General features: G+C 40.2%; 2 protein-coding genes and 2 long non-coding RNA genes across 7 annotated transcripts; 1 reads left to right on the forward strand and 3 right to left on the reverse strand.

Annotated features, from left to right (window-relative positions):
- Window positions 1–13,364: 13,364 nt before the first annotated feature.
- Window positions 13,365–69,384, reverse strand: OCRL (OCRL inositol polyphosphate-5-phosphatase). 2 transcript variants are annotated; one of them, XM_074278277.1, is made up of 24 exons: window positions 69,168–69,384; window positions 68,850–68,929; window positions 60,940–61,019; window positions 56,759–56,797; window positions 53,132–53,245; window positions 52,595–52,693; window positions 52,040–52,160; window positions 51,792–51,950; window positions 49,398–49,499; window positions 48,314–48,428; window positions 43,107–43,223; window positions 42,838–43,019; window positions 40,913–41,024; window positions 35,478–35,587; window positions 34,102–34,237; window positions 29,359–29,469; window positions 28,655–28,820; window positions 27,831–28,066; window positions 22,009–22,032; window positions 18,803–18,919; window positions 17,829–17,913; window positions 17,351–17,478; window positions 16,052–16,163; window positions 13,365–15,872 (listed from the first exon to the last, which is right to left on the reverse strand). In XM_074278277.1, the coding sequence occupies exons 1-24, from the start codon at window positions 69,201–69,203 to the stop codon at window positions 15,748–15,750; spliced, it is 2,706 nt and encodes a 901-aa protein (XP_074134378.1). In that variant the 5' UTR covers window positions 69,204–69,384; the 3' UTR covers window positions 13,365–15,747. The 2 variants fall into 2 exon arrangements, with proteins under 2 accessions (XP_074134378.1, XP_074134377.1); XM_074278276.1 differs by having other exon boundaries at window positions 56,759–56,794; window positions 69,168–69,336.
- A 25,357-nt stretch (window positions 69,385–94,741) lies between these two features.
- LOC141548581 (uncharacterized) lies at window positions 94,742–95,982 on the reverse strand. The gene is made up of 2 exons (XR_012484004.1): window positions 95,896–95,982; window positions 94,742–95,270 (listed from the first exon to the last, which is right to left on the reverse strand). It is a non-coding gene; the product is annotated as an uncharacterized LOC141548581 (long non-coding RNA).
- Window positions 95,983–99,316: 3,334 nt separating this feature from the next.
- Window positions 99,317–100,891, reverse strand: LOC141548582 (uncharacterized). The gene is made up of 3 exons (XR_012484005.1): window positions 100,776–100,891; window positions 100,232–100,472; window positions 99,317–99,652 (listed from the first exon to the last, which is right to left on the reverse strand). It is a non-coding gene; the product is annotated as an uncharacterized LOC141548582 (long non-coding RNA).
- Window positions 100,359–218,933, forward strand: SMARCA1 (SNF2 related chromatin remodeling ATPase 1). Of its 3 annotated transcripts, none has more exons than XM_074277582.1 (25): window positions 100,359–100,488; window positions 111,556–111,639; window positions 115,652–115,818; window positions 116,098–116,198; window positions 116,317–116,414; window positions 119,128–119,307; window positions 125,619–125,741; window positions 139,143–139,298; window positions 140,391–140,522; window positions 142,209–142,277; window positions 156,948–157,057; window positions 157,887–158,113; window positions 158,354–158,475; window positions 164,637–164,789; window positions 168,789–168,921; window positions 169,756–169,904; window positions 172,294–172,413; window positions 179,832–179,942; window positions 180,230–180,343; window positions 190,542–190,664; window positions 197,621–197,753; window positions 199,263–199,381; window positions 199,483–199,695; window positions 216,975–217,102; window positions 218,445–218,933. In XM_074277582.1, exons 1-24 carry the CDS (start codon window positions 100,384–100,386, stop codon window positions 217,092–217,094), a joined length of 3,162 nt encoding a protein of 1,053 aa, XP_074133683.1. In that variant the 5' UTR covers window positions 100,359–100,383; the 3' UTR covers window positions 217,095–217,102; window positions 218,445–218,933. The 3 variants fall into 3 exon arrangements, with proteins under 3 accessions (XP_074133683.1, XP_074133682.1, XP_074133684.1); XM_074277581.1 differs by having other exon boundaries at window positions 216,975–217,085; XM_074277583.1 differs by lacking the exon at window positions 125,619–125,741 and having other exon boundaries at window positions 216,975–217,085.
- The last annotated feature ends 69,425 nt before the right edge of the window (window positions 218,934–288,358 follow it).

The following is a 288,358-nucleotide window of genomic DNA, read 5'->3' on the forward strand; positions in this document are numbered from 1 at the left end:
AAACTCCTTCCTGAAATATGCCGCTGCCCAGAACTGAACCTGATCACCATCCATTAACACGAGCCGTTTCCTGGACTAAAGGAACAAAGGCAGGACAGCCTAGGAAACCCTGAATCTCTACCACGTACAGCTCGAAGGCTTGCTTTTTGGTGTATTTTCAATTAGATATGGTCATTCCAACACTGTCTGTGTTTCCTTCTGAACTTCCTCTTCTTGTTCATTTTCAAACGCTTCATTGATGTTCTTTTCTTTGATTTCTTCATCTTTTTAGTATCACCAGCATTGCTTCTCTGGACATCCTCTCCACTCCTAAGTTACACCTTTCTTAATGCAACCTAAGCTTGATTGGTTTGGGGTAGCAGTGTATTGATGCTTCATAATGAGAACCCAGGTCCACTGAAACCCCCAGATCTTTGACACAGGAATTGCCATCTAAGTCATTCCTTCCCAGTATTGCACTTAGGGAGTTTTCTTTGGACTCTGGGGATTGAATTGACATTCAGCCTTGTTCAATTTCATCTCATCAATTTGGCTCAGTGTTCTTGCTTGTCATAATCTTTGTGATCCCGACTCTGTCATCTGAGGGATGTGTTAATTATCTCTCCCAGCTCTGTGTCATTTGCAACTTGAGAAGCATTCCAATACATCCCTTTATCCGAGCCATTGATTAAAGATGTTAAAACAGCTCTCTGGGGACCAGCACGGATCTCTGGGATGCTTCGCTCGAAACTTCCTTCTGAGCCGACATCAAACCCGCAATTATGTCTGATCTTTCAACTTGCTTCAAATCCACCTCAAAGTAAGAGTATCTTGACCACCCCACCCCACGTTTTCCTCAAGAATGATAAATCACTTTCTCAAATATTTTGCTAATATGTAGGTAAATCTCTCTCTCTCTCTTTTCTCTCTCTTTTTCTTTCTTTCTCTCTCTCTTTTTCTTTCTCTCTCTTTTCTCTCTCTTTTTCTTTCTTTCTCTCTCTTTTCTCTCTCTCTTTTTCTTTCTTTCTCTCTCTTTTCTCTCTCTCTTTTTCTTTCTCTCTCTCTCTTTTTCTTTCTCTCTCTTTTCTCTCTCTTTTTCTTTCTTTCTCTCTCTTTTCTCTCTCTCTTTTTCTTTCTCTCTCTTCTCTCTCTCTCTTTTCCTCTCTCTCTCTCCCCCCCTAGTTTTCTATCTGCTCTTTCTCAGCCTTTGGTGCATCATCTTCCATCTACCATCCCCAAGTCAGAAGTCTCCTCAAGACCCTATGTCCTGGCTCCTCCTCTTTTCTTTCTATATTCTCTCATTTGGCGACCTCGTCAGCTCCCATGCGTTCAGTGATCATCTCTATGCAGATGATTTCCAGATGTAAATAGCCAACCCTAGGACCTCTGATGGGCTCTCATATCAACAAGCCCATTTGACATTTTGAGCTAGATGATCCACGGGCATCTCAAACTCAATATATCCAAAACAAAACCCATCATCTTCCCCCCTAAGATCCCCCCTCCTTCAAACTCCCTTATTTCTGTGGAAGGGGCAGCCATCCTTTCCAATCACCCACGTTCTTGATCTCATAATCATCCTTGACTCTTATCACTCCCCATATTTAATCAGTGATCAATTCTTGTCACTACCACAATCATACATTCATCATTTTCTCTCCACTCACATTACCAACACCTTAGTTCAGACCTTTTTTCCCTTTCCCAAGGCAATGAAAATCATTGATTCCCCACTTCTAATCTCTCCCTTTGCAAGCCATCCTCCACAAAGCTGCTTAAGGAATCTTCTCAGATCCCTTGACACTCCTCTGGATCAGGAAACTTCCGTGGCTCCCTATTGCCTCTGGAATAAAATATGATACCCACGTCCACTCTGGCAGGGTAGCATTTAAAGTCTTACCCACTCTGACTTTGCCTCCCTCTCCAGGTTTATTTCACATGAATTCTCTTCACATTCTCTGTTCCGGCACAATTAGCCGTGGGTTAGAGGAGCATTTCTTTGACTGCACCAGCAGTTCATCTGAAGGTACCTCCGTTGCCTGTTAGTATTTTGTTTTGCATCTGTGCTATTCTTCTCTTTGTTCATTTTCTATTTTAGCTGTTTTCATGTGGCTTTTTTTAGCTACTTCTTTTCCCTTTAGTATTATTATTATCCCCCCACCCACCCCGGGTTTATAAAGAGCTGCTCACACTAATGTATTTATAATTGCAAGATCATAGCTTTTGAGCTGGAAAAGAAATTGAAGGTTGTCTCATTGACCCTTCTTTTCATTTTACAGATAAGGAAACTGAGACCCAGGGTGTTCTCCTGCCCAAGGCCACATAGAAATGCCAGAGCTTCATCTAAAATCATGCATAACTCTTGCATTTTCTGTCTTGTCCCCTTATTAGAATGGATTTCATGAAAGGAGGGAAGGTTCCTTAGATAAACTTGCTATCTCCCCTGCACTGATTACAAGACTATTTATACAGTGGGTGCTTAATAAATGCATAGTATTATAATTCAATATAATATCATTTATTGTATATGTATATATTATATGTCTATATATATATATATATATATATATATATATATATATATATATATATACTTATATACATACATACACACACAATGATATACTATCAATTCAATGATTCATTTAGTAGAGGGTCAGGGCTAACCAGAAACAATGGGGAAGGGAGAAGGGGAGGAAAAGAAAGAAGGCCGATGGCCAAAGGGATGGGCTAGCTGATTGCCAGCGCTCTGATGTTTGGATAGGGCTTAGCCACCTTTTTGGCCTTTCAAGTTGGCATGGACTGAGAGAGCAGACATCAGATGAAGGGCGGGGGTGTGAAGTGTGAAGGAAAAAGGACAGAGACCGAGGCACCGTGACAGCCAGGGGCACAGCACAAATAGAGCTGCCCCTGCCAGTAATGTCTGGGAGGTGTAAGCCCTAGGAGCCTTTAAGCACAACTCCTCTCCTCTGACCCAAGATTCCAGGCTATACAGGTACATGAGCCAGACAGCCACGTGGGGTATTTCTGGCCCTGTTTCTGAGACTGTGGTGTCCTGTTCACTCTAGCAAATGCAACCATGAGAACAGCCAGAAGCTCTTCAGTGTCTATGAGTTAACTGTCCCACTCCCACTTTCCTGGGATAGCAAGGCTACTATAAGACAATGAACTTTAATGCTGATTCTTTCCTGCTTCTATACTGGGGTTGGGAGGCTGGAGAGAACAGAACCAGATTCCAACCTGAGGGATTTTTTGTTCTGTAGGTAGCTCAGTGGATGGAGCAAATCTGAATTCAGTCACTTATTATTAGATGTGTAAGTATAAGGCAAGTCACTCAGCTGCCTTGGGTTTCCTCATCTACAAAGCAGGGAAGGAGCAGCTAGGTAGTGCAGTGGCTAGAGCACCAGCCCTCCACCAGGAGGACCTGAGTTCAAATCCGGCCTCAGACACGAAACATTTCCTAGCTGTCTGACCCTGGGCAAGTCACTTGATCCCAGTTGCCTTGGCAAAAACAAACAAACAAACAAACAAATAAATGAAAATAAGAGCACCTAACCCAAAAGGTTGTCAATAAAATCAATGAGGTAATATTTGCAAAGTGCCTAGTATATAGTGTCTGGCACGTAACAAGTGCTATAAAAATGTTAGCAATTGTTATTACCTCACAGGCTCGTTGTGAGCATCAAATGAGATAATATTTGTAAAAGGCTTAACCTGGCACGTTAATGTTTGTTTCCTTCCCTTCTGGGGATACAGAGAAAGACAAAAACACTCATGCTCCAATTGAGAAGACAACATGCAAACAACTTGGTGCTATCTTTGGAACAGTCAAATGCAAAAAGGCTGGCCAGGCAGGAGGGGGCCTGCTTGTGTGGGTTTTAGTGCCATGCTGAGTATTTTCGATCTGATCCAAGAGGCATAGGGAAGTCCTGCAGTTTACCTGAAGTGAGGTGGGAGTGACATGCTCAGACCTTCGATTTAGGAAGATCCGTTTGCCAACTGAGTGGAGAATGAAGAGAAACTAGAAGCAGGGAGAACAAGGGGCGGGTTTAACTAGCTGAGGGATGAAGGACGAAGGCCTGTACCCAAGTGTGTGTGAATGGAGAGGAAACATACAAAAGAGATGTGAAGACAAAAATGAGAAGTGTCACTGGTAGACTGGACATTGGGGGTTAAGTGGGAGTAAGGAGTCGGGGATCACACCGAGCTTGGCAGAGATATAGAGCGGGGAGAGATCTTTGAGGTCGTATGGTCCAACTCTCTCATTTTAAAAATAAGAAGATTAGGTGACATAACCCCAACAGAAATGTGGCCACATTACTTTCTGACTCAAAAATCGCTAGTGATTCTCTATTCCCCAGAACAAAATACAAAATCCTCAGCCTGGCACTTAAATCCCTCGACCATCTGGCTCCCATATGACCTTTTCAGTCTTCTTGCATGTTTCTCTCCTTCCCATGTTCTCCATTCCAGTCAAACCAGCCTTCTTGCTGTTTCCGTATACAACATTCTATTTCTAGTCTGTGTTTCTGCACAGGTGGCAGGGCCCCCAGGTCTAGATTCTACTCCTCCTCACCTCCACCTCTTGGAACGCCCAAGTTCTGCTCGGGCACTGGCTCCTCTACGAGATCTTTCTTTCTGCTGTTTGTACACATACTGTAGTCAACACGAAGGCAAGGACCGTTTTGGTTTTCTGACGTCTTATTCCCCCACTCCATTCCAAAAGGGCCTTGTAAGTTGGAGTTGATGAATTGAGTTGTTCAAGGCCACACCCGGCAGGGATGTGCAGATGGGTACTCGAGACTCGAAATTCACCTTCCGACTCTTTAAAGCAGGACTAGAGTTGTTTTCCCTCAGTTCCCCTGGCCCTTCTACCCACCTGATCCACATGCTTGAACAGGCTTGTTTTCAGTGTAGGAAGGTAAAGTGAACAATCCATAATATTTCCAGTAAATAGACGCACAGCAATAGAAAAATGAGAAATTGATTGCAAGTCTGGCACTCTATCCGGTGAGAATTGAGCTAGAAAATGGAGATGATAATAATAATAGCACTTACCTCCCAGGGTTGTAGTGAGGATCAAATGAAATAGCATACATAAAGTGTACTGAAAATGTTAAAATGCTAGGGAAAGGCTGCTTACCATCATTATCAATATTATTATGACTACTATTGGGACGCTGATTATTGCTATCATTGCTGCTAGAGTAAAATCCTGGTAAACCTCTGCCACCTGCTGGCTGCTTTTAGGACTAGCAACTTTCCACTCCTTGGACATTTGTCGATCGCCACTAGCGTCCAGTTTGCATATTTCAAGCTCTCTTGCCTTCTCTTGATACATTCCCTCCATGGGTCATTTTCACTCATTCCCATGGGTTCAATTATCTCTCTGTGAGACTTCCAAATTGACATATCTATTTTTCTGAATGGGAGTTTCTGTGCTTTAATGTTATCGATGAAAAATCTCCCCGCTGAACTCCAGCTGGACCAATGAGTGGCGTTTCAAATGCAGCACGGCCAAAATTTAACTCATCTTCCCCAAGCCTGCTCCTTTCCCCAATTTGCCTGTTTCTATTGAGGACACCGCCATCCTTCCAGGAAGCTAGGCTTATAACCTTGGAGTCACCTTTCGACTTTTTCCTCTTCTTCATCACCCACTTTCAATCAGTTGCCACGTCTTGTTGAATCAATCTTTTCTTCGCTGGCACCGCTATTCTTTCAGTTCACACTATCATCACCTCTCACCTCCTAACTGTTCTCTCTGCCTCCAGATCTTCCCCTCTCAAATCCTTCTTGTAGCTGCCAAAATCATCTTCTTAAAACTCAAGAGCCACTCTCCTGTTCAAAAGATTCCCTGTTGCTGATGAAGTAAAACATTATCTCTTCACAAGTAAAACATTATATTTTCCTCCACAAACCTAGCTCCAAATCGCCTTTCCAGCATTATTTCATACTTTTTCCCATCATGCTGTTCTTACCCACTCACCCTTGGGTGCTCTCGGCCTGACTTCTGCCTCCGGAAATCCCTGTGTTCCTTCAAGGCTCAATTCAAGGGTCATGATGTTCGAGAGGCCTTTTCAGATTCCCCGAGCTGTTAGTGACCATCTCCCCCCACCCACAAATTCATCCCATCATCGCTATTCATTTGGTACATATTTTCTGTATTTAACTATTCATGAACACACTCTTTTCCCCTGGTAGAATGTAGCTTCCTTGGGGTCAGGGACTCTTATTTTCACATCTGTATCCCCAGTGCCTGGTGCCTTATAAATGTTTGTTTAATTGAGGCACTCTTGTATTGCAAACTGGACAGTGAAATACAGAAAGAGCCCTGGCTCTAGTTCAATCCATAGCTCTGCTACTTCCAACCCTGAGGCCTTGGACAATGACTTCCCTAGGACTCATTTTACTCTCCTTTAAAATAGGACGGTTGGACGAGATGGCTTCTGAGGTCACTTCTAGGTTGACATTCATGATCCTGGGGCAAGTTTCTCTTTCCTGGTGTCAGTTTCCCTCTTTGTAACATGAGAAGGATAGACTAGACCCCAGCTTCTTAAACTACAGTTGGTGACCCCATATAGGATTACGTAAGTGATTGTGGAGGGCCACAAAACATGACTTGTTCTCAATAAATGTCTCATTTGTAGACCTATTTTATATAACTACATATGCAGGATCACGTAAAAATTTCTTGGGTGAAAAGGGGTTGTGAGTGGGAAAAGCTGAAGAAGCCCTGGCCTAGATGACCTATAAAGGACAATGGTATGAGACTACCTGTAGCCTCCTTAAAATTCCCACAAACTTTTCTTCAGAGTGAAGAAGTAGGAATAGGAAGATGTTGCCACCCAAGAAGCAAGCAAGGTAACGTCCATAGAAGAGGAGGGGTTGGGACAGCTAGGTGATGCAGTGGATAGAGCACCAGCCCGGAAGTCAGGAGAACCTGAGTTCAAATCTGGCCTCAGACACTTTCTAGCTGTTTGATGTTAGGATTATTACTAGGTGCTAAGTCGGTTGTCTGGTACTTAACAGTTCTCCAGCTCCGACTTCACACCTTTAAAGGAGTTCAAACCAGACAACCGACTTAGCACCTAGTAATAATCCTAACAGTTTGACCCTGGGCAAGTTGCTTAAACCCAATTGCCTCAGCAAAAAAAAAAGAAAAGAAAAGAAAAAGAAAGAAGAAGAAGAGGAGGGGCTGGTGCTTTGGATGACATGATGAGACAGGATGTGGTACAATGGTGAAGATTCCTGATGAAGTACCTGAAAAGAGGGCAGTAATCCCAGATCTACTACTACCTTGCTGTATGAACTGGGGAAGGTCATAATTATTATTATTTATAAGCTGACAGTTATATTAGAATAGTTTCTGACATTTTCTATTTTACTACCCAGTTGAATGATCTGGGACAAGCACCTTCTCCTCAGTGGGTCAAAGTTTCCTCCTTTTTCAAATGAGATTGGACCACATAATCCCTGAGGTTCTTTTCTTTTTCTTTTGTTTTTTTGTTTTAAAAATTCATAGCTTTATTCCATCTTTATAATAGTACAATAAGCTGGTAGTACAGAAATTTCTCCTACAATCACAAAATATTCACTTAAAAGTTTCCCTGAGGTTCTTTTCATCAATAACTGTCCACAGCACTTTGAGCTGAGGGCCCTTAAAGATCATCAAGTCCAGTCATCTCATTTTACAGAAAAGGAAACTGAGACTGGGGGGGTAGGGGACATGTTCAGGATCAGACAGCTAACAGATAAATGAAGCATTACAAAAGATTGGGAAATCTTGGGCAAGAAATTGAAGACGTTATCGTGTTCTCATCCCTGCTGCCTATTAAAGCAAAGGGCTTTAGAAGAGACTTGGGAAGTTAACAGCTGGTTAAGAAGACACTCTCTTAAAATGGAATTTGGATTTCTAGACCATAGTTTAAAATTACAGGCACTCGAGTCTCGGCCAGAAAAGAACGCACCTGACGGGGGCTGGCAGAAATGTATTTATCTGACACGTGGTAAATAATACCAGCTTTATCTAACTAGGGAGCCCTTAATACAAGGAGGAAAACTGGACCTCTTTGATATCACTGAGATGAAACCCATAATTAGAATATGATTGTAGAATGGTAGACCTTATTCAAAAGGAACAAGATAAGGAGGAGGATAGTACAGAATTCTTCATTCATGTGAGGAAATCCAGTAACTAAGGGTTGGGAGCAAGGGGGCCAGAATGGTTATGGACTACTTGGACAGAAAGAGGAAATGGATGAGGAGTTTGGGACATATCACGAGTTTGCTACAAAGGCCTAATGTGGTAGTGATGGGGACTTGGATTTTCTGGAAATCAGCTCTGTCTTGAAAAACAGAGCAACTAATAATTTTTTGACTTGCCTTAATGATTTCATCCTTCAAAAGATGAAAAAGGGAACTTCTAGGCTGGATTTGGCTTTTATTAACTGGTAGAACTGAAATAACTGATTGCTGGATGGGTGATGTTGAACTTAGCCTCAGCCTCAGGTTTTTTTCACCTATAAAACGAAGGAAATAAAATAGCATCTACCTTGTTGTATTATCACGAGGATCAAATGAAATAATATTTGTAAAGCACTTTGCAAACCAAAAATGCTTTTTGCACTGGCTCGTATTAAGATTGGAAGAGGATAGAGTCACTGACCACTTCTTTTTTTCTCTGCCAAGAAAAATGGTCTTTGGACCAAAATGAACAGAATAAAAACGGCTAACAAGGAATTGCACTCAAAGAGAGATGAAAGAAAGTGGCAAACTATTCTTGACTTCCAAATCGCCAGGGTGGAAATTGGGGCTTGTGCTCCAAATCTTTCGACACTATTTTGAATTCAGCGTTGGTAGATTTTTTCGCATAGCTCTTGGTAGTTTGTAATGTTTTTAATGCTCATGTTTGTTGACTAGCAATCTTTCAAAAGCTGTGGGGATGAAAGGCACCGCAGGATTAGAGAACGGAAAAAAAAATCCCAATTTTCTGTAAAAGAGAAGTTTGGCAATTAGTCAAGCCAGCGAGCTTGGCTTTTTATTCCTTATCAAGATTTGAGAACATATCGTCAAAGGAACAGTGGTGATGACAAAGTCGGCATGTCTGCATCAAAAGCAGGTTTAAGAGTGCACTAACCTCATTTTCTTTTGTGACAGGGTTACAAGACAGTTAGAGGGAGTGAATACAGGGATGGCCTCAAAGCCAGAAAGGTCACAGGTCATGTATTTAGGACGAGAGGGGATCTTACAGGCCATGGAGTCCAACTCTTTCATGGGGAAACTGAAGCCGAGAGGTGAGGTAATTTGTCCAGGGTTATCCAGCTGACATCTGAGGCAAGTATTTAATTCAGGTCTTCCTGACCGGAACTTGTAACTTGTAACAGCTAAAGACCTGCCAAGTTCAAATCTTGCTTCTGACAATGGCTGTATGACCCTGGGCAAATCATTTAACCTTAGTGCTCTAGGTATCTCACTAAGACGATGTGTGGCAGAGAAGCTTGCCCAGGAAGAGGGAGTTTTATCATCTGAGATCTCCATATACCAATGAACTCACAAATCCAGCCCTTAAAACCCTGGCCTTTTAGATGGCAAATCAAGGTAAATGGCACATTTGGGCGGCTAGGTGGCGCCACAGTGTAGGAACACTGGGTCTGGAGTCAGGACAACTCCTCTTCCAGAGCTCAAATTTAGACTTACCCATTTACTAGTTGTGTGATCCTGGGCAAGTCAACAACAAACAATAACAACCAGCCAAGTTTTAGCTAAGCACTTGATAGCCATTCATCCCATGTTTGTGGACAAGATGGGGAAAACCGAGGTGGACCATGGTACAGTTAAGTGGAATTGGAACTGGTTGAAGGGCCACAGCCAAAAGGGTCATTATTAAAAATTCAACGTCAACTTAAAAGGAAGCCTCTAGTGGAGTGCTCCAGAGATCTGGGCTTGATCCTGAGCAGTTGACATTTTCATCAGTGATTGCATAAAGGCATAGGGCGTATATCTTATTTGCCGAAGACCCAAACTGGGAGGGATAGTCAGGACAATGGTTGTCAGGATCCCAAAAGAGTTTGACAAGCGAAGTTTGGCAAAATCCATTAAGATGAAATGTTATGAGGACATGTGTCAGTCTTAACACTTTGGGATAAGAAAAAACTTCCTAAGTACATCAGGGAGGTGTGACATTAATAGCAGTTCCCCTGCAAACAACCTGGATGATCTAGTGCACGACAAACTCAATAATGAGTCAGATGATTCACTATGGCATTATACTAACGCCTATTCTAAGAAAGGTTGAAGATCTAGGACTAGAGAAGGGATATCTTCCCTGTTCTTTACTGGAGTGTTGTGTTTATTCTGGAGTGATACATTTTTTTAAAATTTTAAGTTTTTATTTACCAGATATATGCAGGGGTAATTTTACAGCATTGACAATTGCCAAACCTTTTGTTCTAATTTTTCCCCTCCTCTCCGCCCCCAGATGGCAGGTTGAGCAATACATGTTAAATATGTTAGTGTATAAATTAAATACAATATATGTCTACATGTCCATACAGTTGTTTTGCTGTACAAAAAGAATCGGACTTTGAAATAGTGTACAATTAGCCTGTGAAGGAAATCTGGCGGACAAAAATAGAGGGATTGGGAATTCTGTAGTGGTTCATACTCATTTCCCAGAGTTCTTTCACTGGGTGCAGCTGGTTCAGTTCATTACTGCTCTATTGGAACTGATTTGGTTCATCTCATTGTTGCAGAGGGCCTCGTCCGTCAGAATTGATCATCATATAGTCTTGTTGTTGAAGTATACAATGACCTCCTGATCCTGCTTATTTCATTGGAGTGATACATTTTAAGGGCATTGAAAACTGGCAGTCTTTGATATAAGAGGGGCACAGCTTCTAAGAATTAGGGAAGTGATAGTCCCGATGTGTTCTGCCTTCATCAGACCTTGTAGGGACTAATTTGTTAGTTTTTTAGGATAGAGCTATCGGGATAATGGAGGGACTGGAGTCCATCCATGGCACATGAGGATCTGTTTAACAGGACATGTCTAAGGACCGTGATGGGAAAAAGCAGGCTTTTTGTGAAACTGGAGTTGGGGGAGGGGCAGCACAAAAACTGCTATTGAAGGATCTGACTTATGTATAGGAATTAGACTTAAATCTGTTTGACCCCAAAAGGTAGAGAACCAGAAGCAATGGGTAGAAGTTGCAAAGAAGCAACTTTTAATTTGATGTCGGGGAAGACTGGTGTTGCCTAAAAGTGGAATGGACTCTTTAGAAAGATGGTAACTTGCCCTGCTTTGAAGGTCTTCAAGGCATTGGGTCATAATGGAGGTTCTTTTTGTGTATGGGTTGAACTAGACAGCACCTGGGGTCCTTTCACCTCTCAAAGTAATTCTCACTCAACTAATGTGGACATGTTTAATATGTTTGTAGATGTATAGCCTATAGAGATTTCTTGCTGTCCTGGGGAGAATAGAGGGAGGAAAATTTGGAGCTCAAACTCTTACAAAGATGGATATTGAAAACTGTTTATGTAATTGAGCGATAGATACTATCAAGACAAATTAAGCAATGCTAAGGGAAACCAAGATGACGAAAGGCTGAAAGGAAGATGTTCCTAACTGACATTTTAAAAACTTGTTTCTTTAAGACTGTTATTCTGAGGAGCCTGCCAGGAAAAGTGTTAAAAACCTCTGCTGTAATCAAGGGATAGTATGTCATTCAAGGAGCAATAGTCTTGGGCCTAAAGAGACCTGGGTCCTGTGCCCTCCCTAGATCCCAGTCCTCAAGAATTTCTTTCTTCTTTAAATGTTTTCTCCTTTGCAAAGTGATGGAGTTGGATTGAATGATCTGGAAGATCCTTCCAGTTCTAATTCACCCCAGCCCCAATCCTCACAGTTCTGTGTATATCATCATACTAAGAAATATGTCCTGGTTAACTTTATAGAGGTAGTTGGAAATGGGAGATTGGGAAACCCCCGGGAACCTCCTCCTAGTGTGCAGTTAACAAACATTCTGGTCCTCAGCCAGTCAGCAATATGAACATGCTTCTTCCTCTGAATTTCTGGGAAAATTGCGAAGAGCCGGGCCTGCCACATCATCAGTATGCCTGCACGAGCTGCTGCTGCTGGGTGTCATTGCTGGCTGACGGCACTCTCGAAGCTCCGGGTGTGGTTAGAGAGAGGTCAGGCTACGATCATTCTGTCAGCACATTCACCCCAGAAGAGGGAGGAAGGCACTGGGCTGGTGAGGAAATTCTGAGGTTCAGGAAGGCCCAGAGAGGGTGAGTGAGCTCTACGAGCTACGCAATTATGGAGGGGAAGGAAGCAATTTTGTCCCCCACACCCTAGAACACTCACACCAGGGGCTCCCTCCTTTAATGTTTGAAAGGGATGAAAATGTGGGGCAAAAATTCTTTTTTCAAAACTTGAACAGCTCGAGAGCTTACAGAACTCACTGTCCCCAACAACTAGCACAGCCTAGCACAGACCTTTAAAGGTTTCGGTGTTCCTGGATGGCAGATCCAGAATGGATTTGTTGAAGGAGACGATAAATGTTTTCCTAAACGTCAGACTATAGTTTAAGTGTATGGCTCTTCCTGGTACAGAGGTGGCCCTGGATTCACTAAAAAATAGCGCAAGCCCCAGTAAGTTTCCCAAACTGTAATGGCACCAAGTATGGGTCTGTGGTCAACCAGCTTGCCTCATTTTGGAGAAGCTCATCAACAGGGCACTCTCCACCTTTTCTTTTTTTTAACTTTGGCAACTAACAGACAGGAATGGGATTGGTGTCAGTGAGTCCACATAAAGGAAATCATGGCTCTTTCAAGCTTTTGGTGGTACTTCAGACCTGTGAGCTTCAAATGACAAAGACCCAGACCCATTCACCCCCTTGCTAGAGGGATCTCGTCAGGAGATCAGACAGTCAAATTTTATCAGAGCCAGATTTCTTGAAGGAGCAAGATTTAGGAAGAACACTGGCCTAGGAGTCTGATGCCCCTCCAGTTTTACAACAGTGTGTGAAAATGTTAATTTCATATCCCCTTTCTCATATAATCCTAAAAGTCCTATCCCACCTGACACTAAATCTAGAACATCTTCCACTCACTACATTACTCTTCCACTCTATATGGCTGCCACACCAGATGGCTGGGTGATCTTGGACCAGCTCTCTCCAAATTACAGTAAAAAAAAAAAAGGGGGGGGGCTTCTTTGCTTCGATGAGGGTAATATGAAGGTCCTTCTCAACCATAGTCTTGGGATTCTAAGATGAGTAGAGCAAAGGGGAAGTGGGCCATGTCAGACACAAGGAGAATCCAGCCTGTAAACTCCCACCCCCAGCCACCCACTTCAGCCCCTCCATCGCAAAGACCACACTTTCATATATTGTACAACACAGATTTATTCAAGGAACTGGAGAGTTTTCCAATAAATTATAATAATAAAAAAGATACCAAAAAGATAAAGGGGGGGAAATCTACTAGCAGCTAAGACCCCTTGGGGAAAACAAGACAAAAAATACCTATTTTGAAGTTGAGTCAAAACAAAGAAAAAACAGTAAAGAAACAAGAAAGCCCCCAAGGGTTGGAATCTCTTCAACAACAACAACAAACAACAACAATAACAACAACAACAGTAAATGCCAAGTTTCTCCCCATCTGCTGGATGTAGAATCCAACTTCAGAGGCAATAATGAATGAACACAAGAGGTACTTAAGAATGGAGGCTGGAAGCCTGGAGCAGGTAGGCCAGAGCAGAGAAGCACTTCTGACCTGGGGCTTCCCCCTCCCCGCAAACTCCTAACTACAGATTGTCCAAAGCCCTCAGCTCCGGGAACATCTTGTGGCCAGAGCTACGGAACAGACAGAAGCAGAGAAATGACTTGGTACTTTGATCTTAAAATGGAATCGGTATGGTGGCCACACACTTACTACCTACCAACAAGCAGTAGCCACACATCCTTGCTGACTTGGAGATTCCAAGATGACTATGAAGCATAAAGCTCGTCTGCAAAGCTCCTTCCCTGCCCTTTGCCATGCCCATCTCCTAATTCCTACAATCTCCCCAACTTTCAGGACCATTGGAAATAGGTAAAACCTTATGACTGCTGTCTTCTGTTAGCCCTAGGGGGATTTTTTTTGTCTTCTTTGGCTAACAGATCTTTCAAACCGTTTGGCACCGAAACTTGCTTATTTCCAAAGGGCTGAATCAGGTTGGCTTTCTCAGTCAGGGAGAATGGCATCTCTTCCGTGTCAAAAATAATTTTCAAGACATTGAAGAGCTATTTGGAGTATGGCTTCCAGTGTCCCTCCATTAGGTATGCTAAAGAAACAAGTGCCCAAAGCACATACAGAATAAAAGGACTGTATGTCAAGCACCTATAATGGCATTTTCAAGAGAAGGCAAGAATGAGTCATTTCCTATTGTGGCTCTCAAGGGGTGGAGTGGGGTGGTTTCCCCATCAAGCAATTTGATGAAGGGGCAAACCAACCTGCTTACTAATAAAAGTTAAAGAAAAAACCAAATTTTTTTGGGGGGGGGGGCGTGAAAGGAACGAACAACCTTTTGGTCCACTTTCAATGAACAATTCAGAGAGATGTTAAAGGTTGGGGTAATAAGGTGCTTTGTTGGCCCCGATGTCATCTTGGTAAATTGTTACCTCTTTGACTTAGTACTTTAAAAGGTGGTTGTATGTTATACTTGCCAAATATTGTGTACCCTGACCAAAAACTCCTGAAAGAGAATATTTTTTTGGTGAGCAAGGGGATTCTGACTGCCCTCTGGTACTGAGGATGAATGGCAGGAAGTTCCTGAGGATTCTGAGGTTAGCCCCAACACTTTTATATGGTGGCCTAAGTGCTGTTTGGGAAGAAGATGAGATTCCAAGGCTGGGAGGAATCCCAGGGACACCCAGAGCCAATTATTCCTCATACCTGCACCCCCCCCCCCCAGACGGAAGGACTTACAAGAGAGAGGAAAACTTTCATCCTCAAGGTACCCAAGTTGCAATCAATTTGGTTGTGGGCCTCTGAGGCCGATGGGCCGTTAGAACTAAGTTCCTTTTCCAGTAGTCACTAAGGTTCAGTTGCTGGATATGGTTCGAGAGAAGGGAAGATGGCCCTAGCCACTGGAGGCACATAAACAGACTGAGACACATAAATGCCACTATAGTAAAAGTGCACAAATTCTGGCAGTGAGACAAGTAAGTCACGCAAGGAGCCTTACCCAGCCAGACTTCTCCAAAGTGATACTACTGGTAAAGTGGGGGTGCAAATGGGAATGGGGGGAAGAGAGCCAAAAATGTTTCAGGTAAATGACCAGCTACAAATCTCATCTAAAGCAAAATAGTGCATATCGTCTAGAATGTTCACATCTCAAATCCCAAGTCTAGGGTGCTAAACACAGACAGGACAGTCAGATTTGGGCAACAAACAGATTTGGAGAACACTGAAGTGTTAATACAGATCTCTTTGTCCCATAAAGATAAAGCACATAACTACCAAAATATGGAGACTTTGGCTTGGCAATATGTCGAGTCTGAAATTCTCTAATGTATAAGGACATGTAATTTGTGTTTTGGTGGGTGGAGGAGCTACTAAAAGACTCCCCTAAGTACTGTAAACTGTAGATTTTTGAAGGCCAGCAGCCTCAAAGCTGTGCAACTCCCCTGGTGGCAAAAACTCTTTCAACTAATTCTTAATACTCAAAGCTAATGATCCTCCAAACCAGAATCTCAGAAAGGGGTGGAGGATGTAAGATGAAGAGAATTAGTCTTCATCACCGCTAAGCAGGAACCCCAGGATGAACTGGATGGCATGCTGGCGATCGGTTGGAGTCTGTCTTGACATCAGATTAGGTGAAGGCCGCAGCAGGAGACCAGAGAAGAGATTGGCTGGAGGGAAAAGGAAAAAGGCAGACCTACTGGTTAGGCTACACCTACACATGGACTCAAAGGGTGGGATGAGATTACAAAGAAAAATGACTTGAGTGCCCCCCCCCCCCCGGTCCAATCAAATCAGAGAGCAGCTTCTGAAAAAACAACCCAGCATCATGAATGCAAAGAAACCTTACCAATCATGTTGACGTTGATATTGTTTGTTTTAGAATGCTTTAAGAGCTCCCGAAGGAAAGACATCAGGTACCGGAAAACGTTTCTGTGACACCGTGGAAGATGTGTAATCACCTGTTTAAAAAAAAAAAAAAGGCATCAGAGGGAAGAAGGAAATAGAGGTACTGCCAAAAACCTGTTTATACCTCGAAATTTACAACACCCTCCCCACCCCTTCTTGGTCAATGCACAAATTAATGTATGCCGTGAAACTATCCCAGAGCGGCAAATTTTATTGGCTACAGCTCCAAATTTTACCAAGAGTCTCATTAAATATAACCCGACTTCCCACTGCTTACTTTGGAACAAAACCTGCCAAGTTATGACACACAAGGCAAGCTACTGGTCTTGCCCGACTCCCATTCGTCCAGTAGGCCAAGCCATACTATCGCCACCTTTATGGGTGTGCTCTGCCTCACCAGTAGCTCAGTATTACAATCTGCTTGTTTCCACCTTCCTTGTGCAGGTCAGTCCAGCAACAACTAGGCCAAACAAATGAGATCTCCCCAATGCCATTTAGTGTGGCCAGTACAAAGTTGTCAGTTTTGGTCCACACTGATCTATCTCAGAGCTAGGAATTCTCAAATGCTACTCATAAATCCATGAAATTATTCTAGAATTAAGAACAAATGCCAAAAGGAGAAAATGGCTCCCAACCATCCTAAATGGGATCCCAAAGATATAACTTTGTATAGAAAGGGCCATTAATTCCATTAAAACTCTTGTATTCCAAGGTTCTTTTCCACTCCTAAGAGGGACAAAGAGGCTAATACTTGGTCCATTGTGCTACGCTATGTTCATCCTATGTTTTCTGCAAACTTAAAAAAAGGCTAACCAAAAAAGCAGGAAAAAGAATACAGAATGATACAATTTAAATTCTAAGTCTTAAGGATCCAAAGTCTCAACTTGAAAAAAACAGACCTACTGATTTTTCTCGTACATGACAAATACAGAAATATTTTAAAGGAAATGCACATGTTTAACCCATATTAGATTATCTGCTATCTTTGGGAGGGAGGGAAGAAAGGGAAGGATGGAGAAAAATTTGGAACACAAAGTCTTACAAAAACAAATGCTGAAAACTAACTTTATATGTATTTGGAAAATAAAATGCCATTGAAAATATATAAAAAAAAAAAAAAGAAAGAAAAACTAGACCTATACCCAAGTCATAACATGGCTGCTGACTTGACTTTGCCTAAGAGTTGTCCCTTAGGGTGGGCCATTCAAACCTGATTGTCTCCTCAGATGGAAGAACTGACCTGTCGAGAGAGGCGTGGGTCATGGGAATAATCAAGGCATCTCTGATATAGCTCGTAACAGATGACGGGCTCTGGTAGGGCTTCCAGGAAGATGAGAAGTGCTTCGGCCACAGAGTGATTGCTACCAGCTGAACAAACATAGGTCAAGGAGCAGATATCCTCACGACTATGAGGGCAACAACTCTAAGCTAGGTTGTATGCCCACTTCCTTGAGCTCTACCAGGATTTGTTTTTCTTATTCATGTCCCACTGATTCTCACCGGGGTTTCACATTTTATTGCCTCCGAAGATTCTCAGAATCAGCACACTTCAGATATAAGAGCTGGTGGGAACCAGGGTTTCTGCTGGAATTCAGGGTCAGTGTTTTTTAAGGTCTGATTCCAATTCCCATGAAAACATAACTACCAAGATGGAAAGGAAGGCAAAAAAAGATGCTGGGGATGCATTGAGCTTCCTAAACCAGTATTGAAAAGGATACGGATTGTCTCAGGAATGCTGGTATCCAGGCAATCGATGATTAGTTGTAATTCTTCTTGCATGCCAGGGGTCTGGAACAAGTCCTCCTATCGAAGAAGTCAAGAGTGAGGGGAAACAAACCAAATCCCAGAAATCCTAGGATTACAGAGATCGGTTAGCAGCTGAAAACAGCAGTGAGAAGGCAAAAGGAGGGGTAGCATTTGGATGAGACATAGAAATGGACACATCAGGATAGAAATTTTAAAAAATAAATGTCTTTTCCTGAATTATCTTTAAAAATGGATGTGATGAAGGTTGCATTACAACATAAGAAAATCATGTTCTCATTTTACTCTGCAGAAGATGTTGGAAAATATGAATTTTCCCTAGATCAGGTAGACAACTTTGAGCACTCAATTTGGGAAGTGGGGCGAGATCATCAGTAAAGCAGAATCATATATTATTTATGTTACTAAAGGGTGAAAAGATATTTTACAATCTTGCCCCCTTGTTCTGGTTTTGCCTCAAGAGATATTATTCTCTGCTGAAGATTGAGGTCAATCTAAAAAGGCACATTAAGTACAAGTCTAAAAACTATCTGATTTCAATTTTTCTGGGGCTTTTAAAGTAGTACGTCTATATACAAAGTAATGCTCTCAAAACTAATTTTTGGGGACACAAAGTAAAACTTGGAATTTAGAAAACCTAAATTCAAATTGCAATTCTGCCATTCAACATGCTGTGGGATTTAAGCAAATTACCTCGCCCCAATCGAGATCCCAGTCTTAAATGTAAACTGGGAAAAAAAGCAAACACTTTCTTACCTTAAGAGTAATAATTTGTGGCTCTAATGAAATCATGTATATAAAATTTTAGAAAGGGACAACCAGTAAAATCACAAAAGTGTAAAGATATATCGTACAAATTGAGGGTATTATAACTTCACACAGCACTCACCTACATTCAAAGAATACACAATAAATATCTTTCACTTACCTGCTGACAGCTATTCCTGTACAAGTGATCCACTAAAAGCCAGATTTCTTTGGGAACCTGAAGGGGTCTGTCAGCACCATCCCCCTCCGAAGGAGCCAATGGCAGAAGAGGGCTTTCCTAATGATCAAAATGAAAAAGGGATGAAGACCAACAGTTGACATTAAAAGAGGCTCCTAGGGTTATTTTAATTCCTTCTATCTGTGAACAGCAATATAGCTTCCCTTTCATCTTTGATAGATCTCATTCAGTCCCTGCCATAGACATATCTGGATGGAAGCACATATGGCTAAATTCCTTAGTCAATCCCCCTACTTCCTTTAAAAAAAAAAAAAAACTCCTGTATATGTCTTTGGCACTGCCATGCTGGAGCTTGTTTCCCAGGTTTTCTCTGGCACTGTTGAGAAAATACTTTGTAGTGCTATACCTCTATGCCTCTGGTAGACCCATCTCTTTAAGTTATAAACCATTTTAGACCAATGATAGTGAGAGGCGGCGCTCTATATTTGTACTGTAGCATGGGCCTATAGCCATATAGTTTAACTGGAAATTATGTGATAAACATCTATATTTCAAGAGCCTTCATTTAGCCTCTGAAGATTGATGAATGGTAAGTCAACTCTGTCCATGGAAGGCTCATGAAAACCAGCCCCATTACTGCCACTAATTTGGACACAAATCTTGTGATCTTAAGCAAGAACATAATGAAACTCAAGAACCAATTAACCAGAGGGCATCTTTCCCACTTTGTGACCTTACATATATAACGAATGCTTTAGTCCAGGGGCAGAGGTGGAGTCCAGATTTAAGGGACTTTTGTTACGTTTTAAGTTCCCAACTGTCTCTCTTATTCTCCGCTTCTCCCCCCCACTCCCCACTAGAGAAAGTCTCCATTTGACATAGTATGTAAAAACATACTAAGCATCCTTCTATTTATCAGTTTTTTCTCTGGAGGTGGATAGCATCTTCCATCCTAGGCCCTTGTAGTTTGAGTAATTTATAACACCCAGAATAGACTAGTTGTTCACAGTTCTTTGAACAATATTCTGTTCACTGCATACAACATTCTCTTGGCTCAGATTGAAGGTACTTATTAACCCTGCTAAGTCTGTTGCACTGCTGAATAAATCAATGCAGGAGCCAGGAGGACAAGGAAAATTCTGGGATCTGAGGCCAGATGCCACCCCTGACTCCTGTGCTCTGCTTGCCTGGCCTTTTTTGTAGGGCACTTTGTGGGATGGGGATCAGGGTGGTCTCTGAGTAATTTAGAATTGTAAAGTGAACAAAAAAGGAAGGGGAAAAAATCAAAATGTGGCACCATCCGAAGAAGTGATAACTAAATCTGAATTTGAAAATTGTTGGAGTATAAAGCAAAAAAAAATTAAACTAATTTCATAGACTTGGAGAATTTCTCAGTGGAGAATGATGTTAGGTCCATACATTTAGAGTTCTATGAGACCTTAGTGACCATTTAAAACAATTGCCTGGTTTTACAGATGAGAATCAAGCCTAAAGAAGTTAAGTGGTTCATGTGCAGAAATGTTTGTAGCAGCCCTTTTTGTAGTGGCAAGGAATTGGAAAATGAGTAGAAGTTCATCAGTTGGAGAATCAGTTCTGGTATATGAATGTTATGGAATATGATTGTTCTGTAAGAAACAATGAGCAGGATGATTTCAGAGAGGCCTTGGGAGACTTACAGGAACTGATACTGATTTTTCTTGTGCAGCAGGATAAATGTGGAAATATATTTAGAAGAATTGCATATGTCCAACCTATGCTGACTTCTTGTCTAGGGGAGGGGATGGGAGGAAGAGAAGGAAAACAGTTGGAAGACAAGGTTTTACAAGGGTAAATGTTGAAAACTATCTTTGCATGGATTTTGAAAATAAAAAGCTGTTATTAAAGAGAGAGAGATTAAGTGGTTTGCTTAAGCAAGTCTAGTGACTATATACACTCTGTAGACCAGGGGCATCTTTGGGGGGGGGTGTTACAATGAAGAGAACACTGGCCTCAGGATCAGGAAGACCTAAATTCAAATGCAGCCTCAGATACTGACTAACTGTGTGAGAGGCAAGGCACTTCATTTCTACCTTAATCCATTGGAGAAAGAAATGGCAAACCACACCAGTATTTTTGCCAAGAAAACACTATTGATGTGCTATCACAGTTCAAGTGATCACAAAGAGTCAGACATGGCTCTTTCCTTCACTGCATAATGTAGGAAGGAACTAGATAGCTGCCTACATTAACTTTTCTCCTTTAAAATGGAATACAGAAGTTCTCTTTGTAATATATAAATATATATTGTGTGAATGTGAGTGTGTGTGTGTGTGTGTGCGCGTGTAATCTGGCAAAAAGAAATGGCAGAATTAGTGCCCATGTGGGAAAATGCATGTCTCCTAATATTCTTCCAATCCACTCTCCACCAATATCACCATCCCTGATGTGTACACATTACTTACTTTTTAGCATGATATTTTTTTTTAAGTTGAATTCCCAATTCTCTCCTTCCCTCTTGACTTTCCCTTACCCATTGAGAAGGCAAGCCATTATTATGTGAAGGTAGGGTGAGTTTACTTTTAAAATTTGAGATAAATTAATAAACTTTATTTTAATTTTCAAGGGCAGCACAAATATGCCATGGCTCCCCTTGAGAATATGCAGAGCCACATAATAACAAAACCATCATTAAGGCCAGCCGCAGGTCACTGTCATGCCAGATGCTATTAAAAACTTCCCACAAATATCTTTAATCTATTGTAAATTGAGAGACTCAAGAGTCCTGCCTCTAAACAGGCTCTTACCATAGTTAGTGATTCAGCTCTAGAAGCTCTCTAGGAACAGATAAAGATTTTGAGACCAATGTTCCAATAATTTATCAGTACTGTTAACCTAATTATAGCAATTATAATAGTGACGGAAATCTATTTCTTTTAGTTCTGTTCTCATCCTTCCCTCATTTTTTCATAAACCTTTGTAACACTGGAGAGTCACATCTAATTTTTTTTTAAATCTCCATTCAGAACCCTTACAGTCCTATTGCTCTTCTGCACTGGGGGCACAATGATTAGACTTGCATAGTTAATGTCTTTCCCTTCCTTTGGACATATTCAGGAGTAAGAGGGTTAATGTGAAGGGGAAAATACAAAAAAAAAAAAAAAAAAACCGGAGACCAGAGAAACTTGGAACCCGCTAATTGATTGCATTACCTTTTCTACGAAGGTATCTTCTCCCTGAAACAAGAACAGGAAGAGAATGTTATTCACAGACAGAAAATGGTTAGATTTACAAAAATAGAAGCAGAAATCAGTATTATCAGAACTAACCAGGTCTTCTGACAATGTTTTAAAATAGTATTGGATTGTTCAATAAATGGGAAACATGTAGCACAATTCCCAACACACACACACACACACACACACACACACATTTTTTTAAAGAGTTATGCTAGAGGAAACCAGTCCTAGGGAATCTTACTCAGAGCAGTCATTATGAAAAATGTATTTTTGTTTTTTAACAGGGAGAAAAAAGCCCATTAGCAATCCCTGACTTAACATCCCCACATATAAATGGCTACCTGAGAATGTATGACCTTAACCAGTGAGCTCTAGGAACTTCCTTTTTTTGAGGACCAAATTTTTGCTGCCTATTCTTACCTTGTTTCAATGCTGGTCTGAAGTACATGTAGAATAGCAGGACCAAAGAGGCAGCGAGGTGGAAAGAGGGAAGATGGAAAGTCCTCCAAGTCATTTTTCTTCCCTCTATCTCACTGGCCATCATTGTTCTACCCAAAGCTGGGCTTACCCATAGAATCTCTGTCCCCCCTCTTTTCAGATTATTGAGTTTGAGCAGTTAAAGGTGACTTCAATCCTTTAAATACTTCCAAGGTCTACTATTCTCACTTATGTGTTCCTTTGCCTTTCTCTACAGTAAAAAAAAGGAGAAAGGCAGCAGGGAGCCAACAGAAAAAGACCTGAACCTTGTTATTCCCATTTCTTCTGTTAGATGTAGAAAACATCTAATAAGGTACAGGTGTTTTCAGGGACAGAAAATGTAGGGGAGAATGGCCCAGTGCAAAGAGAATTACTCTGCACTGGGCCAGAGAAGAAGAGAAGCTGTGGTTGTAACATGATAACAGTGGAAAGAGAAGTGGGTAGATCAATCATTAGGAGTCTTAGAATAAGAACTAAGGGGGTAATAGGGAACTAGCCCAGATTGATGGCGTTATAGAAGCCAAATGTCCTTCCCAGAGTTCTTGAGGTTACCATTCCTAGTTTGGAACTGAGAAAGTCTGATTGCTTTGGCTAGATTTTTGAGCTTCTCTCAAGATGGAATTCCAGATGAATGTCCCCACAAAGATGCTGTCAGACATTGCACTCGGTTCTATAATATCAGTACTAATAAAATATTAGTCTTTCTTCATGCACACCACTAAATATGCTTTTGGGAGCTGCCCTGGGAAGCCAACCATTGGGCACGATAAAAGAAAAATCCATTAAGTAATTGTCTCCCTGCTGTGAGACCGTGACAAGTGTGAAGATATTCAATGGTTACGTAAAGAGAGGCTAAATATGACTTGTCCAAGATCCCATAGCTGGTAAGTGGTAGCACAGGAATTTGAATGGATGTCAGAGGACATCCCCAGTGCTTTTAACACGTGCAGGAATTTTGGTGTTGATGGCAGTGTCTGAGCAGTCTTGAAAGAAAGAGAAGATTTTGCAAAAAAAAAAAAAAGGGAGTTGGGCTGGCAGAGAGAGGTTTGGGCAGCCCATTTTAAGCAGAAGGAATGGTGTGACCATGAGCAAAAGTGGTGAGGCAGCCATACAAGGCAACATCCAGAGGCTACTGTGACATTGGAAATTGACAGGTAGGGGTATAGTGGGAAATTAGGTAGAAAAGGAAGATCCAGGAAGATCCAGAAACATAATTGAGAGCCTATGATGCCAGACTAAGTAGTCTGAATGATATCCTGTGGGTAATGGGCAGGAACTCAGGAACAGGAACATTTGTAGCCAGAGGGTGATGATTAAAGCAGTGTCTTAGAAATATTAATCCAATGATGGGATGCAGGCTGGATTAAAAAGACAGAGAGTCCAGAAGGAAGAAAACCAGTTAGGAGGTGAACTGAATGATTAGGGGAAGGGGGTGGGAGGAAGGGCAAGAAGTCTAAATTCCTAGAACAAAACACCTACTACTCCTTTTACTTTTCATTTATCTTATTTGTCTTAGCCTGGGGCTACAAGACAGTGAACTAGAAATAAAAATGGCTAGGAGGAGGATTGATAGGAGGAAGTCACATCAATGAATGAATCGAGAATAGACATTTCTGACTGGATCCTGGGGAGGAAGGAGGGTGAGGATGACAGCTATTCTGTAAAAATTCCTCATGTCTGGGAAGGAGAAAGTAGGGAGAAGTTCAAGACTGGACTCAAAGCTGAAAAGGACTCCCCCTAAGGTGCCCAGTTGGGGCTCCTTTCACTTAGCCAGGGAAGGGTAGGTCAAATTTGTTTAAAAAGGCCTAAGTGGTCACTGCACAGCAGAAATGAACTTCCCAAGCACAAAACTGCCCAGCCACAGTGGCCTGTGGCCTACTAAAGAGCTACTCCCTGGGAAGGCTACAGTGTCTCTACTCCTAATTATATTTGTATGGAGGATGGTTTTTTCAGGCCTTGAAATTTCATACTCAATGTGAATCGGTGTTCAAAATAAAAAAGCAAAAAAGCTAGTGGGAATCAAAGCTAACTATACACAGATGAAGTGGAATGAGGAGTCAGAAAAAGAGCAAATGGATCCTGAAAGGATTTAGATCTAAGGGCTTTATTCTTTTTCCCTTCCTAAGGAACTCCTCTCCCCCAAATGGTTTTGCTACTTATTTTCAACCTTTTTTTTCCCCTTTGGATCATCCAAATGACCCAAATCCAATCCACACCTTCCATTAGGTTCTAGTCATCCTATTTTCAGTTTACTCTAACACTTTCCCATGAGACAGCCTCCCTTGAACTCAGGGAGACTAAAGTTCCATGTCCTGTCTGACACGTCCTAACTTTCCGCTGCTCTAAGCAACTCCAGCAGAGAAACAGCATCCATTGGAAGAAGAGTTTACACATTTGGGAGTTCTCTATATCAATGAATCTACAACTCGAGCCCTAATCCTTTTCTTCATGAAATTCCTCATTTCTAGCCTTCCTCCAGGTCAGTCAACCAAATGCCCACTATTTGCTAAGCACTAGCGATACAAACTGATGCCAAACAAAAACAATCCAGCCTAGTTCCCACTCTCATGGAGCTTGCAGTCTAATGGGGACGGGGGGGGGAGGAGAAAAAGGAAAGGAGGGAAAGTTCTCCCTGCCCTAGACATATAAATTGATCATACTGTATACCCTCCAAAGCCTTCCAGGTGGCTTATGGATCAAAGGCTAACTCTTGTTAGTGAACTTCAGGCACTCCAATAATCCATCCTTCTCCTATATAGAGAGATTGATGAATGACTGCTATTTACTCAATCCTTGCTACCTACTCCAACCAGAGAAACCTTGGGACTTGTTTGCACTTTTCACTTCTTGATTCAAACTGTTCCTTGGTTATATTAGAAGGAACTCTCCTATAGTAAGTACTCTTCAGGTCTCTGGATTTGATTCAAAATTGAGTTCCTTCAGAAAGTTTTCTCCCATTTGTCCCAGAATCACTTTCTATTGTGTACTGAACTTAGCTAATTTCTTCATATGTCATATGCACAATTTATGTGTCATATCTATAATTCCAAATTATATGACTTTGAGATTAGCTCAATAATCAATCAAGTTCAAGGACTGGAACAAACTTTCCAAGAAATTTTTAAAATCTATTATTAACTCCAAGCTGCAGAATTTACTGCTGCTGACTTTGTAAAACATGGATTTGCCAGAGCAGAATGACAAAGTGCCCAACATATTAGACATAATTCAGGGAGTATGGCTGGTGTTAAGATTAGGGAAATCAGTTCATTGCTATGTGCCAGGCATTGTGCTGAGTATTAGAGACAAAAAGGGGGACAGTCCCTGATCCTATGGAGCTGCCAAGCTAATGGGGGAGACAACATGCAAACCAATTATGTACAAAGCAAATTACATATGGTAGCCTAAGCCATAGACACCTGAAAGGTGGTTAAGAAGAGAGTGAGGGAGAGCAGGGACAAACTGAAAATCTAGATCCATGGAAAAAAAGAGTTTTACTATTTTTTTGCATTCACATTTTAAAGTGTATAATATAGCACACTATACCAGTTTTTGACACTATTATCTCATAATATTTAACTACCTTCTTGTGGCTGGGAATATAAAAAATATTAAGATCTAAAGGAAAACGTGTTAGAAGGTCATAATCAAGTCAATTGACAGGATGGGAGTGTGAGTACTAAAGACAGCTCACAAGTAATCTTAGATTTGTTCTTTGCTGCCAAACATTCATTTGAATCCTGAAACATAGCCCCTGCTAGGGGAGAATGCAGAAATTGAAGAATATTGGAATACTGAGAGCTATAAAGTGAATGAGGATACCAAATTTCACCAACTGTAGGAAGAAAAAACTAGCAGAAAGCAGGTTACAACTAAACACAGATTTTTAACGAGAATTCTATTTAAAAGGATGGTCTTTCTAAGGGGTGGGAGATAATTTCAGAATAAAATGCTTCAAATCGTCCTTCCCTTATAAACAGGGACTGATAGAAACCAGGATGGAAGAGGCTTTTCTGCAGAGCCAGTGTTTCAAGTATCAGATCTTTACATATGATGGCTTAACGATCTAACATCATTTTACTACTTGGTAATAGCAATTAGTGCCAAAAGAGTAATACACGGCTGCAATTTAATTTCTCAGCTTTTACCAGTCAAAAATAAAGTTGTGGAAGTATCTTTATTAAATGATATCACTGGCATTCTAAGGGATGAAGCAGTAAATATGAAAGACTGTGATATAGAGATAGAAGAGAACAGGTATCATGAGAAATAATCAGAAATGTTGGGCTCCCATGTGCTGAGGGAAATCATTCTCTTTCAAACAGGATTAAAGAACCCTGTTGTAGCAGTAAGAAGGCTCCGGGGAAATAAGTAAATTCCAAGGAGGGATATAGGAATTAGAGAGAAGTGTTTTCATGTATTTGAGTCATAGCTGAGATAATGCTATGGCAACAGAACAGACTACCCACAGACAAGTCAGCTGCCCGCTGTCGCCCACCTGGCCACCACTGGTACTGTTGCCATACCCTTCCCGTGGCTAATTCTCAAATCATTTGCTGCAGCTAGGCCTGAATGTTAATGCCATGTTTGGCCATCATTTCATCTAATTTACTCTGGCTCAAAACCAAGAGTTCCAAACTTTTAGAGGCAGAACAGATATGTAGAAAAGCCTAATGCCATTTGCATAGAGGAGAAAAGTTCTTATCAATACTCTACTATTGAGAAAAAACATTACTTTCATAATCAAGGTTTGGCTGGAGAAACAGAGAATTAACTCCCTTGTAAGCAGTTACATACTCAAAGGTCCCTACTCCAGACAAATACCTGGGTTCATTAAAGAGACAGTCAGTGATAGTGAGCAGAGCAATAGATTAGCAATTAAGACGACCTCGTTTCTGGTCCTGGTTATAATATGGACTTGCTAGGAGATGTTAACCAAGTTACTATGTCTATGGCATGGGATCCTCCTTCACACAGAGATTTCTGCACAGAACACAAGCTATAAACGAACATTATCCTAGGATGCTATTGTAAGACTACATATGAGAAAGTGCCTTCTTTGACATGGGAAGACTTAAATTTCATTCACTGGAGTTAATCTGTCAAATCACTAGCAGCCCAGCACCAGCTACAATCTTTTTTTAGACCTTTTATTTCCCTCTAGTCTACTGACATGGAGAGGTCGTCCTCAACTAATAGATTCTGTTATTAACCCAAGACTGGAGGGGAAAAAAACCTAGACAATGACAAAAGATGACAGATGCAAGGAGGTTAGAGAGGTAAAGCACAGCCAATGTCCTTCTAGGAATTCTCCTTACCAGGTCGATGAGTTTGGTAACAGGAACTTCTCGAATTGGTCTTTTCATACGGCACAAAGCTTCCAAAGATGTGCCAAAGCAGCTTGGGAGGTAGTTTCCACTGATGGTCAAGAAGTAATCCTTGCCTCGATCCAAATGAAGGACAAGAATATCTTCAATCTTATCTTCCCCAGAATTCAGGATTGTCACTGAGTCTTTACTGACATAGACATCCAAGGAAATATCAACTGTCTCACCTGAAATGAGGCAAACAGACTTGGCTATACAAACACTCAGAGGAAAAACATTAAGTAGATAATTTTTCAAAAGGAGAAATCTGAATGCTTAACTATCATATGAAAAAAAACACTCCAAATCACTAATAAAAGCAACTTGGAAGTTTCATCTGATATCTAGCCAAGACAGAGATAATAATAGATGGAAATAATGTAGGATGGACTGTGGAAACAAAAGGTACACAAATAAAACAGTGCAGCATGGACCTTAGAATCAGTCCACTTGCTCTAAGAAAGAAACTGGGAAACATCTTAGTAAATACTATGGAAAACTTAGTAAATACTATGGAAAACTTAGTAAATACTATGGAAAACTTGATTATAAAAGTGGCTCAACCACTCAAGCCCTTTGACACTGCTACTGGGAATGTACACCAAGGTGGTCAAAGATAAATTTGTTCAAGTCCCAATACCAAAATATTCATAAAAACACTTTTTTTGGTGACAGTGAAAGTAAGAACCACAGTTAGAAAAGATGAGGGAAAGAAATGCCTAGCAGTCTTTAGACAGTGAGTGCTGTGAGCAATGAAGATAAAGGAAGGAACTCACTTGGTTCTAAGTAGCCTTCACAGGGTTCAGCCCGAAGCCAGGGTTTGCAGTACTGGCTGTCACTGAGTTTAGGGATGAAGGAAAAATGGCAGGGCACTTGGCCATTGTTGGTGACCTGGAATTTCTGCTTCTGCAGCTGACGGAATTTCACCTTCTCAAATACAAACTAGAGAAAGAGAATAAAGTGTAAATAATTCATGTCATCAGCAGGGAAAATGAAGTTGGGCCAGTGAATTCAAAGAGGTTTTAGATAATGGGCACCAGAGCTAGTCTTTGCTAGGTATGTTGCTACCAGTCGAACTCCATCACTAAGCCCAGACTATGCCCTCCCAACATGTTTCCTCTGCCACCTGTCTCTGTTAGTTTGGGGTTCACCCTATGATTGAGTCCCTAAATGGATGCTGGAGGAGGGGGACAGGGGAAGGAATAAAGGAACAGGTCTGTATGTTGTCTGGCACTTAACTAACTAGATGGTCCCTGTCACTGCTAATTCTCCAGGTCACCACTCTTGGTATCTCAGTAGCCTGACCTTCACCAGGGTCACCTACTGCTAGTGGCCTTGTGAGCAAATTCAGCTTCGGGATTTCTACTCAAGAGTGTTAAGGAAACGAAACCTGCAGAATCTTTGAAAGGGAAGTAATCCCAATTTCCTCTAGGCTAGCCAATATATAAGGCATGCAAAAGAGGGCCATGATCCAACTCACTTCTCTCTTGCTGAGTTCTAATGAAGGAAGGAAATCATTTTCCATTCTATCCATGATGCGAACACTGTCCTCAAATACTTTCCTGTATCTTCTGTCATCCACAACTTTCACCTAAAAAAAAAAAAAAGGCCACTTTTCAGTTTCATATGTCATCCTCCTCCTATATCTCACTGACTCCAAGCCTGAAAACAATCCTGAAATGATCATTAATGATCATCCAGGGATGATACTGAACCCTATAATAATCGACTATTTAGGATGAATTTTTCCAGGTGCTAAATTCTTTGGTAAAAGAAATATGATGGGGCAAAATGAGTTCTTGACTAAATCAAAATGATACCCACTGGTACAAAATGTATTAGACTCTGCTGTCATTATTATTTATAATAATGCCAATAATAAGTGACAATGCTAAAAGACAGGCAGCACAGTATAGTGGAAAATTGAAGTGGGGAGACTTAACTTGAGTCCTGACTCTGCACTTAGGTGAATTCACATGAATTACTCAATCTCTCCAACCCTCAATTTCTTCTTTTGTAAAATGGGGATAATACAAGTTGCACTCCCTATCTCGAAGGAAAATCTTGAGTCAATTAGGCTCCATAAGCTTTCAAGGAAAGCCTTGTACAAAGTGTTACAGAAATGTGAATTATTATAATGGTTAAACAACAGGACAAATCGTTAGAGGAAGCAATATATTGAGCTCTGTGGATGATGCCAAGAGGTGTAACAACATTATTCAGATTTTCAGAAACAGACCCTAAAAAAGATACTAGAATAAAGTCATGCTAACAGACCAATTAGTTGCAGCCAACAAATGGAGAACATTCGTCAACCTGCTACAGTTGGTAATTTAGCATGGCTTATTTATGGCTTTTGAGTTCAATAACTTCACATTAACCAGTGGCCAGAAGTTTTCACTGGAAGAATATTTCTGAAATCAAGGCAGCTACTTAAACAAGTAGGACGGTTTCCCATCCCAGTTGAGTACTTTATAGAAGTGGAGCCAAGTCTGCCAAAGTGGCCTACCTCAAACTCTGCACTACTTCTCTCACCTTGGTACCTCAGCACAGGCCGGAACATTGTCTCTCTTCACCTCTGCATCTAAGAATCCCCCTTCAAATTTCAGCTAAGGTCGTACCTCCTACCCAAGGCCTTTCTTTTTTTCCTCAGCTGTGTAGAGGCTGTACCCTCAATATAATATAAGTTACATGAGGACAAAAGACATTTGGTTTTTGTGCCAGTTTGTGGTACATAGTAGGCACTTCATAAATGCTTATGAAATTGAGTTTTACAAATATTATTATTTCTAGACATATCTGTAAGTGTTAGGAGATTTCAATTTCAACAAGCCATGGCTATAATATGTTTCTTGGCTAGGATCTGCCATGTAATAATGCATTAAGGCCAAGTTCACTGAGCTCTAGGCTTAGGTCACAGCATTTCTGGAAAACCAATGAAGTTACTGAGGGGTGCCATCTGCATCAGTGGAGGGACTAAATCATGCATCTTTGAATTACTGAGCACCTCTTTTTAATCAGAGTACCTCATAAAGGAATATTACACCGATTTTACAAATAAAGAAACAGCAACAGAAAAGTTAAGGAATATTCCTGAAAGCACATAGGTCCTTGGGTGGTCTAGGACTAAGAGCTTCTAATTGCTACTGGAATCCTTACTAATGAACTGAAAGTGCTTAGAGGAGGGGCTAGGGAAACCTTCAACCCTTGGGTTAATTTTCACTGGCCTACAACTAATTCTCTGTTACTAATTATCTCTTGGGCATCCCTTCTTCCTCTACTTGACACCCATTCATCTCTACAGCTACTAAAATTCTTCTTTTTTTCTTTAACACCCCCAAAATGCATAATTTATTTATTTGTTTGTTTATTTATTTTTCCCTGAGGCTGGGGTTAAGTGACTTGCCCAGGATCACACAGCTAAGAAGTGTGAAGTGTCTGAAACCAGATTTGAACTCAGGTCCTCCTGAATTCAAGGCTGGTATTCTATCCACTGTGCCACCTAGCTGCCCCTAAAATGTATCATTTAAAAGTCTTATGCAGTAACAGCCTAGAATCTCACAGATGGAAATGTTATTCAATGAATTCTGAGTAGTTTACTCAGAGTGAACTATGGTAAGAGGAATCAGAGCACTATTAAATTCAACATCCAGGCAGGGGAGAAAAAAAGAATTTCCTCACTTATTCCACTTCAGAAAAAAGAGAATATGGCAAAATACAGGTAGATGTTAGTTAAGAAATAAGTATCAAGGTGAAATATTCAGTCACTATGTCACAAGAGGCCTAAAGTCTATTTTAAAACACCATATTAATAGCCTAACACATCTCTATCAAAAGTGCAAGGTATTAAAAAAAACCCTCCCTTTCCATACCCAAACAAACCACTACCCAGGATTGACGGGCAAATTCAAAGACCTTATTGAAGGGGAAGAAGGCACTTTTCAAAAACTGGATGGTTATTTATTGTTAGTTGTTTGCTTGGTTTTTTTTCACCCTTTTGATCTGATTTTTCTTGTGCAGCATCATAAATGTAGAAATAGGTTTAGAAGAACTTGCCCACGTTTAATCTATATTGGATTACTTGTGGTCTAGGGAAAGGGGGAAGAAGAATTTGGAACACTGAGTTTTGCAAAAATAAATGTTGAAAACTCTCTTTGCATATATTGCGAAAAATAAAAAACCTAGATGGTTAACAAAGTGAAGTCTTCACGGTTTGACAGGTGAGAAATTTGAAATTAGGACAAACAACTAGGAAAACAGTAATGAGACTCTTTAAAAAACACCAAGAGGTAGAAAATAGCTACAGAATATTTATTATGCAAGGGCACAAACACCACAGGGGGTCAAATGTTCTTCCAGCCCAGTGCTCTGGCCTTTGGGAGAACATGAGAATTAATATTCCCAAGGTTTTGTCTTCAGAAGATCAAGATTGTAATCAGGAGACCTGAGTCTGACTCCTAGCTCCAATACGTAAACAGCTCAATTGCATGAGCCTATTTCCTCATCTGTGAAATGGGAATAACACGTACTAATTATCTCTCTAAACAGCTGTGATCAAAGTTCTGAAACCTTAAACATTGTTAGAAGGAGGACTGTTGAGTGACCAACTTTCTCTGCTAGAGTTAAAAATCATGGGATTAAAAGTAGGCCCAGAGGAAAAAAAGAAAGAGCATGAATCAGGAGAGGGGACCTACGCTAGGTAGGTAAGATATGATGGTCTCTTCCCTGTTGCTTCTGTTTTTCCTTTCCCTTTGATGCCGCTTCCTCCATCTTTCTTGGGCTGGAAGGCCCTTTTCAAGTGCCAAAAGTACAAGATCAAAAAATACTTTTAAGCTTTATAACTGTCCTTAATTTGAAAAGCAAATGATTTGTTTTTCATAGTTTTCTTGTCTAAGAAACGAAACCAAAACCCCAAAGAGCTTTTGATTTAGAAATGTTGGGATACCTTAAATCATTACAAATATACAAAGGATTCTGGTGTGCTATCCTTCATTATTTTCTACATATCAAGAGGAAAGAGAAGACTATTCTGAACACCAACCTAACTTGAGGGAGGCCATTTGGACACATGCAACGCACTGAAGGCACCACACTTTGCAGTGTTAGAATCTGGAAGGCCAGCATTCTCCTCTGAGGAGATGTCCCATTACTTCCCACCTTGATAATATCCCAAATCCCAATCTTGGCCCAGGCTATGGATCCAATCAAGGTTGGTTCTGTAGACTTGGATTGGTACAGGACCCTTCAAAGTCACGGTTAACCTAGCCCAGAGCCAAATCAGCCTGCAGAGAAGGCAGCAGAGGTCTAAGACCTTTGTACAGCTCCATTTCTTTGAATCTTTTTTTCTCTAGGATTGAGCTCCCATTTCCAGGGCAACACGGCCTGCTTATAACACTACCACTGTTGTAAGTGTATATAGCTGAGTTTGGGCCCCAACTTAACCACAGGGTGGTCATATGACCTTGGGCCTCAAGTTTCTTCATTTCCTTGTATCTCCTGCCTACCCCACAAAGCTGTGAAAATCAAACAGGATAACAACCACAAAAGTGCTTCATAAATTGTAAAGCACTAGACAGAAGGTAGAACTATTACCTCCTCATCTCTGTATGACCTATCCCACTGGGGGACCCCAGTACCAGCACAGAACTGGGTCTACCCAGGGGGCTTTATCCCATTGGGCCCATATCCCTGAGAGGATCTCGGCTGCCTAGAAAGAATCCTATGGCCAAGGCAGGGTTGTTTGGCTGGCTGGAATGTTTCATTGGCTGTTTGATGCTCTTTAACGGTGTTGAAATGTGAGAGTTCCTCCTAGGTCTTTGTAAACTTCTAACTTCTTCTGAATGAGAAATATTGCTGACTGACACTACTGCTGACTGAACTATTCCCAAGTTGGGGAAAACAGGAGCCCTGGGTCATGGAAGTCACAGGATCATAGGACTTTCAATTATAATGAAATATGTTGATCAAAATATTCAAGAAAACAACTTCAAAGACCCCTGACTTAGTTCAACCCTCATCATTTTTCAGAACAGAAAGAAACTGGAGGTCCAGAGAAAAGGAATGAGTTTAATCCTGAAGCTTTAATCCTGAAATTGATTGTTTGACTGGGATTTGTCTTTGAGTGAATTACTTCCCGATTAATGCTCTCAAAACAAAGGAAGACACTTCATAAATGCTTGTTGAAAAAAACACACACACACACACACAACAAAAATGCACTTACCCCAATGAGGAAGACAGAGCTGACAGGTTTGTGGTCACTGGTTTTAAGTTCCATGTGACTCCTGTAGAGCAGCTGATTAACATTACTCCCTCTCCAAAGGATTCGGTCACACCATGCTGGAGTACGACATTTCCCACTGCAATAAAGGAATGAGCTCATCAACACCAAGTTGGGTGAGTCCAATGGTAAATCTGACCTGAAGTCCCCTGTCTGCCTTGTAGAGTGCCAAGGAACGTGCTGTGGGAAGTCACAAGAGTGACCTTGAGCACAACCCTAACCCTCCCTTGTTTTACATGGACTGTGATGGCAGCAGAACGGAAGGGAGCTATCCATCCTGGCCACCTAATCATGCCTCAAACCAGTTTCCCTAGAATGGGAACCCTGGAACACACCATTCTTAATAAAAGGGATTTACCTGCCCTTTAACTTCAGCCTGACTATCTTCAAATTTTGGATATAAAACTCAGAAGTTTTCATGAAGTTATGACTTCTGTCTTCTCATAATCAAATTCAAATTTAGAGGTGTCAAAACAAACGTAAGAACATATGACTTTGCTCACAGTGTATTAGGAGGCCAGTGAAGAGACCCAGTTCAATAATCTGCTGAGAAAAGAGGGAAACCTTTGCCACAGATGCAGAAGGTGGCTATAGACCATGTGAACAGAAATGGCAAAATGCAAAGACAAGATCTGTCCAAATCACCTCAGGGGTGTTGGTTTGTATCTGTATAGTTCAATGCTAGTGACAGAAGCATCACACCAATCCCTAAGACAGCCAAGTATGCCTGGTGCCTGCCCAATACTGCTACCTGAGAATTCTGCATTCAGCCAGATAGGAGATGGTGAACAGCAAGGGCTTAGGAAGGAACAAAGAGGTGGCAGGAACAAAATCTTGAGGGGCAGGGATTAAAAGATCAGAGGTTCCCAAGGAAGGTTCCACTGATCGTTGGTCACCTTTCCCCTTCTGTCTTCTGGGATCCTCACAGCTATCACTCTTCTTCTTCACTCTGATACCCCCACAACCCTTGAGTAGTAATTCTTTATCAGAGAAGCAGTTTAGAAAGATCCAGACCAGTAGGAGTAGTGGTGGTAGTGGATAAGAAGGAAGCAAATTTAAGCACATCTCTGGTAATATTAAAATATGAGGAGGAACTGTCAGCATGAATTTGGCTTTCCCAATGTCACCAACAGAAATAATGGCGTCTGTCCCTGCGGACAGCTATTATTTAACACCAGAACTTAATTCCACCCCAACAAAAACTTCTCGGATATTATATTGTTCTTTTTACCACTGACACTCCACAGAGGGATTTGGGATGTTTCAAAAGCCCATTTCATCATGCCTTAAGTTATTCTAGAAGGTGGCTCCTGCTTTACCTGGAATCCCATCTGTCTGTTTTCGGGTCAAACTTGTAGGTGGGCATAAATTTAATTTCCCCTTCTGTAAAGTCAGCAAATGCCTTCTTGTGAGAACGTTGAATATTTAGCTAGAGAAGGAAAGAAGTATCTTAGTATGCTATCATCAAGTTAATTACCACCCTTTCCTAGTTTCTAAGTATCCATTTCTAGAGCCCCCAAAGCTCTTTGAAAGAAACACAATTAGTTTTCCATCTTAGGAATCAACAGCTCCTCTGAGCACTTCTAAAGCACCCATTTCATTCCAAGTAAGAGGCTCATTAGTAGCATCCAGCCATCCCTCTGAGCTAATGAGGGTCAAGGATAAAATAGAAAAATTAAATCTCTAGCTTCTACCACTAGGGATGGGGTTGAATTTTTCAGTTCTTCCTTAATCAATTATTTTTACCATAGTGATATACGAGTAGCAAAGCTGATGCTTAGGAGAGCAAAATGGCTAAAAGATGAGCTGAGCAGCAGAAAAGAAAAAGAAAAGATGGGGGAAACATGGATAATCAGTCCTAAAATTAACTTGAATACAGACGTGAGGGTAGAAATTCATAAAGTAAGTCTTTGAACTTGTTGGAGCCTACAAGGGACTTTTGTGATAATCTAGCTCCCAACTTCTTAAACTGTAGTTTGTGACCCCATTCCGGGTTTCACAAATGAATGTGGGGGTTGCAAAATTATGATCTGCTATCAGTAAATGTTTGATTTGTATTTCTTCTTTGCATATCTATATGCCCAGAATCACATAAAAATTTCTCAGGCAAAAAAGGGTCACGGGTGAAAAATTTTTAAGAAGCCCTAATCTAATCTGATTTCATTTTAAAGCTTTCCCTCCAATCTTCTTAAATCTATCTAACCAACAACTAACCAGTATTCATTAAGTTTTTGCTATGTGCCTCTCAGCTGAGAACCCCATCTCTTAACTTCAGTGAAAATCTGTGATGCTGTTCACTGACAGCTCTTGTCTCCCTTCCTCATCTTACATCACTCAGAAGTCTTCCCCCAACTAATTCACCCCTCATCATTCCCACGTTCTCCCTAAACTTTAATCCCCACCCCCGCCTCCTAGTCACCTCCCTCCTGCTAAAAAACATGTGCATGTCCTTCTACTTGATCTGTCCATGGCTATTATCATCCTTCATCTTACCATTAATGCCTCTACTTCCTCTTCTCTCATTCTCTTAATTTTCTGTGGTCTGGCTTCTTACCTCAATATTCAACTGAAACTGTTTTCGCCAAAGTTACCCATGATCTTCTAATTGCCACATCGAATGGCTTTTTTCCAGACAGTCCTCATCCTTCTTGACCTCTCTGCCCGGCCTCTTCTTCTGGATACTCCCTTCTCTTTAGATTTTCATGATACTGATTTTTTTCCTAGTTCTCCTCCTACCTGTCTGACTTCTCCTCGGTCTCCTTTATTGGCTCTTCAATTTGTGGGTGTCCCAAAGATCTGTCCTTGTCTCCCTCTATACCTTCTCGTCCCATGTCTCATCAATTTCCATGGATTCAACTATCATCTCTATGTAAATGATTCAGATCTATTTCTGCAGCCCTAACCTGTCTCCTGACTTCAAGTGTTTCACCTCCAACTGCCTACCCGCCATCTCGTAATGGATGTCCCCTAAGCAATCTCAACATGTTTAAAACTGAGCTCATTACCTTTTCCCTCAAATCCTCCTCCCTCCTCCCATCCTTCAAATCACCCTCAAACTCATGACCTAGATCTCTCTACCCCGCTTCTCTCCTCTGACACTGTTACCACCCAGGGCAGGCCTTCATTACCTTGCTCCTGGACCAGTTCCATATCTTTTCGGTTAGTATCCCCCCCCTTCCAGTCCATCCTCCACTTAGCTGCCAAAAATGATCATCCTAAAGCATAGGTCTGACCATGTCACTTTCCTACTTAATAAAATATCCTATCACCTTCAGAATCAAATATAAAATCTTCTGTCTTTTCAATCCCTTTGTAACATAAATTCCTTTTAATAGGAATAGGACTTCCTAACTTTGACCCCCTCAGAGTCTTCTTACATCCCACTTTCCTATGCATATTCTATGATGCAGAGACTGGCCTCTCTGGTTCTTCTTCCTACATCTCCCTACCCCAGACTTTTTCACTGGCTACTTTCTGTGACTGAAATACTTTCCCTCCCTTGTCTCTTTGGCCTGGTTTCCTGGCTTTCTGCCAGTTGAACCCAAATTCCCACCTTCAAGAAACCCGCCTCATCTCCACTTCGTCTTCAGCTTTCAACTAAAGTCTCACCTTCTGCACGAAGTCTTTCCCCATGCCCCTTAATTGTGCCTTCCCCACTATTGATTTTCCTGAATATTTCCTCCAAGGAGCTTGTTTGTACACAGGTGCTCACACATTGTCTCCTCCATTAGACTGTGAGCTCCTTGAAAAAGGGACTATTTTCAGAGGGAGGGAGGGGATAATTTGGAAAAATGAATAAAAAAAAAGAAAGAAAAAGGGACTATTTTCAGAGGGAGGGAGGGGATAATTTGGAAAAATGAATAAAAAAAAAGAAAGAAAAAGGGACTATTTTCTCTATCAGATTACTTGGTATCTTTGGGAGGGGGAGGCAATGGAGAGGAGAAAAATTTGGAACACAAAGCCTTACAAAAATGAATGCTGAAAACAATATTGACATGTATTTGGAAAAATAAAATACAATTTTAAAAAGGGACTGTTTTTGCATTTCTTTGTAGCCCTGGTGCTCAGCACAGTGCCTTGTTGACTTTGTAAGCTCTGGGGATAGAGGTACACAGAATGGAATAATCCCTACTTATAACGAGCTTACATTGTTCACCAATTTCTAGGCACAAATCTGGCCTGACTTTGCTTCCTTTGCAGTCCCAACCCTGTTGATAGATAACTCAGTTCTACCCTGTGTTCGGCCTTTAAATACCTTACCCCCATATATACTACTGCTCTTCAAACTTCCCTAAACCTCAAGCCTGATTACCACCACCCCCACTCACCTTTTCCACTCCTGTTCAGGTGCTACTGAACACTGACACTGAAAATGCTACAAATTTATATTGTCTGATCCCCCTACTGGGCCTGGAGTAAGGAAGACCGAGTTAAATCTGGCCTCAGACACTGACTAGTGGTATGACCTTGGACAGGTCCCTTAATTCCATTTGCCTCAGATTTCTCATCTTTAAAATGAACTGGAGAAGAAAATGGCAGACCACTGCAGTCTCTTTGTGAAGAAAACCTCAACTGGGGTCACAAGCAGTTGGATACAACTGAAGTGACACTACAATAACCTCAAATGGAAGTCTGCTAGTTCCCCAAGTCTAGTTATTCTTCCCTCATTGATCAAGCCCCACATCTTGCCATCTGCCTTCTAGCCCTCCCACGTTAACTGGCTTCCCTTTCTCTTCGTGTGCTTTCTTTCCCTTTCTGGAGCACCTGACATTAACCCTCCACTAAGTTTCAGTGACACTGCTCTGTCGGTTCTCCTCTTAAGCTTCTGTGTCCCTCAAGGCTCCAATCTGAATTGTCTTTCCTTCTCAGAAATCCCACTGACTCCTCTCAAACTGATAGCTGCAGTCTTAGTCTTTCCCCTGAGCTCTATTCCTGTCAGCAACTCCCTTGGAAGTCACATCAGTGGTACCTAAAAGCAACATGTCCAAAATGGACATGTCATGGTCTCCCCCCCTTAAAACCATGCCTTCTCCAAAAGTCCCCATTTCTGTTAAGGGTACCACTATTCTCTCTGTCACCAGCTTTGCAGCTTTGGCACAGTCCTTGACATTTTTTGGTCCCTCACCCTCTTATCTAATCAGCTGCCAACTCTTATCAGTTCTCTCTCTGAAACATCTGTCCCTTCTTTCTATGCTCACAACCACCCTCTTAATTTGGGGTTCCCATCACTACTGGACTACCACAAGATCATTCTAGTTATTCTCTCTGCCTCACATCCCTCCCCTATCCAGGGAATCGTCCACAAAGCTACCAAAATAATTTTCCCATACCAAAGGTTTCAGTATGTTATACCCCTGTGCAGGAAACTTCAGTGGCTCACTATTTCCTCTAGGATAAAACATAAAACACCCGATACTGGCATTCATTCCTCGTTCTTTCATAATGTGGCTCCAGTCCCCCTTTTCCAGGCTTATTACCTACATATTCTAGCTTTCAATCAAACTAGCCTGCTTGCTTTTTACTAAATTTGGCACTTCATCTCTTGCCTCTCTAGCGCTGTAGTCTCTTCCCCATGCCTGCAATGGACTTGCTCCTTAATTCTTAGAACCCTTAGTTCACTTCTGATAAGACCAAGCTCTCTCTCTCTATCCTCAAACTATCTGCTTGCTTGGGGCTTCACATCCAAAAAATGGAAGTGCCCTCATAACAGGGACTGGTTTGTAGTTTGGGATCCCTGGCTCACAGCACAGACAGAGCACTTAATAAATGTTTGGGTGAACTGAATTAAGTGACATGCTCAAAGCTTCCCACCAAGCTAAGGCCAAGCTCAGCTCCGAAGCTAGATCTCTTGACTCTTAGTTTTGTTCCTGCCCACAAGAGCACTCTGGGAATTTCCAAGTGTGTGCTCCCACTCTAAGGGAAAGGGGATTAAATATAGTATCTACTATATGCCAGGCACTGTGCTCAGCACCTTTTTACAAGGAATCAACTCGGAGAAATCCTCAAGTTACATGGAGGACTCGAAGACAAATTCATTGCCAGTGGGGGGAAAAAAGGAATAAATGTCAAGCTCCCCTAACATTGAGTTTTACAGAGAAATTTCAACATCGGTTTCAAAGTCTTTACATCTCTCCACTGCTACTCTCCCCCCTCCCCAGGCTTGTCTCATTTCCCACAGCACATCAGCCTCCATCATTTGGCCTAGGCAGACTGTCCTCCTGTACTTCCCACCAATCGTCACACTCGGCTCTTCCCTCCCACTTCCCGAGCAGTTTCTCAGCCTGCTAAATCATCATGGAATAGTCCTACCTCTTCCCATAGTCCAACCACGCCTCTCCGCCTCCTTTAAATCTAGCCTCAAGGCTGGCCTCTTTCCCAATTAGCCCTCCCCATACTCTGGTCCATCACTTGTCTAATTTCTCTTGTATTTGTCTGACCAGTTAGAATAGAAATTCCTCGAGATGAGAGATGTTATCTAATGCTTAATACGTCGTACTTCCCAGCATCCATGTGTTAGAAGAAAGCCGGGGGTGGAGCCACAATCCATATGTGCGGAATGACTGGACACACAGCTGTTTTCACAATGATTACACATACTCTTCCCAAGTCCAGGACTCCCAAAGCAGGCCCTCCACTCACTTTCCCAACTTGGAAAGTCACCAGGCCCTTCCCTAATTAGTCACTCTCTTCCCTGCCACCCTAGAGCTGATCTCAGAGAACAGTTGTGGAATGGAAATGGGATACATTTTCTCACCTGGTCCAGCTTCAAGAGCTTCTGAAGTTCGTTTCTGTTAATTAGCATTTTCACTTCATTGGCATCAGGCATGCACAGTCTGTAGTTCAAATCTCCCAACCAAATGACAACGCTGAAGGGAAAGACAGACACAAGAGAAAAACCAGGAATGAACAGCCAAACTTAGCATACTTCGGCCAAAACATCTCCCTGAAGGCACTAATGGAAGGAGGGGAGGATGCTGATACAACGTGATTCATCTAGCATCTTTTGGCCCACAGGCTCTGCCTTGCAAATCCCTCCAGAAATAAAAATCCACACCCGTGAAAGACAAATAGCTGCAACATTACAGAGAAAGCAGGGTCCTCCCTGCCACCCCTAACTCCACTCTCATAACTCCCTCTCTCCTATCCAAATCTGATGAAGCAAAAAATCCAGAAGTGCAGGAGATTCAGACTCCAAGGAAGGAGAAGTCTAAAATATGAGACAGATTTTCTTGGACCATTTCAAACTTCTGCCAGGCCCTCAAGAGAGGGAAAACTAGAAGTTTGCTGTAAGAGCTTTCCCTTTCCCTTCAGCAGAACAAGCAGTGTCAGGGCTTTCCAGGGGTGGGGACGCCTACTCTCAAGTCCCAACTTAGCCCAAGGGCCGTGACTTTCACTGGCACATTCTAGTTGGGTGTCATACTTCTGGCATGGGAGACAGTAGTCTGTCATGCTATGTGGACTGAGGACTCCAGACCTTCACAGTAAGTCCCATAATGGGCTGCTATGATAGGAGCCCCATGGGGCACCCAAAACTATCTGTACCTGAATGTTAAGGAGCCTGAGGACTTTTGGTCATCAATTGTCTGACTCAAGTTCTACCTCCAAGTGGTTATTTAGGATAACCTAATAGGTGGAAGGAACCTCTGAGATCATTTGGTCCTTAATTTAGAGCTGTGATAACCAATGCCCAGAGACCCCAAGTGTTTTGCCCCCATCACACAGTATGAAGGAGCATTTGGCTGATCAAAGTTGTATTTTCAAATGGGCAGAATCCAGAGCAAATCAACGGACTCTAAATTCTCATCACTGGTTCAGTCTGGATATGAGCAAATATAATCATTATTCTTACCTACCATTAACCCCTTCTGCATTTCACTACATCTACATTGTTTTTTGGCAAGGCAATCAACGTTCAGTAATTTATCCAGGGTCACACAGCCTTTAAGCGTAAAGTATCTGTACCTGGAATTGAACTCGGGTTCTCCTGGCTGGGCTGGCGATGTGTCCAATTCACCACCCCTAATTTCATGTGATGTTGATCCTTATATTCCCAGATCTCTGAACTCATCTGACAGCTTAGCTGGCTGCTCAATTCACCTCACAGCTCCCAATTCTCAATTACACATCAGTCACACACAACCATTCATTTCCTAATTGTTCCACTGATGATTGATTTCTGCCTATTACTAACCTTCACCTATATATTAAGCCCTCAACTATATCAATGATTCACATTTCCTTCCCCCTACTCCAAAAAATCCTCCATATTTAGTTAAAGCCTTTCAAAATGATCGATTTCTATCCATTTTAAATGCCCACCCCTAAGATTTCACTGTCCCCTCATTCCTGGAACTAAATCCCCCAACAGATCCTGAGCTCCCATGAATAACAAACATAGAAAACCCTTGTAAGAATCCCAAAACTCTGTAAAAAGTCCTAGGTATGGAGTCAAGGCCTCTGAGTTCAAATATTGGCCCTTTCAACTTTAGATTTATAATTCTGTGACCTCGAAGAAGATTTCCAGGTCTAAGCCTAAGATCCTAGGAGACCACTACTCTTAAAGAGACTTCCTTCTTCTTTTGATCCATCTTGTCAAATGACAAGACCCCTCCTTTATAGCAACCTTTCCAACTGATCCCATCATGCCCCTGGAAAGTTAAAGCACAGCTAGGTACTCACTCATGCTTCATGATGTTTAGTTGGCCCTGATTTGGGACCAAGAAAGTCATTCGGGAACAGATGTCTTTATAATCCTGATTTCGACGTTCAAAATCTTCCACATGGGCAGCCAGATGGGAATTAACAATGCAAAATGTAGTGTTGTGGAACAAAAATCTCACAGCAACAGCTCCTTTGTTACCCTAGTGAGAAGAGCAATGATTGACAACTGTCACAAAAACCAAGAGAGCAAAGGTATTTCAACATAAACACAACCTGATGCAACTTACCATTTTTCCCATGAGTCCTGTTCCCACAGTTTCTGTCACAATATCATGGAGAAATTTACATTGGTCCTTTTTGGCAAATATAAGCAGCATCATCCCAACCAGGCGGACCAACTGAACCTAAGAATGGAAAGGAATATTTAAGAGGTTAGCAGAAATAATGATTGTTAAGATTGTTAAGATTACTTGAAATATATAGAGCACTTTAAGATCTACAAAACACTCTCTTCCCAGCAACTCTGTCAAGTAAAGAATATATGCCCTGTAGTATGTTCCCTGAAGCTGATGCAGATCAGTCACCCAACTCTAACGTCTGGTCTTGTGAACTAAGCAATAAAGTCACTTGTTTAAGGTCACAACTCTATAGTATGTTAGAAGAGGGCTTATGTCAAGATCATGAGATTTAGAGCTCAGCACTTCATTTCCAGATGAGAAGAGCCAGGTCTTTCTGACTTCAAGGTTGGTCCTCTATCTACTTCTATTCTGTCTCTCAAGTATAAGGAAATTGAAGGTCAGAAGTTAACTTGCCCAGAATAACTAATAAAGAGCCAGCTAAGTACTTGAGACCTGAACAAATATAATCATCATTCTTACTAAGACTTGAGAATTACAACACCATACTGCCTATTTCCAATATCTATAATATTTCAAAGTAAATTTTATCAAGAAACTGATTCCTAAACCTGAACCCTGAAAACTATTGGCTTCTGGGATGACCAGCTATAAATGATTTTGCTGTTGTAAGGAGTACGATTGTATTCCTTATACTCCTGTACTCATCCTTGACTACTCTGAAGGACTTATGAAAAATCTTATCCATACCCAGAGAAGGAATTGATTGTATCTAAATACAGATTGAAGCATTCTCTCTTTTTCTTTTAACTTAATTTTTCTTCAGTTTTTATTTTCAGTAGAGTAAGAGAGCTATGTTTTCTTTCATAACTTGACTTTTATGGAAATGTTTTGCACAACTTCACATGTGGTTACTTAATTGTGGGTGAGGATAAGGGAGAGAACCTAGAACTCAAAAACTTTAAAAACAAATGTTAAAAAAATGTTTTGAAAGTAACTGGGGGAAAATATTAAATAAATAAAATTTTGAAAATGGATAAAAATAAATAAAAAGAGTCCATTGAGGGGTGATTCAATTCCAATAGACTTGTGATGGAAAGCGCCATCTATATCCAGAGAGAGAACTATAGAGACTGAATGTGGATTAAAGCAGAGCAGTTTCAACTTTTTTGTTGTTTTTTTCCCCTACCTTTTGATCTCATTTTTCTTGCGTAGCATGACAAATATGGTAATATGTTTATAAGAACTGCACATGTTTAACCTATATTGGATTGCTTGCTATTTATGGGAAGAAGAAAAAATTTGGAACACAAGATTTTACAAAAGTTGAAAACTATGTTTGCATGTGTTTGGAAATACAAATAAAAAGCTATTTTTAAAAAGAGTCCACTAGAAAATGAGAATGTAAACACCTGGAGTAAACAAAATATTTCTTTCTCAAGTGCCCCATGGCTTCTGAAAGTTACATCAAAGGACTGCAAGCTTGGGCAAGGCCTGCACCAAGCTAGAGAGCTGTCAAGCACAGGCGCTTCGTTACTGTCAACCTCCTGAGGACAAGTGTTTGGGTTTATTTGGTTTATTTGTTTGTTTTTTGGGGGAGAAGACAGCAGCTCATGAAGAGCATCTAATACAGAGGAAGATCTAGCCTCATAGATGAAAGAACAAGAGTGAAATTCAGCTAGAACAAGAGAATACTGAAAAGAGGCTGATCTTCTCCTGGCCAAAACTCTTTTTTACTGTACCATTTTAGTTCCTTTCTTTTTAAATGTATTTATTTAAAATTTAAATGCAAAGTAACAAAACCCAAAATAGAAACAAACAGAAAGAAAAATTGTCATGTGCCCATCAGAGTATTTGAAATATATGACAATAAACTTCCACTTCAAGAAAGCATACATAATAGAAGAGATTATATTCATGACTGTCCATCTTTTCTTGCTTCCTTGTAGGTTTCCTTTTGTTCTCTGATCTGTATTTTCACTTTCTCCTTTTTTTCCCCTTTCCTCCTTCCCATCTTTCCCAAGGAAGCTACAGTTAAACGTGGATATACTTGTGTATGTATGTATACACACACACATAAACACCCCCCCACACACATACACATGTACATATGTGTATATCTAAAACAATATTAACATGGCGGACATATAATGTAGATTTCTCTTGACTAAAATCTTTTTAAAGTCTGAGTTGGTCTGAGATTGGTGATAACTACCTTTTTTTTCTAATAAATTCTACTCCTGATCATTGTTGTTATTTTTGTATATATCTCTCATTTCTGATCCCTGTTAAAACTCTTCTATTTTAATTGTACTCTTTAACTTGCCTTGCTATTAAATTACCTGCACCCATGTATCCCTCCCTTATCTTCTCCCCCAACTCTGTTCCTCCCTCTTTATCCCTTATCCATTAATCTACACACCTTATTCCCACTGCTATAACTCTACCTACCTTCCAATAACCCACTTTATCCTTTATCTCATTCCCATTAATCTTATACACCCTTGTTCCACTGCCATAAATCTACACATCCTTCTATAACCCTCACACCTTATCCTGCTCCCTCTCCCCTTATTTCTTTATAGATTTTGGATGCTATATCCTTCAAGGTGTATATATGTATTGTTCCCACTTTAACCCATTCCCCATGTAAGTAGTTTTCAGAACTATGAGCCCTCCTACCCCTCTCTAAATGCCTGTGTTGCATTTTCAGTTTTTCCCCTAAAACCATTCTATCCATGAAATGGCCCAATCCTTTTATTATTATCTTGTTTTATTTCTTAAAAATAAATGTTAATTGTATACATATATTGTATTTAACTTATACTTTAACATATTTAACATGTATTGGTCAACCTGCCATCTGGGGGAAGGAGGAGAAAAGTTGGAACAAAAGGTTTTGCAATTGTCAATGCAAAAAAAATCTATGCATAGATCTTGTAAATTAAAAGCTATCATAAAAAAAATAAATGTTACTGCTTTATTTATTATTTAAATTTAATCCAGTAATTCATAGTTTACTAAATTCATTACTGAATTATTTTATTGTTTTTACATTACCTAAACTTCTTCCAGCATTCCTTCCTCCCCTTTTTGCACAGCCATCCTATATAACAAAGCTTATTACTTTAATCATTTAATTACAGAACTACAGATGTGGCTGAAATACAGAGAGCCTGGGGACATGTCAGAAAGAAGGAAAACATGAAAATGAAATAACTCAAAACCTCCAAGTGATTGATGCCCAATGGGAGTCTTCAAAAGAAGTAGAAAAATTTCTATGGACAGGCTAGCTTCTCGCAGAAGCAAGGTGAAAGATCGGTGAGTAAAGTTATTGCTTTACTTAGCAAGCAACCTTTGTCCTACAAGTCTTCTAAAGTTCAACAAGCTACCCCACTTTGCCAAAGAGTATCACTCACTGCTCCTTTTGAGAGCATAAGAAGAGTTGAAAAGGCCCATAGAGTAGAGATCATCTAGTTCAGGGCTTCTTAAACTTTCCACTCATGACCTCTTTTTGATGAGAAATTTTTGCATAACCCCAGGCATATAAAATAGATACACAAATCAAACAGTGATAATAAATCATAAATTTACAACTCCCACTTTCATTTATGAGACCCCATGAGGTTGCAACTCAGTTTAAGAAGCTGGAATCCACTTGCAACTTCTCATTTTACAGACGGAGAAACTAAGGCCCAGAAAGGAGAAGTGACTTGTGGTTAAGGATAAACTGGTAGTAAGTAGTAAAGCTGGGGCCTGAACCTTGGATTTCTGAACCCTAATGCAATGTTCTTCCCACCCCCCAATAACTCACTGGTTTATAGAATTTTAGCACCAGAAGGCACCTTAGCAACCACTCTACTTTGATTAGACTTAATACAGAATACAGTATTTAGCTCTAGGGGCTACATTTTAGGATGCACACAAATAAACTAGAGAGCACACAGAAAAGGACAACTGAGATGCTAGAGGGCTTTGAGCTCAAGCCCCATGAAGCCTGGTTGAAAGAGATGAGGACAATTAAGTTCGGAAAAGCAAGTCAAGTTGTGAGGGTAGGAAGGAGGGAAGGTCCACGAAAGCCATTTTCAAGTATTTAAACTGCTGTCATGTGAAAGTGGATTAGAATTATTCTGCTTGGTTTCAAAGTGCAAAAGGAAGAGCTATGGACAAAAGTTTTGGAAAGATACATTTTTGTTCAATATCAAAGAAAAACATTCCTGAAAATCCTAGCTGAAGTTCTGGCCAGATGACTGGGTCAGCAGTTATAGCAAAGTCCTAAGATACTTCATTACCTCAAGAAAAGCAAGAAAGCTACCAAAATATAATCACTATGACAAAAAAAGGGGACAGCACTGAAGAAATCCTCACAAGGAAGATGATGGGAATTGAGAAATGAGTCAACAAAAAAGAGGTCCTAATGCACTGAGGAAATAGTAGGAGATAAAAGAAAAAGAAGAGAAACCTCCACATGAAAAGAATAATTCTGTAATATAGACTAAAGCCCTTAGCAGAAGGCTTTTAAACCTTTTTTGGGTGCTAGGGCCCCTTTTCTCAAAGAAAAGCTTTTTAAAAGCATAAAATAAAATACACAGGACTACAAAGGAAATAGAGTATACTGAAATATAGTGATCAAAATACTTTCAAGAAAACCTAAATTCAATTCCAAACTTGCCATTCTACAACTGCAAATCTCTCTAGAGTAGCACTTAATTTAAAAATTTAAAAACTAGAAACACATTTCAAAAGAGAAATGAAGAGAAAATTCTGACAGAAAAAAAAAATTAAGATAGAACTATAAAAGATAAAAGTATAATGGGCTGCCTTAGAAGGTAGTGAGGTTCTCTTCACTAGCAGTAATTCTTGTTCAGGTTCAGAGACCTGATAGCCTCTGTAGGGGAGCCTTCGATTTGGAGGGCCAACTTGGGGATTCTGGGATCTTCTGAGTAAAATATCCAAGTCTGACCACATTATCTAAGAACAATTTTAGCCTTGGGGCATTTTTTACCCAGGTATTGGGTGGACTGAATCAGTTTGGTATTATTCCAGGCTGGAACAAATTCAGTTTCAGCTATCCTATTACAGCAAGTTATGGATGCTTATAAATCCCATGCTAAAGATGAAAATTCAGCTGGACTTACTTTCTTATATTTGGATTTGTAGTGTAAGGCTCTGTCCACAGATGTCAGCCACTCCTGCTCCTTGGTAGACTCAAAGTAAAAGAAAGCTTCAGTGCTTAAATCCAGTTCTTGAAATCTAGTAAGAAGGAGATATAGATAGAGATTAATACATACTGCTTTGGCTATTTCTAGCTCACTCTTTCAAGTCTAGAAATACAAGATGAAAAAAGGGAAGAGAAAAACAATTAGAACTTTCCTACAACTGTACTAGTCACCCCAGTGTCCAGTGATGACATGGACCTTTCTTTTTTGAAAAATCTATAACATTTTATTTATAGAAACCATATAAAAATATTCATTGAATGTTGAATCCAGAAAAGGAGGAAGAGAGTTTAGTTATGAGATCTAAATGTTGCTACAAAATTATCTCCAATTTGATTCTTAAAGATTTGGGGGGAAAATCTATATAAAATATTCATGGAAACTTCATTTTAATAGCAAAAACTTATAAATAACATGAGTCAATGATTGGTGAATGGCTGAATAAACAGTGGTGCAGAATAAAGCAGAATGTTATTACTATGTCAAATACAAATAATACAAAGAAATATGAAAAGACTTACATGAAGACATAAAGAAGGCAGAATCAGACCAATCCATTTACAAATATCAGTTACATAAAAAGCAGCAATGAAACTCACAGCGAGGGAAAAAGAAAACAGAAGGGGACATAGAAGCAAGGCATTCTTTAAACTGTCATAATAATCATACATAAAATATAACTCATTTGAATGACTGGTTTTATGTTTTATAGTCATTTCTAAAATTTGATTTGCCAATGGTTACTAAGTTTAAAATTTGAAAATCTACCCTCAAAATGTGATTTTTTTTTTAATGGAATTGTCTAAGATGTTTCCTTATGTTGTATATACTACCAGTCTGTCTGTAGTCATATAGACTACATATGTCATGTGTCATCATAAGTCAATTCATAATGCTGGTTTTCATAGAATTAAAAAGATTTTTCCAAAGAAAGAAAACCAAGGAGAGCGGCAGAATGGCCTCAAGCAAATAGGCAAAGAAAAATGACAACAGAATTCCTTACCCAAGGCAGTAAATATCTGGAGGATCAGTATCACAGTTGAGCCACGGTTCCAAAGCACTGTCTGGAGACTGACCATTCACATTCCATGTTCCAATAAAGAATCTGGCACATATCAATGACCAAAACAAATTATTTAATAAACACACACACATACACACACAAATCCAAATATAACCCACTATAAAGTATTTCTTTATATTATCCATATTGGAAGGTTGTGGCAATCGAGAGAAAAATAAGCTACTGGAAACAGGATCTGCCCAGACATGCAAGCAGACACCCCTGTTCCAGAACCCATAAAAACACTAGACTTACTTTCCTTAGGAGCCATATTTCCTTAGGAAAATCTACCAAAATGAGCATTATAATAGCTCACATTTTTTTCTAGCACTTTAAAAGTGCTAATAATACAAAGCACTCACTTCACAACACAAGAATGATTATCCCCATTTTACAGAAGAAACTGAGGTTCAGTAAAGGGAAGAATCTTGCCCAGTCATGAAGCTAACCGAATACACCAATTTATTTATTTATTTATCATTCCCAACTCTTACATCTAGAGTAACTAGGCAGCTATTTGATGGGAATAACCTAGAGACAGCAAAATTCTTTTCATTCATACTCAGACTCTAGGATTTTTAATGGGAGGCCAAGAGAGGTGGGAAGATAGCACTTTATTGGAAGCTTAAGTCAAGTCTGCCAACTTTGTTTCCAGATTACCATGGAACTGTACAGACGTGTGATTTCATCAATGTGGGGAAGGTCCCAGTAGACAAACTTTCCATCACACAAATTAGTGACTCATTTAGGGTTTCTCATCTTAGAGAGTAGCTTTGAGGCCTTTTGAAGTTAAGTGACTTATTCATGGTCATACAGCTATATTATGTATCAGAGAGAGGAATGGGAAAATCAAGGCCTACCTGACTTTCAGGATAGGTCTCTAACCACTACGCCATGCTGCCTCCTTACTATACAGAATAACACCAAGAGGGGAATCCGTAGGGGGAAACCTATAATCTAAATTGTTTACATACAGATATAAAGGTCACAGGGTATGACTTAGTACAGTGGCAACAGTTTCACTAGAATGCATGGAATATGAAAGGACAGTCTGGAACCCTAGATTATATTGTTCAAGAAAGACTGAAAGGAAGATGGCACTGCAACACAAGTCAACCTAACAAACGTTTACTTGGTATATGACTGTGTTCAGAGTGGTCTGCCAGGTGCTGAGGGGAAGATACAAAGTTTAGACAAACTGCTATTTCCCTATCCTCAAAGAGCTTACAATCTAGTAAGAGAATAAGACACGGAATCATAAAAATAATAATAAGGAAGATGATGACAACTATCAGTATTTACATAGCACTTTGTAACAAGGCGTCATGCTAAGTTCTTTACAATGATATCACACAGTAAAGTGAAAAAAGGTTTCAAAATGAATCCATTACCAGTTTTGGTAAAAGTTGGAAATTCAAGTCTTTTGATAGGAGGAAGGATTCAAATTTGAATTTTAAAGATGACTAGAGAAGAGAATACATTCCCAGACACTGGGAAGAGTATGCATAAGGATACAGCAGGGTAAGATATAGAAATTTGACCTTTTCTCCCATGCATCTCAGATTCTTTGTACTCTGAGTTTCTACATTGTAATTATTTGTACACAAATCCTATCCCCATCTCTCTCCCCGCCCATGAGCTTTATGAGGGTAGAGACTGTGCCTTCTTTTCTCTGACCAAGTAGTCAAAAGCTCTTTAAAAGCAATAAAAATAAAGAGCCATTCCCATAAAGTTGAATTCTTCAGCGTGCATTTAAGGTCATACACTCTATTCCTTGCCAAGTTACTCTATCCTACACTAAGGTACTATAGAGCACTAAGTTTATTGTCCAAGGACACAGTAAACAAAACTTTTGGCAGTTCAGAATCAGAATCTTGTGATGATGGGGACCTGAGGGGAAGGGTCTTTAATATTTAATTACCCAAATGCCTTCTTGAAAAATAATTTCACAAGTAAACAACAAAGGAAACGTTGGAGTAGCAATCTTAGTTTAGATTATTTTAAAATTTTTCTTATTAACCTAAAAGAGCTTGTCGTGGCTTTAAAGGCAGACAGTATTCTCAGAAGTGACCACAAAAAGAAATAAAATCTTTTGTTTCAACAATTAGAATTTAGCAATAAATTGGTAATTAGAAATTCTAAGGGAGATTGTAGAATCTCTCTAGATGGTCAAAGAGACCACAATTACCTGTACTGGCCCCTAACCAATTCTGACCCCTTATCGTTCTCTGAATTATCCAGGAAGGGTTAAAGATGGCAACTCATACTCCTTCCATAGATGATACATCTATCTTCCTTTCTTTTGGGTAGTGAGGGAAGGGAAAGAATGCTAACCTGAAAGGCTGAATATTCACATATTCTTTTTCACGCTTAGCCAGAATATGTCTGATGAGTCCCTCTCGCTGTCCAGACTGAGGGGTGGGCACAAACAGCTTCCGCATGGTGTTAGTCATTTTTGGGTCTTTGCCTACAGCTTCCTTTTCACGTAAAAATCTGGCAAGGGAATAAAAGAAATCAACAACACAAGTTTTTGGGTCGAGGTCTCTCATATAGGACTTAGATACTTCTCAAAGAGAACTTACGATTTGCTTATGTGGCCGGGAGGTGGTGGGGGCTCCCGGCGGGTCCTCATCTGCCTGTTGTGTATATTTCTTTTCTTCTCCAAACTCATTTCGGTAAAGTTATCTTCAAATCCAAGCACTCCTGAAAATGCAAGGAGAATTAGTTAGCAAGGTTTTTGCTCCCTCCCCTAAAAAAGTTAAAATCTAAAGAGATAACTTCCAGGTAAGGTAGGAGAGGACTAGAAATTTGAGCACTTTCAGACTGAAATAAGATACCAAGGAGGGTGGAGAAAGAACATTACCTTGGAAGTCTGGGGGGGGGGGTGGAGCAGTAAATCTATTAATCAGGAAGAGTTGACATAGTAAGTAGAAGTAGAGACATATTAACTTGGAGCCTGAAGAGATACCATACACTACAAGGAACCTTGGGGAAGCTAAAGCAGACCAGGGGAAAATGGGCCCCTAGACAAAGCACTCCCACACTGCCATTTATTCATGTCACCTCATCTGCCCAGATAAAAATCTCATGACTACAAATGATCAGAGCAGCCATGGAAAGAATTATTTCTTCCTTACCTGCAACATCGGATTCACTGGCAGTTTTTTCTGAAGGTTCTAGTTTCTGGTACCAGCTGGTGGATTCCTTGATTTCAGAAACTGAACTAGGTTTATAAGCTAGATGGAAAGACAGAGAGAATCATAAAACTGATCACTCAATATCAAGTAGAATTTACAAAGACAAAAAGCTATTTGCTCAGGGCTCTCAACAGTTAAAAACCTATCAGTTTCCCCTGAAGCCAACTCTGATGGCCCTGGAGTCAACTCAGGGAATCCAAATTGGCTATAAAGTAGGTCTATGATAAGCAGTGACAGTTTTGCCTCCCAAGGTAATTCTAGATTTGAATGCTCATACCCAAACCTATCCCCCCAAGTTCATCTAGAAAAGATGGGGGCCTCTAGGCTGAAGTGCTGAGGGCCCTGTTTAATGATCTAGACAAATTCTACCGTGTGTCAATATGTAAGAATTCTACTTCTACTCAAGGCACAGTTAAAATTTAAAAAAAGAAAAAAAGAAAAAAAAAAAGGAAAACAAACCACCAAGTATCAAGTTACCATCTTGAGCAGCAAGGATGTCTGTGAGAAAAGTCAGGCACCGGTCTTCATCAGGGATTTCAAAGAAACGTTCAGTACTACCCCAATCACCCTGGACCCGGATTTTGCAGGGAGCTGGAAAGAAGCGAACAGAAGGCTAGGAAACAGGACTGATCAGGAGCTTAACTCTGAACTTTTTGACAAATGGGAGAATGAGGGTCACAAAGAATACAGAACACTACTAAAATCATTTAATAGCTGACATCCACAGAATACCTCAAGGTATGAAAATCCCTTTATGTATACTCATTTGATCCTCCCAATAATCCTGGGAGGTAGGTATTTCCGGGCCTCTAAACTGACTTTTTCTTGATTATAAAGGCAATATTCTTTCTATAACATTAACACTTCCTCAAGCTCTTCTACAGAAATAGAAAGGGAAAAGGCTGGACCAGAAATTCAGAGGGCCAGAATGTGGATCTAAAAGAGCCTGGTTATGCTGATGCACAAGGTAAATTGATGTTTTAAAGAACCAACTTCCACAAAAACCAGTCCAAGATGTTGATAGGAATAGCCCAGAATAGAAGTGAGTTTTCCCAAAGGCTGATGGATCAGAAAAATGGGCAAGCTAATGTAGTAATGCCCACTGTACCCTCATGCTATAGTAATCTACTTTCAAGAAAGTCAAAAGTCAATCCATGATGTTGGATGTTGCAGGTGGGGATGGGGTAGAGGGAAGAGATGTTTCCAGTGAAGATGTCTAGTAGCTGTAAGACCCCATCATTATTCACTAATTACAACTTCAAACCAGAAGACAAAAGGCCAGCAATATGATTTAACTTAACAGCCACCTTAAAGTATACAGAGCTGTCTTAGGCCTTTAAGAAACAGAAATATTCTATCTAATCCACTTCCAAATGGAAAATCATTAATAAGTAATCATAACCACTATTCATGATGGCTATTAAAATTTTGCCTTCCAAATATAATATAAAAGCAATATCCTTTAGTCATTTGATAAAAATAAAAATAAATGTAGCCAAGCAGAAGAGCTATCTGGGCCTTTTCTTTAAATGTAACAAAGCATTCCAACTTGTAAAATACTTGGAAAAATGACAGGCACGGAATGGACTTCCTTGTCCTGTTAGGGCAGTGACCCATTTATGAACCCTGGCTAGTTTCTTTTCCCTCATGCTCATAATTTGTGAGCTTTAGTTAAGAAAAAGAAGAAAGAAAAAGAGGTTTACTACATGGCAAGCACACACTGGGAGCACTCAAAATTATTTTGAAGGAATCAGAAGAAAGCTTGAGCAAGAAGAATAAAACTAAAAGGAGGGCACCCAGGGGAAAGGCACTGAGTGATGCATAGGCTGCCTCAAATCCTTTCTGGGAGCAGGCAAGGCATAAATAATAAATAAATAACAAGGGCACAGAATAGAGTAAACTGCAGGATAGAGAGAAAAGAGATGGGGGTTGGGGATGGGAGCAAGGGGTTGAGGAGAGATCTGGCAATCAGATGCAGCCTGGAGGCAAAGAAAGAAATAGCTTTGGGGCTCAACTAAGTCCATCATCACTCCTTTCCTAGAAAATCTTTATGAAAAAATGTCAACAAGCATAAGACTGTGATAAGAAAGATATTTTTAAAAAAATACTCCCAACCCCCTGAAGATATTTTGACAAAATTGATTGAACATGGCTCAGATTAAGGCCCCAGACTGATTCAGAGAGTGTCATATATCCCACCGGACAATAGCATCTGGACTGAGGACTCCAGTTGCATGCCAGGAAATCCTGTGGCACCAATACCAAAGAGATCTCAAAGCAGGAACCAAAGAAAATTTCTAATGGTTCTGAGACCATATCCAACCTCCAGGGGGGTTCACAGAACCCAAGATGAACATAAGCCCTTTCAAGTGATCTCTAAACCACCACTGCAGATCATGTTACTTCTTTCTCATAGAAAATCATAGAAACCTGAGGCTAAAAGAGAACTGAAAGATCTAGGCCAACCCTTGTGTTTTACAGGAGAGCATCTGGAAGAGTTCCAACCTAAACCCATGCTACAGAGACAACTTCTTTCAAACAAGTTAATTCTGTCATTTCAGCTAATCAGCTGCTGATAACAAAGTCCTCTCCTCAATCCTCCATTAATTTTGAACACGAGAAAGATTTCACAGTGAGCAAATGCCTACAAAAATCCTTGTGATGGTAAATCACCTGAAGGAGGCAAATCAAGACCACCAGAAAACCCAAGAAATGCTGGGCCCAAAAGATCAACTCTTTGCTACCTTGCAATAAACCCTAGGTGCCCTGAAGGGCAGGCAATATTTGGGTCAGAGATCAAAAAGAAAACTGGCTTTCCTCTAGATTTTCCTGTAATGCAAGTATGATTCTTGCTAAATTTCCCCTCAGTCCAATCCTCTACATTGCCAATAAATGTGCTAACTGATTTCTATACTTGAGGAGAGGATACAATAAAGCTCATTTTTTGGATTAATGCTGCTGAGTTTGACTTTTCAGTTTGGGGTCAGTTATCTACTTTCTCACCAGGAACATAACTTGCCACCAGTATCTCATTCTGACAGAGAGGTCAGCAGCTGCTACTGCTGTTGCTGCTACCGCTCCAGCTAAGGATAAGGATTCAGGCTATTGTTGCTTTTGCTCTCTTTTCATCTTTTCCCTCTTCTCTAAGAACACGGATAAGTTATGTTCTCCCCTGGACATCTGCAAATAGAGGCCAGCAGCTGGGTTTACTTAACTCAAGTCTTACAAGATCAGAAAGATGGGAAGAGCAGCTACACTACTCCAAACTGCCAAGTAAATCCTAATATCAGAACTGGAAGGGGCCTACGGAAGCTGTGGTTGCCTGAACTTATACTCTGACACTGCTACAGGCTGGAACCGTGCCCAAACCAAACCATGTATATGGCCCATTTCCTTTAGCACAATGTCATGCACTGCTCTGTCGAGGTTAGAACAGTCAGCCCATTTGATTCCGCTTCAGTGGTCAGATCAGCTTGGCCCACAGCAACTTCCCAAGTGTTGATTTTTCTCCTCCTCATAACACATTACAATGAAAAATGGTAAACAGTGAAGAACACCTAGTAGAGGGAATCAAGGAGGAAGGTGTTCTTGAAAAGTCCAAAGGAAAGCAAAGAGATGGACAAAGCTCCTATTGGCCTAGATACAAATTCCTGAGGAAAGGGGGGGGGGCTTAAAAATGGGAAAAGGGGCCATCAGAGACAAGAATTTCAGTGACTTTGTAGTCCCCAAAGACAACATAAAGAGGAAAATAGAATTATCTACTAATGAGTCAAGGGGAAAAAAACCCCCAGGGGCTGAGAGAAGGTAGAATACAGACAGAACAAAGTTAGAAAGCTCAAATTAGTGATTTGGCTCAAGGCAACAAGCACTGGTAGCCTGAGGGCATCTCAACGAGCAGCCCAATTTCCATTTTTACTAAAATTCTAGCTTACCACCAGATTTCTTTTGCATTTGATCTTCTGCTAATTATACAGGTGCCTTAAAAAGATGGAAAACAAGCTAAGAGGCACCCTTCCCTTCCCTGCCTTCCTTATAGTAAATGTTCAATTAAGTGAATAACTCTTGCTTGTTTTCCCAGATTATTCTATTCAAGAAAATACTTACTGTTGGCAGCTATATCAATCAGTAAAGTTTCATCTGCTTCTGGGAAAAAAAAACATGAATTAGTAAGAGAAAAATAATTTACAAACATCAAAAGAATTACAAACCCAACTCAAATAACATTACTGCCTTCAATAATCACTTTTAGGTCTTGAACTCATTCAGAAAAGCCTTACCCTTTTCAGAATCTATCTAAGCTTCTAAGACTGCACAGAGATCAACTGAGAGAAAAATTAATTGAACAGATAACCAAAGGGAATCTTCAAAACAAGGCAAACTCCTGGAGCACAAGTTCATACAGGAGGGGAAATAAAATCAAAAGAAATTCAAATGAAGAAAAATGTTACTCCCCTTAACAAAATAACCAGATTTAATAAGCTAGTTCTTCTGATGTTTTCTATTTATACATTTTATTCCCCTTAACCCAATAACCAGATTTAATAAACTAGTTTTTCTGATGGTTTCTATTTATAGACGAAAGGTAAATAAGGGACCTCAGAAGCCAGAAATTACGGTCCTAGCATAGATGTGTTCTAGAATGACCTTCCTAGGGATCCAAGCCACTTGGGAGCATGGTTAATCTGCAGGTTTTCTAGTGCCTTTTGGCTATGTTTAGCACTTATGACCTTAGGGCCATGCACACTCAAGGAGGCAGCCAGTCAGTTACTGGCTCCTTCTGGAGGATCAGGGCTCTTCTTTGGTCCTGGCTACTTTCTGGCAAGTTCTCTTCCCCTTAAACTCTGGCCTGCCTTGGAAGCTATAGTACCTATCTGTTCCCTCACTTTGGCTTTCTTTCAGATATACGTGTATGAATTCTACTGGGGATTATAGCTATGTGTTCTTGTGTCTGATTCCTCTAACTGTACTGTTAGGGTCCCTCCCTCTCCTAGCCTTCTGATTATGGCCCCTCTAGTACAGGGGAGCCTATTCCTGTTATTGTCTCTACCATAGTTCTTTATCACTTGCAAAAGCATCCATTTGATTCTTATGCAAATAGCACAACACTCTCTCTTCAAAACACCTACAGTGGTTCCCTATTGCCCAACAACTACAGTTAAAAGTTCCCATTTCTGGTATTCAAGGCTCACCACTAGCTTGTGGCACCAGACTTTGGCAATATTCATCTTAGATCACTTCCTTCTGCTACAAGTGCTACCAACCAAGCTGGTCTCTCCTACCCCACCCCAGCTTTCCTGCCTTCATGTCTTTGCCCAGTGCTCCCTGCACCTTGACCTCTTGGGCCAATGAATTCCTACCTAGCTTTGCAAGTCCATCATTACCCCATCTTCTCCCCCAAAGTCTTTCTTGCTGCTCACTGATACAATCTTCTGCCTGCTCTAGCCCTAGTGTATTTTATGCTGCATTGGGCACAGGCACGACAGGCCCTTTTTTAATTCATTCTTTTCTCTGGACTGATGCATTATCATCCTGGAGAAAAGGTGAGTTTCATGAGGAGAGGGACCTCATGTCATCTCAACTTTGTCTCTCTCCCAGTATCAGCAGAGCAGTGAGAGGAGGGGACAGAACAAAGATCTTTGAATTGTGACAAAGAGACCCTAAGGTAGATAAGAGGGTGCTACTGAGTCTTTCCAGGTTCAGAAAGTGTGGTTTAAAACAATTATGAATTTGGGCTCACAGCCAAACAATAAAAATAAAAAGCCCATGAGGAAATGAGTGGGTCAGTTCGGTGGCACAAAGGATAAAGTATCATCTTTGTAGTCAGAACCTGAGTTCAAATTCAGCCTCAGACTCTTCTTACTAGCTGTGTGACCCTGGGTGAGTCATTTAACCCCCACTCCCCCCCCCAAAAAAAAAAGAATTCAAGCACTGCACAATGTCTTATTTTAGCTCTGTGCAATGTGCAACCTGTATAAATAATATGCGGATTGGAAAGTAAATAGGCTATGGAAGAAGTAAATACCCCCTATAAAAATAAGACTCAGTTACTTTTTTCATAATACTTTTTATGTATTACTGCACCCTTTTGGCAGTCTGGGGAAGCCTACAAACCCCTTTTCAAAAAAAAAAAGCATTTTTTAAAAGTCATAATGAAAGGAAACGCTCAACTGTACTTGGAAGTTGGTACAAATTAAAGCTGTAATTTTTTCCCCCTCCAAGGACCCAGACTCTCTAAAATCTATTCTTGGGACGTTTTGAGGGTCCATGGTTAAGAAGCCCAATAGTAGACTGATAATCGTTTCTAAATTCCAGAGGAAAAAAATGCTGAAATATCCCAATTTAAAATAATTTGCAATTCTCCCTTACATCTGTGATTTGAAGAACTGGGGGTGGGTTTTTGATTTTTGAGGTAGGAGGAACACAGGGTTTTCAGGAAGCAGAGCAAGTACTAAGAGCTCGCTTTGGCCCCCTCACTCCCCAGCAGAATGAGCTAAGGGGCTGCACATAAGCCTAAGGATATTTCACATTTGGAAGATTGATGGAACTTACCAAATTATACACATAGCAAGGCATGGAGGTATCTGGTTGAAAACAATGTCTGGCTAGCCAAATAGTTCCCATCTCTTCAGTGCTATGCTGATAACAGTATTCATGGAAAAGTTCAGTAACCTATTCTAGCCAGGCCTGTCTTAAAAGATTCCTGGGTACACTAAGCTTCCTCCTTGCCGGCTAAATCAGGTGGGCCCAAAGGAGACAATATAAAACCACCCTCAACTGTTCAATTGCCCAGCTCCATTCAATTTGAGGTTACAGAATTAGCACCTACTGTGAAATGAAATAACACATACATTCTGTTCTCAATCCCTAGCTAGGAATTCAAAAGAGCAGAGGTCCAAACACTTTCCCCCTGAAATCTACTTCCCAGGGATTCATCAAAACTAAGGTTTAACAATATGGACTACAGACTGTGAGATATTTTGGTTGGGCTGGGCTTCCCCCCAAAACCCAAAGGTTGGAATTTCACAGGACAGGGAGAATGGCAAAAGATACATAAAATGCTGACACTTTCAGACAAGAGTAAAAACTAAGGTTTGGATCAGTAAGTGTAGCAGGTCCATTTTGCATGTGAATTAATCCACATTCATTTCAATTCAAAAGACATTTAATTAATTCCTACTGTGTACTAGGCACCATGTTCCATGATAAGGCAGATGGGAATGTTTGGAGAAGCCGTAAGGAACAATGTGAGCAAAAGCAGATAGAGGTGAGAGCACAGGTTAGGCTTACAGGACAGATTGAATGAAGCGTAGAGTGTGTACAGGAGAGAGTAACATGAGCTAAGGCTAGAAAGGTAAGGGAGTGACACATTTGGGAAGGCCTTGAATGCCAGGCCAAAGAGTTTGACTTTTCTGCATTAGGCAAAAGGAAACCATGGAAGATTTCTGCACATGGGAGTGTTGTGATCACATCTGAGCCTAAGGAAGATTAGTTGAGCTGCGGTGTGAAGGAAAAGATTGGAGGAGGACCTGAAAACAATCTGTTGCAAGTAAATTGTCCTAGTCCAGCCAAGCAGTTACAAGGGCTTGTACTAGGGTGGTGGCAATGGGAACAGAGAAGGGGGATAAATGTGAGGGACACTGCAAGTGAAAATGGCAGGTAATAAGAAGTGAAATGAAGGGATAGGTCAAAGAGAGAAGCTCTGGTCTCTGGTTTTCTTAAGCCTAGACTGTGAGCCAACAAGAATGGGTCACAAAGTGAAGTATGTAAAGAGGATGTGAAGAGTTTAATCCAGATCAACTATGATAGACTTGGCTCCTCTCAGCAATACAGCGATCCAAGACAATTCCAATAAAACTTGGATGGAAAATGCCATCCGCATCCAGAGAGTGAACAATGGAGACCGAATGCAGATAGAAGCAATACTATTTTCACCTTTTTTTTCTCATGATTTTTTTCCTTTTGTTCTGATTCTTCTCTCCCAATATGACTCGTATGGAAATATGTAAAACAAATGAATGTACATGTATAACCTAAAAAATTAAACTAATTTTTTTTAAAGAATGCTAAAAATAATCCTAAAAAATATAAAAGAGTTCAATCCACCTAAAATCTTTCCTGGACCATTCAAAGCACATATCCTCCTAATGGTGGATTGAATAATTTATCTTTCTCCAGCTGTTTTATAACACTTATTGTGATTGGATTTGAGTATATATGATACCAGATAATACAATAATGACTGAAGAGGGAAATTATGAAACTATCTAAGTAATCAAAACTTGTACCTTGTATACATTTAAAGCGGCTATTAATAGGAATGACATCTTGTGCAGGCACCTCCTTTTCATAAAACTGGATTAACAACCTAGGAAACAGAAGGATGGATCTAAGAGCAGCAGCCAATGAAAAATGTTAAAAGTACTAAATATTAGTCCCCATTTCTGTGGTTAAGGTGACAGACACACTTCTTTACATGCATTACCTCATTTAAGCCTCACACCCCACCACAAAGGAGCTAATATTATTATGATCATGTTCTCATTACCATGTTATTGTCATTATGAATGGGGAAACTGAAGCAGAGAGATGACCACACAATTGAGGTGAAAAGCTGGGCTCCTTTGGCCCAGATGATCTGACTTCAAATCAAGTGCTCTTTCCAGTACACTGCACTGCTCACCAATGTTATATTCATATTGAGAATTTACATTCTTAGAAGATATTGGCCACAAAATCTCATTTTATTATACCACCTGTGCATGTGGTTTCCTGTGAAACCACAAGGGCACCGTAGCAGTGACAGCTAGAGATTGCCCCAAAGGGTTGGCCTGGGTTATTTTTGACAACTCACAGCAGAGTAGATGATATAAAGAACACTTTTATGTGTCCTCACCCTATAAATGTTTACAAGCTAAGCCACATGACATGTTTCCAAATATACAAACTGAACAAGGAAATTCTTATCTTTTGCTTCCCAAAGCTAAAAGTTCATTTTAAGCCAAGTTTTATACTTCTATACCCCATAAAACATTGCCCTAGTCACTGTTATTTCATCAGGCCAGTATAACCAGATCACAAAAATCCAACAGCTTGGCCAATCCATCCGAGATTCTTTTTTTTTTTTTTTTTTTCCTATGGGACCAACTGTCCCTTAAATGATCTGTTTAATTCCACATGAGGATGTTAAGTGGGATATGTGTCCACATAAAAGTTTTGACTGACTCCAAATCCCTTAGAATAAAATACAAGAACTGTAAAGTTGATGCTATTTATGAAATAGATGGCCTGTAATCAAGGTATCAGCTGTTGTCACTTGATCTTTTGAAAAGCAATTAATTTGAGCCATTCTTTAAAAGGACTTCCTAACATTGTTCAGTTCTCATTTAAAAGTGAAATTGTTTTTCTGGGTTAACTTTCCATTTTGTCTTATGCTTTTCTCATTTAGGGTTTTTTTTTTAATTTTCTTTTTTTAAACATCTGTTAAGCTTTACAAAGATACTCTAGGGGAAGAAAACTGCCTAGCCAGATTTGTGGGAAGAATTCTCATCCTGCCTTCCCTTCCTTGATTCTATTTGCTTAATATGGGAACTCTTCTTATGTGAGGCTACCTGTGAAAGTATTTGAAGGAAATAGAAGAGAGGTTTCTAAGTCCAGATGGCCCACCACAAACTAGGTAAAAAGTAAAGGACGAAGAGGGACTCGGTTTATGTTAACATTACTCAAATATGACACTTCTGAAGTAAAAGAATGTAGACTTGGGATAGCACTGGGAAGCAGCGTAAACACTTCAAGGGGACTGTAATCTTTGAGGTCTCCATAAAACAGTATGATAGCCCTGCGGTAAAAACCAGAGCCCAGGAAACTGCAGCTAGAAATGAGTCTAAACTCTCCATCTAGCCATAATCCTTTTAAAGGAGAAAGTTGAAGTTGAAAAAGATAAAAGAATGTCATAAGGAAGCAATAAGGTTAAGCAGTACTACCAAGAGGTTGTAGAAGAGTCTGAAACAAAAAATTTCTGCTTGCCTGAGAAAGGATCAATGAGAAGCTCCTGGCAGAGGATAAGTTAAGAGTTTTGCTCCTAATCTAGATTGGCAATCCTCCCAAGATATGAGATTTCATCAATGAGGGCACTTTCCCGATTCTCAAAGATCATTGCACCTATTAAAAGAATGGTCTTCATCATGCATTGGGGTGGCTAAAAAAATATTCATCATTTTTCAATCTATAGGGGATGAACTTTATTACATTGAATGAGGACAGTCCTCAAATGAAGATGACTATTCGTAATCAGGCTTGTGCTCAAAGTCTTGGCCTCCTAGTAAATAGGACTTTCCAGACCAAAGCATTGAGTCCATGATCTATGGAGTACTTGGTACAGGATTTGAGAACTTCCTTATGGGGAAGGAAACCTCATAAATCTCTCCTATTTTCTTGCTTAGCAAGAAAACCTCCTGAATGTAATTTGACTTCCCAAGCAACATAACACAAAAGAAACCACACACCATGAATGGGATTTGCAGTCTATAGACAAGCCTTTTAGAAACATTTCCTTAAATCAATGAGGTTTACAAAACTTTCATGATGAGATTAATAATTCTGGATTTGTAGTGTAACAGCCAGCCTAAACTGTTATCAACAAAGAATAATCTATACCTCTGGAATTTATAGCACGTTAAGAAAACCAGTTGAAGGTTATATTGTTTTACATATTTGTTGTTTATGGGGTTCAGAAAAAAGGGATTCAACAAGTAAAAATCAGTTTTTTATCAAGTACTATTCAAGAGACGCTAACTTTCAGATAAAACTATATGGTCACTAGGATGTTGTTTTCGATAATGAAATTAGAATATTTCATCATGGCCAATGGGAAATATCTTTTGAGACCATCTAGCTCCTTTTGCTCTGACTACATGGTCACTGTACACAAACTTGGTTTACTAATTCAGTTTCTAAGTTACTTTTAGTAACTGAGTAATGAATACAGCTAGTATGTGGAACAGATTATAAATCCTAATACATTTGTATAGATACAGGTGTCTTATCATTATTAATTAATCGAAATTCTATTAATTAATAATACAATATGCATACAGATATTAGTTAATATGGAAGTGTGAATAAATCACACTATAAACATGTTATTATAATGTGAATATGATAACATGTAAATAATATATTTGAATCAAGAAAGACATGAGACAGTATGGCACAGCAATGAACATAAAATGAGTTTTTACTCCTCTACTTACTAGTTAGGCCACTGGGTCCTGGGCCTTAGGGAATGAAGGGGGCAATAATTCCTGTCCTTATCTGAGGGTTGTTCAAAATATTCAAATGCAATAATGTGTGCACTATAAAGAATTTCCTAGTTATCATCTAATTATATTATTATAATTATAATAATTATAAAGTGACATTCAGTGCTCTAAGGAGAGCCACAGCCAGCCAAAGAACCTTTTCCATGTTGATCAAGGTGCAGAATATTATTTGACAGGGCATGGGAAAAGGCTGGGTTAACCATCCTGGTTTTATTGATGATGATGATAATAATAATGAAATATTGTTCTGGTACAAATAGATCTCTGGCTACTTTGGCAAGGCTAATTAAGCTAGGTCTCACTCGGGGCCCCTCAGTGTGCTCTCAGGCAAGCTGAAGACAGTTAAGATGAGCAAGTCTGAACCATGTTAACCCCAGAGATACCACACCCTATAAGGACGTCCAGCCTGAATCAGAAGTTTACTTACTGTTAACATGAAAATTATTTTTAAATTAATAAACTGATGTTCTATTTGATAGTTCTACTATGAGATTTCTGTAGGATTTATAAGCGACTAGGTGGTCTGACCTTACACTAGGATGACATAACAACTATTTAATATGCCATCCTTCGGGAGTATCTGCTAAAAATATGGGGGAGAATTATACAGGGAGTACCAAGTTTGTTGTAGATCCTTCAAGGTATCCCATAACCATTAAAATTAAATTGATTGATCAGACCCTAGAACATAAACGACTAGGGTCACAGCAGGGGGTCAAGCCCTTGCCAAGCTAGAGGACCAGTTACAGTCCAGAATGAGGTCGCCTGGATGACCTGGCAAGGTAAGAAATGGGAGGCATCTGATGCAGACCTACAGGATGGCACAGATAGCAGTGTGCTCTAGGAGGACTGGAAAGTCGCTTGATTAAAAAAGAAACGGATTAGAGAAGTAGGCAGAGATGATATGAGCAGAAGCCAGCTGCCAAAGACTCAGCCGGCTCAGAGTGAATGTGATTATTTACTAGTCACCATGAAAAATTCATGGTTCTGACTAGGGCAACAGCGAGGGCCTTCCCTTGGCACAGGTAATGCTGATGACTGTGGTCACTATGAGGGCTATTTTAAGTACAGATAAGGTGGTGATGGGATGAAAGCTGGCAGCCACATGGGCAGCTCACCAGATCATTCTTTTCATCAGTCATCAGAAATTTCTCAAAACTCCCACTGGGTGCTGTGTAAAGCTATTAAGAATATTTTGCCCCCAAATCACTTAGTGGGAGAGTTAATTTATTAGTCATTGCTTAGTTGGGGGGGGGTGAGAAAGTACTGAATTCAGAGGCAGGAAATTGGGCTTGAGTCCCAGCTCTGATACTGGGCTGTGTGACCCTGGGCCAAATTATTAAAGTGCTAATGTCTAAAGCCACTCTGGTATCAGAAATCTCCATTTCAAGGAAAGTTTCTAGTTTTTTCATTGATGATGTTCAATCAGGGTCTAAGTTGCACAAAACTAAAGAAGGCAAAGCCCAATCTATTAAAAGTAACAATACATTTCTAAGACGCTTTTACCTAAGCTTTTTGTAAAAACATTTACACATCTATTATTATCTCATTTTATCCACATTGCATACCAAAAAGGCCAAAGCAAGGTAGAGAGGTGTTATTATTCTCATTGTCTTGATATGGAAACTAAGAGCCAAAGAGATTAAAATAAATTCAATATTAAATCTGCAGCAGGAGACTGGACCTCTACCACTTAAGTCACTTTTTAGCTCTGACCCTTAGTTATTCTTGCCTGCAAACTAATGATACAAAATATGATTTTTTAAAGACTGTTTTAAAGGACTTTTTGTTTCTGGCAAGAGCAACCGGGGTTAAATGGCTTGCCTAGGGTCATACACCTGTTAAACAACTTATAAAGGGCAACGAAGAGTCAGATATTATAATAAAAGAGATACTTCTTTTTGAACTTCAATTTCCTTAGGAGCCATTAAAATCAATAAACCTCCAAGCACTATAGGAATATCAGATGTCATTATGAAAGTTGGCCCTTCCCTCACTTGTTTTCCTCACTTAGTTCCCTCACTTGTAAAATGGGTACATTTTTACTATTTACCTCAAAAGGGTGTGAGGGAAGCACTTTAAATCTTAAAGAAATAGGAAAATGCCCTTCCTAAGGTTCAGTTCCCTCCCTGGAAAGGGACTGAAGGAAGCACTTATAAGGGAATATGAAAATGCTCTTCCTTACTTGTAAAACTGGAATTTTACAATTTATAATGGGATATGAAAATGCCCTTTCCCAGTTCCCTCACCTGTAAAATGGGGATATTTGTATTATCTATTTCACAAGAGTATGAGAGAAGCATTTTAAATAATAAAGGAATAGGAAAATGCCTTTCCTCACTTGTAAAATGGGAATATTTGTATTATTTATTTCACAAAAGTGTGAGAAACAGTTTAAATAATAAGGCAATTTGAAAATGCTTTTCCTCACTTGTAAAAATGGGAATTTTACAATGTATAATGGGATAAAAAGTACCCTTTCCGAGTTCCCTCACCTGTAAAATGGAGACATTTGTATTATCTGCATCACAAGATTATGAGAGAAGCACTTTAAATCTTAAAGGAATAGGAAAATGTCCTTCCTAATATTCTATTCCCTCACCTGTAAAATGGGAATACTTGTATTATCTACTTCACAAGAGTGTGAGAAGCACTTTAGATAATAAGGCAATATGAAAATGCTTTTCCTTACTTGTAAAATGGGAATTTTACAATTTATAATGGAATAGAAAATGCCCTTTCCCAGTTCTTTCATGTAAAATGGGGATATTTGTATTATCTATTTCACAAGAGTATGAGAGAAGCACTTTAAATAATAAGGGAATAGGAAAATGCTTTTCCTCACTTGTAAAATGGGAATTTTACAATTTATAATGGGATATGAAAATGCCCTTTTCCCAGTTTCCTCACCAGTAAAATGAGTATATTTGTACTATCTACTTCACAAGGGTGTAAGGGAAGTACTTTAAGGGAATATGAAAAGGAATACCTTTCCTCACTTATAAAACAGGAATTTTACAATTTATAATGGAATAGAAAATACCTTTTCCCAATTCCCTCACCAGTAAAATAGGGCTATTTGTATCATCTACTTCACAAAAGTACGAGAAAAACTTTAAATAATAAGGCAATTTGAAAATGCTTTTCCTTACTTGTAAATGGGAATTTTACAATTTATAATGGGATAGAAAGTGCCCTTTCCCAATTCCCTCACCTGTAAAATAGGGCTGTTTGTATTATCTTCTTCACAAGAGTGTGAGAGAAGCACTTTAAATAATAAAGGAATAGGAAAATGCCTTTCCTCACTTGTAAAATGGGAATTTTACAATTTATAACGGGATAGAAAATGCCCTTTCTCAGTTCCCTCACCTGTAAAATAGGGCTATTTGTACCATTTACCTCACAAGAGTGTGAGGGAAAGAACTTTAAAGAATAAGGTCATATGATTATGCCCTTCCTAAGGCTAAGTTCCCTAACCTGTAAAATGGGAATATTTGCATTATCTACCTCCCAGGCTTGATTTCCCATGGTACAGGGAATTAACTCATGCAGAGTCCTTTATTAAACCAGAAGTCCATATAAAAGAGAAATGAGAGGGGGGAGATAGAGAAAACTAATTTATTATTATAACCAGGATGAAGTGACAAGGCCAAGCCAAGGAAGTCACCAGCAGGACAGAAACATTGGCTTTTGCAAAAATCTCAGTTTTTTGTTCTGTAACAATAAAGAACCAGATCCTCTTTAGGTTTCTTTCATCCCCAATTTTTCTATTTGTGGGACTTTTGGTAAGTTCATCATTTGGATACCTACTCTGGAAAATAACGGGGTGGGTGGACTACCCTAGAGACTCCCTTTTCTTAAACTGTGGGTCGTGACTCCACAGGGGATCCCGTTAACTGCATGTGGGGGTCATGAAACTTATGATTCTCAGTAAAAGCTTTACTTTTTATGCCTATTTTATAAGGACTGCATAAAATTTTCTTGGGAAAAGGGGTCGGGCACTGGAAAAAGTTTAAGGGCGTGATCCAGAGGCCACATGGCCCCTACCAGTTTTAGGAAGCTAAATATGGCGCCCAACGCCAAGCTAACGGCCCAAGTTCAAAGCGCACCTAAGCGTGGCACGTGTACTTCCTAGCTGCCACGTGCCACATTAAAAAAAAAATCACCTCGCTTTGCCTCAGTTTCCAGCCCTTTTCACTCAAGATTATTGTGAAAACCACATGAAACATTACTCCAATTATTATTACTCTTACTTATTGCCTTATTCTCTCAGTAGAATGAGGTTGGCAACAAGATGTAACATGGACAAAGGTCTGGACTTAAAAGTCAGGAAATTTTGGATTCGGACACACTTTAGTGACCCCTGAAGAAGTCATTTCATATCTCTAGGCCTCAGTTTCCTCCTATAAAAACACTGGGTTGCGGTCGTTTCCCCCTCTGCTCTAAAGCGTCGAGCTTTTCCCAAGTCCCAGCTCCACAAATCCCACGGACTCAAGGAGGCAGCCCGTCCTTCTACTGGGGGACGCCACTCCTAGGGGCTTGTAAACGGTTCCCCTCTCCCGCTTCTCGATCCCCCCACTCCTCCCCTCATAATTCCCCCCATTTCCCTCGTCGAGCCCTAGCCTCCTCTATCGTTCCCCACCTCCCAATTCTCCAGCCCCTCAACCCTTCCCCCCCACCCCTGTCCCCTCCCCCGCCCCGCCCCGCCTAGCCCTCGGAAGGCACTGCTCTTCACCCTGGGCCCGGGCGCCGCGCCCGGTGGTGGCCACGACTGGCTGGCTGGCTGGCTGGCACCGGAGAAGTCCCTGCCTGCCTGAGGGGGGTACCCGGGGCCCAGAGCATTCCCCTCCCCCCAGCCCGAACCGGAGGCTACTTACTCAAACTGTCCGCCCCTTCGGACTAGGGTCAAGCGGCAGGCCTCTCGTTCGGGCCCCTTCAACTCCCAGCCCTCGATTGTATGAAGAGGGGGCAGTCAAGGGATCTAAGCTCAAAGAGAAGCAGGAGGCTCCGCTCCTTCCCCAGCCGCGCCCGGGCCGCGTTTCGGACACGGCCGCCCCCGCGACATCGCCCCCCTCCCCCGCCCGCTAGCATCGGCGATCGCGACCTAAGCCCTTTTCTCTCCCTTCCCTCTCCCGTCCTCCGCCTCCCCCTTCCGTCGGCCCCCGCCCCTCCTCGCCCTTCCCTGAGGTGGATACTGTGAAGTACTGCGTTCTGGTCGGGGGCCGATCCATCCCGGCGAGAGAACGGGCGGGCGCCGGGGGTGGCGAACACCGAGCTCGCGGTGTAAACCCGACGGCCCAACCGTCAGTCCTCTCTCCGCCTCCTCCGCCGGCTTGCCGGACGCCCAAATTAACCGCTGCCCAGAGAGCTCCCGCGCGCTCCGTCTGCTGCGAGAGAGCGCCCCGAGCCGACTGAGGCGAGAACGAAAGCGAGTCAGAGTAGGCGGGAGCGAGCGCCGCCGCGAGCGTGCTCCGCCCTCCGCCAACGGCGCCCCCACGTGGCCAGACGCCGTCATTGCAGAGCCTGAGCCTCCCCGCCAGCAGCCGACTCGCGCTGGGAAGCCAGCCAGCCGGCCATCTGCTGAGATCACAGGCTTTGAATGGAACGACAATGGTCGCCCTAGATCATCCTCTCCAACCTGGGGCCCTTCCAGTTAGCCATGCACACACAAGGAGAAAGAGCTTGCAAAGCCTCGTTTTCCTGGCGTAGCTCAGCTACTTCACTACTGGGCTGGGTGATCTGGGAGACGCTTGACCATTCCCTATGAGTGACACTTGATCGCTCCCCCATGCACCTGATCGCGCTGTTTAGAAAGGGCCCATGTGCACTGGTAGATGAGGTTCCTTCACCAGATACACAAATAAAATTATTCATACCTTCTAAGTTCTCCCCCCAAAAAAATTAAAAAAAAAGAAAATAGTAACAAGAGGCTTGGATGAAAATGCACCCAGGAAATCTAAAGATGAGAATGTTGGCCCCGATGTGCCCCCAGAAAGCAGACCGTGGGGACTGAGGGGATCACAGCACAAGACTTTCACCTTTTTGGTCGTTATTTGCTTGCTTTGTGTTTTGTTTCTCGTTTTTGATCTGATCTTTCTTGTGCAGATGACAAATACTGCACATGTTTAACCTATCTGGGATTACTTGCAGGCTAGGGGAGGGGGGAGGGGGCAGGGAGGGAGAAAAATACGAAAGACAAGGTTCTGCAAGGGGGAATGTTGAAAATCGTGTCTATGTTTTGAAAATTAAAAGCTTTCAGAATAATAAAAGGGAATGTTGGCTCTGGAAATTTGAAAAACTGGGTTGAAAATTTGCCTGAGACAATTATTATACAATCTGGTGCGATCCTGGCTCTTGAATTCCACAAGAGCTGGGAGGTGGCTTTCATTTTTAGCATCTAGGACCCTGAAATCTGTCCCTTTCCATTTTGGCGGGCTGTTCTGTGATGCTAATGTGTTTACCCATGGGGCTTTGGAAAAAACTGTGACACACACACCCATGAGGGCGCCAAAAAGTGAGGGAGCCAAAAAGTGAGGGTGGCAAAGAGCCAGTGCGCCTATGGCACACACACTGCAGGTTTTCTAGAATCTTCCACTTGTTCTCCAGTCTCCAGCAGTGGAAGAAGTGAGCTCCCCATGCCCTGGTTCATACCTAGTTTGGTTCTGGATTTTTACAATTTCCTTATTATATTATAATTACCTGTGTGTATACTTCATCCCCCGACTCATTTCCCCTCTGTTTGAAGTTGCTTTAAAGCCTTATATAAAACTCTGGTTGTCCCCGCTTTTCTAATCACAAAAAGCTTGGTGATCCCATCTGGAAAAAGCTAGAGTCATTGACTGCCTCCCTTTTCTTACTTGCCTGCCCCCACTGAACCTACTCACATCCTTATTGTATCCTATCCCATCACTGAAATTTTCCTCCTGCCTGATCTCTTTTCTCCCTGTCCAAAACAACCAGAGAGTACTTCCCTGAAAAAAAAAAAAAAGAAAAAGAAAAGAAAAAAAGAAATTGTGCTTTTTTAATGTGGGAGGGGGAGAGGGGCCCAATATGGAAAATCATTTTAATAATTATTTATATTATATTAATTATCTGTTATTAATAATTGTGCTGTTGTAATGTGAAGGGAGAAACCCAGTCTGGGAAAACATCATTTTAAATAATTATTCATTAATAATTGCATTGTTTTAATATGGCGGCAGAGGAGGGCAATCTGAAAAATCATTATTTTTAATGATTTTTTATTATTTATATTATGTGATATTTATATTTATAAATATGTTATTTTAATATATATTATATATGTAATATAATACATATTATATATAATTATATATCATATATAAATATTATATTTTTATAAAATCATATATTTATGTATTGTATATTATATTTATATATATATTATAATATATTAATAATTTAAGTAATTATTAAACCATGACCTGCATATGCATAGTAGTGAACTGGAACTGAGACAAGAGGCCTGTCATAAAGAGCCAAGCACCAGCCCTGCCTTCCAGGAGGTCACCAGCTTGGGCAGATACTCAGATCAATGGGGGGAGTTTTACACATAGGACTCTTCCGCACGCCCCCCATTCCCATTTTTTAATTCAATTTATACCAGGTATGGGAAACTCCAGCAAGTGCAAAAACCTATTACCAGCTGGGTTTTTTTCAATGTGCATTGTGCCTGGGACACTAAGAAGTTTGTCCTGTGCAAGCATTCAGGATCACACAGCCATTTAGTGCTAGCATGGCTGTATGAGGGGCACAAATGGGGCTCAGATCCTTTCTTGACCCCAGAACTGGCTCTCTTCATCCATATGCCATTGCTTTCATTTTTGCATTAAAAAATGCATATAATAATTATGAGGATCAACTCCCTGAGTTCAACAGGGTTTTGTGTGGAAGTTTCAATTAGGTTAAAAGCAGAGTATCTAATAAATTCCTTTCTGGGTGATCATTTATTTTCTCAGAAGGTAAGAAGCAGTGAGGGGAACTTCTTATTCCAGATAATTAGGAGGAGAACAAAATGTGAACTCAGGAAAACTTTGAAAGGTTAAAAAAAATAATTGCCATTTCTTGGCTAAGGGAAAATACATGGCTAGATTTGTGGGGGGGGGGAAGGTGGAAAGAAAAATGGTCATTTTGCCTGTATTCTCATTATTAATTTTAACCATAAGATAGATGCCTAGATCATCCTCTCCAGCCTGGGCCCCTTCCAGTTAGCCATACACAAGGAGAAAGAGCTTGCAAAGCCTAATTTTCCTGGCATAGTTCAGCTACTTCACTACTGGGCTGGGTGATCTGGGTGTCACTTGACCACTTGACTATGAGTGACACTTGATCGCTCCCCTTGCACCTGATCTCACTATTTCAAAAGGGCCCATGTGCATTGATAGATGAGGTTCCTTCACCAGATACACAAATGAAATTATTCATAGCTTCTAAGTTTTCCCCCCAGGCCCCAAGAAAAGAAAATAGTAACAAGAGGCTTGGATGAAAATGAACCCAGGAAACTTAAAGATGAGAATGTTGGCCCTGATGTGCCCCCAGAAAGCAGACTTTGGGGACTGTGTGGATCACATCATAGGACTTTCACATTTTTGGTCGTTATTTGCTTGCTTTGTGTTTTTTTGCTCGTTTTTGATCTGATTTTTCTTGTGCAGGTGACAAATACATATAGAAGAACTGCATGTGTTTAACCTATATTGGATTACTTGCAGTCTAGGGCAGGGGGTAAGGGACAGGGAGGGAGAAAAATAGGAAAGACAAGCTTCTGCAAGGGGGAATGTTGAAAATTGTGTCTATGTTTTGAAATTAAAAGCTTTCAGAATAATTAAAGACGAGTGTTGGCTCTGGAAGTTTGAAGACCTGGGTTGAAAATTTGCCTGAGACGATTATTTTACAATCTGGTGTGATCCTGGCTCTTGAATTCCGCAAGATCTGGGAGGTGGCTTTCATTTTTAGCATCTAGGACCCTGAAATCTGTCCCTTTCCATTTTGGCGGGCTGTTCTTTGATGCTAATCTTTTTACCCATGGGGCTTTGGAAAAAACTGTGACACACACACCCATGAGGGCACCAAAAAGCCAGGGAGCCTAAAAGTGAGGGCGGCAAAGAGCCAGTGCGCCTATGGCACACTCACACACTGCAGGTTTTGTAGAATCTTTCACTTGTTCTCCAGTCTCCAGCTGTGGAAGAAGTGAGCTCCCCATGCCCTGGTTCGTACATAGTTTGGTTCTGGTTTTTTACAATTTCCTTATTATATTATAGTTACCTGTGTGTATACTTCATCCCCCCCACTCATTTCCCCTTGGTTTGAGTTTGCTTTAAAGCCTTATATAAAACTCTGGTCGTCCCCGCTTTTCTAATCACAAAAAGCTTGGTGATCCTATCTGGAAAAAGCTAGAGTCATTGACTGCCTCCCTTTTCTTACTTGCCTGCCCCCACTGAACCTACTCACATCCTTATTGTATCCTATCCCATCACTGAAATTTTCCTCCTGCCTGATCTCTTTTCTCCCTGTCCAAAACAACCAGAGAGTACTTCCCTGAAAAGCAAAAAAAAAGAAATTGTGCTTTTTCAATGTGGGAGGGGGAGAGGAGCCCAACATGGAAAATTATTTTAATAATTAGTTATATTATATTAATTGTCTGTTATTAAAAATTGTGCTGTTTTAATTTGAAGGGAGAAGCTCAGTCTGGGAAAACATAATTTTAAATAGTTATGCATTAATAATTGCACTGTTTGAATGTAGGGGGAGAGGAGGCCAATCTGAAAAATCATAATTTTTAATGTAGTTTTAATTATATTATATCATATTTATATCTATAGTATATATAATATAATATAATTAATTGTATATAATTTATAATTATATATAATAAATTTATATACTATGCTATAATATATTATTATTTTTATATTTATATATTATCATGTTCATGTTTATATATTATATTTATATATGTATATAGTATATTTATATTTCATTTATAATTTAAGGAATTATTAAACCATGACCTGCATATGCATAGTAGTGAACTGGAACTGAGACAAGAGGCCTGTCATAAAGATCCAAGTACAAGCCCTGCCTTCCAGGAGGTCACCAGCTTGGGCAGATACTCAGATCAATGGGGGGAGTTTTGCACATGGGACTCTTCCCCACGCCCCCCATTCCCATTTTTTAAATTCAATTTATGCCAGGTATGGGAAATCCCACCAAAGGCAAAAACCTATTAACAGCTGGGTTTTTTCAATGTGCATTGTGCCTGGGGCACTAAGAAGTTTGTCCTGTGCAAGCATTCAGGATCACACAGCCATTTAGTGCTAGCATGGCTGTATGAGGGGCACAAATGGGGCTCAGATGCTTTCTTGACCCCAGACCTGGCTCTCTTCATCCATATAAATTTCTTTCTGGGTGATCATTTATTTTTTCAGAAGGTAAGAAGCAGTGAGGGGAACAGCTTACTCCAGATAATTAGGAGGAGAATAAAATGTGAACTGGGGAAAACTTTGAAAGGTTAAAAAAAATAACTGCCATTTCTTGGCCAAGGGAAAAGACATGGCTAGATTTGTCTGTGGGGTGGGGTGGGAAAGGTGGAAAGAAAAATGGTCATTTTGCCTGTATTCTCATTATGAATTTTAACCATAAGATAGATGCCTAGATCATCCTCTCCAGCCTGGGCCCCTTCCAGTTAGCCATGCATAGACAAGGAGAAAGAGCTTGCAAACCCTGTCCTAGCCCAGCTACTTCACTACTGGGCTGGGTAATCTGGCTGTCACTAGACCATTCGCCTATGAGTGAAACTTGATCACTCCCCATGCACCTGATCCCTCTATTTAAAAAGGGCCCAAGTGCATTGGAAGATGAGGTTCCTTCACCAGATACACAAATGAAATTATTCATAGCTTTTAAGTTTCCGCCCCAACCCCCCCCCCCCAAAAAAAAGAAAATAGTAGAAAGAGGCTTGGATGAAAATAAACCTGGGAAACCTAAAGATAAGAATGTTGGCTATGATCTGCTCTCAGAAAGCAGACCATGGGGACTGTGTGGATCACAGCATAGGACTTTCAACTTTTTGGTCGTTATTTGCTTGCTTTGTGTTTTTTTGCTCATTTTTGATCTGATTTTTCTTGTGCAGGTGACAAATACATATAGAAGAACTGCATGTGTTTAACCTATATGGGATCACTTGCAGTCTAGGGAAGGGGGTAGGCGACAGGGAATGAGAAAAATAGGAAAGACAAGGTTCTGCAAGGGTGAATGTTGAAAATTGCGTCTATGTTTTGAAAATTAAAAGCTTTAAGAATAATAAAAGACAGATGTTGGCTTTGGAATTTTGAAGACCTGGGTTGAAAATTTGCCTGAGACAATTATTATACAATCTTGTGTGATCCTGGCTCTTGAATTCCACAAGATCTGGGAGGTGGCTTTCATTTTTAGCATCTAGGACCCTGAAATCTGTCCCTTTCCATTTTGGCGGGCTGTTCTGTGATGCTAATGTGTTTACCCATGGGGCTTTGGAAAAAACTGTGACAGACACACCCATGAGGGCACCAGAAAGCCAGGGAGCCAAAAACTGAGGGCGCCAAAGAGCCAGGGAGCCAAAAACTGAGGGCGCCAAAGAGCCAGTGCGCCTATGGCACACTCACACACTGCAAGTTTTCTAGAATCTTCCACTTGTTCTCCAGTCTCTAGCTGTGAAAGAAGTGAGCTACCCATGCCCTGGTTCATACCTAGTTTGGTTTTTTTTTTTTCCATCTTATCTTATTATATTATAGTTACCTGTGTGAGTACGTCATCCTCCCACTCATTTCCCCTCAGTTTGAGTTTGCTTTAAAAGCTTATATAAAACTCTGGTTGTCCCCCACTTTTCTAATCACAAAAAGCTTGTTGATCCTATCTGGAAAAAGCTAGAGTCATTGATTGTCTCCCTTTTCTTACTTGCCTGCCCCCACTGAACCTACTCACATCCTTATTGTATCCTATCCCATTTTGGACATTTTCCTCCTGCCTGATCTCTTTTCTCCCTGTTCAAAACTACCAGAAAGTACTTCCCTTAAAAAAAAAAAAAAAAAAAAAAGAAATTGTGCTTGCTTATTGTGGGAGGGGGAGAGGAGCCCATTATGGAAAATCGTTTTAATAATTATTTATATTATATTAATTATCCATTATTAATAATTGTGCTGTTGTAATGTGAAGGGAGAAGCAGCCTAATCTGGAAAAACACCATTTAAAAGTATAATTGATTAATAATTGCAGAGTTTTAATGTGGGGCAAGAGGAGGCCAATCTGAAAAAGTATTCTTTTTAATGATTTTTAATTATTTATATTATATTTATATATGTAAATGTATTATATATATTTATATACATTACATGTTTAATATAATAAGTATACTTATATATTATTATAATATATAATCATAAAAATAAATTTTTATAATATAATATGTATTATTATATATTTATGTATTATTTTTATATTATCATATGTTTATGTTTATATATTATATTTATATATATTATATTATATTTAACAATTTAAGTAATTTTAAAATGTGCAAGGGTAAATGTTGAAAATTGTGTCTGTGTTTTGAAAATTAAAAGCTTTAAGAATAATAAAAGAGGAATGCTAGCTCTGGAAGTTTGAAGACCTAGGTTGAAAATCTGCCTGAGACAACTATTATGCAATCTGGTGTGATCCTGGCTCTTGAATTCTACAAGATCTGGGAGGTGGCTCTCATGTTTAGCATCGAGGACCCTGAAATCTGTCCCTTTCCATTTTGGCGGGCTGTTCTGTGATGCTAATATGTTTACCCATGGGGCATTTGAAAACACTGTGACACACACACCCATGAGGGCATCAAAAAGTCAGAGTGCCAAGAAGTGAGGGCACCAAAGAGTGAGTGCACCTATAGCACACTCACACTGTGCAAGTTTGCTAGAATCTTCCACTTGTTCTCCAGTCTCCAGAGGTGGAAGAAGTGAGCTCCCCGCACCCTGGTTCATACATATAGTTTGGTTCTGGTTTTTTTAATCGTATCTTATTATATTATAGTTACCTGTGTGTGTCTGTCATCCCCCCACTCATTTCCCCTCAGTTTGAGTTTGCTTTAAAGCCTTATATAAAACTCTGGTTGTCCCCGCTTTTCTAATCACAAAAAGCTTGGTGATCCCATCTGGAAAAAGCTAGAGTCATTGACTGCCTCCCTTTTCTTACTTTTCTGCCCCCACTGAACCTACTCACATCCTTATTGTATCCTATCCCATCACTGAAATTTTCCTCCTGCCTGATCTCTTTTCTCCCTTTCTAAAACAACCAGAAAGTACTTCCCTAAAAAAAAAAAAAAAGAAAGAAAAAGAAATTGTGCTTTTTTAATGTGGGAGGGGAAGAGGAGCCCATTATGGAAAATCATTTTAATAATTAGTTATATTATATTAATTTTCTGTTATTAATAAATGTGCTGTTGTAATGTGAAGGGAGAAGCCCAATCGGGGAAAACACAATTTAAAAGAATTATTCATTAATAGTTGCACTGTTTGAATGTGGGGGGAGTGGAGGCCAATCTGAAAAAGCATTATTTTTAATGATTTTAATTATTTATATATGTAAATGTATTATATATATTTATGTACATTATATGTATAATATAACATATATACTTATTTACATATATTAACATACTATATGATTATAAATAATAAATTTATGTAACAGAATATATTATTATTTTTATATATTATCATATATTTATGTTTAGATATTATATTTATATATATATTATATTAACAATTTAAGTAATTATTAAATCTGCAAATGTATAGTAGTGAACTGGAACTGAGACAAGAGGCCTGTCATAAAGAGCCAAGCACCAGCCCTGCCTTCCAGGAGGTCACCAGCTTGGGAAGATACTCAGATCAATGGAAGGAGTTTTGCACATGGGACTCTTCCCCACGCCCCCCATTCCCATTTTTTATTCAATTTATACCAGCTATGGGAAACTCCAGCAAGTGCAAAAACCTATTACCAGCTGGGTTTTTTTCAATGTGCATTGTGCCTGGGACACTAAGAAGTTTGTCCTGTGCAAGCATTCAGGATCACACAGCCATTTAGTGCTAGCATGGCTGTATGAGGGGCACAAATGGGGCTCAGATCCTTTCTTGACCCCAGAACTGACTCTCTATCCATATGCCATTGCTTTCATCTTTGCATTTAAAAATATACATAATAAATATGGGGATCAACTCCCTGAGTTCAACAGGGTTTTGTGTTGGGGTCTCAATTAGGTTAAAAGCAGAGTATCTAATAAATTCCTTTCTGGGTGATCATTTATTTTCTTAGAAGGTAAGAAGCAGTGAGGGGAACTTCTTATTCCAGATAATTAGGAGGAGAATAAAATGTGAACTGGGGAAAACTTTGAAAAGTTAAAAAAATTAACTGCCATTTCTTAGCCAAGGGAAAAGATATTACTAGATTTGTCTATGGGGGCAGGGGGAAAGAAAAAGGGTCATTTTGCCTGTATTCTCATTATGAATTTTAACCACGAGATAGATGCCTAGATCATCCTCTCCAGCCTGGGCCCCTTCCAGTTAGCCCTGAACAGACAAGGAGAAAGAGCTTGCAAAGCCTATTTTTCCTGGCATAGTTCAGCTACTTCACTACTGGGTTGGGTGATCTGGGAGACGCTTGACCATTCGCCTATGAGTGAAACTTGATCACTCCCCATGCACCTGATCCCACTATTTCAAAAGGGCCCAAGTGCATTGATAGATGAGGTTCCTTCACCAGATACACAAATGAAATTGTTCATAGCTTCTAAGTTCTCCCCCCCCCCCAAAAAAAAAGAAAGTAGTAACAAGAGGCTTGGATGAAAATGCACCCAGGAAATCTAAAGATGAGAATGTTGGCCCCGATGTGCCCCCAGAAAGCAGACCGTGGGGACTGAGGGGATCACAGCACAGGACTTTCACCTTTTTGGTCGTTATTTGCTTGCTTTGTGTTTTGTTTCTCGTTTTTGATCTGATCTTTCTTGTGCAGATGACAAATACTGCACATGTTTAACCTATCTGGGATTACTTGCAGGCTAGGGGAGGGGGGAGGGGGCAGGGAGGGAGAAAAATAGGAAAGACAAGCTTCTGCAAGGGGGAATGTTGAAAATTGTGTCTATGTTTTGAAAATTAAAAGCTTTCAGAATAATAAAAGGGAATGTTGGCTCTGGAAATTTGAAAAACTGGGTTGAAAATTTGCCTGAGACAATTATTATACAATCTTGTGCGATCCTGGCTCTTGAATTCCACAAGATCTGGGAGGTGGCTTTCATTTTTAGCATTTAGGACCCTGAAATCTGCCCCTTTCCATTTTGGCGGGCTGTTCTGTGATGCTAATGTGTTTACCCATGGGGCTTTGGAAAAAACTGTGACATACACACCCATGAGGGCACCAAAAAGCCAGGGAGCCAAAAAGTGAGGGCACCAAAGAGCCAGTGCGCCTATGGCACACTCACACACTGCAAGTTTTCTAGAATCTTCCACATGTTCTCCAGTCTCCAGCAGTGGAAGAAGTGAGCTCCCCATGCCCTGGTTCATACATAGTTTCGTTTTGGTTGTTTTAATCGTATCTTATTATATTATAGTTACCTGTGAGTGTACGTCATCCCCCGACTCCTTTCTCCTGTGTTTGAATTTGCTTTAAAGGCTTATATGAAACTCTGGTCGTCCCCGCTTTTCTAATCACAAAAAGCTTGGTGATCCCATCTGGAAAAAGCTAGAGTCATTGACTGTCTCCCTTTTCTTACTTTTCTGCCCCCACTGAACCTACTCACATCCTTATTGTATCCTATCCCATCACTGAAATTTTCCTCCTGCCTGATCTTTTTCCCCGCCTAAAACAACCAGAGAGTACTTCCCTGAAAAGAAAAAAAAAAGAAAAAGAAATTGTGCTTTTTTAATGTGGGAGGGGGAGAGGATCCCATTATGGAAAATCATTTTAATAATTATTTATATTATATTAATTGTATGTTATTAATAACTGTGCTGTTGTAATGTGAAGGGAGAAGCAGCCCAATCTGGGAAAACATCATTTAAAAGTATAATTCATTAATAATGGCACAGTTTCAATGTGGGGGGAGAGGAGGCCAATCTGAAAAAAACATTATTTTTAATGTAGTTTTGATTATATTATATTTATATGTATAAATATAATATGTAACTAATTATATATAATATATGAATACAATATTGAAGTATATATGATAAATTTATATACTATATTATATATTATATATTTTAAAATATTTATATATTATCACATATTTATGCTCATATATTATATTAGATATATATTATATTTATATATTATAATATATTATAATAATAATTTAAGTAATTATTAAACCATGACCTGCATATGCATAGTAGTGAACTGATACAAGACTATTCTCATAAAGATCCAAGCACCAGCCCTGCCTTCCAGGAGCTCACCAGCTTGGGCAGATACCCAGATCAATGGGGGGAGTTTTGCACATGGGACTCTTCCCCACGCCCCCCATTCCCATTTTTTATTCAATTTATACCAGCTATGGGAAACTCCAGCAAGTGCAAAAACCTATTACCAGCTGGGGTTTTACAATGTGCATTGTGCCTGGGGCACTAAGAAGTTTGTCCTGTGCAAGCATTCAGTATCACACAGCCATTTAGTGCTAGCATGGCTGTATGAGGGGCACAAATGGGGCTCAGATCCTTTCTTGACCCCAGAACTGGCTCTATCTATATGACATTGCTTTCATTTTTGCATTAAAAATACACATAATGAATATGGGGATCAACTCCCTGAGTTCAACAGGGTTTTGTGTGGAAGTTTCAATTAGGTTAAAAGCAGAGTATCTAATAAATTCCTTTCTGGGTGATCATTTATTTTCTCAAAAGGTAAGAATCAGTGAGGGGAACTGATTACTCCAAATCATGAGGAAGAGAATAAAATGTGAACTGGGGAAAACTTTGAAAGGTTAAAACAAAAAATAACTGCCATTTCTTGGCCAAGGGAAAAGACATGGCTAGATTTGTCTGTGGGGTGGGGTGGGAAAGGTAGAAAGAAAAATGGTCATTTTGCCTGTATTCTCATTATGAATTTTAACCACGAGATAGATGCCTAGATCATCCTCTCCAGCCTGGGCCCCTTCCAGTTAGCCATACACAAGGAGAAAGAGCTTGCAAAGCCTTGCTTTCCTGTTGTAGCTCAGCTACTTCACTACTGGGCTGGGTGATCTGGGTGTCACTTGACCACTTGACTATGAGTGACACTTGATCGCTCCCCATGCACCTGATCTCACTATTTAAAAAGGGCCCATGTGCATTGATAAATGATGTTCCTTCACCAGATACACAAATGAAATTATTCATAGCTTCTAAGTTTTCCCTCCAGGCCCCAAAAAAAGAAAATAGTAAAAAGAGGCTTGGATGAAAATGAACCCAGGAAACCTAAAGATGAGAATGTTGGCCCCGATGTGCCCCCAGAAAGCAGACTTTGGGGACTGTGTGGATCACATTATAGGACTTTCACCTTTTTGGTCGTTATTTGCTTGCTTTGTGTTTTTTTGCTCATTTTTGATCTGATTTTTCTTGTGCAGGTGACAAATACATATAGAAGAACTGCATGTGTTTAACCTATATTGGATTACTTGCAGTCTAGGGCAGGGGGTAAGGGACAGGGAGGGAGAAAAATAGGAAAGACAAGCTTCTACAAGGGGGAATGTTGAAAATTGTGTCTATGTTTTGAAATTAAAAGCTTTCAGAATAATTAAAGACGAGTGTTGGCTCTGGAAGTTTGAAGACCTGGGTTGAAAATTTACCTGTGACAATTATTATACAATCTGGTGTGATCCTGGCTCTTGAATTCCACAAGATCTGGGAGGTGGCTTTCATTTTTAGCATCTAGAACCCTGAATTCTGTCCCTTTCCATTTTGGCGGGCTGTTCTTTGATGCTAATGTGTTTACCAATGGGGCTTTGGAAAAAACTGTGACACACACACCCATGAGGGCACCAAAAAGCCAGGGAGCCTAAAAGTGAGGGCGGCAAAGAGCCAGTGCGCCTATGGCACACTCACACACTGCAGGTTTTGTAGAATCTTTCACTTGTTCTCCAGTCTCCAGCAGTGGAAGAAGTGAGCTCCCCATGCCCTGGTTCATACCTAGTTTGGTTCTGGTTTTTTTAATCGTATCTTATTATATTATAGTTACCTGTGTGTGTACGTCATCCCCCCACTCATTTCCCCTCAGTTTGATTTTGCTTTAAAGGCTTATATAAAACTCTGGTTGTCCCCGCTTTTCTAATCACAAAAAGCTTGTTGATCCCATCTGGAAAAAGCTAGAGTCATTGACTGCCTCCCTTTTCTTACTTGCCTGCCCCCACTGAACCTACTCACATCCTTATTGTATCCTATCCCATCACTGAAATTTTCCTCCTGCCTGATCTCTTTTCTCCCTGTCCAAAACAACCAGAGAGTACTTCCCTAAAAAGAAAAAAGAAATTGTGCTTTTTCAATGTGGGAGGGCGAGAGGAGCCCAATATAGAAAATCATTTTAATAATTATTTATATTATATTAATTGTATGTTATTAATAATTGTGCTGTTGTAATGTGAAGGGAGAAGCCCAGTCTGGGAAAAGATCAGTTAAAAGAATTATTCATTAATTATTGTACTGTTTTTATGTAGGGGAGAGGAAGCCAATCTGAAAAAGCATTATTTTTAATGTAGTTTAAATTATATTATATTTATAAATATATATAGATCATATTTAAATAATATGTATTATTAATTGTATATAATATATATTAATATAATATATTATTATATATTATAATTTATATACTATGCTATAATACATATTATATATTATTTTTATTATATATTATCATATATTCATGTTTATATGTTATATTAGATATATTATAATATATTTTATATAGTATATATTTTATATCAATATATTATATTATACTAATAATTTAAGGAATTATTAAATCTGCAAATGTATAGTAGTGAACTGGAACTGATACAAGACTATTCTCATAAAGATCCATGTACAAGCCCTGCCTTACAGGAGCTTACCAGCTTGGGCAGATACTCAGATCAATGGGGGGAGTTTTCTTTTTTTATTTAATTTATACCAGCTATGGGAAACACCAGCAAGTGCCAAAACCTGTTAACAGCTGGTTTTTTATAATGTGTATTGTGCCTGGGGCACTAAAAAGTTTGTCCTGTGCAAGCATTCAGGATCACACAGCCATTTAGTGCTAGCATAGCTGTGTGAGGGGAACAAATGGGGCTCAGATCCTTTCTTGACCCCAGAGCTGTCATTTTTGCATTAAAAAAAATATATAATAAATATGGGAATCAACTCCCTGAGTTCAACAGGGTTTTGTGTTGGGGTCTCAATTAGGTTAAAAGCAGAGTATCTAATAAATTCCTTTCTGGGTGATCATTTATTTTCTTAGAAGGTAAGAAGCAGTGAGGGGAACTGATTACTCCAGATAATGAGGAAGAGAATAAAATGTGAACTGGGGAAAACTCTGAAAGGTTAAAATAAAACATAACTGCCATTTCTTGGCCAAGGGAAAAGACATGGCTAGATTTGTCTGTGGGTTGGGGTGGGAAAGGTGGAAAGAAAAATGGTCATTTTGCCTGTATTCTCATTATGAATTTTAACCACGAGATAGATGCCTACATCATCCTCTCCAACCTGGACCCTTCCAGTTAGCCCTGAACAGACAAGGAGAAAGAGCTTGCAAAGTCTCGTTTTCTTGGAGTAGCTCAGCTCCTTCACTACTGGGCTGGGTGATCTGGGAGACGCTTGACCATTCCCTATGAGTGACACTTGATCACTCCCCATGTACCTGATCGCAGTATTTCAAAAGGGCTCAAGTGCACTGGTAGATGAGGTTCCTTCACCAGATACACAAATGAAATTATTCATAGCCTCTAAGTTCTGTCCTCCCTCTCCCCCCAAAAAATAAAGAAAATAGTAAAAAGAGTCTTGGAAGAAAATGAACCCAGGAATGTTGGCCCCGATGTGCCCCCAGAAAGCAGACCCTGGGAACTGTGGGGATCACATCATAGGACTTTCACCTTTTAGGTCATTATTTGCTTGCTTTGTTTTTTGTTGCTCGTTTTTTGATCTGATTTTTTTGTGCAGATGACAAATACTGCAAGTGTTTAACTTATATGGGATTACTTGCAGTCTAGGGGAGGGGGCAGGGAGGGAGAAAAATAGGAAAGACAAGCTTCTACAAGGGGGAATGTTGAAAATTGTGTCTATGTTTTGAAAATTAAAAGCTTTAAGAAAAATTAAAGACGAGTGTTGGCTCTGGAAGTTTGAAGACCTGGGTTGAAAATTTGCCTGAGACAATTATTATACAATCTTGTGCGATCCTGGCTCTTGAATTCCACAAGATCTGGGAGGTGGCTCTCATTTTTAGCAACTAGGACCCTGAAATCTGTCCCTTTCCATTTTGGCGGGCTGTTCTGTGATGCTAATGTGTTTACCCATGGGGCTTTGGAAAAAACTGTGACACACACACCCATGAGGGCGCCAAAAAGTGAGGGAGCCAAAAAGTGAGGGCGCCAAAGAGCCAGTGCGCCCGTGGCACACTTAAACACTGCAAGTTTTCTAGAATCTTCCACTTGTTCTCCAGTCTCCAGAGGTGGAAGAAGTGAGCTCCCCGCGTGTCCTGGTTCGTACATAGTTTGGTTTTGTTTTTTTTAATCGTATCTTATTATATTATAGTTACCTGTGTGTGTATGTCATCCCTCCACTCATTTCCCCTCTGTTTGAGTTTGCTTTAAAGGCTTATATAAAACTCTGGATCACCAAAAAGCTTGGTGATCCCATCTGGAAAAAGCTAGAGTCATTGACTGCCTCCCTTTTCTTACTTGCCTGCCCCCACTGAACCTACTCACATCCTTATTGTATCCTATCCCATCACTGAAATTTTCCTCCTGCCTGATCTCTTTTCTCCCCGTCTAAAACAACCAGAAAGTACTTCCATAAAAAAAAAAAAGAAAGAAATCGTGCTTTTTCAATGTGTGAGGGGGAGAGGAGCCCAATATGGAAAATCATTTTAATAATTATTTATATTATATTAATTGTCTGTTATTAATAATTATGCTGTTTTAATGTGAAGGGAGAAGCCCAGTCTGGGAAAACATAATTTAAAAGAATTATTCATTAATAATTGCATTGTTTTAATATGGGGGCAGAGGAGGGCAATCTAAAAAATCATTATTTTTAATGATTTTAATTATTTATATTGTATTTATATATGTAAATATATTATATCTACATTTATATATATTATATGTATAATATCATATGTCTACTTAATTATATATAATATATTATTATAATATATAATCATAAACAATAAATTTATATAATGTATATTATATATTTATATGTTATTCTTATATTTTATATTATCATATATTTATGTTTATATATTATATTTATATTATATTATATTAACAATTTAAGTCATTTTAAAATCTGCAAGGGTGAATGTTGAAAAATGTGTCTGTGTTTTGAAAATTAAAAGCTTTAAGAATAATAAAAGAGGAATGTTGCTCTGGAAGTTTGAAGACCTGGGTTGAAAATTTACCTGTGACAATTATTATACAATCTTGTGTGATCCTGGCTCTTGAATTCCGCAAGAGCTGGGAGGTGGCTTTCATTTTTAGCATCTAGGACCCTGAAATCTGTCCCTTTCCATTTTGGCGGGCTGTTCTGTGATGCTAATGTGTTTACCCATGGGGCTTTGGAAAAAACTGACACATATATCCATGAGGGCGCCAAAAGGGGCTCAAAGAGTGTCCACTTGTTCTCCAGTCTCCAGCTGTGGAAGAAGTGAGCTCCCCGCGTGTCCTGGTTCGTACATAGTTTGGTTTTGGTGTTTTTAATCGTATCTTATTATATTATAGTTACCTGTGTACGTCATCCCCCCACTCATTTCCCCTTTGTTTGAAGTTGCTTTAAAGCCTTATATAAAACTCTGGTTGTCCCCACTTTTTTAATCACAAAAAGCTTGTTGATCCCATCTGGAAAAAGCTAGAGTCATTGACTGTCTCCCTTTTCTTACTTTTCTGCCCCCATTGAACCTACTCACATCCTTATTGTATCCTATCCCATCACTGAAATTTTCCTCCTGCCTGATCTCTTTTCTCCCTTTCTAAAACAAGCAGAGAGTACTTTTGTAAAAAAAAAAAAAAAAAAAAAAAAAAAAAAAGAAATCATGCTTTTTCAATGCGGGAGGGGGAGAGAGCCCAATATGGAAAATCATTTGAATAATTATTTATATTATATTAATTATCTGTTATTAATAATTGTGCTGTTGTAATGTGAAGGGAGAAACCCAGTCGGGAAAACACCATTTAAAAGAATTATTCATTAATTATTGCACTGTTTTTATGTGGGGGAGAGGAGGCCAATCTGAAAAAGCATTATTTTTAATGTAGTTTTAATTATATTATATTATATTTATATGTATAAATATATTATATTTTAAATGTAATATATGTATTATTAATTGTACATAATATATTAATATAATATGTTATTATATAATATAAATTTATATACTATACTAGAATACATATTATATATTTTTTATTTATATATTATCATATTTTATTTATATTATCATATTTATTATTATCATATATATTATCATATGCTTATATATTAGATATATAATAATATATTTTATATATTATATATTTTTATATAAATATATTATATTATATTAATAATTTAAGTAATTATTAAACCATGACCTGTATCTGCATAGTAGTGAACTGGAACTGATACAAGACTATTCTCATAAAGATCCAAGTACAAGCCCTGCCTTCCAGGAGCTCACCAGCTTGGGCAGATACTTAGATCAATGGGGGGAGTTTTGCACATGGGACTCTTCCCCACGCCCCCCATTCCCATTTTTTTATTCAATTTATACCAGGTATGGGAAATCCCACCAAAGGCAAAAACCTATTACCAGCTGGGTTTTTTTCAATGTGCATTGTGCCTGGGGCACTAAGAAGTTTGTCCTGTGCAAGCATTCAGGATCACACAGCCATTTAGTGCTAGCATGGCTGTATGAGGGGCACAAATGGGGCTCAGATCCTTTCTTGACCCCAGACCTGGCTCTCTTCATCCATATGCCATTGCTTTCATTTTTGCATTAAAAATGCATATAATAATTATGGGGATCAACTCCCTGAGTTCAACAGGGTTTTCTATTGAAGTCTCAATTAGGTTAAAAGCAGAGTATCTAATAAATTCCTTTCTGGGTGATCATTTATTTTCTCAGAAGGTAAGAAGCAGTGAGGGGAACTGCTTACTCTAGATAATGAGGAGGAGAACAAAATGTTAACTGGGGAAAACTTTGAAAAGTTAAAAAAATTAACTGCCATTTCTTGGCTAAGGGAAAAGGCATGGTTAGATTTGTCTGCGTGGGGAAAAGAGGTGGAAAGAAAAACGGTCATTTTGCCTGTATACTCTTTATGAATTTCAACCATGGGATAGATTTGTCTGCCAAAAAAAATTAAAGTTGATGTAATCTTGGGCTGCAGGGACTTTGTATGGGGTCCAGAAAAAGGTAGGGAGGAGAATGTCCTGTACACAATGTCCTGCACTACATTTACCTGGATTTATTTTATTTTATGGGAAATTTAGAGTTTAACAAATATCCAAAGATACCAAGGTGATCCAGAGGGACGCCTGAGTAGGATGGAGGAAATGTGACTAAGAGAGCCATGAGGAAGATCCAGGAGTAGATATGACCTCAATATTGTAAACTTTCTGAAGGCAGAAACACCAATTTGTATAGACAATCCCACGAGTGAAAATAGAAGGCAATGAAATGTTTAATTGCATAGTTATTTAATAAGTCAATTAATTGATTCATAAATGTAACAGCAAATGATCCATTAAACGAAGCAATCCAAAAAATGGAAATTACTGTCTCAGGAAATAGTCAAATCTGTATTGTTCATGAATGGTCAAAAAAGGTTTGGCAGTCTTGCCAAGGATTGGACAAAGTTGATTCTTTTTTTTTTTTTTATTATATATATATATATTTTATAATATTATCCCTTGTATTCATTTTTCCAAATTACCCCCCCTCCCTCTATTCCCTCCCCCCGACGACAGGCAATACCATACATTTTACATGTGTTACAATATAGTCTAAGTACAATACATGTGTGTGAATATCATTTTCTTGTTGCACAATAAACATTAGAATCCGAAGGTACATGCAACCTGGGCAGACAGATATTAGTGCTAACAATTTACATTCCCCTCCCAGTGTTTCTTCTCTGGGTGTAGCTACCTCTGTCCATCATTGATCAACTGGAAGTGAGCTGGATCTTCTTTATGTTGAAGATTTCCACTTCCATCAGAATACATCCTCATACAGTATTGTTGTTGAAGTGTACAGTGATCTTCTGGTTCTGCTCATTTCACTCAGCATCAGTTGACCTAAGTCTCTCCAGGCCTCTCTGTATTCCTCCTGCTGGTCATTTCTTACCGAGCAATAATATTCCATAACCCTCATATACCACAATTTACCCAACCATTCTCCAACTGATGGACATCCATTCATCTTCCAGGACAAAGTTGATTCTTTAAAGAGAATTATAATCCTTGTGCAGGGGGAAGCAGGGATACAAGGGGAAATCTAGACAGTTAGAAAAACTTCTTCAAGAGGTTATTACCATCCACAGAGAAAGAAAGCAGGGCAAGGTAGATGGCAAAAGTAGATTCAAAGTAGAGTACCCAAGCCTGAAGTCAGAAAGACTTCTTCCCAAGTTCTACTCTTGCTTCAGGTACGGCCTAGTTGTGTGTGGTGTGTGACTCTGGGCAAATCACTTAACCCTGCTTTTGCTTTAGTTTCCTCATCTGACAAATGAGCTGTAGAAGGAAATGGGAAAACCATCCTATTTATCCAAAAAACTCTACAAAAAAAAACCAAAATGGGGATATCAAAGTCCTAAGTGAACAATAAAAGAAAAATAAGTAGACCACAAGGCATATAAATTATTTTAATATATTTAAAATTAATTATATCTATAAGTAACATTTATTACTTAGGATAAACATATTCTTTTTTGGGGAACCACCACCCTAATTCGTTCCCCCATCCCCACCAATTTCCTTTTCTGCTGGGCTAAATAAAAAGAGCAAACGCAATTTAATTTAATGTCACATGAGGAAGCTTCAAGGAGTTCAGACCGAGGATGAAACAGGACAAAGTGATGTGTTCTAAGTAGGCCGACCTTCCGGCAGGAGTTGAGCTTGGTGGGATATACAATAGCAGTTTTAAAGCGATGATCAAGATTGAGGAAAGAATATTGAATATTTTCCCCCATAGAATTGCCGGGGCAGCTTCCTAGGTGTCAGAATTCAAACTGCAGGGTGCCGTGAGAGACATCACGTGGAGAGCTGGGGAACACGGCAAGCAGAGACTTCCCTGTAATCAAGGTGGCAGTTGAAGAGTTCTGGAGCTTCTGAAGGCCTCAGAGAGGGCTAACTGACAGAAAACCCAATGCTAAGTCAGCTCCTCAGTTTTAGGGGCGAGAAACAGTGGAGTTTGGCTATCAGGACTACAAGGGTTCATTAAGAATTCGGTTGTGGTGTTTGCTTGGTCCCAGAAGCCTAGGAGTATGTGGACATTTAGATGACCCAAGTATGGAGGGACCAAGGCTGGGCCCTCTGCTGTCCCTCTTCCAATGCTCTGAGTTAGAATAGAGGGAAATGGCAGGGATTGGATCTGGTCTGAAGGCCCTGAGCTTCTTCCCCACCCCCACTCCCACTCCCAAGTGGAAAAGATACCATGGGTTGGACTAAGGTAGGGAACCCCTTCCCCCTCCAGCGTCCCTCCCCCCACCTGTCCCTCCCAATCTCCCAGTGTGCTTCCCCCAGAATAAGTCAATTAACTGATTCATAAATGTAGCCACAAATATAATCCATTAACCGAAACAATCCAAAAAATGGAAATTTCTGTCCCAGGAAATAGTCAAATCCGGGTTCTTTGTGAATGGTCCAAACCGGATTGGGAGTCTTGTCAAGGGTTGGCCAAAGTTGATTCTTTAAAGAGAGTTATAATCCTTGCACAGGGGAATTCAGCAGGGATCCAGCAGGAAATCTAGTTATCTCAGTGTCCCCTCCATTACCTCTCTCCCTTAGTGTCCCCTCCCCCCAGTGAGCCCACCTCCCACTCCTCACCCCCCAGTGTCTCCCCAGTGTGCCCACCTCCCATTCTCCCCACCCCCAGTGTCTCCCCAGTGAGCCCACCTCCCATTCTCCCCACCCCCCAGTGTCTCCCCAGTGTGCCCACCTCCCATTCTCCCCACCCCCCAGTGTCTCCCCAGTGTGCCCACCTCCCATTCTCCCCACCCCCCAGTGTGAACCCACCTCCCACTCTCCCCTCCCCCAGTGTCTCCCCAGTGAGCCCACTTCCCATTCTCCCCCCACCCCCCAGTGAGCCCACCTCCCACTCTCCCCTCCCCCAGTGTCTCCCCAGTGAGCCCACTTCCCATTCTCCCCCCACCCCCCAGCGAGCCCACCTCCCACTCTCCCCTCCCCCAGTGAGCCCACCTCCCACTCTCCCCTCCCCCAGTGAGCCCACCTCCCACTCTCCCCTCCCCCCAGTGTGAACCCACCTCCCACTCCTCACCCCCAGTGTCTCCCCAGTGAGCCCACTTCCCACTCTCCCCTCCCCCAGTGTGAACCCACCTCCCACTCCTCACCCCCAGTGTCTCCCCAGTGAGCCCACTTCCCATTCTCCCCACCCCCCAGTGTCTCCCCAGTGAACCCACCTCCCACTCTCCCCACCCCCCAGTGTCTCCCCCAGTGAGCCCACCTCCCACTCTCCCCTCCCCCCAGTGTGAACCCACTTCCCACTCCTCACCCCCCAGTGTCTCCCCAGTGAGCCCACTTCCCACTCTCCCCTCCCCCAGTGTGAACCCACCTCCCACTCCTCACCCCCCAGTGAGCCCACTTCCCACTCTCCCCACCCCCAGTGTGAACCCACCTCCCACTCCTCACCCCCCAGTGAGCCCACTTCCCACTCTCCCCACCCCCCAGTGTCTCCCCAGTGAGCCCACCTCCCACTCTCCCCTCCCCCCAGTGTGAACCCACTTCCCACTCCTCACCCCCCAGTGTCTCCCCAGTGAGCCCACTTCCCACTCTCCCCTCCCCCAGTGTGAACCCACCTCCCACTCCTCACCCCCCAGTGAGCCCACTTCCCACTCTCCCCACCCCCAGTGTGAACCCACCTCCCACTCCTCACCCCCCAGTGAGCCCACTTCCCACTCTCCCCACCCCCCAGTGTCTCCCCAGTGAGCCCACCTCCCATTCTCCCCACCCCCCAGTGTGAACCCACCTCCCACTCTCCCCTCCACCAGTGAGCCCATCTCCCATTCTCCCCTCCCCCCACTGTCTCCCCCAGTGAGCCCACCTCCCATTCTCCCCACCCCCAGTGTGAACCCACCTCCCACTCCTCACCCCCCAGCATCTCCCCAGTGAGCCCATCTCCCACTCTCCCCTCCCCCCAGTGTGAACCCACCTCCCACTCCTCACCCCCCAGCATCTCCCCAGTGAGCCCATCTCCCACTCTCCCCTCCCCCCAGTGTGAACCCACCTCCCACTCCTCACCCCCCAGTGTCTCCCCAGTGTGAGCCCACCTCCCACTCCTCACCCCCCAGTGTCTCCCCAGTGAGCCCACCTCCCACTCTCCCCTCCCCCAGTGTGAACCCACTTCCCACTCCTCACCCCCCAGTGTCTCCCCAGTGAACCCACCTCCCACTCTCCCCACCCCCAGTGTCTCACCAGCAGGGATCCAGCGGGAAATCTAGTTATCCTGGTGTCCCCTCCATTGCCTCTCTCCCTTAGTGTCCCCTCCCCCCAGTGAGCCCACCTCCCACTCCTCACCCCCCAGTGAGCCCACCTCCCACTCTCCCCTCCCCCCAGTGTCTCCCCAGTGAGCCCACCTCCCACTCTCCCCTCCCCCCAATGTGCCCACCTCCCACTCTCCCCTCCCCAGTGTGAACCCACCTCCCACTCCTCACCCCCCAGTGTCTCCCCAGTGTGAGCCCACCTCCCACTCTCCCCTCCCCCAGTGTGAACCCACTTCCCACTCCTCACCCCCCAGTATCTCCCCAGTGAACCCACCTCCCACTCTCCCCTCCCCCAGTGTCTCACCAGTGAGCCCACTTCCCATTCTCCCCCCCACCCCCCAGTGAGCCCACCTCCCACTCTCCCCTCCCCCAGTGTCTCACCAGTGAGCCCACTTCCCATTCTCCCCCCCACCCCCCAGTGAGCCCACCTCCCACTCTCCCCACCCCCAGTGTCTCCCCAGTGAGCCCACCTCCCACTCCCCACCCCCAGTGTCTCCCCAGTGAGCCCACCTCCCATTCTCCCCACCCCCCAGTGAGCCCATCTCCCACTCTCCCCTCCCCCCAGTGTGAACCCACCTCCCACTCCTCACCCCCCAGTGTCTCCCCAGTGAGCCCACCTCCCACTCTCCCCTCCCCCAGTGTGAACCCACTTCCCACTCCTCACCCCCCAGTGTCTCCCCAGTGTGAGCCCACCTCCCACTCTCCCCTCCCCCAGTGTGAACCCACTTCCCACTCCTCACCCCCCAGTATCTCCCCAGTGAACCCACCTCCCACTCTCCCCTCCCCCAGTGTCTCACCAGTGAGCCCACTTCCCATTCTCCCCCCCACCCCCCAGTGAGCCCACCTCCCACTCTCCCCACCCCCAGTGTCTCACCAGTGAGCCCACTTCCCATTCTCCCCCCCACCCCCCAGTGAGCCCACCTCCCACTCTCCCCACCCCCAGTGTCTCCCCAGTGTGAGCCCACCTCCCACTCCTCACCCCCCAGTGTCTCCCCAGTGAGCCCACCTCCCACTCTCCCCACCCCCAGTGTCTCCCCAGTGAGCCCACCTCCCATTCTCCCCACCCCCCAGTGAGCCCACCTCCCACTCTCCCCACCCCCAGTGTCTCCCCAGTGTGAGCCCACCTCCCACTCCTCACCCCCCAGTGTCTCCCCAGTGAGCCCACCTCCCACTCTCCCCACCCCCAGTGTCTCCCCAGTGAGCCCACCTCCCATTCTCCCCACCCCCCAGTGAGCCCATCTCCCACTCTCCCCTCCCCCCCAGTGTGAACCCACCTCCCACTCCTCACCCCCCAGTGTCTCCCCAGTGAGCCCACCTCCCACTCTCCCCTCCCCCAGTGTGAACCCACTTCCCACTCCTCACCCCCCAGTGTCTCCCCAGTGTGAGCCCACCTCCCACTCTCCCCTCCCCCAGTGTGAACCCACTTCCCACTCCTCACCCCCCAGTATCTCCCCAGTGAACCCACCTCCCACTCTCCCCTCCCCCAGTGTCTCACCAGTGAGCCCACTTCCCATTCTCCCCCCCACCCCCCAGTGAGCCCACCTCCCACTCTCCCCTCCCCCAGTGTGAACCCACCTCCCACTCCTCACCCCCAGTGTCTCCCCAGTGAACCCACCTCCCACTCTCCCCACCCCCCAGTGTCTCCCCAGTGAGCCCACCTCCCATTCTCCCCCCAACCCCCAGTGAGCCCACTTCCCACTCTCCCCTCCCCCCAGTTTTCCCACCCCTCAGTGTCCTCCCTAGTGTCCCCACTTCCCACTGTCCCTCCCAATCTCCCTACCTCCCAGTGTTCCCCCCCATAATAAGTCAATTAACAGATTCCCCCAGGACGTGGGCTCACTGGGGGAGACATAACAGCCACAAATGCCCATTAACCGAAACAATCCAAAAAATGGAAATTTCCGTCCCAGGAAATAGTCAAATCCGGGTTCTTTGTGAATGGTCCAAACCGGATTGGGAGTCTTGTCAAGGGTTGGCCAAAGTTGATTCTTTAAAGAGAGTTATAATCCTTGCACAGGGGAATTCAGCAGGGATCCAGCGGGAAATCTAGTTATCCCAGTGTCCCCCTCCATTGCCTCTCTCCCTTAGTGTCCCCTCCCCCCAGTGAGCCCACCTCCCACTCCTCACCCCCCAGTGTCTCCCCCATGAACCCACCCCTCCCACTCTCCCCTCCCCCCAGTGTCTCCCCCAGTGAGCCCACCTCCCACTCTCCCCTCCCCCCAGTGTGCCCACCTCCCACTCTCCCCACCCCCCAGTGTCTCCCCAGTGAGCCCGTCTCCCCAATGTGCCCACCCCTCCCACTCTCCCCCCCCTGCTCCCACTTCCCATTCTACCTTCCCCCCAGTGTCTCCCCCAGTGCGCCCACCTCCCATTCTCCCCACCCCCCCCAGTGCGCCCACCTCCCACTCTCCCCACCCCCCAGTGTCTCATCCAATGAGCCCACCTCCCATTCTCCCCACCCCCCAGTGTCTCCCCCAGTGAGCCCACCTCCCACTCTCCCCACCCCCCAGTGTCTCATCCAATGAGCCCACCTCCCATTCTCCCCACCCCCCAGTGTCTCCCCCAGTGAGCCCACCTCCCACTCTCCCCACCCCCCAGTGTCTCCCCAGTGAGCCCACTTCCCACTCTTCCCACCCCATTGTCCCACCCCCCATTGTTCTTCTCCCCCGTTGTTCCCACCCCCCCCCCGTCTCCACCCCTCTCCCCACCCCCCACTGTCTCCACCCCCTCTGTCCTCCCCCACCCCCATCCCTGAGTCCTAAAAGCTTTGGATTCATCCGCTTTAAAAAATAAAGGCCACAAGACACCACATTTTGTTTGCAGAGGAGACAATTTATTAGTTCATTACTTAGCCGTGCTCAGCTACCAAGAAACCGACATTTGCTGATCTGTCTTATGGTAGGGCTTATCAATATTAACTTAGTCGAATGAACTTGATGTCCGTCTTACAATCTTTAAATTGGTGCTGTAGGAATCTGATGGCAAAGATGACTATCAGATGGAACACTTACGTTAAAGATCTTGGCTTAGATGAGGAGAGATGATTCTACAAGTTCTTACAGATGATTCTAGAGGTTCTTCTCTTACCCTAACCGACATGACATTTGATGTTGCGACTCATTAAGGGGGGGTCTGCTATTCCTATGCGTCGCTGCTGCTGTGTGAAGTTACTTAGACCTTTGCCTCATTCTTCTCCTCTTACGCTTAAGACGACGCATTCGCTTTTTTCTCCACTTGGCTCTCATGGTGAGGTCGAGCTGGAGATGGCCCTTCACCTCCCAGAGACTGGAGCCTTTGGTTCACGTCAGGCGCGCCATGCTACAGGGTTTTTGGCCCTGTCCTAAAAAAAAAAGAAGAAAAGAAAACCCTTCTTAACCACTAGCTATGACCTGGAAAGAGTCTTGTTTTACTTAATATCAAATTACAGATCTGGCAATTTTAAGTTAAAGCGAAAGCAGAATTTTTCGTTTTTAAGATGAATTAAGACTACTATTAAGTTCTTAAAGATCTTGAAGACCAACGAGGGTTTTTGTAGAAATATAGATCATTATGATATAGATGTCGATGTTGATGTCGATGTAGATGTAGATGTTATAGATCTTCTGTGTCGGTGTAGAAAAATAGAAATTTGTAGAAATTTGTAGAAATTTGTAGAAATTTGTAGCAAGTTGTAGTACGGTGTAGTACGTTGTAGTAAGATGAAGTACGGGGTAGTAAGTTGAAGTACGGTGTAGTATGATGTAGTAAGGTGAAGTACGGTGTAGTAAAGTTGTAGTACGGTGTAGTTGTAGTAAATTGTATTAAGTTGTTGAAAGTTTCTAATGTCTGTGACTCTGTTTTTGTCTCTATCTATCGCTAAACTCTCTATTTATCGTATCTAAACTAACTAGGTGTTGTAGTTTTTTTTTTTTTTTTTTCCCTATCTATTCTACCTCTCTTTCTAGTAAAGAGAGAACTAAACTTACCTTATTATACACCAGCATCACGAAATATTTTAAAGCAACACAGCAGTGCCAGTGCTAGGCCGGGCACCTACTTATATACTGTCTGGGGTGCTGACCTCACAGAGACCTGGTGAGGTAAGCAGGCCTTTATGATGTGAATTTTCCTGGTGAGGTAAGCAGGCCTTTATGATAGGAATTTCCTTATTAGGTAATTGGGCTCGAGCTAAGATTTGAGAGTTTGATAGTTGTAGTTCATCGGAGTTAAAAATTGGCGCTTTTTCTTTTCAAATCTCTCCTTCTTTTCCTTCCAGCATCAATGCTTCCATTGTTGATGGGCCTGTGGGCCAGTAGAAAGCCTGACAAGAGAGACAGTAGTTTCCACTCCCCAATTCAAAGCAATTTGCCTTGTGATTTTTTAAATATAAAATTTGTTGAGGTCTTTTATTTCCAGATCAAGCCCTCCTTTGTGGCCAACAATAAAATCAATAAAATCAAAATATCTGATATGGATATTGTATTTGTGACTCCCTCCCCTGCTCTAATGATTTCAGATTTCACTCTCCATTCTTTAGGGCCTTGTTTTGATTCCCCCCCCCCATTACTTCAGGTTCACTTTCTTTTTTAATGATGTTTTCATTTAAAATAAGCATAGAAATCATGCTCCTGCACATCCCCCTTTGCCCCTAGAACTTTCCTGAGCCCTTCCAAGTGCTAGTGGCCCCCAAATGCTTTGTATAGATTTAATTTTTGTCTGTAATCTATTAATATATGTTCATATTGTCTCCCCTGAATTCAAATGGAAAGTCCTCCAGGCTAGGGGTGATTTTATTGCTTTGTATTATGGATATGGAAGTGCCAGTGCCAGTTGATAGATGCTGTATGTTCTCTGAATTCCTCATATTTGTCTTTTCCCACTTCATAATATTCCATCCCACTCGTTTGGCTGTTGGCTTAATCATTCCTAGGTTTCATTAACTTTTCTTTATTATACCAAGTTTTGGGGCAACTCCTCAGGATTTTGAAGAAGCTATTTACTGGAAAGTCAGGGGAGAGAAAGCTGACTTTTTGTTGATTAAGACCCTAGTGGGGTTTTAAGACCCTGGCAACAGAAGCCCCAAGTCGGTTTTTTAGCTCACAGTGTGTCTGTCAGAGTACCAGATTGGAGAAAAGGGCAAGGGCCATATTCAAACTGTCAGATAGTAATGATGGGCATCTTAGGTGAGTATTAGATAGTACCTGTAGCCCTTTAAAGGTCTCTGTTAGTTTCTAAACAACACCCCATACCCTGGAATAAGCCAAAGCATCCCAGAATATCAGAGCTAGAAGAGACATCACCTGTTTAATTCAACCCTCTGTAGCATCCTTGGTAAATGACCATCCTGCTTCTGCTTTTTAGTGAGAGAGAACTCACACCTCCCTCTTCTCAGTGACGCTTTTAGATATTTGAAAGCAGCTATCCCTTTCTGTGTGTGATTAAACCAAACCAAACTGAACCTGGAAAGCTGACTGCTACAACTGTTTTCGAAATATAATGGGCTTAGAGAAATCTGGGAAGGTTTCTATGAATTGATGCAGGATCAAATTAGGCCCTGGTGTAAATAGAAGACAAAGAAATGAGGCTGCATGATACAATTATGTCTCTGTCCCCGAGAAGAGACACAGACAAAACATTTCATTTCTTTTATCACAGAGGTTGGGGATTTGGGAATGTCGCATATGTCACAAATAGTGAATGTCAGTTGCTTTTGCTGAATTGGTTTTTTGAAGTTGAATTATGGGCAAAGACCCAGCATGGAAGAGGGAGGAAGGGGGAGGGAAAGGGGATAAGTATTTATAGAGTACCTGCTCTTCCTTCCCAGGAAACACTAAGCTCTTTGCAAATATTATTTTAGAGAGGCGTGCACCAAAAAAGGTATCAAGGAAACAAGACTGAGAAGTCTGATCACAGTTTGTTTAGACAGAACAATTTTTCAGAAGACCAGTGCCAGAATCGGAATCAGAGGCCCAGAGTTCTAATTCTGACTGTGCAGTTAGTAACTGACACTCTGGATAACAATTTCCCCATTGATAAGGTGGGTGGCTCTAGATCTATGATCCCATAACCTTGACTTATTAATACTTCAGGCTACTTGTAAAGGTCTGCTTGCTTTGTTTCGTCAACATTAGAGGAAATAAAGAAACTAGCAAAAGGAACATTGTAAATAAGTGAGCATTTCTGGGGTGGACATTCTGAGCAAAAGCTGCTTTCTGTACACAATGCGATGGGTCGGTGACCACTTTGAAAGGGCTGATTTCTTGAGTACAGGCTTTTAGGTGGATCTGTACATGGTATCCGGCCAGGCTATGTCAATAGCAGCTGTTGCCACTAACTGGCCAACAGCTCTTTGCATAGACTGTTTGCAAAAGAGTAATAAGCAAACACTGTCCTTCCAGCTGCTCCCATACATTTTTAGGGTTGTAAGGGCAGAGAAGGGGGAGAAGGGACCAGCCCGCCATTAGGCAACTGATCAACCAAGGCATCTTTTACTGGGCACCTTTGCAGAGAAAAGAAAAAGGAGTGTGTTTGTGGGATCAAAGAACTGAGAGCTGGAAAGGGCTCTTCTTTTTCCAAGTGGGGGACTGAGGCCCTTGAACTTGTCCTAAGGTCATACAAGCCAATAGCAGAACCTGGAGTCAAACACTTCTGATTTCCCAGCCAAAGCTTGTAAACCCGGATGCTCAAGCAGTTCCCACTTCTGATAATCCCTTAGTTAAGGATTTTGGAGAGAGAATTCAGGACATGGAGGAATTGAAGCTGTGATCTTTGAGTCTCCCCTTCCTGTTGGATACCACTCCCAGCGGCCCATGTTTTTCAAGTCCTTTTTTCCAGTCAAAACTTCCCTGAAGAAATGGGACTCTTGCTCATGTATTCTAATAATTAAAAGCTTCTCCATTCTTTGGCTAGTTATGTTTTCTGATGTGATTTATAGTCTTTAGTGAAAGCCATGAAACTCTCTGATCTAGCCATTTCAGGCATTTGCCAGGTTGTGGAGGTATTTTTATAGGGGAGGGTGGGGGAAAAGGTATTTCTCTCCTCATCCTGCCCCCATCCCAAAGTGCCTGAAGCATAGAATCAGAGCTGGGGAGGACCTCACAAGCCACTTAGTTCAGACCTATTAGTAGTAGAGGAGACCCAGGGAGGTAAAGGGACTTGTCCCAAATCACAGGTGTGGACATTTCAGTCCAAGTCCTCTCATTCCATTCATTCCAGAGCTAAATTTTGGTCCACATTGCCACCTTACCTTCTCCATACCAAGGGCTTAATAAATGGTTGATAGACTGGATTAGAAAGCACACTTCACTGGAGACTGGCAAAATCCCCAGGGTGAAACTAATTAATTTCTCTTAACTTTTCAATCTGGAGGTCTTTTTCTTTTTTTTTTTTATTTTTTTTGGGGGGGACACTGCTTACTTTTAAACCTTTAAAAATGACTGCTGGATAATTTAAACTCTGCAGGATGGAAAGAAAATGGGGGGGGGGAACCACAGGAATTCAAGTTAAGTCAAGAAGTCTTTATTAAACACTTATTATACACCGGGTTCCAAATGAAGCTTTGGGTTAGCAGTGGGACGTGAAGGTCTTCGGGAGCCTGGCCATGTCACTGTGTCAGTCTCCATAGTGGCAGGAAGAATGCAAAGTGCCGAGCTTCCCCTTTGGGATCTTAAGTGACTCTCCTTCCCCTCCTGCTGTATGGCCACCGTTGCCAATTTGTCTGCCTCTCCTTGCTTTGTTTCCCCACTTGTAAAAAGGAAGGAACGAGATTAGAAGGTGGGAACCCACAGGTTCTAGGAGGGAAGAAAGGGCCAGGGAGTTTCTCGGGTTTGGGGGGGACCAGAGACTCCACCCCTGGTCTGGGCCTAAAGGCCTCAGTGGGGCTTTGCTCGGGGAATTTTCTAAGCTAGGAACTAAGAGCCCTAGGAGGTTACAAAATAACTTAAAAAAAAAGAAGCAGCAGCTGGACCTTGGTTTTTGGCTCCCCCTCCCTTCTCCCCATCTTCCCCCTCCCTTCTCCCCATCTTCCCCCTCCCTTCTCCCCATCTTCCCCCTCCCTTCTCCCCATCTTCCCCCTCCCTTCTCCCCATCTTCTCCCTCCCTTTTCTCCCCATCTACGGGTGGTCCAGAGGGTTCGCTAGGGGGGAGGTGGGGGGGTGGGAGGGTTTGGGGAAGCGAGCTTCTCCGCCCCACCCACCCCCAACCCTCGTGGGACAACGCTCCAGCCCTGTTGGGAGGGGGGAGTCTCGCGATTGTTGTGGGGGGTTCTAGGAGGGGGCCCCGGGGGGCGGGAAGGGGAGGGGGGAAGGCGTGACGTAGGAGGACCGGGAAGGAGAAGGGGGCGGCGGCTTGGTGCTCCTTGCTCCCTTCTCCGCCGAGGGGGTTCTCAGCTAGCCGCTTCTCTGGCACAGGTTCCCGAGCCCGGCCTGAGCTCCGAGTCCCGAGTCGGCGGCCTCCCCGCCGCAGCCGCCGTGTCCATGGAGTCGCTGCAGCTCGGCCTCGGGGCCAGAGAGGAGGAGGAGTCGGCGCCGTCCTCGTCTTGGGATCTGAGATCGGCCCCCAGCGACTGCGGGGAAGACGAGGTAGGCTAAGCGCGTCGCGGTGTCGGGGTGGGGGGTGGGGTGGGCTGGCAGGGACACGGGCGGCATTCGCGTATCGTCGCTTCTCCAGCCTCGGCGCCCTTGCCTGCAGGGGTGACCCCCTCCGCGCCCACCGTCGGAGCCGGCGGCATGGGCCCTGAGGCGAGGAGGCGGGGAGAAGGGGAGGAGCAAGGAGAGGGCCGGGGAAGGGGGGGGCGCCTGGGCAGGGGCGCGGGGGCCGAGCCCTCAAGGGGTCCCACACTTGGCGAAGGCTTGGGAAGAGAGCTTACTTTGGGTCCTTCTGCCTAGGATAGCAAATGCTCCAGCGAGTCTCTCGTTAACTAGCGGGGCCTTGGGGAAGGGGGCGAAGAGAACCCTCTCCATCCCTGGCAGTCCCCACCCCCCCACCCCCTCGCCCAGGCGGGCCACCCTGGACAGCGGTCCCCCGATTCCCCCTCCCCCCTCGCTCTAGTCCCTCCTGGGGCGGGGGGGTGGGGGATGCTCCTGCGGGACTGGGCCTTCTCGGCTGCTGGCTTGACCCGTTCTTTCCAAAAGCCTGAGCGGGCCCCTCGACCCACGCAGTGGATTTCCCCCCTTTAAACTAGAAGCTTTGGGGGCCGAGCGCCCTCGGCTGCCCTGCTCTGACGCTCGCCCTTTCGAATCGATGGTTCTGTGCCTCCACCTTGGGGCGCGGAACCCCCGAGTCGCGATTCGCAAGCAGACCTCGAAGTTTCCCCCATCCGAGACATTACGGGAAAAACTGAGATGCTGACGTGCAAAATCGCTTTTTGGGGTAGCCGTGGCCCTATATGGACATTTTCCCTTTTAAGGCATGCTCAAGTTGCGTTTTGACTATGTAGGGTCATTAACAGGCCCTCAGGTGGCCTGGCTCGGGTCCTGACGTGATAGTGGGGTTGTGACGGGATAGTGATGCCGGACGACCAAATGGCAAGCCTTATAGGGTCATGGATGACTTCCCTCCGGCCTGGGCCACGCCACAATGGCCCTTCCATCACTTCCAACTTTTCCTCGTATGAGAGACTTAAAATCAGCAGGTTTTTCATTTTCTCAAAAGAACCTTGGCAAGATTTTCCTGGTGGAAGGTGAAAGTCAAAACGTAAAAAAAAAAAAGGGGGGGGTCGTTGAATGAAATTTTGAGTTCCTTTGCCACATGACCCTTGAAAATCCTCAAATGACTCTAATAAAAGTCCAGAGTTACCTACAAACAGCAGCTTAACCAGTTTTTTTTTTTTTTTTTTTTAATAAAAACTTTTTTTTTTTTTTTTTCCCCTCCCTGAGGTTGGGGTTAAGTGACTTGCCCATGATCACACAGCCAGATTTGAACTTGGGTCCTCCTGAATTCAAGGCTGATGCTCCATCCACTGCGCCACCTAGCTGCCCCACAAATAAAAACTCTTAAAGAGCATTGTATCTCTCTTATTTATTTTATCTTTTATGGGTGCCATAATTCGAAAACCATAGTCTATACCACATTATGTAGGGGTTGTGATTTGAGTATTCATGCTAATGAGATTACACAAAATAATAAAGTTTACAAAACATGCAGAGATGGTTTTAACATTCACCTTTACATACACCTCTTGTGCCTTCTCTCACTCTTTCTCCCTCCCCGCTCCCCCATCCCCAAGACAGAAAGCTGTCTTGCTATAGGTCAAACACGTGCTATTCTTCTAAACCTACTTCCATAGTCGTTATGCTGGGCAAGAAAAATCGATCAAAAGGGAAATAAAACTTAAAGAAAAAAAAAAAAACAAGCAAACAAATAAACAAACGACAACAAACTCCTGAAAATCCTATTCTCTGATCCACATTAAGGAGTAGGTATCTCCTTTTCCCTTGGAATGATGCCCTTTTGGACTGTTTTGATTTTCACATGGCAGATAACACTTTAAAGCTCCTAAATTGTGCAATAGCATGATACTTAATCCTTATAGTCAGTGCTTTGATCTTTCTAAAAAGCAGAACAGATTTTGTAAACTGTAAATGTTTTATAACACTTCTATTCCTCTTATGCAGGGTGTTCCAAAAAGTCTCAGTGTACTTTTAAACTATTTTTTAAAAAAGCTTTAAACTGCAATTAAACTTTTGAGACAGTATGTGTATGAAGTATTTTAATAGTGATGACTTGTGCACAAGAAATGTCACAATGTGCACTAGATACTAGATGAATAATGGGAAAGGGAGGTGGGGCCAAAATGCCCCCCACTTGAATAGCCAGAAATGGACCTCCTGTGGAGGATTTATGGAGGAACAAGGACTAGGACGAGGACTAGGGCACTGGAAGAGGCAGACTTCTACAAACACTTGTACTGTATAGGCTGGGCCTTCCCAGACTTTGAGGTGGAGACTGTGATGGACTATGTTTTTTGCACCTGTTTTAGGAGCAGAATAGCTAATTGTGGAAAGAGGACCAATGAATAAGGTTGACCTCAGGGGAGGAATTTTATGGGTGCAGTAATTCTCGAAAACCTTAGTCTCTACTAAATTATGTAGGGGTTGTGATTTGAGTATCCATGCTAATGAGATTACGGAAAATAATAAAGTTTACAAAACAATTTACAAGATGATAAGTCTTTTGATCCACACAACTACCCTATGAAGTAGGTGCTGTTATAATCCTCATTTGACAGATGGAGAAACTGGGGTAGGGAAGTTAAGCTGTTGCCCAGGGTCTGTCCCACAGATTGAAATTCGGGTTTTCCTACTTCTATGTTGTGTTCTCCTACTAGTAGCTGCCTGAATAAAAATAAAACAATAAACTTTATTGATAATGCTGCACTGGGACTGCTTCTTGCCTCTTGTCCCCAGTTTAAGTTAGGTTCTTGGTGTTTTAATGAATGCTTATCGATTGTCTCTTGTTCTCTGCTCTCCTCTAAGGTCTCTTGTTTCTTACAGTATAATAATCTTCCTCTACTTTCAGATCCCACAGCAGCATTCCCTGCCGCAATTGGACGTTGCCCTCAGGCAAAAATGAGACCTGTTAAGAATTTTCGTTCCCTAAGGCCAAGGTCTCCTCCCATTGCATCTGGGCCACCTCCAGTCTTCCAGATCTCTATCAGACCACTGGTCCCCGATGGCTCAGGAAGGGAAAGGGAGGCCGGGTGACCTTGCCCAGCCTCCCTCACTTGCATATCCCGGCATCCCTCCCTGATGTCATGGACCCCTTGGGGAGCGAAGGACAAACCACTGCAAGGGCTACCAGGATCTCCCCCAAGGCTTAGTTTTCCATTGAAAAGCTTTAAAACTGAGACCCTCCCCGGTACTCGTCACTTTCTTTTAGATTGGTCCAAGACTTTGCTCACATTTGATTTCTCCCGGTCCTCTTTACTTCCCAGGAAAGGGGAAGCTGTTATTAGCCTCTTTCTGAAGCTGAGGGAAATTTAATGACCTATTTATCTTCTGCCCTCAGGGAGTATCTTTGTAGAACTGTTTGAATAATAACAATAATACTAGCGCACATTTCCATAGCACTTTAAGGTTTTCCACTCTCGTCTTTGTCTGAGAGAGAGAGAGAGAGAGAGAGAGAGAGAGAGAGAGAGAGAGAGAGAGAGAGAGAGAGAGACAAACAGAGAGACAGACAGAGAGACAGAGAGACAGAGAGAAGTAGATGATTTTATTAGCTCCTATTTATGAAGAAACTGGCTGAGCCAGGTTAGGTTCTATGTTCTCTTTCTAGTGACTCTAGGCTGTTGGACTTGAGGTTTTTTATAGTCTGCTTTTTCTGGTTCTTCCCCTCTCTTATTTGTTCCCTGTTCGGAATTCATGAGCCCGAAAAGTGAACTTGCAACAGTGTGAAAAGCAAGAGTAAATAGACTGGCTCTGAACTTGTGGGGAAGGAGGCCGCACTTGGGACACTTCGGATTTCCCTTTGGGCCCATCACAGGTTTGGGGCGAGCTCCTCCTCTTAGTTCTGGACTTCTTTTTCTCAGTTGGTGAAGTTGTTCACTTGAACTTGAAGTTGTCTCTAATAAGAGACGCCGTTTTCAGGAACGGAAATGTCCGGAAGAACCCAATTATTCCTGTATCTGCAGAATTTTAAGCTTTACAAAGCGCTTCCTTAGAATAATTGTGGATTTGCCATTGCATTGCTAGATTTCTTTTTTTTTTTTTATTCCTTAATAATCTCTCTTCATTTTCCAAATGCAAGCAAAGATCGTTTTCGACATTCACCTTTGCGATATCTTATGTTCCAATTTTTTCTCCCTCCCTTCCCTTTATCCCCCTCCCCTGCATAGCAAATAATCCAATATAGGTTAAACATGTTTAACCCCCATTTCATAGATGGGGAAACTGAGGCTTAGAAGTGCAGGCTAGAAAAGAAAAAAAGAGAAGAAAAAGAATTTTAAAAGACCCATGCTTTTGAACATGATGACGACCCATTTGAAATATCTCCAGATAAAATTTAAAAGTTTACTGTGCCACAGTAAGGCAGGGGTTTTTCCTCTTAAAAAATAAAAACTTTTTGCCATTCTCTTTGTTTTTTCTGTCAGTCCTTTATAGTTTTACACATGTCCTTGTCTTCCTTTAACACCTGAGATACAGACAGTTAAGTCTCCTCCAAGAGTTCATTTCCTCTTTTCTTTTTCTTGTCTTTTTCTGAATTCCTCCTATGGGTCCCATGCCATTCCCCAATGTATGGCTTGTTTTAATACCTTCATACTTTGGGGGACAAAGTTTACCTGGTAGGTTTAAAAAAAAAAAGTTTGGAAAGAGAATCCAAGTTAATTAAAGGAAACTTGGTCTCTTCTCCCAGATCTAGAATTTAATTAGCATATAAATTAAATCAACAGGGGGTTTGCAGATTCTTCTGAAATGTTAGCAAAAGCTTCTGGAGTCAAAGTGCTTTGTTGGATTAAGGCTTTCTTTTTCTTTTCATCAAAGTTCCTGAGTGGATGTTTATATTCTTGCCTGGAGAATGAGGTAATTTTCAGTATTATGAAATTGGAAAATTGCATTTTCCCCCCTCACCAAAGGTTTATGAGGAGTTGGAGCCTGTGGAGCTTCTAGTTCTCCCTTGGCCTTTGGATTAGAACCCAGGATTCCTGATTCTCTTTCTTATTGCTTTTTCTTCCTTACTGGAAAGTTTCAGAAATGACTAGCTCATATGAACTGTATTATTTGTATAACAAATAAATCTGCCCCCCAGTGGCCATATTCCTGGGAGGGCCTCTCTTTTTAAGATGCACCTCCTACCAATACTGGTCTACACCTGTTCTTCAGAGGGTTTAGTCTCCTGGGGCTGTTTGGGAGTTTGTGAGGGGTGACTTCTCTAGGGTCACCTGGCCAGCGATGTGTCTGAGGTGGGATTTAATTCAAGTCTTCTTGCCTCCTCTGAATGGCCCATTATCCATTATCCCCATGGGGCCTTTTTTTTTTTAAAATTCATTTTTATAATTATAACATTTTCTTTGACAGTACATATGCATAGGTAATCTTTTTTTTTTTTTTTTTTTTTTTTTTTTTTTTTTTTTTTTACAAAATTATTCCTTGTACTCCCTTCTGTTCCGAGTTTTTCCCCTCCTTCCCTCCACCCCCTCCCCTAGATGGCAGGCCTTCCCATACATATTAAATATCTTATAGTATATCTTAGGTACAATATATATATATGCAGAACCGAATTTTGTTGTTGTTGCAAAGGAAGGATTGTATTCGAAAGGTAAAAATAATCTGGGAAGAGAAACAAAACAAAACAAGCAAAAAAAAAAAAACAAAAAAAAACAATGCTCTCAGTTTACACTCATTTCCCAGTGTTCCTTTTCTGGGTGTAGCTGATTCTGTCCATCACTGATCAATTGGAATTGGATTAGCTCTTCTCTATGTTGAAGATATCCACTTCCATCAGAATACATCCTCATACAGTATTGTTGTTGAAGTGTATAATGATCCCATGGGGCCTTTTTATGAGTTACTTTTCCAAGTTATTGAAAACAAAACTCTCACAAATATCATTTTTCATGTGTACAATTAGATCACAAGAACCCACAAGTTTTTCACAAGAATGAATGTTTCATTTTTATTTATTCCTTTTGATAGTATTTTCATTTTTCTGTAGCTCCTTCCTCATCTACTTGACTCTACTAGCCATCCTTTGTCTCCTTAAAGGGAGAAAGTACCTAGCTGATCAGCCTAGCACCTGCTGTGCCTCAGGGTAATATTCCTACCCAGGGCTTCTTAAACTTTTTCTACTTTCAACCCCTTTTGGCTAGGGAAATTTGTATGTATAGGTATAGAAATCAAACATTTACTCACAATAAATCATAATTTTGTGAACTCCAGATTCACTTGTGAGACCCCATGTGGGGTCCTGAACGACAGTTTCAGAATCTGGGCTCTGTTCTACTCCCATGGTGCCTCTTCTCTGTTCAGATCTAGGCCTTTTCCTCTATTCTTCTTTGTGGCCTAACTTTTTCATTATAATTACCCAGCATTCTGTTGCTCCCTATTGAGCCTTTTCCTTTTCCATTGTTGTCACTGTTCATCTTTTGCTGGAAGCCTTTTCCACCCACTCCCTCTTAATCTCAGGGCCTTCCCCCCTATTAATTATTTCCTTTTTATCCTGTACTTAGACTGCTTGCTTTATTTTTGTTTGTTTGCAAACTGTCTCTCCCATTGGAGTGTAAACTCCTCCTGCACTGGGATTGCTTCCTGCTTCAGGTTCTTGAATGAATGTTTATCTATTGTCTCTTTTGTTCTCTGATCACCTCTAAGTCTTTTGTTTCTTACAGAATAATAATCTTCCTCTACATTCAGATTCCACAATTTTTTTTTAAAAATTAAAAAAAAATTTTTTTCCCCTGAGGCTGGGACTTGCCCAGGGTCACACAACTAGGAAGTGTTAAGTGTCTGAGACCAGACTTGAACTCGGTTCCTCCTGAATTCAGGGCTGGTGCTCTATCCACCGAGCCACCGAGCTGCCCCAAATCCCACAATTTATTAGTTGTTTAGTTGTTTTCATTTGTGTCCTATTTTTCATGGCTCCATTTGTGGCTTTCTTGGCAAGGGCTTTGGAGAGCTTTGCTATTTATTTCCTTCTTTTACTCATTTTACAGATGAGGAAACTGAGGCAAGCAGGGTGAAGTGACTTGGCCACATGCTAAGTGTTTGAGACAAGATTGGAACTTGGGAAGAGAAATCTTCTTCATTCCAGATGTCTATCCCCTGGAGCACAGTCTCATTGCCTCACTGCCCACAGCTATTCCTTACCTCAGCAGACTTTGTTTTTTGTTTTTTTAGATTTCCTAAGGGCTCTATGATTTTATTTTATTTTAAAAATTTTTTATGAAAGCTTTTTATTTTCAAAACCTCCGAATTTCCCCCAACTTTTCCCCCCTTTCCCCAATATGTTATACACACCAGACTTTGAGAGATCATGGAGGATCAGAAGAGCTTGCTGTATAATTCTTGGGGTCTGGGAGAGTTGGACAGGATGGAATGGCTGAACAACCATGAGTGGGTATTGGCAAGCTTCTGGTTCTCTTCGAAAAGGAGAAATGGGGTGATGTGAGAAGTTTTGGTTTTTGCTATTCTTTGCATCTTCAATGCTTAATAAGTGTTTACTGCCTGACTGCCTGCCACAGGGGGGATGTTCCTTGGCTTTCTTTTGACTTCCCGGGAGCATCTGCCTGGCAGTGGTGCTGTCCAAAGTTCTTTCCAGCTCAGGGAGGTTGCACTTCACTGGCCTGTGCCCTGCCAGAATGAGGCACTGGGGGCAGGGGCACTGGACCAGGCAGGAGAGATGAAGAGTTCAAAAAAAGAAGCTGGCCCCGGCCTCCACCACTTGTTTGCCTCTTCTTGCTTGCATAGTGCTACATCAATGCTGACGTTATTTATTTGGTAGGAGTATTTCATTTTTCCAAATACATGCAAAGGTAGTTTTCAGTATTCACCTTTGCAAATCCTGGTTGTGTTCCAAATTCTTCCTAATAAATGCAAATATAGTTATTTTCAATATTCACTTTTGCATAACCTGGTGGTGTTCCAAGTTTTCCAAATACATGCAAAGGCAGTTTTCAATATTTACCCTTGGACCACCTGGTGTTCTACATTTTTGCCAATACGTGCCAAGATCCTTTTCACTATTCACCTTTGGAAAACCTGGTGGTGTTCCAAGTTTTTCCAAATCCATGAAATGATAGTTAGTTTTCAATATTCACCTTTGCAAGTCCTGGTGGTGTTCCAAATTTTTCCTAATAACATGCAAAGATAGTTTAGTTTTCAATATTTACCTTTGCAAAATCTGGTCTTCCACATTTTTCCAAATACATGCAAAGGTAGTTTTCAATATTCCCCTTTGGAAATTGTGATGGTGTTCTAAATTTTTCCAAATATATGCAAAGATACTTTTCAATATTCACCTTTGGAAAACCTGGTGTTCCAAATTTTTCCAAATACATGCAATGATAGTTAGTTTTCATTATTCACCTTTGGAAGTCCTGGTGGTGTTCCAGAATTTTCCAAATACTGCAAAAATAGTTTTCATTATTCACCTTTGCAAGTTCTGGTTGTGTTCCAAATTTTTCCAAGTACATGCAATGATAGTTTTCAATATTCACCTTTGCAAATCGTGGTGGTGTTCCACATTTTTCCTAACAACATGCAAAGATAGTTCCCCCCCCCCCCCAAGGCTGGGGTTAAGTGACTTGCCCAGGGTCACACAGCTAGGAAGTGTTAAGTGTCTGAGACCTGATTTGAACTCAGGTCCTCTGAATTCAAGACTGGTGCTCTATCCACTGCAGCACCTAGCTGTCCTGATAGTTAGTTTTCAATATTTGCCTTTGCAAAACCTGGTGGTGTTTCAAATTTTTCCAAATACATGCAAAGGCAGTTTTCAATATTCACTTTTGGAAAAAGTGGTGTTCCAAGTTTTTCCAAATACATGCAAAGGCAGTTTTCAATATTTACCCTTGGACCACCTGGTGTTCTAATATTTTGCAAATATGTGCAAAGATAGTTTTCACTATTCACCTTTGGAAAACCTGGTGGTGTTCTAAATTTTTCCAAATATATGCAAAAATAGTTAGTTTTCAATATTTACCTTGCAACATTTTTCCAAATACATGCAAAGGCAGTTTTCAATATTCACCTTTGCAATAACTGGTGGTGTCCCAAAATTTTCCTAATACATGCAAAAGCAGTTTTCAATATTCATCTTTGGAAAACCTTTTGGTGTTCCAAATTTTTCCTAATACATGCAAAAATAGTTTTCAATATTCATCTTTGGAAAGCCTAGTGTTCCAAATTTTCCCAATTCATGCAAAGGAAGTTTTCAATATTTACCCTTGGACCACCTGGTGTTCTAAATTTTTGCCAATAAGGGCAAAGATAGTTTTCACTATTCACCTTTGGAAAACCTGGTGGTATTCCAAATTTTTCGAAATACATGCAAAGGTAGTTTTCCATATTCACTTTTGGAAAACATGGTGGTACAAATTTTTCCAAATACATGCAAAAATTGCTTTCAATATTCACCTTTGGAAAACAAGGTGGTATTCCTAATTTTTCCTAGTACATCCAAAGATAGTTAGTTTTCAGGATTCACCTTTGCAAAATCTGGTGGTGTTCCAAATTTTTCCAAATACATGTAAAATAATTTTCAATATTCACCTTTGGAAAACCTGGTGTTCCAAATTTTCTGAATTCATGAAAAAGTAGTTTTCAATATTCACCTTTGCAAAACCTGTTCCAAATTTTTCTCCCTCTCCTGTCTCCCCACCCCCTTAAACCTGTGCACTATATGGAAACATATTTCCATATTCGCAATGCTGTGCAAAAACAAAGATCAAAAGGGGAAAAAAACATGAGAAAGAAAAAATAATACAAGCAAACAGTATATATACACTTTGATCCACTGGACTTGGATGGCACTTTCCATCACAAGTGTCTTGTAATTAATGCTAATATTTTAAAAACCATTAATCAAAACATAACTTTTATTAAAATGCTGTCCCTGAAGTGGATATCTTCAACATAAAGAAGATCCAACTCACTTCCAGTTGATCAATGATGGACAGAAATAACTATACCCAGAGAAGGAACACTGGGAAGCGAATGTAAATTGTTAGCACTACTGTCTGTCAACCCAGGTTACTTACACTTTTGGAAGCTAATAATTAATGTGCAACAAGAAAATGGTATTTACACACATATATTGTATCTAGGTTATATTGTAGCACGTGTAAAATGTATGGGATTGCCTGTCATGGGGGGGGGAGGGAGTGAAGAGAGGGGGGGATAATTTGGAAAAATGAATACAAGGGATAATGTTATAAAATAAAATAAAATAAAATAAAGGTTAAAAAAATAAAAAAAAAAAATAAAATGCTATCCCTGGCTTTCCTTCTTTCCTTCATTTAATATTTTATTTCTTCCAGTTTCCAATTACATATAAAAATAGTTGTCAACACGTGCTTTAGAAGCTTTTGCAAATTGTTTTTTAAAACTCATTTTATTTCTTTGAATGGAGATCAGAATTTCTGCATTTTAATCATGTTCTTTAACTTTGGGGTATTAGCAACGAAACAGTATGTTTTAGGTTGTTCAAATATACTGAACATTGCTAATTTTCAATTAATGAAAATTTATTCCATTCAGTGATGCAACTTTGGACTCAATTGGGGAAAGAAAAAATTATTTAGGGTGGGTGGGAGGGAATGCAAAGACAGTCACTGCCCTCAAGGAGCTTTACATTTCTTTGGGGAGACTACACCTCAAAGGTTTTTGCCTTTAGGTAGCCTGGGTTCTGAATAGAGTAATGAAGGCGTTTTGTTATTCAGTTTTTTCAGGATAACTTGATTTCTCCTTGATCCCATTTGGGGTTCTCTTGGCCAAGATATTGGGACATTTTGACATTTCCTTCTGTAGTTCATTTTACAGATGAGGAAACTGAGGGAAACAGGATGAAGTGATTTGTCCAGGTTCACATAACTAAGTAACTTTCAAACTTTGTTGTTAAAATCAATTTTTTCAGGAGTCAACTGAGAACATTTCTGTTGTTGTTTGTAGAATGTGTCTCTTCATCTACTGACCTTTATTTGTTTTTGAAAATTCCAGAAAAATGACCCTACTTTTGACCCGAAAACTGCTAAAGATTGCAGACCTGAAAGAGGACATGATCCTAATTATGAAAAGAGGATGGTATGTGGGTTTGCTTGAGTCCATTTGTGATTGGGGTGTTTATTTTTTATTGCAGTGGGAGGTGGCAAAAAAGTGGGATATTAAGAGAACCAAAGAAATTTCCACATGGTCTCTAGTGCTTCTTGGGTTCTGGATTTTGGGCTAATGCTACACTCTTCACCGCAAGTTCCCCAGTTTTATAGCCAAGGAGGGTCCAACTTGGAGTAGTTATGATTTTGTTTTATTGTATTTTGATTTCTCATAAGGTCATTAGCTTCCATTTCCTCAGTTCTAATTTTTTTTAAATAGTTTTTATTTACCAGCTATATGCATGGGCAATTTTACAGAATTGACAATTGCCAAACCCTTTGTTCTCATTTTTCCCCTCCCCCCATGGCAGGTTGACCAATACATGTTAAATATGTTAGAGTATAAATTAAATACAATATATGTCTACATGTCCAAACAGTTGTTTTGCTGTACAAAAAGAATCGGACTTTGAAACAGTGTACAATTAGCCTGTGAAGGAAATCAGAAATGCAGGCGGGCAAAAATAGAGGGATTGGGAATTCTGTGTAGTGGTTCATAGTCATCTCCCAGAGTTCTTTCGCTGGGTGTAGCTGGTTCAGTCCATTACTGCTCTGTTGGAACTGATTTGGTTCATCTCATTGTTGGAGAGGGCCACGTCCCTCAGAATTAACCATCATATAATGTTGTTGAAGTAGATAATGATCTCCTGGTCCTGCTCATTTCACTCAGCATCAGTTCATGTCAGTCTCTCTAGGCCTCTCTGAAATCATCCTGCTGGTCATTTCTTACAGAACAATAATCTCAGTCTAATTTTTTTTTAATTTTCGTATTTTTTTCACTTTTTTTTTCTTTTTTTTTTTTTATTAATTTTTATAATTATAACATTTTCTTTGACAGTACATATGCATAGGTAATTTTTTTACAACATTATCCCTTGTACTCCCTTCTGTTCTGAATTTTTCCCCTCCTTCCCTCCACCCCCTCCCCTGGATGGCAGGCTTTCCCATACATATTAAATATCTTATAGTATATCCTAGGTTAGGTCTAATTTTTAAGGAATAATTTTCCTCAGTGAGCTTTTGGACCCTCCTCTGAGAGTAGCATCCTGGGCCTTTTTTCTCCCACCCTATTAGACTTTAAGTAGCAACAGTAAATAATAGTAGCCTGAGTTTTCCTAGCCTGAATGATAATAGCCAAGACTTTCATAGCTGAGATAATAGAAGACATCATTTTCATAGCACTTTAATTGGGTGATCTCTTTTGAACCTTATAGCCCCCCCTGCTGGGTAGGTGCTATTATTATTCACCCTATTTTAAAGCTGGGGAAACTGAGGCATTCCCAGATCACTTTCCTCATGAACCTGTGTATCTTCTGTGAGTGAATTGTAATAAGATGAAAGAAATGTGATGTGGGTAGATTAGTTCCTAAGGGAAGATACTCCCTCTGTGTTCCACATTTCTCAGATTGCAATTTAGGTTTATGTATTAATTTGTAGGGCTTTTATTTTGACTAACACCTCTTCTCACCCTCCCAGAGCTGTTGTGAGAATTAAGAGAATAATTGTAATGTGCTCTGCATGGGGCCTGGCACCTTCTAAGTGCTACAGAAATGTTAGCTATTATTAATTATGATTATTATTCTTGGGTCACTTTTGGGAAAGGGAGGAGGCTGTTAAATGAAAGCTAGAAGAGAGAAACAGAAAGAGAGAGATAGAGAAAGAGATGGAGAGAGAGAGAAAGCAGAGAGGAGAGAGAGAAAGCAGAGAGGAGAGATGGAGAGAGAGAGAGAAAGCAGAGAGGAGAGATGTAGAGAGAGAGAAAGCAGAGAGGAGAGAGAGAAAGCAGAGAGGAGAGATGGAGAGAGAGAGAGAAAGCAGAGAGGAGAGATGGAGAGAGAGAGAGAAAGCAGAGAGGAGAGATGGAGAGAGAGAGAGAAAGCAGAGAGGAGAGATGGAGAGAGAGAGAGAGAGAGAGAGAGAGAGAGAGAGAGAGAGAGAGAGAGAGATGGAGAGAGAGAGAGAAAGCAGAGATATGAGGGAGAGAGAGAGAAAGCAGAGTTGAGCGAGAAATCACACATGTTTGTTTTTAGATTGCTGCTCAAAGGGGATGCCATTAGCGCCTTGGAACTACCCCCAAGAAAAGCAAAGCACTTTATTTTCCCAAATTTCCATTCCCTAAAACAGACAGCTGATATGTTACTTACTGGCCATAAGAATAATCATCCTCAGGAGACAAGATGAAATGGACACTTTTTAGGTTTCTCCCAGCTGCTGTTTTGAAAATGTTTAACATAAATTTGAGAGGCAGACAAAGAGCTGTTCCAGGTGCTCTCACTCCTGTGCCCTTAGAACCAGCACTCAGTGTCCCTTTTTCACCCAGGAGATGGAGTGAGCCATTGTAGGCTTCTATATTTCTGCTCTTTATCTGGGAAATGGGATTGTTTGATTTGCCTCAAGAGATCCTCTGATCTGACTGTAGGGTAGTGCTTTTCTAGCAAAGGCAAATGCCATGTTGTTCTCCTGTGGCATGAAGCAATATTGTATTTTAAGAATTAATCTCGAATATTGTGATGTCTCAAGCTTTCATACAGTGAATGACCTAATCACTGTCTTGCAGCAAGCATTTATTTATTAAGTGCCAACAAGGTGCCAGGCCCCATACTGGGGAGCCAAATAAAGGCCTTTTTTGTTTTTTTGCCTTTGTCCCTACCCTTGAGAAGCTCTAAGGAGTCTAATGGGAAGGTGAAAAGGAAAGAGGTATAAACCAGCTAGGTTGAAGATAAATACAAGAGCATACATTAAAAGAGGAAAACGTTAAGAATAGTTGGGAAAAGCTTCCAGGAGAAGGTAGGATTTTCGCTGGGACTTGAAGGCAGCCTTCAGGAAGCTGGGAAAGGGAGCGATCCAGGCATAGGGGACAGCCAGTGAAAATTCTTAGATATTGATGTAATACAAGCATCACCATTACTGAATTTGAATGGAGAAATGTTTGTCAGACTAGTAAAATGCTATTGAATGAAACGCTTTGGAGAGGAAATAAGCTAGACTTGATTTCCAGTTGTAGTTTGTAGGTTCCTAAAAAGTTTTAGCATGTGGCATCATGTCATTCATTAATAGTTACGGGTTATATTCGAATTTTATAGAAAGTTTTATATTATGAGGAAGACTATGCCCGAACCTCAGTTTCCTCACTTGTAAAATGATGTTAATGATACATCTCCCTGACAGGATTAAGAAGATTAAATTTCTTAATATTTCTTAGGCACTTTACAGTATAGTGCATTATATATGGTGCTCTGTAAATGAAAACTGGATTCAAGTTCTGTTAGTTTGGAAAAGAATAATACCATATCATTTTTTAAAAAATAAAGCTACCATATCTTTTTTCAGGAAGATGATGTTCTTTTGGTCTTAACTGTTAAAAGAGACCATGCTGCTTATTTTCAGGGACTTACTAAGTGACTGGGTTATTAACTTAATTGTACTGAAAAGATCATAGATTGTGAATTAGAAGGGACCTCAGAGTTGATCCATAGGACACCATTGTTATCCAGACAAGTAAACTGAGGCCCAGGGAGGGAAAGTGACTTGCCAGATGTCTGAGGGGGGATTATTTACTAAACAAGTAGTAGTTTCCTGAAAGAAGGATTTTTTGGTTGAAAAGATTCAATCTCTTCACATCTTTTTGTTGTTCTTTTTTTCCTGAGGCAATTAGAGTTAAGTGACTTGCCCAGGCTCACACAGTTAGGAAGTGTTAAGTGTCTGAGACCAAATTTGAACTTGGGTCCTTCTGACTGCAGGGCCACTACTCTGCCCACTATGCCATCTAGTTGCCCCCACATCTTCTTATTGGTGAAATCAACTCCCCCTTTTTCTTATGAAATAACACTGATACATTTCTTTGACTGTTTTTTAACAAGGATTTTTAAGAATGAGGAAAAAATTATTTCATTACTTCTAATAACAATGGGCAGATGTTATAAATGTATTCTTTTTCTTTTTAGAAAGCAGACCGAGCAAAAAGATTTGAATTTCTACTGAAGCAGACGGAGCTTTTTGCTCATTTCATTCAACCTACAACTCAGAAATTGCCAACATCCCCACCGAAGGTGAAAGGGGCATGTACACATGCGAAGAATGATGAAAAACAAAGTCTTCTTTCAGCTGGGGAGTACGTTTGCATCTTTCTCTCTTTAGTCATATGTTAGAACTTCAGTCACATATGAATAAATTGTGGTAAACTTAGTTATTATGCTATGAAGTTGGCAAGAATTCTTTCCACCAGAAGTTCCCAAGTCAGGCTTAATGATGATTTATTCCAGGGTTAACCAGAATGCAAATCTGTCCTATCAAATTACAGAGAAGATAAGAAAGTTGTCATCATTTTACTTTTTAAAACTCACGCTCATATTGAACGCAAAGGTAGGCAGTTCTTTATTGTCCCTTTCAGTTTCCGCTGTAGACGGACTGAGCGAGAAGAAGATGAAGACCTGTTGTTCGAGAATCATAATACATCGAAAGTTTGTGTTCGATTTGAAGTGTCTCCTTCATGTGAGTAATACCAAGTCTGGATGATGTTTTCCAGACTGGCTTAGGAAGATCATAAGTTGGTGCCTTTAAGAAAAAGACACTTTATGGTTAAAGTGTTGATCTAATTTTAATTTTGCAGATGTGAAAGGAACACTGCGAGATTATCAGGTTAGGGGCCTGAATTGGATGATCTCCCTTTATGAAAATGGAGTTAATGGCATTCTGGCAGATGAAATGGTAAGGAACCAGGAGCAAAAGAGTGGGCTCTGGATTCCCTCTCTTTTCTTCTTCAGTCCATTTTCATTGTTATTGTTTGTTTTTACAGTGCCTATAGTTTCCCCTAGGTCTCACTCCTTCTCCCCCTCAGAGAGTTGTCTCTTATAACGAGATTTTTGGGGAAAAGAAATAAGAGAAAAACAATGGAGCAAAACCATTGAACACATTAAACAAATCTGACCTAAAGTCCGGTTTTCTCTACCTGTCAAGTCCCATCTTTGCAAAGGAGTTGGGGGAACCGTCTTCTGCCTCGTTTTTAGGACCAAGCTTGTTGTTTAGAATATGGAGATATATTTTTGGATTGGTTGTTCTTTTCATTTGTAATGTTGTAGGCATTGTGCATGTATTTTTCCTGATTTTCCTTACTTCAGTTCATTTTATATTGGTCAAGGTAAGTCTTCCCCATGCATTATGTATCTATCATCCTGATTGTTGTTGCCATTGTTGGTCCTGCACTGTAATATCCATTACATTCATGTGTCAAGATTTATTTAAACAGTCAATGGGCGTCTTCTGGCTTTACAATTCTGTGCTATTATGAAAAGTGATGCTATGAATATTTTGGTATAAAGAGAGCTTTCTTTTTGCCAGCGACATCCCTGGGGTATATGCCAAGCTGTGAAATCGCTGGAGTCATTATACAGACTGCCTCTTCTTTCAAAGGCTTTAAATAAATCTGAATTATCTCTGTTTCATTGTAGGGAAAGAAAATAGTTTTAATTATGGAAAAAGCTTGTCCATTGCCTCTAGACTACAGTTAATTCATATTGTCCTTTTGGGGTAGCACCTATGCAGAATGCCTAGTAACATTTCTAAATTATACAGTTTACGTATGTTATTTATATATGTAATATTACATATTATTAATATTACATAGTCTAATTTCCTTCCTAAAATTTGTCAGCCTTCCTCTTGTTTCATATGTAATATGGACAGCTAGCAAATCTGCAGTGCTTCAGAGTGTGCAAAGTGCTTGATGAACTTCATCCTCATGACTACATGACTGTGTTATTTATTGTTATCCCCATTTTACAGGTGAGGGAACTGAGGCTCAGAGAACCAAAGGGACTTGTTCAGGGTCACGTAGCTGTTAAGTGAATGAGGCGGGATTCAGAGTCAGATCTTCCTGACTTAGGTTCCATTGTTCTGTTAGAGGTAGCGTTTTTTTAACCCGCACTACTGTGTTCCTTTCCCTTGCCTTGGTGCTATTTTACAGCTTCGGGGTTGACCCAGAATTCTTTGCTCTAAAATGAATTTGTAAATAGGTAGCAGATTTCATGGTAGCATCATCTCTAGGCTGTGTTTTAGCTAAAAGGAATGGCAGGCGATAAAAATGAATGAAGCTGTTTGATTTGGTTAACTTAGTTTACTCTGATAGACTCCATATTGATTTCCAAGGGCAGAGATTTTTTTTTGATTTTCTTTGTTTCTCTGGTGCTTTGCACATTATCTTATACAGTAGGTACTTAATAAATGTCTGTGGAGTTGAATTGACACTACCTGGTCATTCTTTGCTGTAGTGGCGATCAATATCCACCATGGCAAAGAAATTGATTATTTAGTGGTCAACCTGAAGCCATGGGAAAGAGGCCTGTGCTTTCTAGCTACCTCTGGGATTGCCTTGGAACACTTTGTAGCTCACTTGAACCCTGCCAGAATCTTCAAGACTCTAGAGTCACCTCTGGTAGGATGGGGTTCCTCTGGGAGGACTTCGTGGGCACATTCCCAGTTATTGGCTTCTGGAGCTACACTGAAATCTCCGTTAACCAAAGAAGCCTCTGAATGCTCCCTATGTAAGTTCCATTATAATGGAATAGTGCACTAATAACATTAAACATCTGAAAGACTATAGGATGATGGGGGGGGTCCCACAGACAACTCAGCAGGGCCTGAGAGTCATCCCTTATGCTACATGCTCTGAGGATGCTGAGAAACAAGGAGACTAATAGCCACAAATAGCTCATTAAAGGAAAGCCTTTGAGGAATAAGCACAAAAATGAACAATCTAAGAGTCCAGAAGCCCATAACAGATTGTCAGCTCCCTCAAGGTCCTCCTCAGTTCCAACTACATTAGCACACTAATTGATCTCCAGAACTTGGCTTTCCATCTCCCATCTCCTTGCCTTTGTACAGGCAAAATTCCATGCCAGAAATACATTCCTCTGACTCTTTATTTTCAAGGCGTGGATTGGGTATCACGTTTGCTGGTGAGCCACCTTTCCCTACCTACTGTCTCTTCTTAAATAATCCTGTGTGTACATGGGTCTGTTTGCATTTCTTATAGTAACCCTTCCCCTTCAACTCTCCCCCCCAACCCAACCTTGAGCCCTTTGAAGGCGGAGGATAGATTTTCATTTTTGATTTCTTCCTCGCTGCCCCTCAGCCTGGTGCCATGCACGTAGCATGTAGGTAATTGATGCCTGTTGGATTGGATTGAATGTGTTTAGAATTCCATCCCTCCAGTGGCTCCTGGCATGTTGTTGCATTCCTTTTTTGTTGACTCAGTAAATACTGACTGAGAATCAAAGTTGACTCTTCCTCCAGTCGTATTTTCGATTGTTCTTTTTTAGAGTCACGATTCTACATATGGGAGATTCCAGTGTTAGTGCTGACAAAATGTTTCAGTATTTATTTCAACGTTTGGTGACTTCTCTCCTTTGTGTTGATAATGCAGGGTCTTGGAAAAACTTTACAAACCATCTCGTTGCTTGGCTACCTAAAACACTATCGGAACAACGTTGGGCCTCACATGGTTTTGGTTCCCAAATCAATTTTGCACAACTGGATGAGCGAATTTAAACGCTGGGTGCCCTCTCTCCGAGCTGTTTGTATCATTGGAGACAGGGATGAAAGAGTAAGTAAGAACCCGGTCTAACCAGTGGTGCTTGGGAAGAGCAGTGTGTTAATGCTGTGCTTTCTGAGCCGCCACTGCTCCTGCTAGCAGCTACGGGGCTAGCTGAGCATGTTTTGCTTCAAAATTGTATTATTGCTCTCTTGTGCTCTTCTAACCCTTTCATTTCTAAATATGTCCTCCCCCTTCCATGACCAGAAAGCCATTCTTTATAACGAAGGATAAAAAAGGAGAAATGTGGATCAGTTCTGAGATTCTCCACACCCATGTCCCCGACCTGTGCAAGAAGGCAGGGTGTGGTATGCTCTCAGATCTCTCCTTTAGAGTTGAACTGGAGCATTAGAATCCTAAAAGATTCTTCTTTTTGCCTTTTTTTTCTTGCCATTTACATTGTGGTAATTGTTATTGAGCTTATTTTCCTGGTTTGGTTTCCTTCACTTTCCATCCATCCCTATGACTCTTGTCATAAACAATTCATTTTTTTTTAAAAGTAGTGGGTAAATTCACCTAAGCATTTTGAAATTTGACTCATGTTCAGTTAATTTGCTTTATCTTACCAGGATGGGTGTGTCTATTCCCGAAAATGTTATCTTTGGCTAAATCATTGATGTTAGATTGAAGTAAGCAGTATTTTCTGCTTTTGAAGCCAATAGCTACTCGGTAAATATGTACGGCTTGGACATTTGCTGTGATTCTTGGCTTAGATTTGATTTTGTTTGCAAGGGAGGAATATTTTATTTCTATGTGGCTAGGCCTGCGCATTGCAATTGTTTTCCAGTTTTGTGTGGCTCCTGCTTCTTCCCCTTCCAGAGTTGTTTCACGTTGCTCGCTCTCTCACCCTCTACATTAAAGCCAAACTGTTCTGCTTGTGGTTTCTTGACTATGGTATTCCATCTCCCACCTTCATGCTTTGGCACAGAACCATGCCTCATTGCTTGGAATGCATCCCCTCCTCACCCCTTTGGTGTTGAATGCTTAGCTTCTTTTAAGGCTTGTCTTGGGGGGGCCCCCCACTCAGGAAGGCTCTCCCCATTTGCCTACTTGTTAATGTTGTCTCACTTCTCGATTTGTCTCGTAGACTTGTATCCCCCAGTAGAATGTAAGCTTCTTGAGGACACAGAGCATTTTTCATTTTTTTCCTTGTATACCTAGCACTTAACCAGTGCCATATATATATATATTAGGTGTATATATTAGGTGCTTAATAAGTGCTTGTTAACAAATTGAATCGGATTTGTTTATGAATGTAGAAGAACTATGTAGAAGGGTAGGATTTAGAGCCAAATGGAACTACAGAGGCTGTCTGATCCAGCCTTTTCATTTTACTGAGGAAACTGAGCGCCAGAGAGGGGGACTTGCCTAAAGTCACATGGGGAATAAGTGGCAGAGCTAGGATTCTAACCTAGTTCCTTTGGTTTTCAGAGACCAAGCTTATAGTTTGATAATGTATATATAGATAAAGCATGGGGTAGGAAGGGGCAGGGAAGAAGACAGAGACAAGATGGTGGAGTAACATGAAGAAGTAGCATGAAGAAAGCCCAGCTGCTCATCAGAGATGAAGAAAACATGTCTGACCAAGTTCTGATTGTGGAAATTCAAGAGAAAAAAAATCACAGTGAGTCATATTTGTAGCCCAGATTGGTCTAAGGAGATAGGGAGATCTGTGGACACAGGAGATGGGATACGGCCAGAAGTGGGCCAAAGGGATACATTTCTGGCTGGGGCCTAAAAGAGAATGGATCTCTGGGTATCAGGCAAGACAAGGTCCCAGGTCTGTGATCTTGTGCAGAGACTGAGAACAAGGGCCAACTGACAGCTCTGCCACTTATTACTCAGCTCTCCATTGCTGACTGAGGAGACTGCTTCCAGGGACAGCATTCTGGGACGTGGAGTGGCCATAGGCCTTATGCTGTATACTGACTATATATACTAATCTAGGCTGCATACTTCTTGAAAACTAAGTACAGAAACTTGAGCAGTAGCTGTGGCTCTGACTTCAGGATCAGACGAGAGTGCCTTTTCCAGCCTCCAGTCTAGTTTAAAGCCTGTAGTGGGATAACCTGACCGGAAATCCTAGACCAAGATGGATCCTGTAAGTTCTGTGCCTCAGAACCAGAAGAGTTTCCTGGCTGGCTGATAGGGACTGAGTCTAAAAGCGGTCTGTTATAACTTCCGACTAGGGACAGCTTCATAGGAATGTTGCTCGGATGCAAACCTGGGTCAAGAGCTTGCTGAGCTCAGACTAGGACAGTGGGGATCAGATTTCCTTCCATATCATACTATTTTGGGGAGCATCAAAAACTTGCAAGTCTCCAGCTTGAACTCTTCCTGAGTCCAGTAACATAATACTTAGGACCCCAAGAAAGCAGAAGGATCCAAGAGGAAAGGAGCTCAGGCCAAATATCCTTCTTCCCCAAAATGTGTAGAGCCCCCCTCCCCAATATAAAGCTCCAGATAAAGAAGTAGGCTGGGAAAGTGAGCAAACCAAAAAGAATCCCATCATAGAGCACTATTATGGTGATAAGAATGTGGTAAGAGCACAAACTCACAAAAAGAGAATGACTTTAACCTATTTGCAGGTGAAGTCTCAAAGAAACACCGATCTTGGATGTGAGCTCAAGCAGAATTCTTGGACTAATGTCTACAAGACAACAAGAAATGTTCAAGTCAAAAGATTGGAAGAAAATCGAAGCCACCAGCAAACCAGGGAAAACAACCAGTTTGGAAAACAGATCAAGCAGAGGTTATTTAAGAATCATTGAACAACCTGAAAGCATTAACCAAAAAAAAAAAAGAGTAGATATTTCAAGACATCATAAAAGAAAACTGCCCGGATCTCTTAGAACCAGAGGACAACGGAGAAAGAATTTAACAACCTCTTCCTGGAAACAAAGCATCTGTCAAGCTACTCAGCTACTCTTCTTTTAGGACTCTAGAGAGAATAAAAAAATAAGGAATTTAATATTTTGATGGATCCGCGACTTCACCGGTATTATTATTCCAGACACCAGGAACTCATCCCTGCAGATGGACAGAATCTCATGAGTTGGAAGGGGCCTCAAGATCTTTCAGTCCAAAATACAAATGAAGGTGAATCTTCTCTGCAATATGGGCAAGAAGGAGTCACTGAAATTCTTGAAGACCTCCAATAAAGGGAAACCTTTCTCCATCTATACTTGTTACCTTTTCCTTTTAGCAACCTTAAATTTCCTTCTTTGGTATTTCTGCTCACTGTTCCTAGTTCTTCCCTCAGGATGTGAGCAGAACATGTCTAGGCCTTTTTCTGCAAATGAGCCTTCCAGATACTTGAGGAGGCCTGTTACATTCCCCTGAGTCTTGTCTTCTTAAGGTTAAATCTCAAGTTTCTTCAACTGAGGCTCATCGGGTAGGATCTCGACGTCCTCCATCATTCTGATGGCCACCTTTAATTGCTCTCTGGCTTAGTATTTTTCCAAAAATTAGATACCTAGAACTGAAATCGTAGTCTAGGTATGGTCTGACCAGGGCAAAGGACAGTTGGGCTTAGTACCTCCCCCCTTCTGGACTCTCTGCTTCTTTCTCCAGAGCCTAAGATTGTGCTAGCTTTTTTTTTTTTTTTAGCTGCTCTGTTAGACTCATTGAGCTCACAGTCTACCAAAACTTCCAGAGTTTTTAGATAAACTCTTGTCTAGCCACAACTATCCTATTTTATACTTGTGAAACTGAATTTTTGAACCCAAGAGTAAGATGATGTTGAATTTCATTTTATTAGATTTGAGCCAAAATTCTAACCTTTCAAGATTTTTTTTGAATTGGTTCTCTCCTCCAAAATACTTTATTAACCCTCCAGTTTTGTGGGTTTTTTTGGCAAATGTGATCAGTTTACCATCTATACCTTTATCCAGATCTTGATAAGAATGTTAAGTAGCCTGGGGTCATGCATAGATCTCTGGAGCACATTATCAAAAATGGCTTTCCAGATGAGAAGACTCTCAATTATGACTACTCTGAGTAGACACACTCAACTAATTTCATATCTACTTACATGTAGTATTGTTTGATTTGTACTTCTCTTTTTCACAAGTATATGACAACAGATTTTCTCAAAGGCTTTGCTAAAATCTAGAAATAGTTTATACCACTAGCATTCACTTGTTCTACCCCCTCAATGAAAAAAATTAAGGTTAGTAAGGTCTTTATTTTTTTTTTTTTTGAGTTTTGCTGTCTCCTTATAATCATTGCTTCTTTTAAAAATGTTTACTAACCATCCCTTTTAACAGTATGTTCCAGATTTTAAAGTCAAGTTCCTTAACCCAAAGGCTATGGATTTTGTTGTGGAAAATTGAGACAGCATTTGCTTCTTTCCAGTCCTGCTGTACTAATTTCGTTTTTGATAATCTTTCTTTTTTTCTTTTTAAAAATTTTATGGATGCCTTTTATGTTTTTCACGCTACAGATATGTGCCAGAATTGTCCCTGCTCCCATAATGACACAAAACCAATCCACAGCGATCATGTTTCGTGGCATGTATAGCACTTGAAATTGGTAATCCCCCACCTTTCTGCCAAGATGAGGGAAGTGTATTTCATCATTTTGTTCTCTGGAATCAGCATTGGGCTTTGCCTTTGTCTTGAGTTTAGCTGCCTTTTAGTATTGTTTTCATTTATATTGTAATTATTGTGTATCTCTGGATTGTGCTTTCTTTGCTCTGCCTTGATTTACATGCGCTTATTTTACAAAATGTCTTGCTGCTTTTAGAACTCTTGCTCTGAATCCTCTTCTCATGTCCTCTGAATTCTCATATTCATTGTTTCTTGTGGCACAATAATATTCCATTACTTTTCATATCCCACAGTTTGCTTAGCTGTGCCCCACTTGATGGGCACCTATTTTCTTCACTCTCATTTGCTACTCTTCCCCCCCCCCATGAAATCATTTGCCAGTTCTTATTAATTCTGCCTCTACAACACCACTCAAGTCTCTCTCTCTCTCCTTTCTTTCACTCATTCCAAAGCCACTATCTCACCCCTTGGATTTTTTGTTCTGGCCTCCTGATTTTCCTGCTTCCATTCTCTTTCCTTGCCACTCCATCCCCCATGCAGCTGCCCAAGTGATATTTCTACAGTCCATGACTCATGCTCAAGAAGCTTCAGGGCTGCCTATTGCATTTAGAATAAAATGCAAAATCCCTCTGTTTTACCTTTACAAGCTTTCACAGTCTGGCTCCAAGCTCTTTCCACACTAAGTGCACGTTATTTCCCAGCATGCAAGTCTGCTTCCATGTCATGAAGTGAAATTGAGATACTGGGATTTCTGACTCTGGTTTTGCATGGACTCATCTCTGTCTCTTGGACAGCTGCCTTCAAGGCTTAAAATGCCCCCTCCTAGAGGAGGCATTTCCATATTTCCCTGGTTGCTAGTGACCTCTCCCCTGGACCCTTCTCCAGGTACTGTGTATTTACTTGTTTTTGTATATATTGAATCTCCCTCCCCTTCCCCACAAATGTAAACCTCTCGAGGTTAGAAACTTTTAGTTTTGTTTCTATAACCTCAGCACTTGGTTCAAAGTAAAGAAAAATGTATGTTGAATTAAATCCTGTTGAATTTCTAACCAGTTTTGTTCTTTTTTCTTTTGTCATCACAAATGCTTCTAGGAATATTTTGATTTATGTGGGATCTTTCTTTTTGCCTTTGACCTTTTTGTATATGCCCAAGAATTAGAATGCTCAGTCCAAGGGTATGAATGGCGTTGTAACAGCTTTCAAAAGTCCAAATTTCTTTTCAGAATTGTTGGGTTAAATCCAGTTCTACTAAATTGTAACATCTAGACGTTATTTCCATCTTTTATCGTCTGATACCAACCTGACGGGTATCAGGTTAAACTTCAGAGCTGTATTTATTTCTAGTTCTCATCTCATTCCTAATTTGGAAGCATTTTTAAAATATGTGGCTCTGATGGTTTACTAATTTTCTTCTGGTAGCTATTCATACCCTTTGACCACTTATTTATTAGATTATGATGTTTGGTCTTAAATTTGTAATATTTCCCTCCATTTTGGGTATTAGATTTCTTAAAGATTTGATATAAAGATCACTGAGATAAAATCAGTGATACTGATTTTGATATTTAAACAGTTTCTCCTTTTATTCCAAATACAATGATTTTTGTAAAAAATAAAAAGCCAAACCTGTAACTTTTACATTTATCAAAATGGTTTATTTATGTTTTTTGTGATCTCTTCTGTCCTTTGGTTATAAATTCTCTGCTTCATCGTCAATCTGCAGTGTCCTTGTGTTTTTAAATTTTTTTTTTCTACGATGTAACCTCTCCACAGGCTCGCAAAGGTCACTGGCAGTGGTCCAGCCATCACAGCTGCCAGGTTTTCAGTACTCGAAGATGTAGTTCATCTGGGCATGGTGTCTTGAACTCATCAAGGGCAGCTAAGTTTTTGTATTTGGTAAACCTCTGTTAATTAAGCAAATTGTCTGCAAAAGCCAATCTGTTCCCTTCATAATACTAATGTTGTATTTTCATCAAAGATACCATCAAGTATATGCATAAATCATAAAAGTTTTTGAGAAATGGGAAAGTACTTATTGATGTCTTCTTGGTTGACTTTTTGGAGGGAGCAATGATGATATAGTTGGTGGTGTTTTCCATTTCAGGGGAAACCTTTCTCTTTTGAGAACTTTATAGTGTTTCTGAGTTTTTTTTAAAGATTTTCTTTACTTTTCATCTAAGCAAAATATCATCTTTTTTATTTTATATCACCTTCATTTTTGAATCCATTCCTTCCTCTCCTTTGTAATGAAGATGATAAATTGGGGGGAAGAGCAGGGAAGGTCAGGTCAGTATTACTCATTGAACAAGTCTGGCAGTTTATGCAATATTCTCCACATAGTCCTCCACCTCTCCATAGAAAAGAGGGAATTCTAAGGATTTTTGAAAGTCATTTTGCCTCCTTTATAAATTTCTCCTGTAGATATAGCCAATCTTTCTGATTTTATTTCCTTGAACGCCGTTTCTGATTTCTCATTTGGTACCAAGGGGTTAATCTAAATGTGGTGGATTCATTCTTCTGGAGTCTCTGAATTGGAAGAGGCCTGATAGTCAAATTCATACCTGAGCAGAAATCCCTTCCACAGCATCTCCAGAGTGAGCAGCCAGCTTTTACCTGAAAATGTAAAGCTGTTGGTACCAGGAGAAAGCAGGTACCTCCGACCTCCCAAGGCAACTTTGTCCATTCTTGGAGAACCTCTATTTTTAGGCAGTTTCCCCTCTACATTTAGCCTCAAGTACCTCTTTACCTCTTTTCCCTATTGTTCTTAGTTCTGCCCTCTGGGACAAAGCAGAATGTGACCTCCTCTGGCCCTTCTATCTCTAAATCTTTGACTTTTATAGAATCAAATCTGTGTTCCCAAGATCGCCTTTCAAATGCTTGAAGATAGCTCTCCTTTTTCTCTCTACACTTCCCAAAATCTTCTCTTCTCCAAGATAAAAATATACCCAGTTCCTCCAACCCATCTTCACGGCATGAATTGGAACTTCTTCACTATCTTGGTTGTCCTCCTTTGCATAGTCTATCACTGAATTGCTAACTTACTCCAGAAAGGCTCTGACTGGGACTGAGCACAGCAAATTTATCACCTCCCAAGTCCTGGACTCTACACCTCTTTTAATGTCTATATTGTATACATATATTATATACATATTTAATATATAAAATGGCATTTACTTTTCTGGTTGTCATATGATATTGTGGACTTAGACCAAGCCCACTGTTTACAGATCTCTGAGACTAATTGCTTGTCTTCTTCCACCTCCCCCCAACTTGTACTTATGGACCTCATTTTTTTATCTCAAGTATAAGACCTTACATTTCCCCCTTTTATATTTGTTTTCTTAGATTTAGTCCAGTGTTGCAGCCTACGATTTCTTCTTATCTTCTTTATGTCATCTAATATGTTAGCTTTCCCTTTTATCTTTTGGTTACCTGAATATGTGATAAACATGCCTCTGACTTTATCTAAATTGTTGATAATATTGTTAAATAGCCCAGGGTCAAGCATGAATCCCTGGGGCACCTTAATAGCAATGTCCTTGCAAGATAATGACCCATCTATGATTATTTTGGGGGGAAGGCCAAACATAAAAGCAATTTTGAACTCATTATTATCATACTATTGTTTCACTTACAAGTCTCCATCTCTTCTTAAGGAAATTTACCAAGTGCTCCCGGTATTATGGCCTTGATGATAAGAACAGGTAGCAATAGCAATACAACAGTACAATATTGAAAGAGATAGTAATTCATCTTCGTGTTGTGCTCTAGTTTCTTAAATACATAATTGTGGGACCATTTAGCTTAGGTGTGTCTTGCAGAGAATTTTTAGTGTTTTTCTTTCTAAGACTTTTAATTATTTTGCTAGGTGATTCTGTTTGCAATCTTGTCATCTTTCTCTGTAATATTTTGCAGGAGTTTATACAAATTTGAATTGTCCTGACTTGCTCTTTTTGGCAAAGAGATCAAGGGTTTCCTCATTGAAACAGTATGGAGACTCTTTTGACCTCTTTGTTGTGGTAACTTTTTTATATTGGTTAAACTTTTCTAGGGAAGAGCAGCCAATGTCTTTACTTTTATCCATTTTCCATAGTCAAAATTTATTTACATTGATTGGGTAGGAGCTTTTATATTTGCACATAGCATCTTTTCTGTATCCTTTATTCTGATTTGGGATTTTTTGTGGACATCTGTCCAGATCATGTTCTGACTAGAAACACAGATAGTAAGTAATGTCTGAAATCACTCAAATGTTGGCAACTTGCCATTTTCTTTCCAAGATATTAGTCAAGTTCAGGTTTTGAGATTTTTTTTGCTGTTCCAATTCTCATTAAAAAAGCTTCTAAATTTATGGGATGAGGTTGGGAAGATTTGCAGTGATGGGAAAAAAGTGACTAGAATTCTAATTCATGCCTGTTGATCCATTGCTTAGCGATATATCCTAAGGAAGTCGAAGATAGAAAGAAAGGTTCTGTATGCACCAGCATATTTATAGTGACAAGGATTTGGAAACAAAATAGAAGCTCATCAAAACCTCCTTTCCCTCCAGTATTTTTTCAGGTCATTACTCCTGCTCTCATGTCACTCCTCCCTTTCAACCTCAGCCCATTTGTTAGCCATTTCAGTTCTCAATTGTCTTCTGCTCTTGAATCTTTTTTTGCCCTTGTCCTGTAACCACTCTTCTTTTGCTAAACCTCAGCCCTGAATTCCTTTTACCATCAATCTCTTCTGCTCTTCTTCATGAACCCCTGTAGAAGCTAGAGGAAATCACAGCAGTACATTACAAATTCCTATTCTCCAACTTCATCTGGGCTCTCACTGGGTCAAAGGAGTCCTTTGATTTCCCCCTATTTAATTGCCTGTTTCTTTTCCTTCAGAAGCTATTTTTTTCCTACTTAAGCTCTCCCCCCTCTTCTTCCCTTAACTGAGGACTCTGCCTCTTACTTTACTGAGAAAAGTTAAGAACCTGCATTGTGAGCTATGTTTTCTATTATTCTATTCATCTCAGACCCCATTGATTTTAACTTCTACTCATTCTTTCCCCCAATCTCTGATGGAAAAATGGCCCTTTTTGCTAAAACCAGTCTTTCTCCATTTGTCCTTGATTTCATCCCACTGCCCCCTTTTTCTCCAGTAGACTACATCATTCCTTTCCTCAGTCCTCAAATCCTCAACCTTTTATTATCAATTGCTTTCTTCTTTATTGTCTTCAAATATGTCCGTCTTTAAAAAAAAAACAAAAAACTTCACGGGGCAGCTAGTTGGTGCGGTACATAGAGCGCCATCCTTGAAGTCAGGAGGACCTGAGTTCAAATCTGGCCTCAGACACTTCACACTTCCTAGCTGTGTGACCCTGGGCAAGTCACTTGACCCCCATTGCCTCAGCAAAAACCAAAACGAAACAAAATAAATCTTCCTTTGGTCTTGTTTCTCTTCTCTTTCTCAGTAAAATTCCTTGAAAAAGTTCTATATTTGCTGCCTTTGTTCCTCTTCCCTTACTCCTTATCTTTTCATAATCTGTTTTTTGATCTTATGAGTCAATGAAAACTTCTTGAAAATTACTAATGGTCTCTTAATGCCAAATCTGATGATCTTGGTCCAGTCCTAACTCTTATCTGATGCATTTGACACTGTCACCTACCCTTCCTGCTTGGATACTGCCCCCTCCTGGTTTTTGTGACACTTTTTTGTTGTTTACTTTTTGCCTCTCTAAGCACTCCTTAGTGTCATTTGCTGATTCATTCTACATACATTGTGCCCCCAACTGTGGGTATTTCCCCAGGTTCTGTCCTAAACCCTCATCTCTTCTCTGTATCACATACTCTCAGTAACTGCATAAACTCCCATGGATTAACTGTCAGTGTATCCAGGTTTAGATCCTAGATCTTTGATTCCAGCTCTTATCTTTCCTAATAGCATTTTAAATTGGATATCCTGGAGAAGTATTTTTTCCCCAGTAGAAATTTATTTTGCCAAATACATGCAGATAGTTTTCAGCATTAATTTCTGTAAAACTTTGTGTTCCAAATTTTTCTCTCTTTCCCCTTTTATCTTCCTCCTCCCAAAGACAGCAGGCAATCTGCTATAGGTCAAATATGTGCAATTCTTTTAAACATATTTCCAAATCTGTCATGTTGTGCAAGAAAAATCAGATCAAAGGGGAAAAAATCAAGAGAAAGAAAACAACCAAGCAAACTAACAACAACAAAAAGGTGAGAATACTATGCTTTGATCCACATTCGATCTCAGTAGTTCTCTCTCTGGATATGGATGGCATTCTGGGAGAAATCTTAAGCTCAAAATATTGAAAACTGAACCCATTATCTCTTCTCCCCTAAATAGATCTCCCCTCCTTTAAATGTCCTTATTTCCATCATCCTTCATTTTCCCAAGTTTGTGATCTCAGCATCATCCTTGATTCCTTACCCCAAATATGCTATCGGTTGTATATCTTGCTGTGTTTCTACCTTCATAAAATCTGTAACTTAATTCACCACCTGGTTATAACCTTCATTCAGATCCTTGTCATCTCTCAGCTGGGCGATTGCAATTGTCTTCTAACTGTTCTCTCTGACCCAAGTCTCTCCCCTCTCCAGTGCATCTCACACATTGTTATGAAAGCCATTTTCCTGAAATGCTCATCTGACCATTTTCTTACTCAGTTGATTCCAGCCTCTAGGACAAAATAGACACTCATCACTTTAGCTTTGAAAGCCCTATACCACATGAGCCTAACCTATCTTCCCAGACTGATTGGACATTGCTATTCCTCTTACACTTTGGGATTCACCTAAACTGATATTCTCTTAGTTCTTCCCACTTGATCTCTATGCCTGTGCCTGAATATGCTGTCTTTTGCCTTTTCCTCACAGAGTCATTCTGTCTTTTTAAGATGTGCCTCGTGAAGTATCTTATTTTTTTCCTCTGAGGATTAAATTTTCTTTTTCAGTTTTTAGCATTCACTTTTTCTTTTTTTATAATAACTTCATTTTTCCAAATACTTGCAAAGATCGTTTTCAACATTCACCCATACAAAAACCTTGTGTTCCAAATTTTTCTCCTTAGCTCCCTCTCCCACTGACAGCAAGCAGTCCAATGCAGATTAAATTTATAGGCAATTTTTCTAAACATATTTCTATATTCATTGTGCTGCACAAGAAAAATCAGAGTAAAGTAAAAAAAAAACATGAGAAAGAAGGAAAAAAACAAGCAAACACTACCACCGCCATTTAAAAAAAAGAAAAGAAAAGAAAAGAAATCCTATGCTTTGATCCACATTCAGTGTCCATAGTTTTCTCTCTGGATGTGGGTGGCTTTTTCCATCATAAGTCTATTGGAATTGCCTTGGGTCATTGTAGAAAAGAGCCAAGTCCAGCACAATGAATCAGCCCATGATCTTGCTGTTGCTGTGTATAATGTTCTTTTGGCTGTACTCACTTCTTAGCATCAGTTCATGTAAGTCTTTTCAGGCCTTTCTGAAATCATCCTGCTGGTTATTTTTTTTAGAGAACAATAATATTCCATTACATTTTTATATCATAACTTATTCAACCATTTTCTAGCTGATGGGCATCCGCTCAATTTCCAATTACTTGCCACTACAAAAAGAGTTGTTTAACATTTTAAAAAATTGAGTTCCAAATTCTCTCTGTGTTTCCTCTCCCCCCACTGTGAAGAAGCTAAGCAATTTGATCTAGATTATTCATGTATAGTTATGCAAAATCTTTCTATATTAACTATGTTACAAAGAAAAGAAACCAGAAAATTCAAGAATATAAAGAAAGTTAACAGAAACGTGTTTTAATCTGCATTCACACTCTATTAGTTCTTTTTTTTTAATTAATTATTTTTTGCAGGGAGGGGGCCTGAGGCAATTGGGATTAAGTGACTTGCCCAGGGTCACACAGCTAGGAAATTTTAAGGGTCTGAGGCCAGATTTGAACTCAGGTCCTCCTGACTTCAGGGCTGGTGCTCTATCCACTGTGTCACCTTGCTCCCCCTCCATTACTTCTTAATCTGGAGGGAGACAGCATTTTTCATCATGAGTCCTTTGTATCATTGTCAAGAAAAAGTTTCTTTTATCTGCCTTCAAGCTCTACCAGTTCTTTCTCTGGAGATGGTCTTGGATTATTGTTTTGCTGACAATAGCTAATTTATTTCCAGTAGGTCACCATTTACTATGTACACTGTTCTGCTGCTTCTGCTCATTTCACTTTGCATCACTTCATGTAAGTTTTGAATCGTCCTTCTTTTTGTTTCTTTTAATACCCCACTATTCCATCAGAATCATATTCCACAGTGTGTTCAGTCATTCCCCAGTTGCTTGATATTCTCTCAATTTCCCAGTCCTTTGCCACCACAAAAAGAGCTGCTATCAGTATTTTTGTACAACTAGGTTCTTTACCTTTTTCTTGGATACTTTTGGGATATAGACCTAGTAGTGCTATTGTTGGATCCCAGTTTGATAGCCCTTTGAATATAGTTCCAAAATGTTCTTCAGAATGGTTGGATCAGCTCACAACTGCTCCAACCCCATGTAACATCTTCTGCATAAAGTCTATTGATTTTATGCCCCCCAACTGCTTGTGCCTTCCTCCTAAATTACTTGTAATTTATTCACTATTTATAATGTGTATATTTTTACACTTACTTGTTGTCTCTCCCATTTGAAAGTAAACTCTATACAAGTAGAGATTATTTCATTCTTTGTATTCGGATTCCCACCACAATGCCTGGTATACAGTAGTTGCTTAATTAATATACTTCTTGATTGCTTAATTGGGAAATGACTAAACAAGTTGTGGTTTATAAATGCAATAAACTGTTTCTATGCTGTCAGAAATGATGACTATGAAGAATTCAGAGAAGCATGGGAAGATTGACCTGAACTGATACGGCTCTGATGAAAACAGTATACATGATACCTCCATAATGTAAATGAAAAGAGCCACGGCAACCCAAACCCAAAACAGAACACTATAAAATTATGAAGGTTCAGCTTGAACCTGAAGAGACAGAATGAATGTACCCCTTCTTTTTTTTTGGAAGCGGTACACTATTATGTTGTAAGATTTAGTTTTGTTGAACTGCTGTTTTCCCCTTGCTTCTTTTTTAATTCTTTGTTGCCAGAGATGACTGAGTTAGGGGTGGGTAAAGGGATGCATTTGGACGGGAAGGTGAAAGCTGTCAATAAAAACCTTTTCAAAGGTTTTCATTTTATCTTTTGTTTTTATACCATACCATTTTACTGTAAACATCATTTCCTCATCATTGAGCTTTTCTGAGTTAAAAATTAAGAGTTCTTCTCATCCTGGAACCGCTTGGCCCTCTGACTGTGTGCCTTAGGGCTTAAGTTTCCACAGAAGCTGAAAGATGTCTTGCCAAAACCAATAGGTTTTGTGACAGCACAGTGACAACATCAGATAGCATAGTTATCTGTTGGTGCTCAGAGAAAGGAGGTTTGTTTGCAAAATTGGTTCTCTGGAACAGAAATTAGTTGTTACTTTTTAATCTTATTTAAGGTGTCTTTTAGTGTTGTCTTTGTTAAAATTACTGTAATCATTGTTTAATGTTACAGTCATCCATTTATTCATGGCTTGACTCTCTTTGCTCTGTATCAGTTTATATAGGTCTTCCCATGTTTCTCTGTTTTCTCGGTATTGTTTTTTTATCACACAAAGAGTGTTGTTACGTTTATATAGCATGACTTCTTTAGCCATCTCCCAATTGATTAATGCCTAAGTGCTGCTCTAATTATTTCAGTGTGTATGGAACCCATTTTTTTGTTTTTGATACACTTGGGATTTTCATTTGGTATTGGGATTGCTGGATCAAGGATGTGAACAGTTCAGTTACTCTTTTCACAAAAGGCCGAATTGTTTTAAGAGAATTGTCAGATTCATAGCTGCAACAGTGCATTGTCAATCAGTAAACATTTATTAAGTTCTTACTGTGTGCTAGGCCCTGGGGATACTAAAAGGGGCCAAAGGCAGAACCTGCCCTCAAGGAGCTCATGGTCTGTTGGGGGACACAACAAGAAAACAGATATGTACCAATAAACGACATATGGGATGCATAGAAAATAACAGTTGGAAGGCACTGGAATCAAGAGGGGTTGGGCAAAGCTTCCTGTAGAAGATGGCATTTTGTTTGGGATTTGAAGGAAGCCAGGGAAACCATGAGATAGAAATCAAGAGAACAAGCCAGGAATGGGGTGACAGCCAGGAAAACTGCCTGGAGCCAAGAGATGCAGTATCTTGGTCCTGGAATAGCCAGGAGGTCTGTGTCACTGGCTGGAAGAGCATATGGAGTAGGGTGTAAGGCCTAAGAAGACTGGAAAGGTTGGAGGGAACTAGGCTATAAAAGGCTTTGAATGCCAAGGAAAGGATTCTATATTTGATCCTAGAGGTAATAGGGACTGGAGTTTATTGAGTGAGGGTTTGGGTTGGTGATACAGTGAGATCTACAATTTAGGGAAATCCTTTGGGTAGCTGAATGGGGATGAATTAGAGTGGAGAGACTTCACATAGCTTCTCCAATATTGACTATTTCCATATTTTTAAAAAACTCATCCTTGATACTTTGAGGGAATTAGGTGAGACATTAGTAATTTCACTGTGCTTTTCTCTACTATTAATTAATTAATTAATAATTATTATTTTATTTATTTATTTTTGCTGAGGTCATTGGAGCTGACTTACCCAGGGTCACACAGCTAGGAAGTGTTAAGTGTCTTGAGGCCGGATTTGAACTCGGGTCTTCCTGACTTCAGGGCCGGTGCTCTATTCACTGTGCCATCTAGCTGTCTCCCCTGCCTTTCTCTTTCTATTTGTAATTTGGACCAGTATTTTACACGGTTGCTGATAATTTGCTGTTCTTTTCAAAACTGTATACATGCCCTTTGACCCTCTGTTACTTGGAGCTTTCTTGGAGGTAGGTTGTAGGATAATGAAGTGTGATATTTTTTGTAGATTACTTAGGCCTTTAGTCTTTTTTGATTTTGTAATCCCAATTCTGCACCTGAACTAATTAAATAGTCCATGAAATGATGTCTTGTTGCCTTTGGGTAGATGGTAAAAGCAACCCAGCTGACTTCTTTGGACTCTTCAAAAGCCGGAGCTTTTGTTTTCTGCTTTGATTAATAGCAAGACTGTCATATGTATGTGGTTTTGTTACCAGAAGGGTTTTTTGGATACCTGTAGGGTATTGACTGCTTTTTGAACAAAAATCTCACATTTAGGGGACCAGTAGTTCATGTTTTTAGATGGCCTAAATACTGTATGATTCTCAACAGTCTCTACTTGAATGGCAGCGTGGTACAAGGGGAAAAACTGGCTCTGGAATCTGAGGACCTGGTTTCAGATCTTCTCTCTAATACCAAGACTGTGCGTGACTTTAAACCAGTCACTTCCCTTCCCTGGGCCTCAATTTCCTCATCTGTCAAATGAGGGATTGGACTAGATGCCTCTGAGGTTCCTTCCAGCTCTAGAGCTATGCTCCTGTTGGTGAAGTTGGGTAAGTAATTTCTACTATTTGGCCTTCAGTTTCTTTTTCTGTAAAATGGAACCAGCTGGTGTCCGAGGTCCCCCTCTAGCTCTAGGGCCACGGTCCTGTGTAGGATCTCTCTCTCTTTTTTTTTTTTTTGACTCTGTCATCATCACAGCAGAAGCTAAACAGAATCCAGCAAGACCGATGGCTTCTGTTGTCAACTGTTTTATGGCTGTGACCAAAGAATTCTTCCGCTAATGGCCAACCTTTTGGTGAGGAGGCTTGGTTTTTAATTAGCCTTGTCCTGGACTAGCAGACTCTGTCTTTTGCAGCCGCATCGATACTTTTCAACTGTGTATACCATCCTGCTGGCCTAGTTTTAGGAACACATCCCGTTAATAAGCAGTTGACTTAGTACTTTGATGTGTAATTGCTTTTGCACAAATATCGAATGGAACAGCCAGCCCTGGAGAACATAGGTACCTCTTCTTGTCTCAGGATTCTGCCTCTAGAGAACAGAGTTCAGATAAAGGATTCACTCTGTTCTTTGTGGGTTATAAAGAACTATACTCCAAAGTATGGAATACAATGAATTATGTAATTCTCTCCATTTTATCTTGAGAAAAATTCCTTGATTTAGACTTAATTTTATAAAACATTCATATACTAAAATACTCAGCGTATGAATCTGGAACTAGAGGTTCTTTTCTTCTCTTCTCTACCTGAAGAATTAAATTAGGCACCCGAGGGGTGGGCGTGGGATCCATTCTGACTTTCAGGTCTCCAGGGTATTGAACCTCTTCCCTCATCTGCATCTATCTGCATTATTAACATATTGATCTTCCTCTAGATACAGTCTTTTCAAATGTGGCCTCTTATACAATGCAACATTCCAAAATAGTAGTTCTTAATGGTTCTCTGTTGAGCTTCTCCCTTCTACAACCACCTCTCCCAGGATTGGAGCAGACTACAGGTGGGGAAGGGTCCTTGACACAAAGCATGGCCTCATTGCGTAGAATAACTTAGTCCCACCTTTATCATGTCCAGCAGGCCCTAGCATAATAACAAATGGGCCTCCAGAGGAGGCAGGTAAGAATGACATAGGTATATTATTAATTAGAGAAATGTTAACTCATCCAGGATTATTTTTCCCTGTTATTTCGCTTTCAGTGTTTATGGTCTCCCCCTCCATCACCCCCCCCTCCCAGTGTTGTCAAAAGTCATTATTTCAGTAATCAAAGTTAGATGTTTTCTGGGATAGCTGCTTTGGGGAAATCGATAGGGTTAACCCTCACCATCCATGTGTAGTACCAACCAGCCCTTCAAGAATGCAACGTCTTGATTGGCTTCTGGGTTTTATGACCTATTTACATATCTCTAGAACAACATGGTATGCTCAAAACATGGGCCTGAGTGTCAGATTCATTTCTGATTTGTAGAAGTTTGGGAAAGTGATTTCCCCTCTGTGCCCTTAGCTGAAAAAAATAGAGAGGTTGGACTGTTATGATGTAAGGGTTGAGACCTCTTAAAACATAATTTTAATTCTTTTAAATGAAAAAAGACTAAAATCACATGCTGTGTAAAATATGGAAGAAGCAGCAGGTGGCACAAATCACAAAGTCAGATTTTCACTTGGCTAAAATGGCCACACCCTCCCTCCCCAAACCAAGCTTTTCCATATCTCTCCTTAGTTTAATCAACACCTTTGTACTTGGGAGACTTTCCATGAATAGTTGCATGGAAGTTGAATGAATTTTCACGGTTATTTTTCATTGACTATAGAAAAAGTCCTACTGGTTAAGTTGAGTTACTCAGCAGGATTGTAGTCTTACTGTATTAGACTGGCCCTTCTCCCCATAGTCCTTCACTGCCTCATGTTAATTTCTCAGGATTCCTTCTGACCTCTATCAGATCCGGCCTTCAGGGTATGGGAGCTTTGATTTTTTTCAGTCAATTTAACCCTGATTGTTGGCTTGCTTGGGATTGAAAACATTAGCTCACATCCCTTCATGTTCTCTAGTCTTGGGTTTAGCTAGCCCTATTCTGATTCTGGGCACAGGAAGGACTTTCCCTATTTACCCTTGATCTGTTCTTCTAATTTTTGGTCAAAACTGTTTTAAACATCTTTGCCATGAGATATATACTATATTATATATCACTTTCTCTTTCACCATTTTTTCTACCTTCCCTAGACATTATTCCATAATATTAACCTAAATAATCAGCCTTGTGATTATTTGAACTATTTTAGTGAGTTCTTCAACTCCCGTTCTATCTGGATCATTCATCTTGATCCCATCGAGTTAGCTTGGTTTTAGGTTCTTGATACCCCGTTCTTGCTTTTGTCATCCTGCCTTTTCATTGTTTGGATCCATGCCAACTTGCCAACTTTGTTCCTTTTTTTTCCTGCTAATTCTCCCTCTGCCCTTTTTCCCTCCCATCAGACATCAGTTTCCATTCACTGGTAGATATTAGCACTTGCATTTTTTTAAAAGAAGCTACCCGAATATAAATTTATATTTATAAAATGTAAAATTTACTCTTGTAGAGACCAGGGAGCATGTTTTCTCAGACTTTAGGTTCTAAAATGTTTGGAGTTACTAAAGTAGACAGAATTCTTTTTTAATTGTTGAGACTGACTTTTGTTAACTGAAAGTATTTGTATATTTGGCCTTTGGCTAAAAAACAAAACAAAACAAAACAAAAACAATCCAGCAAACCTAAAACAAGGAGAAAAATCTTACCCAAATCACTGAGCCTGTAAAAAGGCAGAACTGAAAGAATCTACTCAAGTCAGAAAATGGAGCAAGTCAAAGCTTCTGTCCAATCAGCAGTGGGATTGGAGCCATTAAAGGCCACTGTATTTCCAGTACCTTCTAAGGTAGGGAAAGGCAACCTTCAAACAAACATTCTCCTCCCTCTCCCTTCAAGGGAATTAGCAAACTGGCTATTCTCCTCTAGGAGAATAGTCTGTCTCCTTGGGGCCTGTTTTCCTGCCTTCTTTTTCTTCCCCTCCTTTTTTTGTATATCTTTAGTGGGTATTTAAAGCTTTGGGTCTCTTTTTTATTCTTTATCTTCTTATAGACCCTTTTAGACCCTTTCCCATATACTTCTGAATTATGATTATATTTTTATTGTACCAAAATAATCCACTGCAGCCATGACAACATTGAATTTAATAGTTCTCGTAGATATAAGGTAGCATCTTCAGGTTGTCTTGGTATGCGTTTCTCTGATTATTGGGAAGTTTGAGCATATTTTCACGAGATTACTAATAGTTTGTATTTATTCCTTCACAATTTATGTCCCTTGACAATTCACACTGGGGATTGTGTGTTATCAGTCTTACAGCTGGGCAATAGTTCCTTTGTAGATTCTGAATATTTTTTCTGGTATATTAAAAACAATTTTTAAACCAATCTGTTTTCTTTTAATTTTAAAGGTTTTTCATTAACTCCTCCCCAAAGCATTTTATATAATCAAGCTCCTTGATTTTTGTCTCTAATGTTTTCTTCTATTTATTTAATAAAACTTTCCTTTCCCTCTGTAGTTGAAACAAGTATATTTTCCCTTTTATTTGCCATTTTAAATGATTTTTAAAAATACTTAGGCAACTTGTCCAGTTAGGGTTCTTTCTGTTGTATAATATGAGGCTTCAAACCACCCCCCCGCCTTTTTTTTTGGGCCATAGTCTATTCAGTTTTCCCAGAAGCATCCTCTGGTGCTTGCTAAAAATACATGATTTGGAAAGAATTTACCAATAATCTTATATAATGACATTCTAATGTAAACAAATTTATTCTGTAACAGGCTGCTTTTATTCGTGATACAATAATACCAGGAGAGTGGGATGTATGTGTCACATCATTTGAAATGGTAATCAAAGAAAAGGTCTTGTTCAAAAAATTTAATTGGCGCTACTTAGTCATTGATGAAGCTCATAGAATTAAGAACGAAAAGTCCAAGGTAAGCTACTGATCAATCTCTTTATTGAAGTTTTTATAAAAACCGTTATTATTATTTGATTATGATAGGTCATAATAATGAATCTGTGTCTAAAGGTTGATTTGAATTGTGATATACTTTTGTTGGAAAATCAAATTTTTTAGGACTCATCCCTGAAGATTAGAGCACAGTTAAATGGGGTTTATAATGCAAAAGGTATTGGGAATGCAGTGAATATTTATTTCCCTTACATTTAAGTTAACACTAATATGCTGTAACACTTATATTTAATAAACTAATTTATAATTATGATTTCAAAGTAATTTTGCCTTTTATTGAGCTAGCATGTTATTTGATTTAAAAATCTTTTCTTGACCATTTGCAATTATGAAAGTAAAATTAGGATTATGAATCGTAATGAAATGTCTTGACAATCTTGCCATTTATTTCTGGCAGTAGTTGGGAAAACTGCTTTCATGTTAGGGTGAATAGTCTCTTTGGACAACTTGGATACTTTATTGGGAAGCAGAATTGCAGTAGAACCACTCATAGGCACCTGTGAGATTCATATTGCATACAGTGCCCATTATAAAGCAGTGTGGTGGTGCTTTGCTTGTTGCATTCCGAAAAGGGCAGGCAAATATTACAAAAATTGTTTATCAATGTGACCATTATCATTAGCAGTTAATTTGAAGCATTTTAATAATCTGGCTTTTCCCTTGAGCAGCAAAACTTAAATGCCATTTGATGATTAAGTTTCATGTTTCCTCTAGGTTTTAGGAGCTTAATACAGGGTGTTCATGGAATTGGACTTGGTTTTAGCCTCATAGTGCTCAGGATAGTTAGTCAGGTTTGTGGGTGAACGAGGTTGGTGGGCCATGAGGAGACCATGAGGGAAGATGCTGAACCTTGAGTCAAATCTGATCTCGGTAACCCTGAACTTGAAGACACTCCCTACTGGGCGTACCCTTTGTGGTCTGTAAGCACAGAGATGGGCATTTTGCTGTGCTCCAACTAGTACCTTCCTTGATGTTTTGTTCCATATAAAGCTTTTCGAGAAATCTCTCAGTACCCTGTTAAAGAGAACTGTTGATCTATCTGTTATTTTTCTAGCTTTCTGAGATTATTCGGGAGTTCAAGACCACAAACCGCTTGTTACTGACTGGGACACCATTGCAGAATAATCTGCATGAGCTCTGGGCACTACTCAATTTCTTGTTGCCTGATGTCTTCAATTCTTCAGAGGTACGTTGAAGCCATGTGCTTTTATTTTCTCATGTGGACAAATATCTGTTTATAAGTTGAATGATAGTTCTTTTTTTTTTATTACTTCCTAATTTTTTCATTAGCATTTTGTTTCCCAAAACATGCAGATATCGTTTTCAACATTCACCTCTGCAAAATCTTGTGTTCCAAATTTTTCTTCCTCTCTCTTTTTCTTCCCCCTCCCTAACACAGCAAGCAATAGGATATAGGTTAAACATGTGCAGTTCTTCTAAATATATTTCCATATTCATCGTGCTGCATGAGAAAAATCAGATCAAGAAGGAAAAAAAATTAGAAAGAAAAACAAACATCAAAAGGTGAAAATACTATGCTCCAATCCACATTCAGTCTCCATAATTCTCTCTCTGGATGCAGATGGCACTTTCTATCTCACATCTATTAGAGAATTGCCTTGAAAATCATCTCATTGTTGCAGAGAGCCACATTGGAGTGTATCACAGTTAGTGGATAACATTTCTTTTTTTTTTTTTTTTTTTGAGGCTGGGGTTAAGTGACTTGCCCAGGGTCACACAGCTAGGAAGTGTTAAGTGTCGGAGACCAGATCTGAACTCAGGTCTTCCTGAATTCAAGGCTGGTGCTCTATCCACTGCGCCACCTAGCTGCCCCAGATAACACGATTTCAAAAGAAATTGGGAGCCAGGGCTTATTAAAACAGAACTTGATTGAGTTTACAGTATTTTTAAGAATTTAAGTTCGTCACCATTTTAAGAACACACCTGGAAAGGCCTTTTTTCTTTCATCTTAGGGTTTCAAGGTTAGCCAGCGCCTAAATGTACATGACATGTGACTGCTCCTACTTATGTGATATTGCCCCAAGCTGGCCCAAGTCCCCTCCTGTGCCAACTTGCTCAGACATTTAACATAGGAAAATCACCACTGAGGTGTTTTGAGTAGTGTTTCAGCAAGCAGGCTAACACACTGTAGAATGGTTTTTAAAGGATTTCATATATCCATTTCTTGAAGCCATTAGGATCTGGTCCCTGATGGATTCATGATAATAACCTTTACTCTCTGCTAGAAACATAAATTGCTGCTCTAACGATCTGAACTTTTGTGTGGGGATTTGGATGGTTGATTCTGATTCTCCTCAGAGCCCAAATTACCTGCCTGTAGACAGTTACAAAGTTCTGCTGCCCATTGTCTCTTGTTTTTAACACACGCTTAATCCTTTGTTCACTTGTCTGTGTGAAAACTTTTTTTTTCTGCATCCTTAGATTGGAAGTTCCCCACTACCTGTTCATATAGTTAAATAATTGTTTAGGATCATCTTCAATTAGGAATTAAATTAGATTATGGAGGACTAGATTTTGTTAATTTTCTTGAGGGTTCCAACTGTTGATGTTCCTACTGACCTTTCCTGCCTGTGGTTCCTTTCCCTCTGTCTCTCTCTGGGTCAGCCTACTTAGCATTCATACTTACATGCTACCCATTCTCAAAGCTTTCTTTGACTTTCTTTTACCACCTCAGTTTCCCCGTAGCCTGTCTATCTTCTTCTGCATCTCCATCAACCATTTAGATGTCTCCTATGGCACCTATCATATTATTTCTTGTATTTGTAGTTACTATAAACTATCTCAATAAATATTAATTTAATTTCTTGGAAAGACAGATACTTAATTGCAAATTTTTTCCCTCCCACTATAGGATTTTGATTCCTGGTTTGATACTAAAAATTGTCTTGGCGATGAGAAACTTGTGGAAAGACTACATACTGTAAGTAATAATTACCGAGGTCATTGAGTGAATGGAGTTCCAGAGTTAACTCCAGCTTGGGGGCATAGAAGTGGGCAATCCTTAGCTTCAGCTGGTAGGCCTTTAGCTACCCATCATGACTAGTTATTTCCTGAAAGTGCCTTTAGGATTTATATTTCTGGGGTACAGAGATGGTATTAATGATAATAACAGGTTTTAGCTGGACACATGGTAAAAAAAAGTATGTAAAATTAGTAAAAAAAAAAAGTATTTAGTAAAAGTAGTAAAATAGTTTTTAAATGGATGTGGCTCTCTTTTTTTATTATAACTTTTTTTTTTGACAGTACATATTCCTGGGTAATTTTTTTACAACATTATCGATTGTACTCACTTCTGTTGAGACTTTTCCCTTCCCTTCCTTCAGCCCCTCCCTTAGATGGCAAGCAGTCTTATACATGTTAAACATGTTATAGTATATCTTAGATCCAATGGATGTGTACAGAACCGAACAGTTCTCTTGTTGCACAGGAAAAAAAATAGTATTTTTTTTTTTACTAGTAAAATAAATAGTATTTTTTTTTTCACTAGTAAAATAGTAAACAAGATTTAGTAATCTTTTACTAAAGATTACTTTAGTGAATCTAAAAGGAATTTAGTAAATTACTTAATAATTTAGTAAAAATTACTTTTTTACTAGTAAAAAAAGATTGATAACTTTTTCCTTTTCATAGAGCAGAATAAATCTTAACCTGAGCACAAAATCCACATATTGGTTCCCTCAAGTGTCTGACTGTCATGGATGCCTACTTAGGACACTCCAGTCTGTTCTGACCCGGCTGTCTCTCTTTCCCACTTTATTGTTTTCCTATCCATTCCATTTTGTACCATCAACTCCTGAGTGCCTAATCTAGTTCCCTAAATTGAGGACAAAGCTGACTTCAGAGCCAGGAAAACTCAGGTTTAAGCCCTCCCTCTGAGAGCTCCTGCTGTGTGCCTCTGGGCAAGTCACTTAAACTTGGAAAGGCCTAAGGCCACTCACTCTCCAACACCCAGTTGGCCAACTGACTTGCTTTGGTAGAAAAAGTTTCCTCAGTGACATCCCAGAGCCAGAACTTCTGTCTCTGTTCACTCTAAGATAATTATCATCGTCTCTATGTATGGAGCACATGAGGCCCCTTGAAGAACCCCCCCCCCCCGCCCCCCGGCAAGCTCAGGGTATTCTGTAGCTTGATATCCACTCAGAAACTCAGCTCATGAGCTCCCTACTGATCGATTTTCAGAATCACAGAATTTGAGACTTTTAAGGGACCGCCGTGGTTGTCCAGTCCCACCCTTACACAAATGGAATCCCCATTATAACATACCTGCCAAATTGATGGCTAGCTGTTGGGAGAAGACCCCGGGGAAGGTGACCCTATCATCTCTCAAGGCAGTCCATTCCTCTTTGTGTCAGCTTTGTTAGGAGGCCTTTCCTGATGTTAAACTTTGTAGTTTCTGCTTCTGGCTTTGTCCGCTGGGGCCCCCAGACAGGACAGATCTTCATCTTCTTTATAGGTCCTTCAGAACATTGAATGTAACTGGCATAAAGACCTAAATTTTCTCTTGTTCAGGCTAAACATGCCCAGCTCCTTATATGGAATGAATTCAAGGGCCCTCTTCACTGGGCACCCTTCTCTGCATGTGTTCCCCCGTAGCAATGTCCTTGTTGGACCGTGGTTCCCAGAACTGAACACAATACTCCAGATGAGCTCTGAGGAGGACAGTTATAAGGGGACTTTCAGTTCCTTAATCCTGGAAACTTGACCCTTCTAAATGTAGCCCATGGTTGCGTTAGCTCATTTGGCTTCTACATTATATTATTAACATAACAGATAGCTTGTAGTCCACTAAAACCCTCAGATCTTTTTCAAGACAATTGTTGCCTATCCATGCTTTCCCTGTGACATTGATTTTTTTGTTACTCAAGTGCAAGAATACAGATTTAAAAATTAAATTTCATCTTAATAGCTCACTCAAGTACTTTAGCCTAGGAAGGTCCTTTTGGATCCTGACTCTGCCATTCTGAGTGTTAAACATCCCTTCCAGTTCTGTGGTGTTTATAGATCTGTAGATCATGTCATCTGTGCCTTTATCCAAATTACTGATAAAAATGTTAAATGTCATAAGTCTAAGTACAGATAGATCCCCAGGGGTCCTTCTGCCATCTTGACATTGAGGCAGCCTTTAACTACCATTCTTCTCGTATGGCCAGCTAACCAATTCTGAATCCTGCTGATTGTATAAAGTGGCTAACTTCTTTCTCTCCCCATCTTCACAAGAGTAGCAGAAGATGTTACCCAAATCTCCGCTAAAAACTAGAGAGAAACCACATGCATCCTGTTCCCCACATCTATTAATTTGATAGGACTTTCTCTGAATTTTCTTTAATGTAGAAAACTCTCAGATGAGGAACTCCCTCTGGTGGTGAAGGTTGGCACTTTCTCTGCAATTTTTAGTTTCAATGGAATTGTATAAAGTACCAACTGGTAAAATGTTTGGTTTGCTGTGACATACCCAGCACACAATGGAGTCAAGATTTGAATTTCAAGGCTGGTTCCAACCACTGTACCATACTACCTTTAAAGTCATCCTGTCAACAGAGGAAATCTGGTTAGATTGTGTACTGGAAGCCTTGTACTGTCACATCTCTTCCCATTCTAAATGTTTGCTGACTATCTATCTCGTGACGGGTTTTATGTTAGAATTTCCCCAGATTTCTCTGTTAGGAAGAACAAGATTCAAAATGGAATTTTTCCTTGTTGGTTCTTCCACATTTGAAGGTGAAATAATTAAGACAACTAGTCCCCTATCACTATTTTTTACGCCTTTGTCAGGCTTGTGATCTACTTCCTAAACTGCTGACTTATTTTTTCATTTATTTCTAGATTGTCTGCAATACACTCCAATGATCAAATCACTTCCGTTTCTCTTTGCTTTGATCTTTACACAAATTGTCTCCTTTCTGCTTTTCTGCTCTGGTTTCTGGATTTCCTCACGTGTTTATACCTTCTTGGTGTGCCAATGTTATGAACCACTTTTTAAAATTCTATTTTATTTTCCAAATAGATGCAAAGATAGTTTTCAACATTCACCTTTGCAACACCTTGTGTTCCAAACTTTTTCCTGTCCAAGACAGAAAGCAATCTGCTGTAGATTAAACATGAGGCACCATTTCTTACTTTTGGACAGAGAGCCATAATCCAGTTATGGGTTTCATCCCTCTAAGTCTCAGTAATAACTGTGAGGTCAAATTTGTTCCATTGGGTTGTTGTTGCCTGAACTTTGGTCATTTGGATGTAGACATTTGAGGTTGCACATTTTCCTCCTAGTTTTATTTTTGGATTCTGTCTTCTGTGAATTTCTGAGTGTCTCAGTTGCTCGTCTGAAATCTTTTTTTGGATACTCTATAGCAGGGGTGTCAAACTCACATAGAAATGGATCCCTGAGGACCAGGTGGTGACTTAGAAAACCTCAAATTAACATTATCTATGTTGTATTGTATTTTTATTAAACTTTCCCTATTGGGTTCCAATGTGAGTATGACACTTGTCTATATTTAATCTAACTTGTGTTTGTGTGTGTGTATGTATGTGTGTGTATGTGTGTATGTGTGTGTGTGTGTGTGTGTGTGTGTGTGTGTGTATATATGGCAGTTTTTACTTTCCTTTCTCTTTTTAAATTTCAAGCTGATTTGATTGGAATTGCAAGATCCCTGGTAAAATACATTATTGTCAACCTCTGTTAGGTGTTCTCTATCTCTGGCCAGAATTTCTCAGTCTTATACTGTAAGCACTGCTCTCAAAATCCAGACCCTATTCTCAGACATCATCTTCTTGTCCAGCTGTTCACTGCCCAAACAAGTTTCTCTTTTTCTGCAACCCTGCCTTCAGTAGGCAACAGTAAACCACAACCTATTCTCTTCTGGACTTGATTTTCTCAGCCATAATGTTCAGTATTATTTTTGATGTTCCTTCAGGAAATGTCATTTATATCCAGGAAGATTGCTGGAATTGGGTAGTTATCCTCAATTTTATAAATCTTGGGAGGGAACCTTCCTGTTAAATCCTTGATAGATGCCCCAGGAAGATAACAGAGCCCTATTGTTGTTACTGAGTCAGCTGACAAATAGCTGTCTTAATACCCCTGAGCAAGGTGTCAGTAATTCATTTTTTTTTCTTCCTCTGCCCCCTGCTGGACCATGATCAGATTGCTCCTGTGATTCAGGCAGCTTTTTCCTACTCAGAGCATCTAGCTCTCCTCTTCAGGAAAGTCCTAGGTTTTTGGTTTTTTGTTTTTGTTTTTGGAGAAGGTAATTAAGGTTAAGTGACTTGCCTACAGTCATGCAGCTAGGAAGCATTAAGTGTCTGAAGCAGGATTTGAACTCATTTCCTCCTGAATGCACTGTACTATCTAGCTATTCCAAGGAAGGTCCTATTTTTAAGCCCTAATTGTACAGGTGCTCATTTCTTTCCCCTTCTCTTCTGTGTAATAATACCCCATAATTCTCAGTCATCTCAATCTTGACAACATCTCCCATATTCCACCTCAGATGGCCTTCCCATGGAAGCTTTACTTTTGTGTCCTTTAAGAGTCTTTCATCCTCCCTACAGCTGTGAATGGGGAGAGGTGCGAAGAAGATGAGACTCGTTGCCTTCTCTGTGAGAGAGACCAGCCTAAACTTGGAACCCAGGCTCTCTGCTGTAGCAGAAATACAACCATTGCACCCCATTGCATGTCATCCATGGCTTCATAATGGTCTAGACCTGTGGTTCTCAAACTTTCTAAATAGGGGGCCAGCTCACTGTCCCTCAGACTGTGGGAGGGCCGGACTATAGTAAAAACAAAAACTCACCCTCTGTCTCTGCCCCTCAGCCCATTTGCCATAACCCGGCGGCCGGATAAACATCCTTAGTGGGCCGCATCTGGCCCGCGGGCCACAGTTTGAGAACCCCTGGTCTAGATTTTCAGGCTTGTCTCTTTGAAGCACTGTGGACATTTATAGCTCAATCACAGGCACCTGATTAAAATTTCACAATCAATGATCACCTTTTACCAACTGGACTTCTCCATGCAAATTCCTGTCCTAACCCCTTCCTAGCTATTACTGCACCCCAGTTAGCCTTGCTCTGCTATTTTCAGCAATCCATGGTAACTTCTAATCCACTTTCAATTTGCTCATCCCTCCATAGATTCTCTTTTGCTTTTACCAGACACCCAGAAGCTACAGTTTGTTCAGTAACTAATTTTTTCTTCTTCCTCTGCCCCCTGCTGGACCATGATCAGATTGCTCCTGTGATTCAGGCAGCTTTTTCCCACTCAGAGTATCTAGTTCTCCTCTTAATGAGCTCATTTAACGAGCTAGCAAAATAAGCAAAGTTAACTGAGAACATTCTTACGCCCTCCCCCAAATACATTCTCAAGAGGAGGGACGACTGAACAGGACATACACATAGCTGAGATGCTTGTCCAAGGTCACACACAGAGGAAACATGGGAGGTCAGGACAACCCGACTCTGACCTCCCTGCTCTTGTATGTATGGCTCCCTCTCGTCTTCTGGGCACGTCATTGTGCTGCTTTTCTGGGACCGGGCTTGAGCGTCACACTGTGTTTGCTCACTGGCCGTTACTTCTGTCTTCCTTTTTACTCATTCTACTTGCCTTTTGGGCTTGATCATCTTCAGGACCAGCTGCCAACTTTTTCAGCTCCAGTCTCTAAGGTTAGAACTCTGAAACTTTTTTTTCCACTCATGATCCTTTTTTGGCAGGGAAATTTTTACATGCCCCTGTGCATATAAGTATACAAATCAAACACTTGCTGAAAATAAATCATAATTTGGGATTCCCCCTATATTCAGTTCTGAAACCCCATATAGGGTCTTAATTCACAGTTTGAGAAGCTGGGTCTTAGAGTACAGTGACAGAAAACTTCTTCCTAATTAGGGTAAGTTCAAGATTGTATAATCACAGCCAAAGATTATAGCCACCACACCCGGCTAACAAAACCCCCACTCCCGCAGGCCGGGTACCACCAGGCCAATATTGTCTCTCCCTTCAGTTCCCTTTTCTGATGTTGAATCTTAGCATCAGATAACTTTGTCTCAGATGACTATGTGACTTGAGTTGAGAAATTCCCCAATCCTCTCTGATTTGGTAAATAAATCTGAATTGAGGATAAGTAAAGGAAGCCATTTTTCTCTTCCTACTTGGCTCACAGTCCCTTATTAGGGCTTTATTTGTCAACTTCAGACTCTTCTGGTTTTGTTGATGTACTTGGGCCAAAAAAATTAGCCTTGTTTTCTTGCTAATAAATATTCAGCCCAAGCCAACACATAATATAAAAGTAACATAAATTGATTAGTAAGTCCCAGGTGATCTTTTCAACCATAGAGTCCAATTCATAGTCCAATTCACACATGTGGCCTTTACCCTAAAACTTCATACAGCTGTCAATAGGGTACGCAGGCAACAGAATTTCTAGCTTTCCTTTATAGTATGTGACAGCATCACCTATGTTAGACTAAGCTTCCCAATTCCTACACAGTACAAAGCATGATAACATCACAAGACGCTCAGTCATGAAGAGATGTATAGACCAGATACAGAAACCTGCAGCTTATGGGTAATGGCCACAGAGGATGCTCTTTGCACAAGTTCTCCTCTACCTCTTAACAATAGTAATAATAATAGCTAGCATTTATAGAGCACTTTAAGGCTGATAGAGCCATTTACAATCGTTATTTCATTTGATCTTCATTGCATTGTCGGAAAGAAGGTGCTGTTAGGATCCCCGTTTGATAAATGCGGAGACTGAGGCAGCCACAGGTTAAATGCCTTGCCCAGGCTTTCACACTCAAGTGCTACCTTCTACAGGAAGCCTCTTCTGATCCCGCTCCCTTCCTTGCTTTCCCTTTCAGTTACTATTACCCTATCCCAAATTAGTCAGAGACAGTTTTGTATTAGTTTTTCTAGGATACCTGGTCAATAATGCCTAACATTAGCAATCACAGCCTATTGCTCATCAAAACCTTAAATCCTATCCAGCCCGTGGTGACCCAGTCTGTGTTTGCACGTGAAGCACGTATTCCAATATGCTCCATTAATTAGCTACATGGGGAATGGCTTCTCCCTTTCCTTCCTTGAAGGCTTGGATATAAGCTCCGTCACGAGCCTAATAGGATTGATCCTTGTGTTTTTGTTGGGCCCAGGCTTCCTGTTAGCATCTTCACATCTGCTATTCTGCAGGCCCACACTGGCACTCCTGGTTCACTCTCGTCGCCTTTCAATTCAACTTTATTAGAGTAAAACGGGGCGTTCTCTGGCTTCCTGCCTGCCCCACTGTCTAAATAGGGACCCCCCTATAGCTGGCCGATTTGGTTGATTGCAATTATATTGCAGCAGATACCAACACCCGATTTCTTTATCCTCTCATCACCCTTAAGGACCCCAAGTTTGTCCCTTAGGGGGAACAAGGCCCCTTGTAGAAAAAATGGAATTAATCACAGCAGTGGAATGGGGTGTTAGAGCAAATGGTACCCAGTTCCTCTCATGGCACCAACAAGCAGTGAAGCCCAAGGATGTCTGGGGCAAAAGACAATCCTTGAGTTACTGAGAAGCAGATTTTCCTGTCCCAGCATGCTGATGGATGTCTCTCTTAAGATGTGTGAGACTTCTGTGTAATGTTTTCATGGCAATGGCGGGGGGGGGGAGTACCAGCAATGATCAGGATTTGCATAGGTCATTCTAGAAAAGAAAGAGAAGGACAATAAAGGCACCACCCCAGTGATGGCGGCAGGTGATGGACACCAATAGACCCAGTAGAGCTCTGGGAAGCTTCTCTAGCCCTTGGGGTGTGATGGGACAAGTTTGTCTCTGTATATGGCCGCCCTGCCAGGAGCCACTCTGACCATGAGAGAACCTTTGCAATTAAATTACCTACTTAGGATGAAGATATTTAAGTTAAGACATCAGTTATCAGTTAAGAGTCACGCCTTCCTCTCCTCGGGGATACTCAAGGCCTGAACGCTTCAGCCTCTCCCCAACAAATATGCTGAGGGCCCTTGAGATCTGAGCCTTGTGGAACTTTGGCGTCCTGCAGGATCTACATATGGCATTAAAATAACACTTTTGTAGGGCTGACTTCTTGGCTCTTTCTGGACCAGAAGCCACATATGGCTGTATGGGACAGGGGAGAGATTTGTCAAGAAGACTTGAGTTTCATTTCTGCCTTTGACATTCACTAGCTCTGTGACCTTCAACAAGTCACTTAGCCCTTCAGTCCATGAGTTTTCCTCTGTGAAGTGGGGATAATATAGTAGCACCTAGTTCGATCAAATGAGACGACATATAGAAAATATGTTACAAATCTTAAAACCTTATATCCATGCTACTTGCTAATTATTGCTAGCTGGGTGAACCTGGGCAAATCACTTCATTTTGTTAGTTTCAGTTTTCCCATCTGTAAAATGGGAGTTCTAATAGCTCCTACCTTTCAGTACTGTTGATCAAGTGAAATAATAATATAAATGCCAAAAACGATTCCTCCTCTTCTTCCTCCTTCTTTCATGGACCAGCAGTTTGCTTAGTCTTTAAAGTGCTTGCTAAGGGACAGCTTCCTATGGGTGTGTTGCTACCTTCTGCATCCTCAGCAGAAGCTTGCCACGGTCTTGACCCTGAGCAGCATACTATTGCTTGTTTCTGTAAGAGCCCTTCCGAGCTGAGGCCATGGAGAGGGGGTAGGCTTCTGTCCATCGATCTTGTAGCCCCAGATGTCCTTACACGCCTCTGGCTTCTCCATCTCCCGAGACTCCCAAGACCTGGTGCATGTCAAAATGTGGCTCTGATGCCAGTGTTGGCAGGTCGGGAGGATTTTGTGGCCCTGTGTTCCTGAAGGCACTGTGGCAGTCCCATACATATGGACTCTGTGGGGCTCCAAAGTTCCATAAGGCCCAGCATAATCCCCAGGGATGGATTGGAGCATTCAGGCCTTGAGTGTCCCTGAGGAGAGGAAGTCATGATTCTTAACTGTCAGGATTCTTGCCATACCCTATTGGGTAATTGGAAAGACTCTCTCATGGTCAGAGTGGCTCTGGCAAGGTGGCCACATACAGAGACAAACTTGTCCCATCATACCCCATTAGCTGGAGAAGCTTCCTAGAGCTTGGTTGGGTCTACTGGTGTCCATCACCTGCTACCACCAGGATGGTGCCCTTATTGTCCCCCCCCCCCCCTCTCTCTCTCTTTCTTTCTCTTTCTGAGTCTGGGGTTAAGTGACTTGCCCAGGGTCACACAGCTAGGAAGTGTTAAGTGTCTGAGACCACATTTGAACTCGGGTCCTCCTGAATTCAGGCCTGGTGCTCTATCCACTGTGCCACCTAGCTGCCCCCCCCTCTTTTCTAGAATGGTCTCCTCCAATCCTAATCACTGCTGGTATATTTCTCTTCCCCCACACCAGAATGCAATGCAGGGTGCTAGCTATTTAAAATTATTTTAAAGCTTTTTATTTTCAAAATCTATGCACAGATAATTTTTCAACATTGACCTTTGCCTAGCCTTGTGTTTCAGATTTTCCCCTCCTTCCCCCACCTCCTCCTCTAGATGGCAAGCAATCCAATATATGTTCTACATGTTAAAATATATGTTAAAGCCAATATGTAGAAACATATTTGTACAATTCTCTTGCCCAAGAGAAATCTGCTACTGGCTTTTATTGTGAATACATCACACAGAAGTCTCCCACATCTTAGAGATATCCATGAGCATGCTGGGACAGGACAATCTGCTTCCTACTAACTCAAGGATTGTCTCTTGCCCCAGACATCCTTGGGCTTCTCTGCTTGTTGGTGCCATGGGTGGAACTGGGGGCCATTTGCTCTAGCACCCCATTCCACTGCTGTGACTAATTTCATTGTTTCAACGAGAAGGCATTGTTCCCCCCAAGGGACAAAGTCTTCAGGAATCATTCCCTTACTTCTTGTCTTATGTGCCTTTTTGTTGCTTTCAACAATAGTTCTGGACACCAGTCACGTAACAACAATTGAGGCCATGAAGTTCAACACTCTCTGTAGCAACCCCAGCTTCTCAGTTCTGTTCACCCTTAGTAGCACTGTTAGCCAGTAGTATGGGTTCCATCCCTAGCTTTAACATCTGGAGGTGTGGGATTACTGTTGTCATGACAACAGGAGCTACCGACTGCGCCATGTGACACCTCTGTCCATTGTTCAGTAATCCCAGTAACTTCTTTCACATGGAAGGCCTCTCACGGTCTCCCTAATTCCTACTTATTGCCCACTGTTGTATTAATAAGAAGAATTATGGTTTATACCATGCTTTGAGACTTGTAAAACACTTTTAAAATATCATCCCGATTGTTCCCCAACATTCCCATCCTTCTTTGTCTCTGTGGCCTGGCTAGATTTTTCCCTTTTGTCCCCAGTCATATATATGCTCATTGACTTAAAGCAGGTCTTTGTAAACTTTTTCCATTTGTGACCCTTTTTATCTGACAAGTTTTTACATGGCCTTGGGTATTTTGGTATATAAGATAGCCATACAAATCAAACATTTACTGATAATAAATCATATCATGATCCCCAAATTCAGTTACGGGTCCCCATAAGGGGGTGCAAACCATAATTTGAGAAGCTTTGACTTAGAGCAATAAGGATCTTAGAGGCCATTTAGTTTAACTCCCTCATTTGTGGGAATTGGAAACTGGGTCTCAGGGAGGGGAAGGTATTATCCCAGGTCACACAGGCAGGAAATGATGAGATTTGACCCCCTGTCAGCTCTTGTTGAGCAGTACCACTCTACCTCTTGTAGTCCAGTAGAATGTCTACAAGAAAGGCCTCAAAGCTGCAGACCTCAATTTGGGTTACTTCCCCTGAAAGAGCTCCAACGTTTCAACACCTTGAAGCTGTGATTTGAAGTGGATTTTCTTTTGTGTGTTTCCTTTTGTTTCCTGGGTCAAACTAACTGCTGTCAAATAACTGGGACACAAATAACAAAGGGGGTTTGGAAATGGCAGCGAAGTGGCTCAGTGAATACCTGTCAGGCCTAGAGTCAGGAAGCCCTGAGATCAAATCCCTCCTCCCATACATGTTATCTGTGTGGCCCTAGACAAACCTCTCAATGATAAAACAGGTTTTCTTTGTGTAGTGTATATATTAAGATTATAGTCTCAATAAATTTCAAAAAATTAAAAAAGTGACTCAAATAGTCCAGAACCTGAGGAGAGATTCTCTTATACCTGTGTTCCTTTAACAAACAGAACAGTTTTTTTCTAAGGCAGATTGGATTCTTCTAGAAGGGGAACTTCTCCCATGAAACCATGGTGGTCACATCAAGTCAAACAGCTGAGTGGCCCACAGGATGGACACTCAGCACGGACTTGGTAACACAAATACACAAGTATCTGTTGGCTCCCTCCGGTACTTAGTTCAGTACTCCTTGGATCACTTGATGATTGAGGCGGAAAAGTGGGGCAGTCATAGGCCATCTAGGGCTATCTCATCTCAGACCCTTCCTGGCTGTGTCATCCTGAGCATGTCACTTAGCCTTTGACCATTTCTGCTTCTTGTGCTATAAACCTCTCAGGGTTATTGTTGGAATCAAGTGAGAAACTATTTGAGAAACTACTGGTATGTAGTAAACATTTTATCAGTATTTTCTTCCTCTCTTCTATACCTTAGTATTCTCATCTGTCAAATGGGGATAGTAATAGTACCATCCAGAATTCTGAGGATCAAATAAAATAAGCTATGTTAAACATTTTGCAAACCTTAAAGCAATATCAAAAAATGGTAGCTATTACTATTTAATTATTACTTATTATTATTATTATTACTATATTACTTAATATTCTAGTTGAATTGGGATTATTTTTTTTAAACCATCCTTGCAGGTATTTCAAAGGGATATTCCAATTTATTTCCCCACAATGTAGGATCTCAGGAAACTCCTTTCATTTGTTAAATTCCCAGAAAATTCAGTTCAAGGCACTCCATGGGTCTACCTTTACTGGAAACCGGAGCTTTTATTAGTCCTTACGGATTGATGTTTACTTTTCCTAGGCATCCACAGAAAGTTAGTCCAAAGCAATGACATTTAATGGAAAAGTATGATAAGAAGTACAGCAAGCAGTAATAACAATAAGAAGAATAATTATATAACATTCCATTTATAAACTTGGGGTACACTTTTCCCATATATATATATCGTCATCATCATCATCAGTGGGAAAATTGGCTTTGTGGAGCCAGGGAATATGCTTTTCTCATATATCTATATATCTATATCTATCTATCTATCTATCTATCTATCTATCTATCTATCTATCTATCTATATATCATCATCAGTGGGAGAATTGGCTTTGTGGAGCCGGGGAATATGCCTGGAAGGGCAGCAGTGTTCTCTGGTGCCACAGGGCGAGAGAATGTCTCTGTTGATCTCCACGTATCTGTTTTTCCCTGCCACCGGCTTGTTGTCTTCTACTCTTCAAAGCTACCTGTCGCCTCTCCCATCTCTGGCCTTCTCTGATGAAATGACTAAAAAGCCTCTCCCTGATGAAAGTGAACTGACATTCCTTTAGTCATATTCAGCAAGTAAAAGCCAGGCAGAATGATCTCCAACTAAATTTTTTTACCTCTTAAGTCTAAGGTCCTTTGTCCTAAATGTCAAGTGCTTTCTTCATTTTTTTTGGAAGTAACAAGACCTGGAGAGGGCCTTCAGTTTAATTAATGATTTTACAATGAAAAATTGGAACTCTTAATAATCAGGACTGGTAATATTATGGAACTAAAGGCCTATGGGATAGGTGCCAAAGGCTACATGTGCACAAAGTAGCTCATCATTTATGAGAGAAGCCATTAGCCATCTGCTTGGAGAGCAGCTGGTACATACTTGTATTCCCCAACTTACTAATGGAAAGAAGGCCAGACTAGGAGTTAGGAGAATTTTGCCTTTAGCCACTTGTGTGATATGGTTATTTTTGCCCATTCCCTGACTCAAGTTTCTTAATCTGGAAAAGTAGGATTGATAAGACTTACATTCTCTTGTTCCCAGGATGAGATAAAGGTGAAGTTAAAAAGAGATTTTATGTGAAAAAAAAAAAAAAATATATATATATATATATATATATATACACACACACACGTGTGTGTGTGTGTGTGTGTGTGTGTGTGTAAGTCAAAATTGTTAGCTTTGAGTCAAAAGGGTTAGCTTTTGAATGCCTGGAGGTGGTGTTATATTATTAGTTGGAAGAAGAGTTTTTATGAGCCCATCCACAATGATCTTGAGCAATGTATCATCTAGAGCAGGCAGGACGTCTGCAACTTCTTTCTCCTCCCCCATTCTAATCTAGGTTTACTAATTCTCTTATTTCAGTCTAGATCCTTGGGATCTCTGAGCATTTCCTGGAGAAGCTCCTGAACTAAATCACCCACTGGGGAATTTTTGACTTTTTCTGGTCATCTCCTTTTTGGAGTAGAACTCCCTGACTACTACTAGTCAGGATTTGACTAGTTTTCTGGGACCTACCATGGTTCGGAATAACAATAATATCTCACATTTCTTTTGGGGCTTTACCCACAACAACCCTTTTGAGATAGGTAGTGTATTTATCAAAGTATGATCCAGAAAATCCTGGGGATTAGGGACTCTTTCAGAGAGGTCTATAAATTCCAAATTAGTTTTTATTTCTAATATAGTAAATATCTGTAAATATAACCCGCAGAAACAAAAACTTTTTGAACGGATCATCAATGATTTTTTAAAGTATAAAGATACTGAGAATAAAAGTCTGAGAACCACTGGTACAGGAGATATTACTTTCCTGTAATGATTTGTTTATCTGATATACAGAAAAGTAAGGGCTAAATGTCTATCTAGTGTGAAGTGAGATTCATTCCAGTCTCTTTCACATTGACCAGTCCTTCTGTATCTCAAGATCTCCTTGGAGGTTTCCCAACTGTTTTTTTCTTTAATAATGTGGGTCTAGGGATATCCTACAGTCGGGATGTGCTATTTGGAGTGGACACTGATTAGGAGACATTCATTTGGCCCATTGGTTCTGGATGGGTAAATCCCAGCAGTAATATGAGGCTTGATTGCCGGAGGGCATACCTAAACAACCGTTCTGTTGGCTTGCCACATGCTGCCCCAAACTTTAGAACAATTCACAGATTCACAATTAGAATGTTGGTTAAAATCTTTAAAACAGTTGGGTTTTCACTACATAAAATTCCCAATCCCTCTAATTTTGTCCGCCTGCATTTCTGATTTCCTTCACAGGCTAATTGTACGCTGTTTCAAAGTCCGATTCTTTTTGTACAGCAAAACAACTGTTTGGACATGTAGACATAGATTGTATTTAATTTATACTTTAACATATTGAACATGTATTGGTCGACCTGCCATCTGGGTGGGGGGGGAAAAAGGGGAAAAATTAGAACAAAAGGTTTGGCAATTGTCAAGGCTGTAAAATTACCCATGCATTATCTGGTAAATAAAAACTATTTAAAAAAAACAGTTGGGTTTTTCTAGTTCTCATGATAGCAGGAAAATTCACAATTAGAATGTTGGTTAAAATTGTGTAAAATATATAACTTGTGGTATTAAATGCCTTATAAACTTTCATAAAAATCTTTACTCTTTAGGTTTTAAAGCCATTTCTGTTACGGCGTATAAAAGCTGAAGTAGAAAAGACCCTCCCTCCTAAAAAGGAAGTAAAAATTTACCTTGGCCTAAGTAAGATGCAAAGGGAATGGTAAGCTTTTTAATTTCATTTAATGTTCACATATTTATCTAAAAGAGTTTTGGCTTTTTCAACTTTACCCGGTAGCATCTTAATTTTGTTTTTATTTCATAACTTATCTTTTATATTCTGTTTTCAGAAATAAAATTCAGCTTTAAAATTTTTCAATAAGCTTGACATGAAACTTTCCTATTAAGGTTGCAGAAAACTGGTTGTCTTATTATATAAGTGGACAGTGAGATGATTACCCAAGTGTAAATATGGAGGAAATTGAGAGGGAATTGGGAGTGTTAATGAACCACTGGCAAGACAGGGCAATTGCTTAATGGCATTAAGAAAAGAATCCAGCCTCACTTTAATGAGCATTAGAAATGAGCTCTGTGGTGCCTTTGTGATTGTGGTGGATCTGCCCTTTAATCCCCTTTTGACTTGCAAAAGGTTGAGAGATTGCTAATGACCTCTGAAGGACAATTAGAGGAACTGAGGATGTTTAGGTCAAATGAGGAAAGCCAAGGCCTGGAACTAGATAACCCCATGCAAGTATAAGAAAAAGCATTTTATAGCACCTAGCTACCAATGGATCTCCATTTTCATTGATGGATTAAAGCAAGGAGAAATGGGTTTAAATGATAGAAAAATAGTTTTAAGTGTTCAAGTCCATACATGTCTCCCCATAACTTTGCTTTTTTCTTTGCCCTTTTTTTCTGATTGAATTTAATCTTGATAGAAATCTCATTATTTTAAAATGAAATTTAAAATAGCTACTAAGGAAATGCTGCTTTATGGAATTAGCGAACCTTTTACTAAATCATTTAATTATATTGTGCCTCCAAAATTGCAGGTACACGCGGATTCTGATGAAAGATATTGATATTTTGAACTCAGTCGGAAAGTCGGATAAAATGCAGCTGCTGAATATTCTCATGCAATTGCGAAAGTGTTGTAATCATCCCTACCTGTTTGACGGAGCCGAACCTGGCCCACCATATACAACCGATGCTCATATTGTCAATAACAGTGGTAAAATGCTGGCGCTGGATAAACTGTTGCCCAAACTCAAAGAACAGGGTGAGAAAAGTAAAACCGAATATTTATTTGCGTACCTTTCATATGGGAATAACATTGTCCAGTTTTGAGCCTTTCTTGTCCCTGGAATAAAGTTTAATGAATTTAAAACATCAACATGCATTTTGAATTGGATTCTGAACAACTTCAGATGTATTCTTGTTCTTTCGTTTGGCAAGTCATGTTCTTATTTTGAAATGACCTTTTCAATTTTGCATGTTTTTATTTTTTGAAAATGTTTAGAGTCAAGAGTCCTCATTTTTAGCCAGATGACACGATTACTGGATATCCTGGAGGATTACTGTATGTGGCGGGGTTATGAGTACTGTCGGCTAGATGGACAGACACCACATGAGGAAAGGGAGGTGAGAGAGGTTAAGCAGGTGTCCATCCTCCCAGCTTGATTAAGCAATGTTTCCCCCCCCTCATGTTTTCCACTTTGAAGTGGATTTCCATTTATGATGTTGTTATTTTCACTGGGAACATTTAATCTTTTGCTGTTCTAGGACATTGAAGAGTGGTGTAGACACAATAGTGGGAACTAGAAGTCCTGGGAGACCTCAATTCTCCTGCATCTGCCCCTAAATTTGCTGTGTGACCTCTTCTCTTGTCCAGTTGCCTCATCTTTGTAATGAGGATGCCCTCTTAAACTCTCCTGGCTCTGATATTCTTTTCCTTTGCTCTGTTGCCCTTGTAGCTCTGATATTCTTTTCCTTTGCTGTTTGTGTGCATCTTATAATGGCTGTAATTTATCTGTCTCCTTTAATCATTCTCCTTTATTTCTCAAAGGTTTCAGCATGTGGAATGGCCACCTTGCCCTCCCTAGCTTTTGCCCTTAGATTGCTATGCTATCCATGTCGGTGGTTCCTCAAACTCCCATTTTCCTCAGCTTTCCTAATCCCTGGGGACCTTCTCCTTCTCTCCAGTTCAGCCACGCTCAGGGCAGACCACACACTGCATCTTGCTATGACCCTATTCCCTGCTTAGAAAGTCACTCATTCCTTTTGGTTTTGTCCATTCTGCCACGTAAGACATTTCTTTTAAAAAGGAAAAGTTTATTGTTTTTCACAGCCATTTCTAGACTAAAACATTATATTTAGGTCATTCTCATTGCTCGAACAATTGTTAAGCCAATTATGTGGTTGCAGCAGAGAAGTAAATGCTAAGTCAAAACTCTTCACAAATCCAAAGATGAAAAAAGGGCCAACTTGAGTCATGGTGTAAATAAATCGAAATAGCCGTCTTGCACCTAGAGGGTGTAGTTTCATGGGAAATCAATTTTATTATAAGAAGGTTTGAGGTACAAGTGGTGAAGACAGTGATGGCTCTGAGACCAGAGTGAGAGTGTTAATTTTCTTTTAAAAAGATCAGCATTTGTAAGCATTTTGAGCAGGACCAGAACTTTAAGAGGTGATCCAATTATAATTATGTAGACAGTACTAAGCAGAAGAATCCCTTTGTCTTGGATCCTTCTGACATTTTTCTGACCATAAATTCCTCTCTCTCCATCTCTCTTTTCTTCATCCTTCCTATACCTGTTTCTTGCTCTGGTCAAGACCTTCATCCCTCCACTCCCTGGTACTTTCTCCGGCCATCACCCCCTGTTCTGACATTATTTTAATTTCCTTTCCTGATCTAACCCATTGGCTAGTCACTTCTCTATTATCCTCTGCTCTTAAATTCCGTCCCTGCTTTCTCACTTGGGCTTTATTTGCTGGACCTTAAGCCTGGATTATTTCTGAAATCTACTTCCTCTGCCCCTCCTCACAAGCCAGAGGAAATGTCACAACTGGCTGTTATCACAACTGATTCATGTTATCCGGCTTCAACTGGGCCCTCACTGGAGCAAGGCAATCTTCTTGTTCCTCTCAAATTGGCCATTCGAAATCTTCTTTTCCCTCTTCAGCCCCTCTACATTTCATCATCTCCCCCCCCCCCTCAGCTGAGGACCTATTCTCTTATTTAACTGAGAAAACTCCCGAGGGATGTTCACTGAGGGCTTCCTCATCTCCCATTATCATTTCACAGCCACTTGACATAATTTCTCGCTCCTTTCTTCTTTCCTCAAGTCTCTGAAAAGGTCACCCCCTCTCTCTGCATTTGATCTCATTCCTTCCTGTCTGCTCCAGCACACTGTCCTCACTTCCTGTACTTTTCAACTTCTCCATAGCTACTAGGTCCTTTTCTATTGTCTTTAAACATGCTCAGGTCTCCCTCATCCTTAAAAGCCCCTCCACTAGCCCATCCTATCCCTTCATGCTAGCCCACGGCTCTCCTTCCTTTTTCAGCTAAATTGTGCTCTCTGCCTACTTCCTGTTCTATCCCTTTGCTCTTTGCAATCTGATGTAATCTTCATCTTCACTGAACTGAAGCTGTTCTTTCCAAATTGTTGTGAGGAAAGTACTCTATGTAAATGTCCAAGAGGCAGTGTAGCAGAGTAGCTAGAGACAATGGACCTCTGAACTGGGAAGACTTGAGTTCAAGGGTCGTCTGTAACATACTGATTGTGGGATTCTGGTAAGTCACTCACCCTGTCAGTGTTGTAGGCATCTCTACAAGGACAGTGAATTCAGAGAAAGTGTCGACCTGCATTGGCAGACAGAAATTACCCATATTAATAAAATATGGCCCCAGCCCCGGCCATCCTGTCACAAATCTCTTATGTTGTGCCTGAATTCTAGCTCTACAATTATCCTTTTTGTTCATATGATTTTGAAAAAAATTCCCACTTGCATCTCTGATCTTTGATTTGAGTCTGCTTTCATTGTCACAGCCTTCCATTAATCGGGCTCCTCGCCTGTGTGTGGACTCTGCATGTTTGAGTGACTTTGTCAGTGAGCCTCCTTTTCTGCCTGTAACTTGGATCAGACTCTAACTGTCCTTTAAAGTCATTTTTCTCAAGCAGCCGTTTGGTATATTGGATAGAATACCGAGTTTAGAATTAAGAAGACCCCAGGTGAAAACTTTCTCAGTGATCTTTCTAGTTGTGTGACCTTGGGCCACTGAATCCAATCTGTGTGTGCTGCTCATCTCTCTTACTGCTGAGGCCTGATAAAGAGTTTCCCACGTTGAGAAAATCTCATTTTTTCTATGCCTTCAGCAATATTTTATTGTGTTTTATAATAGTTACTTTTTAATCATTCCCCCCACCCTGTAGAATCCTCTCGCATTAAAAAGGAAAACAGACCATCCCAGCCAAGACGGTGGAGATCCCACGGTCTCTCTGTGGACAGAGAAATACTCTTTATCACCGAACCCCTTGGGACCAAGATTAGCAGTGACCTTGGTGGCCAGACTCTCCCCAAAATGGCCTAAAGCACTTGCCCAACTTATCTCTTAGCTCCAGTCTGCAGTCCTAGACAGAAACCGCCTCCCTTCTTCCTTTGTCTTTGCTTCATATTCCCAAATGCTGAAGCTTTTTTTCTTCTTTTCGCTTTTTTCTTCAAATAGTAAACTCAATGTTTTCTTTCCTTCTCAGAACCCTGACCCCCAACTTATTGATTACTTTATTTTCATAATAGCTTTTTATATTCCAAATCCATGCAGAGAGAGTTTTTAGCATTCACCCTTGCAAAATCTTGTGTTCCAAATTTTCCTCTCTCCTTTCTTCCCCCTTGCCTTTCTCCATCCATTACACATCAAGTAATCCAGGATGGCTTAAACACATGCAATTTCTTCTGTTAATATTTCTACACTTAATCATACTGCACATGAAAAATCTTTACCCCCCACAATTTAAAAGACACACAGAAAATCCCAACCCTTAGGACAGATACACACAGACAGACATAAAAGAAGTGCCCACTCTGGTCCATATATGTCTTATTCTCACATTTTGGGCCCATCCACTCTAGGGAGCTGGTCAGTGTAGACCATCAAGTTATTTTATTTGTCTATCTATCTGTTTATCTTTGAGTTGGATATGAAGGAATAACTTTTTTTCTTTTTCTTTTTTAAAATAATAGCTGTTTATTTTCAAAATCCATGCAAACATAGTTTTCAGCATTCACCCTTCCAAAACCTTGTGTTCCAAATTTTCTTCCCTCTTCCCCTTCTCCATTACACAGCGAGTAATCCAGTATGGGTTAAATACATGCCATTTCTTCTATTAATATTTCTACACTTATCATGCTGCACATGAGAAAATCTGATCCCCCAATTTTAAAAAGAGATAGAAAACCCCATCCCTTACAACAGATAATACACAGACAGATAAAAAAGTTCCCACCCTGGTGCATATAAGTCTCATTCTTACATCTTGGGCCCATCAACTCTAGGGAGCTGGGCAGTGTAGACCATCAAATTATTTTATTTGTCTGTGTGTGTGTGTGTGTGTGTTTGTCTATTATCTATATATCTGCCTGTCTATCTATATCTATTTTTGAGTTGGATATGAAGTTATCTTTTTTCTTTTTTGAAATAGTAGCTTAGGGGGCAGCTAGGTGGCACAGTGGATAGAGCACCAGCCCTGAATTCAGGAGGACCCAAGTTCAAATTTGGTCTTAGACACTTAACACTTCCTAGCTGTGTGACCCTGGGCAAGTCACTTAACCCCAGCCTCAGAGAAAAAAAAAAGAAATAGTAGCTTAGCTTTTTATTTTCAAAATCCATGCAAAGATAGTTTTCCGCATTCACCCTTGCAAAATCTTGTGCTCCAAATTTTTCTCCCAACTCCCCCCCTTTCTATGTTAGACATTAAGTAATCCAGTATGGGTTAAACATGTTCAATTTCTTGTATAAATATTAACACACTCATCATGCTGCACATGAAAAATCTGACCCCCCAATTTAAAAGACAGGTAGAAAACCCTAACCCTTAGGACAGGCATACACAGGCATACATAAAAGCAGTTCCCATCCTGGTCCATGCATGTCTCAGATCTTGAGCCCATCAATTCTAAGGAGCTGGGTAGTATATAGACCATCGGGTTATTTTATTTTTTTAAATTTACTTTTGAGTTGGATATGAAGGAATAATCTTTTTTTCTTTTTTTAAATAATAGCTTTTTCTTTTCTTTCTTTCTTTTTCCCTGAGGCTGGGGTTAAGTGACTTGCCCAGGGTCACACAGCTAGGAAGTGTTAAGTGTCTGAGACCAGATTTGAATTCAGGTCCTTCTGAATTCAAGGCTGGTGCTCTATCTACTTCGCCACCTAGCTGTCCCTAGCTTTTTATTTTCAAAATACATGCAAAGACAGTTTTCAATATTCACTCATAAAAACACCTTTGTGTTCCAAATTTTTCTGCCCCCTCTACTTCCTTCCCCTAGACAGCAAGCAACCCATTATAGGATAAACATGTACAATCATTCTTTACACATTTCCACATTTACAATGCTGCACAGAATACATCAGATGTAAAAGGAAAAAAATGAGAAAGAAAACAAAGTAAACAAATCACAAAAGGTGAAAATGCTATGCTGTGATCCTCACTCAGTTCCCATAGTCCTCTCTCTGGGTGCAGATGGCTCTTTTCATCACATGTCTATTGGAATTGGCTTATTTTATAACATACATATGTTTTCTGTGTTCCCAGACAAACCACCTTGTCTTCATCAACTCTAGTTTTTCCCCCTTTTCAGTGGATAACCAACTTCTAAACTGACATTTCTTTTGTTTCCTAGCTAGTAGGGCGTAGGATTGAGGTTTCTGTTATTCTTCCACTCCCCGCAGATCACCTTCTCCTCTCCTTAGATCCGTGTTCCAATTCTTCCACAACATCATACCGATGCTATGTAGACAGAATGACAGTTTAAATCTCCAGCTGTGTCTCCATTTTGTGTAGTCATCTCTATTGCTAGATACTCCTAATCAATGTTGATTGGGAAACAAAATGAGATTTCCTTCCTTCCTTCCTTCCTTCCTTCCTTCCTTCCTTCCTTCCTTCCTTCCTTCCTTCCTTCCTTCCTTCCTTCCTTCCTTCCTTCCTTCCTTCCTTCCTTCCTTCCTTCCTTCCTTCCTTCCTTCCTTCCTTCCTTCCTTCCTTCCTTCCTTCCTTCCTTCCTTCCTTCCTTCCTTCCTTCCTTCCTTCCTTCCTTCCTTCCTTCCTTCCTTCCTTCCTTCCTTCCTTCCTTCCTTCCTTCCTTCCTTCCTTCCTTCCTTCCTTCCTTCCTCCCTCCCTCCCTCCCTCCCTTCCTCCTTGTCTTCCTCTCTTCCTCCCTCTTTCTGAGGCAATTTGAGTTAAATGACTTGCCCAGGGTCACACAACTAGAAAATGTTAGGTGTCTGAGGCCAGATTTGAACTCGGGTCCTCCTGACTTCAGGGCTGGGGGATATTTTCATTTTTAATGCTATGTATTTTATTTGGTTAATTTAAAAACATTCTCCTTATCATGCTGCCACAGAAGTCCAGGGACCCCTGCAGAACTGTCCTAAAAGTTAGGAATGATTTGCTTTCTATGCTGTCATATAGCGTATGGTATGTAGAACATTTTGATGGTGAAAGAGAGCATTTTTAAGTGAGTTTGAACAACTGTTCATGTTTTTGAGATTGCCACATTTTTGATCTTTCTCTTCTTTTTGTTCATAGGAAGCAATTGAGGTCTTTAATGCTCCTAATAGTACCAAATTCATCTTTATGCTGAGTACAAGAGCTGGAGGACTTGGCATTAATTTGGCAACTGCAGATGTGGTTATATTATATGATTCAGACTGGAATCCCCAGGTTGACCTACAAGCTATGGTAAGTCACCTTGGAATGGGTCTGTTCATTTGGACTCAGTGGTCTGTGTTGTAATGTGGTTCCTGAGGTGATCTGAATTGGAAATCGAAGGATTTGTAAATGTTTAATGACTGACTCTTCATAAAAAAAATGGCCATGAACACATTATTTTTTTTTTTTTGGCTGAGGTAATTGGGGTTAAGTGACTTGCCCAGGGTCCCACAGCTAGGAAGTGGTAAATGTTAAATTTGTATTCAGGTCCTCCTGACTTCAGGGCAGCTGGTGCTCTATCTACTGGGCCACCTAGATTCCCCCCCCCCCCCCATGAACATACTTTTAAGGGTAAATTTGCAGTATGCATGTTTTCTCTTAACACTTTCTCAAGTCTGGATTATCAACAAAGCACTAGCTCATGCCCTGATTTGGAACCTTCCCCATTTCTGTGGAAATGATCACAGTGAAAATTTAGCAATCATCTGGGTTTAAACTGGCCCTAGCACACCCCTGGATGTGAGGCAGGGGAGTGTTTTGGATTATGGTCAACTCTTAATTATCCACGGGTGGACAATCTACTTGTGACATTACCCACTCGCTGTTCATTTGGTCATTATGTTCATTAATGCCAGCCTGCTTATGCGGCACCCTCCCAGGCCTCTTCTCAGCTCTGCCCAGCTGCTGTGTCCTCAGGAAATGAAGACCTTCATTAGGGTTAGCACTGGGCTGGAGAGGGCGGAGGACTCAAATACCGGGTCCCAGCTCGCTGCCTTTTTCTATCTCCAGAGTAAAGACATTTTCTGACCTGAGATTTTTCTTCATGAGCAGACTAAAGTGAAAATTTCCCTTAGTAGTCATGGGCTAGACGATGGAATGATTATTTGGTAAACTGAGCCTGTAGGTAAATACACCCCTGGGCCTTAATTTCTTATTGTCTTTCTTTCTCACTGGTCTTAAACCACTAAAGTTTGATGGTTCCTTTCCATCCCGATGGGAGGTATTTCTGTGATGTAGGGTAAATATAAGCAGAGAGATTAGGATTTCCTGGGGGGGGGGTCAGAAATCTGTAGTAGGAAGATAAGTAAATGTGAAGTCAGAGGTCCTGAGTTCAAATTTCAATTTTGCCATTTGCTACATTGATCAAGGGCTAGTCATTTCCCTTCTCTGGGCCTCAGTTTCCCCTTCTATAAATTGAAGAGGGTTAGACTTAATGGCCTCTGAGGTCCCTTCCAGCTCTATAGTCCATCCAGAGTGAAGCCTTCCTGTTGTTATCATAGAGGTAGACAAGTAGGTTACCCAGAAGCTCCTTGCATCACACGGCTTTTTCCTAAACCTTTGGCCCAAGGGTGTTCATTCCATTCTTAAGGCAAAGGAATATAAATGTCCTTAGCTGTTTTCTACTTTTCCCATTCTCCCAACATTTGTCTGCATGTGTAACTGGCGTTGTCCAACGTCCACGTATCTTGCATTGGCAAGGCAGGCCACTGTTTTCTTTTGAGAAGTCGTAGTCTCCTTTGTGTAGGTCATTACTGGTTGGCTCTCTACCTTGTTCCTTTTCTACTCAAATCAATTAGCTGTTTTTAGAAAGGATTTGACTAGAGTCCTTCCTGGCTATTCAGAGCCCTGAGTTTGTTAAAGAAGGTGGAGGGGGAAGGGAGAGGAGAAAAAAGGGTAAAGAGGGGGAGAAGGAAGAGGGAAAGCCTTTTTTGGGGGGGACTTCTGGGGGTGTAGTTTAGAATGGATTGTTCCTTGCCAGGTCCTTCATTTAGTTTGAGGAGTACATCTGGTACCCATTTTCTAGACTATAAGGCCCCCAGCATAGATTAAAGAAAAGGCATTTTTTTGAATGCCCATCTTTCCCAAGTCATCATGGGCATTTGATAAATTAAGAGTTGCCCATCATTTTAAAACTGTGAAATTATATACTATATCATTTGAATAAAAAAGCAAGAAAATGGGAAAATAAATGTTAGAAATATGAAAACACAACAAATTTACTCCTCTTAAGCCTAAAATGTTTAAAATCCTTGATGGTGAAGTCTATCAATTTATTGATTTTTTAAAAAATCAACCTGTTAATGAACATTAATATATCTAAAATTAGAGCTGGGAGGGAACTTCAATCCCCTCATTTTACAGAGCTGGAAACTGAAACTTAGAAAGGAAGCCAGTCTTGTGGTGAGAGAAAAGACTCCCAACAGCAGGAGTAAGGAGAGATTTAGGGTTTGAATCCTATTTCTGATTCTCAATAGCTGTGTGACTATGGGCAAGTCACTTGTGCCTCATTTGGCTCATCTCCAAAATGGGCATATGATAATCCATGGACAGTTTCCATGCTACTAACAATATTAAGCCCTTTCTTCCTGCCTTGCAGTCTCCTTGGAGCAATAGAAGGGTTTAGATGGGAGTTGAGACTTAGACTTATAGATTTACTGATGGATGGGAAAGTTCTCCATAATTTATAATGTCCCTTATTGAAAGGATTTTGCAAACCTGAGAGATCCCATAGTATCCAATGAACCAAACTAGTCCTTGCCCTCAATATCTCACTGAGTTATTGCCTTGAAATGTTACCAGGGAGCTGGAAGCTTGTCTCTCAACATTTTTCCTCCCTAGTAGGATTAAAATGTATAAAGCAGATACCAGGCCTGTTTTGTTACTATACTTTAATGATACTTTTTTTTTTAACAGTTTTGTCCTGAAATAGAACTGTTTCTGTGCTCTGATTACTCTGATACCTAGTATTTCTACACGGGGATTACACATTCTGTACTTCATTTTTTCTCTACCCCCTTTCCTTTTAAGCTCTCTCTGCTTCTTTAGGTTTTGGGCATTTACAAAAGCCTGTAAAAATCAGCTTTTCCTTTGATGCTCAGAGATCTCTGATTAGGTGTGTGTCTTTTGCCTTTGTCCTGAATCCTGAGGAGATCACACTTCCCCTTTCCCCCCATAATCACTTTCCAGGACACTTAAGCCCTCATTGCCCCTGTCTCTCATCAAATTACACTAAAAAATCTCCCTTAGAAAAACAAAGTGGGAGGTCTCTGGCTTTAGCTCTGCACCTATATTTTGGTTGTTTTTGTTAAAAGTCCACCTGCTTTGCAACTGGCTTTTGTAATTCATAGTAGGTGTGAAAGTCAGGTTACCTGGTACCTAGATACTCTCCCTTAGCTGCAGTTGTTGGAGCCTTTGCCTTTTTTTTTTTTTAACCCTCTCCTGACTTCTTTATCTCCAGAAAGTTCTTCTAGATATTTCTTTTCTCCCCACCTGTATGTCTCCTGATCCCCCTATATATATAAAATAGATAGCAGACACCTTCTCCTGAAGGGAAAAAGATGGGATTTCCATTTTGGGAGGATTTTGGCCAAACATAGACACTTATTAAAGGTTTAATATATTTCAGGCATTGTGCCTTTAAATACTGTGGATAAAGAGCAAAAATGAAAGCAGCCCTTACCCTCAAGAAGCTTACATTTTAATTGGGGAGACAATATATGCATAATCCAGTACGCAATAAGACACAATCGTAGAAGGAATGGTACCTTGGGATGGCAGACACACCAGAAATGGCCTGCTGTTTTTGGCTGTGACTTTCCAAGAATTCTGGGAGACTCAAGTCAGGAGGGAGAGCTGGTGCAAAGACTTGGAGACTAGAGATACAGGGCCATGCATGAGGAACAGCAAGGAGTGCTAGTATGATTGGAAGGCAGAGAATGGACAACTGTGTAAGGAAGTTGAAAGGCTAGAAAGGGGGCCAGATGGAAAGCTTTGACTGCCAACCAGAGTATTTTCCATTTGTTCCTCCAGCTAAAAGGGAGCCAGTGAAGTTTATTAACTGGGGAACGGGGTAAATGGGGAGTGACATATCCAGTCCTGTGCTTTTAGGAATAACATTTTGGCAGCTGAATGGAAGGTGGTTGGAATCGAAAGACTTGGGCTAAGGATCTAGTTAGAATCTGCAGTCTCGGGCGTACAAGAGTTGGAGCCAGAATCCCCAGTAACATCCATTTGGTTCATTTCTCCCAGGATCGAGCTCATCGCATTGGTCAGAAGAAGCCAGTACGGGTATTCCGGCTTATTACCGACAACACTGTTGAAGACAGGATTGTAGAAAGAGCAGAGGTCAAACTGAGACTTGACTCTATTGTTATACAGCAAGGTATCAAATGCTTTTCCATAATATTCATAAATGCGTGTGAGTATGTATATACATATGGACAGATATGTATAAATATGCGTCTATAAATATCCATCTAATTCCTTAGTTGGTTCTTGGGGAAAATTTGCTATTTCGAGGCCTTTACTTTTGAGATGTCTTTTTTGATAAGATTGGTCAGAGCCTAAAAAAGAGGGCCAGTTTTAGTGATGAAATAAAAGGATCCAATTTGAAAACATAATTATTTCAAAGCTGTCTTATCTGTCCATGACTTAATATGCAGTTTGTATATTTGAACCTCAGCTAACCTGATAGTGGTTTATTTATAATAGCGTGTAATTTGGAACACCTGGTTTCCAGGGCACAGAATGTTCTGTTGTTTTTCCTGTGAACAGTTATAAGGGAGTGCCTGCTCTTAGAGGAAATTCTGAACCCCCTAAATGATACCAGTCTAGATTTTAAAAGAATTTTAGACAAAGAACGTCGTGTCAGAGTGGAAAACGTGGCAGAAAAGATAGCTTTGAAGAAAACTTAGACCCAGATGACTTTCTAAACTTCCCAAACTATACTGGTGATTTAAATGTGATAGCTTGATTGAGAGACGGAACGTGGGTGGATAGAGGGTTCTCATTGAAGACAGAGAAGGCCTGTCTGTTCCGGCTTTGTGAGTATGGGTAAGTCACCTAACCTCCTGACGCTTCCGAAGACTCTTGAAGTCTAGAAGTAACTCTTGCTGTCTGATGCAGGTACAAGACACACAGTGAGTCTGCCCCAAAGAAACAAAAACACCCAAACTCTTTCTCATTTAAAGACCATTATTTTTACTTTTAATAACAGGGAGGCTCCTTGATCAACAGTCCAACAAGTTGGCAAAAGATGAAATGCTGCAGATGATACGCCATGGAGCCACTGAAGTTTTTGCTTCCAAGGATAGTGAATTGACAGAGGAAGACATCACAAGTATTTTAGAGAGAGGAGAAAAGAAGGTTGGTTAAAGTAGAATTTAAAAATAGAACTTTGCATCTTAATTATGCTCTTTTTATGTTTATCATGAGAAATTGGAGTTTATTTTAGTCAGGGGCAATTTGCTTTGCTCTTCATGGGAGGAGGGAATAAAAGCTCAAAATGCCTTTTGAAAAAAGTTGGAACTTGATGTACTTCCAAGCCAATTCATTCTTGTCAAGTACATATTTTAGGGCCGGTCTGCCTTCTACTGAGGGAGGCCGAGGCTGGCGGGCCGCTTGAACTCTGTAGTTCTGGGAAACAATAGGGTTTCTGAGGCCCATTAGGCATCTGTCTTAAGCTTTGCACCAGTTTGGGGAGCCTCCTGGGAACTGAGGCGGAGAAGCAGAAGCGACCCAGTATAGGTTGGGAAAAGGAGAAGGACAAAGCTTCCATGGTGGTCAACAATGGGTTCAATCACCAGTGGCTGCTTCGTGTCCAGCCAGGATTATATAGGGAAATCTGGTCTCCACCAAAAATGTATCAACAATTACGTTCCAGACTACAGATTAAACTAATTGTATTGCTCCTTTTTCTTTTTATGTCACAGTTGTTCCATCGTTTCTTCCTGTCGCTTCCCTGTGCACTTCACACATTTGTGTATTTATCAGGAGCTTGTTGTTGAAATGGCAGAGGATATTTATATTTACCTAATTTCTACCAGTCTCCATTCTTATATTCCCACTAGTCCGTGTTAGGGAGTCATTCCCAGCAGTAGCTTGTGTTTCTTAGTTTATTGAATACTGCACTGCCAGCTTCAATCACAACAACTTTTTCAAAATGAGTTTGGGGCACTGGGTCTGGAGTTATACATTATTGATAGATTGGAATACTTTGAATTCACAGAATCCCCGAGTTAGAAGGGATTTCAGACCATTCAGTACAGTTCCTATCTAAGCCTGAATCGCTTAGAGCACCACAGGGGAGCCCATTTCACTCTGGACTAGCTGTTTTTGGAACAAATGTTTTTCGCCGTTCAATATAGTGGGACCCCATACCCCATAGTCTTAGATGTGTGCCTAGAGGAAATGGGAAAGTACTAAAGAAGTCAAAGATGGGGAAAACAGTTGAACTAGACCATACATACACAGAGGGAATCTTTGTTGCCAGTAAGACTATTGAGGGATCAAGTTGGAAGGTGCCTGAATGAAGGGATGGGATGCTACGGTCCCGAGGATGTAGAAAATACAGGATACCCCAGTCCTTATCTCTTTTACCTGATTCTCTTTTTGTTAAAGTAGGCATTTCTTTTTCTTTTCCTTTTTTTTTTTTCCCCCCCTGAGACTGGGGTGAAGTGACTTGCCCAGGGTCACACAGGTAGGAAGTGTTGTGTCTGAGGCTAGATTTGAACTCGGGTCCTCCTGAATTCAGGGCTGGTGCTCTATCCACTGCGCCACCTAGCTGCCCCGAGGTAGGCATTTCTACAGATAATCTTGTAGTCATTTGGTTCATCCCCCTAAATCTCAGCCAAATCCAAGAGCAGATTTACTTGTTGATTTTTATATTTTTCCATTTGTGTTTAATTTTTTTTTTTTGGCTAAAAGCCTTACTTAATTGTTAGACTAATATAGTTTTTACTATCATAATTTTATTTTATTTTATTTAGAATTTTTTCCCCACAGTACATATGCATGAGTAATTTTTTTTTATAATATTATCCCTTGTATTCATTTTTCCAAATTATCCCCCCTACCTCCACTCCCTCCCCCCATGACAGGCAATCCCATACATTTTACATGTGTTACAATATAACCTAGATACAATATATGTGTGTAAATACCATTTTCTTGTTGCACATTAAGTATTAGATTCTGAAGGTATAAGTAACCTGGGTAGACAGACAGTAGTGCTAACACTTTACATTCGCTTCCCAGTGTTCCTTCTCTGGGTGTAGTTATCTCTGTCCATCATTGATCAACTGGAAGTTTACTATCATAATTTTATATGTATTAACTGTTATGACATCTTCCATTAAGTTTTGCATAATCTCACGGTATATGTATGGTACCATTGTACCATCTTGCCCCACATGTGCTTTCATCTTCTACAAGAATAAACTGATTCAAAGAAAACGGATCGAACAAAGATTCTAATATAAATGTGCAGTCATTTGTCGCGAGCCGGTGAGAAAGCATCGGTGAAAATAGTGGGGGTCAGTAGTGATTGAGTAATACTTGAGGACAAATAGAATTTCTGTTCAGATTGATATTTGATAAAGGGTTATTTTTGTATGGCTTTTGGACATATCCTGTCTTGCAATTGGGCCGGTTTGGACGTTGCAGGTCGAACTGGTGATTATATAAATAGAGTTGGAAAATGTTGAGAAGATCGAAGAATTAGACCATGTGAACATGCTTTCCCATGTATCTTTAGACTGCAGAAATGAACAAACGACTAGAGAAAATGGAAGAGAGCTCTCTTAGAAATTTCTCCATGGACACTGAAACAAATTTGTACAACTTCGAAGGTGAAGATTATAGAGAAAAACAAAAGGTATGTTTGTGGGACCCCAAGGCTCAGAATTTCACAATTATCTGTTATGAAAATCGATTTCCACTGTCTCTTGCGTTCGTCCCCTTTTCTTTGCTCCTTTGGCCCCCAGCCTGGTTCAGACCCTCCTTACTTCATGCTTGGATTGGTTTAATGACCTTCTGAACCATTACGCTTTTCCAGTGTTCTATGGTCCATCTGCACAGCTTCCAAACCTTCTTCCCGAGACATGGGTCTTATCATTCCCTCTGTTCAAGAAAGTTCAATGGCTACCTCTAGTCTAGGGGGCCAAGGTACAGATTCATCAGACTGATGCTATATAATGCCCTCCACCATCACCAGCCAACCCTTCTAGACATTGCATATTTCTTCTTATCCTGTGGGCTTAAATCCTGACAAAATTATTAGCAGCTCCCTGAATTCTGCCTTTAGTTTCCCATCACCTTGCCTTTGTACCACCTGGCCCCAGTGACTCTAATGCATGTCCTGCTTGCTTTGGTCTCTTAGTTTTTCCTTTCTGTGAATACTTAGGCCAAGTGCTGCTGCCTCCGAGAAGCCTCCCTGATCTCCTTATGTCATTAGTCATCTCTCTCTCTCTCTCTCTCTTCAAATTAGCTTGCTTTTACTTCTCAGTACTCATTTGTACCCTACAATAGAACATGCTTCTTTTTTTTAATTAAAGCTTTTCATTTTCAAAACGTATGCAAGGATAATTTTCCCCATTGACCCTTGCAAAACCTTTTGTTCCAATTTCCCCCTCCTTCCCCCTACCCCCTCTCCTAGATGGCAAGTTGTCTAATAGAAGTACATAAGTTTCTCGAGGAGAAGGACTGCATCATTTTTTTGTCTCGGTACTCTCAGTACCTAACAAAGTGTCTTGTACACATGTCCTCGAAGGACCTGTTCTTTCCTCAGTTCGGGGACCCTTCTGCCAATCCAGATCATTGGCTCCCTGACTCAATGGAGAAGCCCTGGGGACTAGGCTGACGCATCCCAGAGCTAAGTGACGGTGCCCCCCAGAATTATATAGCCTGTAGCTGATGCCCGATCACACCGCAGGGCTCCCTGATTCCAAGCTCAGCACTCTACCTTTCGGACCCGGTTGCCTCTTTCTGCCTTGTACTTCCTAAATTCCTCCATCTTTATTTATTGAAGTGAGTTAAATTTACAAGACTGTAAGTTCTTATGGGATCATCAGGTGGTGGCTCTGGGGCTGTTTGGGGACCTCATTTTATAGACAAGGAGCTGGGGCACAGGGAGACAAGGTACTTGACTCACAATCATTCATTTTGCTAAGAATTTGGGGTGAGGATTTGAATCCAGGTCTCTCTGACTCCTACGTCTGTTTGCCTCATCCTAAAATGATCAAGCCAGGCTTTTCATGATTGTGAAATTTGATTGGAACTGAACCTATTATATTTAGTTAAATCAAAGTAGCCATCAGTTATCAAGCGCCTACTATGTGCTGTGTGGTAAAGTCCTAGGGCATGAAGAAAGGCAAAAATCTCATATGTAGTTCAGTTCACTCTCTGATAAGAGAGACAATATGCAAATGGCTATATACAAAGAATATATGTCCAGAACGAACTGCAGAGAATCTCAGAGGAAAGGCACTAAGCTTAATGAGGACCAGGAAAGGTTTCTTGCAGAAAGCAGGACTTTAGCTGAGACTTGAAGGATACCACGGAAACCGGGAGGCGGAGATGTGGAGGGAGAGAGTTCTAGGCGTGATGGACAGCCCCAGCAAATACCCAGAGGCAGGAGGTGGAGTGTCTTTTGCAAGGCACAGCCGGGAGGCCAGTGACACAGGATCCCAGAGTACGTGGAGGGGAGGAAAGTGTAAGAAGACTGGAAAGGTAGGACGGGGTCAGGTTAAGAAAATCTTTCAAAGCTAACCAGAGGATTGTAAGAGGGGCGATTCATTGACATAGTATGAAACTGGGGGTTTGTTCAGTAGGGGTAGCAGGAGTGGACCTGTGCTGTAGAAAAATCACCTTGGCAGCCGAGAGGAGGGTAGATTGGAGAGGGGTCGGAGCCCCAGCAGCAGCCTGTTGCAATAGGCTCCAGGTAGGAGGGGATGTGGGCTCACCCTGGGGGGGGGGTGTCAGAGGAGGGGGCTTCCGAGATGCTCCGGATGGCAAACTGATGGACCTGAGCAACAGATTGGATATGAGGGAGAGAGGGAAGAGGCGAAACTACTCCTGCTTTGGGAGCCTGAATGCATGGAGTGATAGGAGAGGCTGGGGAAGTTAGGGGTAAAGGAAATGACTTTGCTTTGGGACTTACTAAGTTTGAGAGATCTCTGCCTTATTCATATGGCTATAAAGTGGTCTAGAGGAGTTGGAAGATAGTTTAGTCCAACTATCGTTTTCTAGCTAGACTCGTTCCCAAGATATGGACTTAACAAGAGAAATGCTAAAAGAACCGGTGGGTAATTTCTTGTATAATAATGCAGCCCCATATAGTAAAACCCAGGGACAATATCATCAGTGAGACTGGTGCTTATTCAGCCTGGCAACTTTGAATCTAAATTTCAAGCCTCATGAATGTTATTTAAAATGTTTTCTTATATTTGTCAATTTTGTTATGAAGCAGAGATTTTTTACCATTTTACTTTACAGCCTGACCAATAGATTGATGCTGCTCAGTCACTGTCCCTGGCTCTTGACTTGCTGTTGAAATGAAAATCTAGCAATCTTTTAATTGGAGAATTACCCTTGTAATGAGCAAAGCTACTTTTTATGTCATTTTTTACTCATTATGGAACTTTTCTGAATTTAAAAATTGTCCCCGGGAGCTTATTGGTACTAAGAAGGTTTTCTACTTTTGAGGAAAAAAAATAATTTTGTAAGAAGCTAGATCTGAGTAAAAATATTTGGTTTCATTCCTGGGAAGCAAACATGATTTTTAAGACAGTGCCAGCTAATTTTAATCTATTTGGTTATTTTATATAAAGTTGCTAATTCTCATAGCAACAAAATTCATTGTAGAGGGATCTATAGCTCTTAACCTGAGCATTTGCTCATCATCTCAGTCAAATTGTAAAATTTCAGAAGAAATCATTTGTATACACGATAATAAATAAGCAAGATGTTTTTCTCCAAAGCCTTTTGAGCCATGATTACATTGAAACTTTGTGACTTACTTTTTTCTAGCGAGATTCTCAAAATATATGAACTATTCCCCTGAGAACACAAGTGAAACTTGACGGAATATTGCTTAAATGCAAACCCTGACAAATAGGAAGTGTGCCGATAGAGTAATGAGATTGATTTTCCCAGGATAGGGTGAGCATATCTTGTATTGGGGAAAAGAATGAGTTCTCTTGTTGAGACTTAGGTGTGACCGAGCTACCAGAAGAAAGAGGCTAAGAGGTCAGTGCTGAAGATACAGAATCGAGCAAATGTTTCCTAGGGAAGAGAGCCTTGGTTCTGTAATGAGAACAATGTTCAAATCTTGCCTCTGATGCTTACTGCCTGAGGGCTCTTGTTATCTAGCTTTGTTTCCTCCACTGTAAAATTGGGGCTTGGAGGTTAGATGGCTTCTGAGGTTCCTTCCAGCTCTAGAGCTGACATTTTTATGTGATTTTCAGCAAGCCCCTTTATTTCCCCAGAACTCAGTTTCCTTTTCTGTAAAATGTGGCCTCTGCTGTCCCAATGTGTGTGACCTTAGCAAAGTCCTTTTTCCTCCTTGCGCCTCAGTTTCCCTCCCTATAAAAAGAGATGGTTGGAGAAGATGGCTTCTAAGTGACCTTCCAACTTTAGATTAGTGATTTTATATGTGGAGATGGTTATTGAATGTATGAGAGTGAAAAAAAAATATATATATATAATATAAATATTTTATTTTTCCAAATACATGCAGAGATAGTCTTTAGTATTCACCTTTCTAAAGCTTTGTGTTCCAAATTTTTCTCCCTCACTTCACTCTTTCCCAGCCAGCAAGCAATCTGTTACAGGTTAAACATGTGCAATCCTTCTAAACATTATTTTAGTGTATATATAAATATGCATTTGTATTATTTAAATTTTTTTAATAATAGCTTTTAATTTTTAAAATATAAGAAAAGATAATTTTCGAATTCATCCTTGCAAAACCCTGTGTTCCAAGTTTTTCTCCTTCCTACCCTCTCCATCCCTCCCAGACAGCAAGAAATCCAATATATGTTAAACATGTGCAGTGAAAATATATCCATATATATGTGTGTGTGTTTAAAGATTTTTATTTTCAAAATATATATATGGATAATTTTCAAGCATTCACCCCTGCAAAACCCTGTGTTCTCATTTTTTCCCTCCCCCTCTCCCCTAGATGACAAGTGATCCAATATATGTTAAACATTTAGAGAAAGAATAAGAAAAAAACTTGACTTTCAATCTCACAAGTCTGATGGGATAGTAAGAACTGCTAATAAAGAAGGATAAGAGAGACAGAGAGAGAGAGAGAGACAGAGAGAGAGACAGAGAGAGACAAGAGTGTTAATTTAAAGGAGGAAAGAATTTCGAGAAACATGGGGTGGTTACCATTGTTTAATGGGGATAAAGGGACCAAGAATACTTAGACCTGAGAAGCCATCATTGGATTTACCCAGGAGGAAGTTTTTGGTGATTTTAAAATTCTTTTAATGGTGGATAGAAGCCAAATTGTTGGGACTCCCAGGAATCCCTTTGTAGGGGCCTTCCAGAAATTTAAGCACAAAGAGATAGTGCTAGAATGCTCCATGCAAGGGCCAGTTGGGATAAATGGAGACTTTCTTTATAATGAAAAAGACTTGTGCTTTTTTTTTTAATGTTGGGAAGGAGGTGGGAAGGGAGAGGAGCAACCCAGAGTTCCCCGGACTTCTGACATTTTTGATCAATAATGTAATCCTCTGGTTATTTCCTGTGAGCTTTGTCTATCTTTAGAACCAGATTAAATCTCACCTTTTGGCTCTAAAGCAAGGCGGCCATCTTCTGTCCATTTCGACAAAATAATTAGAGTATTAATTGGGACAGCTAGTTGGCACAATGGATAGAGCACCAACCCTGAATCAGGAGGACCCGAGTTCAAATCTGGCCTCAGACACTAAACATTTCCTAGCTGTGTGACCCTGGCCAAGTCACTTAATTCTATTGTCTCAGCAAAAAAAAAAAAAAAAATAATAAAGTTAAATGAACAAATGAAAGAAATGAATAAACACTCATGTATGCTGGTGGGGGACAGGTAGATAATACTTAAGTAGATAAGAGTATGGGGCTTGGAATCAGAAAGACTCCTCATTATGAGTTCAGATCTGGCCTGAGATGCTACCTGTGTGATCCCAGGCAAGCTGTTTTATCCTGTTTGCTTCAGTTTCCTCATTTGTAAAATGAGCTAGAGAAGGAAATTACAAAGCATTTTATGTGAAGAAAACCCCAAATGGAGTCACAGGTTCCAAAATGATTGAAAAATGAATAAATAACCACTGAGTCTGTTGGGTCTCTGGAGACTAAATGACAGAAAAATAAAACGGTTCTCCATGAGCTTCTATTCTGCAGGGAGCTGTTCACCATTTATAAAACATTGTCAAGTGGGAAAAGACTTGAAAAACCACAGTTTATAGCTGCAGAGGTCAGTGAGATGGCCAGCTATTTGAGGAAGATTAGAACTTTGCTCAGTGGCAGTAAGGGCCAAGCTGAGAGTGTGGAACCTGAATTTGTAGTGAATCTATACAGTGGCGTGACTTTTCCAGCCTCATTTGTCAGTCAGTCAATAAGCATTTATTAGGTATCTGCTGTACTCAAAGCACTGTGCTAGGCAAAGCAGCAAAGCAGGATGAGTGGAATATGGGAGTGAACAGCCCAGAGGTAGTTTTAGCACAAGGAAGCAAGGCACTGGTGGGCGTAGAGTTGAATTGGATAACTGTAGAATCAAAATTTCGAAGGGAGTAAAGTGAGGCTAGAATAGAGTTGCTGATCTGGGAAGAGAGATCGAGAGGTCGTCCAAATGAGGTGGTATGATGTAATGTGCCGGATTCATTGTCCTGATTTAGGGGCAGGAAGAGTTGAGTTTGAATCTTGCCCTTAAAACTAGCTGTGGGCCAGTGGCCAAGTCACTTTATCCCTCTGACTTTTTTTCCCTCATTTATAAAAAGAAGAAGATCAGAGTTATTGTGAAGCTCCCAAGAGATAATGTTTATAAGCAATGGGTAAACCTTAGAGCGTTTCATAAAGGCCTAATCACTTAATGGCTGCTTGCCTCAGTTTTCTTATCTCTAAAATGGGAATAATAATAGTGCCTACTTCCCAGGAAGCATCAAATGATTATAATTGTAAAGTGCTTAGCACTTAGTAAGTATTATACAAATCTTGGCTATTATTATTGTTGATAATAACAACTACTGCTTAGAGCAAAGATGAAGAATACTTTTAGGAGTGAAGAGGAGGTAGAGATGGAAGAATAGTGGGGCAAAAAGAAAAAGGAATTCCAGCATTTAAGTCTATGGAGAAAAAGACCCTAGCTTCTAGAATAAGAACTTAGCATTTGATAAAAATTGCTGGGAAAATTGGAAATTAGGCTTTGACCCAAACCTAACACCCTATACCAAGAAAAGCTCAAATTAGGTTCATGATTTAGATAAAAAGAATGGATAATATAAACAAATTAGAAGAACAAAGCATAGGAGGGGAGAATAGTTGTGAGTGATAGTTGGTCTAAGATAATATCATCCCTGTGGATGATCTTAATAGAGGCAAGTTGATAGCTTGGGAGTTGAGGAAGTTGGGTGACGTGGAAGGCCAAGGGTGGTGTGGAAGGCCAAGGGTGGTGTGGAAGGCCAAGGGTGGCGTGGAAGGCCAAGGGTGGTGTGGAAGGCCAAGTGTGTCTGAAGAGATATCCATGCGTGTTTTAAGGTAATCTGGAGGCAGGTAGATGGCAGCCTCAAGGACTTGGACTGGATGATGTGGTAAAGACCTCCCTTTGGGAGGTGGGGAGAAGGGTATAGTCAGCTAAAGGGTTATGAATTATATTTTCCAATTGATTGTGATCTTTGCCCCATTCCCTTCTTTCTCTTGATTTCAAAGGATGCATGACAAACTCCTACCATGATGTGGACCATAGTCTTTACCCTTTGTATCTCTTCTTATTCTTTTCATAATTATATCACTTCCATCAAACCAGTATCTTCCTAGAGTTCTCTTGCCACTCAGAATTCACTCAACTGAGTTCATCTTATAAATGGGAGAATCCTTTTATATCTGTATCTCAGGGATCCCACTCCATTGGAGTGGCCTACTAGGCCTGTTCAAACAGAGATTCTTGGGAGGTTGTAGACTATGAAGCACTGTTTACAACTTTTTCGTCAGGTTTGATTTGATTCCCTCTCATTTCATGTATCTTTGTATGCTGCCTTTTCTAAGTATGTTGGGAAACGCTTAAATACCTGCTTTTTGTTTGGGATCTAGCTCAACATGATGGAGTGGATAGAGCCTCCTAAGCGAGAACGCAAAGCCAATTATGCAGTGGATGCCTATTTCAGGGATGCTTTACGAGTCAGTGAGCCAAAGGCTCCAAAGGTAAGTGAAGCTCTCTGTATTATGACTGTGTGGCTTGGTCTCAAGTAGAACACAGCACCACTGGCCAAATCATGCTCCTCTGAGTTGGACAGCAACTGGGCTCCAAAATGCCTGCTCTGACACACCTTTGAGGGGGGGGGGAATGGAATCCTGTCTTCCAGCACAAGTGTTAGAATGTAGTCATTCATACGTAATAATTTTCTTTTTTTCCTTCTTTTTTTTTTAAAGCAAAATAAGTGAAGTATCATTTTTTTTTTCACACGAATGCATTTGTTCTCCTTCTACAGGCTCCCCGACCACCAAAACAACCCAACATCCAAGATTTTCAATTCTTTCCATCTCAAGTATTTGGACTTCTGGAAAAAGAAATCCTTTATTATCGGAAGACCATAGGCTATAAGGTAGTTTGTCCCTCTCTATCACCCTTGTATGCCCTGGATTCTATTGCAATGTCAAATTTTGGTCACTGAATCAAGGGCAGTCCATATCTGTAAAATGAAAAGGAGATTTAAGTGGTCACAAAATTCTCCTGAATCCACGGTTTAGTTACTTAACAAGAGGAATTATTGTGCAGTATTTGCACATGATATCCACGTAGAGTTTTGTCATGACAGATACTCAAAGCTTCATGGAGGGATTTATGCGTGTCATTAAAAGGAAGGCTATGCTTTGGGCCGAAGCCTATATGCAGTTTCTGTGTTTATGTTTGTGGATAGTTCTTAGGGGGCTATCTGTTTACTATTAGGGTCCCTTCAGTGGGAAAAACAATGAATTTGTGATTTTCAGACAATTAGCCTATAGTAGGATGTCATGGGATATAACAGAGTAGAGAAAGTGGCCATTTTTGAGGTGAGCTAAATGGCCATTAAGTCAGAGTAAGTCAAATGAATTGTGTTGAGTAAGAAGTTGAGAAATAAACTAATATATGAAGGGGAGGTATTTAAAAAACCATGTCTGTAGCCATTGTAGAAATTAAGATAATAGAACTTTTGTGCATTTGTTCAAATCCTCAACTCTGTGTATATTTGTAACTTTTCTTTGTAGAGTGACTCAAAGGAGGCAAGCGTTTTGATAGTTGCCAAGTGCCCAGAAATGCTCCATGTTGCCAGTTTTGAGTTAAGATACAAAGGTGTAGGAAGGACTTTTAGTGGAGGCTACAGTGTGGTGAAATATTGAAAAAGAAGTTGCCAACTAAGATGATTCAAGTGTATCTATGTCCTTACTTATGTTTCAGAAAATTTCTTATCCGTCCAGGAACAGGAAACTAATTAGAGACCAGTGGAAGAAATAGTTAGTAATATAAATCTCTTGAAACCAGCAGGATTTGTAAAGACAGATTTTCAGTTTTTAAATTAGTGGGCAGAAAGGCAGTACCTCCCCTTTGGAAACCTCTGAGAGAACGAGCATACAAGGAGCTTTTAAGAAAAGGATGATAGTGAGGTGGTAAGTGTAGGGGAGGGATATTTTGGGATTGTAGAAGCAGCCCAATCCCAGCTGGGCCTGAACACGGAAGCCCTGTTTTTCTTAAAAACTGGACCAGAGAGAAATCATTAGCTTAATAAGCAGATCGTTATGTTTCTTTATTTTCACAGACTGGCCCGTGAGAAGTAAGGTTTTTTTAAATTGCATTTTTTTTTCTTAATAAAGGCAAATAAATCTTTTCTTCCTTCTACTCCTCTCCTTCCTATTGAACCCAAGAAAAAGAAAAACAAAACCTTTGTAACAAATGTGCTTAGAGATTGAAGGAGGTCAAGTTTGAAAGAATAATATTCACCTTTTAAAATCTCATACTTATTATGCTGATAGGTAAAGTTTGAAGGAATAATATTCACACTTTAAAATCTAATACTTATTATGCTGATAAGTAAAGTTTGAAGGAATAATATTCACATTTTAAAAACTAATACTTATTATGCTAATCATAAGGAAGACTTGAAAAGATCTAGCATTTGACTCACGAAGCTCACTCTTAAATCCCAAAGTAGGGCGGACCTATTTCAGCTTGACGTCAGATCACATGGCCTTCTGCAGCCCAAAGACACGCAAGGGCTGTGAGCATGGCAACTGTGACCTAACAAATCAGGGCTGAGATACGCAGGGTGGGCCAAGGAACCGCCGTGAAGCAGTTAGGGAATGCTGTGTAGCCAGTGACATGGCACCCCAGGCTCCTAGAGAGTGCAATTTGGCTCTTTGATGAACCTTAATAGTGCTAACAGTGGGACCCACTGAATTTTGGGTACAGTCCTAGATTTACCTTAATCAGCTTCCTGTTTCAACTTAGCTGCACCTGATTGCTATCCCAGCCTGGCATCCTACGAATTGCTTTGGGGGGCTTTTCTCCCCCATTCTCTGGCTTCTTCCCTTCCCTTTCCTCAATTGCTTGGACGTGGGATGGTGTCTGCCGTTGCCCAGGGAGTTGGTGTTGAGGAAGAATGGAAAGCGGGACGAGAGTGGGAAGTGGAGGGGGTAGGGGGAGTTGAATATTGGAGGCTCCTGCTGCTGCTCTCTCCTTTCCTTCTCTGCCTGAAAAGTTAATTGGCAAGAGAGAAGAGGGGAGAGCGGGGCTTTCTGCCACTATTCGCCCCCCCCCTCCCTGCTTTGTACCCTCTTCTACAGTCCTAAGAAGCTTTGGCTTTCTTTTCTGCTCTAATGAGTTCCCCTGTTTCACCAGCAGCTTGGAGCTGAGGGAATTCCCACTGCTGGGGTCACATTAGAGAGAGATGTGCGCTTGGCATCCCAACTCGGAACTTAGAATGCATTTCCCCATAGAAACGAGGTTATAAACAGTGGTTCAGTTCTGTAGTCATGGTTGAAATAGGCTGGGTTTGTTGGCCTGGGCTGGGAACCTAAGCCCCATTTATCACATAGTTTCAGTGGGAAAATACATTCTGCATTCCAAACACAATCTATGTAAGTCGAGGACTGTCTCTGTTTAGAAAAGAAAAACTAAATAGTGAAATTGAGGTTCTCCTGGCTTGAATCGCAACCACCCAGAGAGTGTGGAAAAGTCTCTTGTTGTCTGAGGGCAGCATAGACACCGGGGATTGAGAGGGGCTCCTTTTCTACCAGTCTTGAGGTGGGGGGCGGATTTGATCGGAAGATCTCACTCATCGCCAGTTTGGGTCGAGGGTTCCTGGGTAGTGACCCTCGCCAGAAACGCTTCCACTGGGCATTGAGAAACCATTTCTTCGGGCAGAAATTTTTCACTCGGGTGAGTCCCACAAAAGCCTTGCCTTTTATGTGAATGCTTACATCTTAAGATGAAGAATTTTTTTTCTTTTTTTGTGTTCTTTCACTAACTTGATTAATTAAAGGCTAACCTTGATTAATTAAGGGCTAGGTATAAACATTCCAAAACAAAGCATACCCTCTCCTCCTCCCAATTTATTGGTGATCGGGGAAGAAAATGACTCTGGATTTTTCTCAAGGTGGATCAATCAGTCATTTAGCCTATATGAAGTGTCTGTGATGTCCTGGATCATTTTTATAGTTTAGATGATTGAGGAGGAGTTACTCTCTGTAAATATGGAGGTGTGTGTTATTGAACTTTAATCACAAATGCCCAATAATGTCACATTTAGATTTATATTTTCTTTAATAACCAGCAGAATGCTCAGAGAACTTAAAAAGTCCTTACTGATGGCCCAAATTTAACTGCTCAGAGGTATAGATCTTGACGTAATTCTCATTGGCCACTGTTTGGGAAATAATGTTATTAGCAAGATGATAATAATCATATCCACTATCCCTAGATGAGAGGCGGTCTAGTGTCACAGAAAGAGCGCTAGACTTAGGAGACCCAAGTACATGTCCTGCCTCAGGTATTTGCTGATCATGTGGTCTTGAATACATACAACCTTCCAGACTCTTTATTTTTCCATCTGTAAAATGGGGATGATGATACATGCTAACTACCTCACAGGGTTGTTGTAAGGAAAGTGCTTTTTAAACCTTAAAAGGTTAAACCTAAATGCAAGCTATTATTCGAATAAATGGCTAGGAGAGTAAAATGCTAAGCACTTGCGGAAATACTTGTTTCTTTTCCATTCTGTTGATATGAGCCAGTTAAGAGGATACATAGTTAATGTACTCCCCAGGGATTAGTTCACGCCCTCAATGATAAAAGTCAGCTCATTTTGGCTGTTGTTTTTTTTTTTTTTCAATTTAAAAATGATATAGTAAGGTGATTTTATTTTGGTCCAGATCTGTGATTTTTTTTTTTCATTGTGGGAGCCTTCCCAGGACCCATTTAGGCCATGATTTATAATTTGGGTGCCTGAGGCAATGAGAACTTACATGACCTGCCCAGGGTCACCCAGCCAGTGTGTGTATCAGAGGGTGTCATCCTGACTGCTGATGCTGCCTCTTAGTTAATAATAGAATGTAAACCAGTGCTTCTAAAGAGCTACATTGTGCATTGACCAGGGACCTTCAGAAGCTACTCCGTCTTCTAGCACTAGTTACTGGAATTGCCCAAATCCATCTGCTGGGAGAGGAGAATTCAGCTCCTGAAATGTCTCAGTTTATATTTCTATTGGAAACTCACTTAAATATCTTCAGGGAAATAGAGATGGGTTGAGATATTGAATGGGTTTGAATAGGTTCTTCTCTAGAAGTGAGGAAATTGTCCCTTTGTTCTCAATCAAAATTCTTTTGGAATGAATATCTTTTTTTTTTCCCCCTGAGGCTGGGGTTAAGTGACTTGCCCAGGGTCACACAGCTAGGAAGTGTTAAGTGTCTGAGACCAGATTTGAACTCGGGTCCTCCTGAATTCAAGGCTGGTGCTCTATCCACTGTGCCACCTAGCTGCCCCACTGGAATGAATATCAATATTTACTCCCCAGGGAGGCAGTTCTATAATGTTTGTGAATTTGGGGGACGTGGCATTGTGGGCAATCAATTTTGCAGAGGCCCGACTAAAAGGCACCTTTTCAGTTACTGTTTTCCTTTGACGTGCCATCATATGTAATCCAGCCCTCCCGTATATCTATGAACTACTGCCTACAACACCAGTGTAGGGCTAAAGACAAAAAAAGGCTCCCTGCCTCTCCCCACCCCATAGCTCCTTATCAAATGCTGCGCAGTTTGCTGCCTTGAAATCCAAATTGTGTTCTGTTTCTTTTTAAAATTTCCTTTTTGGAGATTGCGGTTGTATGTTTTCTGGGTGCAAATGACAACATACTCTCCAAAAAACATCCGCAGTTCCTTCAAAGTACCCTGGCACTATTATTGAAGGGGTCCGGTGGTAACTTGCTTACCTCCAAAAGCTAAATGCTGACAAGAAATGGAGGAAGTAAAATCAGAGAATGGTCTGCTGGCTTTCAATATTGAGGGAGAGATTTTTGGAGCTTGCTGAAAGCCTCAGCACTAAATCAGACTTGCAAGTTGCAGTGTTGAGGCTCTCTGCAGATCAGTAGGAGACATATATGGTTGAGTTTTAAATGAAGTTATTAGTTTCAGAACAGATGATGCTTTTTGTTGCAGGTTCTGGAACCCGTTGTATTAAATATTCATTGTTCTATATATACTTCAGTTTCATTAAGTCAAGTGGGATCTTTGATTAAATAAGGGTAAATGGTTTATTTTGCTTGATTCTTTCCTATTAGGATGATTAGAATAATAATAGCTAGCATTTATATTGAGCTTTAAGGTTTGCAAAGCATTCTACCGATATTACCTCATTTTATCCTCATGGCTGTCCTTTGAAGCACATGCTCTTTTACCCCATTTAAAAATGGGGAAGTTGAGGCATGTTAAGATTATGTGATTTGATCCAGGGAGAGCTGGGAAAAAGGGGAGGGAAATTTTACATTATTTATTGGAAACTTTTGAAACTGTTAGTGTTAGATAGTTTGACTTAAACTTTCCCTTCTAAGTAAGGGAAACCTCTATTCTTTGGGAATTACCCAAGAAAAACTTGAGTGATGAACACCTTCATTATTTTAGATACTCATATTTTCTTGAAATACTATATTCTATGTCCTCGCAAGGTAGTTTAGACAGCCTTCCAATTTTGGCATCTCGGTGGCACAGTGGAAATTGCCCTTCGTTACTTAACTAGCTGTGTTACTGTGGAGAAGTCACGTAACCCTAGCCTGCCTCAGTTTCTTCACCCTTTTTTTTTTTCCTGAGGCTGGGGTTAAGTGACTTGCCTAGGATCACACAGCTAGGAAGTGTTAAGTGTCTGTGTCTGAGACCTGATTTGAACTCGGGTCCTCCTGAGTTCAAGGCTGGTGCTCTATCCACTGTGCCACCTAGCTGCCCCAGTTTCTTCACCCTTAACATGGTAGGGTTGTTTTAAAAAACCTCTAGGACCCTTTCTACCACTCAGATCCTGTGATTTCATCATCTTGTGAAAGATTTGGTTATACAGTGTGGAAAGGGACACCTACTTAAAGTAGTCGATAGTATATTAGCAAGCTCGTTCAAAATGGAAGGGCCTGAGCATGATGGGAGAAGACTGGGTGGAGACTGGTCTGGAAAGAACCTGGGGAGATAAAGAAGAGTGGGGAAGAAAAATAAAGCATTAGTTAGGATATGTTTGTACAGGACCTTGTATATCACAAGTTACTGCTTGGACTTTTTAAAAAATTGGTTGTTCTCTGAGCATCTCTAACTCACTACTTAGCAAAGCTTGTGGCTTTTACCTCCCTTCCATCTTTTAATATGTTGCCTTTTCCACCCACAGAGCTTCTAGTCTGCAAACCATCCTCCATATAATTGCACCTGTAGACCAGGTCTGATCATGTCCCTCATGTGCTAAGTAAACTTCAGTGGCTCCCTATTACCTTTGGGATCAAATTGGCACTGAAAGCCCTTTTCAAGCCGATCCTTGTAGCTATGATATATATCCTTTCTCTTCACCCAACTTAATGGGTCTTCCTGTTCTTTCTTCCACCTCCACTTCTTAAAACTCCTTTTTTAAAAATGTTTGATTCCTTTGATGTTCAGCTCGGACCACTTTTCCTGACCTTTCCTATCCCAGAATCACTGACCTTTGCCTCCCAAATGATCCTGGTTACAAGGGAACTTATGGTCCCTCCCAGCTAGATCTGATGCTGCTCAAGGGCAGCCTCCATTTTTTTTTTGTCCAGAGCCTAGCTCAGACACTTTATAAATGCTGGTTGATTGATTGATTGATAAGAATGATACTATGGGAGTACAATTTGGGGAAGAACTTTATGTAATGTATTGGGAAGGGGAAATGATGAACGCAGTGCAAATTAGAATTGCTGGGTTGCCTCTCCCACGATGAGCCTTGTCCTTGAACTCTTGGCCCTACAGAAAAGGACTTTGAACATTTTGCTCAGACGTCGAATATTGTATATCCTCTCTCCAACCATCTTCGAGATTGGGCGGGCATACCTGTTGGCTTGAGGAAGGGAGGGATTGCCAAGCCCCCTTGCTGGTTATCTTGGATAGGGCCGAGGGTCCAGGGGCCAATGCTCCGTGTCCCACTCTCGCCATTCTCAAGGCATCACAGCCGCAGCTGTTACACCATGAGTTGGCCTTCCTCACTGTGGGCCTCTGTCTGTGTTTTTTGTCCTTGCCTTTTTCTGTTTTTATCTCTTCTCCTGACCTTGTTATATATTGTTTCTTATTCTTCTGCCTAGCTCTGCCAAATGATCTCATATTTCTATCACTGACTAATTTGAATGTGTGATATTACAGGTTCTTTACTTTGTTTCTTTTCTATATAGGCAAGTTAGCTCTTTGTCCAAAGGCGTTTCATAGAGCAGCTTTATATGCGAGGAGCAGAACTTAACTGTGGAAGAGAGAGGGCCATCCCATAGGGACACCCTGAATTTTGTATCCTGCTATCTCCTGCTTTTTTCCTGTTTCTTTTTGTTTTTGCTTGCATGTTTTTGCTGGGGCTGGTACTTTTTGGTGGTTTTTGAATCTGGGCACAATCCTGTCCCAATAGCTCATACAATATGCCGGCATGCTTTTTCGAACCTGAATTCCCCTACACATATCAGTATCTTTGTTTTAAGGTAAGAATTTTAATCTTCTGAGTTATATGTGCTACTTTGAACAAATCTGTATTAAATTTTACCATGTCTAAACTCTGGGCTCTTGAAGGGGGAAAACAGAAAGTGGAATAAGAGACTTTTTGTTCTTAAGGAGCTTAAGATAAAAATCTCATTGACTGCCTTTATTTTTCCCTCCAAAAATGAATGAGGACCTCTGACTCCATGGCCTGTCAGGGATTTCTAGCTCTCTCCCACTGATCCCAGAAGATAGACATAGGTAGCTTTTAAGATAAATTAGACTGTGCTAAATTTTGTTTTAGGGTAATTGGAAAAGTTTGACAAAAGAGTTGAGGGGGCCAGTGAGGTGATTGAGATAAGGGAAAGAAAGCTTCATGGTAAAAATGTTAATCTTCTGAATTATATGTGCTACTTTTTACAAACCTGTATTAAATTCTACCATGTCTAAACTCTGGGCTCTTGGAGGGGGAAAATAGAAAGTGGAATAAGAGACTTTTTGTTCTAAAGGAACTTAAAATCAAAATCTCGTTAACTGCCTCTATTTTTCCCTCCAAAAATGAATGAGGACCTCTGACTCCATGGCCTGTCAGGGATTTCTAGCTCTCTCCCACTGATCCCAGAAGATAAAGGCCTAGGTAGCTTTTAAGATAAATTAGACCATGCTAAATTTTGTTTTAGGGGAATTGGAAAAGTTTGACAATAGAGTGGGAGGGAGGGTCAGAGTGAGGTTGTTGAGATAAGTGAAAGCTTCCTGGAAGAGAGACAGTATCCAAGTTTGTCTGACTTTGAGGGTAAGTGCAAGTTGTGGGAGGAAGGGGGCGGGCCTTACATCCTATGTGTGAATTCATATCCTAAGAACAGGAAGGGCAGGATGAGTTTAGGAAAGATGAGTGCTAAGGGATTGACTGTTGCATCAGTGAAAGAGACAGTATGTAGTGTGGGGGAAGGTGGGAGATGTAGGCCTGAACTGATTCAAGCCAAAGGCAAAAATATTTGCATCAGGTGTATTAGAGGAATACTTCAATTAAATTATTTGAGACTAATTATTATTTTCCGGTACTATTTCAATTAAATTATTTGAGAATATTATTTTACAGTAATATTTCAATTAAATTATTTGAGAGTAATTATTTTTCTACAGTGGTATTTAAATTAAATGAAAGCGAACACTTGGACTCACAGATTTGCCTTTTTTTTTTTTTCAAACAAAAAAATTGAGAAAGTAGAGTTCTAATATATTTTTAACACGGCAGATGCTTCTTTTCATTCTGCTGTATTACATTTAGCCTTTAAAGGTCAAGTGTTTTGTTTTCATGATTCTGTGCTAAGCTTAGATGAGAGTGGTCACTTGGGTGTTAAATTAAAAAGGCCTTGTTTTCCAACTCCCCACGTCGCCATCAAACATGCATCACACCCGGAAAGTGAGCAATATGATATTCTATGACATTCGCCTAGAAAAAATCCCATTATAGGGGGCTTACCTGGTTCCCATAGGGAATAGCATTCTGTATTCCTTAAGGACACCCTTTAGTTTTTAAGCTTTTTTTTCTTTCTGACAGAAATCTTTTTGGATCTCGTGGAGTGCCATCTTAAATGATGGCTCCCTTTTGTTAGATATAGGTGTAAACCTGGCTGTCATAGATAGAGACACAGAAGTGGCTTAATGTCTTGTTATCTCACTTCAGACTGTGTGTACACGGTGACATGTTGATCGTCCCTACTGTGAGTGTGGAGTCCATTCCTCTCCTTTCTCCGTTTCTGGCTCTGGCTTTTTTTTTTTAACCATCACAATGTTTGCCACTTTGCAGTGTCTTCCTCCTGCCCTGGCCCTGCCAGCTCCGGTCCCTGCCATCTCTATGTCTGCTTCTCTGTTGGCTACTGCCAGCCCTCTCATCTCAATCCTTCCCTCTTCCATTTAGTGTTTTGAAAGCACTCCATTTCTACTGTCTGTTCCTCTCTGCCTTCTTCTCAACATTTTTTCCTCTCTTCTCTCTGCCCTCCTGTATTAAGTTTTCAGGTTAAAAAAAAAGGAGCTGGCTGTATCTGTTGATGGCCAGGCAGAGTACCCTGTGCATTTGTGTGGCTAAATTACTAGATGCAAGGCTTTGGGGTTCCAATTCTTCTCACTTAAAGACTCTGGTGACAGGGGTAGGGCTCTGACTTGAATTTTTGAAGCTGATCTGGGAGCCTCTGGGCAAATGCTGGCTAGCTGAGAATGGCTTGTGTGATGCTGGTATTGGGGGGACGAGGGAAAATAAATACCCACTTTTCACGTTCTTGGATTTCTCCATCAAAGTGTGAGAAGACCTTATATGTTATTATATACATAGGAGACATAATTGATCCCATGGCATAATCCAACCAGGGGCATAATGAGGTATTCTAGAATTGGCTTTTAGTACAATCGCTGTGTGGTGCATTTAAAAAAGCGATTTTCATCGGGAGAGTTTCATGACAGACAAAATGGCTTCTTTTGTAATAAATGTGGCAAAGGCTATCTCCGTGTGTTTAGACTTTATGCCGTTCATTAAGTTGGCTGTGTGTCTAGAGCATAAAAAGTGAGCTTCCTAACTGTTGGCTCATTACTCTTTGCTGTGCTGATTTGTAGGCGCCAAGGAATCCTGAACTCCCCGATTCAGCTCAAGCGCAGCAGGACGAACAGAAGAAGATTGATGAAGCTGAAGCTCTCACTGCTGAGGAGATTGAAGAGAAGGAAAAGCTTCTCAGCCAAGTAAAAATTTCTATATCTGATAGACTTGTAAACCTTTCCCTCAGATAGTTCCAAGGCACACTTAGAGGCACTTAGGAAAGAAAGTACAAATGACAGAACGCTTTTTCCTGACTCTACAGGTGACAAGCGCTCAGAGGCACATTTCTAATATTCTTTTCCAGCAGGCCTGGGGTTTTTCAGCTGCTCATCATCTGCTATCAGTTGGATCCCAGTTAAGGCCCTCCTTGACCTAGCTTGGCCCTGTATGCTCTCAGGAGAGCATGGCCCTAGGTACAGAGCTCTAATGCTAACTAGTTCTCTGAACTCTTAAGAAGTCCCTGCTCTCTGGGCCTTAGTTTCCTAATTTGTAAAACAAGAGGTTTGGCCCTCTGAATCCTTTCTAGATTTTAAAAAACAGTCTCCTCCTTCAACCTGCTAATTATAAAGGGATTCTGGTGGAATCTGAAACATGTTTTAAAACCATTTTTTATTTTATTTTATTTTATTTATTTATTTATTTTTTTGCTGAGGCAACTTGGGTAAGTGACTTGCCCAGGATCAAGTGTCTGAGACCAGATTTGAACTCAGGTCCTCCTGATTTCAGGGCTGGTACTGTTATCCACTGTACTACCTAGCTGCCTCAATTCTTATTTTTTAAAAAAAGAAATTTATTTTTTTTATTACAGTGTTCTATTTTGAAAACATATATATGGGTAATTTTTCAACATTGACCCTGGCAAAACAACCTTGCATTCCAAATTTTTCCCTCCCTCTTTCCCACCCCCTACCCTAGATGGCAAGTAATCCAATATATACAATAATCATTTTGAAAAGAAATGTTACATTTTCTTATTGATTTCAGGTTCATTTAATTATGCTAATAGACAGTTATTATTTTTTGATATTTAAATTGCTTATGCTGATAAATAGTAATTAGCCCTTCAAAACACATCCTATTCATTGATCTTTTTTCCTGGAATGATCTAATAACAGAGACTTCTAATGTTATTTATTCCTTAGCCTTTCTTCAATTGGAAATAGAATTTTTTTGAAGGTGAACATTGATCACTGAAAAATGATAAGTTCATAGTTAGGAAGCAGGGAATAAAATCAGAATCCTTCCATGTAACTGTGTTCCAGATAGCATAGTTGTAAAATAAGTGACAGATAATGGGAAGTTAAACTTAGCCTATTTTTCTAAAATAATAAGGTGGCACATCTTTTAAAAAATTACATTTTATTGATTCCTTTTGTGAAGTCTCTTGATGCTTTGTGACAAAACAAAACAATTAAGGAAAACCATACAGTAGTGGAGCGGTGTCTTATGTTCTCAACATCATTGTGCCCCAGGATGATCCCCACTCCCTGGCTGTGAGAGAGGGAGCCATGTATATTTCTTTATTTCTTTAGGACATTATGATTCTTACACTTATGAGTGATTTCTTTTTATTGCTCTTTTCAGTTTCCTTGTTATAATCATGTATATGTCATCTCTAGCTTATTTCGATCTGATCCAGCACTTAACAAATAATATGTTTCTCTGAATTCATAGTCATCTCTTTCTACTATATTTTCACATTGTGGTGTAATTTGTTTGTTTTTTATTTTCAATCATTTGTCTGTTCTTTACCTAAGCTTGTCTTTGAATGTGTTCTTTGTGTTCATTGCTACAACTAAGTGTTGCCTGTAGAGCAGGCGGTCCAGCCTAGCTGGATGCCCTTTAGAAAAGATAGGCAGCATGTGTCAGGTAAGTAAAATCACCACCATCGATACCTTGGTGACAGTCTCCGTCCTGAGACCCTGATTGAGGACAACCCAGAACCCTGAGCTCCCCACGCCATCAGACCTGCTTTCAGACTAGTGCCCATAGCCATGGTTGAGAGAAAATAGCATGTGGAAAATAGGCCCACTTTCCTCATGAACACCAATTGCAACCACTAGTCATAGAAACAGGAACCCTGGGAATGGCACTACTTCCCAGTCAACCAACCAATCTCTGTATTACAATTGACTAACCAGTTTTGAATATAGCTATGTGTGCTAGTTTTTAATAATTTTTATTTCTTATATGAATTTGCACATTTCAGTTTCTGGGTCATTTTGTTTTCCCTCTATTTTCTTTATCAGGTCAAGGATTTATTCATTTTTGTTAGTTTTTCCAAAATTTTCAACTTTCTCTGCATTACTCTTACAGTTTACATATTTCCTCTTTTGTATTTGTTTTAGAGTTGCTAATTTGTTTATTTTCTAACTTTTTAATTGATATTTTGTAGCTTAATTATCTTTGTCTATTTTGTTAATAAAAGTTTTCAGAAAGAAACAATTTTATCTGAAAACTTACACTATCTTCCCAACAGTTTTGGTATTCTGTTTCATTATTACTATCTTTAACAAAACTGGTTCTTATTTCTTAGGTTTGTTTTTTGACACATTTCTTCTTCAATTTTATCATTATTTCATTTTTTTTAGGTCTTTTGCTTACATTTTCTTTATTTTTATTCATTTTTGGGGCTATGAAGTCTATTAAAAGGAGGCATTTGTTATAACTGCCTTTTTACATTTGTTTGTGCTTTTAAAAACTTAGCTGCTTTGTGACTTGGTACATAGACATTTGCTATTGCTATTTCCATTGTCTCTGAGTGCCCTTAAGCATAATGCAGTTTCTTGTTTGTCTCCCTTGACTTTTTCAATTTTTATTGTTTCCTTATCTGAGATCACGATTGCAACTCTAGCTTTTTATAGTCGCCTAAAGCAGAATAGATTTTCTTCTATCCCTTCATTTTCACTATGTATGTGTCTATATTTTTAAAATGCCTTTTTTTTTTTTTTTTTGATAGGGAGTAAAGTCTTCTTAGATTTAGGTTTAGGTTTTGTTTTATATCATTTTCTCTATTGTCTTTTTTGGGGGAAATTTAATCCATTCACATTTATGTTTATAATTATTAAGTTTAATTTTTCTTCCCTTATTTTTTATGCATTTTGTATAAATTTACATAGTTATGTATGAATTGTTTATATGTGTATATATGTATATATACACGATGTGCCTCTTCTTTTATGTCAGCATTTAGTCTCCCCCTTTAGTTTTCTTGAACCCAAAGTTTACTTTTATTATTTGGTCTCTCCCTTTTGTTTAATGCTTCTCTTTCCCAGCTCAGATATGACTTCCCTTGGTGATGAGGTATAATCAAATGTTGAGGTCTAGCTAAGGGATACCTAAATAAAATTAGGATTAAATGAGGTCTAGTGGCAGCGAGAGTCCCCTGTAAATGTATTTACAGGCCTTAAAACCTAGATTGATAAAAAGAGGTTTATTGTAGGGTTTGGAAGTAAGGTTAAAGTTTGGTTAGTAAAAGGTATTAGATAGAGGAAGAAATACACCAAAAGCAGAGGACAGAGAGTCTGTGATGCAAAGTATGGTACTTGCATGTTTCAACTCTGCCAAGAGATGATTCCAGCTTGGCTCTTTTATTTGCTTGAAGGGGCCTAGAGTGGAGCCCAGGTTGATTCCTCAAGGGCCAGAACCTGCCAGGTGGGGGTTGGACTACCTGAGCAGATCATTAGAATGGGGGCTGGGTACAGCCCAAACTGGCTCAGATCCTGATCTCTCCCCTTGGAATACAAAAGGGTGGTTTTGACCAGATCTTGTAAATCAAAGGTCAGTCCCAAAGGAAGTTGGAGATCAGGAAAGGAATCTTAAAGGGGGCTACGCCCTCACCATTTGGAATCTTCTTAGTCCTTACTTTAAACTAATTTATTCTTCTGTTTTAAAGATTTTTAATTCTCAAGATTAGGTGGTTTTCTTCCACTTTTCTCACTCCTAACCCCTTTTAGATTTCTCTACGATCTGTTCCCACTTCTTCAAGATTCATCCATTTATTCAATCAATTTTTGAATACCTACTTATGTATAAGGCTTGGTGATAGTTAAATTCGCTTGTTATTAGAAGGTAGACTATGCCTGAAAATAGGTTTTTAATTTACTGTACATTACACTGTACATTGCTAATGTGTTTTAAAGTGAATTTTAAAAAATTACATTCGTAGTTCTTCAAATTGAGTGCCCACAGGTGCTAAAGTCTAATCTGAAAGTACAGTCACAGTTTACAGCACATTGGGAACATTCACAGAAGTGAATCAAAACATTGCCATATTTATATCTTATTTTCATTTTTTTTCTCCCTGAACACAGAAAAAGGAAGCTATGCTGTTATGCTCTTAAAAATTCTACTGGGCTTGCCCAGTTGCTATATTATGAATGAAGATTGCTGAATGCATTTGAATGGAGTAAGCTTAAGTAGTAATACAGAGGCTAAGAGGTCTCCCTAACATTGTCAGTAGTTGAATTTATTACCCAAAAAGAGAACTACTTTTTTTTTTTCTTTTTTTTTTTTTTTTAAAGAAAAGGGAGGAATTGGAAGGTGGGCAGAGTGGAAGCACTATCTTTTTAAGATCATCTTAAATCTTTTCTAGCTTACTTGAGCTGTTTTGCAGTCCATGATGTATTTTTAACAATTAGATTATTTTTGGAGGAAGGAGGGTGAGTACAGGAATGTACTACAGCCAGCTCTGATTAGTTGGTGAGCTGCTTGTCAGATTTTGTGTGTGAGCAAGCATTTATCTACACCTTGGAAAAAAGTCAGGGCTTAATTTATTGTTTTGTTGATTATTTATTCTAGAATGTGATGAAAAGAATGTTAATAACACATTAAAATTGAAAATATGTCCTGGGGCATATGTTTCTTTTTAGAGAGCCAGTTGTTAAACATTTACCCAGACTCCCCTGGATGAGTGGATATGTCAAGTTTCCCCTCTGGTGATTTCTAAGACATGTTAATTAATAGCTAAAGTGTTCTTTGTCAGCACTGAGTAGTTAAAACAAGTTTATATTGTAGCATCTTTTAATGGAGAAATTATGGAGAGAGTATGATATTTACACAGCTTCCATTTTTGAGGATCCTTGTGAGCACAGTTGATATAGGTACAGTGGTTTGGAATAATACGTGGATAGTGCCAAAGATTTGGGGGTTAATTCTGTTCTGTATTTTCCAGGTAGTTCTTGGACTTAACATTTGAATGGGAAAATTTTCTAACATGTCAACAAGCTCGATTGATCAGTTTAGAAAAATTGCTGCTATTCAGCATTGCTGGGTTCTAATGAGGAAAAAAAGCTTTTATCTTGAGATTCAAAATATAAAATAAAGCAGTTTGTGGATTAAAAATATTTTTGCAAACTTCTGGAGTGCAGGGATGTGTTATTTTTTGTTTTTGTATTTCTAGTGCAATGCTTGGTGCACAGTAGGAGCTTTAATCAGTGCTTGTTGTTGATTGGATGTGAGCCCTGCTACATAGCAAGTGTAGGGGTTTCTGGGAAATCCAGGCCTGTTACTAGCCTTCATGCTTCCAAGTTTTTGTTTACTGCTTCCCTAAGACATTTGGCCATATTCTTCCTTTCCTCTGCTGCATACTTAAGCATTTCTGCTCTAGATGGAACAGGCAGAAAATATGGACTGGACTTGGAGCATTGAGGGGACTAGTTCCATGTTACTTGTTTCTTATCTAGATATAAACCCTCTTTCAGTATTTCTCTTCTGGATTAGCATCTCTTCCCTCACTTTTTCCTGTCATTAAAGGGCAAAGAAAGGGATTATTGCACTTAACGATCTGCCATAAGCAGTGGTTGCTTTTACTTTGCTGTTACTTAAAAGATCTTTTATTATCTCTCCCTGCATTGCTGTTGTTTTCAGTCTGAGGTGAGAATATTTTCCCAGCATTTTAATTGTTTAAAAAATGATTTACTTAATGAGTAGTTATTTTTTATAGACAAAAGCCCCCCCCAGAAATCTGTAATGGAAGGTGCATCTGTATGAAAACTTAACACCCCGTATTCTTGCCAAGTGCCTCTATAATTTGCATGAGTGTAGCAGTATGAAGATCCTAGTTTCCTAATAGCTCATATTTCTATAACTCCTTAAGGTCAGCAAACCTCTTTATATCCATTATATCATTTGATCCTCCCAACAACCCTGTGTGGGAGGTGCTAATAATCTGCCTATTTTACAGATGAGCCAAGAGCCTTCCAGAGGTTAATTCATTTGCCCTCTCTTACACACGTAGTAAATGCCTAAGGTCGGGTTCAAAGCTAGGTCTGTAACTGTACAGCCTGTACTGTACTGATTATGCATTTGCTATTTTTTTTTCTTGAAAACTCAAACAATATTAACATTGGTATTGCTATTTTTTGGTTGTTTTTTAGTTATTTTCAGTTTTGTTCAACTTTATATGATCCCATTTGGGGATTTTCTTTTATTTTTCTTTTCTTTTCTTTTCTCTTCTTTTCTCTTCTCTTCTTTTTTCTTTTCTTTTCTTTTCTTTTCTTTTCTTTTCTTTTCTTTTCTTTTCTTTTCTTTTCTTTTCTTTTCTTTTCTTTTCTTTTCTTTTCCTATCCTTTCCTTTCCTTTTCCTTTCCCTTTCCTTTTCCCTTTCCCTTTCCTTTCATCTTCTTTTCTTTTCTTTTCTTTTCTTTCTTTCTTTTTTTCAAAGAATACAGTGGTTTTGCTCTTTCTTCAGCTTATTTTGAAGATGAGAAGCTGAGATTAAACAAGGTTAAGTGTCTTACCCAGGATTACAAAGCTTACTTCTGAGGCTGAATTTGAACTTGGGTTTTCCTGATTCCAACCTTAGTGCTCTGTTTACTCAGCCATCTAGCTGCCCATGTAGTTAATACTTTGTCTATTACTGTGCAGAACTTATTGATCAGTAACGATGCTGGATTTGTAAAATTTAGAAAAGAATTATTTTCACAATAACTCTAAGGTCTTGAATGTGGAATAAAACACTATCCTATTTCTTAAATTTAAAAGCATATAATAGAAGATGTTTTCAGCAGTCTTCCTCATCATTAATAGTAATGTGCAAAGAACACCAAGTCTGGTATTGGTTTACTGTTACTAATGATGTTTTTCTTTTGGCTTACAGGGATTTGGAAACTGGAACAAACGAGATTTTAACCAGTTTATTAAAGCTAATGAAAAGTATGGGCGTGATGATGTAGATCGTGTTGCCCAAGAAGTGGAGGGAAAAACACCCGAGGAGGTCATTGAATATTCAGGTTTGTACATCATTTGAAACCATGTCTCAGTTAAGCTTTATTCATTTAAAAATTTTTTTTTAATCTTAAATAGGATTTTGGCTTATGTAAAGATCATTTGAACTTAAAGGTGTGAAACTTATACGAATGTAGAATATTAAACTATTTCCCTCTGGAGGACGGTAATTTCTATATATGAAGCTGATTTAGAATATTTTGGCTGATACTTTTATTTTTAGCGCATCTGTGATCTCAGAAGTGCAGGCTTCCCTCCAACAGTACACATTGCAATCCATTGGCACCCTCTCCTCCAAGTTCTCTTGAGAACCTTTCAAAGGGAATCTGTCCAGTTCCCTGAGGGTATTTCCCTAGATCTTTTAATATTATCTGAATATGGACGGGTGGAACACTAGTTTACTCTTGTTACTTGATTTACCCATCTCCTTTTCTGGTGCACAGTTCTTTTTTGCTAACTTGTTGCATGCCCACGATGAGTCTGCGTTGCTCTTTGAGTAACTTGTAAAGTAATTTATTTAGAGACCATGATATTCTGTAGCTTGATGTCATGTAGTATCACTGGAATAATACTGAGGTTAAAGATGGGCCTTTATTTCAGGGAGAATCTTGGGCTCATCAGGAGTACAGCAGAAATCAGTTAATATAGCTGCCTAAAAATATATTACCTGCTCAATATTGAAAGCAAGAAATGCAACCAATTCTGCCCCAAACTTTAATCCTTGGAAGTTAGTCTCGTTTTCGTTTACTCTGAGGGGATAGATCTGGACTAAAGGGGGTCTGAGGTTTCGATATTTTCTTTTTTTAAATATTTTTTTCAATATTTTCTGGTTTGTGATACAGTCAGTGGTAGAACCTGGGACCTCAGATGTTATATACAAATGCATAAGGGATGGGTCGTCAGTAGGATAATTCTAATGCCAAGAAGTAAATCTCAGTGAGAATTTGAACAATACTTATCTTATTTAGAAGGAACAGAATAAATGCCAGATATGGTAGAGTAGCATTGTTAAATTAAGAACTCATATGGAAGTCATGTTTCAGGGATTTACTACAGACCACCTGGACAGAAGGAAAAATTAGGTATGAATTTGTGAAACAGATCAAGCATGACACAAATTTTTATTTGGCCCCAGGTATATCGGTATGTAAAATTGTGGACATCAAACAAACATTTACTTATAATAAATAATAATTTTGCTTGTCCACATTCACTTATGACATCCTAGCATCAGGTCTCAAGCCCCAGGTTAAGAACCTTTGATCTAACCTGATTGTCTCTTGTGAAAGGGAAAAACAACTGTTGAGAAGTTCTCCAGGTAAGTCTCACATCCTGGGTATAATGCATTATACTTACCAGTCACGTAAGTAAAACACATATTCTTTTTACCCCATTAAATGCCCTCTCCTTTCTAGTCTGGTTAATGCCATCAAATCCAATTTGTCCACTTCTTAGGTGCATTTGGCACGGGTGCTGAGTTGTTATTCAAAAAAGTAAATATTTCTGTCTTTCAGCTGTGTTTTGGGATCGTTGTAATGAGCTACAAGATATTGATAAAATCATGGCTCAGATTGAACGAGGAGAAGCTAGAATTCAGCGTCGGATCAGTATCAAGAAAGCTCTGGATGCCAAAGTAATATTTTTCCTTTTGGAATCATCTAATGAGGTAGTGGTTAAACTTCATTTGCCCTTTTGTACCCAAATAAACACTGTGGGTGTTTGTCTTGTTTTCAGATCGCAAGATATAAGGCACCATTCCATCAGCTGCGCATTCAGTATGGAAACAGCAAAGGGAAAAACTACACTGAAGAGGAGGATAGATTCTTGATTTGTATGCTCCATAAAATGGGCTTGGAAAGGGAAAATGTGTATGAAGAATTACGCCAGTGTGTGCGCAGTGCTCCTCAGTTTAGATTCGACTGGTTCATCAAATCCAGAACTGCCATGGTATGTATACAGAAAAACAAACCTGTTGTTAGCCTGAGTTTCGGGTCTTTTGACGTTGAAAGGTAGAGCGTAATTAGGGAAAAGGGACATCGTTATAAATGCTGTTCTCAATTTTACCAGATAATATATAAATGACTGTAATTCAGCAAACATTTACTGAGCACTCTAGGCACCGTGCTAAATTGTGGGATGCTAAGACAAGAATGAAACAGGCCCTACTCTGAAGGAACTTATATTTTATTTGGAGGTACAAAGGGCAGTACATAACTAGGTAAGAAATATAAAAATGTAAACAAAGTCATTCCACAAAGTGCATTCAGGAAAAGATGCTTGGAAGACATAACCCTTTAGCTGAGTCTTGCTGGGACTTAGGGATTCTAAGAGGTGAAGGTGTGAGAAAGGCACTCATTTTAGACATAGTGGACAGCCTTTGCAAAGATATGGGAGCAGGAGATGAAATGCCTCCTGGGGGAATCCATGCAGGAACATAGGGTGTGTAGGAAGCCATAATATGTAATCAGTGGAGAAAGATAGATTAGATCTGGATTGTGAAGTGCCAAATGGATGAGTTTGTATTTTTTCCTAGAGTTATTGAAACTTTCTAGTAGGGCAAGTGATAGAGTCAAGTCAGAGCTCTGGGGAAATTAATTGGGCTGCTGTGGAGAGAATGTATTGGAGAACAGAGAGACCTGGAAGTAGGGACATCAAGGGCAAGGCTCTCGCAGCAGTCCAGTTGAGAAGTAAGAAGGTCTTGATCTTGCCTGGTGGTTATGCAATTATAATGTGAAGGAGAAAAACAATAAACATAAACTGGAGAGACTGGGAGAGAAGTGGAGGATAAAAGAGCCTGTTGTGCTGTGGTCCATGGCGTCATGAAGAATCAGACATGACTGAACAACAAATGAATTAACCAGACTTAGTGACTGATGATTTCTCAGGAATACTATGACTGGAAGAATAGTAGTGTCCCTGACAGACATGGGATAGTAAGAAAAAGGGTACAATGGCTTCGAGAGGGGAGGGAAGATAGTGGTTCCATTTTGGAGATGTTGACTTTGAGATGTCTGTAGAATGTTGGAATGGACCGCGTAGAGATAATACATGGACGTTGTCAGAATAGCTGACACCATATGTAGTACCATAGGGCCAGCAAAGCACTTTACATACAGAAGGACACATATCTAGAAAGTGTTGTTATTCCCATTTTCCCAGGGGACAAACTGCAATTCAGATGGGCCCAGTGACATGTCCTTTGTCTCAAAGGCAAAAAGTATCATGGTGGCCGAGAGCTGAACCTGAGTTTTTTTGAGCCCCGAATGTTGTTCCTGTATAGCTGGCCTACTAATGTCTGTCAGCCCCTAGCTGGCCGTGGAGTCAAAGCTTGGGGAGGGGGCATCTGTTCGAGCTGGCCTTCTTCTGGCATGGTCTTCAAGAGCTTGGGTCACCTCCACGCAATGATGCAGGCATCAGAGAAGGACTTTCACGGAGGTAGTGTGTGAATAGTGGCCACAGTTTGGATTTAACTGAGATTTCTCAGGCAAAAAAAAAATAAGTAGAAGCCAACAACCCAAACAGTGATTCTACAGCAGCTCCTAAAATGGGACGCATTTTCCACAAATGGCTGTCTGTCTGAAGAGCCCAATCTTCACTCCAGCATGGTAGGGAGATGAAGCATTGCCTGTTTGTTTTAGAGGACACTCTCACTTTCCTTTGAGTGGAAGGACAAGAATCAGAGTTGTTTTGTGGCAAATACTAATTTTTAATTGAAGTTTTAGTGACTGGGAGATTGTATCCATTTAAAAATTAAATACCTACTCACCTTTGTAGAAATAATTTTTGAATTTACAAAGTATTTTTGTTATCATGACCCTTTAACCGTTGTTATTTAAGCATTAGCACCATTGTCAGAGAAACTGGGCATGGGGCCTGGAAGATGTGGCCTCCACTTTCGTCAGCCTGTCATGCTTATGGTGTGATCATAAAGAGTGGGGGGAAGGGAAAAATATCACTTAATTTCCTGGAACCCTTTCACTTATTTGTAAAATGGGAACTTACCTCCCTGGGTGGCGTGAAGCTCCATTGAAAGAAAGTTGGTTTTGGTAAACCTTAAAGCACTATGGGAATGTTCCATTTGACAGATGATGCCATTTTTACTAACATCATTTTCAGGAGTTTCTAAACTTATTTCAGTCATGTCTTGCACATGTATTCCTACTCTTACTCCCTTTTTGGGCACTGTCAATGCTGTATTAAAGCATTTGTCGAAGTGGATTTAAAAATTCAGGCAAAACCTGGTGAGCTTTCTGTAAGCAAGTCATAGACACCCAACTTTTATGCTCCATTATTTTGAGGGAAACAAGTCAATACAATATACCAGCCACCAGGTGTCGCCAGTATTCCATGCAAACAATGTTTTGCCCTCCATTTTCTCTTCTGCTCTTCAAAACATTTCTCTCTGAACACTTTTTTTTCTACCAACAGATGTAAATTTCCCCTCATTTCTTTATTTTTTTTCCCCAAAGGCAGATGTCAACTGCATTATATGTTCAAAATTGAAAGCAAAGGCTTTTAAAAATCAAGTTTAACTCTTCATTGTATTTTCTGAGAAGTGCTTTGCTTTGCCTCTTAAAAAGATTGAAAACCTCTTTGTCTTTTGTTATCTTTAAGAAAGAATCATTTAGAAATTCTTGGAAGTTCTGTTTGCAAAATGAGTGATCGTCTCACATTGTAACTATTCAACATTAAGAGAAGCAGGGTCCAAAGTGAGGGGGGATGAGAACTTCATTGTCTGTAATCCATTTGGAGAGCCAGGCTTCCCATTATATGAATTCATATAATTCTAAAATGAATTCAGTATAATTCTTCATCCTATGAAGGACGTTGATGAGCTGGAGGGAACACTTGGATGGCGAAGGGGTTTAAGTTCATGACATATAGGGTTCCACTGAAGGATTTGGGAATGTTTCATCTGGAGAAGAAAAGGGAGGGGGCTGAATGAAGTGTGTGTGTGTGGGGCTGTGTGTGGCCTGGAACTTCAAATATTAGAGGGGCTGTTATGTGGAAGAAGATTTTTATGAAGATTTTTTTTCTTTTTTCTTTTATTTAGAATTTTTTTCCGCACAGTATATATGCATGAGTAATTTTAAAAAATAATATTATCCCTTGTATTCATTTTTCCAAATTATCCCCCCCTCTCTCCACTCCCTCCCCCCATGACAGGCAATCCCATACATTTTACATGTGTTACAATATAACCTAGATACAATACATGTGTGTAAATACCATTTTCTTGTTGCACGTTAAGTATTAGCTTCCGAAGGTATAAGTAACCCGGGTAGATAGGCAGTAGTGCTAACAATTTACATTCACTTCCCAGTGTTCCTTCTCTGAGTATAGTTGTTTCTGTCCATCATTGATCAACTGGAAGTGAGTTAGATCTTTATGTTGAAGATTTCCACTTCCATCAGAATACCTTATGAAGATTTTTTTAAAGAAGCTATTCTGCATGGCCCCAGAGGTAGTTTTAGGAGCACTAGTAGAAATTTTAGAGAAACAGATTTTGTCTCTAAGCTAGAAAGAACTTGCTAACAGTCAGGGCTAAGGAAGTATGAACAGTGTTTTGGGAGCTGATAGTCGTCCAAATGGAAGCTCCACTTTGGGAGACATTGCATTTGAGGTAGGTTGGGGGGGTGTTTCATCTGTTGGTCCCACTTAGATAGATGTAGAAGGTCTCTGAGGATCCCTCAGGCACGGAGATTTGATGGATCTGTATTATATACGTGTGTGTTCATGCACACAACCATATACACATAATATATGTGTCTATCCGTATGTATGCATTTCAATTTATACTGTTGCTTTACTTAGCATACTCATTCTTGGTCCTCACCTTTTTTTCTTACTTAATATTAATTCATTGTTATATTTATATTTATGTATTGGGAATATGGTAAAAGGTAGACTTCATTTAGATGATGGTTTATATATTTAAGTTGAAATACCATCTTCAGGGAGCATTGCAAACCAAGGATGACTAGATATTTCAATTGCTGAAATCCCTCTATTTCATGATTTTCTTCTAGTTTTATCAATGGTAGCCTAATGGGTGCTGCTTGTCATGTAGAATCCAGGCAAAGAAATCTCTATTTTGGGACTTCTAAGATATTTGATTTTTTTTTCAATTACATTTTTAATTAATCTTATAATTATAATTTTTTTTGACATTACATATGCATGGATAATTTTTTTTACAGCATTATCCCTTGTACTCACTTCTTTCAGATATTTGATTTTGTTGAGAATTCTATATCTCAGATACAACAGGTGCAGTTTTTTCATTGTTTGAGTATATTGTTAGATGAAAATTGAACTACCCCTATTAATTAAAATTAACTCACACAGAAGCTGTACGGTGAAAACAGGATTTTGCTTTTTAAAAAAGAAAAAAAAAACATTCTACTCTGTTGCCCGGAGACAACAACAAATACCCTGAACCCTTTAGTAGAGAAAACATGAAATCTCAGTGGCTCTAATTTATTCAAGGATCTCAGATACTGAATTCATGGCTTCTGACTTAACAGAAAGTCTCACAGTACTTCAAAGCATGAACCTTCAGTTCTAAATTTGCCTCACTCTGAAGGCCTTCAACTAAAGGTTGGAGATTACTTGGAGTTTCTTTACCATTCAGAATGCTGGCTACACAAAAGGGAAAATGAGGTTCGGTTCTATTTCTTCAGACTAAAAAGATTGTGATTTCTTTCCCTGAGAACTTGTTTGGTATTTAAGTAGGTAATCAGTCTCTATTGAACTGCATAAACAAGTAGAAAGGGTATGATCAACTGGTAAGTTTTTTAAGCTCTGAGCATACAAATGGCAGGACCATTTTTCTCCCAAGAGAAACGTATCAGGATGGGTTCTCAGTCATCGAATTGCCATAGACTGTCAACCCTAAATGGGATATTTCAAAATCATTGTGTGAAAAGGAAATGGTAGCACTTTATATTTCTGTATTTCGTATTAGACTTTGCAAACCTTTGTACCAATGTTAACTCATTAATCCTTGTTACATCCATTAAGGAAATCCAAAAGACTGAGAAAAGACTTCAGTTTGATAGATAAAACTTAAATATACATACATACATTATTAAAGAACTATCAGATCTCAAAACTAGGCTGCTTTTCCCCACCTTTAGATAGTTTAATTGGTGGCAAATTCTTACCATCTAGTTTCTTATATGGATTCCTTGATAGGCACTGGGCTGTTGCAGTTAGGAAGGCCTGAGTTCAAGTTCCCACCTTACATATTTGCTAGGAAGTCAGTCGCCATACATCTCCAGGTTTCTGTTTTCTCCCTTGTAAAAGGAGGAGCTTGGTCTCAATGACCATGAGTTCCCTCTAGCTCTTAATCCATGATTCTTTCTAACAAGTTAACCCAGAAAAGAGAGGGGCAATCACACATACTAAAGAGCTTAGCTAGAACTGTATATTTGAATGGCAGGTACCTGAGCTTTCTTCAGTGACTTTGTGTTTTCTAAATGCATTAAGGGAGAAAAGTAGCTTCAGATTTCCTGCTAGCCAATTAGCATTAATTCATCTCTATTCATTGTGCTCCCCTCTTCAGTGCCTCCCTTCTTTCCTTCCTTCCTTTCTCTTTTCCTTCCTTCCTTTCTCTTTTCCTTCCTTCTCTCCTTTCTTCTTTCCTTCCTTTCTTCCTCTTTTCCTTCCTTCTCTCCTCTCCTTCTCTCCTTCCTTCTTTCCTTCCTTCCTTCCTTTCCTCCCTAACTCCCTCCCTAACTCCTTCTTCCTTCCTTCCTTCCTTCCTTCCTTCCTTCCTTCCTTCCTTCCTTCCTTCCTTCCTTCCTTCCTTCCTTCCTTCCTTCCTCCTTCCCTTCCTTCCTTCTCTCCCTCCCTCCCTCCCTCCATCCCTTCCTTCCTTCCTTCCTTCCTTCTTTCCTTCCTTCCTTCCTTCCTTCCTTCCTTCCTTCCTTCCTTCCTTCCTTCCTTCCTTCCTTCCTTCCTTCCTTCCTTCCTTCCTTCCTTCCTTCCTTCCTTCCTTCCTTTCTTCCTTCCTTCCTTCCTTCCTTCCTTCCTTCCTTCCTTCCTTCCTTCCTTCCTTCCTTCCTTCCTTCCTTCCTTCCTTCCTTCCTTCCTTTCTTCCTTCCTTCCTTCCTTCCTTCCTTCCTTCCTTCCTCCCTCCCTCCCTCCCTCCCTCCCTCCCTCCCTCCCTTCCTTCCTTCCTTCCTTCCTTCCTTCCTTCCTTCCTTCCTTCCTTCCTTCCTTCCTTCCTTCCTTCCTTCCTTCCTTCCTTCCTTCCTTCCTTCCTTCCTTCCCTCTGTCCCTCCCTCCCTCCCTCCCTCAAAAATGGACAAATGACTTGTCCAGGGTTACATGGCTAGTGAGGCTAGATTAAAACTCAGGTCCTCTTGAATTCAGGACTAGTGCTATCCAATGAGCCACCAAGTTATTCCTAATGTTGTTTTTTTTCTTCCTAATCTTGAAATTCTTTACTTTCCCCTCCACAAACATGATTTCTCTTAGTTTTTAGCATAACTTCAGTAAACCCTTTTTAACTCCTTGGAGTTAGGTTTTTTCTTTTTGAACTCTTCACCCTGCTCAATCTCTGAGTCATCTCCCTCACTGAGGAGTAGGATGGAAGGGACAAACCTTTTCAAAAAGCTGCAGATATGCATATTATCTCTGTTGTAGATGCTGGCAGCACAGTGAAGTGTTAGCCATTCAAAAGAGTGACTCAGTCTTTTGTATTAACATGTTCATTGTTTTTTTTTTTTTTAAATGAAAATTGAGAGTGAGTCACACAAAGTAATATTGCTGCCCATAGTGCAATTAGATTTTAGTGTTATTACTGGTTTGTTTACAAATCACAACTTTATTATTAATTAACTTGTAGCTTAATGAAGATTAAGAAAATAACATTCCCCGTTAGAACTGTAAGAGAACACTATTTCTTATTTTACTGGTATAGTTTTGTGTTAACTTTCTTCAGTTTGCTAGGGTTCACAATGAATCCTAAGCATTAACTTGTTTAGCAGTTCATTGCACAAAGAGTTTTTTTTTTTTTTTTTTTATAAACTATCTGCTTGTTCGGGGATGGATTTTCCTTGCAGTTTTCCTCTAGAAAATTGGAAGTCAGATTTAAAATCCCATAATTCATTGTCACTTGGAGCTTGTTGAAGCAGTGTAGAAGGAAATTTGGGGCGGGGCAGGGGGCAATAGGGTCATTTGTCCTATGTTCATTCTTTATATGTTACTTTTTTTTTTTCAAAAGATCACATTCTAAAGGAATTCTTAATCTGTAGTCCATGAACTTGGTTTTAAAACTATTTTAATGATTGCATTTCAAAATGATTGATTTCCACTGTAATTTAAATATTTCATTTTATGCATTTGTAAACATTCTGAGAATGGGACTAACCTGAGGCCTCTCTCCCTGCTCTCTCTAACCAGCAGGGGGTCCAAGACAGAACAAATAAAGATCCCCTGGGCTAGATTTAAGGTGGGCAATAGGAGAGAACACAGTAATAGTCTAATATAATAATATTAATAAACAGTATTCTTAATTAATACTTTTAATTTAATACTTTTTATTAATATAAATTAACAAACAGTAATAGTCTAATAGAATAATAGTAATATAATAGTAAATCTATTAAGATTTTGTGCTGGCTTCTTAACAAAGTTAAAAAGAAAAATCCTTTTCTTTTCCCAAGAGCATATGAATCTTTTGAGACAACTGAATGTCTAAATGATTAAGTATAGAATTTAATATTTATTGTCTCCCTGAATTTTGATGCAGCCAATTTAACTTTTCTCTGCCTCAGTTTCCTAATTTGCTAATATCCTATTTTAGATCAGACAGCTTGATTAGGAGGAATTCTTTTAAGAAGATTAGAAAGCCCTTTGAAAGGCAGCCCCTGGAGTGCTAAATGAAAAGACTGAAAGCTACTTCCAGGGTGATCAGGATGGGGAGCTGTCATTCATACAGTTAATGCTTGTTGATTTCTGTCTGAAATTTGAGGCTGGTGTTGTCATGTTGCTATGGAAGTTAGATTTAGGGTGCTCTTTGAATTTGGGAGGTTAAAATGCACCAACAGCAGTCACTTTGGGGTCTTCCCACCCATCCACTCATTTTTGGGAGGAAGGTGATCTAATATAATATGCAATAAATGTCTGTTTTTAGAATGTTCAAGTAGCAGTAGTCGAGTAGAAACACTAGAACATTTTGTCTGAGAAATGCAGGCTAGCATTGTTGGATTGGCTTTTTGCCCTTAACTACTTGTGGCTCTGGAAACAGCTGTGGCTTTTTAAGAGAGAATAGCAGTTCAGAGAAATGCTTGGTTAGCCAGTAACCTGGAAAACGCTTCAGAGAATTTCTAATTTGAGTGATTTTTTTTAAATGTAAGTGTTTTTTAAAATTCTTTTGAGACAAAGGAAGGGGTAGGGATGGAGGGAAGGGGGAGAAGGGAGAAAGTGGGGAGGGAAGGGGAGAGAGAAGACAGAGAAAAAGAAATAAAGAGTAGAAAGTAGAAATAGGTGGGGAGAGAAATGTAATAGAGCAGAGAAAAATGGAGATAGACAATGAGAAGAGAGGTGAGAGAGAGAGTGTGTCAGGGTGGGGAAGCAGAGGAAGAAAGAAAACAAAGGAGATAGAAAGGAAAAGAGAAAGGGGGAGAGGCAGCAAGTGAAAGAGAAGGGAAGAAAAGAGAGAAGAAGGGAGTGAGAGAAGAGGACAAAGAGAGAGTGAGAAACAAAGAGGAGGAGGGAAGGAAAGGAGGAACGAGAGGGAGAGAACATTCATCTTTATTTACTAAGAACTGAAGAACTAAACTGGGATTCTTATAAAGAGTTTTTTTACCTTCAAGTTGAGGTGCTCAGGTGCACATACTGCAGCTTTTTGCCCTCCCTCCCTCATTTGCCCTTGACTTTCAGCCAGAACTCCTCCAGATCTTCTGTCATTCAGACTTAGGCAGGCTTTAGTGTCTAGCATTTTTAGTACATAGGAAATGTAACATGGAGTCTCTTTAATCTTGTTCAATAAGTCACTTCAAGTCTCCTGAGGCTTTCTGTGCTTCTCAGTTGAGTCTTTGAGGCTTAATGTTGGGGTAGACTATGTTAAGACTTGGGGAATTTCCATTGTTGACATTCCTGGTTCTGGGTAAGAAGCATTGTTTATGTCTTAATTTCAAGAACTATCTATCTATCTATCTATCTATCTATCTATCTATCTATTTATCTATCTATCTATCTGTCTATGTATCTATACCATATATCTATATCTATATATGCCATATTGGAAATCAGCATTAGCCAGCAACTGTTTTTCATTTTTCAGTTGTGTACCCTTTTTCATGACCCCATTCAGGGTTTTCTTGGAAGAGATAATGAAATGGTTTGCTGTTTTCTTCTCTGGCACATTTTACAGATGAAGAAACTGAGGCAAACAGGGTCAAGTGACCTGCAAATCATAAGGTTATGAAGCTGGATTTGAACCCGGGAACAGGAATCATCTTGACTCCTAGCCCGATGCTCTAACTGCTATACCACCTAGCTGTCCTGTAGCTGGTGCAGAAGTTTACTAAAACATGAGAAAGAAAAAGAAGAACTTGAATTTTTACTTTTCAAAAATTGTATTTGGAGATAAAAATCTAGTTCTGATCCTCTGTGGCATGTTGTTTTCCTCCTAGCCCTGCCCCTGCCAAGCAAATAAAGTCCAAATTCTTCTGCCTGAGGTAAACATCATCTCTAGTCTAACCCCTGACCCATTTTAGAGTCATTATCTCCCATACATATCCCAGGCTACTGCTAAACTTAGTTACTTTGCTATTAATGTGTCTCATGTTTCCCTACCTCCACAACCTTTATCTGAGCTGGGGTTTTTTCACTTCATCTCTGCTTGTCAAATTTTTGCTCATCATTTAAGGACCAGCTCCAAAGTTTTTGTGGTTTCATTTAAATCCATTATTTTAGGCCACCTAGCAATAATATCTAGAAAGATCATAACACATCTTGATGACCAAAAGGTATAGTCTTAGATAGCCCCTATAGCTCACATCTGTTGTGATGGGAACATAGATAGTAGAGGGCACCAGGGACCAGAGTGATCATGGGAAAATCCTCTTACCAAAGAGACGATTTTTAAAAAGCCAAGCTTCTTGACATGGCTTTCTCAGCAGATTTGGCTTCCTCTATGACAGAAGAAGATGTGAACATTAAGAAAAGCCAGAAAGATGTTCATAAACGGATTGCCAAGTACGGCCCACTTTTTGCAGCTGATTCAAGAAAAAGAAAAGAAAGGCAAAGATGGTGACATGGAAATGGATAATGAATGGGTTCCAGGTCTTAAAGAAACTGCTGAAGTTAAAAAAAATCCACTTGGAAGGAATGAATCAACTGACTCCTTGAGAGCAATTTTTAGAGGAGAAAGAGTTTGGAAAAAAAAAAGGTGACAGAAATTACCATCTGTTCCTGGAGAAGAAACCCATGAAGATGAGCTTCCTTCTGACGCTGACTTGAGTGATCCTTACTTTGCTAAAGAGGTTGGGAAAATAGCTACAAAGGAAAAATATTCTATCTCCAAAGAAGAAAAGTCTCTGAAGAAAAGCAGCTGAGATGATGGAAAGACAATATGTGTTTGTCCAGAATATGGTGCTCCATCTACAAATGGGCATCTGCCTCGAATGTTCTCTTTCACTACCTCATTTTCCTCAGATCTTTATGTAGGAGGCCTTTCCCAACCCTGCCCATTTGTTAATGCCTTTCCTAGGAGAGTTCTACCCATTTACACTGATCTTATAGGTATCTGTTATTAGTATGGTGTATCTCCCATTAGAATATGAAGTCCTTGAGGGACAGAGGATGTTTGGGCCTTCATATTCTCAGTGCTTAACATAGTTTTTAGTACATTTGTTATTCAGTTGTTTTCCAGTCTTGTCTGCTGCTTCTTGACCCCATTTGGGGTTTTCTTGGCAGAGATACTAAAGTGGTTTGCCATTCCTTCTCCTCATTTTACAGATGAGGAAACTGATCCCAGTAGCAACACTGCTGGGTCAAAGGGTATGCACAGTTTGATAACTTTTTGAGCATAGTTCCAGATTGCTCTCCAGAATGAGAATGGTTGGATCTGTTCACAGTTCCACCAACAATGTATCAGCGTCCCACATCCTTTCCAACATTCGTCATTATCTTTCCCTGTCATCTTAACCAATCTGAGAGGTGTGTAGTGGTATCTCAGAGCTGTCTTAATTTGCATTTCTCTGATCAATAGTGACTTGGAGCATCTTTTCATATGACTAGAAATGGTTTTAATTTCTTCATCTGAGAATTGTCTGTTCATATCCTTTGACCATTTATCAATTGGAGAATAAGCCCCCAAATTTTTAGCCCTTTGGGCAAGGCCTTGTGCCTGGTTGAGTATGGAAAGGTAGAGTTGGTAGAAGCTACATAGTCTATTCACTCCACAATCCAGAATCTTGTTGTTCAGTTATTTTTCAGTCATGACCTTATTCCTTGTGACCTCATTTGGGGTTTTACAAACCCCAAAGTTTGTTGGCAAAGTTACTGTAATTGTTTACCATTTCTTTCTCCAGTTCATTTTTATAGATGAGGAAACTAAGGCCGGCGTGGTTAAGTGACTTGTCCAGGGTCACACAAGCTAGTCATGTCTGAGGCTAGATATGAACTCAAGTCCTTCTGATTCTATCTAAATTAAAAGGCTCTAAAGGACATGGAAAGGAGAAGAGTTTATGGGGAGTCAAAGCATTCTCCTAACATGTTTTTTGCATTCATTTTTATTCACTCTTTTTAATTTTAAAGGTGGGTTCACTTGCCATATTGATATTTTCTTTTAAAAAAAAAACTGACAAAAGGCTGACGCTATAAGCCAGGCTTCTGTTTATAGAGCCATCCATTCACTTTTAGGATGGCTTAAGAGTGGGGATCAATATTGGGGTGGGTACCATTAGAAAAAGTGACATTACCTGTAATTGAAGGTCTAGGAAAGCCACCTTCATACGCATCCATCGCCTCTCCTGTTTCTCTGGTTATTTTTTTGGTACCTTGAATCATTAGTGATGACTTGAAAAAGCCCAAAGGTTAAAACTTACTGTGCAGCCTATTTATAGACCCAGTGAAACGCTTTAACTTTGCTGTAGAGCATACTTTCCCTAAAAGTATTAGTTCTTTCTGAATCATCCATATGACTCATGAATATGTATCTGAGACAAAACCTCTCTGAAGACATCTGCCTTTACAGACATCTATTACTTATTGAAAATAATAATAGCCAGCGGAAGATAGCTTTAATGGTTTGAGAATTGGCCTTCCCTTGGACCTAAAGTCCCTGGAAACTCAAGATCACATCTCATTATCTGCTTTCCACTTGGTCCTTTTTATAACAGTTAAATTGCAAAAAACACTTTGTTTAATTTATGTGGTTATTTTTGAGTGAGTGCATGAAAAAACTCTACGGATATTCAAATGTGCTTCTCTCAAATTCTTTATTGTTAGATAATGGTGACTCTGGAATAAACTTGTAGCATTCGTTGTGCAATCATTTCAGTCAACTCTAATTTTTCATGACCCCTTTTGGGATTCTCTTGGCAAAGAATCTGGAATAGTTTGCCATTTCCTTCTCTAGTTCATTTTACAGATGAGGAAACTGAGGCAAATAGGGTTAACCCGACTTACCCATGCTCACATAGCTAGTGTCTGAGATCAGATTTGAAATCCTGAAAATAAGTCTTCCTGATTCCAAGTCCAATAGTGTATCCACTGCATTTTGTCTTTGGGCTATGAGTTCATATTTTTAAACATAACATTTATTTTTTCCCCCTCACTAATATTCTCTTTGTCCAATTACACATAAAGCTAGATTCCAAGAGACTTCATGTTTCAAATAAGTTAAAGATATATAATCCTTTTATACATATTTCTGTACTTGTCATGCTGTACATGAAAAATCAGGCCCAAAACAGAAAAAAAAATAACAAGAATGGAAAAGTGAACAAACAAAAAAGGTGAGAATAGTATGCCTTGATCCACATTCAATGTGCATGCTCCTCTTTTAAGAATTGCTTCTACTACTTTGTCAGTATTCTCTCAGTCTTGGAGATGGTAATCTCTCTCTAGGAGGGAATTGTAATACTAGAAGGTCCCTATCCTTCATCTACTAACAGATGACAATAAATGCAAGAGTGAAACCATCCTTGCATCTGTTTGTCACAACTGCCCGGATCTAATGTTGTTGTGTAAAGATTTAACAATGGGATTCTTGACAGATTTGGCCACTTACAATGACTCAAAATTTATGAAATACATGGGATAAAGTTTTTAAAATACAGAGATCTAGGAGAAAATCAAACTGTGGGAAGGGATGAAGATCCTGTCATTCCTGTGATCCTGGCTACTAGGAGAGCTGTCTCAAAGGAGCTTTCCAGACTCTTGTTTTTAATTACAAAAAGGCATCTATTTTCTTCACCTGTGCAGTAATCCAGAGAACACTGGACAGAAATAAATAATAGCAGGATAGTGGCTTGTCCTCTTTTTGTACCCTCATAAAAGATTAGAAGAATGAAGTAATAGTGATCATGATAGTTAAGACAAAAAGAACCCACATTTTCACTACATCTTGAGGTTTAGAAAGACCTTAGTATGGTCTTTGGTTATAATTTTACCGGGAACTTGAGCTGAGATCAGGCAGCCTCGTTGCACAGAGGTTATAGTATGATAGATCAGAGTTCAAATCTAACCTGACGCTAGTTGTGTTTGCCTCATGTCATGGTGAGGACCAGTAAAATGAACCAGAGAAGGAAATGACAAATCATTCCAGTATCTTTGCAACAACAGCAACAAATCCTTTTATTATTATTATTTTTTATTTTATTATATATATATTTTTGCAACATAATCCCTTGTATTCATTTTTCCAAATTTTCCCCTCCCTCCCCTAGATGACAGGCAATCCCATACATATTTAATGTGTTACAGTATAACCTAGATACAATATATGTGTGGAAAACCAAATTTCTTGTAACAGTCACAAATCTTGAACCTTTTGGGTGACTAATCTTTGTGGAGCCTAAGTGTAACGTGCTGTTGTCTCCAGAAGCTGCCGATTGCTCTCTGCTGTGTCAACTCAAATCTCTCGGACAGATTTTTCTTCCTGTAGAGAGCTGACTTCCCTTCCTGCAGAGAGCAGCCTCAAGTCTCATCCAGACAAAAACTCCCCTTTTTCCTCCAGAGCTGCCCTCTTTTATCCTCCCAGAGAATGGGCGTGGGATAATGCAAGGGCTTCTGGGAAAAATTACTTCAACCAATGAACTTGCTCCTCCTAAGCATGCAAGCTCTTCCCCAGGAATTCAAAGGGGTTGAACTCCTAGTAAAGACCAGAACTAGAGAATTGTTAAGTACTGACTTAGCACTTAGTAAGAACCTAATATCTCATTATCTCATTAGCACTTAGTAAGAACCTAACACCTAAGGACTTCTCTGAATCATATCTGGAAATGCATTGAATTATGGAGGAAATCAATTATCTTGAAATACATTTGTTAAACAATTTAAAAGAAAACAAAACAATTTTAGGGACACCAAGGTAAAGACTTAGAGAACAGAACAATGAAAACAGATTGTTGAAAATACTTAAACATTTAGGGCAGCTAGATGGTACAAGTCCTTGAGTCAAGCAGGACCTGAGTTCAAATCTAGGCTCAGACACTTAATACTTTATAGCTGTGTGACACTGACCAAGTCATTTAACCACAATTGCCTCTCCAAAAGAAAATTAATTTTAAAAAATACTTAAGCATTTTGTTGGGTACCACTTTGGGTTTTGTGTTCGAAGAGTGAGGAGATTCTAAATGTACTCTCATTAAAAAATCAAATGCCATTTCTTACCGGAATGCCCTCCTTCCGTCTTTTTACCTATCACATTTCCCGTCCTTTCTCAGAATCCTCACACCTGCTTCCTTGTCCATGATTTCCTCATTTAACAAGAATTTCGGTAACTCTCAAAAGCATTCATAACGTAATAACTTGTATAATCATGATTTTGCGTTTGTGTTTTAACCCCCTATTAGGATGTGAGTGTTGTCAGGTCTAGAGCGGGGGTTCTTAAACTACGGTCCGTGGGCCAGATGTGGGGGGCTGAGGACTTTTATGTGGCCCGCCAGGTTATGGCAAATGGGCTGAAGAGTGGAGACAGAGTGTGAGCTTTTGTTTTTACTATAGTCTGGCCCTCCCACAGTCTGAGGGACAGTGAACTGGCCCCCTGTTTAAAAAGTTTGAGGACCACTGATCTAGAGTAATGGAGGATCATTGGATTTGTAAACTTGGTTTGAACCCCTGTGTCTAGTACTTGGGTGTGACTTTGGAAAAGTCACTTAAACTCTCTAGAGTATTTTCCTTATCTTGAAAAGGAATGGTGATTTTTCAGCTTTTGATCCTATGAGCGCTCAGCACCGTGGAGTAGTAGAGTCACCGGATAAATGTTTGTTGAATGCCTGGTTGACAGAAACTACTATTCCTTTGTCCCTAAGGTAAATGAAGCAGACGGGGCTGTAACAGCCTATGTTATTTCCCAGTATGTAAGCTTGCTGTCCATTTGTAAAAATATGTTTTGTAAATCTTTGTGACTGATAACTCTCAGTATATTCACCTCGTGGCAAGGTTCAACCACAGAATCTTAGGGCTAACGGGACTCTTCAGAGACCGTTTTGCCCAACTGATGTCTCAGTAACAACAACAGTAAAGCAGCTAGCATGTCTAGAGTGTTTTAAGATTTGCAAAATGCTTAATGTATTATCTTATGTTCATCTTTATAACAGCTCAGGGAGGTAAGTGCTGTAATTGTCCTCATTTCACATGTGGACACTGAGACAAATGAAGTAGGTGACTAGCCCAGGATCACACGGCTGGGATGGCTCTATGTCTTTTTTTCCAGGCCCGGTGCTCTAATCACTGATCAATCTGGCTGCTTGAATGACAACTGGTCATACAACCTCTCCTTGAAGGGGCTTAGAAGGGGATCCACTCTTTGCCTAAAGCTGCCCATTTCACTAAATTAGCCCCTTTGCAACTTCCATTCATCAGGCTTGGTTTGTCCCAACAGAAAGCCTAATCTCCCTTCTCCAGGACAGCCCTTTAGATACTTGAACATGGTTGTCAAGGAGTCTTTCCTTTTGTAGCCTCAACATCTTCAATGGCTTCATCCTCTCTGCATATGAAGTCGCCATCTTGTCTACCATCTTGTGGATGCTCTGTGGCTTAGCCACATTTCTGTAAACTGGAGTCCCGAAGTGAAGCCAGTACTCCAGCTGTGGTCTGACCAGGGCAGAGGGTCGTGTGTCTGGCACTTCCTTCATGTTAGGCACTGTCTGTCTCTTAAAAACTTTTATTGGTCCCTCTTGTTTTTTTTTTTTTTTTTTTACATCACCTTCATTTGCAAAGGTCTCCTCCTCCCCTCCCCAGAGACCCATCTTTTGTGACAAAGAGGAAACAAAAATTGGCAAAAACCAGTTCAGCAAAATGGAGGAGTAAATCAACTTGGTCCGACGGTAGAGGCGTGTTTCACATGCACATTTTGCCTCTCGTAGCATTGCCCGGGATCTCCTCGGACTTCTCAGCTGCCATTTTACTTAGTTGACTCACATTTTGCTCACAGGCCACTCGAAACACCAGCTTATTTGCAGATGAACTCCTGTCTTGACACACCTCTCCCATCTTGTGTTTCTAACATTGATTGTTCTGGGCTTAAGTGCAAAAATTGACATTTATTCCTAATACCTTTCATCTTATTAGATGCGCCCTCACAGTGTAGCCTGTCTAGCTCTTTTATGATCTCACTCCATTATCTGCCATGTTTGCCATCTCTCCTAGCAATGTGTCATTTATTCCTTTGTCTAAGCCACTGATACAGATGTTGTCGTGCAGGGCCAAGCGCAGATCCCTGAGGCACTCCACTGGAGAGATCCTTCCAAGCTGCCATTGAGGAAGCATGTCTCATAATAATTGGGGCCATCATCTCCCATTTTAACTGTCAAAACCAGGCAGCAGGCCACAGTGGTAAAAGCACTGCATTTGGAGCCCCTTTGATCTCCCAGAAGTTACTTCATCCCCTTCCCCCTTTGTGAAATGAAGGGACTGGACTATGTGGCCTCTAAGATATCTTCCAGCCCTAAATCTGTGAAGCAGTGATATTTCCCCAATTACTCTAAGGCTGTGTCTCAGAAATGAATAGTGTTTTTAAAAAATTCTTTTTTATTTAGGAATTCCAAAGACGCTGCACTACCCTCATTTCTCTGATCGAAAAAGAAAACCTGGAAATTGAAGAGAAAGAAAGAGCAGAGAAAAAGAGGCGTGCATGGAAGGGATCATCGGTAAGGTGATTTAAAAAGTAATTATTTTAAAATCTATTAAACTCATTTTTATTATTTTTTTTTCATTAAAGTCAATTTTAGATTTTTCCTCTTAATTTTTGGGAAAAAAAGAATAAGGCAAGTTAGAATTATTGCACATTATTTTGTGAATTGTAAATGTCTTTGTTGACAAGAATCACATGCTATAATCCTACATTTACTAGTTCTTTTATTTAATAAAGGTGGGTTTAAGGAGGGGGAGGGTATTTCAGGCCTGGGAGACAGCCAGCCAAAGGTAGAGAGATGGGAGAGAGAACATTGTGTGGGAGGAACAGGCCAAGAGACTGGTTGGATTGTAAAATGACTAAAGGTCGGAAAGGTAAGTTATAGCTAGATTGTGAAGGGTTTTATTAATTTAAAAAAATGGGGGGGGCAGGGCAATCAGGATTAAGTGACTTGCTCAGTGGTATCCAGCGAGTATCTGAGGGTAGATTTGAACTCCGGTCCTTCCAACTCCAGGTCAGTGGTCTATCCACTGGACTACCTACCTGCCCACAAGTTCTTTCTTAATAGGACTCAAAGATTTAAAAAGCCTTCTAAAATATTGCCACATAGCTAGAAGCAGTCTGATCCCATGGAAAGAGTAGATCTGAGGTTAAAATCTCAGCTTTGTTGCTTACAACAAATGATTTCTTTCTTTGTAAAAGAATGGGCTGTGGATGCAAGACTTCTACTATGGGCCTGTGCATCTTTGAATGAGGCTAGAGCCCTGTTTGTGGAGCCAAGTGGGTTGAACAGGAACTCGAGTTCCCCCTCAGTTCATTTAGGCTGGCCTCTGTCACCCATCATATAAATCAGAACCTCCAACAATCCGTGAACCTTTCCTTAGTCATTAGGTAATTCGTTGTAGAATCGGCTTTCTCTGGCTCCTGAATCAAAGTCTTGACTTTGTGTAGACAGCCTGAAATATTTTAATAAATTGCATTACCTGGGAGAACTTGGGGTAGATTGTCTGCGCATCTACCCTCGGGGTTGTAAAGCACATTCTTCTAAATTAAATTTTCTCCAAGAAATGTATTTAATGAAAATAAAGTGGTTGTTAAAGATAAAAGTACATTTCCCATGCATGTGTAGGTAGACCAAGAGTGCCTCTTATTTGAAGGTTATATGTGGTTGGTTTTTTTCCTTGTAAAAAATATCTGGGGAGTTTCTGTTTTCTTGGACCACATAGAATGTTCACTTAAGAGTTTTTAACCTTCAAGTGAATCGCCATGTTTTAAAGATTTTCCTTTTAACAGTCACTTCTTAGATTTAAGATGATGGCTTGAGGTTTCTCCCGTGCATATTGGAGCAGAGCATTAAATCTCTTTTCTATTTTAGACTCAGAAAAGAAAGGCAGAACCAGCTGCAGAATGCTCTAGAAAGAAGGAAAGCAAGAAGGTGAAAGCGTATAAAGGCCAGAAATAGTCTGAGAAATCTCCACTCCAGCCTCTGACTTCCTCCTCTTTATGGTCAAATATTAATTGCTAGTTTTATTGTATTCCCACTAATTAATAAAACTTCTCTCAGTAGTTCTAATTTTTTGCATATTTTCTATCTTTTAACAAGGCTTTTTACCTAAAAAGCATAGTTATTCATCCCCCAAAATTTGTGTCCTGTAGTTTGTGAATTCCATGCCTTCCTCAGAATCCCCCCCATCCTTATTCTTCTGAAGTTCGTGCTGAGACTTTAGCTTTTCTATGTTTTGTACACTACTGCTGCTTTGAAAAAGAGCCTAGATTCTATAGTTGTATCTTTTTTCTTTCATACTTAAAATTTATATGGCTGTGCAGAAATAAAATTAAAATTAAAATGATTTGAGGAGAAATAGACTTCTGACTTCTTTGTTGCTTTCTTTTCTACGGGAGTATGAGCAGCAGACTGTGATTAGCATAATAATTGTTTCTTTGAGGTCATCTAAATATTTTTTCCCTACTGGAATAAAGGGTGAAAAAAGAAAAAAAAATATTATAAAGCTAATATTTGATACCGTGTTTGCTGTCAGTACACATTACATTTAAATTATTCTCTAAAATATTCAGGTGGGAAAACATAATAAAGAAGTATCTATGAGAAATTTAATTATTCTTATTGGGGGGGGGGCAGCGGTACGGCAGTAATATTTGCCGAGTTGCATTCTTCACTACGAACTACTTTATTTGGCAATAAGTTAACTCGCTGGTTGCTGACTTTGGTGTGGTCTAAGACCCGAAATGAAAATCCAACTCGGTCCATCCATTGACAAACATTTATCAGGCATTTTCTTTGTGCCAAGTACTTTGCCACTAAGATCCAACATACAAGAGACATGGCTGCCAGAGTCTGGTTGTTAAACAAGAGGTGGGCTCATAAGAAAGTGAGCAGCTTTGTTCCATGGGAGCTCCAAGGCACGTCGACAGTCCGAAACACCAGAGGTCATTTTCGGAGAGATCTAGGATGTCTCCATGCAGACTCCCAAGGCTAGAACCCTGTGTATTGGCAGCAAGGAGCTAAGTGTATGAGAGTTGCCTCACACTTGAGGGTTCTCTCACAGGTTCATCCCCTGGCATGTAGGGCATAGCCATCGTGGAGATGACTGTTGACTTTAAGGGCATTTCCCAGAAGCTCTTTCAGGCGTCCACAGCCCTCTCAGATCAGCAGGTGCTGGAGAATTCATTGGGTATATTAGAAGCTGAAGTTGTTCACAGCTGAAGGTTCAGGCTTCTCTTGTATCAGGAGTTACTCTCAGGAGCATAGAGGCTTCTGCTCTTCAACTGGACAAGCCAAAACATGGACACGACAGTGAGTGACCATTGGGAAATATGCGAGATTGAATGTGTTGGCATTAGACTGGTACATGGCCAGTCCCACAAGGGATTGTGAAGTATTCCAAAAGGAGTTTTTCCTAAAAATCTCATTACCTGTTAGAATTTTTTTTTTTGCTCTCTACCACATTTTGTGGTTCCTGAGGGAATTTATATATGTCCAATCATCCTCCTTGCTTTTCCTATATTCCTTCCTTTTGAGTATTTTTTAGTCTTCCCACACCAGGGCAGTTTTAAGAGAATTGACAACTTTTAGCCATAGGTTGGGATCTCTTCCCCCCAGAAGAAAACCTCTGTTTTTGGGTTGGTAATGTAGTTTTGTAGAAGCAAACAGTATGTATTTTACTGTTTTGTTTTTTTTTTTTTTTTTGGTATCACTCAAGAAATTTGGATTTAAATATTATTTTTACCCTGTAAGGCTTTTCTTCTAAAAAGGAAATTGAAACTGTGAACCGAGTATATTCCCTGGTTTTCTTTGAGGAGCAGGTGTTCATCAGAGCTGAGGTCGGGGTGGGAGGAGAGGGTGAGACTGCAGAGGTTAGCCGAGACATGACTGGTGATTGGCATCCCACATGGTGCTGCGGCTTGGGCTGATTATTGGGATGGTGATCGAAGAACCGTGAGAGCCAGAGCCCTTCCCTTCAGGTTCTAAAAAAACACAAATGTGCTTTGGGAGATGACCAGAATGGAAAGGGGTCAAAAGATGTACATAAGACTTTCCGAGTGTCATCTCCAATGATGAATCCCCCAGAATGGCTCTTAGGTGCTGTTAGCACTTTGAACATGTCTGCCAATACATTTAATATTGTGTAAACATTTGCAAGCTAATCTCAGGAAAAGAGAAAAAAGAAACAGTCTATGTCTTCTTTCTTTTAGATTTTACCAGAACAAGAAATTTCTCCTGTGAATTAATAGCTTATTTGGTTGGGGATTAATGCCACACAGCAGCAAAAGTGACAGAAGGAAAAAAAAACCAGTTCTTCTCTTTGAAATGTAGAGCTGATGGCAGAGTAGAAACACATTAAAATATTGCTGCTGGTCTGAGATGGAGCTGCTGGAAAAGGAACCCAGATGTTGTGGAATAGTTTTATTCCCAGCATGGCTACCTCATGGTGAGAGAGACAGACACACACAGAGAGAGAGAGAGAGAGAGTGTGTGTGTGTGTGTGTGTGTGTGTGTGTCTTAAAAATATACAAAGGGTTATCCAAACATGATAGTAGCATTAATTGAATGTTAGGATTAAGAAGTGACTGGAGCAAATGGACAGTGGGAATACACTGGATTTTATTCACGACAGGTGGTCAGTTCAATAAGAGGCAGAGAGGATCCTAGAAAACTCAGGCTAATACTTTATTCCTATAGTCTGCGGCAAATTAAAAGTATACTTACCCCCCCCATGTAGCTTAGACCTTTGAAAACTGTATGTGGAGCAAAATGGGTCCTCCAAATGATTACATACCCTTTGGCCAATTTATTCCATGTATAAGGTGATTAAAGTCACCTCATTAAGGCCTCTGGAAAAGGGGTGACTAAAGGAAGGAGACACTTGTGTATATCTTGGAGAAATCATTTTTACTTTGTGCAGATTGGTATTTGGGAGTAGGTTTTCCTGAATTCAAATCCTGTCAGCCGCTTAGTAGGTATGTGTCCCTGGTTAAACTTGAGCTCTCTGGGTCTCAGTTTCTCATCTATAGAATGGGGAGGTTGGGTTTAATGGCCTCTATGGGCTTTTAGTTTTAAATTGATAAAGCTGTGATCCTAAACATAAAGAGTAGGATTGTTTATTTATGGAGACCTACATGACTGTAGGGGCACCCTAATTGGCATTACGGTGGGCATCCTAAGTTAGCATTTAAATAACATGGGATGTGTCTGCAGAATTAATGGGTTCATCAGACTGGAAATGCAATTATTATTTTTCAAATCAACAATTTTATTTCCCTTTTGAAAGCCTAAAAGTAGTGTTGAGAGGCCTTCTAATATAAGTAATATAGCTAGTTTACTGCCTTCCCACATGCTACAATCCCCTGCCTTTGCACTCACTGTCTCCTGAGCTTGGAATGCTCCCCCTCCTCAACTCTCCCTCCTAGTTTTGGGCCTTTCTTCAAGGCAACACAAATCCCATCTTCTGCACCTTGTCCTCCCCACCTAATACTGTCTTCCCCTCTCCCATTACCTTCCAGTTCTCCACTCTGACTATATCTTGTCTGTAATCTGTTATTTACATAGATCAGAACAGACTGTCCTTCAGGATGGGGTAATTTTTGTGTTTTTTCCTTTCTTGGTATTCCCACCATTTAGCACAGAGCCTCACCTGTGGTGATCATGTAAACAATCAATTCATGGGTTTTTTTTTTAAGTTAAAAGAGTAAGCAAAAAAGACTTGACCACAAGCTTTAGACATAGCTTGGACCTTAGAGATCTTCTGGTCCAGAGGTTCTTAAACTTTTTTTGCTTCCTGGACTCCTTTGGCAGACAGTCTGGCAAAGCCCAGAAACCGTTCTCAGAATAATGGTTTTACATGCATAAAATAAAAAAGACATCATATTTACCAAAATACATTTCCACGTTAAGAATTCCTATTCTTGTCTAACATCCTCATCTATAAGATGAGAACACAGACCTAAAGAAATTAGTCATGCATTTATTAAGTACCAACTATATTTTGGACATTGTGCTAAGCAGTGGGAGGAGACAAATAAACATATCTATACATCCAAAGCTATATGTGTATGTGTGTGTGTGTGTGTGTGTGTGTGTGTGTGTATGTATATATATATATATGTACAGAGAGAGAGAGAGAGAGAGAGAGAGAGAGAGAGAGGATAAATAACAGTATCAACAGAAGGAAGGCTCTAGAATTAGGAGGGATTGAGGAAGTGACTTGCTTAAGGTTATATAGGTAGAAGTAGCAGAGCTGATTCTTGAAACAGTTCCCTTGACTTGGCTGGCCCTTTCCTTTCCTCTATATTGCCTTGCTTCTTCTTCTTCTTCTTCTTCTTTTTTTTTTTTTTTTTTTAAGAAATTTTACTTTTTAAAATAGCTTTTTGTTTTTCCAAATACATGCAAAGATAGTTTTCAACATTCACCTTTCCAAAACTGTGTGTTCCAAATTTTCCTCCCTCTCTTGGCCCTCCTCTCCCTTCCCAAGACAACAAGCAATCCAATATAGGTTAAAGCCATCCAATTCTTCTAAACATATTTCTACCTTCGTCATGCTGGGCAAGCAAGAAAAATCAGATCAAAGGGGGAAAAAGACAAAAACACAAAAAAACATCGACAAAAGGGTGAAAATCCTACGCTTTGATCCCCAAAGTTTCCATAGTTTTCTCTCTGGATGCGGATGGCATTTCCCATCTCAATTGGAATTGCCTTGAATCATCTCATTGTTGAAAAGAGCCATGTCCATCATAGTTGATCAGCATATAATCCTATTGTTCCTGTGTATTATACTGCTTCTTGCATGCCATTCAGAAGACTTTTTAAGAAGCCTTTGATTTGAAAAAAGCTTGCTTGAATGCAGAGGAGCAGAAGACTGGCTTTTTACAGGTGAAAGATTCCATATCTTTTTAAAAAAAAAACCTAAATCATTAACTTGCATATCATTCCTATTTCTGCTTATGGATTAAAAAATAAGCTAATAGATAATATGGAATCAATCTAATTGTCAAAATTGATGGACCTGGAAACTGCATTCTCATTATCTCTGACTGACCTCCCTGCCCTTGATGACTCACCACTATACACAATTTAGAAAAGGAAATTGAGCTACAATTAGCTACAACTTATTTAGCTACTGGGAAAAAAATCTCTTTAAATGTCAGGCCACCAACCCTTTGCCAAGGAATTTGAACCTTATGTCAGTGCTTTGATAATCTATTTTTCTTTTTGCCTTTTTAAAAAAATTATTATTTTTAACATTCTTATTTTTAAAATTTTGAGTTTCAAATTCCCTCTGAGAGGCACCTAAAAGTGCTTTACATAGACAAGGGACATGAATGTTAAGTAGCCTGCCCACTGAGAACACAAGTAATGGGATATCAATTAGACATGTGAAATCATACAAAACATTTCCATATTAGCCATATTTCCAAAAAAGCCAGAAAAATAAAATGAGAAAATTATACTTAAATTTGCATTCAAGAGTTCAGAAGTTCTCTGGAAGTGGAAAGCATTTTTTATCGTGTCTTTTGGAGTTATTTTGGATTATTGTCTTGATTAGAGTTGTCAAGTCTTTTACAGATTAACTTCTTTTATTTATTTATTTATTTGCTATTTATTTATTTATTTATTCATTCATTTATGTATTTTTATAGATGATCTTAACAACATTGCTTTTTTTGACAACAATCATAAGTATTTTCTTTTTTATTTTATAATTATAAATTTTTTTTGACAGTATATATGTATGAGTAATTTTTTTTTTACATTATCCCTTGTATTCATTTTTCCAAATTATCCCCTCCCTCCCTCCCTCCACTCCCTCCCCCCCGATGACAGGCAATCCCATACATTTTACATGTGTTACAATATCACCTAGATACAATATATGTGTGTAAATACCATTTTCTTGTTGCACGTTAAGTTTTAGATTCCGAAGGTCTAAGTAACCTGGGTAGATAGACAGTAGTGCTAACAATTTACACTACGAAAAGCTGCCACAAACATTTTGGCACACACAGGTCCCTTTCCCCTCTTTAGTATTTCTTTGGGATATAAGCCCAGTAGCAGCACTGCTGGATCAAATGGTATGCACAGTTTGATAACTTTTTGGGCATAATTCCAGATTGCTCTCCAGAATGGTTGGATTTTTTCACAGCTCCACCAACAATACAACATTTCTTTTGCTGTGTACAATGATCTGGTTCTCACTTCACTTTGCATCAGTTCATATAGGTCTTGACATGTTTTTCTAAACCACTTTCCTTTTTTTATAGCGTAGTAGTATTCAATCACAATCCTGTGCTACAACTTGTTTAGTTATTTTCCAATTGATAATCTGGGAAATTTCCAATTCTTTGCCATCACAAAAAGAGCTGTTATATTCTCATACACATAGGTCCTTTTCCTTTTTTTGTCGGAATCTCTGGGATTGGGATTGCTGGGTCAAAGGGTATATGCAGAGTTGTATATGTTTGTTAGTGTTTCTATTTTTCCCTTATCCCCTCTAGTATTTGTCCTTTTGGGGAGGGACAAGGTGGTCCTTAGAACTGTTTAAATGTCCATTTTGCTAATCTCTAGTGACTTAGAGTATTTTTTCCTATGACTATAGATAGCTTTAAATATTTTTTCCTCTGAAAAGTGCCTGTTCATATCCTTTGACCATTTTTCAATGGGGAGTGGCTTTTATTTTTTCATAAATTTGACTCAATCCTATATTCTGTATATATTTGAGAAAGGAGGCCTTTGTCAGAAAAAACTTGCTATAAAATTTCTGATCTTAACTTTGTTGTCTATGATACCCTTTAGGTTTAATTTTGTTTTTGCTTTGTCCGAGATTATGTTTGCTACCCTTGTCTTTTATTTGTAGTTAAGCTGTAACATTTTAGATTCTTCTCTAGCCTTTTATTTTAGTTCTCTGTGTTTTTCTGTTTCAAGTGTGTCTCTTGTAAACAATGTATTGTTAGACTATGTTCTAATCTATTCTTCTCTACCTGTCTCTGTTTTGCTGGAGAGGTCATCTCAGTCATGTTCATAGTTACAAATCCTGTGCTTTTCTTTCTATCCTCTTTTTTTCATGTTTCTTCTTTCTTTTTATCTTTTCCCTCTTCAAAAGTCTATTTTTCTTCGAGCCACTGTCTCCCTTAATCTCTCTTCCCTTTTATTTCCCACTCTCTTTCTCTTATCACCTATCTGTCCTATATCCCTATGGGGCAAATTACATTTTATATACAGCTGACTTTTCTGTGTGTATGTTTATTTGTGTTTCATATATATATGCATATTTTTTTCCCTTCCTCTTTGAACCAATTCCAATGAGATTGAGGTTCAAGCACTGCTAGCACTCCCTATCCTCCTACATTCTACCCCACTCCTGATTTTCCCTCCTTGCATGCTTTTTTTATGAGAGAAAAATGTCCCCATTTTATCTCTCCCTTTCTCATTTTTTGGAAGATATTCTAACATAATCAATTTATATCCCTGTCCTCTGTCTTTTTAAACCACTTTTAACTGCCTTAATAATGATAAAGCTCTTAGTGGTATATATCATCTTCCCATATAGGAATGTGAACAGTTTAACTATATTGAGATCCTTTCTATTATTCTTTCTTGTTTTTCTATTTATGCTTGAATGTCAAATGTCAAGATTTCTATTTACCTCCGGTGTTTTCATCAGGAATGCTTGAAAGCCCTCTATTTAATTAAGTATATCTTTTTCCTCCAGAAGGATCATACTCAATTTTTGTTGAGTAAACTATCTTTGGTTATAATCCTAGTTTCTTTGCTTTCTGGAATATTACATTCTAAGTCCTCTGCTCCTTTATTATAGAAGCCACTAAATCTTATGTGATCCTGACATTAGCTCCGTGATATATGAATTATTTCTTGCTGCTTGAGGTATTTTCCTTTTGATCTGGGAGCTTTGGAATTAAGTTATAGTGTTCCTGGGTATTTTCATTTTGGGATCTCTTTTAGGAAATGATTAGTAGATTTTTTCACTTTCTCTGGATTTGAGATATTGGGGCATTTTTTTTCTTGATAATTTTTTGAAATAGATGTCTACATTTTTTCTTTCATCATGGATTTCAGGGAGTTCAATAATTCTCAAATTTTCCCTCCTTGATATGTTTTTTTAAGTTAGTTGATTTTCTGATAAGATATTTCACATTTTCTTCTATTTTTTTCATTCTTTTGATTTTGTTTTATTATTTCTCAATGTCTCATGGAGTCCTAAACTTTTACTTGCACAATTCTAATTTTTAAGAAATTATTTTCTTTAGTGAGCTTTTGTACTTCTCTTTCCATTTGGCTAATTCTGCTTTTTCAGGGAATTTTCCTTCCTATTTTTATAATTAAGTCAACTTTGGTTTTTTAGGTGTTGCCTCCCCCCCCCCATTGTTTTCTGTGTGTCTTTTCCCAAAATATTCTTTTTTCATATTTTTTTGGGCATAAATCTAATTTCTTTCCCCTACTTTTCTTTTTACTACTTTTCTCTTTTTAAAAAATATTTTAGGAATTCTTGTTGGACTTGGGTTCAATTAGCTTTTCTCATTGAGGCTTTGCTTATAGTTATTTTCACATTGTTACCTTCTGAGTTTGTCTCAGTTTTCCCTGCCACCACAGTAGCTACTTATGATAAAATTACCTTTTTGCTTTTTTGTTTCTTTTCCCTGTCTGTGTCCTGAATTTGAACTTTCGTTCAAGTTAGGGTCTGCTCATCTTGGGGTGGGGAGGCATTGTGCTAAGCTTTAGGTTTTTTGTGCTGCTTTTTTTCAGAGCTAGTTCTTAGAGTTTGCAAGTTTTTGCTGTTTTCAAGGGAGTATCATGTGGGAAGAGATATGGTTACCATTCTTCTGATCTGTGCTCTTCTCTTTACCCAGGAAGGGCCCTGAAGCCCTTTTTGCCTTTTAGGTTTTTTTTTTTTCCTGAGCCCAACACAAGTATTCTTAGGATGGTAAGCAACTCTTTTTGTTTATCCTTTCCATTGTGGAAATTAACATTCCAACATCCTCTATGGACAATACATGACAATGAGGCAAAAGTGGGGGAGATTTTTATACAGAGGTTACAAGTAGTTTTCAAACTTTCTTTTAAATTCAAATTCCAAAGAACTTTTTACACAAAAGGAAAGAAGGTGAAATAAACTGGTGTAGTATTAAAACTGAAAACACAATTGTAGAAAATGGTGGCAAAAAGTTTTAGTAACTTAACAAATGCTAAGTTCCCCATGTTGGCTGTTAGGAGTGAGTTTTAACAAGCTGTTGCAAAGCAAGAATCTGACACTCAGGGGTAGAAGAGCTCATTACTTTGAAAACTACTTGATAGCCGACTTATAAAAAAAATCTCCTGGACAGTCGTGATTCAGAAAGTTAATTTATAAAGCACAAAACTTCTTCATATGCAGTACTGTATTAAAGGGAAATTGTCTTCATGGCATAAATACAATTCAGTAACTGATGTACACTCCATTTCTCGGGCTGCATGCGGTTACTAAGCATTGAGGGGGGTCAATGGGTTTTTCTTGCAAAGAAAAATGTCCCTGAGAGAGATAAAAGGGGAGGTAGAAGAGAGAAAAAGAAATATAAAAAGCAAAAATCATGTGTTCCCAATCTTCAACAGCCAAATGGAGGGCGGTGCCGTCTTGAGTGCTTGTAGCATTGTGCACCTGCTTTCTGTACATTTTTACTAACAAAGGGCAGAGCAGCTTGAGATTTCTATGGTACATATCAAAGCCCCTGGCTTACAAACTCCAGAAAGCATTCTTGGGTACTTAGAAGGCAGAGAAAGAAGTAGCAGAGCGTTGCTTTTCTTTTTGTTTAAATGAGCCTTGGTAGTTGCCATTGTGAAAGTTTTTATGGCTGAAACAAAGCAGAAGAAAAAGTCTTACATTTATAAGGTATCGCAGAGATGACAAATTGAGCTGAATTCAAAAAGCTTTTTAGTTGTGAGTACACAGGGACCTGATGCACACTGCCACCCCCTCCCAGAACTGGGGAACAGCTTTATCCTTTGCCAACTGAGATGTGGAGGTCAAGGAGGGAGGAGGATGGGAAGGAAGGGGTGGGATGGGAACGTTAGCTCTGGTATCGTTTCAAGAGTGAGTGAAAGAACTTTGGGGTAGAAGAAGGAAATTGGGTGCTAAAAAGTTTTCCTTTGCTTAAGGAAGCATCATAGAATAGATTCAGCACTGGGCTTAGAGTCAGAAAGACTGAGATACTGTTTGATGTTGACAAGTCGCTTCCCTGTGCCTCAGTTTCTTCATCTGTAAAATGAGTGGGTTAAAATGGCTTCTGGGGTCCCTTCTAACTCAAAATCTTATGACCATGGGGATGCCATAGCCTCTGAGCTTTGGTTTCCTCTCCTACACAGAAGGAACTTCTGTGATCCATCATCTAGTGCATCTAGTATGAATGTGACTAGATCCATATATATATACACACACACACACACACACACACACAGAGAGAGAGAGAGAGAGAGAGAGAGAGAGAGAGAGAGAGAGAGAGAGAGAGAGAGAGTGAGAGAGTGTCATGATGTAGACGTCTTTATGTTACCAAGAATCCCCATTAATATTTGATGAGGGGTCATTTAGCTTCTGCTTGCCCTTCAGTGAAATCCATCACATTTTGGGGCAACTCAAAAATTATTAGGAAGGATTCTTTTTGTACAGCAAAACAACTGTTTGGACATGTAGACATATATTGTATTTAATTTATACTTTAACATATTTAACATGTATTGGTCGACCTGCCATCTGGGGGGGGGGAAGGAGGGGAAAAGTTGGAACAAAAGGTTTGGCAATTGTCAATGTTGTAAAATTACCCATGCATATATTTGGTAAATAAAAACTATTAAAATTATTAGGAAATTTTTTCTTTTGTCCAGTCCAAATCCACCTTGGAATGGTCTACCCATTGCTCATTGTTGTACCCTCAGGGTCAGACTGAAACAAGCCCATTCCCTTTTGCCCATGACTGTCTTGGAAGCAACTGTCATGTTCTCTCATAAAGTTGCCCATCTTCTGTGCTTATCATCTCAAATTAATCTAATTTATCTTTGCCATGATTGTCCTTTTTTATTTTAGCTTTTTATTTACAAAACATATGCATGGATAATTTTTCAACATTGACCTTTGCAAAACCTTGTGTTCCAATTTCCCCCCCCCCTTCCTCCCACTTGCTTCCTTAGAGGGCAGGTAGTCTGATACATGTTAAATATGGCAAAATATATGTTAAATCCAATATATGCATACATTTTTATACAATTAACATGCTGCACAAGAAAAATCAGATCAAAAAGGAAAAAAGTTAGAAAGAAAACAAAATGCAAGTAAACACCAACAAAAAGGTGAAAATACTATGTTGTGGTCCACACTCAGTTCCCACAGTCCTCTCTCTGGGTGTAGATGGCTCTGTGGGACTTTTATAATCCTGACCTCTGTACTTTGGAAACTCCACAGATTATCCTTGTTTTTCCTAAACCATAGTGCTTATTATTCTTTCAGATGTTAGATAAGGTCTAACCAAGGCAGAAGACAAAGGGATGATTACTTTCTTGAAAACTTGGCCTTTTGTAATTCTGTTATAAGATTACATTCATTTTCTTTTTTTCTTTTCTTTTCTTTCTTTCTTTCTTTCTTTTCTTTTCTTTCTTTCTTTCTTTCTTTCTTTCTTTCTTTCTTTCTTTCTTTCTTTCTTTCTTCCTTCCTTCCTTCCTTCCTTCCTTCCTTCCTTCCTTCCTTCCTTCCTTCCTTCCTTCCTTCCTTCCTTCCTTCCTTCCTTCCTTCCTTCCTTCCTTCCTTCCTTCCTTCCTTCCTTCCTTCCTTCCTTCCTTCCTTCCTTCCTTCCTTCCTTCCTTCCTTCCTTCCTTCCTTCCTTCCTTCCTTCCTTCCTTCCTTCCTTCCTTCCTTCCTTCCTTCCTTCCTTCCTTCCTTCCTTCCTTCCTTCCTTCCTTCCTTCCTTCCTTCCTTTCTTTCTTTCTTTCTTTCTTTCTTTCTTTCTTTCTTTCTTTCTTTCTTTCTTTCTTTCTCTCTCTCTCTCTTTTTTTTGTTGTTGTTGTTGAGGCAATTGGGGTTAAGTGACTTGCCCAGGGTCACACAGCCAGGAAGTATTAAGTGTCTGAGGTCAAATTTGAACTCAGGTGCTCCTGACTTCAGGGCTGGGGCTCTATCCACTGTGCCACCCAGCTGCCCCTACATTCATTTTCTTGGCTGCCACTGCTGACTTTGAACTTTCAATCTCCCAAGGTGGCCAGGTCTTTTTTCAGATGAACTACCATCAGAGTAAATCTCCCCCATCTATCCTGTGCATGGGAATTTGTGATTGGAAAATGAGAATGATATTTCTATTCCCTCCCAGGAGCCCTGTCAAAAAGTAAACCCCCAAAGTGACTCCTAGAAATATGTGCACTATAATAATAATCACAAGATTTATCTTTGGAATAATCATCATTATTGTTCTACTTCTCCTGGACAGCTTATGTTAGCAGGTGTTTGCAAATCATCTTGTTGCTATTCTTTTATTTCACTTGTCCTGTGACCCCAAGCAACCTAGAAATTCCTTGAGGTTGGTACCTTTTCTTACATCCCCCCATAGATACAAATATATTAGGTGCCCAATGCAGTAGTGGGATGGTGGAAAGAGTATTGGGTTTGAACTCAGAGAACCTGGCTGTCTCCCTTGTTCCCTGTATGGAAGGACAAGTCTCTTCACCTCCCTGCTTCAGTTTTTTCTTTCCTGTCAAATGAGAGCATTAGAGTTTACCTCCCAGCCTCAGTTTCCTTCTCTGTCAAATGAGGGCATTAGAGTTTACCTCCCAGCTTCAGTTTCCTTCTCTGTCAAATGAGGGCATTGGAGTTTATCTCCCAGCCTCAGTTTCCCAGTGTTAGTGTTAGGCTAGGGGGCCCCCAAAGCACTTTCCAGCTCTAAATACAGGATTGGAAAGTACTTGGTGAATCCAGCTGCATCTTCCTAGCCAAGCAGGGGCCCTCCTGCTTCTTGCCCCTTCCCCCACTTATCCTAGAGCTGTTTCTATGCTATTTTGCTATTTGCTGAGATCTGTGTGACCTGTTTCCATTTCCAAGCCATTTGTTTCTTCTTGCCTCCACTGGCCGCATTTCAGGAGGGAGATAATCGGCCCCATCAATTTTTACAGCTTAATGAAAGCCTCTTCTCTTTTTACCTGCTTTCTTCCCCGAGTAAATGCATCTGCTCGCATCCCGACATTGCTTCGACCATCCTGGTTTAGGAAATGCTCACTTGAATAGTCTTTCCGTTAAAGTAATGCACTCTGCTAACTTTGGCCTTGATTATGTGTCTACCTTTAAAACTAGAACATCTCCCCTCCCCCCCTTCCCCTGCTGGGGTGAAGGATTCATTCTCCACATGGGTTAGAAAGTGATTTTTTAAAAAGAGAAACCCCAAATTCTAGGGCTGAATGCCTGCTGTTGTCTTTGTTCCAGTGGCTTTTGCCAGTTTTCAATGCTTTGTTATGGCTAAAATATTGATGTAAGCCCCTCACTGACCGTAGCAAATGCTAAGAGTTAAAATCCTAAGCAAATAACAGGCCTACCGTGAAAACAAACCTGGGGCTCACTCTTGGCACCCTAGGAGCTAAACGGACAGGCAGGAAGCCATTTTCAGGCAAGAAGGCCTGGCGTGGGTTCCGTTCGGGGAGATTTATTGAGCACTTCCTATGAGACCAGCTCTGTGCTAGACTACACTGTGGGAAATATGGAGGAAGGGGAAGGAATCTTCCAGGCTCATTGGAGACAGCAGATTCAGTGCTCTTGGGCAGAGACTGGAGCACCATGATACTGAACAAAGAGCTAAAATAAATGCTCTGTAAGTGCAGCGGTGGAAGAGATCCCATGGATTAGGGAAGGCTTTCTGGAGGACATGGAGGGGGGCAAAGCATTTAGATAAGGCTGAGGTTCAAGGAGAAAGAACAGCATGAGGGAAAGTGAAGAGGCAGAAATCAGGATAGTCTGGAAGATTATCATATCCTATGTCTAGTGTTGAAAGGGCCCCGGTCTGACCCAGTCATTTTGTAGAGGAGGAAGGCAAGGCCTTGGGAGAGGAAGTCACTTGCCCAAAGTCACATATAGGGTCCTAGAGCAGGAAGGGACTCCAGAGGCCCTTTTTGTTTTAGAGAGGAGGAATCGGGCTCAGAGTCACACAGCCTTATTTTCATTGTACTATGTCTTCCTTCTGGCTTTTGGGTGTGGTTATCATTAATTCCAGAGAAACGTTGAAATGTAGAAATGAACTACCCCCCCCCCCAACAGAACTCAAAGACCCAAGCACCCAATGTGATGGACACAAGTGAAATGAATTTAGCCAAGCAGGGCACTTGCTCTCTCTTCCCTCTCCCCTCACCCCTCCTTTGTCATTTCTGAATCTCTCAACTGAGAGATTATGCTGAGAAGGGGCTATTTTCTTCACATTATAGAAAACCTGGCAGGAAGCCGGAGCACGGGAAGCCGCTGATGAGAAATGAAAGAGCATTAACGGTAGATTCAGCGACCCGACGTTCCAACCCCATGAACCTCTAAATTCTTTGAATTTCATTTTTAATGAAAAGGGGGCCTATTCTGAGCCCTGCAGACAGAATTCGACTTCTTCGGCCAGCGGGCAGGCCAGCGGGGGGATGTTTTCCAACTGGCCGCCGCAGCCCCGAACCTGACCCTGAGAGAATCCTGGCTGGCAGATAATGGATCTTCCCTGATGTTTCAGCCATACGCCACGGGTAGGGATGGGGAGCTTGGGAGCCCAGCTGTTCCCTAGAAATAGGGAACCAAATATTCTGACAAGTTCCAAAAGCACATGCCACCTGCTGTTCTAGAATAATTGATTTTAGTTAAGCCCACACCTGAGCCAGGCCCCTGGCAGTGACCTGAAGGCTCCTGAATCCAAGCCTGAGAAGTTAAGAGCTTCTATTCCCCATTTTCCATTTCTTCTTATAACCATAGCTCAAGTTGTGACGGAAGAAAAAAAAAACCAAGAAAGAAGATGTGTCCCAGAGGGAGGGACAAGCCTTGCCCAAAGCCAGGACCCCTAGGAACTAGTGACACTGGATTTTGTTAGAAGTATGACAGCAGGTAGGCCCTTGATACCAAGCACTGGACTATAAAGTCAGGAAACCTGTCTGAGTCTCATCTCTACCACTAACTTACTGGGTGACTTTTGGTAAGACTCTTTCCCTTTCGGTTCCACTCTTCAAGTGTTCCTTTTTTAGCTCTAGTTCAGTGATCCTATACCTCTTCCACTTTATTTTTTTTATTTTTTTATTCAGAATTTTTTTTCCCACAGTATATATGCATGAGTAATTTTTTTTACAGCATTATCCCTTGTATTCATTTTTCCAAATTATCCCCCCCCTCCCTACACCCCCTCCCCCCGATGACATGTAATCCCATACATTTTACATGTGTTACCATATAACCTAGATATAATATATGTGTGTAAATACCATTTTCTTGTTGCACGTTAAGTATTAGATTCCGAAGGTGTAAGTAACCTGGGTAGATAGACAGTAGTGCTAACAATTTACATTCACTTCCCAGTGTTCCTTCTCTGGGTATAGTTATTTCTGTCCATCATTGATCAACTCCTCTTCTACTTTCTTAGGATCACTAGGCTAAAGTTGCGAAGAACTTCAGAGGACATTTAGTGTAACCTAATTTTCCAGAGGCAGAAGCTGAGGCACAGCAAGATGGAGTAATTTGCTGGAGATCACACAGGTCATGAGTAATGGGCTAGATTTGAGTCCAGGACTAACCATTCCAAAGCTTAGTTCTCGTTCTATTGTTTGTTTTAGGAATTTCTTTTTTCTTTTGGTGCTTTTTTACTCAGATACTCAGGGATCATCAGATCCTGGTGCCCATTCAGTGGATCTTCCCAGAATTCTTTTTCTTCTTGCATTCTAGTCAAAAGTTCACTGATCTCTGACTTATACTCTTTGGGTCTTGGTAATTAGACTAAGCTAATTTATGTTGATAATGGATCATTATGTTTCCCCTTTCAGGGACTATTTATTTTTAACAGGGGTCTTCAGTAATTCAATTCTCACACCACATCTTGCCTTCTCACCTGTGAAGTCAGCTTGTGCTACCTGTGAGGTTTTGTGCATTGTTCCATCCTGCTAAAGTCATACCTACAGATACCAATCTCATCTCCACACACAAAAACCAAGTATATCAACTCTCTGTATTCGTCAGCTGATTTCTAAGCACCAAACTCAAGTGCCACCACCTCTGTGAAGTCTTCCTCAGTCTTCCCAATTAATTACTATCCTTCATCTTTTTGACCTCATGTACTAGGACATTTAATCATCATTGTTTCTTCACAACATGGGTTAGACATACCCTTCTTCTTCATTCCTACAGCAGAGATTGGTTTTTCTAAAATTAGACAAAGGAGTTCTACGAACTAAGTAGGCCCTGTTTTTGTGACACAGCTTCTTGATTACCCAAGGACATGAAAAGTTTCACCTGAGTGTACTTGGGGCCCCTCTGACTTGACGGAGGTCACCATCCATGGCAGTCAGCATAATGTGTCCTGATGACCAGATGAACTTCTATATGGAGTTGGAGAAAATAATTGCCACTGTGTCTTTGATAGCTTTTCTAATCATGTTAGAGCAAAGCAAACCCCATTTTGTTAACCATTCAATGACTTGCAAGTAACTCATTTCATTTCAACATCAAACCTGAACTAAGAGGATGTTAGTATAAAAGCCATCTCTGGCACCTCAGGTAGCATTTGAAATTTGCTTCTATATCCTTTTTTCTAATATTGCAAAAATTGATGGTTTTATTGGTGTGGGAATTCTTACTATATCTGCTTGAAATTGATCATTTTGTACTGTATTTATTTTGTCATATCCCTCTTTGGGAATCATAAAATCTTATGTAAAAGAGTCTGATTCCTTTATCCTTAAGACAAGAAGGTGGGCAAAGATCACCATTTCCATCCCTCCTCCACCAGTATTGCTAAATACCTTCTTGAGTCTAGTAGTAGATTCTTTAAGCTAAACCTGAGCCAAGCCATCCCTGCCAGAGGACTGATGGTAACCAAAAGGACTTTTACTAGTTCTCAATCAACTAGGGAGAGGACTGGGAGGGGGTTTCTATAAGGGAAGGGGCAGAAAAGGAGAAAAAGGTCTAGAAGCACAAATCCTAAGAGAAAATAGGTGGTGCACTGGATAAAGTACCTGTCCTGGAGTCTGGAGGATCTGAGCTCATATCCAGCTTCAGATATTGACTAGTTGCAAGACCTTGGGCAAGTCACTTTAACCCCAATTGCCTCTTAAAAAAGAAGCATGAATCCTCTCTTCAAAAACACTCTTGAGTAGCCATCCAATCTCTATTTGAATGACTTCAGTAACAGGGAACTAATAACTATGCTTGAAGTAGCCCATTCCATGTTTGAATAGGTTTTATTGTTAAGAAGCTTTTTCCTAAATTGAGCTGAAACCAATTTCCCTATATTTTTATTCACTAATCCTAGTTTTGCCTTCAGGGACCAAGTAGAAACAATGTAATCTCTCTTGCACATAGCAACTCTTTGAAAATTTGAAGTCATGTATCATGTTCCCCTTAAGTCTTTTTTTTCCCTAACCTATCCTTTTGCAGCTCTTTCAACAGATTCTCATGTGACATGGTTTTATGTCCCTTCATTATCATGGTCTTCCTCCTTTGGAGGTGCTATATGCAATTTTATTGATATCTTTTCTAAAATGTGGTACCCAGAAATGAACACAAGACTCCAGATAGGCCCCACCAGGCAGAGGACAGAAGCATTGTTGCTTGTTTGGGTACTAATTAGAGTACCCCATTAAATTAGAGTACTTAGCTGCCTCATCATTTGACTGATTCACATTGAACTGGTAGTCCATGGAAAAACTCCAAGTCCTTTAAAAAAATGATTTCATAACCTTGGGTCTCCTATCCAAAATTTATGCAGTTGGTTTTTTGAGCCCAAAGTCAGGGACTTGACATTTATCTTGATCAACTTGGATCCTGTTTGCTTCAGCCTCCATTTAGAGTTTGGGAGCTTCTTGGGAGACTCAAGTGAGGTAATGCTTATAAAGTGCTTTGCAAATTTCAAATTGCTAAATTAATGTCAATTGTTGCTGCTGCTGGTATTTATTATTTTCCCCAGATGCTAATAACAACCTGTACACATTAAGTGTTTAATAAAGGTTGTTAAAATTGATATAATCCAGTAAATGCCCGTAGTGCAGTCCTCAGCTCTTTTCCATTACAATTTCTTTCTACTGAACAAGGTGGAAAGGAAAGACAGACTCAATTTACCTCTTTTGCCTCCATGGCTAAGTTCTGAGGGCTGTAGCCTAGGTTTTTGATTTGTTTGCACATCATAAAACCACAGTGTCAAGAATGACTGGTTCACTTTGGGCTTCCTGTGATGCTAATCAATAATTATACCTATTGATCAAAAGCATAAATTCAAAGCATTAATTTACATCGAGCACCTTAAGTTCATAAAATGGCAACAATAGAATTGGCTGAAATTGATTTTTCTTTTGTTTTCAATAGGAAAAAAAATCTGCCATGCTGCCCAATACCCTCAATACAATTCAGAGCACCAACACGGTTAATTATCAGACAATATTACAGAAATGAAAACTTCAGGAACTGTCTGTGGGTGTAAAATTCAATCTCGACTGGAAGGATGTTTGGAAGCTTTTCTCAGACTTTATTTCTAAACCCAAAGTCCCTTTGCAAAGGAGGAAGGAATGGATTTAGTGAAAAATAGCATTATTTCTGATGAACTAGTGCAGGATGGGACCATGGTCATTGCCTAGGACCACATTGGGACAGAGATCCGGGGATTGGAACGCAGGGAAGGCACAGAGTAATAAAAACCCAGGGATCTCATTGTCTTCCAGAGCTGAGCTTCTATAAGGCAGTGAGATTGGAGGATGTTTTTCCTAGGCCGGGGTTCCTGGGTTCTGTGATTATAAACACTAGCAATAATTTATGAATTCGATGATATTACATATGTTATAAGAGGCAGCATGGTTTAGGGACAAAGAGTTGGCTTCAGTGCCAGGAGCACCTGCATTCAAGTCTCACCTCTGCCAGATCTTGGCTAAGTGATCCAGGGAACGTCTCGGTCCAGCTAAGACTAAGTTTCAGAAAGGGCTGCACTGCATTAATAGAGGGTCTTTCCTTCTCTGGAAGTCTCAACCCTACCCCTGTCTCTGTCAAGTACAGTACTGAGGCTGTCTAGCTGTTTTCTTGATAATTGTGACTGGCTATACTACTTTTCATCATTGGGAAAGTGACCTAGATATCTCCCCAGATCACCAATAGGTTTGAGGCCCATCACTTATCTTCAACCTGGTTTCACCTGCCTCAGTTTACCAGTGTGTGGCTGCCGCTGTGCCTAATACAGCTTCTTGGAGCCACAGTTGAGAGGTGGGTGAGAGTGGACACCCAAGGTAGATGAGCAGCTCTCAAAAGGGCTGGGTAAGGCCTCACACCAGGGGTGCCAGTCCTCCCTGAGCTCCCCATTGGACCAGTGTCAGTCATATACATGCGTTACTGAAATTTTGCTCTCTCTTGAGAATGGGATTTTGTGTTCCATCTAGCTTCATCTTCCATCCCACATTGGGACAGCATGAATGTGTGGGCCAGGAAAGAAATAAGCATTTACTAATCTCCTACCTTATGCCAGATATTGTGCTAAGCACTTTATGAATGCTACTTCATTTGATTTTCATGAGCACCCTACTATTATTCCGATTTTACAGTTGAGGAAACTGAGTCAGAAAGAGGTTCAGGGAGTTATGCTTACACAGCCACTAAGCAGCCGAGGCAGCATTTCAACTTAATTCTTCCAGACCTGAGACTAGTATTTTATCCGCTGTGCCACGTAGCCGAGCCTCTGAGCTCCCTAGGAAGGGGGAATAAGGAGGCAAAACCTCGATGAACCAGTAATGCTTGAGGAAGGGGGAAGCATGGGTGGGCTTTGGTTCATTCAGCATAATTCTGACTCTTTTCTGTTTCTGTTATGTTATCTACCTTTCTAAAATCTCACTGGGAAAGATGAGTTGAAAGGCCCATAGGAGCCATCATTATTAGCCCCACTTATTCCACATTGGTCTGAAGTGTTAAAGCGGTGACATGCTGGGATCCCCTATCCCTACTGTGTGAAGTCTCCATTTCTCCACGCCTCAGGAGATGGGGCTTTGTGAGGGATTATAGCAGAACAAAATGATTACCCCTTAGTCAGGCTTCCACATTGCAGTTGCTTCCTGTCTGGGTTCTCCAAAGAGTATTTCTAATTAAGGAACAGGTAGAGGTAAACTTGAGGAACTAGTAGAAGATATTTCCCATGATGACTTGCTAGATGTTTCCCATGATGACTTGCTTCCTGTCTGGGTTCTCCGAAGAGTATTTCCAGTTAAGGAACAGGTAGAGATAAAATTGAGCAATCTTTAGCAAAAAGATGTTTCTTTCCCATGATGACTTTCTCAAATGCATTGTTTATAGGCCATCATCTCAGAGAGCATCTAGTCTCGGCTCCTTATTTTACAGAGGGGGAAGTTGAGGCCCAGAGGGGCAGAGTGTGTATCCCAGCTTGTAGGAGTCAAAGATATAGTTTGAACCCAGTCCACTATCTTCAAATCCAGCCTTTTTTTCCCCCTTTCACATTCATCTCTTTAATAACAGTCTCTGCTGAATTCCCCACCTCCACCCCCCACTCGGAAATCCCATTTCCTTGCTATGAAGGGAAGTCCAACACCTTCCAAAGGCACCCCGCCACCTCAATCAGGTTCTTCCCCAGGAAACAAGGTAACTCTGATTAGAGCGGGCCAATGGCGGGGAGCGAGGCCGATCTGTTCACACACCTGCCGAAATAGGATTTAATTCTGCTTTTAGATGTGCCACTTTTAATAAAAAAAGATTGGGCGAGTCAGAAATAAATCACATCGAAAGGTCAGGCTTATTGCTTGTACAGTTATGTTAACTCCCCCACTGACACTTTTAGAGACTGTATTTATGAGACCTTTTGATTTGGGAAAGAGAGGTATAAAATACATCTACAATATCCTCATTATTTGCAGCGGTATTTCATGTTCAAGTGTCAATTGTGAGCATTTAAGTAGGACATTCTTTAACGGGAGTAAATCTAAGAAGGATGAGTTGTTTACAGGATGTTGTTACTCCATATATTAATAAAACAAGCTTTCTGAGCCCACGAAAAGTTATCAACCTCCTCTTGGAGTTGAGGCAGCGTGATAATTCACTTCTTTATCTGTGGAGCATTTATTAAGAATGAGTTGGCGCCTAATCTGAGTGGGCAAATTCCACTGACACATCATCTCTGCTGCAGGAGAAGGGACCTGTTTGTATTACAGATTAGGTGAGGAGGCCGGGGAGGGAGGATGGGGAAAGAGTAACCAAGGGTAGCCGGGGACCCGGGTTTGTGTCTGTTGCTCACTAGTCGGGCCGTACTTTGCCTCTTTGGAAATGGGGGCATTGGATCTGATAGCCTCTGAGATCTTTTCCAGCTCTAGGTTTATGATCCTACGGGCAAGCCATATGAGTTCTTTGGAACTCGGTTTCCTTTTCTCTAAAATGAGCAAGTTGGACTGGATGCCTCCTAAAGGTCCTTCTAACTATGATACCATTGACAGGCGGGACGTCCTGCCATCTTACTTGAATGATTGGTCCATATAGAGTTGAAACCATAGGTAGCCTTAAGAGAGGAAGGGTGTCTATTGGGGGGAACATTCTGCTCCCCTATCCCTCTGGAAGTTGTTGACATTGGGAGCACTGTGTCCCATTTTGGGCATCATGTTTTGGGGAGGACATCGATTAACTAAAGCATAGGATCCTTGATCAAGAGTTGAACGGGTCCTTGAAGGCCAGCTGGTCAAACCCCCTCATTTGTCAGAGGGAGAAACTGAGTCTCAGGAAGGGGAAGGGAATTTCATGAGGTTGAATGAAGGAGCCCAGATCTAGAGGTGGGAAGGATCGTGAGGAAACTGAGACCTGAAGAGATCATTTACAAATAAAGCCCATAGAAAGGAATACAGAAGAATCAAAGGGGAATCATGTAACGAGACTTGCCTGCAGGATTTGGAATCTTGGTTCTCTTACTGAAGAGAGTAACTAGAAAAGGGAGGAGGTGGGAGAGCAGAAGTGATTGGGATGGGAGTCTTAGAGAACACTCGTCTGAGGAAAAGCTTGGTAACAATTAGAGTTATTTCAAAGTGGGATAGGTTGCCTTGGAGGCTAGAGGCTCTACTATAGGAACTCTGGGGCTCTAAGTTCTGATTTCAAATACTTTCTCTAATGCTTACTTATGTTTGTGGCTTTGGGCAAGTCCCTTCTTTTTTATATTTTATATTTTATAATTATTATATAATTATACATTAAATAATTATATATATAATTATAATTATATATATATTTATAAATTTTATAATTTATTTACAAGACATATGCATGGGTAATTTTTCAGCATTGACAGCTGCAAAACTTTCTGTTCCAACTTTTCCCCTCCTTTTCCCCACCCCCTCCCCTAGATGGCAGGTAGACCAGTACATGTTAAATATGTTAAAGTATATGTTAAATCCAATATATGTATACATATCCATACAGTTATTTTGCTTGGGCAAGTCCTTTCTGCCTGGGCCTCAATTTCCCCCTTTTGAAAAGTGAGTGGGTTGACCTCAATGGTTTCCAAGGTTCCTTTTGGTGCTAGACATGGGATTCTGTGAATTTATAATCTATAATCTTCTAATCCTATCCCTTTGGGTTTTCAGCAGATGATCACTCATTGGGGGATGGTTTTCGAGGGACTTCCAGGTCTGGATTGGAGGAGATGATTCGATGCTCAGATTCTGTGACGTTTCTGGTAGGATAGCACATCCAGTTCACTCCCTTGTGAAGCTCCCAGTAAATCATCGCTATCGACTCAGTGGTAAATGCCACCTCAGTACTCCAGGAACTTTTGCTCAGGTCTTTCCTTCCACCATGAGCACTCTCCTCTCTGGGCCTGTGGAAACCTTACCCAGGCCCAAGGAAAAGAAAAGTCAGCGCCTTTACAGAACCACTTCTCAGTAATGGTCTTTTCTTCTTCAACTTTGGCTGGCCCTTTGTTCCTGCGACTTTGGCATGCTTCACATTCTGTTTATTATTTGCTCTATGTCCCATCTCTCCCACTAGACATAAGCTCCTTCAGGGCTGGGTCCATGGCTTTTTATTTGAATTCTCCATTGCCCCTAGTTCTCAGAGTTCTATCATAGTAAGTAGCTTTTGGAATGAAAGGCCAGGAATACTGTTTTGTAAACAGGGCAGCTATCAGGATCCTTGTGTTCCTCTATTAGACTGGGAGCTCTTTGAGAACACGAACTACTTTTGGCCTTTCTCTGTATCCCCCAACACTTAGTCCACTGCTTAGCATAAAGTAGGGTTTAATAAATGCTTATTGACTACACTTAATTGAAGTACCTCCAGCAAAGAAATCTTTTCTCTCTCTACCATCCTCTCTGTCTCTCTCTGTCATGTGTCTCTGTCTCTGTCGCTGTCTCTCTCTCTCTTATTCTCTCCAGTAGAATATAATCTTCTTGAAGGCAGGGACTCTTTCATACACCAGGGGCTTTTAAAAATGCTTATTTGGGAGATAGAGTCAAGATGGTGAAGTAAAGGAATAAAGGGAGAGATTTGCCCAAGCTCTCTCCCAAACCCCTCTAAGTTCCTTTAAATAATGACTTTTAAAAATGCATATTTCATGAAAGAATGAATAAAGAAATTAGGAAGAAATATGGGCCCCAGAGAAGGCAAGGCACTTGCCCAAGGTCACCCAATAGATTGGCGGCCAAATCCCCCAAGTCTCTTGGATCCCAGTCCCCTTTGGACTCTGCCCTGCTCTCTTTCTTCACGTGGTTACAGACTTTATGCAGGTCTGTAACTTTGGGGGTTATTTATGAATGCTAAATAAAGGCTTTTCTCCCATTAAACAATATTAGATCTCCATAGGTTCAAGCAGCAACTTCAATGGAACTCAACATGCCTGAAGTTGAGTTGAGTGAATTTTTAATTAGGTCTCAATCAAATTGAGGGACTGGCTGTAAAACATTCACTGTTTTATAGTCAAGTCAGCAACATGGTAAATGATTTTATTGGTAAACCATGAGCTTTCTTTACATATTTATTATTATTATGTCAATATGTGTTTCCTCTATCTACATACATATAACACTTGACAATATAGGCTGCATTATTAGTTTCGTTTCCTCTGCTGGGTGAGCTTTTCATTTAGGGTAAATGAAGTCTGCATCGCCTATTTCAGCAATTTCATTTCATTGTATTTTATTTTTTTTATTTCAGCAATTTTAAAAAGAAAATGTTTTATTGATGCTCTTTCTCTCCCTCCCCTTTTCAATTCTCTTCTCCTTTCTCTCTCTCTCTCTCTTTCTCTCTTTATCTTTTCCTCTTCTCTCTGTCTCTATCTTCCTCTCCCTGTTTCTCTCTCTGTCTCTGATTCTGTCTCTCTTTCTCTCATTCATATAATCATAGGCTCCTCTGATCACAGATTTAGGACTAGAAGGGACTTTGGAGATCCACTAGTCTAATCCTCTTATTTTACATACATGGAAACTAAAGCCCAGAGAGTTTTAGGTGCTTTGTCTAAAGTCAAAAAGGTAATAAGTGGAAGATCAGGGCTTTGAAGCCAGATTTTCTGATTCTACACTTAAGACACTCTTCACTGAATCAAATTTCCTCTGTCCCCTAGTAAGAACACTTCTTTGTAAGAAGAATGCAATGTTTTTTAAGTTAGATTTTATTTTTTCAATAAAAAATTTATCTTCTTTTACTTTTCTCTTTCCTCCCACTAAGAGGGAAAGAAAAGCAAAACCCTGTTATATACACATATATTCAAGCAAAACAAATTCTCCCATTGGCCATGTCTGAGTCCAATCTCTGTTAGATGGAGGTGGGTTGCAAGTTTGAGCACGAGTCTTTTGGAATTGTGGTTGGTCATTTTGTTTATCAGGGTTCCTAAGTCAAAGCTGCTTATCTTTACAATATAATTGTCACTTATAAGCTATTGTCTTGGGTCTACACATCTTACCGTGCATCAGTCGATACAAGTTTTCTTAGGTTTCTCTGAAACCATTCCCTTTATCATTTTTTCCAATAGTATTCCTTGACATTTATATCCTATAACCTGTTGTTTTTTTTTGAAGTAAGAGCATTTTTAATTAAAGCTTTTTATTTTCAAAACATATACATAGACAGTTTTCAACATTCATCCTTGCAAAATCTTGTGTTCTAAATATTTTCCCTCTCCCTTCCCTCCCACCCCCAGATGACAAGTAATCCTATATGTTAAACGCTTTCAATTCTTCTATGCATATTTCTCAATTATCCTGCTGCACAAGAAAAATCAGATCAAAAAGGAAAAAAATGAGAAAGAAAACAAAATTCAAACAAACAACAAAAATAAAAAAAGCTGAAAATGCTATGTTATGGTCTATACTCAGTCCCCATAATCCTCTCTTTGAGTGTAGATGGCTCTCTCCATCACAAGACCATTGGAACTGGCCTGAATCACCTTACTGTTAAAAAGCCACATCCATCAGAATTGATCCTCATATAGTATTGTTGTTGCTGTGTACAGCGATCTCCTGGTTCTGCTCATTTCACTCAGCATCAGTTGATGTAAGTCTCTCTAGGCCTTTCTGAAATCATCCTGCTGGTCGTTTCTTACACAACAATATAAACTTCCTATACCACAATTTATTCAGCCATTCTCTAACCGATGGGCATCCACCCAGTTTCCAGTTCCTTGCCACTACAAAAAGAGCTGCTATAAACATTTTTGCACATATCCCATAACCTGTTTAGTCATTCCCAAATTTATGGGAATTCTTCAGTTGGCAATTCTTTGGTACTGCAAAAACAGAAGCTATAAATATTTTTGCACATTGGAATTATGCCCAAAGGACTGTCAAACTGTGCACACCCTTTGATCCAGCAGAGTCCCTACTGGGCCTGTGTCCCAAAGAGATCATAAAGGAGGGAAAGGGACCCACATGTGCAATTGAATGGATGCTTATCAAGTGGGGAATGGCTGAATAAGTTATGGTATATAAATGTTATATTGTTTTGTAAGAAATGACCAGCAGGATGATTTCAGAAAGGCCTGGAGAGACTTACAGGAACTGATGCTGAGTGAAGTGAGCAGGACCAGGAGATCATTGTATATGGCAACAATAAGGTTTTGACTATAATGTTCTTAGGGGTTTTCATTTTGGGGTTTCTTTCAGAAACGTGTGTTATGCACACCCATACCCAGGGGAACAAAAGTCCAGGAAAATCTATTTGGATAACTTAGCTCCATGACACTGCTTTGCCACATAGGGGTCTCACCAGCCTCTCTCGTTCTTCTTTATCTCTTCATCCTCATTCCCTCTCAGTCTCCTTCCACCCAAACAATCAACTCTTCACTCCCTATTTAAGAGCTCGTATAAGAAGCACTGACCCAAAAGTGTTGGATTGCCCAGCTTTTATCTACAGGTTCATTAATGGCATCCGCTGCTGCCTTCCTGCAGCTCACCTGTCCTATTTCCGACTCTAAGCTCAGTAGGTTGTCAATCAACATCCCCTGTGTTAGAAAGCATTGTGCTGAGCTCTGGGAAGTCTTGCCATCTGTGAGTGACACAGTTCTTTCCCTTACGGAGCTTTGAGTCTAGTAGGAAAGACAAGGTATGAAAAGACAGTGACATGATGGAAGCTGTAGTAACATTATTATAATCTTTATCACTGCCATCATTATCATCACAACTCACATTTTCATAACATTTTTGGAGTTATAAATCACCTTCTTTACAACGACCCTATGAAGTAGGTATTTTGATCAAATGAGATGACATTTGTTGAGCTCCTAGCATGATGTCCAGCACATAGTAGGTGCTTCATAAATGCACATCCCTTTTCCTTTGCTTCTCTGCTTATTCCCTGGTCTATCCCTGAATGCAATATCATCAATGAGGCCTCATCCTCCAACATTGTAGGTTACAATCCATTGGTTCTTTCTTTCTCATAGCGTGTGACTCTTGTCTATGTCTTTTTTTTCTCCTATAAACAACTTTATTTTTAAAAATAATAACTTTTGATTTTCAATGATAATTTTCAACACTGACCTTTGCAAAACTTTGTGTTCCAATTTTTTCTCCTTCCCATCCCCTCCCCTAGACAGCAAGTAATCCAATATATATTAAATATGTACAATTCTTCTACATGTTTGCACATTTATATTTTATGTCTTTTTCTAAATCCTTCTCAATAAGTCTGCCCAATGTTCTTCCTCTGGCTCTCTTAATACCACGTAGATACCAGGGGAACACAACAGCTGTCTATTATCTATCGTGTGCTCACTACATGACTGGCCCATCTCCTTTTTCAGTCATACATTGATTTGAGATATGTCCTTTATGCCAGTGGTCTGGACAGTAGTCTTCTTTGTCAATATGCTATAGCCTATTTACATTATTCACAGCACACATTTTCCCCCATCCATCGAGTGACTTGGAATTTCACTTTTTTGGGGGGCAACATTCCACGATTTTCAACCATACAGTAGCACTAAAGAATATAATATAAAAAGATGGGGCTTTGTTTTGGTGATAAGGGGCAGCTAGATGGCACAGTGGATAGAATCCTGATCCCGTAGTCAGGAGGACCTGAGTTCAAATTTGATTTTAGACACTTAACACTTATTAGCTGTATGATCCCAAGCAAGTCACTTAACCCAACTGCCTTGCAAAAAAAGAGAAACTTGGAGAAAAGAAAAGTATTCCCTTCTTTGTCAAAGGCAGTATAATCCATTGTCTTCCTCTTATTCAGTTATAGGCCTAGATCATTGCCCATCTGCACCATCTATCCAAATAAATACTGTATATTAATGGTTCAGCTCTGAGATCTAATTGCCTATCATAGTCTGAATAATAAGCATTTTTATCCGCTTGGTTTTTATTATGTGGATTGTGAGACTGAACTCTTTTGAGTGATCATGGATCTCATTCAGAACATTTGGTGACGCTCTGGAGCTCAGTGCAATTAGTACAATGTTATTTGCAAGCAGGAGCACCTGGAGGACCTCGTCATCTATAGGGAATCTTTTTTCAACTTCAATTTTGTGCCGAACATCCATCATGACAATGGAAACCACCTTTGGCAAGTGTTTCTTGCTTAAAATTAAAATCCAGAGGGACATTAAACAAAATGATCTCTTATTGAATATTTTTGGAAATCTTGCTTGGTTTTTACATTTGCAAGAAAGACGCCTTGTTGGAGGAGAGTCATTTGTGGTCACCATTTATACTAATAAAACAAAATTTTAAACAAACAACAAATGTAGTGGAACCTTATATTCTATAGACCTCTTAGTCAATTGTGTTCTGCTCTGGAATATGGTTTACAAAACCTCACCTATTCCCTTCTTGTCCCTTAACCAAAGGTGCTCTTGATCTCTGTGTGTGAATACCTTATTCTCATAAAGTTTCTAGAGTGATGAGAAAATAGACATATTGGTTGGTTGTTGTTGTTCACTCATTTCAGTCATGGCTGATTCTCTGTGCCCCCATTTGGGGTTTCCTTGGCAAAGATACTGGAGTGGTTGGCCAGTTCCTTCTCTCCCTCGTTTTACAGATGAGGAAACTGAGGCAAACAGGCTGAAGTAACCTCCCCAGAGTCACACAGCTGCTAATTGTTTAAGACTGGATTTGAACTCAGAAAGAAGAGTTTTTCAGGCTTGCACTCTATCCACTGCACCACTTCATTCTTGCATGTAATAAAAATATGTAGATCTGTGAGGTAGGAAGCAATGGAGGCAAAGGAAATGTCTAGGCAAGATGATTTGGGAAAATCAGAACACTTCAACTGGTCAGATGAGAGAAAGCTTTATAGAAGAGGTGACATTTGAGATGGGTTTTAAAAAGCAAAAATGGAGGTCGCAGGCTCTGCCCTTTACCAGGGCTGACTCTACAAATCCACCATGGTGGGTAATGTAGCCTATATTACCATTAATATTCGAGTTGGGGGAATTTTTTTTGGTCGGGGATGGAATATGCTTACAAGTCACTTAGTGGGAGCTAAATGTTTTCCAGGTGTCCTGTTGTCTCCAAGCTGAATGGTACTCTGCAACTAACCAAGCCCATGCACATTTTATGCTATTGAACAAAGCGTTTACAACCACAGTGTATCACTTAGGGCTTTTTACTGGGCACATTTCCTTTCATTTGTAACATGTTTATAGAGAATATTAAGAGTCTTTTTATTTTTATTTTTTTTAGAGACAGGCTAACAGCCTGGAAAAAACAACACCCATAAACAGTTACAGGGATATGACCAGGGCTAGCACAGTATTCCCATCTGCTTCCTGCTGTCAGCATTTCAAAATTCCACTCCAAAATCAGACTGCGTGTACCCAGCTGCTGGGAAGACATCAGGGTACTTTAAGACGGGGAGACTTTCATGGGAAGTCATTGGACTGTGGAGGTTCTGAGTAAACAAGGTTATATTTGGGCCTTGCAAGTTGGCTGAGAATTCCTCGGCCTCCTGGCTAACCCTTCCGTGTTAGCTGTGAATGGGACGTTGTGCGATGTGTAGATAGGAGAGGATATGGTAGAGGCCCTGTGTATTATGTCAGATGACCCTGGTTTTGTTTCCCTGCCCTGAATACTCAGGTGAGTGGTAGGTGATGGCACCTGCATTTCCTCTAAGTTATTTACAGTAGCCAGAACAGAACTGCCCAGCATGGTACGCCAGCATCAAATAAGCTAGTAGACTCTGTGAGCAAAGCAAAATTGCAGTAGCTCAAAAGAAACGAGATGTGTAAATTGAGAGACCTCTCCACCCCAAATGTTCGGGTGTACTATGTTGTATCTGACCTGTGGTATAGCTTTCCCACCTTGGGCCTTAGTCAGACACACTGTCCTTTGACCCCAACAAAGTGATGTCATTTTGAAGCTCTTCAAGTATGAAGGACAACAACCAACCAAACACCTGTGGTAGCCAGATGAAAGGAAAGGGGATCTGGGGGAACAAACTGGCCTCTATTTGGTGTGATGTAGAATGCATGGTCAGAATGAGTGGAATGAACATTAGGCAGAAACTTGTTGAGGCTAGGGGGCTTGCTGCTACCAGGTGCTCTTTGGGATCTGGTCCTGGGACTTTGTTTCCTTTACAGCATCATTGTGCTGTGTAGGGTTTTTTTTTTTTTTTTTTTTTTTTTTTTTTTTTGCTGGTGCTCAATCTACTCCAGAGTATGCATATTACATCCCAGATTGGGAGGAACAAATGATAATGAACCTGGGTCCAGGTCTTTATCTGAATGATCCCCATTGGATTTACTTTCCATTTACCATCCATAGAGGAGGCATCTTGGCCAGAATCAGATCTTAGTGACAACGCTGCATTCAGAGATAGTGGCAAATCCCAAAAGAGGTAAAAAGAATAAAAGGAAAAGGACCTATATATATCAAAAATATTTATGGCAGCTCTTTTCTGGGGACGAAGAATTGGAAATTGAGAGGATGACCATCAATTGGGGAATGGCTGAATAAATTGCGGTATGTGATTATGATGGAATATTATTGTGCTATAAAAATACTGTTGTGCTATCAGAAATGATGAGCAGGATTTCCATGAGCTGAGGAAAAGTGAAATGTACTGTGTACAAAATAACGGCGATATTGTAAGATGATCAGCTGTGAATGATAGAACTATTCTCGGCAATACAATGATCCGAGATAACTAAAGGACTTGGGATGAAAAATGCTATCCATACCTACAGAAAGAACTGATGGTGTCTGAAGAAAGATGGAAGTTTATTTTTAAAATTTTAGTTTTCTTAAGGGTTTTTTGGAGGTCTATGTTTTCTTTCATAACATGACTGTTATGGAAGGGATTTGCATGACTACACATGTATAACCTATATCGAATTAGGGAGGGAGGAAGGGAGAGAATCTGGAACTTAGAGTTTTAAAAATGGATGTTAAATTTGTTTTTATAGAAAGATCCTGGTAAAATGGCAGAATACATCAAGATTTCCCCCTCAAACAGAATAAATTTGCCCCTCAGAGTGAGCTTAGACTGGTAAAAAGCTAAGAAGACTTTGGTCAGAACAGGGGTTCTTCTTGTACAACCCAAGAAGACCCGAAGAAAGACCCTAGATTGGGGATTAACATGTTTGAATTGCAAATACTTTCGGGCATAAACACCAAGTGGGAGCCCTCGGATTAACTGGGTTTGGCTGAAGCCTCAGCAGGAAGCACAGAAACTTTTACCTCCCCCAACAGCCTGAGGAGTTGGCAGGGGTCTGAGTCCAGGAAGATCATCCTCTGGGGGTGAAACTGCTGATTAGGAATCCCAGGTCCAGCTGTGCTATAGAGACATGGGCCTGGATGGGAAAGAACCAGCTTTTGGTGAGTGCGGATGCAGTGGCACAGGGGTGCTAACTATGGGTACTTGCAGGAGGGGGGACTGTTGGCCTGGGGTTCCAGGACAGAGGGAAGAGCTGAAGTGAAGCATCATCCTCTCACCCCATGATTAGAGGTGCTTACATTAATATTTCTCATTAAAAAAAAAACTGAAATGGTAAAGAAGAAAGAATCCAACCATAGAAATTTACTATGGGAATAGGGAAGAATAAAAAACCCAGAGAATAATGTAAAATGGCTCCTGGCCCAAAGAGAATTTATAGAGCTAAAAAAAGAATTTTAAAATCAAATCTTGAGGAAAAAGTAAAAAACCAACCAAACAGAAAACCAAAACCATCCAAGAAAAACAAGATTATGAAAAAAAGTTAACCAACTAGAGAAGGAGATACAGTCTTAGAGACAAAAATAACTCTTTGAAAATTAGAATTGGAAAAGGGGAAGCCAGTGAAGCTGCAAGAGACCAAGAAATAATGAAATGGAAAATAAAGAATGAAAAAATAGAATAGAATGTGAAACATCTTATGAGAAAAACACCTGAAGGCTTTGATCAAAAAAAAAAAAAAAAGAACCTTGACCGCAATAATACAAGAAATAATCCAAGAAAATTGTCCTGGAGTGATAGAACATGAGGTGAAAGTAAAAATAGAAAAAAATCTACCTATTACCACCTCAACGAGATCCTTTGTAGAAACACATAGGAATATTGTTCTCAAATTTTGAAGACCCCAGATCAAAGAGAAAATTTTTCGAGAAACAAGAAAAAAACGATTCAAATTTGCTGGAGCTACAATTAGATTTTACAGGACTTATCAGCAGCCACAATAAAAGACCACAGGTCCTGGTATCATATAAATTAACAATCAAAAGAACTAGGCCTGTGGCCAAAAATATCACATTCAGCAAAATTATCCATAATCTTGAATAAAAAAAGTGGTCATTGCACAAATTTGCAGATTTTTAGGATTTTCCTTCAACCAAATCTGAACTTAACAGAGGATTAACATATAAAAGCCAATATCAATGATTTATTTCAAGGAATTTAACAGGACAAGTTGTTTATATTTTTTACATGGAAATCTACGCCATATGTTTAAGATTGACATCAGCAATTGGATAGCTCAAAAGAAAAATGGGGCAGAGTTCAATATAATAAGTAAAACTGTCTAGAAAATGGTAAAAATAGTAATTATGTTATACAAATGAAATGCGAAGGAAGAATAGACACAGAGGCAGTAGAGAGGAGAGGAGGGCTCATAGCTCTGAAAACCTATTCACATGGGGAATGGGTTAAATAGCCAACACTACATATATACCATGAAGATTTTAGCACCCTCCAAAATCTATAAAGAAATAAGAAGGGAGGGATGGGGAAGGGTAAAAGAAAGGGGGAGGGAAGAAGACAAGGGAGGCATCCATAGGTTGGGGAGATTCAGCAATAGCAAGGTATGTTAAGGAGCGAAATTAAACTAGAAGAGTCAGCAGAAATAGAAAAGAAGAGATAGGCACAAACACTACAAGAAGGATCAAGAGTAGAATTTATTTAGGAAAAAAGTATTGGTAGTTATCGTTGATCTTAGACAAAGTAAAACTTAAAGATTTATTGAAGAGAAAAGTCTACATTATATATCAGCCATACTAATATTGTTTTCGATGCATGTTTACATATGCATAAATTCATATATATATATATATATATATATATGTCATGAGTATATGTAAGTAGGTATACAGAGATATGTATATGTGGGGGATCTGTGGATGGGTATGAATGTATATGTATATGTGTGTGTATGTGTGTATGTATGTATCGTTTTATGTATACATAAATACATTTCTGCTTAACTATCCCCTGTTTAATAGAGGTGGCGGGGGGAGAAATGAAAGGGAAAAAATAATAAAGTTAAAAAAGTGCAAAGCAGAGAACAAAACAACCTGCAAGGAAGCAAAGAAAAGATGGATACTCATGCATATAATTTCTTCTACTACTATATGTCCTTTCTTGATTTGGAAATTTATTGTTATATACTGTTTTGAATCCCTCCTGTTGTTCTGCTGGACACATGTTTTGTTTTGTTTTCCTTTTTTGTCTTCCTTTTTTCTATTCTGTTTTTTTAAATGAACAGAAGAAAAGAAAAATGTTTTTGCATATAAATGAGGAAAAATATAATAATAATAAAAATTATCTTTATAAAAAAAGAGATAGCAGCAAAAGTAAAATGAGCTGATTGGCTTAGAAAGAGTAGTATCCCTCAAACTCAGAGTAAGTGGGCATCCAGTGGAAGAAAGAGATTAACAGTATCAGAAGTTCAAGAGAAATAATGAATAAAAATCATTTATTAAGCACTTAATATGTACAAAGAATTTTCACAAATATTCTCATTTATTACTGACCACAATCCTGAAAGGTAGGTGCTCTGATGGGCCCTATTTTATAAATGAGGAAACTGAAGCATACACATTAAATTATTTGCCCAGGGTCACACATCTACCAAATATCTGAGGCCAGATTTGAATGAACTTAGATTTTTCTGACTCTAGGCCCAGCTTTCTAGTCACTGCTCCAATTTCAGGTGGTGTCAAAGGATTGCCTTGCTGCACCGAGGGCCCAACTGAGGTTATGTAGCATAAATTTGCAGTTGATCCAATAACATGGTTCCATGATTTTATATATCTCTGTTCAACAGCATGTGAATGGGGTGAATGAAGCAGATGAGAATGATGAGAGACTGGGATTTAGCAATAAAACAAGAAAGTAAGAGATTGAAGTGTAGTGTATAGTTTAATTTTGAACTCATTCCCAAGGGTTACTTGCATGTTCATTAGCCAATCCTTCATTACATGTTCATATTCCATGGTTTTAAGCCATTTCCCAATGACTGGGCAACGACTTTGTTTTCAGTTCTTGGTTACCAAAAGATTTCTACTATCGATTTTCTGGTATGTTTTTGTCTTCTTGAGGGTATATTTCCAAGGATGGGAATCCCTGAATTAGACTTGTTTCCCACTTTCCTTGTATAATTCGATAATGAAAGCCATCAAGAAATGGGTGGGAACCACTTTATAGCTTATCCTTCCATATCCTCTCTACCATGGGCAATTCTCATGTATTGTCATCTTGCTAATTTACTTGATGTGAGATAAAATTTCAAATTTCTTTTGAATTTTTCTTCCTATTAATGATTTAGAACATATTTTCCTGTGGTCATTTTTAATTTGTAAAGCTTTTGAAAACTTACTTGTTTATATTCTTTATCGATTGGGAAATGACTCAGTGTCATTTGAATCAATTCTCTGTTTATTTTGAATATCAACAATAATTTATTAAAATTGCTTTTCATTTTTCCAAATAACATGCAAAGATAATTTTCAACATTCACCTTTGCAAAACCTTGTGTTCCAAATTTTTCTCCCTTCTTCTCTAGAGAGCAATCCAATATCGGTTAAACACATGCAATTCTTCTGACCGTATTTCCATATTTGTCATGCTGAGCCAGAAAAATCAGATCAAAAGGAAAAAAAAACCACAAGAGAAAAAAAAAACTCAAGCAAACAAACAATAAAAAGGTAAAAATACTATACTTTATTCCATATTCAGTCTCCATAGTTCTCTCTTTAGATGAGCATGGCCCTTTTGGAGCCTATTGGAATTGCCACCTCATTGTTGAAAAGAGCCAAGACCATCACATAATTTTGCTACAGTAATAATTTTTATCACTGGTAATTGATGCACATATTTCCCTATTTCTCTTCGAATTCTGTCTTTACTGATTTGTCTTTTTTTAATGTACTTCTTCCCTTGTTTGGGTAAACATTCTTCCCCTAACCATTTCTTAGTGCCATTATTATGAGACAAGGTTCATTGGGACATCATTATGTGGGGTTGAAATATATAGAGGAAACATGCTGGAAGCCCAGTTAGCATCTTTATGCTGGAAAAAATATTTAAATTCCCTTCCAGACCTTCATCAAGTCCAAAGAGGATTTTCTCTGCTCTGTTTCCTGCAGAGTACTTTTAGTTAGATTGGCCTTCCCCCTCCCCTTTTCCCTCAATCCCTTCTTTTTTTCCTCCAGCTCTGTTAGGCTAGAGCAGATTTGTTATGATGCTAAAGAACCAGGGAGCAGACCAGTAGAAAGTAGTGTTGTGCAGGCAGATCTATAAACACCGAGTCATGGCTGCCTGGATGGCCCCACCAAGTAGTCAATTAGAGTCAATTATCATCTCGAAACTCAGAGCTGCCTGTTAGTATGCCTGCCGTGTGTCCAATTGAGTCTGCACGGCTTCGTGGCTCCACAATTTTCTCTTTGTCTGAAATGATCTCGGGTGCCCCTGAACATGCTAGACATTACGGATATCACACTGGTAGGTCTTGGCAGGGGAGCCGGATTTGATTCAGTCGAAAGTGACGTAAGGGTATTGGGTTCATGGTTCATTTAACGAGTGCTCTAGCTGTCAATACATTAGTGTAAACTTGGTACAGGTAGTAATTTGGTTTCTAATGAGGTTCCCGACCAGTGCCTTACCATGAAATGGAGACTATTGTTCAGTGGTCATAAAATATACCTGTCCGATCAGACATGACAAATGTGCCGGCCTTAGATGTGAAGGATGCTCATGACAGTACCCCCTGCCTGGGTCTCGGTTTCCTTCTCTGCCAAGTACATGTGTGAGTGCATATGTATGGTTTGTATGGGAGTGTGTATAGTAGTAGTAGATGGGGTGAACCAGATGAACCAATGTCCCTTTCCGTTCTAACAGTCTATGTGTCAAAGGCCTTTCCAGTTCGTGTAGTCGTGCTCTGAGTCAGCCTGTGAAAACTCATTGTCATTAGGATATAGGTTTTGAAGTATTTTAGTAAAGGGAGAAAGCCATCCACATTCTCACTTTTTCCTTTGGTGTCATGTTGAGAGAACTGTGGTCTGTGCAAATGGGGACAACTTGGGGGGGTCAAGCCCCCCTATATCTATGAAATTTCCCCTGATCACCCTCAGATTTCTCTGAACTTCTCTGTGTGTGTGCATGTGTCGATCAGGCTCTTTCACCCAGAAAATGAGTTAGGAGGAGTAAGGGGGCAAGACAGAGAGTGACAACTGGAATGACCAAAAAAAGCCCTATGTGTAGCCCCTAACTCCAAAGAATTCTACATTTCTCTCCCTGTGTTTAGCCTTGTCAAACCTTTCTATGAGTGGAATATCCAAAGGCTGCTAAAGTTAGCTCATCTAGGATTGGCCCATCCAGATCTCTTTGTAAGACTCCATTGACCCCTGATATCTGGGGGCCATCCAGGATAGTTTGGTGACCTGAACCGAGGGGGATCGCCTGGAATTGAGATACACATGGGAGTGGTTTCACTTCCCTAGATGAGATTAAAGTAGGGACTTGGGATAATAATGAGTTTGGGAATGCTCATATCTTTTTGTACAAGTCTGTACGTGTGGCTTGTATATTATTATTTTTTCTTGTCTTTTTTTGGAACTTAATAGTAGTTTATTTTTTCCAATTATATGTACAGATAGTTTTCATCACATTCGCTTTTGTTAGATTTTGAGTTCCAATTTTTTTTCTCCTTCCCTCCCTTATCTTCCCCCCTCCAATTTCAAGACTGACTTCTACATTATTCTATAAATTTTCAAATTTGCTTCTGGAGAGTAATGCAGTGTTTCTGTTTCTTAAAATCTCCCAAAAAATCCTCCCCCCAAGAAGAAAAAAAAATTCTTGTTAAAGAAACATTTGCTAATGTCTACATTTTTTCACATCATAATTATTTCCTTAAATACTCTCCCTACACCAAGACCCTTGCTGTGTAACAGAGACAGACAAGCAAAGTCCAACAAATGCAATGGTTTCTGTGTTGTCCTTTCCTCCATCTAGATTCAGTGTTTATTTTTGCCTTTAATTTGGGTTCCAGTGCCTTTCTGTGCTGCTTTTCCTGTTTCTATGTCTTTTACTCTGCATGGGTTTATAATAAGTAACTGGAGAGATTGAAAATTTCGACCTGGAAGCAATCTTAGGTGAGGAGAGGTGAGGTGAGCTGTCTAAGATGGCGCCCTTACTAGCAGAGGTTGGAATTCAGATCTAGGCCCTTGGAACTTTTCTGACTTTCTGAATTTTTTTTCTGAAACTGAAACTCAAGTTTTTCTTTCTGACTTTTAGTGTTCTGTATGTTTCTCTGAATTCCTCATCTTTTCTTTTTTTTTTCAAGTTAAATATCAATATTTATTAGGTTGAGAATGATAATTTACAGATCTGGGGCCAAGAGAATGGCACTTTCATTGAAAACCACACTACATAGTCCTCATCTTTTCTATTTATGTAGCACGGTAGTGATAATAACAGCATTTGTAGAATGCTTTAAGATTTACTAAACATTCTACAAATATTATTTCATTTGATCCTCTCAATAACTTTGGGAGATAGATGCTATTATTATCTGCATTATGTTGAAGAAGAAATTGAGGCAGATAGAGGTGAAGTCACACAGGTAGTATCTGAGGCCAGAAAGGTGTTCCTGACTCCAGGCCCAGTACTCAATCTACTGAGCTGCCTAGCCTTTGGATAGGACCATGGTTTCCCCTATTTTACAATGAGGAGAGGTCAGAGTCACGTAGCTATAATGGGGTGGCTAGAACCCAAGACTTTTGATTCCATATCCAGGGCTCTTTGTGAAATGCCGGCTTCCTGAATATGACACGCTGGCCAGCTAAGCTAATAGACTCCTTGTACTGTTAAGCTTCTTCAAGGGAAGTCAGCCCAGGAGGTCTGGGAAGATTTCAAGAGTGAAATTCTGAACACAAAAGAAATTAATTCCAGTGAAGAACATCTGTCTGAAGGAATTGATGTGGATGCACAGGGAACTCACCCGCTTGATAAAAACAATTAAACAAAACCAAACTTACGTAATGGATTTTTATCGTGTATTATAATATCTTGCACCCGTTGTCTCTCACCTCTCTGGAAGAAGGTATATTTCCTGTAAATAGAAATATAATGAACCCAGAAGCAAAGGTGGATAAGAGGAAGAAGATGAGTATGATGTAGTCCTGGAAAACTAGAATTAGGAGTGCTAAAGCTCAGAATGAGTTGAGATGGGTGACAAAGCAGGAGCAATTAAAGATTTCTTTTTGCTCTATTTGGGAAGAGCTAATGATCAAAGAAAGGCTCTGCTTGCTGTTTGGGATGGATGGAAAGATCATAATTGATGGCCAAGAGAAGGAAGGCTTACTCAATTCTCATTTTGTTTCGATTTTCTCTGCAAAGGAGAATGCTCTTCGTATTGGAAAGAGCAGAATGAAATCGACTAACAAGGGAATGGATGCTCCTGAAAAGTAAGGAGATCTGAAAGAATGAATGAATAAGTGAATGAAGCATTTAATAAGTGCTTACTATGGGTCATTTCCCACCATCTTCCCAATATATTATATTTTGGGGGATTAAATCTTAGACACTCCAAAAGTCAGGGGCTGGCCCCTTGTATACAGATAGTTGCATTGGTTCATTACTCAATATCTCCAAGAAAAATGATAATATAATGTCTTATTGAAGAGTTCTAAGGCTGTAAATTATTTCCCCACTCATCCCTTCAGTTTTTGATACACTTCCTAGCAGATTATACTTTGTAGCCAGGAGACTGCGTTCATTGTCTTCCTGTGGGTATCCTATAACCAGTGACCACACTAGATCAGCAAAGGAAATTGTCTTATCTTCCTTTATGCAGTTTCACTTTGTTTTCCACTCTTTTCTGTACTCTAGGTAAAGTCAATTTGTCTATGGGGTGGTAGGCTGGAAGGATCCTGACTTTTGCTGTAACTACCTTTGGCCTTTCAGTTCTCTCCTGGGAGTGTGCCATGTGGACGATCATCCTGGTGACCCTGGGGTCCTTTCATCTTTAGTAGGTCAGACTCTCAGGTTGTTCTCGAGTGCAAACAAAGGAGCTTATCTAGAGGGATGATGATGGCCATTACTGTACTCCCAAACTACTCTGGCCGGTTCTGCATCTCTTCCATACTTTTCCTCCTGCACACTGACACCAAGTGGTGGTTTGTGTTTTAATTTACACACGATCCTACGATTCAGATGGGTGTTCATGTGGGGTCCAGATTATAGGCCAGAAATATCTCAAATTGAAAAAGTCATCAGATTTGTCACTGGTTTTGTAAAATTCACATTTGGTTTGTGCCTTTGATTTTCACATCTCAGGCAATTCTCAATTTATGCTTTTTCCCTTAACAAAGAAAAACCAGTTAAACAAAACTAACTTACACAATGGATCTCTGACAATGTATGCAATATTTTGTACCCAAAATGCTCCTCACCTCGACCCCCTTTAAAGGAAGAAGGTAGTTTTTAAAATTTATTCTCTGGAATCATTCCAATCATACAGGCTTGGTTGGGGATTTTAAAAGTGTTTTCTTTTATTTACATTATTGTAGTCATTTTATTTGCTCTTTATGAAAATGGTTTGAGCTTAGTAAACTGTTCATGTGTTTTCTACTCAGGGACGGGGATGGAAGACATGAGCAGGCAGCTGAGTAAGCCATGTGATTTCAGGAGTCACAGGAGTGTCAGTATCCGAAAGAGCTATGGCAGTGGGCCTGAAGGATTGGGCAAAGGGGCAGCTGAACTTCAGGGCCCTCAAAATGGCCTCCAGGGCATATGGACAATAAAATAGTTCCAGGATCCTGCCCTCAGACTTCTTTATGGTTCCTGAGGTGCGAGAGTCAATTGTAACAGACTTGGTCTGAACTCTACTTCCTACTGGTGAAAAAAGAATCAACACCTATCTGCTAAGTGAGGGAAAGGAATGATTTGGTCATAAAAGGGACATGCAGCCCTAGACTCAGCCCCATCTGGGTTTTGCTCTGTGTTCAATATTATACTGATACTTCTAGCCCCTGGGTGAGGTAGGGTCTGCTATGGAGTTGTGAAACTCCTCCAGTTGTGGATGTAGGGGGTGCGCTTCATCTGGGCCATTTCTTTCCAACCTATGGCTTTCTTTGAATGTTATGGATCATTCTCTTTTAGGGCACATACTTGGCTGTATCTGAAACTGCACATTGTAAATTAGTGATAATGGGAATCATCCCTCTAGACAAGCTCTTTTGCTCACACTCAAGAGCAACCTGAGAGTCTGCCCTACTAAGATGAAAGGACCCAAGGGTCGCCAAGGTGATTGTCCACTTGGCCCATTTCTGTCCTTTAGTTTTTTTATCTGTAAAATTAGTACAGGCATCATTTCAGGGGGATGTCTTCTAGGAAGATGTTATATAGATTTCAGCAATTATTATTGTTCTTATTTTTATCTCATTCTAATTCTCTAGGTAGAAATTGCCCTGGAATCAGTCAGTATCCTGCCAAATTATTTGATATTTAATGTTCTCTGGACTTTCATGGCAGAGGTTGATAAAATAATAACAATAATTATTATCTTCTGTGATATTCTCCTCTAAAATGTAATGTTCTCTGAGAGCAGATTTCTCAGGGGGCTTCTGGGAGCAGCCTTCGTTTCAGTTCTGAGTAATCACCCCCAATCCAGCCAGGAGTTAAAAGTCCAAATCCTTTAATTTCTCTTCCAAAATCTTCTCTCCTTCACTTGGGGCTCAGCTAGTTTTCTGGAGGCCTTCCAGGCCTTGGTTTCAGTGTTCTCCACAGGACAGCCTGCCACCACTCCTCTGTCTTCCTTCGTTCTGCCCGACTTGTGAATGTCCTCGACTGAATCCTGGCTTGTGAATCTCCCGAAGTGCATCCTGGTTGAGGCTCCTAGCTTATATATGCTCTCTTAAAGGTGTGAATCTTGTGGAATTGTAGTAAGTACTAAGTACATCTAGAGAACTGTTAAGCACCCTGCTGAAGAACCATTGTCTCTATCAATTCCACCGACTTAGCACCTTGTAAGAATTCTAACACTCTTCATCATCATTACCACAGACAGGCTTCTTGAAGAAAATGGCATTTCTTTTTTTGTTTGTTTGCTTGCTTTTTCTTTCTCATGGTTTTTCCCCTTTTGGTCTGATTTTTCTTGTACAATATAACAAAAATGGAAATATGTTTAAAAGGATTACACATATTTAATCTATATCAAATTGCTTGCTGTCTTGGGGAGGGGGAGGTAAGGAGAACAATTTAGAACATAAAGTTGTACAGAAATGAATGTTGAAAACTTTACATATTTTTTGAAAAATACTTTTAAAATGAAAGAAAAGAGAAAATGGTGTTTGAGATGGATCTTAAGGGCACTCTGAAACAGTGATATGGGAAGAGGTTCATTTCAGATATGTGGAAAGCGAGGCTGGAGGCAGACTGGGTAGGCCTTTAAAAGCTAAATAGAGGAGCATCTATATTCTCCCAGAGGCAACAAGCAGCCCTCAGAAGTAAAAGAGTCATATGGTAAGATATGGGCTTCACAGCACCCGCAGGTAGGATAGACTAGAGTGGGAGAGACTTGAGGCAGGGAGACCAATGTGGAGGCTGTTGTGGCCATCTAGCTGAGAGGTGATGAGGGCCTGAGCCAAGGCTGCAGCAAGTTCTGCGAATAGAGAAAAGGCATCATGTGTGAGATGTTATATAGGTAGTATCAGTAATATTTATCAGTTAATTGGATATACGGGGTGAGAAAAAGTGAGGAGTTGAATATAATGTTGAACTTATGAACCAGGGAGACTGGTGGGATGATGGTACCTTGGACAGAAATAGGACAATTTGGAAGCAGAGGAGGTTTAGGCAGAATGATAATGATCAGTTCTTGACATACTGGATTTAACATGTCTTGGAGACATCCTGTTTGTAATGTTGACTAGGCAATTGGCATTGTGGGATTGAAACTTGGGGGAGAGATTATGGCTGGATAATATGGTTGGAGTCATCTGTGTGATAGTTAAATCCATGGGAGCTGATGAAGTTACTGAACAAGAGTTTGTAGACAGAAAAACTTTTAAGATAGAACCTTGAAGGATACCCAGAGTTAGGGGGCAGGATATGGATGATGAGTCAGTAAAAGGCTTGAGTAATGGACGGATAGGTAGGCTGCAGAGTAGAAGAGTTTAGGATTGCCAAAATCCAGAGAGCAGAGAATCTCCAGGAGGAAAGGGTGGTTAACAATATGAAATGCAGCATATGGGTCCAAAGGGATCGGGTCTGAGAAAAGACCTTTCAAAAAGAAATAAAGAGATCGGTTTCAGGTGAGTGGTGAAGTCACAAATCAAATTTCAAATGGTTGCCGTGGAACATAGACAACTTTTCCCCAAGAAGTCTTGCTGTGGATTGTGTTGACCTTGGAATCAGAAAGACTGGAATGTAAGAATCTTTAAGGAAACAAGCTCTCAGTGGCAGAGAGAGCGCTCTGAGACAGCTACTGATTTGCATGGAAATTATGGAATATTTCCTTACCTGGGAGCATGTATCTGAACAGAACTCTCAAACAAACCTACCATCATTTTTGGAAGACAAATGCTTATCCCAGAAAGCAACCAAAGAGCTTTCTGGGGATGTCCCTGGCGTGTTGGCCACGTGGCCTACTCTCCTATTCCTGCTCCGTCTCCAGCCGTGGACAGTGAATTAGATTAATGCCTCGAAGGCCCTCTAAGTTCCTCAGCTAGCAAAAGGAGACTATATGCTCTCTCTACTAAGACAAAAATCTGTTTGAAAGATTCACAACAAGAAGAACAAGGAATTTTAAGTGTGGGTTACCTGGCTGGATTCTCTGCTTTCCCGAGTGTTCTGGTGCACAGGGATTTTCTGGTCCTTGTCTCAATGATTGATCCCAAAGTCCTGGATCTTCTCAGGGTGGGAGTAATGAAGGGGAATAGTAGGGTGCAGAATAATACTCTCAGCTGCCCTATTATCCAAATGATCCCACTTAGAGACACTGTGTATCCCTGCCATTCTGTAACTATAGATAGCCAGAGGTCTCTTGAGTCAATTGGGGCTGTCCAATTGCATTCAATGAATATTCTAGTGTCTCAATTGAAGAAGCATGCAATCTGGGGCCTCTGCTGGAGCAATCAATTAAAAGCAGTAGCATTAGGGCTCCTAAAGGCATAAGAAAATCAATATGGGCCCCGGGAAGGAACAATTGTCTGCTAGGATTTTCAGGCAAATTTCCCTTTCCTGGGCTGAATGCCATTTCAGTTCCACTAATGATCCCTTAATGCAAGAAAGTATTTCTCTCCCAGCAATAAATGATGCTCTTTTTGAATCTGGCAGCCCCTATGGTCATATCAGAGTCCTTGTTTTGGTCCCAGCGCTCAACTTTTTGCCCCACTCTCCTGGAGGTGGAACGGGGATAAGATAGGAATGACCAAATCACATTGCTATCAACCTTTCTAGTTCCAAAGGATTTTTTACATACACCTTCTCATTTTCTCTTCACCTGTCACCCATATTGGCAATCTTTGATTCTCCCTCACGGCCAATCAACAGGACTTGACTGTTGACCAATCAATGGTCGAGTCCTGTTGATTTTATCTCTCCAACATCTCACCAATTCTCCCCTCTCTCCACTCATAGTCACCATCCTAGTTTGGTTAGCTCTGTCTCTGACTATTATAATAGCCTCTTAATTCACCTTTTCCAATCCAACTTTGCCAATTTATTCTTTCTAAGGTACAGCTTAGCATTTCCCTGCTCAAAAACCTCAAGTAGCTCCCTATTGCCTCTAGAATAAAATCCAAACTGTTTCAGGCTGGCATTTAAAGCACTATCCAGTATGGTTCTCCACCCATATTTTTTTTAATATTTTAATAGTTTTTGTTTACCTGTTATATGCATGGGTAATTTTACAACATTGTCAAACCTCTTGTTCTAATTTTTCCTCCTCTTCCCCCCTCCCCATGGCAGGTTGACCAATACATATTAAATATGTTAAAATAAAAATTAAATACAATATATGTATACATGTCCATACAGTTATTTTGCTGAACAAAAAGAATCAGACGTTGAAATAGTGTACAATTAGGCTGTGAAGGAAATAAAAAATGCAGGCGGACAAAAACAGAGGGATTGGAAATTCTATGTAGTGGTTCATAGTCGTCTCCCAGAGTTCTTTCTCTGGGTGTAGCTGGTTCAGTTCATTACTGCTCTATTGGAACTGATTTGGTTCATCTCATTGTTGGACAGAGCCACGTCCATCAGAATTGATCATCATATAGTCTTGTTGTTGAAGTAGATAATGATCTCCTGGTTCTATTCATTTCACTCAGCATCAGTTGATGTCAGTCTCTCCAGGCCTTTCTGTATTCCTCCTGCTGGTCATTTCTTACAGAACAATAATATTCCATAATATTCATATACAACAATTTATTCAGCCATTCTCCAACTGATGGGCAGCCACTCAGTTTCCAGTTTCTGGCCACCACAAAGAGGGCTGCCACAAACATTGTTGCACATACAGGTCCCTTTCCCTTCTTTAAGATCTCTTTGTTTTCACCCATATTTCACATGACTCCTGCTCTGCACTCTTTTCTCCATTCAAGCTAGCCTTTTCCCATGCTTGATGTTGCTTCTGCTGTGTTCAGAGCCTGACTCCGTCACACAAACCAACTTGAAGGGTATCTTTCAATGGCTCTTTTCCTCAGACTAAGCAATAGCTCCTGAGAAACTGGTGCCTTGTCTTCATTATCTTAATGGGATCTCCTTTTTCTGAAAAGCTAATGAACTTATTGATTTGCTGCCACTTGGTATGAGATGCACTCTGGAAGAAAGTATAAGCTCAGCCCAGACCCAGCTGGCTTAGATCTGGTTCTGCTTCCCTCTGAGGGACAGTGTAGTGCAAGGGGAAAGTCACTGAATATGGAGGCAGGAAGCTTGGTATGGAGATCGTGACCATGGGTAGATGGGTTAACCGTTGTGAGCCTTACCTGGGAAGGTAGTGAGTGTGTCCACACGTGCTCAGGAGAGGAACATTTCCTCCCTCTGAATCTCATGCTCAAGGCTTCATTGACCTATGGAGGAGCCCTCCTTTATGCCACCGACTCAGACACAGGCTAATTTATTGGCTAAGGGTGAAGGGACTCCAGAATGCTCTCTAGAGAAAGGAGGTAGAGGGCTAGCTCGATGGCACAGTGGATAGAGCACAGGTCCCGGAATCAGGAGGCCTTGAATTCCAATCTGGCTTCTGACATTTGACCCTGATTAGTTCTGTGACCCTGGGCAAATCACTTAACCCCAATCTCTTCTCAGAAAAAAAAGAGAATGGAGGCAGACTCCTTTTCCTTTCTCCATAGGACTTGAGCTTGCTTTCCTGGAGCCAAATTGTGTCTCCAGGTTGCTTTCATGAGAACAAGGACTGCCTTTCTTTGTATCCCCAGCGCTTAGCACCATGTCTGGGCCACAGCAGCCACTTAAATGTTTCTTCATTGACTGAAAGGGAACCAGAGGGTTCAGACTTGTCAAGGATACCAAGAGGGGAGGAAGGCGTGTCTAAGCACTGTAGGTATATTCATTCTTATGGTCTCAGAGGCTTGTTAGGGGAGCGCTTTGTAAACTATCGAGTCTGCTGAAATGAATGGATGAAAGAAAAAAAAAGTTGAGCAATTTCTCTATGCACAACATTTGAGAGAGGGAAAATCGAGATAGTTACTTCTCTCGAGGATTTTATGTTCTAAATGGGAGAGGGAACGTATAGAGGAGGGGTTCAGCAACAGAACGCAGGGTGAAATCCCATGAATCCTTAGGGGGAGATGGGATTGTTGCCCAGTGAAGAAGGAGGGAGAGATGGGGGGGGGGGCGGGAACATTGGGAAGGAAGGAGAGGAAAAGGTCAGAAGGAAGAGACCTTAGGGTAGCAAGGCAGGAGAGACCAGTGGAGGTGGTGGGGGTAGGAAGAGGCAAAGGGAAGGGAATGGGGAGAAGATGGAGAAACAGAGACAGAGATAGATGGAGGAATCCCATCCATACTTTGTCTCTATTTTCATCCTCATTGATCTTTCTGTCTCTCTCTGATTCTCTCTCACTCTGTATGTCTATGTCTCTGGCTTTCTGTGTGTCTCTGTCTCTCCTCATCTCTGTTTCTGTTTCTTTCTGTCTTAGTCTCTTGTTTATCTCTCTGACTGTTTCTGTCTCTCTGTCTCTATTCTCGTCTCTCTGTCTCTGTTTCTGTTTCTTTCTGTCTTAGAGTCTTGTTTATCTCTCTGACTGTTCCTGTCTCTCTGTCTCCATTCTCGTCTCTCTGTCTCTGTTTCTGTTTCTTTCTGTCTTAGAGTCTTGTTTATCTCTCTGACTGTTCCTGTCTCTCTGTCTCTATTCTCGTCTCTCTGTCTCTGTTCTCTGTTTTTGTCTTTCTGTATTTCTGTCTCTGTCCCTCTTTCTGTCTCTCTGCCTTTCTCTCTCTCTTTGTCTCTATATTTCTCTGTGACTCTCTCTTTCCCCCCTCTGTCTGTCTCTCTCTCCCCCTCTCATTTTTTCTTTCTCCCCCTCCTCTCTGTCTTTCTCCCCCCTTCTCTTTGTCTCGCTCTCGCTCTCCCTCTCTCCTTTCCTTCCTACCTCTTTGTCAGTGTTTGCCTTCTTTTATCTCAGCTCCCTACCTAATCCTCAGGGGTTTCTCTACCCCTTCCATCCAGAGTCGTTTATTATTCCCCTTTGTTTCCCCCTTCTTTCTTGCCCCTATCCCCATGCTCTCTTCCCTTTGTGCATCCCCCTCTTACTCCTTCCATCTCTTTCTCCCTCCTCCAACCTCAGTGGATCCTTTCCCCCATGTCTCCCTCACTCCATCCCCTGTGGTCTGGACCCTTTGTGCTTCTCTCTCTCCCACTTTCCTAATATGTCCCTTACCCCTGTCTCTCTCCTCATCCTCAGTAGTGTTTTTCACTTGCCTCTCCCCTTTCCCCCTCCTCATTGATCATTTCCCTGCCTTCCCACCCAGAGAAACCCCGTTCCCAACCTTGGCAGCTGAGTTTAGTGTGAAATTTGCTCCTTGTCTGATACACAGCACAGGGCTTGTGACTAGCCTGTCTGCTTCTCCGGGTTCCCTCCTCTGTCTACCTTAGGATCTGGGACTCAGAACTGGGCAGGGAGTGACAGAACTTCCTATAATCTGCATTAGTTTAAGCCCCTTTGCTCTGTCTGGGAGCTCTTTTTGCTCTGGTGTACTACTGCCTCTCCCTATATTGAAATGAACATGACTGTTCACTCCTGACCAGTACTTGCCCCATTGCCCACAGACCCCTTTGTCTGTCTTTTTGGGTTGATATGGATAGGAAAAATAGTTAACTGTGACTTTTTCTTGGATTTTCTGATCAGAATTCAGTATGATGTGTTTTGTAGCTCTCTTTCCTCTCCTCTCCTCTCCTCTCCTCTCCTCTCCTCTCCTCTCCTCTCCTCTCCTCTCCTCTCCTCTCCTCTCCTCTCCTCTCCTCTCCTCTCCTCTCCTCTCCTCTTCTCTTCTCTTCTCTCTCTCCTCTCTCTCTATTTCTCTCTCTCTCTCTCTCTCTCTCTCTCTCTCTCTCTCTCTCAAGAAAATGATTTACTTATTTAGAACTTAAGTGCAAAATGAAAAAAAACACAATAGAAAAAGAAAAACATTGTCTTGTGCTCAGCAGGACATCGGATCCCCAATTATGTTAGAAATATTTCCATTTGCAACTTAACAACCACCAAATAAAATGGGCATTTTCAAATATAGTAGAAAAGTGAACTGCAGATCTCTCTTATATATAGCATTCACCTCCAGAGCTCCCCAAATAATTATGTACTCTAGGCTAGTGTACTAAATTAATCTTATGTATCAGGAAAGAGAAATCAGAATAGAAGAGGGGAAGGGACAGAGCAAAACATCAATGGAAAGAGCAATTGATCATCTCAGTCTGTTGGAAATATGGTAGCTGGTGCTTTCTGACTACAGAGAACAGAGAAGGGCTCTCTGCTTAGATGAGAGAGAGAGAGAGAGAGAGAGAGAGAGAGAGAGAGAGAGAGAGAGAGAGAGAGAGAGAGAGAGAGAGAGAGAGTGTATGTGTTAATCAGTGCTTTCCCTTCCTTCCCTCCATCTTGGAGCCACAGAGAAGAGAGAATGTTTTTGAGAGTAGGTTTCTTACCCAGTGGAGAGTCATTGAGGCTGCGTATCCCATGGCAGCACCTCTGCAATCAGTAGTACTTATCGTTTTTCTGGAAACAAGTTCTGGGGAGGAAACAAGTCTAGTGTAGTGATATTGCTCTTCTTGTATCTCCTTGAGGTAGGAAATGTATCTCCTTTCAGACTTTTCTTTCATCTGCTTTTTCCCCCAGAACTCTTTGTAAATCTCCAATACATAAAGCCTCTCAAAATACCCTCTCAAAGAGGTCTGGTGGACTAGTGAACTGATGATGGGTAGATTTCTTTGAGCTTCTTTGTTAGCCCAGTGGTAGCCAGACAGTCACACATCTCCTCCTTCCTATGAAACATCCTAATATGAATCAGTTTTTTGCCAGTGCCACTAAATAACCCTTCTAACTTAGTTCATTCCACTGCTTTAGTTCTGGTGAAGACTTGAAAATGCAAATCTTTCTCCATTCTAGAAAACACGGTTCCTGTTTAGAAAAGATGTCAAATTTTGATGGAGTATGACTGTGGTCATATTCCATGGTGGAGTATGTGGTAAGAAATGATGAACAGGTTGGTTTTTAGGAAAACATGGAAAGAATTGAATAAAGTAACGCAGAGTGAAATGAGCAGAGCCGAGACGACACTGTATACAGAAGAACAACTGTGAGTGACTAATCTAGTCTGTGTAATATGACTATCAAAAACAAAGGACCTCTGAAGGAAGATGCTATACATTTCCTGAAAAAGAACTGACATATATTAATGGTTCCATATATATATATTTCTACTTCATATGTTCACCTTCTCTTCTATATGGTTGGAACTAAGGCAACTTAGAACTCAAAATGCAGCAAAATAAATAAATAAAACAAGACAAAAAAGAGATGTCAAACTTTAACTTGCAGTATCTGTCTCCTGAAAGAGTTTAGAGGAAATAGTATTTCAGAATTTTGTTGTGACATTCAGTTTCTTGGTAATAAAGCCTTCTTTGCTTAGTATGAATACCAGGGTTTTTTAATTAGTTTTCCTCCTCAGAGGATGGACCACTATGTAGATCTTAGGTATAACTTCCTACGATATTCCTCAGGGAGGCATTCATGTTCCAGTGACTCAGGTAATATCACAAAGACTCGTTGAGTTGTTTCACTTGCTTTCATAGTAATAACTTTAATTGTATAATCTTCCAAACTCTTCATATTCCTGTGGAATAGTCTTTAAAAAACCTTTATCTTTATAATCCGGGTCTATATCTATTATCAGGAGGCTTTCATTATTCCCTGCTCCCAACATGTGACAATACAATTCACTTTTTCCTTCTTCTAACTTTTTATGAAATTGTACCATGTACAACAACTTCATCAATATTCCAAATATTCATTTGAACAATAAAGTTGCACGCTATTACAGCAAGCCAGGTTCTATTCAATTATAATGCAGTTCATAAATAATAAGTCCCTATGCAAAGCAATATAAAAACAAAAGATGTGAATTCAAAATACTAACTATGCTAACATCTAGCAAGTATTATGCCCTCATAAAGCATTCAGAGCTTGCGTATAAATACATAGTGCATCAATAAAATTCACCAATAGGAACATTACATAACAATAATTTCAGGTTAGTGGCAGATAGAATATCAAAGACCAGGCTGGTCTGAAAAGGTTTATAGATACATCTAATAAAATAATAAGAAAAAAATGAGAATAATAGGGCTTTCTTGAAATATTTTCTGGAGAAACAATTCCAGCATACAACCGAGAAATGAAACAAAATTACTTGGCTTCCAAAAAAGAAGTCAGAAAAGAATATTGAAAAATTTATTCACTCAATAGAAGAGAACACTGTGGGACAGAAAAAGCACGGTAACCAAAGAACAACACATGAAAGTGAGAAACAAGAAACAATCCAATGTGATCAACAAACCATCTTGCAGGGAAAAAAAGAATAGCAATTTTACTAATTTGCAGTTACTGAATAATGCTATTTTTCAGAAGAAAAACAGGGGGTATGATTCCGTGACCAGTTCAAATTCAAAATCACAACTGAAATTTCTAAATTTCAGGGCTAAAAAAGAATAAAATGAGAATAAAAAGAAACCAGAGGAAGAAGGATGCTTCTCTTTGGCTCCCGGTCTTGTTAAAGCGGTTAGAGGAATTCAAGTTCAGATTATAAATCACCCTCTTTGGGTTTTATTTCACTCACTTATGACCTTGGACCACTTTAGAATGCAGTTGCGGCAACATAAGGGAGTTAGTAAGTTTCAAGGAGAAATTCATTGTTTAACTGCCATATTCCTCAGTGAGGTCACATATGGCATCGAGCACCTTGTGTATCAATTGCTATTATTTCAGACTTCCTCTCCATCTCCAGTGGCACCTGGGTTTCTCCCCATAATCACGTAACCAAGGCTGATGCACCAAATTGGTTTTATGGATCAGAGAGAGTAGAAATATGGCAGCTGGGGATTTTTGCACCATAGGAAGGAAGAAGGGACTTTCTGCTTTGATACCAGAGACAGGGCAGTTTATCCTTGCCTTCCCTCACAGATTGGAGCCTAGATGAGGGGAAAATGTCAAATCTGGAAAACTCAATCTGCAGCCACACCACCCATTGGAAGTACCTCTCACAATCAGCAGTTCTCAAAGACTTTTCTGGATGAAGGCTATAGAGAGGAAATAAAAATAGCTGTAGCTCCCTCTCAAAACCAAGAACCTATCTCCTCCTCTCAAAATCTCTCTCCTTCTCTCTCTTTTCCTCCCATCCCTAGGGATTTATTTAATTTTTCTCTCTTTATGCTCCCTCCCTTTGTCTTGCTCCCTCTCCTCCCTCTTTAGTAGTATCTTCCCTTTCTCACTTTCACCCTTTCTTCTCCAGAACTTTTGTTCTGGGGCTCTGCTCTCCTAATTAATGACTGCCTCATCTGGCCTGCTATTTCCAACATAATTCAATCACACTTAGCTTCATTCTCTCCTCCTTGACCCTTTTCTAACCAGCCTTCCCAGCAAAGTTATCACGACTAATCTTTCCTTTCATTCTCTTTACGTCTTAAGCCATCGTTCTTTTTTATATATTTTGTCATACATCTTCAATAGTATTTTATTTTTCCAAATACATGTGAAGATAGTTTCCAACATTAATTTTTGGAAAACTTTATTTTCCAAACATATCTCCTTCTCTCCTTTGCCTCCCCTCCTCAAGACAGCAAGCAAGGTGATATAAGTTAAATATGTGCCATTCTTTTAAACATATTTCCATATTTGGCATATAGTGTGACAAAAATCAGACCAAAGGGAGAAAACCATGAGAAAGGAAAATAACCAAGCAAATAACAACAAAAAGGTGAAAACACTAGCTTTGATTCATGTTCAGTCTCCATAGTTCTCTCTCTGGATTATGCTATTATTCTTGAAAAGGGATGTGTCCGTCTACTTCCCCAAAGCCCCTTTACTAGGGGCTCCAGCAGCATAGCAGATAGAGTGCAGGGCCTTAGAGTTAGAAGGACGTGAGTTTAAATTCAGCCTCAGACGCTTACAAGTTGTATGACCCTTGGTCAAGTCAGTTTGCCTCAGTTTGCTCAGCTGTAAAAATAAGCCATAGAAGGAAATGGCAAAGTCCCTTCAGTATCTTTGCCATGAAGACCCCAAATTGGCTCACTAAGACATGACCGAAAAGAATGAACAACATAATCCTCTCATTGATGCTGGAAGTTTTGTCTCAAGTGCCCCAATTTCCCCTATCGATGCTTCTCTCTATGATAATGTAGGCTCTTTGACACCAGGCACTATTTTTGCTTTTGTATTTGTATTCCTAGCACTTAGCATATTGTTGTCACACGGTAACTGCCTAATAAATGTTTTAAATTTTTTTTCCTTTCTTTCTCTGCAATGGTTCCTTCCTTTTGTTTCTATTTCTCTCTTCTGTCCTTAATCTCTCTGTCTCTTTTCAACTCCCTTCCTGATCCCTTTCTTCCTCTCTGTCTCTGCATTGTCATTGGTCCTTTCCTATTATTTTCTTCTCTCCCACTCCAATGCTATCTTTCCTCTGCCCCCCTCCATTCCCAGTGATCCTCTTTCTACCCATTCTCTTTTCTCTATATCACTTTTCATCCTTTGCCACCTCTTCCATCTTTCTTCTCTTTCCTTCATCACAAGGTTCTTTCTCTCTCTCTTTTTCTTTTTTCTTTTTTCTTTTTGTTTTTTTTTTTTTTTTGGTTGAGGCAATGGGGTTGTGACTTGCCCAGAGTCACACAGACAGGAAGCGTTAAGTGTCTGAGGCCAGATTTGAACTCAGGTCCTCCTGACTTCAGGGCTGGGGCTCTATCCACTGCACCACCTAGCTGCCCCGCTCTCTCTTTTTCTTCTTCCTACTCAGTAGCTTTTCCTCTCTGCATTGGTTAATTATGGGCCCCTTTAACTCTGTAATTCTGTAACTCTAATTTTCTGATTTCTACAATGGAGAACTTAAGGTCCTAGATCTAGGACAGGAAGGGACCTCCAGGGCCCTGTAGTCCAACCCTTTCATTTTACTAAGGAGACGCCTAACACAAGTGTACTGTCCAGAGGCAAAATTTAATTTGAATCCAGATCTTTTGACTCTAGACTCTGATTTTTTCCCAATTCATAGTAGTCATTAGGATTTTAGAGCACTTTTGATAAAGTCATTCATTCAGGCAAAAGCTATGGATTCTTTCTTTCATCTGGTAGCCAGTGGCGTTTTCAGAGGAGTTGGTATCCTGATAAAGCATACTAACTTGAATTTATATCTTGTTTTATGCTTATAGGACTTCATCCGATATCGATGAAAATGAATATCCTCAGACAACATGATCTCTAAGTTCCAGGTAATGAGTACTATAGCTTGGTGCTATGGTAAATGTAGAAAATGTAGAGGCCGTTTGAGATCCAAGTGAATTTAATTCCTTCATTTTCTAGCTAATGAAACTGAAACCCAGAGAGGTTATTTTTTTTGCTCAAAGTCACATGGGAAGTAAATAACAGATACAGTATTCTAACCCATATCTTCTGACTTCAAATGAGTCTTCTTTTTTCCCTGTGTGGTGGACTAGGAGGAACACAGGCTATGAAGTCTTAGGAGCAGGCTTCAAGTTCTGTTTATTATAAACAAGTCTTCTGTTTATTAGCTGTGTGCCTCTGGTCATGTCCTTTGCCTTCTCTTGGCTTCAGCTTCCTTATCTGGGAAATGATGAGGTTGGGTTAGACTAGCTGATCTTAATCAATAAGCATCAAAAGTACTAAGTGCTAGGCACCCCAAGATCTCTTGCAAATTGAAATCCTATGAAATATTTCCCTACTGTAGTGATGTAGGCAGGACGACTATTACTCTCACTATTTTCCAGATAAGGTTCAGACAGGGTAAATGACAATAAGTTTAACATTGAGACTTGAACACAAGTCTTCTGAGTTGAGCCTTAGCCTACTGCTTTTCCTACTATTCCGTGCTGCCATTTCCTTTCTTCTCATTAATTCAAGTGTTATTGTTCTGTTCCTTTTTAATTTTTAAATTAGTTTAATTCTGGATCTATGCCCTGCCCCCAAAGCCATCCCCTATAAACAAGGAAAACCAGGTAAATAAAACCAACCAACACAAGAACCCCATCTGGTAGTGCATGTATCATTCTGCAACTGTAGTACCCACCTCTCTCCATGGAAAAAAAAAAGATAAAAACTGGTTCTTTATTTCTTCTCTGGGGCAAGTTATTACTATGGAACAAGATTTGGCTTCATTTTAGCGTAGAAATTTTTTTTCTTCCTCCCTCTCCTCTCTCTCTGTTCCCTAAGACAGCAAGCAATCTGATATAGGTTATACATATACGGTTATTTTAAACATATTTAGTATAGGAAAAAGAAAACCTTTCCCAAAATAGTCCTTCCAAAAGCCTGTAGTCTCTAGGTTCTATAAAATAATATTTTATTTGCACTTTAATTTCATACTTTTCCCTATTTTCATATTATTATTGTAGAGCACAAAGGGGCTAATGGATGAATCTTGATCAATATGGGGAAAGTGGGGGGGGAGCCCAAACACTCTAAAAACACGTGACAAAATGCACCCTGGGAATGCTAAGATGGAAAATTTGACATGTATCCCACAGTTGCCTCATTAAAACTAGATTCCAAATACAAGACTTTCAATCTATCGATAGCAAAATGTCCCTTGGGCCTCATCAGGGCTTAATTTAAACTCAGAGTTACTGGTAAGTTTCACACCAGCTTGGACAGAAACACTCTTGAAACCTTGACGGGATTTTTTTTTCTCACAGTTTGAGTGATTTTAATTCAGACTAATTACTGCCTTCTGTAGTCTGACACTCTCCCCACCCCCAGAATATAAATCAATTTCTAGAGCTGTGAGAAATACAACAGTCATGATCAATTTCATAAAAGTCAAATCAATTCCAATCACGTTATTGAATTCGCCATGGGGAAGGGTCCTTGCCGGGCTGGGTAGTTAAAGGTCAGAGGCTACATTTAAGCAGAAAGATGACTTGTTTTGTTGTAGCCATGTTTAAAGGATACAGTAAGGAGATTTGGCTTTTACTCTTGGCTCATCTATAGAATTTTGGACAATTCACTCCCCCCTTTCGGGACCTCCATTTTATTTTCTGTATTATGAGAACATTGAATTTGACAGTTTCCAACATCCCTTCAATCTCTGACATTATACTCTTTACATTCTAAGGTCTTTCATATCTCTGATGTGCTGTTTTCTACATTCTCAAGTTCCTCCTAGCTTTGACATTGTTTTATATTTTAAGCTCTAAAATTCTATGTTCTAAGACCCTTTTTATGTGTAAACTTTCTGTATTCTTTAACTTCTTTTATATCCCCCAAAGCCTGGATTTATCTTGAATGTTCATTCAATGAGTATGTGTTGGCAGGTAGGGGATGCTGTAGGTAGAGTGCTGGGCCTGGAGTCAGGAGGAAGTGAGTTCAAATCCAATCTGAGGGCCTTATTGGCTGTGTCACCCTGGGCAAGTCACTTTACCCTACTTGCCTCAGTTTCCTCATCTGTAAAATGATCTGGAGAAGGAAATAGCAAACCACTTCAAATAGGATCATGATTGAAAATTACTGATAAGCAACAAGTACGAGCATAGTACAGAAGAATGTATCCTGGATGTGAGTTTGAAGCCTATCTCTATTGTTCGTTCATTCCCTTCTTGACTTTGGGCAAGTGACTTCAGTCCTCTGTGAATCTGTTTTCTTATATATAAAAATGAGAATTGGACTTGGTCCATTGGAGTGAGCCCATTCTTTGAATCATTCATGTTCTTCTCTGAATTGATCTAATATGGTGACCTCCAGCTCTAGATTCATGGTCCTGTTTGTTTAAGAAGAAAATCATAAGGTCCTAAGATCTAGAATTATAAGGAACTTCAGAGAGCATCTACTCCAAACTCTTCCTTTACAGAAGAGACAAATGATATTTAGGGAGATTGTGTTACATAGGTAGTAAATGTCGTAGGCAAGATTTGTTGTATTTTTTAAAAATTTTCTTTCTTTCTTTCTTTTTTTTTGAGGCAATTGGGGTCATGTAACTTTCCCAGGGTCACACAGACCTGAACTCAGGACCTCCTGATTTCATCTATCCACTGTGCCTAAGCTGTTTTTTTTTTTAATTTCAATAGTATTTTATTTTTCCAATTTTGTGTAAAGATAATTTTCAACATTCAACATTCATTTAAAAATTTTTTTATTATTAAAGCTTTTTATTTACAAAATATATGCATAGGTAATTTTTCATTATTGACTCTTGCAAAACCTGTTCCAACTTTTCTCCTCCTTCCTCCCACCCTCTTCCCTAGATGGCAGGAATACCAATACATGTTAAATATGTTAAAGTATATTCAACATTCATCTTTGGCTTTGAGTTTCCCTTTTTTTCTTCCTCCCTTCTCTCCCCCCTCCCCAAGACAGTAAGCAATCTGATATAGGTTATATGTGTACAGTCATCTTAACCATGTTTTCATATTAGTCAGGTATGAAAAAAATCAGAATGAAAGGGAAAAAGCATGAGAGAAAAAAAAAGCAAACAAAAAAGGTGAAAATATTATGTTTTGGTCCATATTCAGTCTCCATAGGTCTCCCTTTGGATGTGGGTAGCATTTTCCATCTCTAGTCTATTGGAATTGTTGGGGTCACCACATTGTTGAGAAGTGCCATATCCAACACAGTTGATCATCACGTCATCTGGTTCCTGTGTACAACGTTCTCTTGGTTCTGCTCACTTCACATAGTATCAGTTCACATAGGTCTGTCTGAGTTTTTCTGAAAGCAGCCTTCTCATCATTTCTTACTGAGTCAAAGGTCGCTACTCCCACTCCTGCTTTGTTGATGCTAGAGCCATGACTGGTCGGGGCTGGGGCTGCACTGGTGCTGTCTACACTGGAAGTGCTCACTGGGCTTCCACCCTGGTTGCCAAAGACCTTTCCTATTGATCTTCTAACTTGTCTTTGGTTGGAAAATTGTTCTACTCCATCTTTGTGTGTGTTTTTTTGCTCTAAAATTTGTTTAGAGCCATTATTTAAAGAAATCTGGAGTAGTTTGGGGAGAGCACAGAGAGTTAGTGCCTTTACATCACCACTTTGGTGCCACCTCTCTCCTGCTGATAGTTTCTTACAGAGCAATAATACTCCATAACATTCATATACCATGATTTATTCAGCCACTCCCCAACTGATGGGCATCCACTCAGTTTCCAGTTCCTTGCCACTACAAAAAGAGCTGCCGCAAACATTTTTTACACATGTGGGTCCTTTTCTCAGAGGAAAGACTTGAACACACTAAGGCTAGTTTTTGTCCAGTGCAAGTAATTTCCTGTCTTAGACCATCAATCTGCAAAATGAGGGAGCTGGACTACATAATAATATCTAATATTTTTGTAAGGTTCATGTTTACCAAATTTATAAATATGATTTGATTGGGATTCACAACAGTTCTGTGGGGTAAGGATATTGACCCATTTTACAGATGAGGAAACTAAAGCTTATAGGTATAGTGAGATATAGATTCTAAAGAATCCAAGTGAGCACAGAGTCCACAATTTTAAAGTGGGAAAAGCACTCATAAGCTCTGTGATAAAAAGAGTTTGAGTCTCCTTTCATAAATTTAAATTTTTCTTTTTTGTTAATATGAATTTAACAAACATCATTTAAGGCAAACATTACTTTATGCAAAGAACTGATAAAGAGGATCGACTACAATGCTGTGAATCTGTATTACGTACAGCTTCTTTTTAAAAGTATATGTGAATGGGGGCGATAGCCCCTTTGAGATTCCTTGCTGATCTCCAACTTCCTTTGGGAATGATCTTTGATCTGGTCAAGCCAGTTTGGGCTGTACCCAGCCCCCTTCTAATGATCTGCTCAGGTATAAAAGGAAGGTTGAAAAACAGAATCTTTGCACTTGGTTCATACCAGCCTTGTGTCGGCCAACTGGCGTCCCCTTGCAGGCAGTTTGGTCTTCCTGGAGGCCAAATGCCTGTCTATCCTTTTACTATCAATAAAGACTTTGTTTCCATACAGCACTGAGTAGCGAATTCATTTGCTACTGAACCCGTTGGGTGGTTACTTTGGGAAGGAGAGAGATAATCAGACCCAGGAGGAAAGGAACTGACCTATCTTGGTTTAGAACCTCAGTTTACTCCTCATCATTTGCAACATTTAACACAGTAGTTTCATCACTTCCCTGTTTGTTTCTGGGCCTTTTGAACTTTCAATTACTCTTGTTTGTTTATTTTTAAAAAATCTCATATATTAAGATGTCATATGGACAGTATTTTCTTTCCTTTAAAATTTTGTAATTTTTAAATCCTTCATTAATTGTTGTTTATTATACATGTATAAATTTTAAATACATATTTGTTTATGAATCATGTTGGGAGAGAAATCAGAACAAAAGGGGAAAACCACAGGAGAGACAAAAATCAGAAAAAAAGAAGTGAACATAGCATGTGTTGATTTACATTCAATCTCCATAGTTCTCTTTCTGGATGCAGATGGTGTTTTTCTATTCAAAGTTTATTGGGATTGCCTGGGATCATTGAACCGCTGCGAAGAACCAAGTCTTTTATAATTGATCATCGCACAATCTTGCTGTTACTTGTACAATGTTCTGTTTGTTTCACTCAGCGTCAGTTCATGTAAATCTTTCCAGGCTTTTCTAAATTTATCTTGTTCAAAAATTTTTATAGAATAATAATATTTCATTACTGTCATATATACAGCTTATTCAGCCACTCCCCAGTTGCTGGGCATCTATTCATTTTCCAATTCTTTGTCACCACAAAAAGAGCCACTACAAACATTTTTGCACAAATGGATTCTTTTCCTTCCTTTATCCTCTTCCCCAATAAACCAAGCCTTGTTTTGTAGCATTTGCTTATTTCTGAGGGATAAATGATCACACCAAAATTTTTAGCAGTTGGCTGATTGCGTTAGCTTCAGGACACCCTGGTTGATATCTTCTCTCACTTGCATGTTCTTCCTAACTTCCTGTCAGCCCTTGTGGCTCTGTGACCAAGCCACTCAATTCATTAGCTTTTCAAGTCAGAGAAGAACCCATCTTTAGAATCTTCTCAGACTTTGGATGTCAACTCCCAAGTTCAAGATGTGAGCAAACATCCTCACAACTCCACTGAGTTGCTGTTGCTGTTGTTCCTTTGGGACTTTCTTCTTGATCTTTATACAACATCTTCTGGTTATGAGAACTAGGTTCTTTTAATCCTTGCTCTGTACAAATCTCTTAATCTTCCTGTGCCTCAGTTTCCTTCTCTGAAAAATGAGAGAGTTGCACTAGATGCTCCCTCCTTGGACTGAGATTCCTTCTAGTTCTAGACTGTCATTTCTTTGATGATAGCCCCTTGAAGGGGCTGACTTACATTATTTTTCCCAAATGGAAACAGGAGCACCAGGAAGATCAGGATCTAGTTTGGGTGGTTGGGTTTGTTCAGTGAACAACCCCGAGGGGTCAGCCTTTGTTCTGAAGGCAGAAAGTCTGTCCTCAGCCCTGATTTTCTTTTCACTTTGTAGGGCAGGAAAATAAGAACTGGCATGACTGCTCCTTAGCATGAAAGACTGGGCTCAGTCTCAGCACAGGCGGGTAGAGCTCCAGGCCCTGGGAAGCTGGGAGAGTGACGGAAGCTGTGTTTCCTTTAAAGTTATCACTCTGAAACTGTTTCCTTTAAAATTATCATGCTGAAACTACGTCTCCTTTGAAGAAGAGATCAGGGTTTCCCAGGTTCCAAGGAGTCTAGAGAGAGGGCCTGTCCTCCCAGGATAAGAGAAGCAACACTATTCAAGGGCAAATCAACTCCCATTGATCTTTTGGAAAAGTTGCATACTTATTCAGGAAATTCTAAATTCTCATTCAATTGAGAAATCCTGTTCTAATCCAGCTCAGGGTGTCCCAGTCCCACCCCCCACCCCCAAGAGCCACACACAAAATAGATTTCATTTTACTCATTTCTTTAAAGTCCAAAGGACCCTGCCCACTGAGAAGACATTCTCTTCTCAGCGCCAGCCTCCATTTCCCTAATAGAACTTTGCCACTAAAGAAGTCACTCTCGTAGCAAAACTGTCCAACAATAAACTTCCATTTTTGCCACTTAATATTTCATGAATTCCTTCACAAAGAACCTGTGCTTCAGACCAAAAGGGGATTTCTACAACTCTCTGACTGCCACTAACCTCATCAACAGGGTGGGTGGTTTGTTAAGCATTTGAATGGGCAATATTTGAGACACTGGACTACTCTGTCATACCAAAGACCGTGACACACTGCAGAATTTTGGCTAATCTGCCTGGCCAAACTGTAATGGTTGTTATCCATCACAGAACACACAGTGGAATCCACAATCAAATTTATGTTTTTCATACTCCAATTGGCTCTTTGCCTTCCCAGGACCCAAATGAGTTTTTATATTGGAGATCATGTGAAAATGCCATCTCTGTCTCTGAGTCTTTCTGTCTCTGGATATTCTCCCTTGCCCCATCTTAAAAACCAGCCCATCTCTCTCCTTTTCCACTTACTTAGCGACACAGAGATATCTAAGAATGGCTCTCTGCTTTGCTCGGGTTGGGTCCCAGTCTGGCATGAAATTCTTTCTTGAGTTGCTTTTCCTTTGTATGGAACAGAAAAAAAGTGTCTTTTTACATTTTTTACATTTATTTTATTAAAAAAGGAGAAGAAATACAAGACAAAATAAAAGAACATGTTTTGTGCCCTGCAGAACATCAGGAAGGATTCAAAATATATAGCAACAAATTAACAGTTCAAGAAAAAATTAGTAGAAGAAATTATATTCATGAATGTTCATTTTTTCTTTACTTCCTTGTAAATTATTCTTTTGTTCTATACTTTGCACCTTTAAAATTTTATTTTCCCACCCCCAAGCAAGCTATAATTAAGAAAGGATATTTATGTGTACATATATAGATATATACATACATATAAATACACCCCCCACAATATCTTTCCTGTCCCTGCTAACTCTTATACTTTAATTCTGCTCCTTAACTTTCCTTGCTACTACTTAACTTCCCCCCACCCATGGATCTCTCCTTTGTTTTCTTCCCTCACTCTTTTCTTTGCCCTCTACCCATCCCTCCCCTATCATTTCTTTATAGATTTTGGAGGGCATTGTACCCTTTATGATTATATATATGTAGTATTGCCTATTTAACGCATTCCTGGTGTGAATAGGTTTTCAGAATTACAAGTTTTCCTCCCTCTCTAATAGCTCTGTCTACCTCTGTACCTCTTTTGTATAACATAATCACTATTTTTACCCTAACTCTGCCCATCTTTCCCTTGAGTTACTCTATTGTTGACATCAATCTTAAACATATGGTTATATTTCCCATGTTAAAAAAAAACATAAACCATTTGTCCATGTTGAGTTCCTTGAAACTGATCTTTGATATTGTCTTATATGTTAAATTTTCTATTGTTTGAATTTGGTTGATAGTAAGTACTGAATATCTGCAAGTTCATCGAGCATCCACTTTTTCTCATTCAATATTATGGTTAATTTTCCTGGATGTGATATTTTTGGCCATAGGCCTAGTTTTTTTGATTGCTGGTATATATGATTCCAAGATCTGTGGTCTTTTATTGTGGCTGCTGATAAATCCTATACAATTCTAATTGTAGCTCCAGTGTATTTGAATGGTTTTTTTCTTGTTTCTTGCAAAATTTTCTCTTTGATCTGGGGCTTTCAAAATTTGGCAATAATATTATTGTGTGTTTTCCACAAAGGATCTCATTGAGGTGGTGATGAGTGAATTTTTTCTATTTCTACTTTCCCCTCATGTTCTATAACTTCAGGACAATTTTCTTGGATTATTTCTTGCATTATTGTGTCAAGGTTCCTTTTTTGGTCCCAACTTTCAGGGAGTATTATTATTCTTATATTTTCAATTCTTGATCTGTTCCCCAGATCTGTTGTTTTTCTTATAAGATGTTTCACATCCTGTTCTATTTTTTTCATTCTTTATAATGTTTTGTTATTTCTTGGTCTCTCGTAGATTCACTGGCTTCCCCTTTTCCAATTCTAATTTTCAAAGACTTATTTTTATCTTCGAGACTCTACATCTCCTTTTCTAGTCGGTTAACTTCTTTTTTCATAATCTTCTTGTTTTTCTTCAAAGGATTTTGTTAAGGATGTTAGTTTCATCTCCTTATTAACAAGGATTATTATAATCATTGTTACTCATATAATTCTATATTTTCTCCTCTGATGGAATGTAAGCTGTTTATAAGAATGCAAGTTTTACTTTTGTCTTTGAATCTCCAGCACTTAGCACAGTGCCTGACACATAGAAGGTGATTCAGAAATTTTTGCTGACTTGTATGAGTTTCAGTAATATATTCTGTCATGGGCTCCTTGAAGGTAGGAATTGTTTCCACAGCATCTGGAAAATAGTACATGATTTGTGCATTGACTAATTGATCAAGTACAAGAGGATTCCCTCTGCTGACAAAATGCCCCCCCTGCAAATATGCATCTTAGAGGATAGACCTTATCAGTTTCTATAGCCAGAAAAATTCATCCTTTGTGGTCAACCTTCTCATGACAAGCTTGTTTGTGCTTAATTAGTCAACAACACGCATTTATGAATCACTTAATGTATGCCAGGTATTGTGTTAAGACAAGGATTCTTAACCATTTATGTGTCATGGACCCTTTTTGCTCTTGGGGGAAGCCTATGGACCTCTTCTCAAAATTATATTTTTCCTTTTTCCAATAATATTTTATTTTTCTAAATACATGTAAAGATGATTTTCAGCATTCATTTTTGTAAAATGAACTTTATATTCTGAATTCTTTTCCCTCCCTCCCTTACTTCCCCTTCCCAAGACAGCAGGGAATCTGATATAGTTTAAACATGTGCAATCTTTTAAAAGATATTTCCATATTTGTCACATTGTACAAGAAAAATAAGATCATAAGGGAAAAACATGAGAAACAAACAAAAAGGTGAAAATTTTATGCTTCAATACACATTCAGTCTCCATAGTTCTCTCTCTAGATGTGGATTTTCCATCCCAAGTCTATTGGAATTGCCTTGAATCACCTCATAGTTGAGAAGAGCCAAGTCCATCACAGTTGATCAGCACATAATCTTGTTACCTGTCCAATGTTCTCCTGGTTCTACTTACTTCCCTCAGCATCAGTTCATGTAAGTCTTTCTGGGTTTTTCTGAAATCAGCCTGCTCATTATTTCTTATAGAACAATAATATTCCATTATCTTCATGTACTGTAACTCACAGAATTATCTTTTTAAATGCTAAAATACCTAGGATTACAGATGGTCCTGCATCACTTTCTCTCTAGATGACATTTTCTTCCTCTGTAAAATGGGTGATTTCAACTAGAAGGTGATTTCAACTAAGGGGCCTTCTAGATTTATGATCATCCATTTCTTTGTTCGTGCTCAAGCACCCATTGGGGGACAAACCGACTTTATTATTCCCAAATGGAAGCAAGAGGGTTAAGTTGAAAACATCCAATTGCAAAGCCCAGGACCTAGTATAACTATGTGCGCTTGCTCATGGAACAACCAGGGGCCAATGTTTGCCTCTAGGGCAGGAACTCTCTGCTCTGGCTTTCCTCTGATTTGTGGTGTGAGCCCCCTCATCTACTTGTGGATAGGGGGCTGGAGGGACACTATGACCCCTCAAGAGCATTGGATTGGGAGGCAGGAGACTGAGTTGCTTCAATTAACCCTAGCCCCAAACTTCAGCCATTTTCTTGGATTTCTGCCCATGATAGATAGACTAGGTGGAGGAAGGAACAGACATTGACTTCTTCATTGTTAGGTCTCCTGACAATATAGTGAAGTGATGCCATGGACCTGAATACGTACCCTCAGGAGATTGACCTCATTCCCTCAGGTGGATCTTGAAGATATTTTGAGAGCTACTGTTGTGCCACAGTTCTCTTTTATTGTCCTGACTCAGTTTCCCTAAATTATCCTGCCTTGGTTTCCCTGAATTGTTCTGCCTCAGTTTCTAATTGTTCTGCACAATCCTGCAAAACCACCCCTTTCTCTTAATCATCAGAATATTTGATAAGGATAAAAGATCTTATATTTTAGAATATCAGATGCCGCTCCCCATCGCAGGTGCTTCCCCCCACCCTGTCAGAGTTCCTTCCCACTCTAAGCACCCTGACTTCACCCTTGCCTCAGTCTACCCCCTGAGTCTGAGTCATGTGTATATATGCCATTGAGAACTCTCATTGTTTGCTGGATTTTGGAGATCATAGTCTCATTCAGCTCTGGGACCAAACCATGGATCCATTTAGTCCCAATAAATCTCTCCCTTTCAAATAAATTATTAAATACTCTGTAATCTTACCTCAGAGTCTCCAGCATTATAGTACTATCTGGAACACTGATCTCCATACCACCTACCCTGAGTCTGGGTTCTAATCCTGACTGTCACAAATTACCGCCATTGCTACTAGAAAGTAATGGGACCGTAGGCAAGAAATGTCCCTTTCTGGACCTTAATTCTGTCCCTTGTCACAGTGTTGGTTATATTATAGAATTTTGTAGAGCCATAGCTAGGAAATACTTTGCCAGGGGCAAAGTTAGCTGAGTGGCAGGAAGGAGGTTTTGGTGAAAAGAAGGCAATGTGACCATGGAAAGGAATATGGTCCACCCTCAGAAAGTGTGAGCCATGAGATTATGGGGATTGGGTGGGGGAAATAGACTCCAGGAGGAGGGGATCATGATGATCGGTCCGTGAGGGGTGGGAGTGACCCAGAGGTGATTATGTAGTGTGGAAGGGAGCATTGGTGGAATATTACTATAGCATCCCTGCAGGGAAGAAACTCCCACCTATTCCCAACCTAGGTGCTAGTACATGAGGCAAAGCCCCGGTTGGTTCAGGCTAGTTTCAGCTTCAGTGCTTAGTAAATTCTGATTATGAGAAGAGGAAAGCATGTGAATAGAAAAAAAGGCAATCAATCAGAGAGGCCAGAGGCCAGGCAACATTAAAAAGGGAATAAGATGCAATCTAGTGAATGAATAGTGGCTCTGTGATCCAAGTAGCTGGCTTTGAATCCTGGCTCAGCTCTTTACTACCTGTGGGATTCTGGACAAGTTGCTTAACCTCTCTGGACCTTGGGGTCCTTATCTGTAAAAATGGGACTGCTGGCTTTGGTCTCTGGGGTCTCTCTTAGCTCCTCTGGAGTTCTATGCTTCCTGGGTCTCATTTTCCTCTTCCATACATTGTGGGGTGTCAGGTTGGACAATCTGCAGTATCCTCTTCAGTGGCCGTATTCCCTGGTTGTTGGGGGGCAGCTATTACCCCTATCCTCTCATATTGTGGGGCTTTTCCCCAATAGGCAGGGTCCTCATTTGAGGGAAGCCCCTTGGGTAGAGAATTAAGTGAAGAAATAATGTACATTGTGACTCTCCCTCCCACATCGTGACTTTCTCCATTGTAGTTTTGATATATTGGGGGTCAGTGTAAGAAATTAAATGGGAATTTGGGGGGTTTGTGGAAGTTGTGGACACATAAAGGCCAAAAGCTTAGACACTCTGAAATAAATAATAGATGTATGTTTGTATACACAGAGAGAGACAGTAAAAGAGAGTGAGAGGTATTGTTTAATATCAACATATTCATATTTTAACTTTAAACATCATAAGAATCCAGACTTTTTCTCTGGTACAGAGGGACGGCCAAAAACGTGATGTGGATTTTCCAGCTCTCAGGGGTACCATCCCTCCAGCCCTGCAATGTGGAAGGGATAACCGTAATGATGATGTGATAGCCTAGGGGGCTGTGGGCCACAAGGTTTGTGTTTGGAACACCTGGGGTTTTCATTTAACACTATGGATCATTTACCAGCTGCTCTGAATGACCTTATTAAAACAAATAAGGTTACACTGTATTATACATGTGCTCAATCACAGTTTGCCCATTGAGAGGTGGATGGTGGGAAGAGATTTGGTTAAAATAAACACAGATTCAAAGTAAACTTTCCTCCCAGAGACCAGCTCGTAGCCATGTGTACTTCCTTTATGTCTTCTGAGATTTAGAACTGAAAGGGACTTTAGAGACTGCCTGGTCCAACCTCTTACGTTTTGCAGATAGGGAAACTGAGGCCCATTCACACAATGAATAAATAACAGGTCTGGATTCCAACTGGAGTCCTCTGATATCAGATTCAGTGGTTTTTTGCATGTAGGTAATTTCAGGTCACCCCCAAGGACTTAATGTTGCCCAACTGAAGTTCAAACCCAAGAAGATGGCTTGAAAAATGAGTGACAGCCAACCAACCCAATAGGAGGAGCAAGGGAGGGATCCAATCTGCCCCAGGGGGCCTTGGGAGATGAGAAAGGCTGGTCAGACCTCCCTGTGAGTACCCCGGCCTTGAATAAGCTGTTGGATAACATGTACTTTTAGGAAAAAAAGGTTAGTGGAAAGGAAACCAGGGATATCTGGGGGAAATCCCAGCAAACAGAGCCAATCAAAATCCTGTATAATTCATAGAATCCTTTACTTAAGCCCCATCTTCTGCATAAAGCCCTCCCTGATCCTCTTAACTGTTCATGCCCTCCCTCCCATACTGCTGTGGGGCAGCTGGATTTAACAATTTTGCAAAGATTCGTATTTTTGCCTTTTATATTTGTGCTGTGGATGAGTGTTTATATAGTTCTTGCTCCCATCCCGAGCCCTGTTGAGAGTAGGGATCCTTTCATTCCTTGTCCTTGCCTCCCCAGTGCCCGGCATATAGTAAGTGCTTAATAAATGCTTAGTGATGAAGAATTAGGTATGACAAACAACCACCCATTCCATTTTTATCTAACCCTCCCAGACTCTCACTTTTTTTCCCTATGGAGCACACCCTATCCCAAACAAATCGTTTTCATTTCTGTATCTGCCTATGCGAATGTCCCCAATGGGAGCAGGAGGGAGAACTCAGTACCTTATCCCCTCCCCTTCATCCTTCACTGGCTTCAAGTGCCTTCCTATCAAGCATAAGGGGGGGACCAAATTGTGAATGTTATTAGAAAGATGTGGCTATGTAGTTAATGAAATATGCATGATTACAATATTTCAGGACATGTGTAATATTGACGGAAACTCACTGATCTCAATATTTAATAAAGGTTTAATTTAAAATATGGGCTTTTTTTTGCTTATGCAGCATATGTTAATTTCTTGCTGAGAAACTATCTTGTGGGTTCAATTTTTCTCTGCAATTTTTTGGATTTTGTTTGCTTGTACTGGAAACACAGCTGTATATGGTGGATGGGGAGAGTGCAGTCTAGCAGGGGGGCTGGCTGAAAGCTGGGAGCTGGAGTAGAAAAGGCCTGAGTTTGAGTCCTACTTCTGTCATTTTCAACCTCTGTGACTTTGGACATCACCTCACCTTCTTATTCCTCAGTTTCCATCTTCAGAAAGTGAAGGGATTCTACTGTAGGGCCTGTGAGGTCTCTTTGAGCTCTCTGTCTCTCTGTCTCTCCATCTCTGTCTCATCTCTCTCTGTGTCTCTCTCTGTGTCCCTCTCTCTGTCTCACGTTATATGTGTCTCTCTGTCTCTCTGTCTTTTCTCTCTCTGTGTCTCTCCATCTCTGTCTGTCTCATTTCTCTCCATGTCTCTATCTGTGTCACTCTCTCTGTCTCATGCTGTATGTGTCTCTCTGTCTCTTCTCTCTCTGTCTCTGAATGTCTTTCTTTGTCTCTGTGTCTCTGTCTCTGTATGTCTGTCTCTGTCTCTGCCTCTCTCCAATCCTATGAAAAGCTGGGAGTCAGAGCCTCAGAAAAGATATAGAATGTCCATGGCTCCCCCAGGAAAGGATGACACAGACCCACCTAGTTCCAGTCCCTGGATGAACTGCCTATAACCAGTAGTCAGCCCAAGGAGTGTGTTTGGAAGCCTTCTTGCTCCAGAATCAACTGCCATGGGTTAAGAGACTATCATACTCTACTGTCCTTCATCCAATCATGTGAGAAAAGGCACCTTCATGGTAGTGAACAAAGCCTGACTAGGATTGGAGGACCTAGTTTCCAATACTATCTGTGTGACCTTGGGCAAGTCATTACCTCAGTTTCCTTTCCTTCCCCAAGACAGCAAACAATTCAATATAGCCCATATATGTACAATCCTTTTAAACAAATCTCCTTATCTGTAAGTCATCGCCCAATATCTTAGAGGGTAGCAAAGGACCTGGAGGTGAGTTTGAGTTTAGCCAGGCCCTTGGGGACTGGAACACTAGTTCTTTGACCTCAGTGATACCCACTTGATTTCTTTGTCCCTGGTATTTGGGAGAGCAGATTGATGCCATCATTCATCAACATGGTCCCCTGGAGGGTGGAAGCCTTGGGCCAAAGGATAGCACTGTCCCATATCCAAAGGTTAGTTAGCAAAGCATCCCCTTCTACTTCCCTACTCCTTGCCCTTTAGAGCTAGTGTGTGCCAGAGTGAAACTCCCTCTTCCCTGATCCTTCTCTCTGGTCTCTCATTCTCTTTCAGCTCAACCATATTCTGTCTTGCTTTCCCTTTCATCCTAGCCTCTGATCCCCTAATTCTGTGGTCAATGAGCTCTCCTTCCTTCTAGACCTCTTCCCACAACCTTATCATCTTTCAGGGATTCTTAACCTGGGGCCCATTGAGTCCATGGAACCTCAGTGGTTTCCTAGATCGATATCAATGGTCTACGAACCCAGAAGGGAAAGACGACATATTTGTTTTCACAAACCACAAAATGAAATTTAGCATTTCCTTTGGTGCTTTAAAAACATGATTCTGAAAAGGAAGTTCATCAGTGGCCTTTACCAGACTTTTCCCAGGCACAAAAAGGCCCTAATAAGATGCTACATTCCTGGCCATCCTCTCCGGTACAGGGTGTTCCTTCTCTACCTTTCCCTCCCACTTCCAATTGGTGGGCCAGGAGGAGGGAGAAGAGTACACATATATACAAACGTACATAATGCATTTGTTGTTGCTCAGTTCTTCAATTGTGTCTGCCTCTTTGCAACTCCCTAGACATAGCGGGCCAGGCTCTTCTACCCTCTACTATCTCCCAAACTCAGCCCAAGCTCATGCTTATTGCTTCCATGACAATCTATTCATGTCATCCTCCGCCATCCCTTCTCCATTTTGCCTTTAATCTTTCCTAACATCAGGGTCTTTTCCAATGAGTCTCATCTTCACATTGTTTAAGAAAACTTTCTTATCAATGATGAGCAGGATGATTTCAGAAAAGCCTGGAGAGACTTATATGAACTGACACTGAGTGAAATGAGCAGAATCAAGTGAACATTGTACACAATAACAAGATTATATACCGATCAATTGTGACGGACATGGCTCTTCTCAACAATGAGGTGATTCAAGGCAATTCCAACAGACCTTTGATGGATGTGCATTTGCATCCACAGAGAGAACTATGGAGACTGAATGTGGATCATAGCATAGTATTTTCACCTTTCTGTTGTTATTTACTTGCTTGTTTTTTTTCTTTCTTCTTTGTTTTCCTTTTGATCTGATTTTTTTCTTGTGTATCATGATGATTATGGAAATATGTTTAGAAGAATTGTACATGTTTAACTTATATTGAATCACTTGCTGTCTAGGGGAAACGAGGAAGGAGGGAGGAGAAAAATTTGGAACACAAGGTTTTGCAAAGGTCAGTGTTGTAAACTATCTTTGCATGTATTTGGAAAAATAGAAAAAAAACTATTAAAAAAAGAAAACCTTTTTTTCCCTTGATATTTTCTGAAACTCTGCATTCATTTGGGTATATCTTTTCCT

The sequence above is a fragment of the Sminthopsis crassicaudata genome, chromosome X (assembly GCF_048593235.1).
Source record: "Sminthopsis crassicaudata isolate SCR6 chromosome X, ASM4859323v1, whole genome shotgun sequence".
Lineage (NCBI taxonomy): Eukaryota > Metazoa > Chordata > Mammalia > Dasyuromorphia > Dasyuridae > Sminthopsis > Sminthopsis crassicaudata.

Coding starts and splice junctions, on each gene's coding strand:
- OCRL (XM_074278277.1), bottom strand. CDS start 69,203: ATGGATCGGCCCCCGACCAGAACGCAGTACTTCACA. Junction 48,429..49,397: donor CCAGATATTTACTGCCTTGG/GTAAGGAATTCT, acceptor CCTTCTTACTAG/ATTTCAAGAACTGGATTTAA. Junction 22,033..27,830: donor TTACCAAACTCATCGACCTG/GTAAGGAGAATT, acceptor TTCTTGTTTCAG/GGAGAAGATACCTTCGTAGA.
- SMARCA1 (XM_074277581.1), top strand. CDS start 100,384: ATGGAGTCGCTGCAGCTCGGCCTCGGGGCCAGAGAGGAGGAGGAGTCG. Junction 180,344..190,541: donor GGAAGACCATAGGCTATAAG/GTAGTTTGTCCC, acceptor GCTGATTTGTAG/GCGCCAAGGAATCCTGAACT. Junction 199,696..216,974: donor TCAAATCCAGAACTGCCATG/GTATGTATACAG, acceptor TTTTTTATTTAG/GAATTCCAAAGACGCTGCAC.